At 50.4% G+C, this 282,804-nt stretch overlaps 7 protein-coding genes, 2 long non-coding RNA genes, 2 other non-coding genes and 1 pseudogene across 21 annotated transcripts; 7 read left to right on the top strand and 5 right to left on the bottom strand.

Annotated features, from left to right (window-relative positions):
• Window positions 1–2,639: 2,639 nt before the first annotated feature.
• Window positions 2,640–98,748, bottom strand: MARK3 (microtubule affinity regulating kinase 3). Of its 7 annotated transcripts, XM_070411649.1 has the most exons (18): window positions 98,130–98,744; window positions 83,453–83,644; window positions 67,645–67,698; window positions 46,068–46,116; window positions 43,499–43,564; window positions 36,995–37,065; window positions 32,226–32,282; window positions 29,895–30,131; window positions 29,617–29,736; window positions 29,277–29,376; window positions 28,868–28,980; window positions 28,064–28,217; window positions 26,006–26,223; window positions 22,953–23,056; window positions 12,181–12,438; window positions 8,242–8,268; window positions 6,182–6,226; window positions 2,640–3,566 (listed from the first exon to the last, which is right to left on the bottom strand). In XM_070411649.1, exons 1-18 carry the CDS (start codon window positions 98,178–98,180, stop codon window positions 3,221–3,223), a joined length of 2,262 nt encoding a protein of 753 aa, XP_070267750.1. In that variant the 5' UTR covers window positions 98,181–98,744; the 3' UTR covers window positions 2,640–3,220. The 7 variants fall into 7 exon arrangements, with proteins under 7 accessions (XP_070267750.1, XP_070267764.1, XP_070267757.1 ...); XM_070411663.1 differs by lacking the exon at window positions 6,182–6,226 and having other exon boundaries at window positions 98,130–98,745; XM_070411656.1 differs by lacking the exon at window positions 8,242–8,268.
• On the top strand, window positions 96,100–96,215 carry LOC138999592 (U4 spliceosomal RNA; annotated as a pseudogene).
• A 13,007-nt stretch (window positions 98,749–111,755) lies between the features above and the next one.
• On the bottom strand, window positions 111,756–120,541 carry EIF5 (eukaryotic translation initiation factor 5). The gene is made up of 12 exons (XM_070411617.1): window positions 120,463–120,541; window positions 120,128–120,328; window positions 118,895–119,174; window positions 118,704–118,785; window positions 118,263–118,435; window positions 117,801–117,912; window positions 117,102–117,247; window positions 116,028–116,186; window positions 115,181–115,342; window positions 114,697–114,861; window positions 114,278–114,412; window positions 111,756–113,923 (listed from the first exon to the last, which is right to left on the bottom strand). Exons 3-12 carry the CDS (start codon window positions 118,964–118,966, stop codon window positions 113,834–113,836), a joined length of 1,296 nt encoding a protein of 431 aa, XP_070267718.1. The 5' UTR covers window positions 118,967–119,174; window positions 120,128–120,328; window positions 120,463–120,541; the 3' UTR covers window positions 111,756–113,833.
• LOC139001366 (small nucleolar RNA SNORA28) lies at window positions 117,528–117,651 on the bottom strand. The gene has a single exon (XR_011469964.1). It is a non-coding gene; the product is annotated as a small nucleolar RNA SNORA28 (small nucleolar RNA).
• A 264-nt stretch (window positions 120,542–120,805) lies between the features above and the next one.
• On the top strand, window positions 120,806–129,323 carry LOC139008320 (uncharacterized). Of its 3 annotated transcripts, XR_011471136.1 has the most exons (4): window positions 120,806–121,385; window positions 121,600–121,685; window positions 122,653–122,753; window positions 129,141–129,323. It is a non-coding gene; the product is annotated as an uncharacterized lncRNA (long non-coding RNA). The 3 variants fall into 3 exon arrangements; XR_011471134.1 differs by having other exon boundaries at window positions 120,806–121,685; XR_011471135.1 differs by lacking the exon at window positions 129,141–129,323 and adding an exon at window positions 127,994–128,025 and having other exon boundaries at window positions 120,806–121,685.
• A 10-nt stretch (window positions 129,324–129,333) lies between these two features.
• LOC139008313 (uncharacterized) lies at window positions 129,334–148,010 on the top strand. The gene is made up of 6 exons (XR_011471133.1): window positions 129,334–129,425; window positions 133,471–133,640; window positions 135,910–136,003; window positions 136,120–136,179; window positions 143,866–143,976; window positions 147,602–148,010. It is a non-coding gene; the product is annotated as an uncharacterized lncRNA (long non-coding RNA).
• Window positions 148,011–150,079: 2,069 nt separating this feature from the next.
• On the top strand, window positions 150,080–168,719 carry LOC138998505 (protein Daple-like). Its single transcript, XM_070400685.1, has 10 exons — window positions 150,080–150,472; window positions 151,496–151,590; window positions 151,730–151,846; window positions 152,723–152,907; window positions 155,062–155,248; window positions 156,520–156,644; window positions 158,627–158,713; window positions 160,531–160,706; window positions 163,789–164,398; window positions 165,544–168,719. Exons 1-9 carry the CDS (start codon window positions 150,394–150,396, stop codon window positions 163,926–163,928), a joined length of 1,191 nt encoding a protein of 396 aa, XP_070256786.1. The 5' UTR covers window positions 150,080–150,393; the 3' UTR covers window positions 163,929–164,398; window positions 165,544–168,719.
• Window positions 168,720–172,317: 3,598 nt separating this feature from the next.
• Window positions 172,318–172,391, top strand: TRNAI-AAU (transfer RNA isoleucine (anticodon AAU)). Its single transcript has one exon. It is a non-coding gene; the product is annotated as a tRNA-Ile (tRNA).
• Window positions 172,392–174,828: 2,437 nt separating this feature from the next.
• ZNF839 (zinc finger protein 839) lies at window positions 174,829–186,755 on the top strand. The gene is given in 10 exon segments (XM_070401208.1): window positions 174,829–175,080; window positions 179,302–180,171; window positions 180,513–180,677; window positions 183,064–183,156; window positions 183,751–183,900; window positions 185,098–185,217; window positions 185,373–185,500; window positions 185,885–185,979; window positions 186,295–186,441; window positions 186,444–186,755. Coding segments are annotated over 10 exon segments (2,175 nt in total). The 5' UTR covers window positions 174,829–174,885; the 3' UTR covers window positions 186,656–186,755.
• Window positions 186,756–194,030: 7,275 nt separating this feature from the next.
• On the bottom strand, window positions 194,031–201,346 carry CINP (cyclin dependent kinase 2 interacting protein). Its single transcript, XM_070411605.1, has 5 exons — window positions 201,299–201,346; window positions 198,983–199,151; window positions 197,032–197,161; window positions 195,216–195,345; window positions 194,031–194,499 (listed from the first exon to the last, which is right to left on the bottom strand). The coding sequence occupies exons 1-5, from the start codon at window positions 201,303–201,305 to the stop codon at window positions 194,297–194,299; spliced, it is 639 nt and encodes a 212-aa protein (XP_070267706.1). The 5' UTR covers window positions 201,306–201,346; the 3' UTR covers window positions 194,031–194,296.
• A 113-nt stretch (window positions 201,347–201,459) lies between these two features.
• Window positions 201,460–270,061, top strand: TECPR2 (tectonin beta-propeller repeat containing 2). 2 transcript variants are annotated; one of them, XM_070411591.1, is made up of 20 exons: window positions 201,460–201,534; window positions 203,467–203,757; window positions 213,065–213,193; window positions 219,682–219,813; window positions 222,543–222,700; window positions 225,462–225,774; window positions 226,637–226,769; window positions 228,623–228,940; window positions 230,113–231,104; window positions 232,632–232,815; window positions 236,290–236,463; window positions 240,509–240,689; window positions 241,808–241,949; window positions 243,920–244,160; window positions 244,818–244,907; window positions 246,091–246,324; window positions 252,414–252,562; window positions 266,509–266,650; window positions 267,079–267,228; window positions 267,509–270,061. In XM_070411591.1, exons 2-20 carry the CDS (start codon window positions 203,539–203,541, stop codon window positions 267,658–267,660), a joined length of 4,233 nt encoding a protein of 1,410 aa, XP_070267692.1. In that variant the 5' UTR covers window positions 201,460–201,534; window positions 203,467–203,538; the 3' UTR covers window positions 267,661–270,061. The 2 variants fall into 2 exon arrangements, with proteins under 2 accessions (XP_070267692.1, XP_070267699.1); XM_070411598.1 differs by having other exon boundaries at window positions 267,079–267,232; window positions 267,509–267,611.
• A 4,052-nt stretch (window positions 270,062–274,113) lies between these two features.
• Window positions 274,114–276,922, bottom strand: ANKRD9 (ankyrin repeat domain 9). 2 transcript variants are annotated; one of them, XM_070400500.1, is made up of 3 exons: window positions 276,717–276,922; window positions 275,748–275,801; window positions 274,114–275,200 (listed from the first exon to the last, which is right to left on the bottom strand). In XM_070400500.1, exon 3 carries the CDS (start codon window positions 275,148–275,150, stop codon window positions 274,200–274,202), a length of 951 nt encoding a protein of 316 aa, XP_070256601.1. In that variant the 5' UTR covers window positions 275,151–275,200; window positions 275,748–275,801; window positions 276,717–276,922; the 3' UTR covers window positions 274,114–274,199. The 2 variants fall into 2 exon arrangements, with proteins under 2 accessions (XP_070256601.1, XP_070256678.1); XM_070400577.1 differs by lacking the exon at window positions 276,717–276,922 and adding an exon at window positions 276,166–276,406.
• Between the last annotated feature and the right edge of the window lie 5,882 nt (window positions 276,923–282,804).

The raw sequence follows: 282,804 nt of genomic DNA, 5'->3' as shown, positions 1-282,804 counted from the left end.
CTGCGGAGTGTCACTTGGGCCGGGGCTGTCCCTCGAAGGGGCGCACCAAAGGCCGCCTGACACAGCTGCTGCACTGAACTCAATGGCTGCCAGGGTGCCCAGTCACCCTCTCAGGGAGTCACGGGGGGGTGGGGGGGGTGCCCCCCGGGCACGGTCAGGACACCTGTGAGCCGAGCCCTGCACTTCTCACCACGTCCTTCAAGAGCAGCCACCGGCCCCCATGGAAAGACCTCATGGCAAATTACCAATCCCCCCCCCAAGCCAAGTAAAGTCTCCAAGAAGCAAAGTTCCAAGCTCTCCGACCCAGGCCCCTCCTCCTCAGGTCTGTGCCGGCCCAGGACACAGCGCCATGCAGACTGGCCTCTGCGCCCACCCGCTGAGCGGGAGCTGCCAAGACAGTGCTGCCAGCAGCCGTGTCCACCGCGGCGCACAGGAAGCCCCTTTTCCTGCCATGGCTCTCCAGGCTTCCGGGAAACCTGTGCTGCGAAAGGCCCACCGCTGCTTCCTTCGTGCCAGGCCCAGTTCCTCCGTTCTCTGCACGTGCCTCCGGTGCAGCCGGAAGGCCCGAGAGCTGGGCACACGCTGAGCCGCGCCTGGTCCTGGCCTGCCTGGTCCTGCGAGGGAAGCGGCGTGTCTGGAACAGTCACCTTCCTTTCCGGACCAGGACACCGCCCTGCTTATCGGGCATCAAACCAGCAGCACCGGCCGGCCACGTACCTCCCCCCCTCGGGTCCCAGGGAGTTGGGGAGGGGAACACGGGGCCTTGTCTTAGCTGCTTAAACAACGTTCAAGCACTCCAGAACATTCCTTTACAAACCCGTGTATGCAGAATAAAAATGCCATCTCTTGAGAACGCAGAATCTAAAGGGAGGGCCTGGCCCCTCAGCGAGGGATGAAGTTCATGCTGAACCTCGGTAAAGGTAACACCTACGCTGCCACTAAAATCAAGTCACCGTCAATGAGGAATAAAGCCTTTGCATGCGACCACCTCAGATGTCTGACTCCTGTGGTGACCAGGGGGCTTACCCCCACTTCTCACTGATCAGTGTGCCAGAACGCAGGGCGGCGAGGACAAAAGAGCAGCTGCCAACGACACGGCTTCTTTCTGCGTAAAGAGCGGCCATTTCATCAGGGCACGTGGTGAACGCATCTCGCTAAGGCCTCACTGAGTTCCCCTCGCCCTGGAGGAAACAATCGGCGGCGGTGGCAAGACTGAAGAACAGGCGCAGCCCCCACCCCGTGCGCAGAGCGGCGCTCCACATCTCCACCCTCTGCCCCTCTGCCGAGGGCCAAGGCTGGACAAGGAAGTGACAGGCCCCAGCAGAGGGAGGAGGGGACTACTGACTCACTAGCGAAGGTCTGAAAGGTTTCAGTGAGGTGCCTGTGGCGTGCTCCACACTTAGGCCAAAGGGCACTCCGCCCTGCCCCCCCTGCTCTCTGCAGGCTGAGCCCCCTCTCGCAGTTCCTCCAGGGGGAGTCCAACTCTGTGCTGCTGGCCCGCCCGCCAGGCCTCCCACCACCTGCCCCCATGCAGGGCGGCAGCGCGTTCTCTCTGCTGCTCCTGCCAGAAGCTGTGCCGTCGCCTATGGCTTCTCAGTCACCCGCCTCCACCCCAGAGCAAATGCATTTGACTCTTGTTTCAAAACATCCAGAACAGCCACCATCTCACTGGCAGCATCTCTTGCCTCATCACCGCCAGCCGCCTCCCACCGTCCCTGGACGCTCCTGCCAGCACCTCGCCCTTAAGACCTGAGGCTGCGCACTCTTCTCTGGGAAGTCCCAGCTCCCCTCAGAGTAAGACCCGTATCTGCAATGACCTTCAAGGCCCTGGTGGAGCTCGACTGCACCTCCCTTCACTCGGCTCCAACACACGGTGCACTCTGGCCTCAGGCCTCTGCAGGTGCCTCCCCTGCAGCCCAGGCCCTGCTCAAGCACTGAACCCCACCACCCACAGCCCCGAGCACAGCGCCTGCTGGAACCAGGACCCCGGAGGCCTTGCCCAGCGCTGATACGGCTCCGCCCCCAGGTACCTTCCTGGTCGCTGTGGGCTGCCATGCTTTAGAGCACACCTTTATGAGACTGGGGGTCTGTTTTGCTCACGGATGTGTCCCTACCACATTGGAACAGTGTCCTGCTGTGGCAGACAAGAGTGTTTGTGACTTGAGTGTCCAGACTTTCCTCCTGTGACCAACAACAAACCCAGAACCCAAACAGCACACCCATCGATGTGACAACTTCCCTGTGAGAGCAAAGTGACAAACTGACTGATGAGTCATCAGCTCATAGGACCAGGGAGGTGCTGGGAAAAGCTGTCCGTCGAATTCATGAAATGAACCACGAAAAACGAGAGGAAAGTGACACACTTCACAGAGGAAATCCGGAACCGCCAGACCCGCACTGCTGCTCACAGGAGTGCCGGCTCCCGAGGCGGAGGCGGGGGCCAGGGAGGCAGCCGCTCCGACTCCCTGGCTCCTCAGCTGCTGGAGGGAGGGCCGTCTTCTCCCTTCACCGCCTTCAGGGCCCTCTAAGGACAAAGGCCTCCCACACTCGCCAACTGCTTTTGTTCGACTTGCTGGTGAAGCAAAAACACTCAGTCACTGCCTTCACCGAGTCTTAAATACAGTACTAGGACACAATGCGAGGTTTTACTGAGAAAAAGTGAATGTTTAATTATCTTGTGAATCTACTTAGAAAAACACACAAGCAAAGTTCACAACTATAAATTTAAACCTTTTGGACTAGAAAACACACAAACAACAAACACAAAACCACAGGCATGAACTGTAAACCTGTACTAATTACCAACTAGTCTTAAGGTTAATTCTTAGTAGTTCAGTATTTCCTCCTTGGCAAGTGTAACAGCTGTAGCACCAATGACCTCCCACAGAGCTGCTGGGATGGGCGGCCAGGCAGGGAGATGCTCCGTATGCACCACCCGCACGAGCGGCCCACTCGCACCCACGGGAGGCACGTGGAGATGGAGGTCACACGCTGACCCTCAGGGCAATGGAAAGAAGACAGAGGGCACACGTGTCACACAGCTTTAATGTAGTGCATTCGTAGAAAAGAGGCCAGCTTTCGCTCCCAGGCGTGCTCTCGTCCTTATAGTTTAACACCATGATTTAGAAGATGCAGACGTTATTGCCTAAATATTATTCTATACATTTCCACCAGCGCCCAGGAATTTCAGGCCGCTGCTCTATCACACCATCGTTCCCGGTTACAGCTTTAGCTCATTGGCAATCTTGGAAGCAATGTTTTTGAAAGCGATGGACGTCCCTGATATCCGCTTGAACCGCACCCCGTTCAGAGACAGTCTTGGCAGCTTGCACACCTCCATCTCCCACTGCACGAGGCTCTCCGCGTGCCCGTCGCCGTGGACACAGAAGAGGAGGAAGCGCTCTCTCTGCTCGTAGTCGCAGTTGTTGGCGTCCAGCACTTTGCGGATCTCCCGCATCATGTCGCTGGGGTCCATGGAACTAGTGGTTTTCATGCTCCAGGTGAAGCGCAGGGAGCGAGGTTTTGCTTCTTTATTTTCATCCTTTTGCTCAGCAGATACGTTGCGACTGAAACGCACAGCGGCAGGTTTATTTTCATTTGCACGGGACAGCCGGCCCTCTACTCTAGCTAGCGCACGACCAGCTCTCCAGCACAGCGCGGAGCCGGGCCGTTTTCCTGCACAGGCTCACACGTGGTTATCTGTTTCTTTTCTAAGAAATAACCATCTACTTGCTTCCCTCTAAAGGCATAGGCCACACATGCAGAAAATCTACCTGGCTGTAAGACCTTCACCCAGTCGTGTACTTACTAAGGAAATTAAGTCATGTACTTACTAAAATTAAGAAAATAGTTAAATCAGGCAAAGTAGAGAGAGCTGCCCACATGTCCAAGAGCCCAGCTCTGCCCCAGGCTGAGCACAGGCGGCAAGGAGCCCTCAGCCCCTCACAGGGGCCCTGCTCGGCTCCTGTGACGCTCCTCACTCAACAGCCCCCGCCGGCACTGTGACGGGATAACCGGCGACTCAGCAGTTCAACCTGCTTTCCCTGCCACCAGCCCCACAGGCTGAGCACATGGCTGTGTGTGTGTGGGGGGGGGGGGGGGGGGGGGGGGGGGGCGCACTCTCTCAATCCCCTGCACCCACTTCCATTATTTTCCCTTCTACTTTAATTTAAACATCTAGTTTCAGTTTTAAAAAAATTCTTACATGACATTATCTTGCTAGTGCAATAAAAAAAAAGTGTTAAGGCTTATTTGTTGCTGAGCAAAAGTGACCTGTTTGAATGCAAACTATGGACTCGCAAAGTTCAAGCCGAAGTCCCCACATCCATAGACGTCACAGTGGGGCCCAGCCAGGGTTCTCTTGCAACCCCAAAACAGGCCTCCTACTGCCTTACTGTTAATCGTTATGGACACAAACTGCCATTCACAGTCTCCTCCGTGTACACCTGGAGGCCTCGATTAGGATGGTGAACACCTAACACTCGTGCGCATTTAACACACCCAGCGTAAAATGTTAAATACGCTTAATCTTAGGGCAAAGTCGTTAGCAGTGCTGAGGGTAGGCCACAGGTTTTACTGTGCATTCAGTTCCCTGGTGCTGACCTGCTGATAGGGTATTCCGCTGGATTCACATCCACCCAAACGGACTGGAAGCTTCCTATGTATAAAATTCTGCCGGGCACTGAATGGCCATAAAAAGGAGCAAGAGCTCTCAGACGCAGTCGGGGTGTGGGAGGAGGACTGCCCCCTGAGGCACAGCAGTGACCAGAGGGTCCCAGAGCCAGGAGGGCCCACCCCCTGGCAGGAGCCAGGGGGGGAGGAACCGCTCCTGGAGGGGCTTCTGGGGAGGACTCCATCCCGGAGGCGGGAAAGCATCTCCATGTGCGAGCAGAGGCACAGGGCGGACATGAGCAAGTGTGCCAACAGACGGACTGGGCAGTGTACGCACTCTCTTGTCACAGACCAGGAGGCAGGTCCTGTGACTCCCTTCCTATCATGGAGGGGAACAAGCTCAGGACAGCTAGAGCCTGCGCCAGGCTAGAGTGGGCAGGCCTGGGGCATACGGCTGCCCGGCTCTCACCCCAACAAGCTGCCTCAACTGAGGCAGGCTGCTGAGGGTCTACAGGGCCTCGCATGGACATGGTCGGCCAGGCAATGGGGCCACTGCAGGTTTTCATTCAGAAAAGTCCTATGACAGAGCTGTGCTTTAGAGAGACCAGGAAGAGAGCCAATGGGTGTCAATAAGGACCTGAGCAGCATGTGGCAACCACTGTAAAGGGCACAGGGAGGGACCAACCACGGAGACGGAGTCCTGAGCCTCGCTGGTGACTCCTTTGTCCCCAATCTGAGCAATGACAGCTATACCAGATTTTAAAGCAAAACACTCGCCTGGCTGGCATGGCTCAGTGGTTAAGCATTGATCTATGAATCAGGAAGTCATGGTTCAATTCCTGGTCAGGGCACATGCTCAGACCGCAGGCCTGATCCCCAGTATGAGGCGTGCAAGAGGCAGCCAATTGGTGATTCTCTCATCACTGATGTTTCTACCTCTCTCTCCCTCTCCCTTTCTCTCTGAAATCAATAAAAATACATTAAAAAATAAAATAAAACACTTGAAAACATAGTCACTGTTCTAAAAATCTAATTTTCCCTAGCTGGTTTAGTTCAGTGGATAGAGTGTCAGCCTGTGGACTGAAGGGTCCTGGGTTTGATTCCAGTCAAGGGCACATGCCCAGGTTGCGGGCTTGATTCCTGGTAGCGGGCGTGCAGGAGGCAGCCAGTCAATGATTCTCTCTCATCATTGATGTTTCTCTCTCTCCCTCTCCCTTCCTCTCTGAAATCAATAAAAATGTATTCAAAAACCTAATTTGAAATTTCTACTCACTGCTTTCATTTTTGAGACTAGATCTATGCCAGGAGTCACTGAGCTATCTGGAGTGCTCCCACCAAACCCAGACCTAAGTTCCTGTTGTTAGGGCCCAGACAGTGGCACCCTGGCGCCCTCCTGTGGTCCTGGGGTGTAGCACACCTCTGGCCCAGGCCCACCGCCAGGGGGCAGCAGTGGCACTGCCTCTTCCCAACCACAGAACCCAGACCCACCAAACCCACAGGACAGCAGGAAGAGCATCACCGCAGCCACAGTTTTTAACATAAAATATATTTAAAAAATCATTTCCCTCACCTGGAGCCCTCATATCTCCCGTTCCTCTCATATTCGGTCGGAAGCCTGAACGAACAGGACGCAGAAGCAGAGAAGTGGAAGAGAGAAAAGAGGTCTTACACAGCAGCACACGAAGCCCGGTGCAAACCAAGAAACCCAAGTCACCGGTGAGCTTAGGTCTCTCTCATGGTGGCCCAGACAGCGCTCCGCCTCTCCAGGTGTCCGCCACCTACTCGGCCTGCACACTGGCTTCCCAGACCCGGCAGGTGCCCTGCCCAGCCCTGGCAGCAGAGCACTCGTGGCCTTCGACTGGAGGTACGCTGGCCTTTTAAAAACTCCCCAAAGTGTAATGGCTTTCCATGAAAGGGAACTGGATTTATCAGCTGAATTCTACATTCAAGCAGATAATTGTCTTTCCAAGAAAAACCTGGAAACTAGGAAGATCAACTCAAAGCCACCACCACGTGGCATTTCCCGCAGGAAGAAAGTGGTCTTCCCAGTTTGTGGTAAAGACTCACGTTAACCAAGCCTCTCAGGGGCCCACAGGTTTCACTGAGTAAGAAACAGTAGCCAGCCTTCCAGGGAGCGGAGAGGCACAGGCACAGGGCGGCCTCCAGGGCAGACTTTCTGCCTCAGGTGTGTGCGTTCCAAGGCAGTGAGCAACATTTTTGGTCTCTTGACTGTCAGCATAAAAAAATAGTCATCTCACCCTAGCCAGTTTGGCTCGCCCTCGGACTGAGGGTCCTGGGTTCGATTCTGATCAAGAGCACGTACCTCAGTTGTAGGGCTTGATCCTCGGCACTGGTTGGATCATGTGCAGAGGGCAACCAACTGACGTGTCTCTCTCACAATTGATCTCTCTCTCTCCCCCTTCCTCTCTCTCTAATATTAATAAACATCCTCCAGTAAGGATTTAAAAAAAAAAAAAAAAGGTCTTCCGGTAGGAACAGCATACATTACAGTGCTTCAATTAAAAACAAGACATGCTTGCCCTAGCTGGTTTGGCTCAGTGGATAGAGTGTCGGCCTGTGGACCAAAGGGTCCTGGGTTCGATTCTGGTCAGGGGCACATGCCTGGGGTTGTGGGCTCGATCCCCAGTGGGAAGCGTGCAGGAGGCAGCCAATCAGTGATTCTCTCTCATTATTGATGATTCTATCTTTCTTCCTCTCTGAAATCAATAAAAATATATTAAAATAAAAAATAAAATAAAAACAAGACATGCTTGCATGGTGGGCATGGCACAGTGGTTGAGCATTGACCTATGAACCAGGAGGTCACAGTTGGACTCCCGGCCGAGGCCTATGCCCGAGTTGCAGCTCAATTCCCAGTGTGGGGCATAGAGGAGGCAGCCAATCAATGATTCTCTCTCATTATTGATGTTTCTCTCTCTCCCTCTTTCTCCCTTCCTCTTTGAAATCAATACAAATATTTTTTTAAAGACCCACGAAAAACAAGATATGCTTTCTTCAGTGGTTGGTGGAAAGTGGCTTTTAGTAAAATACTATTTACTCTTCAACTCTGAAAATATTACAACATTTCTGCTATGCAGTGCCCCAAACCTAATAGGCTATAAAGTGTGAGTTTTAGACTTGTCTCTCATTTCAGAATATGAGCTAATTTCCCTCTCACTTTAGAGCCTTTTGCTAATTCAATCCTCTATGAAATGAAAAATGATGACATACACAATCACAACTTACCTCTGCCCGCTTGAGGCTGCCCATGAAATGTACACTAATGTTACTGCACATCTCATTCCTCAAACAGAAGCATGCTGAGTGTTATTAGTATGAAGACAGAATTATTCGGTTGCTAAATAATTCTACTGAAGAAAGAAAATGCACAGAGCATGCGCAGGCCTCTTGTTATGTGGGTGCCGCAGCCCCTTTCAAAATGCCTGAAAGAGTTAATCTATTTCTTCCCCCAGTTTCCTTTCAAGGAAATAAGTATTTAGTTCTCAGCAGAAAGTTTAGTTAAAAAAATAAAACAAAAAACAAACAGGGCTAAAAAGCCAAACCTGATGTTAATTGCAGGAACCATTTTGGGGTGAGGATTGAAAAAAAAAGTATATATATAAATCCTACCTTTTGATAAACCTGAATGACATGTTTCTAAAAGAAATTAAGCCAAAAATAAAAATTAACGAAAATGACTTGTACAAATGAAATATAAATTCAGTCAATTATAAAGAGAAAGAAAAACAACAAATAAAACAGGCTCCTTTTCTGTCCAATGAACAATGAAACAGTGATATGTGTTGAAAAAGTAAATTACAGATAATTGAGGATGTGAACTTTAATTATAAACATTTAAAAATCTGTACTTGTAAGCAAAAACTCAGCAGTGACACTGACATCAGTTGTAATGAGTTTGTTTAAGGCTCTTCACATGGCTCTATGTTAAGACAATAAAGTCAACATCTTGTCTGAAATAAATGACTTAAGTCATTTGCAATAAACTAGTAATAAAACATTTTTCAATTTTCTTCAGAATATCTTATGAACAAAAATTTCACGTTCTTATACAGAAACATTAAAAATTTCATTATAAAATGTTTAACCATTAAGAGAATCATTGCTTACTTCAGGAAGGTAATTTAAACATTAACAGTAGTTATAAATTACTTTTTAAGAAAAAGTAACTTACTAGGGTTTTAAATAAAGCAGATTTTCAGTTTTAGATATTGAAATGAATGGAAATTTCATGACTGTATAACAATGGGTGATTCATTTTTATGTTTTAGGAATAAACTCAAAGAGCCCAATTTAAAAAAAGTGACTCTGCTTGTAAAACATTTTAGGAAAATGCTTAGGCTGTGAGGAACAGAATCTGACCAAAGAAACTTGAAATTGCTGGTCAGGCTGGTCTGACCACGCGATCAGCCTTCCTGGGCAAGAGTGGCCTGGGCTTGTCAAACGACTTGGAAAGCCCGTGGCTGCCACTGAGCACAGGAGGCACGGGGACGTGTCTGCCGCTGGACTGACTGAATGGATCCCTGTGTTTTGTTTCGTTTTTCTAATCTGGGGTGATGTTGGCAGTGCTTGAGACATTGACCCATTTAAAAATATCTAACTACTGTAGGTACTACAACCAAGCACTTCATAACCAGATCAGAAGTGGTACACAGCAAGTAGAGAAGATCATGCATTGAAAAGGTTTTGTAAATATTTAAGCACTACATGAAGGCAGTATTACTCAACAGTTTGTTTTAGTTGAAAACTGATTAAAAGGTCTTTAAAATGTATTTTCATTCCTGAGTTTTCTACCTGAGGAAAGTCAGGGTTATTGGTCAAGGACCTAGGACTGCTTTTCTAATTTTTCCGCCCACGAATCCCTTGAGGTAGAGAGAGCAGGAAGCTGCAGGCCTGAGGCCTCACCTCACTCCTGCCGAGTGCACAGGGCCTCAGAGGTGGCAGGGCCCACAGCTCGCCCAAACTACAGGGCATTTGGGCAGAGCTGGGCGTAGGTTTCCTGGGGCCTGCTCTCTGCCCACCGCACCAGGGCAGGTCTCCTGTGCAGATTCTAAGTGCCAACCCGAGCCTTTCAGGGACCTGAACACAGCTACAGCTGTTAGGGGAGGCCCAGATGCTGAGAAGACTACAGCAGAAGGACCGACTGTCTTTACGAATAAACTGACTACATCTGAAGGAGAGCACCAAGGAGACTCCAGACCTCAGCCTGCAAACTTGCAAACAGAAGACGATGACCTTTCTGGAAAATGTGGAGGTAGAAACTAAAACAAGATGACCCCCTGGAATTTTTAAACAAGAAACCTCAACCTCCAAGTTCGATTCAGATACATGAAATAAGCTTAGTTAGAATCTTAAACATGTGCCCCATACCTCTCAACCACATCTCCAATTTCTTCTATAAAATTGAGTGATATCTACTTCACAGGGTAGACTGTGGAGATTGATGAGTGTGTGTGTGTTTATATATGTAAAATGAGTATAGCTATACCTGAAATTCTACAGACATCTTATCTTAGTGCACAGAAAGCAGTCAAAAATTTTTATCAATGATAGTACATGTATCAAGATGATTTTTATTTTTTTAAATTATCTTTTTATTGATTCAGAGAGGAAGGAAGAGGGAGATAAAAACATCAATGACGAGAGAGAATCATCAATCGGTTTGCCTCCTGCATGCCCCTCATGGGATGGAGCCCGCAACCCAGGCATGTGCCCTGATCGGGAATTGAACCGAGACCTCCTGGTTCATAGGTCGCTGCTCAACCACTGAGCCACGCCAGCTGGGCTTAAGATTATTTTTTAAAACAAAGCACAAAGGAGATAATTAAATAAATTCAAGGATTTTAATGATGGGCCCACAACAGACCAAAGGGCAGGGCCACTACATTGACCGCTATGACTAGTGCTTAGCCAGACCTGACTGCTGCACCTCCATTCTGTGCTCAAAGGGCAACCCACCAGGTGACAGCAGGCAGCAGGGCCAGGGAGGGAAACAGCCAAGGGAATGACACCCAGCGCCATCTCCTACCACCCACGTTTCAGCGGCCGATTCCATTTCAGCCCAGTCCCCAGGAGGGAGCGGGGGACAGGGAGGCCTGGGGTGACACTGAAGGGAAGGAGTGAATTATTCTGCGGGGGGGTCAAAAAACTCTTCCTGGATTGGACTTCAAACCTGGCAAGACCCTTTAGAACATCTGCTCTCTGCCCAGCCTGGAGCATAGAGTCTCAGCAAAGGGGCCAGAAGAGAGTGAGAGGCAGGCGGGAACCTCTGACTGCTCTGGCCCCAGTCAGTGCTCCTGACGTCAGAAGTCCTCCCTCATCGGGTATTCAGTAACAAACATCATCTGGGGAACAGTTTAAAGTGACTCGTCTAACTTTTAGGTGATTGATCTAAAATAAAACTATGTGAGGAATCAAGGAGACTTATAAAGTGGTATTTAACTTCCAGTTTAAATACAAAGGCCCCATGAAACTGAGCAAGCTAATGGGCCAGAGGGAGTGAGGCACAGAGGAGGCGCCAACCATTCTGGACCCTGAGAAAATGCACTGCTGTGCTGAGCAGACAGACGAACAGGAGGGTCTGAAGCAGGTAAACCTGCAGGACACCCGGACACACGAGTGCACAGCGAGGCGGCTCAGTTTCTCGGGCATCCTGGACATGCAGGGCTCTCAGGCGTCCTGGTGAGGTCCTGGCTAAAGGTGCCTTTGACTATTTGCTGCTGGAACGAGGTGGCCGCTTTCCCTTTTCCTCTAGTAGCAGCCAATGTTTCTAGGCATCTGCAACCTCTACAGCTCGATTATGGACATAAGTTAAAATACCTCAAGGGATCCACAGACATGTCCCAAGGCCCGGAATGACAGCCTGCTGAACACATGAAGAATTTCATACACGACCAGATACTAGTTTCCTTCTGAGCACAAACCAGAGATTTTATTCGCATAACTACACCATTTCAGAAAGGTACACTGAGATCAACAGAGAGCACAACTGCAAGACTCAGACTTTAAGACACTTAGTGCTCCTCAGTGACAACGAAGTGAAAGGAGAAGAGGAACTGTGTCGTTCTTGGTGAGCGCTCACAGAGCGCCAGCCCTGCCTGCCCTGGTCTGGGGTTCTGCTCCACCAAAGTGACCATCTATGCAGACAAATGTGTCATGCAGCCCGGCCGGTTGGTTGAGCATTGACCTATGAACCAGGTCACAGTTCGATCCCCAGGTTGCGGGCTCGATCCCCAGTGTGGGGTGTGCAAGAGCAGGCGATCGATGATTCTCTCTCATCATTGATGTTTCTATCTCTCCCTCCCTCTCTCTGAAATCAGTAAAAACATATATTTTTTAAAAAGTGTGATGCAAGGAACAGTAAGGAGCCACGACCTCCCAAGTGCTGGGAAACGTTTCCTGGGATTCTCTTCTAAAACCTTTCAGTCTAGTTAAAGAAAGAAACCAGAAAAACATGAGCTAAAGACAAATGAACTGCAGCCAGGCTGGCTTCACACACACAGAAGACATGTCTCCTCTTGCTGCAAACCACCAGCTCCACCTGGCACTTACCTCCTTGTGAGTTTTGAGGTTAATTTACTGAATAGATTAGCGGAGCCTCGGCTTCGAGCCTGTGACAATGGCGTGGCTTCGTGGGACAGGCTGGGCGAGGCGGGTGGGCCGTTATAGGTGGCAGTCCGCCGCTCGCGGGGCTGGCCGTGGAACGTGCTGCGACTGGCAGTGCCCCTGGGGAAGCGGACGCGATCCGGGGTGGCCGCACTGCTGATGCTGTGTGTGGAAGCAACTGGGGTTCTCTGGTCAGGAACAGTGCTAGAAGATGAGGAAGCACAGAGCTTTACATTTCATTCACCAAATCCTGTCTTTGTGGCAAACATGGCACACAAACATTCAGTCACAATATACCTTTTATCTAAAGTGGAGAGAACCAGCTTTAACAAAACAAGACCCCAGGGGTGTTTCGCAGGACTGAGAAGCAAAAGTAAGTTGAATGGGAAAGGGGACCTGAGGAATCGTTTGTAATGGAACAAAGCCTTGTGGAGTTTAAGGGAACAGCAGACATATTTCCAGGACAAGATAATGCGGGGATGCCGAAACCGGTTTGGCTCAGTGGATAGAGCGTCGGCCTGCGGACTGAAAGGTCCCAGGTTCGATTCCGGTCAAGGGCATGTACCTGGGTTGCAGGCACATCCCCAGTAGGAGATGTGCAGGAGGCAGCTGATTGATGTTTCTCTCTCATCAATGTTTCTAACTCTCTATCTGTCTCTCCCTTCCTCTCTGTAAAAAAACCAATAAAATATATTAAAAAAAAAAAAAAGATAATGCGGGGAAATTCTAGGACATAGCATGGCTTGAAACTCAAGCGTTCTTCTTTTGCTTCCCCCTCAAATTGCTCCCATGCAGAGGCCCGTGCCCATATGGAAGAAAGAGAGGCTATGCCAGTGAAATTGAAGAACAAGCAACTGAAAAGTTTTGGACGCGCACGATGGCATAGCTGTTGTGACACGCCACACGCTGAACGTGACCTGGAGAAAGGGGTCCTCCCCAATCTATAGGATGCGAAAGCAAGAAGACACACCGATGACCGAGGCCACCACCAGACAGGATGTGCGGGACTAACACACACTCAGGAAGCACACTGTGGACAACTGTGACGAGCCTGGGCTATGAAATCCACGGCGCGAGTTAGGAAGCAGCGGGTACACGTTGGTGCCGCGAGGAAGGTGCATTTTCCTTACACAGCCTGGACGTTATCTCCTTCACTGTCTAGTGGAGGTAACAGCATCTTGGGGGGCCCAGAGGCTGGCATGGACATCGACTTCTGATGTCTCAGCCGCCAGGTGGGAGGTGTGGTGCAGGTGAGGCGGGGCTAGCTGCGTAAGCGAACGTTTCTGTCAGGCTGGGAGGGGGTGGGGTTTGGGCAGAGGCAGAAACAACGATGTGATGGACCAGCGACAAAGAGCAATCTGTGGTTTAAAGCACAGCTTCCTCCCCAACCATCTCAGAACAAAACCTCTTAAATAGTTCCGGGGAGATAGAGACCGCCAAGATGGCGGCATAGGTAAACACCGGAGACTGCTGCCGCAAACAACCACTTCAAAAATACAACTAAAAGACGGAATGGATATCACCCAGAACCACAGGAAGGCTGGCTGAGGAGAGACTCTTCAACTAGAAGGAAAGAGAACAGCATTCCGAGGCTCAGAGGAGGCACAGTGTGGAAAATTTAAAGGTGCGGAGGAGCGCGTGCAAAGCGGGCTGGTGGCTGAGGGCATGGTTGTTGTTTTCAATCAGGAGGGAGTCTCAGACTCTGAGCTCCAGATCCGGGCGAGTCTCTAGGGACTCGGACTCAAACGGGAGAAGCGGGATTGTCCGGCATCAGTTGGAACGTGAGGGCAGCTTTCTCTCCGAGGTTTGCAGCGGTTGCTGGGGTTCTGAGAAGCAGAGCCTCTGGGAACGGGACTGAGAGCAGCCATAACTGCTCCCTCCACCCGCCCTGTTGATCCCGCCCCGCCCAAGCCCTGCGCAGAGCCATTTGCCGGATCGCCTCTGGAAAAGGCTAGATTAGCACCTCCCCAGAGGACAGAAGTTTTCCCACAGCTGATTCTCACAGCCAGTCGGCCTGATGGTCAAATCCCTCTAGTATTAACTACAACAATCAAGGCTTAACTCGAACAAGACAGCGCACAAAGACCACAAGGGGGGTGCACCAAGAAAGCATAAAAAATGCGGAGACAAAAAAACATGACAGAAATGGAGGATATAGAGCTAAAAAACGCAATTTTGAGGGCTTGCAATAAACTTGAGGAGAGCCTCATGAAAACTAATGAGACCCTCGATGCTATGATAAAGAAACAACTAGAAATTAAGCATACACGGACTGAAATAAAGAATATTATGCCCAATAGCGGACCAGAGGAGTGCAAGAATCAAGCCAAAGATTTGAAATGCGAAGAAGCAAAAAATACCCAACCAGAAAAGCAAAATGAAAAAAGAATCCGAAAATACGAAGATAGTCTAAGGAGCCTCTGGGACAGCTTCAAGCGCACTAATATCAGAATTATAGGGGTGCCAGAAGATGAGAGACAGCAAGATATTGAAAACCTATTTGAAGAAATAATGGGAGAAAACTTCCCCCACCTGGTGAAAGAAATGGACTTACAGGTCCAAGAAGCGCAGAGAACCCCAAACAAAAGGAATCCAAAGAGGACCACAGCAAGACACATCATAATTAAAATGCCAAGAGCAAAAGACAAAGAGAGAATCTTAAAAGCAGCAAGAGAAAGAGACTCAATTACCTACAAAGGAATACCCATATGACTGTCAGCTGATTTCTCAACAGAAACTTTGCAGGCCAGAAGGGAATGGCAAGAAATATTCAAACTGATGAATAGCAAGAACCTACAACCAAGATTACTTTACCCAGCAAAGCTATCATTCAGAATTGAAGGTCAGATAAAGAGCTTCACAGATAAGGAAAAGCTAAAGGAGTTCATCAGCACCAAACCAGTATTATACGAAATGCTGAAAGGTTTCCTTTAAGAAGAGGAAGAAGAAGAAAAAGGTAAAGATACAAATTATGAACAACAAATATGCATCTATCAACAAGTGAATCTAAGAATCAAGTGAATAAATAATCTGATGTACAGAATGAACTGGTGATTATAATGAATCAGGGACATAGAAAGGGAATGGACTGACTATTCTTGGGGGGAAAAGGGGAATGGGAGATGCGGGAAGAGACTGGACAATAATCGTGCACCTATGGATGAGGACAGTGGGTGGGGAGTGAGGGTGGAGGGTGGGGCGGGAACTGGGAGGAGGGGAATTATGGGGGGGAAAAAAAAAGAGGAACAAATGTAATCTGAACAATAAAGATTTAATAAAAAAAAAAAGTTCCGGGGATTCCGGAGCACCTCCTAACCTGTAGCTCCCCACCTCTCCCCAGCAGTAATTTTGAAAGTGTATTCATTCGCTTTAAAGAAAAGAAGACATCTTCCACGTTTGGGTCTTTATGCCAGAGGGACAAGGTCTTCTGAGCTGTGTGTGGCAGCGCCTACTCTACAGAGAGCCCATGTGGTCAGGCCCATGACGAGCACAGACACACTGCTCCCCACCTGTTCCCAGAGTTGAGAATCTTCCTACTCACTGGACATTCACTTCTTCATAAGTCAAAATCCCTAAGGGGTCCAGGGGCCCCCTTTTTCCAGGTGGAACTAATGAGCAGATGAGCCGTGTACAGAGAGAGGCAGAGTGGCTTCCTGCCCGCAGTTGCCCTGGCACACGCTGCGGGACAGAACCGTGACCTCACTTCATCCCAGCGCCAGTGTGTCCTTGGAACAGCCGAGGGCAGTTTCTTTCCTTTAAGGAGAGTTGGATGTGGAACTCCGGCCATACCTTCAGTGTCTTTCGGCAGAAATCCCTCCGGGTCCTCAAGTCCTGGAGCCACCCGTTCTATCCCTCCTGCCCTACCATCCAGAGCAGCGGTGCTGTCCTGTGGGTGTCAAACCCTAGCAGTGCTTCAGCCAGCCCAGCCACCTCTCCCATCTCCTCACAGGCAGGGCCCATCCTGTCTTCACTGGTCCCCCGGCCTTCACCCACACGCCCTCCAGTGTGTCCACCAGTGAGCTAACATATAAACCCGACCTTGTCACTCATAACCTTTCAAAAGCACAGTGTTCAGGATGAAGTTCAAACTCCTCATCTGGCACCCAGGTAGCATCCTAAGCACCCAGAGCCTGGCTCCTGCCCTCTCTCCTGGCTTAACCTTCTACGTCACCTCCCAGAACTCGGCCAGCAGAGAACTGTGGCTTGTGCAGGGGCTAAGTGCTCTCCTGACGGGAAAGGAAGGTCAATGCAATGAGCACTAGAATTTTGGTAGTCCCACTATGAGGACTACCAATAATAAATTGCTCAATAAGACCTTCTTGTCCCTGAATTTTTGAGAATTTTGCCCTCTGACTTGGGAGAGTGGTTCTACCACAGTCATAGACATACTGGAAACAAATGCTACAGAAACATAAAAATAGATCCGGTTTTGTGTTTTTGCCACTCTGCACTCCCTTTCCCTATGACAAAAAAACACGTGAATCCTGCTTTAGCGGGGAGGCTCCTGGGCCCCAGATGCTGCTGACTCCACCCCACAACAAGTTGTGTCCGGCAGTGACAGGCTTAGAGTCAGACCAACAGGGACGGAGGAGACACCCAGGCTTCCTGGGTGTGGGAAGACGGTAAGTCTGATCCTACTGGGCCAAACCAGGGACCCAGGACAGGAAGGACAGAATGAGGAGCTGCACCAACTGTCCCTGCACTTTCTAGTTGTAGGCAGAGATGACCTGTTTCATGAAAGCTTGAATGCACTGGGCCCTGTCACCTGCCACACAGAGTCCTAAAGGATTCAACTACGTGAAGAAATGCTTACTTGTCCCCAATACATACAGACATACATAGACATACGTATAACTTTATTTTTAACAAGTTACAGATAAATACAACTCTTTCTACTCTGTATCTGCTCAGGGCAGGGCCAGGGTCAGCACTCTTTACCCCCTGCCAGCAGCTGTCACGGTCTCGCCCACGCTGGGAGCTGATGGACAGATGCCGTAAGGAAGGCAGGGCTGTCCGGCTCCTTCCCTGGGGAAGAGAAATAGCCCGCAGACCCTGGGGCAGGAAAGGGCTTTTGGTGAGGTACTGGGTAAGGCCGCGCAATCTACTCCCCACGAGGCACGCCGTCACTGGTTGGCCAGTGCAGGCAAGATCTACAAGGCATGCAAGCGAGACAGGAGTCTGGACAGACACGCTGAAGTTAGAGACCTTCCTAAATAGGAAGTGTAAATGATAATTTCATGATAGATTATTAAATTTTTTGACATACTAATCTTAGGGGCACTTAGTGGATTATTTTTTAGAAATTTAATATATGTTGTACCACAAAACAACAAAAAGCCGAGGTCCCGCCTGGCGCCGGCTCTGTCAGTGGGTGCGAGTGCTGCCGCTTGCACCTGCTGATGGCACCGGCCCTGCTCGCACCCGCTGCTCTGCACCGTCAGAAGGTGTGAGCGGGGCTGTCGCCTTCAACACGTGGAAGCAGCAGCGGGAATGGGGCTGCCAGCAGAGAGGGGACAGGAGGCCGTGGCGGGAGGGGCTGGGCAGGAGCACAGAGGATGGGCCGAGACCTGCCCCCGTGCCCACCGCAGCCTTGCAGTCCACAGTTCCTTTCAAGGTGCACAAATTTGTGCACTAGGCCCCTAGTTTTTAAATAAACCTTAACTTAAAAGTTGCTTTGTATTTATGTCTGATTATCTTTTTGCAATTTTTTTTTTATATATATTTTATTGATTTTTTTACAGAGAGGAAGGGAGAGAGATAGAGAGTTAGAAACATCGATGAGAGAGAAACATCGACCAGCTGCCTCCTGCACACCTCCTATTGGGGATGTGCCCGCAACCAAGGTACATGCCCTCGACCGGAATCGAACCTGGGACCCTTCAGTCCGCAGGCCGACGCTCTATCCACTGAGCCAAACCGGTTTGGCATCTTTTTGTAATTTTTATTTTAAACTCTAACCCACTTATGATTACTGATGGACAGGAATTTTTATTTTAATATGACATCTATCCCAGACCAGAACATTATGATATGAATAGTTTTGGTTGCTGATTCAAAGCATATGAGTGATTAGGCAAAAGCAGAATTAAAAATATAACCAAGAGACATCTGTTGTAACTGTGATCAAACACCCTCTGCTCAGTCCTTGGGCCTGATGCAGGACAAATGCATAAATGGGTTAAGTCCAGAGCAACTTCCCAACCATAAAATTTACCTGTGACACCAAATACCTACAACTTCTCTGGAAAACTTCTGTTGTGCTTTACTATAACGAATGATATCCCACTAATTCTTGGGGGTTCTCAAGTGAAAACATTTTCAACAGTCTCCTGGAGCTACCCAAAAGCACATGGCAAGCAAGATGGCGCCCACATCCTGTAGGGTGGTTAGCAACATCACTAAGTTGAGAGATTGTAGTCAGTGTAAACTAAGGAAATTCTTCCATGTACCTATGAACACTTACGATCAGTAATAAAAGCTAGTGTTTGTTGAGCGCTGAGTCAGTGTCTGTGCTAAGTGGCTAAAGGCCCACAGTAAATCTATAGGACGCTGACAGGATGATGATACGATGGAGATGTGACACCACCTCCTCACACCCGGTTTACACTGACTGCTAGTCGATGCTGGAATGGGCCCGGTTTACACTGACTACTAGTCGATGCTGGAATGGGCCCGGTTTACACTGACTGCTAGTCGATGCTGGAATGGGCCCGGTTTACACTGACTGCTAGTCGATGCTGGAATGGGCCTGGTTTACACTGACTGCTAGTCGATGCTGGAATGGGCCTGGTTTACACTGACTGCTAGTCGATGCTGGAATGGGCCCGGTTTACACTGACTGCTAGTCGATGCTGGAATGGGCCCGGTTTACAATGAATGCTAGTCAATGCTGGAATGGGCCTGGTTTACACTGACTGCTAGTCGATGCTGGAATGGGCCTGGTTTACACTGACTGCTAGTCGATGCTGGAATGGGCCTGGTTTATACTGACTGCTAGTCGATGCTGGAATGGGCCTGGTTTACACTGACTGCTAGTCGATGCTGGAATGGGCCTGGTTTACACTGACTGCTAGTCGATGCTGGAATGGGCCTGGTTTACACTGACTGCTAGTCGATGCTGGAATGGGCCCGGTTTACACTGACTGCTAGTCGATGCTGGAATGGGCCCGGTTTACACTGACTGCTAGTCGATGCTGGAATGGGCCTGGTTTACACTGACTGCTAGTCAATGCTGGAATGGGCCTGGTTTACACTGACTGCTAGTCGATGCTGGAATGGGCCATTTTGAGAGACTGACATCTGAAGGTGGAATAACCACATCAGGATTATAGCAAAAGCAGTCTGACTTCACACCTACTTTCAAAATAATAGTCTTAATTAGAAAATTACTCATGTGCCTCGTGCCAAAACCAAGATGTGCTATATACCTTTTCTCCACTACACACCAAGGACTGGCTTTACTTTTCACACAGTAAAGCTGATAAAACAGAAAGATTGCACTATGAAAAATCAATGAATAAAATTAATTTTAAAATGAAAAAACTCTATTAAAATAAATTGTATTGCTTGGCAAGAGATACACTTGGTGGGGCTTTAAGCCTTGGAGCATCCCATGCTCAAAGTGGAATGCGGCAGGGAGCTGAAGAGCTTGGCGAAGCCATGTAGATAGCCTGTGGTCTAATCTCCCGTATAGTTTCCATCAGCCATGATCACTCTCATGCTGGCATTCTGTATAAGCATTCACATATGTAAGAAAAAGCCCCACACAGTCAAGGCTGAAAACAGAACTTAGGTCCTTTCAGAAGTTGCATAGCCCAGGGACCGTGCAGCTCAGTACGGTTTTGTCAAGGAATAAGATAAGCATATGGGAGAGGAAAAAGCAACAGTCTGCCTAAGAAGTCAGCTGTGCATAGAGAAGGCACCGTGCATCTAATTTATGACTCATGCATCCATTTTAAAGATGAGAAAGTTGTCACATTTGCTGCCTTAACTGAAAGTAAAAAGTATGACCACTACAGTTTGGCACTCAAACCTCCAATAATTTTCCACATTATTGAAAATCCACTTTTAATTTATTTGTAAGATAAAAAGGAAAAGAACATCCAGATATTATTCTAAAATTATGGGCCCTGTCTCGTGTGGTTTGGCGCTGAAACTCTGCTTGGTTAAAGATAAAGACAACACTTTTAGACGCAAAGTGCTGCAATGAATGCAATGACTGATGCTACCAGAAGCAATGAGGCCCCGTCAGGATAAGGAGTCAGCCCCAATGAGGACAGTGCCTGCAGGCAAAGCAGACAGGCAGTGACTCCAAGGTGAACTGAAGCACTGCAGACAAGAGGAAATAGAAGAGCATGTGCACACACATAAGGGGGGCGGGGGGGGGGGGGGGGGGGGGAGGGGAGGAGAAGGGGGGCAGATCTTGGCCTTAACATAAGCCTCTTAAACAGTCTGACTGGCTGGGCCATTGTAGCTCAGTCGTTAAGCGTTGACTTGTGAACGAAGAGGGTGATTCCCGGGAAGGGCACGTGCCCAGGTTTTGGGCTCAATCAAAGTAGGGGGCATGCAGGAGGCAGCCCATCAATGATTCTCTCTCATCACTGATGTTTCTCTCTCTTCCTCTCTAAAGTCAATAAAAATATATTTAAAAAAGTCTGACTGTACCTCAGCAAACTGTACATTCTAAAGTTCAAAATGAATCTGATAAATAGCTCAACAATTGAGAAGAACTCACGAAAAGAGGAAGAAGGGCCACGAAACCACTTTTTCCTAGCTCTACAGACTAAAATCCGTAACAGATGAGAAACTTCTGCCTAATTAAGTCTTCTACTGATATCTTCTATTAAAGTACTTTGAACTAGGAGAAATTTATAGATTTGAGACTATAACTAATAAAATAAAATTTATCAGCACAGACTACTATTAAAATACATCAATTAGTATTTGTAAGCTACCTAGCCCAGTTGCTATACAATTTATTAATAGTTTTTAATCATAAGGAAAGAGGCAATGTTAAAACAAGCACACACATAGGAATCAGAAAAGAGAATACTGGAACGTAAATATTTCTAGAAACTCAATGAATAATTGCCCTGGACGGTATGGCTCAGTGGTTAAAGCATCGGTCCTCGGACCAAAGGGTCGCAGGTTCAATTCCCAGCCAGGGGTATGTATGTACCTCAGTTGCAGGTTCGATTTCCTGCCCCAGTCAGGGCGCAGTTGGGAGGCAACCAATCAATGTCTCTCACGCACAGCAATGTTTCTCTCTCTCTTTCTCTGCTTCTCCCTCCCTCCCAACCTCCCCCCCCCCCTTCCCTCCCTTTCACTCTCTCAAAAGAGCAATAGAAAGAATATCCTCAGGTGAGGATGGAAAAAAAAGAAATTCCACCAAACCGGTTTGGCTCAGTGGATAGAGCGTCGGCCTGCGGACTCAAGGGTCCCAGGTTCGATTCCAGTCAAGGGCATGTACCTTGGTTGCAGGCACATCCCCAGTGGGGGTGTGCAGGAGGCAGCTGATCGATCTCTCTCATCGATGTTTCTAACTCTCTACCCCTCTCCCTTCTTCTCTGTAAAAAAATCAATAAAATATTTTTAAAAAAAGAAATTCCATAATTAATCAACATAACCTTACATAAGCTTTTACCTTCATATCAGTTAAATTTAAGCGGTCTATGGAAGAAGGAATGATAAATACTATCATTCCTGGTCTTAAGGATGAAGGAAAAAAGAAGAATCTTTGCTTAGGCTGTCGCAGAAGTTAGCGATCAAACATTTCATGTGACTAATGCGACCTAAAGGAAACAGAAAGCTTACAGTACAATTTCAGAAAGTGAACGGGAGAAAAAAAAGAAAGAACCAATTGTGATGCTGGGCATGGGAATGTGACATGACCAAACAGTGTTCAAGTTAGGAGGTCAGGTGTCAATGACAGATGATGTTCATTTATTTCTAGATCTCTACTCCGAGTCTTCCCTGCTCACCACACTGGATTTGGTTTATACACCACTCTTCCAAAAAGAAGTAAATCCACCCAGCCTGGGGACTGTGTTCTACCATTCCATCTTCTCTCTCTTCTCTCCCACAACAAACTAACTCTACCCCAAGGTCTTTGGACCCACTTCCTCTCACTTTTCCAACTCTATTTATTTTGTAACCCCAAGAAAGCTGCACAACTCTCTCCTTACTTACATATGACTGCTAGTATTTTAAATCATGCTTCTTCTACGGATGCTCGCCTATCCACCAGATCCAAGTCATTCAGAAGACTGCACACTCCAGTACTTTGTGAGACTATGGTAACATTGGTCCACCTGGCCCCTTTGGCAAACTGCGGACCTGTAGCTGAAGGTCCACCACCCTCCCTGTCCCCACCTTGTGATCCACATCCTTGATCAAGTTATTCATGTGCACAAATAATCTTGACTTCACTATTCTACAATTAAACCACAGCTTACTATCCACCTCCTCTGGCAAAGCTCCCTGGTTTAATTCAACCCTTTTAGTCATCACATACAGTTGGCCAGGAGGATAAGTTCTGGATAGTGAGAGGGATTTGGAATTCCAGTATCTTCCTAAAAATTCACATTCAAATTTAACTTACTGTTAGAGAATACTTACCATTATTATTTGAATTATGATCATAAAAACTGAGAAGTAAACAATATGCTCCCATTTCTCTTGGGAAAAACAAACTTCTTGCAAAAAGGTAAAATTCCTACCTGCTTTCTTTGCCATTCTGAATTACTGAATGTCTGTCAGCTGTAGTTCTTTCACTGCAAACGTAAGTATTTCGCCGTGTCATTCCGCCAGATGCTGTATTACTCTATTAAAAAAAAGGGGGGGGGGGCATTTTTGTCTTAAACTATTTAATAATTAAGCATAGTATACTGAGAAAAAAAACACCTCTCCTAATTAAACATGAATATCCAGTCTTTAAATCTACACTAAAATATCAACAGTACTGGCAGAAGGATCAGAAAGGGGATAAAGGCAGCAACCCCTCACTCGGCAGAAAGGAGGAAGAGTGGCTATACAGAGTGACTGTGAAACGCTGGCTGCCATAATCCATTAGTAATAACTCACAGATTACTTAAAGATCGAGACAAAGATCCACTGTTTTAAAAGCTAATAGTTTCAAAATGAAAATTAAAAAGCAAGTATTATAAATATAAGGTAAATGTACAAATAAAAATTAAAGATGTAAATATCAGAGTTAAAACTATAAAACTAGCCTTGGCTGGGTACTCAGTTGGTTGGAGCATTGTCCTGCACACCAAAAGGTTGCGAATTCGATTTCCAGAACTCTTAAACTCAACCAATTTAGAAATGGGCAAAGGACTTGAATAGGTATTTCTCCAAAGAAGGCATACAGCCCTCGCAGGTTGGCTCAGTGGATAGAGCGTCGGCCTGTGGACTGAAAGGTCCCGGGTTCGATTCTGGCCAAGGGCACATGCCGGGGTTGTGGGCTTGATCTCCAGTCGGGGGCGTGCAGGAGGCAGCCAGTCAATGATTCTCTTTCATCATTGATGTTTCCATATCTCTCTTTCTCTCCCTTCCTCTCTGAAATCAATAAAAAAATATTAAAAAAAAAAAAAGAAGGCATACAAATGTCCAACAAGCATATGAAAAGATGCCAAACAACACTGGTCACTAAGGGAATGTAAATCAAAACTACAATGACTTCACACCCATTAGGCCAGCCGTAGTAAAAAAATGGAAAAGACGTGTTGGCAAGGCTGTGGAGAGCAGAAGCTCATATATGACAGGAATGCAAAATGGTGCAGCCGCTGTGGCAAACAGCTGGGCCATGCCTCCAGAAGTCAAATACAGAATTACCTATGACCCAGCAAGTTCATTCCTAGGTTTAAACCCAAGAGAAATGAAAGCCAAGTCCACACAGAAATTTGTACATAAATGTTTATAACAACAGTATTCATATTAACTAAAGTAGAAACAAGCAAACTGTCCATCAATGAAAAGCCGATGTTTATTCAGAGTGAAACACTGACAGAGGTCACAGCTTGAACTCTGAAAACATGATGCCGAGTGAGAGAAGGCAGGCCCAAAGAACGCATATGGTCTGGGTCCAATTACAGGAAATGTCCAGAACAGGCCACTCCACAGGGAGAGCAAGCTGCCAGGGGCGGGGGGAGGGGCGAGAGGAGAGCGGAGGGCACTGCAAAGCAGCGTTCCTTGCTGTGCGGGAGAGACTCGGCAGGAGAGAGGCGGTGGCTGCACAACACTGTGAACGTCTAGATGACACTGAACCCTACATTTTAAAATGGTCAATGAGATGTCACCTTAATTTCACATCAATTTTTTAAAAGCTGATACTTTCAAAGTAAAAAAGCAAAGAATGAAAGTTATAACTAAGATATTTAATCAGATAAGAACAATTTTTAACAAAGATAAACACTGGCCAGGTGGCTCAGTCGGCTGGAGCGTCCTCTGGTGCACCAAAAGGTTGGAGGTTCGATTACCGTTCAGGGCACATACCCAGGTTGTGGGTTTGATTCCCGGTTGGAGCACGTATGGGAATCAACTGATCCATGTTTCTCTCTCACATCAATGTGTTTAAATCTCTCTCTCTCTCTCTCTCTCAAAGTCAATTAAAAATCCATCCTCAGGTGAGGGTTAAAAAGGGGAAAAATAATAGCTCTTAAAAGAAAAAAAAAGATAAAACAGGCACCTTTAATACAGCTGAGCAGACCATGCATAGTAAACTCCAAAGACTAATGGATAATCAAATGCAGGTGACTGATAATGCTTGTATATATTTTCAAAAGGGCGGTGTGCAGACGAGTAGGGTGATAGGGACGGAGCATTATGAAGGCAAAGAACAAGATTCTTACCTTCCTCTGGAGAATGTAACCCAAAGTTGGAGGCTGAATTTAAACTGCAGGGCTAACGAATGACAGCCCGATCTTATGGAGTTAGGAAGCCAAAAGAAAAAACCTTGTCCCACAGGGTTTGCTGGGAGAAAGCCCAAGATCAGAGGAGCAGCAGAACCCTGTGGGCTCCTTGATGAGCCCTCGCATCCCAGGAGGCACAGCCAAGCCTCCCGGGAGCAGCAGTGGCGCACCTGGCCCTCACTCCAGGGTTCATCAGAGTGGAGGAGGGCTGTGCCATTGCTCAGTGTGTAGAGAAGAGCATGGCCACAGAATGTCCTTAAGATTGTTCATTCTCTATGACTCCTCCCTAAAATCACTTTACGAGGCTAAAAGCAATTCCTACATTGGGTCAGACAGGACACATTTCATTTAATGGAAAAGTTTCTGAAGCCGAGTAGATTGCATTTCATTTAATAAATACTACTTGCTCCCTGGTGAGATTTCATCAAGGGCAGAGAATAAGAGAGAGATTCAGGTCAGCAGTGTAATTTCAGGCAATTACCCGACTTTTCTTCACCCTAAAATTTAGTTAACACGTGAGAAAGCACCTAGTACAGGCCCTGGCACCTGTAAGGATGCCGTCCAAGTTCTTTACTGGAATAAACTCTGAAAATGCAGTGCACACCCCCATCCCTGGCCCACAGGCAGTCCGCGCCCCCAGAGCGCCGTGTGTGATCACCTGTCTGCTCGGCCTTCATTTGGATTCCTCTCCTGTTAGACTATGAGGTCTTTCTACTTCTCAGCCTCTGACACAGCCTAAAGCTCAGCAAACGTTTATGGAATCACCAGAAAGTGCCTTTGACATAAAGGGTCTGCTGGCTCCCCGAGAGGGAGCATTGCACCCGCCAATCCCCGGCGCTCTCGAGGTCAACAGCACTTACATTGGGGACAGTGGAGCTTGTCTTACGTTCAGGAATGTCTGCCTTGTTGGGATTGCTCGCATTCCCAAGCATGGGACTGGCTGGAGCCATTCCCTTGCCTCCGCCTGCACTGCTGCCTGCCCTCCTGGAGGGAGCGCCGTCTGCTTTGAGGTCACCATCTGCAGTGCTGGTCTGACTCCTTTTTGGATATGCCACAACGGAAGGGATGGCTGGTCCAGCTGCAATAAAAAAGAGTTCACTCTTAAATGTCAGACCAGGTTCCAAACACTAAGACCCTCAAATAGCAGACACATAGGCAGTTTACTGACAGTATCAGGACAATGTGCTGCGTCAGCCCAAATTATGGCACCAGCACAAAGAAATGGAAGATGAGTAAGGGATCATCACTTTGGTACAAAACCAAAGCTGTCCACACCTAGAACGCTCTGTGCAGTTCTAAGTGCCAGCTCTCAAGCTGGAAAAATGGAGGTGGACAATGTCCAGAGAAGGGAAATGAACTGAACAAGAGATAAATGAATGTTCCATATGATGATGTATTTTTAAAAGTTAGGACCAAGCCAACATAGATTTGATTCCTGAATCCTAGAATACTGGATGTAAAGGAGTTACCTGCAACATAAACATTTAGTTACAGGCAAATAAACACACACACACACACACTTCAGTCTCTGGATTCCAACACCTGGTATTGCCTTGAGGGCGAAACTATCAAGTTTGGTGAGCATACCCTTGAGGTTCCTAAGTCTCATAAAGGATTCACTTCTATGGTGAAAATTTTAAGAGCGAGGGCATTTAGCCCGGCCGGCGTGGCTCAGTGGTTGAGTGTCAACCTATGAACCAGGAAGTCACAGTTCGATTCCTGGTCAGGGCACATGCCGAGGTTGCCAGCTCAATCCCCAGTGGGGGGGTGTGCAGGAGGCAGCCGATCAACAATTCTCCCTCATTATTGATGTTTCTCTCTCTCTCTCCCTCTCCCTCATCATTGATGTTTCTATCTCTCTCTCCCTTTCCCTTCCTCTCTGAAATTAATAAAAGTATATTTAGAAAAAACCCATAAAGCAAACCAACAAACTTTAAAACACTTAAGAAAAAACTGGGGTGTCAAATATTCTTCAGGGCTGCACTGTCCAATATGGGCCACTGGCCAGATGTGGCTGTGTAAATTTAATTATTTAACAAAGATGAAAATAAGTTCCCCAGTTTAAGTGCTCAACTGCCACATGTGGCTAGTGGCTACTCTACTGGATAGCAAAGACAGAACAGTCCAGCACTCCGGAAAATTAAGCTAGACAGCAGAGAGGGGGAGAGAATGAACAGAGAGCTAGAGACTGTAGCAGGGCTCCCGGAGGGGCAAGTTGTAAGGTTTCCGCCCAGGTAGGCCTTATCCATCAAAAGTCATGGAATGGCCCTGGCCGGTTTGGCTCAGTGTATAGAGCATCCACCCTTGGACTGAAAGATCCTGGGTTTGATTCCATCAAGGGCACATACATTGCTTGCAGGCTCAATCCCCAGCCCCACGTCAGGGCATTTGCGGGAAGCCAACCAATTGATGTGTCTCTCTCACATCGATGTTTTTCTCTCTCTCTGTCTCCCCTGCTCCCTTCCACTCTCTAAAAATCAATGGGAAGCCCCAGCTGGTTTGGCTCCGTGGATAAAGCACCAGCCTGCGGACTGAAGGGTCCCAGGTTCCATTCCAGGCAAGGGCACATGACAGGTTTCGGGCTCAATCCCTGGTAGGGGGCGTGCAGGAGGCAGCCAATCAATGATTCTCTCTCAGCATTGATGTTTCTAGCTCTCTCTCTCCCTCTCCCCCACTTCCTCTCTGAAGTCAATAAAAACATATTTTAAAAAAATAATTTAAAAAAATTAATGGAAAAATATCCTTGGGTGAGGATAAAAAAAAAAAAAGCCATGGAATGTACCAGGGAGAACGTACCATGTCAGCACCTGGCGGACGGCAGACATTAAGCCCAACCCAGCCCCAGGAGTCCTGCACAATGTGAGGGGCCCCTGTGTAAGGGAGACGCACAGAGGACACACTGGATGGTCTCCGCTTACCATGGTCACTGTACCGCCTCTGCTTCTGGCTTGAGGAAACACTTCGCTGCACTTTGTGGTGAGGAGACTGGCCAGTGCTGTTGTTGAGGTCACTGCTCGGCCTCACTTTAGCAAGTGAGAGACTGCTGCTAGAACTGGAGTCACTAGCATCGAGCTAAGAGAAAATGAGAAAAACAGAGCAAACCACACACGAATCCAGATGGTTGATTAGGAAAGTAAACTCATCACACACAAACCTCTCATAAACAGCTCATTGAGAGAAGCATCGAACGTACAAAGATGAGAGCCCCCATCTCAGGCCACAGTGTAGTTTTGGCTGCTGGAAAAACTCACAAAAGGATAGGAGGTATTTATCTGCTCTCTAGGCTTTTTGAAATAACTTAAAATGTTCTTTTCACTTCATCTGATACTTTACATCACTTCTAAACTATGAATAAGCTATAGGTTAGCTTATGAAAGCCAAGTTTGTGACAATATCACCATTAAGGTGATTATTATTATTTTTAACACAACAAACAGCCTTTATTGGTTGCAATGGGAAGTGGAAAAGGGGATATGACAGCTCTGGCTCCTGGGGCGGCTGCACAGACTCTGTGGCTGCCCTCTGAAAGTAAGGTTATTGTCTTAAAGTTAAAACAGTAGCTCATACAGATCAGAAGAATTAGATTTACTGCAGGTAAACTAAAAAAAAAATGCTATACCAAGTGTTTTAGATATTAAAAAAATAAAAACTAAGAAAACACTTTACATAAACTGATAATTTACATAAAGGATATTTTAGTTTTTTTCTCTGATTACTCTTACCTCTGAAGATTTTCTCCCCAACAACAAATATGTAGCTGTGATTTCATCATATTTCATTTTACTAAGAGATTCTTGAATTTCTTCTTGTGAATATCCCATTCCCACCATAATATCTAAAAAAAAAGGGCATAATATATTTATGCGTTTTGTTGGGTAAAAAAATCATTGTGTTATTAAGGTAAAATAATTTCCATTATTTGACCCAAAAGACCACACGTTTAACACAAATGGGCAGTTGGCTTATTTCTGAGTTACTGAGCGCTATTATAGGGACAACAGAAAACTTCTTAAACATGAAAAAGCAGATAAGCTGAGTCACATAACTTAACTGCCCTTTATTTTCATTGTAGGCATGTGAGTCAAAGCAGAAATGTTACTGTGCACACAGCACACAGCACCGAGCAAGTACCTATTCTTTTCTGGTCTGAGATGTCGAGTTCTGGTTCAACAAACGGTTTCAGTTCGTCCTCCTCGTGCCCTGCGTTGATCCATCTGTCCTTCATGATTTGCTGAAAGGAGAACTGCTTGTTAGTAGCAGAAAAGAAAACATTCTGATAATCACAGTATTTAGAAAAATTTACTTTCAACATTTCATTGATTATAGCTCAAAGGGTAACTTTAAAAAAGTTTTTAATGTTTCAATTCCTGCTTTAAAAGCTCCTGGACGGTTTTCAACACAGCTTCCAAGCCAAGTTCTAAAAATACTTTAAAGAGACTGTAAAGTTATTTATTTCCACTTATGTGATTACCTCCAGAGTGCCTCGTTTTATTGGATTTAGCACCAGGAAACGTTTGAGAAGGTTTTCACAGTCTGTAGACATGTAGAAAGGGATTCTGTACTTCCCTCTTAATACTCTTTCTCTCAGTTCCTTTGGGAAGATAGAGAGGAAAGAAAACTAGTGAGTCAAGTTTGAGGTTAAAAAAGAACCCCCGACCCCACCCTAACAAAACATTAACTAGTAACAGTCATCATTTCATAAAACCCTTCCAGCTTTCTGAAAAACCTGGATGCAGCTGCTGGTTCTACCTTTAGGTTCTGTCCGTCGAAGGGTAGCGATCCGCTGACCAGCGTGTACAGGATGACGCCGAGGCTCCACACGTCTACTTCCGGTCCGTCGTATTTCTTGCCCTGGAAGAGCTCTGGGGCTGCATATGGAGGACTCCCACAAAACGTATCCAGTTTACTGCCAACAGTAAATTCATTGCTAAAACCAAAGTCAGCTATTTTAATGTTCATATCAGCATCTAACAATAGATTTTCAGCCTAGAGGGAAAACATCAAGACAAAAATGAAATTTAACCAACATATATTTAGCACTATGATAGAATTAGGCATTTCATAAAAGCCTTTTGTAACGATATAAAGTTAATACATCTTAATGAATAAAATGAGAAAACATTCTTTCCACGAAAAAAGAAGGTAAATCAGAATTTCTAATTTAACATTAACAACCAATAAGAGAACGAGATATAAATTCATTCCAGCAATAACTTAAAACAAATTCCCCATGATAAAAAAAAGCACACAAACTTTTAATAAATAATCCTTTTCAATTAAGACTGATAGGAGACTTTTTAAAAAATGAATACTAGCTTTACATGGACAGCCACCTTTCATAAAACCACTAAATGCTTATATAATGGCAATTATTGGGGGAGGGAATTTGTAAACCTCACTCAGGAATCAGATCACAGTGATTATTTCAACAAACATTTACCAATTACACACCAGGCCTATGTCAGTGTCTGGATACATAACAATCAACAAGGGTCTTTGTCCTGGAGCAGCTCCGGATTTAGAAGGGGAGAAGCAGAAAAGTAAGTGCTCAGTGCTGCGACACAGGAGTGGGGCGACGGGCAGCCCTGGCGGGCAGGAGGGGTTCCCTGAAGGGATGCAGTCAAAGCTGCGGCTCGGAGGCTTAGTTGCCACTAGTGGGAATGCTGCCGAGAGATGACTTTCAGGCAGAACAAATAGCCTGAAAACCCGGAGGGTGAGAGAGAACGTTGGCTCTAGAAATAAAGAGTGTGGGGAGAGGCAGAGAGGACGGCTGGAGACTCGGGGTGGCCAGCGGTCAGGAAGTTCGGGTTCCTACCCCAGGCAGCGGGAGGCACTGAAGAGGGGCCAAGCAGGGAAACGACAGCCTTACTGGTGTTTGCAGAGAGTGTTCTGGCTGCCGTGTGGGACACGAGGGAGGGAGGGGCCACACTGGAAGCAGGCGGACCAGGCAAGAAGCTGGTGTGGTGACCAAGTCCAAGACATTGGCGGTCTGAACCAGGACAGTGGGAACGGCACAGGAAAGAGCGCGGTCAGGAGACATGTAGGGAACGGGAGCAAAGGACCTGGGACCGAGCGATGCCTGAGCAAAGGCGAGGGGCCCCTGGATGAGAAAAGAGTATTCCAGTTTCGGAAGGAAGACCTTTAGGCGGCGAGCTTACTGAGCCCGAGGGCCCGAGGGCCGTGTCCTCTTGTGGCTGGTAGTAGAGGAGAGGGGAGCTCTGGCGAGGGATGGAATGGGGTCTTCAACTCACAAGCAGCCACTGCAGCTACCAGAGGGGATGTGAATGCAGTGAGGGGGTGCGGAGAGGAACATGCGAGTCGGTGACAATTCTGTGAGGTGAGAGGAAGTGAGGACCAAGTTAAGATAGAATACAGACAGTGCTTAGAGAACTATGGCTGTGAAGGAGAGAAGAGAAAAGGGAGGATCCAGAAGGGGAGTTGGGCGGAGAGTTTTTGGTAAAAGGTGGCACAGACTTGAGCAAGCTTTTGTGAATGCTGTGGGTGAGAAGGCAGCCGCACCTGGGGGAGACAGGACCTGAACACAGAGGCGGGGCCAGGCAAGGCGCCCCCCTGCCCTGAACCAACAGGGCAGTTGTGAGAGGTGAGGGTGGGTGCGGGTGCAGCTAAGTGAGGGCCTGTTGGGAAAGGGAGGGAGTTTCTGCTGAATGTTTCTATTTCCGTGTGAAACGGGAAACCTGATCCTCTGCAGGAGCGAGGGCAGAGGGGAGGACGGTGGAGGAGGCTTAAGCAGCCACTGCGGAAGGCACGGCTAGGTGGCCCCAAGGCCGCTGTCTGTCCAGTGAGGCTGCATGGCTGGAGCCCCCGGCCGTTTGCTGGTGTGATGGTTTTTCTCCACAAACCAACTACAAGCTACTTTAACTGTGATGTAAAATACTTCTAACAAACTCACTTTTCTTTCTTTTTAATGCTGTTTGCTGTAACTAGATCAAAGGATTCAATTACTAGAAGATTTATTTTGTCACACGGAACAGCAGCCTAATGCATGCCTCCTCGCGGTCATGGCTGCCGGGAGAAGCGCATGCACTAACAGAGCGCCCTGGTGAGGGCTCCGGGGCTCACCTTGAGGTCTCTGTGAACGATCCGCTTCTGGTGGCAGTACTGGACCGCAGAAACTATCTGGACAGGAGAGATGCAACGTTAATAGTCATCACTGGTGCAGATTCGTAATGAAGATGAAAGTACGTCACAGATGCTCACACATGCTTGGCACTCAGTCCTTGGATGTCTGTATGGATCTCTAAATATAATTTCCTCATGCTTTCAACCTGTTAGTTTGAAGAAGTGCAGGAAGGAGGCAAGAAGCGATGGGGGCGATGTCCCTTCCTGCTCTCTCTAGATTAACTGGGAATTCTGCCTCTACTGGGGCCCTACTCCTCGACATGCCAGTACTTTTGAGTGTGGTTCCTGGGCCCAACAAACCACCAGGATCTGAGGGACCCTGGCTGCCCCCAGGCCCAGGCCCAGATGTCTCAGGTGCAACCTTACCACGCCCTGCAATCAACGCCAAGCCAAACTGGCAGTTCTAGACCATCATGGCCAGGTCTCACCCAGGTTGGTTCTCCTGGTAATTACTTTCCTCCCAGCCAGTCTGCTCCCTACCACACTCTCTTCCTTTTATCTGATGTGGGTTCAGTGACAGCAAAAGCTACTTCCCTTCTTGAAGGACCTGTTTCCTCTGCATTAAAGTAGAAGACTGTGACGTATGTGAACTACGTACCATGAAAACCTTTGCTGTTGTCTCAATAGGACCCTCCTACTCTCAGCAGATACTGTGCTTTCAGTCAGCTTTTCATTAGTCCTGTGGCTAACACTGAATCAATTGTTTTGCTACAATTTCATACTTACTAGTAATTCTTTCAAAAGTCTCCTTTTCTAATTATAAAAGTCCATATGCTCATTATAGAAATCTCATGAAGTATAGAAAAGTTTATACAAATATGTAAAATAATACAATAATTAATAAATAATACAAGAATACACTGTTTCACGTACTCACAACTATAAACCTACTTTTGCCCTCCCCTGTATATGCCTGTACTGCCACCAAAGACAGAGAACATCTCCTGTTATTTTGGTCATGTATTTTGCTTGTATAAACAAAACTGGGGCTACAATGAAAATACCGCTTGTTTCTCCCAACCATTACCAAGTCTGAATGGTAAGCCACATGCACGCACCTACACTAGACATTAAGACTCAGGGGGCTGTTCTACCCGTTGGTATTTTGTCTCAGCATGAGCAGCAGGGAGAAGCGGGGCTGGGGCTGGGCTGGGGCTTCACAATATTCACCGTGAAGTGAAGATTCCGAAGCTCAGACCTCCTGATTCACACAGGCACCAAGGCTCCAAAGCAACATGAGGGTTTCAGAGCACCCGACACTCAGAAACGCTGTTTCTACTGTGTCAACAGGAAAACCGGAAAGTGAAAGAGCTTTGTTTTCCCAGAACATAACAGGCTGATTTCCCAGGACACAGGTAACTTTTATCTGATTTCTGCCTGATCCAATTTCCTTCTGATTCCCGCCCAATACTGACATTTCTCTCTTAGGTCTGCTTTTGAATCAGATTTCACAATTTCCTACACTTTCTCAAAGAGATTAAAGAATTTTCTTCTTTGACTTCCAAAGAGCTCAAAGCTAAAATAATGCCACAATAACCTGAAAACACTAAATGAATTCTTGGTTTTCTGCATCTGCTTTTAAGCTAGAAGCAGTTACTTCCAAAGGCTGAGAACCCAGATGTTCTCCAGGTTAGCACTGGAATGCAAGCCTAATTCATTTCCAACCACACATGACAGAACCTCACTACCCACCAAGGTAGAGGTGAGGGGAGAAGATGGCACCATGAATCCAGTCTCTTTCTTTGAAAAGAACAAGAGCTCAGCCAAAACATTAAAGCAGCATAAGTGGGAACTGGATGAGAGTGGTGAGGGAGTGGGAAAAGGCAAGGCCATTTGCTGATGATACAGAAAGAAGGGCTGGTTCTTTACTGTGTGTGTGGCATACCCTCCACTTCGTCATAAACGGAAAACCTTTTTTCTAGTGAAGTGATGAGAACTATAAATGTTTGGAAGGCGCGGCAATTAGAAATGGAGACGGGAGAAGCACCGCTGTCATGCTGGGCCCTTCCAGGCTAGACTAAGCTCTCACGGAACCAGGAGCAAGGAGTGCACCCACTGCCAGTGCTGGAATCAAGGCACTCACTGTCCAAGCACAGACACTACCTTTCCCGGACGCACAGAGCAAGAGCGGCGCGGGCTTTGTGGACACTGTGACAATCCAACATGGAGTCACTGTAGCCATGACAGTTATATCAAGGGCCAAGTCAAGACTGAGGCAGTGGGATATAACAGGAACACCCAGGGGAGGGGCTGAACGCCCACAACCACAAGTGTGGACGCTGGATAAGGACCCATCGGTAGCCACCGGGGCTGTAAGAGCTAAGAGCGTGGCCGTGCGAGTCCAGCTCGGAGCCCTGCCAGACGCCCGCTTCACCAGACATGCTGCCACCACCTCTCCACCTGCAGGTGCCACCAGTGACTGGGACTTCCTGCCAGACGCTTCCTCTACTCGCTTGTATCTCATAAGCTCCTCCTCTCTGTGTGTAACCTGCGTGTGATTCTACTGGCTTATGGGGGAGGTCCCCCTAATAAACCTGGCACCGTGGAAAGACACAACCTACACGTGACTTGTTTTGGGGACACGCCCTTGCTCATGACACTAGATCAGTGGTCGGCAAACTGCGGCTCGCGAGCCGAGGTTTGCCGAACACGGCACTAGACCAATTAAGGTTCCTCAAATAAAGGCTTCAGATCCCTGAAGAAAACTAAAAATCACAATCGGGGGAATGTCCAAGTCCCTGTGACAGGCCAGGCCCCACCAGGGGAAGGGCAGCGATGGCAGGAGTTAGGGGTAAAGTGCAAAAGGCCCCCGAGGGCGGGTCCTGGCTCAGAGCTGCTGCCTCTGAGCCTCTCCTCAGTTGGTAACCTACAGTCCATTAACGCCTGCAAGTCAGACACATTCCTCTGAATGGGAAGGAATGTAATTTAATGAGGTGGCCAATTTATAAAAATTAGTACAGCTATGGAAAGGGCCAGACTTGTTTTGTAATAAAGAGAAATTGGAGTTTCCTTCCATAGACAACAGAATAACAGAACTGAAAAGAACTTCAGAATTCAACAAGTATAACTTTCTTTTTTCCCCCCAAAAAAGTTTTAATGTTATTTATTGATTTCAGAGAGAGGAAGTGAGAGGGAGAGATAGAAGCATCAATGATGACAGATAATCACTGACCGGCTGCCTCCTGCACGCCCCACACTGGGGACGGAGCCTGCAACCTGGGCACATGCCCAAACCGGAAACCAAACAGTGACCTCCTGGTTCATGGGTCGATGCTCAACCACTGAGCCACACTCGCCAGGCAATTTCCTCTTTTTATAAATAGAAAAACTGAGGCTCAGAGAAGTAAAATGATAGACAAAAATTAGTTTCAACTTTGATATTTAATAGGTTTAAATTCCAAGTACCATTAATATTTTTAAGCTTTTAAAATTAAACTTATAAGCCCTTAACCATAAATAGTAGACTAAACACATTAAGAGAGGCAAAAGGAAAAAGAAATCTTGAAAATCAGCTAAAACTGCCTTTCCAGATACTGTGAAAACTGTAAAGGCTCCTATCTATACTCTACCTTGACAATCTTACTGGTATATGTGAATAAAACAAAAATTTCAAAGTTCTGAGAGAAATGAGGCTACCCTGCCATTTAAATAAAGAACTTGTAGCCGGGGGAAAAGTCCAGGTGAAAGTATGAAGGACCTGCTCCTTCCCTTCCCTTCTTCTGCATCAGGGTGGCCAGCGCCGCCACCACTTGTTTTGGCGAAGAGAGTTTTGCTAGAAACAATCATGTGAGCCATCGTTTACGTATTGTCTACAGCTGTGTCTGTGCTACAACTTCTGAGTGAAACTGCTGCCACAGAGACTGTGCGGCCCCAAAGCCTGAAATATCTACTATGTCACCCTCTACAGAATGCATGTGCTGATTCCCAGTCTAATAACAGCACAACCTAATGAGTAAAAATTTTGAGTTTTGATGTCACAGGACTAGACATCAAATTTTGGGCGAATTATTTAATCTGCCTGCGCTTCAGTTTCCTTATTTCTAGGAAATGAGCATAATACTCCTTAACTCACAAGGCGGCTGGATTTACGTTAATGTAGGTAAAGCACTTTTCCCAATGTCTGGCAGGTAATGATCAATAAATAAATGGTAATTATTATTGTTAAAAACTTGGAAATAGTTTTAATTAGTATAATCATAGATATTATGAAAGGCTCTGGTTTTTAAGACTCAACTGTTAAAAACTAAGGTTAAGAGTGAGGCTAGACCCGCCGGCATGGCTCAGCGGTTGAGTGTCAGTCGACTTATGAACAAGGAGGTCACGGTTCAATTTTAGGTCAGGGCGCAGGCCCTGGCTGCGGGCTTGATCCCCAGTGTGGGGCATGCAAGAGGCAGCTGATTGATGATTCCCTCTCATCACTGATGTTTCTATCTCTCTCTTCCTCTCTGAAATCAATAAAAATATGTTAAAAACAAACAAAAAAACCTGAGGCTAAAATCCCAATTACAAAGCCAGAAACAGAAACCAAGGCTATCTCTAGAATAGTGCCTTAGGCACAAAAGGCACTTAATAAATTTTTGTTGAACTGAATGGCCAACCCCTGCTCCATCCAATGGGCCCTATAACCATTTATATGTGCAGACACCTGTTCGTTTCAGGGTTTGAGATTACTTTATCAAATAATAAACTAAAGGTACGTTAATTCATACCTGTCTAAATTTAGCTCTTGCTTCTTTTTCCTTCATTCTTCCATGTGCAACCAAATAGTCAAACACTTCACCTATAATTGAGAGAAATAAAAGTAAAAAGAAGTCCTACTTCTGAGCATTAATTTTCCATAAATCGATGTTTCATGCTTAGCAATGCCTTAATTTTATTTTTAAATATAGGTATGAAGATAAACAGAAATATGTGGAATTTAAACTAAGTCCGCCTTAAGTTCAACTACAGGTAAAGTTCATCTACAAAATCTTGAAGCTAGATAAAAGCCCTGAAATTAAATTATAAACTTTCATTTTAAATATTTTTAATGTGCTTTAATAAAAACTTAAAAGTGAAAATGGATGTTATTTTTGTTAAAAGAGGATGTCATAGTAGGACTATGACAAACTAGCACTTCATGAATATACTCATTCATTCAACAAATATTTATTGAGTGCCTACTAACTGCCAGGCACCGTCCCAGGCTCTGGCGAAACAGAGTGGTGAACAAAGCAAAGTCCCTTTCCTTGTGGAGTTTACATTCTAGTAGGGGAGACAGGTAGTAGACAGACAAGTGAATATACAGTATGTCAGATGATAAGAAGTACTGTGGAGAAAAAACGGACAAAGGAACAGGAAGTGTGCTTGTGTGTGCAAACATTTTGCTGACCAAGGGCAGCAGTGGATGGGCACAGGAATGGGTAGGAGGGTGGGGTCCCGAAGAGGCTGGTGGGCTTTGGTAAGGATTCAGGCACAGCGCCAAGTGAGAGCCGAGGAGAATATAAAATGGCTGACCTCTTACAAGGATCACTCTGGCTGCTAGAGGGAAAAGCAGGTTAGGGGTGGGGAAGAGACAGGATGAGAGCGCTGGGCCTAGAGTGGGACAAGGCAGCGATCTGAGAAGGGAGGGAATCAGGACAAAGTGTGGAGGTAAAGCCAAGAGAAGGCACTGGTGGACATTTCTTGGGGAAGAGGGGTGACATTCAACGAATGTATCAGTACTGCCAATTGCTTATCAATCTGGAAAAAAGAAACAACACCTCTGAAATCCACAGAAAGAGCACTAAGTTAACAAACGTGGTGTAATGTGTTCAGGAGAGAATCCTGTCTACTTCACACAAACAAAGAATACCACCATCAGCTTAGTGACAACATTTGACAAAAATATTTTGCCTAGCCGGCGTGGCTCAGTGGTTGATTGTTGATCTATGAACCAGGAGGTCATGGTTTGATTCCTGGTCAGGGCACATGCCCAGGTTGTGGGTTCGATCTCCAGTGGGGAGCGTGCAGGAGGCAGCCGATAAATGATTCTCTCTCATCACTGATATTTCTCTCTCTCTCTCTCCCTCTCTGAAATCAATAAAAATATATTTTAAAAAACATTTTGATACTTAAAAACAGCTAGTTCTGAACATAAATATTTTTGAGGAAAAAGTCATTTGAATTGCGATGACTATCTCTGCCTTTTTAAGCCTTTAGCCCTAACTCGGATACATTTTTAAACAAGGGAGAATATTTTTCATTTATCACTTGATTGCATAATGATCTTTTAAAAAGGTATTACATGTCAATTACCACCAAACAATTCATTTAACTGTGATGACTTCTGAAGTTAAATGTCAGCTCCTAAAATGTCAGCATTTTCTAAGGAAATGACCTTTCTATTTGCAAATAGAACACAATGTCAAAACAAGTAGCTAAGCCCTAGCCGGTTTGGCTCAGTGGATAGCATGTTGGCCTGCGGACTGAAGGGTCCACGTTTGATTCTGGGACGCTGGTTGGGGCGTATGCAGAAGGCAACCAATCGATGTATTTCTCTCACACCGATATTTCTGTCTTTCCCTCTCTCTTCCACTCTCTAAAAATCAATGGAAAAATACACTCCGGTGAGGATTAAAACAAAACAAAACAAGTAGTTAAAATGTGAAAACAACTAAGGATATATGCATATCATATGGAAAACAGTTTTGACTTAAAAAACATTAATAAATTAGACCCACTAGTTATTGTAGGGGTCTGTCCCTTCCTCACACCTAATCCGCTACTCCCTCATTTCATATTCTCCTCTGCTCTCACAGATAAAGTCCAAGTCTGTCAAAGTAATTTTAAAACAATTTTATAAATGCAAATATAATATAAACCTCTTAAGAGTTTTAGGAACCATAAAATCATACTCACAATTACTAAGTTATACATCAGCAATTCATCCCACATCTGTTTTTCCTTATTAAAAGCTAGAGGCCTGGTGCACAAAATTTGTGGGGGAGTGGGGTGGGAGGTGTCCCTCAGCCCGGCCTGCACCCTCTTGCAATTGGACATCCCTCTCGCAATCCGGGACCGCTGATTCCTAACTGCTCAGCTGCCTGCCTGATCACCTCTACCCACTCTGCCTGCCTGCCTGATTGCCCCTAACTGCTCGCCTGCCTGCTTGATTGCCCCTAACTGTTCACCAGCATGCCTGATCGCCCCTAGCCACTCTGCCTGCCTGCCTGCCTGCCCCTAACCACTCACCTGCCTGCCTGACCGCCCCTAACCACCTCTGCCTTGGTCACCCCTGCCGCCACGGCTTCGTCTGGAAGGATGTCCAGAAGGTCGTTCAGCTGTCGGATCTAATTAGCATATTATACTTTTATTATTATAGATGTATGAGCACTCAGATTAAGCTGCTAAACTGAAAACCTCTAAAGCAGTGGTTCTCAACCTTCCTAATGCCGCGACCCTTTAACCCTTTGCACTCCGAACCATTCTGGACATTGGCTACCAGCTACTCGACGCTACTTTGTGGCGGAAACGTGCATTTACAGACCCTCGTATTATTTAGTATAATTTTGGAACCAAGTAACGTATTATAATGATATTGGACTTATATGAATTGGGTGACATCGAGGAATGTATATTTGCAAAAAAAACAATATTTTATTGTTTATAATTTTGTACAGTATGGTAAGTTTTGTAACACTCCCCAATATGCATTGCAGGCTGATTAGTGCATGTTTGACAGTAATAAGTGGTTTGACGCCTGCCACCAGGTGTTTTCCTGTTAGAACACACAATGCAGTCCCGTTTTCTTTGTCCCACATCGGGAATGTGTAGTTTATTGTTTAATCCGACACAAAACCCGCTGACATTTCTTGTATATATCTTAGTAATTTTACGATATTTTGATTTAATTTCTTGTGCCATTTCAAGATAAAACTTCAGGGAAACATGCATGTCTCAAAAAGTTGCTTTGAAATAACTCAATTCCCCGTAATCACTAATAAACTGCAATGTCCCCTGAGAGGGGACATCCGAGTGATATGCTAGAATTCCGATGTCCCCTGAGAGGGGACAGCGGAGTGCAAAGGGTTAATACAGTTCCTCATGTTGTGGTGACCCCCACTTTCACTGTTACAAATTGAACATAATTAAAGCATAGTGATTAATCACAAAAACAATATGTAATTATATATGTGTTTTCCGATGGTCTTAGGCAACCCCTGTGAAAGGGTGTTCGACCCCCAAAGGGGTCGCGACCCACAGATTGAGAACCCCTGATCTAAAGGCTATCTATCTCTTAGAGAAAGAATAGCAAACAGTGGCTCTCTCCACCCAGGTCAGGGGCCCTGTGGTTGATAGAAGGACACTGAACAGGACAGTCGAGAAAGCTCTTGGATGAAGGCTCAGGTCCTGCCACTAGTGATGGAACTGTTGGCACAGAACATCTTTCCGGGCTTTAGTTTCATCTGTAATATTAGGTAAGTGTCCTGGATGATTTCTAAGATTTCTTCCAACTCTATAATTCGCTGATTCTGCTAAACAGAAAAACACCAGACTGGGGAGAAACAGGTAGTAAATCTAATGAAACTTTTATTGTTCAAAATGGCAAACGTAGCCGAAACCGGTTTGGCTCAGTGGATAGAGCGTCGGCCTGCGGACTGAGAGGTCCCGGATTCGATTCCGGTCAAGGGCATGTGCCTGGGTTGCAGGCACATCCCCGGTGGGGGATGTGCAGGAGGCAGCTGGTCGATGTTTCTCTCTCATTGATGTTTCTAACTCTCTCTATCTCTCTCCCTTCCTCTCTGTGAAAAATCAATAAAATATATTTTAAAAAAAAAATGGCAAACGTGAACAATCACACAGATATCCTGAAAACTGGCAGTGCTTTATGAGATGATTAAACAAATGGCCAAAGCCAATACACCGCCTCCACTGCTTAACGCTTTTTAATGCTCCTCAGAGGAGGGCCACGTTAGCAAGTCACTGAGAAACTCAGAGACGTGTAACTTATCAGGCCACTCTGCCAATGAGGGGAACTGGATGGACTGACCCCACCTCCTTCCCAAAGCACATCCTCTTTCTACTAAAACTGGGTGCTTCTTAGATGTTTATGTTTTTTTCTTTAATATCCTTTATTGATTTTAGAGAGAGGAAAGGAGAGGAAGAGAGAGACAGAAATATTGATGAGAGAGAAACATTGATTGGCTTCCTCCACACACCTGGGCATATACCCTGACTAGGAATCAAACCAGTGACCTCTTGGTTCATGGGTCGACACTCAGCCATTGAGGCACGCTGGCTGGGCCAGATGTTTCTGTTTTGTTCATATATAAGAACAATCTCTACAATACTGTATCTAAAATTGATGGGAACAGAAAGCCATGACCAACTATATAGTGTCAGAAGGCTGAGGTTCCAGGCCTGGCCAAGTGACCACAGTGAGACTTCCCAGCCTCCTTGCCTCAAGGATAAAAGGCCATCCCTCACTGCCCGGCCACATCACGGAGTCTTTGTGAAGCTCAAGGACAGATCAGGTAAGAGAAGGCACTTGTGTACTGTAAAAGCTACACAAATGAAAAGGTTATTAATATTTACTCTGTAAGATGAGTAGAAAGTATTAGAACTCCATAGAGATTTTCAGTTCTTCAATAATCCTTCAGCTCTTCCTACTACTAATCAATTTTGAAAATACCAACTAAATTCTTCAACCACACATTTAAAATACAAGTCCTATAACTAATAACAAATTAGGAGTATGAAAAAGGGATGTCAGGGGTGTGCCTACTACTTGCTCACAACAGGCTTCTAATCTTTTATTCAATGGTTAACTCACTACAATGAGGCTACAATTTAACTTTTTGTCTTCAGATTTTATAATCTAAATAAAAGTACTAATGAAAAAATAAAACTCTCACCAAAGCAATTTAAGCTATACTGTAGAGTCAAATAGAGTATGTCCCCAGTAGTTTATAATTTTATAACATTAATTAAATTCTTATTTGTTGAGAAAATGCTATGTGTCAGACACTGTGCTAGAAGTAGGAAACACCCAAAGATAAGCAGGACAGCTTCCGACCTCCACAAACTCACACAGGGTCCAACAACTACAAGCCTACCATAAAATGAGAATCTCTGTGACAGACAACAGCTCTAAATACGGCTGTATATATTCATTTCAGAAAAATGTCTACCTTTATATAAATGTGCAGGCAAATAATTACGAGTCCTTAATATTTAAGGAGACTCTAATCACATGCACTATAACCACCACTTCTGGTCGTGGGAAAAGACGGACACCAAGGACATGGAAATCTGATGAGGAAAAGCAGGTCTATTTCAAACAGGCTAACATCCAGGGTTATACTTAAAAATCCAAGTACGTGAAAGAAATAAAATGTGGTGTAGACAAACATACACACACAGGGGAATATTATTCAGTCTTAAAAAGGAAGGAAATCCTGTCACATGCTACAACATAGATGAGCCTTAAGGATATTATGCAAAGTGACATAGGCAGTCAAAAGGACAAAAACGATGATTCCACTCATGTAAGGTCCCTAGAGCAAAGTCATAAAGACAGAAAGCAGCATGCGGCTGCCAGGGACGGGGGTGGAGGGAGCAGAGAGTCAGTGTTTAATGGGACAGAGCTATAGTTTTGCAACATGAAAAAAGCTGTGTGGATAGAGGGTGGTGATGGTTACACAACAATGTGTATTACTTAATGCCACTGAACTGTACACTTTAAGTGGTTAAAATGGTAACTTTTAGCCCTAGCCAGTTTGGCTCAGTGGATAGAGCGTCGGCCTGCGGACTGAAGGGTCCCAGGTTCGATTCTGGCCAAGGGCACATGCCTGGGTTGCGGGCTCGATCCCCAGTGTGGGGAGTGCAAGAGGCAGCCGATCAATGATTCTCTCTCATCATTGATGCTTCTATGTCTCGCTCCCTCTTCCTTCCTCTCTGAAATCAATAAAGAAATATATTTTAAAAAATAAATAAATAAATAAAATAAAATAAAATGGTAACTTTTATGTTGTGCAATTTTACCACAATAAAAAAATCCAAGTATTGGATATCGTCAATTTAAAATGTTAACAGTGAAACAATCACAACCCACAGAACTGCTAACAGCTGGCTTTTCTGATTTTCATCCTAGTGTATGATGACTGTGCATATTAAAGAAACCTTAATAATTATCAATATGGGAATGTACTCTTCCAAAAGGAAAGAAAGAAAAACACATGTAAGTTTCTTACCTCCACTTGCATACTCCATGATTAGGTAGAGTGTTTTGTCAGTTTCGATGACTTCAAATAACTTCACTGGGGGAGGGGAGAGGATACAGAAGAAACAAATGTTTGTATGCAGATACTCGGTACATATAAACTGTAACTACAGAAAGTAATTATTTTCTATTAAAGATTTTAATAGGTGGCCCTCTAAAAACTGCTTTTAGGACATTTATTATATATTACAACAACAGAAAATATTTTGTAAGACCTCGGAATTCCATAAAAATAACAGTTCTTTCTGGGTGCTGCGAGGGTGTTCCTGGCGTGCACGCACAGCCTGGGGGAGTGTGCCTGCCCATCCTCTCCCGTTGCTGGCAGTGCGTCAGTCCCAGTAGCTGCCTGCCCAGCAGCTCTTCCCTTGCGCCTCAGGAAAAGCCTACTTATTTCATATTCAAAAGGCAGGGACTGCTCCCATCAACTCTACTTCTGCAAGTGCAAATCCATTTACTTTTCGTTCTGGCTTCAAGGATATATTTAATTCCATCTGAGCCTTGTATTGCTTGGGAAATATACAATTCTCCAAAAACAAGGTTCCTTTGTTAATATTCTGAAGCCAGAGATGGAAAGAAGTAGAAGGGATTATACTATAATTAACTGAAAAGAACTTTTAAAAGAATTCTTTTCAATGGGCCAGAGTAACTTTATTATATCAGATCCTGTGACAGAGAGAAATAACCTTCCGATTACTGCTAATTCATAAAACCATAAAAAAATCAAAATACACATATTTTTAAATAAAACTGAATTTCTAAAGCTATCAAATCACTATTTTGCATTATCTACTTTATTTTGGTAATACATACTTTAAAATTAAATTTACCGAAGGGTGGGGGAATGCTAGTCTTTTATATTTTGGGGTATTTTCTGATGTTTTAACATAAAAGTAATAGGCCAAATAAAATGCCTAACATAGTATTTAATATATGTTTGTTGAACTAATGAATAAAACTATCATATTTCTAAGATGATATATTTGGGTTATGAAGAAAAATCACTGAGATAAATTTAAGACATATATGCTGGAACACCATCAACATATAAACAAAACCTTTCTCAAATTCCAATGTAAATATTAGCTCTCCTGGGAAAACGACTTTAATCCAATAGTAATTTAAATTTTTAGACATTTAAATCTATTATCAAAGATAATAGATCACACATTTGTAATTCCTTAACTAATAAAGAATTTAAAGATTTTTTTTTTTAAAAAGATAATAGATCAAAGATAGGTCAGTTAGTAATAAGTAGAGAGAACTCTAATCAGGGTACAATTTAATTAATTAAAAAATGAAATAAATATGCTTAAGTTAGCTAGTTCTAGGCAGTAGTAATAAAAAGTGTTTTGGATGAAAAGTTGGAATTTAAAATTCAGAGTTGGCTCTAACCCAAAGGGTTGAAACAAAAAGTGAAGGCTTTCTTTTTATTATATTCCTTGTTATTTTTCTTTTCTCCAAACATATACTTTACTGATTTTAAAATGTACAGTTTTTCACTTTTTAACTAATATCGCTGATAATGGGAAGATGGCTTGGTAGCATTGTTTTTTATTTTAGTTCATAAAACAATAAAGCCTTTTAAATGATGGTGGCTCAGATTGGGTGAAACAGAGCATAGTCTTCTCTTCCTGTGCCACAAGAATTCGTAATAGGCTATCCTTAACATCAAATGTCACCTCTCCCACTTCTGCAAAGTGATTCTGATAGTAAACTGATACAACTGGCTGTCTTAAAAGTTATTTCACTTTTTGTGTATATATTTCACTATTCTTCTAATCAATATTTATTAAGTGTTCACTATGTACATGATAAAAGAGTTATTTTACTCTTGAAGTAATATTTTTAGACTGCAGGAGCTATCACTGTGTAAAGAAGCAGTTATATTATTTTTAAAAAGTTCTATTATGATATGTGGGATCAAAAATTCTCATTGAGATATGTGTACAACAGGTCAGGACTCGGCAGCTTCATACTTTCATAGTGGTCCTGCAATGAGGAGGGCAGGACCAGGGCCCTTCCTCATCTCTGAGCCCACCTCATCACCCGGCAGAGCTGTGCAGAGGACACTAAAACAGATCTGTGCCGTATAAAGCAATTCGTATCAAAATCCCAGTGGATAACTATCCTATGTCTTTTTAAATGGTTCAATGTACAAGTATTTTCTTAGAAAAAAGCTACAGCAAAAGGTCTACCTTTAAAAATCTTAACTCTGACTTAACAGAATTCCCTTCTCTCTAGCTATGAATTAAATATAACTATATTTTCCAATAATTAAAAAAATAGATTATAATCTAATTATAGATGTTTCTACTGCATTAAAACTTTACATTAACATGTGCAGTATCTAAGCTTTTAACCCATCTTTAGTAAATTGCAGAAAGTTAATACAAATGATAAACAATTTGGAGTCTATTTTATTAAGTGTGCCTGGGCTGGGAAGAGGTAAGACATCTCTCTCCTGGAACACGTGATTCACTTTATGAGATACTTTCAAGAATGTATTTAGACCCAAAAATACTTAAGAAAGCAGAAAGTACCTATGTTTGGATGATTTAAAATCTTCATTATTCTTACTTCTCTGAAGAGCTAAAAAACAAACACACAATCCCCTCAGAACAGGTTATTACACATTATCTTCCACTGTTGCAATAGAAATTTACATTTTTACCTAGAGGCCTGATTCATTGGTAACGTTCAGTAGTTCACATCTAAGACTAACATGAAAGCACAGTGTAACCATGAAGAAGCTTTAACCCAACACCACAGCTCAACTCTCTCTTGTGAAAAGCAGAGGTGCCAGGGACCCCACAAGTTGGATGCTACTTTGCTATCGTGAACACAGATAACCGGATTCAGGCAAGAATAGTTTGTGACTAGACTTAGTCTGACTCAGTGTCGCCCCAGGGGTTCTGATTCTGTAAGTCTAAACGCATAGTCCCAGCGAGCTACATCCTGAGTGAATTGGACTTACAATGCCAAGTAATTCTATGAGAGATTTAAGTCCTCACGGGGGGTAGGTCACTTAGCATGGAAGCTGTGAGGGACTTGGTCACTGGCCCTGATCACACTGCCTCGCGGGCTCCCTTTGTACTCGCCATGTGACTTGCTCTGGCTGATGGGACACCATCGAACTTGAAGCAAGCAAGGGCAGGACAAAAGGTTTGCGCAGCGGGGCTTACTTTCTTGGAACGATGTCGTCCTAACATGAAGACAGTTTAGCCTCTTTGAGGATGAAACACTGCACGTAAAGAGACCATGGTTCCACCTGAGGGCAGTCCACCAACTCGCCCCCTGAATGCTGCCGCACAAGGGGACCCAGGGGAGACCAGAATGCACTGCCTCGTCAGGAGCAGCAGAGCTCCCAGGCATCACATGGAGTGAGGAGAACAGTCAACTGCTGCTGTATGAACAGGAGCTGTGAATTCAGAGGAGGAACAGCATGATGGCCAGGACTAATACAAGACGATCTCAGAAAATAACAGGAACTGAGAGGCCATCCCACCCAACCCTCTGGCAAACAAGTGGAGACGAGAAAAAGAGGAAAAGGCCGTCCAAAGTCCGTGGGCAGTCGGGCCAGACCGGGTCTCTCAGCGCACAGTGTCCTGCTACCTGCAGGAGACAGGGCTGAGGCAGCTCTGGAAGGTGAGGAGGGCTGGCCACGTGCAAAAGGAAGCTGCGAGAAGCCACAGGCTCTGGCTGTGCTGGTCCTCGCCTACCGCATCTAATCTAGAGGTGGCCTAGCAGCTAACAACAGAGCACGGAGACACGGATGTATCTGACCTACAAACTGAGCTCAGAGCTTAAAAACACGGAACCAGATGCACAGACTTCCTGTCTGGAAAACTGACTCATCTCCAAAGGCAGGGGAGTGTTTATCACCAACATAAACACCTCCGGTCGCTGCTGTGGCCATTCTCAGATTTGATGTTCCAGATGAGAAGATTGCCACCCTGACAGCCAACCATCAGGCCTGAGTTCTTTCTTAGCTTCCCTCGGCTACACTGACACAGAAACCCCGTTTCCCATCTGTAGGAGTTGAATGAGTAGCTGTAGTTTGAATCTCCCAGTTATTGCCACAACAGCGCAGTCAGAAGAGCTCTAGGTCGGCGGCCTCTGGTTATCCCTCCAACCTCTGCTCAGTTCTTGCTCCGCAACCTCAATTCCTGTCAGGTCCCAGAACACACCCAGCGCTTCCTTTCCTCGAAGTTTTGTCTCCTTTTCATCCTTCCGGTCTCAGGGAGATTCTCTGAAAGCCTCATCCCAGTCTGTCTCCCTTGTTTCACAACATTCTTCTCTAGAGTGTTTTTTAGGTTGGGATGGTACATTTTGGTGGACCTATTTATTGCCATCTCACCATCCACAGAGAGCACAGCTGTCTCCTTTTACTCCCTGCAGCTGAAACAGCTGGCACACACGAGAACCCATCTGCTTGAGAAACGTCTGCAGGAAAGTACTAACGCCCGGGAAGCACGGCGGGAGCCAGCCTCCTTGGCAGTCAGTGACCACACCGCTTGCTACAGAGCTGTGAGGGGTCTGCTGGCCAGAGAGCAGGCTGAAAGAAGGCAATTGTTTTTTGAAATTTCTACTAGTAGTACAGCATTGAAACAAAATAATTAGAACCAAAGAGCAGAAAAAAAGATGGACTATTCTAGGAGTTCAATGTGTTAGATGGTGCCATGGAGGAAACGGGACTACACAGGCCTAAAAAAGGTGCCTCCAGTAGAAACGGGCTCTGTGTGCTCCGGGGGTCTGAGAGGTGTGACCAACGAGAACCAAGTGACCGATCTGGCACAGAGTGTGCTTCCAAGTGTGGACACCAGGCCCCTGATCAATCATGAGGGTCTGGTACCAACTGCAGGTTTCTGGGCCCCACCAGTCACCAGATATGAACTGGTCCTTGAGAATCATTACTTTTCAGCAAGCACCCCAGGTCTAGTAGTTTTTTGTTCTTTTTAAAATATATATTTTTAAATTAATTTCAGAAGGAGGGAAGGAGAGGGAAGGAGGGAGGGAGGGAGGGAGAGAGAGGAAGGGAGGGAGGGAGAGAGAGAAACATCAATAATGAGAGAGCATCATTTATCGCCTGCCTACTGGACACCCCCACTGGAGATCGAGCCCACAACCCGGGCATGCGACCTGACCAGGAACTGAACCTTGACCTCCTGGTTAGGTCAATACTCAACCACTGAGCCACGCCATTGGGCAGGTGTGGTAGTTTTTAAGTAGGTCCACAAATTCCTTGACAATCTTGCCCTCAGAAGGAAGAACTTAATATCTCCCCCTTTGAGTATAGGGGGCACTTAGTGATTTGCTTCTAAGGAGCAGAGTAAGGCACTGTGGCTCGGTGAGGACAGGAGTTCCCAGATGGACAGGCCCGGGTGGCAGGGAGACCTCACGCCCACAGCTGGGCAAGTGCAGTCTCCTGAGGGCAGCCAGGCGAGGCCTTTGGAAGCGATCGCCAGCCCCGCACAAATCTGCGGAGGCCTGCGCTGTGGCTCTAACCCAGGAGTCCTCAAACTACAGCCCATGGGCCACATGCAAATACAAATATTGTATTTGTTCTCGTTTTGTTTTTTTACTTCAAAATAAGATATGTGCAGTGTGCATAGGAATTTGTTCATAGTTTTTTTTTAAACTATAGTCCGGCCCTCCAACGGTCTGAGGGACAGTGAACTGGCTCCCTGTTTAAAAAGTTTGAGGACCCCTGCTCTAACCGAAGAGCACCTGAGTCAGACCCGCGCAGCTGTCACTCCCTAACACATGACTCAGAAACTTCGAGGTAACAACGCTGCGTTTAAGTTGCTAAGCTTTGGAGTAATCTGCTAGAGAGCAGTAGATGACTGCTACACTACAGACAGCACATGAGGGTTCCTGAGTTACAGCAGGCGTCACACAGAGACGAGCTGTGAAAACAGGAGATGTACAAGCTTAACTGTGCAGGCAGAAAGAGCCGCCCAAGGTTCCCTAACAGGCAGTCTCTATCAGAATCATCCTAACCTCTAGCAGGCAGAAATGAGTTAATACACTTACACCAAGTCAAGCACGAGGCTAACAGTTACCAAGTGCCGTGTCTGAAGCAGAGCCAGAAGCTTCACATCCATGATCACATCTAACAGAATCGCCCACCTGTCGGGTGACTGAGAAAGTGAAGAAACTGGTCCCAGGACTCCCCCCAGCTAGGAGGTGCCAGAGCCGGGACTCGGAGCTGTCTGACTCCAAAGTCCACACGCATCGCAGGATTCCATGCAAATCCCTTCAAAATCTTCAAGTAATATAATTGATAGATTACAAGCTGCTGCTATAGAAAACCCCAGAGCAATAGATGGCTGGCAGAGAACTTTTTAAAAAGTCAACAATTTGCATATGTGATAATGCCAGAGATATCATGTATTCAGATCAACTGTGAGCCTGATGGCTAAAGATAGTTAAATTTGCACAGAAATAATTTATTAAAGAAAACTGGAACATTAGACATCCCCATCAGAGCTGTAAAAATAAGTTTTTAAAGTTTTGTTATAAAAGAACATTTAAGAGAAATTTATCTATTTCTACTATCTTAATTCAACTTATTTTTATACATTTCCTTTCATCTTATGCAGTTGCTGGTTGTAAAAAATAAAATGAATACACCTTGGCTGGTGTGGTTCACTTGGAGTATCGTCCCATACCCGAAGGTCTCAGGTTCGATTCTTGGTCAGGACACGTACCTAGGTGTCAGGTTCGATCCCCGGCCCCAGTTGGTCATGTGCGGAGGCAACCAGTCGATATTCTGCTCTCCCATCAATGTTTTTCTGTTACCCTCCTGACTTTCCCCTCTCTCCAAGAATCAATGAACATGGACTTGGGTGAGTATTAAAAACAAAACAAAAACCCAGAAGTGTATAAAGTGAAAGAATTCTCTCTTCACCGAGCAATCAGCACCCTCCACACATCATCACATCCTCTTGTCCTCTAGGAACTGGTACACAGGAGCCAAACACACATCTCAGAAGGGAAAAACTCGGGACTCTGGTGATCAGAATTCTAAGGACACCAAACCTACCACATCACATAATAAACAAGTGTGCCAATAGTCAGAACTTGGGATGTATAGGAATTCCCTTTAGAAAAAGACAATTTTACCAAACAATATAAAAGTGAAATGAGCACATAACAGAGAGCTTGGGGGCACAGGGGAGTTCTCGACATAAAAGTGTGACCTACACTCCATGAGGTGCTGAGACCCCCTTCTGCACACGGAGGTCTGAGACAAAAGGGACAGGCCAGGAGGCGAATGACAATGTGTGTGAGAAATAATAGAAGGAGGAAATGACCGCCCTCTTCTTTAGTAGGAAAGAGCTGCATTGTAAATCCAAGATGAGTGAGTACATATCTAGCAGCCTTGGGTGGAGAAGGAGACACGGTCAGGAAATATTCAGAGGGTAAGAGGAGGGGGGCTGTTGAAGCTGACACCCATGTTGCTGGATACGGATGCCACCGAGACAGGGAAGACACAATGGCTGAAAAGGCAAGGCCGGCTGAGGCTGGTTTCCAGACACCCCGTGAGGGGCAGTTAGGTGAGGATAGTGAGAGCACAGTTTGCATTTGGTGTTTAGGTCTGAAGCTCAGGACATAAATCTGGGTACAGATTTCCAAATTCTGGGCTAAGATTCCCAGTGCAAAGAGAGCACCCTCGGAAGGAAATGACACTCCTCACTGTGCAGAAGGAAGAGATGGGCTGGCCCGGGGACACATATTTCAGAGAGAAGAGCCCACAATGTGAACTCAGAACAGGCAGGGAGAGAATGAAGTCCAGACGCTGGAGTCGCAGACCAGCCTGCGGGGTCAGAAGTCGTTTATGTGATCCTAGGATCCAGGTCCTAGATCCCAGAGCACCTCTGGATGCTTCCTGAAGGAACAACAAATGAGGACACACCTGCCTTCCCTCGTCAATGAACAGAAACTGTCCCTTTGTCTCACTAACCACGCTGAGCACAGCACCTCTGCTGAATGAAAGAACAACTCCAAGACCCTCTCAGGCAAAACCAAGGAAGAGGAGCTGGCAAAAGCCCAGGGTTCGTGGAGAAGGAATTGTCAAGAAAATGCATTGCTGAGAAGAAAAGAAAAAATGTGTCTTTACTTCTCTACACAGAGAAAATCTCTGGAAGGACCAATAGAGACTGATGCCACTGGTTGTCCCAAGGGCAGCGCCCTGGGTGCTGGGAGTCAAGGGGTAGATGAAGATTCTTTCTATACTTTCTGTGCCCGTTGAACTACATACCTATATCACCCATCTCCCCCACCTCTGAATTTTAAGGAAATGGGTTGAGGAACAAAGAAAAGCGGGGTTTTGTTGATTTAGCGAAGAGATTCCTGAAAACAACAAGTAGATAAAAATCGCTGTGTTTTGATCACTTAGCGAGGAGAGCTTACTATTGCTTTGCATCATGTAAACCAAGGCTGTTTGCTGGTGGGTGAAAGGAAAGCCAATCTCCAGGCAATCAATCAGCTCAAAGTCAAGCAAATACGAGAACTGGCTCAGGAGGCAAAATTTAAGGCCGATTCAATCACTTTTAGAACCACCCTAACATTAAAATAAAGAACAAAATAAGAGAGTCAACAAATGATAGGGAAATACAATAATTATCAGCATCATTAAAGACCATTTGTTGAACACTGGCCCAAAGGGCCATTAGATATTTATAACATCATTCTCGGGCATACAAAATTATCAACTTAAACATTATGTTGCTCTGAAAAAAAGTTCCTAGATTTATTGAATTTCAAGTCCCGCCTACAGTTGCTTTGGCAGGCAGGGCCAGATCAAATGATACGGCCCTGGGGTCAGACATTCCCCACCCCTGGTGTAAATGTGCTGCAATGTATTGAACCACAATTTTACTGATGCCATTTGATTACTGCTAAAGTTTTGCTATTATCACATTACAGTGGTCACCCCTGAGATAAACATCCCTGCACATGTACTGGCAGGGTAGATGCCTAGAAATCCAATAGGGGCCAAAGGGCACACATGCTTGTAACACTTTGCTAGTGCTTTATTATTATCTAAAAATATAATTTACAGCATTGTCAAAATTATGAGATTTCCTGTTTCTCTACACTCTGGTCAACACTATGTGCTATCAGCTTTTGCATATCTTTAGGATTAGGATGGTGAACATTTTTACTTGAATACTGACAGTCTGTCCTATTAACTACCTAAGTGGATCTTCTGATTACTTTTACTAGGTTATATGGTCCTCTTTCTTTTTTTTGTTTTGTTTTAATCCTCATCCGAGGATATTTTTTTCCATTGATTTTTAGAGAGAGTGAAAGGGGGAGAGGAGAAGGGCAGAGAGAGAGAGAAAAAAACCAATGTGAGAGAGACACTTAGGTTGGTTGCCTCCCACATGAGCCTAATTTGGGGGGGGGGGGGGGGGAGATAGGGAGTGAACCTGCAATCCAGGTATGTGCCCTTGCCCTTGACCCAGAATCAAACCTGGGACCCTTCGGACCTTAGGCTGATGCTCTAAAAACTAAGCAAAATTGGCCAGGTCTACTGTTTCTTATCAATTTACAAGACTTTTATATAAACAGTTGATTGTTAAATAGGGTGGGGGGGTAGAGGCACTGACCCCCACAGTCAAAAATCAACATGAAACTTTTATTTTTATTTATTGCTTTTAGAGAGAGCAAGGGAGAGAGAGGAAGAGCAAGAGAGGAGGAGGGAGGAAAAAAGGGAGGGTGAGACGGGAGAGAGGGAGAGAAGGAGGGAGGGAGGGGAAGAGGAAAAGAGAGAGATGGATTTGTTGTTAAGCTTATTTATGCATTCATTGGTTGATTATTTTCTTTTATTAATCCTCATTTGAGGATATTTTTTCCATTGATTTTTGAGAGAGAGTGGGTGGGAGGGAAGGAGGAAAGGAAACATTGATGTGAAAGAGGCACATCCATTGCTTGTCTCTCGAATGTGCCCCAACCAGGGTATCAAATCTGCAACCCAGGTCATGCCTTTGACTGGAAATCGAACCTGAAACTCTTCTGTGCATGGACTGACCACTTAGCTACACCGGCCAGGACCACTGATTGATTCTTTTTTTTTTTTTTTTTTTTTAATATATTTTATTGATTTTTCACAGAGTGGAAGGGAGAGAGATAGAGAGTTAGAAACATCGATGAGAGAGAAACATCGATCAGCTGCCTCCTGCACATCTCCCACTGGGGATGTGCCCGCAACCCACATACATGCCCTTGACCGGAATCGAACCTGGGACCTTTCAGTCCGCAGGCCGACGCTCTATCCACTGAGCCAAACCGGTTTCGGCCACTGATTGATTCTTGTATGTGCCCTGACTGGGGATCGAAACTGCAACCTTGGTGTATCGGGACAATGCTCTAATCAAATGAGCCACCTAGCCAGGGCCTTGGAAATGCACATGTAACTTTTGACTCCCCAGAAACTTAGCTGTGGGAAGTTGATTCCAAGACCCCTGGCGGATACCCAAATCTACAGATGTTCAAGTGTCATATATAAAATAGCATAAGTCAGCACATATAGTCGGCCCTTGGCATCAGTGGACTCCCAAACATAGATGGAAAACAGTTCAAGTGTTGGGGGGGGGGGGGGGGGGGGATCAGGTATAGGTGGACCTGCACAGTCCAAACCTGTGTTGTTCAGGAGTCAATTGCAGGAGGAAGTAAGACCTGTCTGCCATGGCATCAATGTTGAGTACTTATCCAAAGTCACCAGGATCCCCTTTTCTTTGCTCACTCGGCAGGAGCAATCCTTCCAACCTCTCCCACTATTTTATCTACTATTGAATTCGTGAGGTCTATCACATTTGGCTAAATACATACTGTTTTCTAATCTTTCTTTTTTAAAATCCTCACCTGAGGATATTTTTTCCCATTGATTTTTTAGAGAAAGTGGAAGGGAGGGAGGGAGGGAGGGAGGGGGGGAAGGAGGGAGGGAGGGGGGGAGGGAAGGAGGGAGGGGGGGAGGGAAGGAGGGAGGGGGGGAAGGAGGGGGGGAAGGAGGGAGGGGGGAGGGAAGGAGGGAAGGAGGGAGGGAAGGAGGGAGGGGGGGAAGGAGGGATGGGGGGAGGGAAGGAGGGAGGGGGGGAAGGAGGGAGGGGGGAGGGAAGGAGGGAGGGGGGAGGGAAGGAGGGAGGGGGGAGGGAAGGAGGGGGGGAGGGAAGGAGGGAAGGAGGGAGGGAAGGAGGGAGGGAGGGGGAGGGAAGGAGGGAGGGGGAGAAGGAGGGAGGGAGGGAGGGGGGAGGGAAGGAGGGAGGGGGGAAGGAGGGAGGGAGGGAAGGAGGGAGGGGGGGAAGGAGGGAGGGAGGGGGGGAGGGAGGGAAGGAGGGAGGGGGGAGGGAGGGAGGGGGGAAGGAGGGGGGAAGGAGGGAGGGAGGGGGGAGGGAGGGAGGGGGGAAGGAGGGGGGGAAGGAGGGAGGGAGGGGGGAGGGAAGGAGGGGGGGAGGGAAGGAGGGGGGGAGGGAGGGGGGAGGGAGGGAGGGAGGGGGGAGGGAGGGAGGGGTGAGAAAGACACATGGATTGTTGCCTCCCTCACAAGCCCCAACCGCGGAGCCGGGAATCCTGCAACCCTGTGATCCTTCGGTGCGTGGGCCCATGGACACTCTAACCGTGAGAAACACAGGCCAGGGTTCTAATTTTTTTTTTAATCCTCACCTGAGGATATGCTTTTATTAATTTTAGAGAGAGAAGGGAGAAAGAGAAACATCCACTGGTTGCCTCCCATAAGCACCCTACTGGGGATCGAACCCACAACCTTTTCGGTGTACGAGATGACACTCCAACCAACTGAGCCACCCAGCCAGGGCGTTTCTCATTTTTATTTATAAAAGTAGCACATATACACAGTTTTAAAAGGCAAACTACTGCCCGGCGGGCGTGCCTCAGTGGTGAAGCATCAACCTATGAACCAGGAGATGACAGTTAGATTCCTGTTCAGGGCACATGCCTGGGTTAGGAGCTCGATCCCCAGGGTGGGGTGTGCAGGAGGCAGCCAATCAAGCAATCTCTCTCATCATTGATGTTTCTATATCTCTCTCCCTCCCTTCCTCTCTGAAATCAATAAAAGCCTATTTTTTTAAAAATCCCTGATCTTTAAATAATAATAAAACAGCCCTGGGCAGTTTTGCTCAGTGGTTAGAGCATTGGCCTGCAGACTGAAGGGTCCTGGGTTTGATTCTGGTCAAGGGCACATGCCCAAGTTGCGGATTAGGTCCCCAGTGGGGGGCGTGCAGCAGGCAGCCGATCAATGATTCTCTCTCATCATTGATGTTTCTATCTCTCCCTCTCTGAAATCAATTAAAATATAATAACAATAATAATAATAAAATGGCAAACTAATGTAATATCTCTCTCCACCCTCAATTCTTGTTCACAAGGGCAAACACTTTCAAAACTTATTTGCGGCCCAGCTGATGTGGCTCGGTGGTTGAGCATCAACCCTTAAACCAGGTCAGGGTTTGATTCCCGGTCAGGGCACATGCACAGATTTCGGGCTTGATCCCCAGGGGGTGTGTGCAGGAGGCAGCCGATTGATGATTCTCATCATTGATGTTTCTACCTCTCTCCTTCTCCTTCTTCTGAAATCAACAAAAACATATAAAAAATATTAAAACAAAAAATACCAAAAAACAGCAACACTGGAATTTGCTGCCTTACTTCTAAATATCATGCTTATGGGGCTTTTGAATGATTGTTTAGCCCCAGGCCCATGTTATCTACTGATTTCTTCATATGAGCAGTGAAGATTTGGCTCTTATATCCCGTCCTCCAACTCACATAACCATGCCTCCTTCCTCCTAATAAGTTATATTTGGCTAAATTACTACATTTACATCATATAAATATTATTTACAACCATGCCAGAAATATATTTCCATGTTTTAATTTTTAATGTTATTTTTTGTTTCTTTAGAGCTAACAACTGCCTCAGTTATTTTGTTCACTTAAGTTTGCCATGTACCTGTCACTTTACTAATTCACCCTTAAACTTTGTGGCAGAAGTGTAAATCTCTCCAACAGTCAAGTAACCCTTTTCCCTTGCAGGTATTCATACTCTGGAGGCCTTGGTCCTGTTCTCAAGACCCACTGTGCTGGACTTCCTGTTCTGGATCCCATGCTTTGCTCTTTCTTGGTCTTCTCTCTTGCTGTGGTGAAATCTATACCACCAACAGCTCCTGAGCAAGGGCAAGTAAGTGGTTAATTTTAAGACCTTGCATACTCAGGATGTTTTGATTCTGTCTACATTTGATTGAGACAGTTGGGCTGGGTAAAAAATTCTAAAGTTAGAATTATTTTCTCTCAGAAAATACCCCCACCCAGCTTAAATGAGATATAACTGACATATAATATTGTGTAAGTTTTAGGTTTACAATGTGCTAAATTGATAGACATATATATTATCAAACCTTTACCACAATAAAGTTAACACATCCTTCACCTTACAAATTACAATTTTGTTGTTATTGTTATGGTGAGAACATATGAATCTACTCTCATAGCAACCTTCAAGCATACAACACAGTAATATTAGCTACTGTCGCCATGCTGCACATTAGGTCACCAGAACTTATCCACCTTATAATTGTTTATACCTTTAACCACCATTTGCCCATTTCACCCAACCCCAACCCCTGGCAACCACTGTTTCTATGAGTTTGGTTTTTTAAGATTCCACATATAAAGAAGATATAGTATTTGTCTCTTTCTGACTTAACTTAGAATAATGTCCTTAAGCCTATCCATGTTGTGGCAAATAGCAGGATTTCCTCCTCTTTTTCTTTTTTTCTGGTTGAATAATATTCCTGTGTGTGTGTGTGTGAGAGAGAGAGAGATTTCTGCAAACGGGTCCATGCTATGTTCTAAGTTTAATCTATGTAGAAACTTGGCTCTTCAGTGACTTTCCTAAACTAGCACCACGTGCTCCCTCTGCGGTCTCCCTCTTCCTTCCCCTGGTGCATTACCTTTGCCTTTCCCTTTCCTGAGCTCCAAGGGCCTTTCTTTTGTTTTGTAACTTGTTTCCTGAGCCTATGAAGCCCAACTGGCTCATTTTTACTACTCTGTAACTTTCTAAATAAACTTTCTCTTATAATTTGAGAAAAAAATAGCCCAATGAATCACTGGTAGAATTAAAAATAAATTTTAATATTCTCAATTCTCAATCTACTCTTAATATCAAGCTTCTTATTATTATTTCCTGCCAAAGAGAAAATAAGTCTGGCAATAAATTAAAAAGTTTCCCAGAAGGCAGGAACAGCACCAAAGCTGGGTTTTCTTCATTTCTATTACTGCTTTTGAAACCTGACAATGAAGAAATATACATCCATTATTTATTTATTTATTCCTAGCTGGTTTGGCTCAGTGGATGGAGTATCGGCCTGCGGATTGAAGGGTCTCGGGTTCGATTCCATTCAAGGGGACATGCTCGGGTTGCGGGCTCAATCCCCAGTGCAGGGCATGAAGGAGGCAGCCAATCAATGATTCTCTCTCATCATTGATGTTCCTATCTCTCTCCTTCTCCCTTCCTCTCTGAAATCAATAAAAATACATATTTTAAAAAAAAGAAAAAATATATACATCCATTTTTAGTCTCAATACATCAAATATGTATAATCAAGAAGGACTTGTCTTCAATTTCACTTACCACACTCTGTTTCTATCAGTGTACCAGATCCATCACACTGATCCCAATACAGATGCCAGATTGTCAATAATATTCAGGACTAATAACCACTTTTCTTAATGGCCCGAATTGTTAGCCTGCTACAAGTCAACATGAAAAGAGGAAGGTATTAAGACAGGAAAAGATGAATAGACTTGTTCAATGAAAATGACTTGTGCTTCGCCTGATGGGGAAGGGGAAGGAAAGAAGTGAAGACACTGGGGAAGGAGTCATTCCCAGGAGAGTCGGAGAGAGGAGGAAACAGTCATCAGTGGCAGCAGTCTAAGACTTAGGACGCTGGGGGAGGTTAGCTTTAGGAAGGGAAGGGAAATGACTAACTTTGAGGGTAACCAAAGAAAGTCTAGGGGCCATTCTCACCTGGGCTGTGCATTGGGGATCCCTCAGACACATCCTGGAGCCATCAAGCCAGGACCTCTGGGAATTTTGGCGGCGGGGGGGGTAGGGTGGGGATGGATTTTGAAGAAAACATTTTTTAAATATTATATGGTAAATTTATTTATTTTTAACGGGATTTACTGGGGTGACGTTAATAAAATTATATAAATTTCAAGTATACAATTCTATACTACATCCTCTGCCTATTGTATTATGTGTTCACCACCCCAAGTTGTTTTTGGTTTTTAAAATTCCACGATGATTCCAATGCACAACTAGGCTGAAACGACTGGTTTAAGGAGGCTGAAGCAAAGTGCCCCACATAAGCCAGTGGTGGTAGCAGCACAAGTAGTTCCATCGTGGACCACATGAAAAGCATGGGCTGGTCCCTGATCTGACCCACGACTCAGATGCCCTGAGATGCCAAATAGGCCGCACAGCTACAGAACCCTAAGCACTGACAGCGGCTCCAAAACAAACACCGGCTTTAAAAAGAAAAAAGCCTGAGTGGGTGTAAGCAGGATTTCTCCACAAAAAACCCCAAAACCCTGATAAAAGGAATCTAGTCCTGGCTGGTTTTCTCAATGGTTAGAGTGTTGACCCAAGGACCAAAGGGTTGGAAGGTTCGATTCCTGGTCAAGAACACAGTTCAATCCCTGGCCGGGGCTCATGCAGAGTCAATAATGCTTCAATAATCATTTGGCAACCTACTGTATATTTAGCATAGATTTGAAATTCATGTTCATTCTTTTTTTTGTCCTTAATAATTTTGGTTAAATTTCTTAAAACATGGGGATTTCCCTTTCTCTCTTACTGAGAGTCTAGATTGCAGAATGGTGCTTGCACTTTACTCAAAAAATGCTTTACTACTGGGCCAGCAGGATCAACTAAAGGGTGTATTCTCCACTAAAGGGCCTGGTCAGATAGTTTAACTTGATGAATTTCCTTGTCCAATTTATACAGCATTGAACTAGAAGTGATAGCGAATACAAAGACTCATTATTTTAAAAATACCCCAATAGACTGGAATTATGGCAGAAAACCAGTATTAACACAAATAAAAGAAATTCAGGTAAGAAAAAAAATCAACAATACGCATGAAATAAACTAGGCCTATATTCAAGGCAATTATTCCTGGGGCTGGCCCAAGAAGCGAAGTATTTACTCAGGAGACTGAACCAAGAGCCAAAATAAGCTTGCTATGTTTGCAGTAGTAGATTTAACCTCTATAACTCCATATGGCAGAATAGAGAACAGTGTTGAATAAGTTTCTAAAAGACAGATCGGCCCTAGCCGGTTTGGCTCAGTGGATAGAGCGTCGGCCTGTGGACTGAAGGGTCCCGGGTTCGATTCCGGTCAAGGGCATGTACCTTGGTTGCGGGCACATCCCCAGTGGGGGGTGTGCAGGAGGCAGCTGATCGATGTTTCTCTCTCATCGATGTTTCTAGCTCTCTATCCCTCTCCCTTCCTCTCTGTAAAAAATCAATAAAATATATTTTTAAAAAAATAAATAAAAATAAAAGACAGATCGATACTAGAGCAAATGAAAAGGAAAAAAAGCTAATAAATAGAGCATCTGACACTGGAAAAGATGGCATAGTAAGGAGCGGCCTGCATTCCTAATGTGTTTAAAGCTGGCTAACTGACCAGCTACTGTAATATACATTTAAAAAATCAATTATTGCCAAAACCGGTTTGGCTCAGTAGATAGAGCGTCGGCCTGCGGACTGAAAGGTCCCGGGTTCGATTCCGGTCAAGGGCATGTACCTGGGTTGCGGGCACATCCCCCGTGGGAGATGTGCAGGAGGCAGCTGGTCGGTGTTTCTCTCCCATCGATGTTTCTAACTATCTATCTCTCTCCCTTCCTCTCTGTAAAAAATCAATAAAATACATTTAAAAAAAAAAAAAAGTCATAAAAAAAAAATCAATTATTTCATTACATGTTACAAATTTGTTTTTAATTAAATGGTTCCAGTTTAAGAAACCACTTAATTACTGCAGTGTTGACACAAGGATTCATCGTGTCAATCCTACAGTAAATTCATCGTGTCACAGTATGTTGACATTTGAGTTTCTGCCACCAAGAACACTGAACAATGAAATCTCAGTCATATGAACCCAGAGGAAGGCTAGGGAATCACTGACAATTTTACTCCACAGATGGCCGTTCCTTAGAAGGGCTGAGGCATTCAAGACTCCTGGCCTGGCCGACATAACCTCCAGCTCACAGTCCTCCAGTTCAGGGCCCCATACTGCTCTGCATAACCCCCCAGGCCTGCGTAGCCCCCACTGCCTCTGCTGCTCAGCCTACGTGTGCACCAACACTGAGAACGCCAGTGTCAACACTGCAGTGACAGCTGCAAAGGTCTTTCCCTTCTTTGTTACTTGGTGAAAATATTTAGATCCTTCAAGGCAGAGGTAAAACTTACTGCAAACCACATGGGTTCAGAGTCAGCAGTCCTATGTATCTTTTCATCTCACTGTTGATATCGTATCTTTTACCATCCTTTGCAATAAATCAGTAACCTGGTGGGTAAACAGGGTTTCTTGAGTTCTGTGAGCCCAGAAAGGGATCATTGGAACCCACAATGTGTAGCTGGTCAGTAGAAGCACAGGCATCTGAGGTGGAGGGCAGTGTTATGGGACTGAACCCTTTACCTGCCAAATCTGATTCTACCTCCGGGTAGATCGGGTCAGAACTGAGTTGAATTATCAGACACCCTGGCTGGCATTGGAAAATTGCTTGTTGGTGTGGGGAGGCCTCCACACACATGCTGGTACTGGGTCTGGGGACCCTTTTCAGATGTCAATTCCATAAAAGCAAAAACTTCCATTTGGTTCAATGTTGTATCCACAGTGCTTAGAACAGTGCCTGGCATATAGCAGGTGTTTAATAATAAGTGTGTGTTAAATTAATGAGTGCATAAATAAACACACCTGCATAAAAACATGGCTCATGCAATTTTTGGAAGGGGAGGTGGGGTACAAGATCTGCTTCTCTCTTTTTAAATTGAATTTACTGAAATGACGCTGGTTAACAAAATTATACAGGTTTCAGGTGCACAATTCCACAACACATCACCTGTACACTGTATTATGTGTTCACCACCTCAAGTCAAGTCTCTTTCCATCACCATTTAACGCTCCTATATCTTCCTCCCTCTCACCCCCGCCTTTTCTTCTCCCCCTCCCCCAGGCCTGCTTCTTAAGTACCTGAAATATTCCTCCAAACTTGAAACTATTAACCATTTTATTTTTTAAAAAAAATTTCTTTTTATTTCAGAGAGGAAGGGAGAGGGAGAGATAGAAACATCAATGATGAGAGAGAATCACTTATCGGCTGCCTCCTGCTGGGAATAAAGCACGCAACCTGGGCATGTGCCCTGACCGGGAACCGAACTGTGACCTCCTGGTTCATAGGTCGACACTCAACCACTGAGCCACACCAGGTGGGTGGGCTTAACTACCTTCTTTATAGCTACTACAAAGGAAAACCTCAGGTTAGTTCCTATCCAAGATTTTATAAACCCTGAATGAGGGCAATTTAGTTACAGTAAGGTGGCACAATAGGATGAAAAGAGCCCATGTTTCAGTCAGACCAATATCTGCATCTTTGTTCCATCACTTACTGACCGGAGAGCTGGACTACACCCACTTCTCAGGCTGTCTCCTCACTGGAAAGCAGCACGGTAATAATACTGAAGAAACAGAGTATGAAGAAAAAAAATACCTATCAGACCAGCTACTGTGAAAAAGTTTAAGGCCTATATGTGTAAGAGCATGGGAGGCACAGGCTCTAGTATTAATGACAATGAATTCCTATGCATTCATATACAATAGTGATGTCAGGATAGTGCTTAGCACAAGTGCTCTATGGTCTGAACTGTGGCAAACATGTTTCATTTAGAATTCATCAAAGCTTGACTCAATGTCAACTATACCTGTCAAAGAATGACTGCCCGGGTACCCATCACTTACCAGTTAGGGGACTTTGGGCAGGTTAGTTTATCTCCCTGGCATCTATTTCCTGAATAATAGAACTTTACAACCTCATGAAACTGGAAAGATCAAATGAATACAAAGAATGTATTTTGTTCCCCACAAATTCACATGTTAAAACCCTAACCCACAAGGTGATGGTATTTGGAGATGGGCCATTTGGGAATTGAGTAGGTTTAGATGAGACCATGAGGATAGGCCCTCCTGATGGGCTCAGTGCCCTTATAGTAGAGATACCAGAGTATGCTCGCATGCACTGGGCCTGTGCACCCCCAGCCCTAGACATGGTGGGAAGGCAGCAACAGAAAGAGAACTCTCACCAGAACCCAACCACGTTGGCATCCTGATCTGGGACTTCTCAGCCTCTACAACTGTGCAAAATAAATAAATGTCTGTTGTTTAAGCCAGCCAGTCTATGGTATTTTGTTATAGCAGCTTGAGCAAACTAATACAATAAGTTAATATGGGTAATACACTTAGAACAGTGCTCAGTATATTATAAATGCTCAAATATTAGCGGATATCAGAAGTAGTCTACAGCAATCATGTCCCACAAAAGAGACCTGGCTAGAATCTACCACTCAATTTTAAGCTTTACCTATTTCCCATGAGGGGAAAACTGTAAACAAACAAAAACATCTCCCACTCCCCAAAACCAAGACAACAAAAACCTAATTTTCAGCAGGATGCACAATAATGGCAAACAGTCCTTATCCTGTGCCACGTACTATCCTCAGCTCTTCCACGATTTTTGAATATTAATTTATTTAATTCTCAATACAGCCCTATGAGGTACTTTATTATTTCCATCTTACAAATGAAAAAACTAAGACCCAGGGAGGTTAAGTGACTTGTCACAGCAAGGCCGGGTTGAAGCCTGGTGTGAATCCATTCAGCATGGCTTCACTGTGTTCCTAACCATACTTATGCTCCCTCTCTTCAAGTTAACAACGGTCCACTCCAAGATGGAAAGGAATGTTCATAACTTTAGTTGGATTACACTTAGCGTACTGGCATGTCTTAATAAAGTCTAGTATTTTTAAAAAGGTAAGCTACACTTTTAAAAAATGAGCCCTGCCGAAACCGGTTTGGCTCAGTGGACAGAGCGTCGGCCTGCGGACTGAAGGGTCCCGGGTTCGATTCCGGTCAAGGGCATGTACCTGGGTTGCGGGCACATCCCCAGTAGGAGACGTGCAGGAGGCAGCTGATCGATGTTTCTCTCTCATCGATGTTTCTAACTCTCTATCTCTCTCCCTTCCTCTCTCTGTAAAAAATCAGTAATATATATTTTTTAAAAAATGAGCCCTTAATTACTTCTTAATGATAGATTCAGATTTAATAAGGACCAGACCCAGCAAGATTACCTGCACATAACCAAATCAAAGCTAAAAGTGACTTTGCAAGACCAGGAAGGAGACTTTTTATTATTCATGCTGTTTCAAAACCATCATATGTATACAAAATTATAGAGGTCTTTAAAAGACAGTGATAAGGGGAAATTTTCCAATGGAGAAAAATATACCTTACTAGAATCTCATACTTATTAAATCAATGTGTCAGCCTGAATATTGTGAATACTTTGCATCTGACACGATTTTAACACCTGTGTTCAAAAGCTGCCTTAATAAGCCAGTCCACATTTTTGGGTAGTGGCAGGATAAAAAAAATTTCATATTGTTGATGGCAGTGTTCCTTAAAGTGACTGTTAGCTTCTAAGGCTGTGCTCCATGCACCAGGGCTTAAAAGCACAATATAAAGAGAGCTGTTCTTGATGTGTGATTGGTACTGAGGAAGAAAAAAGGCTGAGAGAACTACTATTAAAAGGCCAAAGAGCCCAGCCAGCGTGGCTCAGTGGTTGAGCATCAAGCTATGAACCAGGAGGTCACAGTTCGATTCCTGATCAGGGCACATGCCCAGGTTGTGGGCTCGATCCCCAGTGTGGGGTGTGCAGGAGGCAGCCGATCAATGATTCTCTCTCATTATTGATGTTTCTCTCTCTCTCCCTCTCCTTTCCTCTCTGAAATCAATAAAAATATATATTTTTAAGAAAGGCCAAAGATGTGCCCTGGCCAATGTGGTTCTGTTGATTGGAGCATTGTCCCATGCACTGAATGGTCTTGGATTCGATTCCCAGTCAGGGCACATCCCTAGGTTGCGGGTTTGGTCCCCAGTTGGGGCACATATGAGAGGCAACCATTCGATGTGTCTCTCTCATGCTGATGTATCTGTCTGTCTGTCTTTCTGTCTGTCGCTCTCAAATCAATAAACACACCCTAGGGTGAGAATTTAACAAAAAAAAAGGGGGGGTGTCAAATATGCCAGGTCTACTCCACCCTACTATTTTCCCATGGAAAATGTACTCAGTGAAGAATTTGAAAGAAATATAGAATGCTTCTAATTTATAAGAAAAGAATACAAACTTATACACACGATTTAAAAAAAATGCCCGCCCAGCCGGCGTGGCTTAGTGGTTGAACGTCGACCTATGATCCAAGAGGTCATGGTTTGATCCCTGGTCAGGGCACATGCTTGGGCTGCAGGATCAGTTCCCAGTGTGGGATGCGCAGGAGGCAGCTGATCAATGAGTCTCTCTCATCACTGATGTTTCTATCTCTCTCTCTCCCTTTCTGAAATAAATTTAAAAATGTTTATAAATAAATAAAACACTGCCCTATAAACAGAAAACATTATACTTACCAATTTATCTAACTTGGACCGATAAGTCTTTTGTGGATGGCTCATACTTGAACTACATGACAAACAATCTCAAAGTCTCACCTATTAGATTATGTGCCAAAATTAATGGTGATGCAAATCTGCATAATCACACTATCAGGCTAACCAGGCAACTTATCATGTACTAAACCGATAATGATAGGACAAACAGTAATTTTAATAATAATAATAATAATAATAGTAACAGAATAGTAATTAAAAACTATAGCCAAGAATAATGAAAAAAGCAAGCGAGAAAGAAGGAAAAATTACAACCAGCTCAAGAAAGTATTATGATAAAATTCTCCCCAGAGCCCTGGCCAGTGTGGCTCAGGGGGTTTAGTGTCATCTGGTACACCAAGAGGTCACTGGTTCAATTCCCAGGGCACATGCCTGGGTTTAGGGCTCGATCCCCAGTGGGGGGTGGGCCAAAGGCAACCAGTTGATGTTTCTCTCTCTCTCCCTCTCCCTTCCTCTCTAAAAACCATTAAAAACGTATTTTAAATTCTCAATAGAAAACTGCTAGAATTCCAGTTACCTACAAGGACAGTGGGAGATTTGTAACACCATTTGAATTCTGAACACGAATACTCAGTAAACTTGTTTATATGCTTAGTTTTAGTTAGTACCAAAAGTCCTTAGCTATATAAAGAAATAAAAGTTTAAGGACATAAATACAATTTCATCTTCAGAACAAAGGACTGGAATTTTTGAATCTGTTCCAGGGCCACCTTGAGAATCCTTAAGGCCCACTATGCCTTTCAGAACCACATGTTTAAATACCATTTTTAGTGCAAAGTAAAGTCTACCTCCCTCCCCACCTCACACACATGAACAAGGCTTAAAAATTCTCATGACATAAATGGAAAATAACCATCAGGAATACGTTAGGAACGTACACAGAGCATTATAGTTACAGTATCTTAAATGTGCAATGCTTTTCCGTTTACAAAGCTTTTATAATACCCATTATTTCATTAATAATCCATCCTGAGAAGATGAAATTATCTCCATTTTATTTATTTATTTATTTATTTAATATATTTTATTGATTTTTTACAAAGAGGAAGGGAGAAGGATAGAGAGTTAGAAACATCGATGAGAGAGAAACATCGATCAGCTGCCTCCTGCACATCCCCTACTGGGGATATGCCCGCAACTAAGGTACATGCCCTTGACCGAAATCAAACCTGGGACATCTCAGTCCGCAGGCCGACGCTCTACCCACTGAGCCAAACCGGTTTCGGCGATTATCTCCATTTTAAAGATAACAAGGCTGAGGTCCAGAAAAATTAAGTGACCTGCTCATGGTTAAGTTATATATTTGGCTGTCACAGCCAAGAGTAAAATTCAGGACTTCTTGTCTAGTGCAATGTCTCTGTATCCCCCACCTCCCTAGGCCAAATCTAGAAATCAAATACAATATATAAAAAGCCTTTTCAAAACGAAAAATAGCCCTGGCTGGTTTAACTCAGTGGATAGAGCATTGGCCTGCGAACTGAAGGGTCCTGGGTTCAATTCCAGTCAAGGGCAGATGCCCGGGTTGTGGGTTCCATCCCCAGTGGGGGACTTGCGGGAGGCGGCTGATCCATGATTCTCTCTCATCATGGATGTTTCTATCTCTCTTTCCCTCTTCCTTCCTCTCTGAAATCAATTAAAACAAAAAACAAAAACCAATAAAAATACTAGATCTCATTATAAAGATCATCAATCATTTGCAGAATGCACCAGTGAAATGCCTACGCCCAGGCCCTACACGAGCGATTCAATTTCTCCTGTGGGCCAGTCATCAGGCCTTTGAAGAGGCCCAGATGAGTCTAATGTGCACCAGGCTGAGAACTCCTGGGTTACTAGGTGACACAAATGGCAACAGTGTATTACAGACATGTTTTTCCAACTACCATTCAGTATTCCTTTTCTATGAATTAATCCACACTCCTTAATTTGACCTCGTGTGAGTTTAATAAAACCAAAATGCTGACTTTGAAGATCTATGTATTAGTTACACAGTGTGTAACGCTGACTAAAAATGAATTATATGAAAATACGTGGTTCTGTATTATTTTTAAAAACTCTATTCTAATCATTATTTAAGAACATTCAGTTTGCTACTAAGAACATTAAAAAGCATTATCTTCAACTGAAGGAAAAAAATCCAATTAATACTACATTTATACAATGCTACATGTAAGTTGCATTTTTTTGAGGAATATAAAGCTTTACTGTACTAAACACAGTAAGTAAAATACCAGTAGAGGTATTTAAGAGGCAAATTAGATGGCAATTAGCACTGAAAATCATTTAAAAAGTACTGGATACTGGACCAATCTTACCTTTTGTAGACTTGTTGGATTCAACTGAGTTTTGTCAATTATTTTTATTGCAACCTAGAAAAAAATAAATTAATGAAATTTGTGGGTTTTAAGTATTTGGTACTTACAAACTGGTAATAATTTTATAAGTGCCCAGACATGTAGTAATGTTAAAAAGCAAGTAAACAGAGAAACCAAGATGGCGGCATAGGTAAACACCAGAGATTGCTGCCTCACACAACCACTTCAAAAATACAACTAAAAGACGGAACGGACATCATCCAGAACCACAGGAAGGCTGGCTGAGTGGAAATTCTACAACTAGAAGGAAAGAGAAAAGCATACCGAGACTCAGAGACGGTGCGTTTCGGAAGTTAAGTGCAGAGGTACGGAGGCGCATGCAGAGAGGGCTGGCGGCTGAGGACACAATTGTCTTTTTCAATCTGGAGGGAGTCTCAAGCTCTGAGCTCCAGTTCCGGGTGAGTTCTCTGGGGACCCAGACTCATATGGGGAGAAACTGGACTGTCTGGCATTGGTGGGAACTCGAGGGCAGCTTTCTCTCAGAGGTGCTTACAGCGATTGCCGGGACACTGAGAAGCGGGGCCTCTGAGGGCAGGACTGAGAGCAGCCATAACTGCTCGCTCTGCCCTGTTGATCCCCTGGGACTCCGCCCCGCCCAAGCCATGCACAGAGGCTTTTGCATATGAAAGGCCTGGCCCTTTGCAATCTGATAATTACCTAACAAACTGCAGCTGGCCCCAGGCCCCAGTGCAACTTGCATTGCTTCACAGCTGGCTCCTGCTGGATAGCCTCAGGCAAAGGCTAGATTAGCACCTCCTTAGAGATCCAGGAGCCAGTGTTCCCAGTGGTCAGAGTGGGACCATCCAGATTGCAGCTCCTTAGATCCATAAAAGACACACTCAGGGGGCAGACTCAGTGAGCACCAAAGCCCCATTGAAGCAAGTCTTGCCCTGGAGGGGTGTCTCCAGCACAGAAGTTCTCCCACTGCAGACACAGCTGATTCTCACAGCCAATTGGCCTGGAGGTCAATCCCTCCCAGTGTTACCTACAACAATCAAGGCTTAACTACAAGAAGACTGTGCACAAAGCCCACAAAGGGGTGCACCAAGAGTGTCTACCTCAGGTAATTGGGGAGGCTCAGCCACTGGGCCCTATAGGACACCTGGCACAGAAAGCCACTCTATCGACACAATGAAGCATAAAAAAAATGTGGAGACAAATAAACAGGACACAGATGACAGAAATGGAGGAAAACAAACTACAGGATATAGAGTTCAAAACCACACTTTTAAGATTTTTCAAGAATTTTCTAGAAACCGCCGATAAACTTAATGAGACCCTCAAGAAATCTAGTGAGACCCTCGAGGTTATGATAAAGGACCAACTAGAAATTAAGCATACACTGACTGAAATAAAGAATATTATACAGACTCCCAACAGCAGACTAGAGGATCACAAGAATCAAGTCAAAGATTTGAAATACGGAGAAGTAAAAAACACCCAACCAGAAAAGCAAAATGAAAAAAGAATCCGAAAATACGAAGATAGTGTAAAGAGCCTCTGGGACAGCTTCAAACGTACCAACATCAGAATTATAGGGGTGCCAGAAGATGAGAGACAGCAAGATATTGAAAATCTATTTGAAGAAATAATGACAGAAAACTTCCCCTACCTGGTGAAAGAAATAGACTTACAAATCCAGGAAGCGCAGAGAACCCCAAACAAAAGGAATCCAAAGAGGACCACACCAAGACACATCATAATTAAAATGCCAAGAGCAAAAGACAAAGAGAGAATCTTAAAAGCAGCAAGAGAAAGAGAGTCAGTTACCTACAAGGGAGTACCCATACGACTGTCAGCTGATTTCTCAACAGAAACCATGTAGGCCAGAAGGGAGTGGCAAAAAATATTCAAAGTGATGAATAGCAAGAACCTACAACCAAGATTACTTTATCCAGCAAAGCTATCATTCAGAATTGAAGGTCAGATAAAGAGCTTCACAGATAAGGAAAAGCTAAAGGAGTTCATCACCACCAAACCAGTATTATACGAAATGCTGAAAGGTATCCTTTAAGAAGAGGAAGAAGAAGAAAAAGGTAAAGATACAAATTGTGAACAACAAACATGCATCTATCAACAAGTGAATCTAAGAATCAAGTGAATAAATAATCTGATGAACAGAATAAACTTGTGATTATAATAGAATCAGGGGCATAGGGGTGTGGGGGATGCAGGAAGAGACTGGACAAAAATCGTGCACCTATGGATGAGGACAGTGGGGGAGGGAGGGGTGGTGAGGGCAGGGGTGGGGTGGGAACCAGGTGGAGGGGAGCTATGGGGGGAAAAATAGGAACTGTAATAATCTGAACAATAAAGATTTAATTTTTAAAAAAAGCAAGTAAACAAACCTCAAAACCTAGTTTAAGCATTATAATAAGATTTTTAAATAAATATCTTAAAATTGAAAACAGGGACTTTGTGCAAATAAGGGTACTATTATAACAGTTTAAATGAAGACATCTATAGACAAGGAAAAAAGATCTCACAAACCAAAAATTAACAAGAGAGATTACACAATGAAAACACTTCTCAAAATGTACGGCAATGCGGCAAATCTAGTTACTATTTACTAACATTATAGTTATATCAGACTCTGCGATGCAAGGGCAGGAACCACAGCTTTTATAGGTTTATACAGCCCAGAATGCCTTGCACACAGTGGGAACTGAGTCAATATATGAACAAACAGGTTGCTGTTGAATATGAAAACTTAACAAAAATTTCTAAACTATTTTATTAATTGATTTGACACTGAGAAAGAGATCAACTTGCTGTTCCATTTATTTATGCATTCTTTGGCTGATTCCTGTTATGTGCCTTGACTGGAGACTGAACCTGAAACCTTGGTGTATTAGGAGGACACTCTAACCAACTGAGCTATCCTTCCACTGCAAAACATTTTATTAAAAAGATAGAAAATATATGAACCCCTATATTCACTGCAGCACTATTTACAATAGCCAGAATATGGAAGTAACTTAGATGTCCATCAACAGATGAATGGATAAAGAAGATGTGATTACACACACGCACACACGTGCGCGCACACACAGGGACTGGAATATTACTCAGCAATAAAAAAGAATGAGCCGAAACCGGTTTGGCTCAGTGGATAGAGCGTCAGCCTGCGGACTGAAAGGTCCCGGGTTCGATTCTGGTCAAGGGCATGTACCTTGGTTGCGGGCACATCCCCAGTAGGAGATGTGCAGGAGGCAGCTGGTCGATGTTTCTCTCTCATCGATGTTTCTAACTCTCTATCCCTCTCCCTTCCTCTCTGTAAAAAAATCAATAAAATATATTTTAAAAAAAAAAAAAAAAAAGAATGAAATTTGCAACGGCATGGATAGGATCTGGAGGGTATTATGCTAAGTGGAAATGAGTCAAACAGAGAAAGTCAAATACTCCATGATTTCACTCATATGTGGAGCTAAAAAAAAAAAGTCAAGACAAGTGAACAAACAAAACCCGACTCATAGAAACAAAGAACAAACTGATGGTTGCTGGGGTAGGTGGGTAGGAAGTGAAGGGATGGGTGAAAAAAGTTAAGGGGAATACAGTCAATAATAGGGAGATCACTGCACAGTGGAAAATGGTTACTAGACTTAGTGTGCTAATCACATGGGAAGGTAATGTGGAACCACTATGTCAGTGGTTCTCAACCTTCTGGCCCTTCAAATACAGTTCCTCATGTTGTGACCCAACCATAAAATTATTTTTGTTGCTACTTCATAACTGTAATGTTGCTATTATTATGAATCGTCATGTAAATATCTGATATGCAGGATGGTCTTATGCAACCCGTGAAAGGGTAGTTTGACCGCCAAAGAGGTCGCAACCCACAGGTTGAGAACCGCTGCACTATGTTGTACACCTGAAGCTAATACTGATGCCAACTATAGTTTTGTGTGTGTGTGCGTGTGTTTAATAGAAAAGCCCTTTAGGCAGTTAAAGAAGGAAAAGAGACTACGTAGTTCCAGACCAATCTGTAGACTAACCAAATGAAACAAACAAAGGCAACAAATGGGTCAAAAGGGATGAGTACACCCCAGGCAGTCTAAAAACAAGACACCAAGACAGACACAGACAGACAGACACACACACACACACACCAACTATATCTTCTAGTTACTATGCATCTCTTATCTTAAACTAGAGGCCTGGTGCACAGATTCATGCACTGGTGGGGTCCCTCGGCCTGGCCTACGGGGATTGGGCCAAATCTGATCTCTGGGTCTGGGGTGTGGGTGAAGCAGATTCGGGGCCAACAGTGCCCCAGCAGCAACCTAACCCACGGCTGATTCCACAAGGAATCGGGCTCCCTCTTCTATTCGTCAGAGCGTGTGCCCCCTAGTGGTCACCACTTATCATAGCTACTGGATGAATGGTCGAACAGTCGCTTAAGCTTTTATATCTATACTAGAGGCCCAGTGCACGAAATTCAGGCATGGGTAGGGTCCCTAGGCCTGGCTGGAGATCAGGGCCCATAGGGGATTTTTGGCTGCCAGCCGGGGCCTTCCTTCCCCTGGCTGCTGGCTACCAGCCAGGGCCTTCCTTCATTCCGCACCACTCCCTGGTGGTCAGCGAACGTCACAGCAAGTGGTTGAACTCTCGAGGGGACAATTTGCATATTAGCCTTTTATTATATAGAAGGATATATAAAAGCCTAAGCGACTGTTATGACTGGTCAACTGGTCACTATGATGGGCACTGACCACCAGGGGATAGATGCTGAATGCAGGAGCTGCCCCCTAGTGGTCAGTGGGCTCCTACAGCCAACCTCCTGCAGTCCCTCCCCTGGGTCAGCTGGCCCCAATCAGCCCCAATCGAGAATGGGCGAGACGGCCCCAATTGCCCCTATCACTAGCCAGGCAAGGGGCCCCACCCATGCACAAATTTGTGCACCAGGCCTCTAGTATATAGATAACTGACTAAGTACACCTACACCACCATCCTCATCTGGTCAGTTTGTCATTTCTCTTATAAAGTGACTAGAGACCCGGTGCACGAATTCGCGTACCAGTGGGGTCCCTCGGCCTGGCCTGCGGGATCAGGCCAAAACCAGCTCTCCAACATCCCCCAAGGGGTCCTGGATTGTGAGAGGGTGCAGGCCAGGCCAAGGGACCCCACCAGTGCATGATCAGGGCCAGGGAGGGACATAGGAGGTTGGCCAGCCGGGGAGGGACTGCAGGAGGGCTCCAGGGCATGCCCAGCCTGTCTCAGTCCCAATCGGCTGGATCCCAGCAGCAAGCTAACCTACCAGTCGGAGTGTCTGCCTCCTGGTGGTCAGTGCACATCATAGTGAGCGGTTGAACAGCCTTAGCATATCATTAGCATATTATGCTTTTATTGGTTGAACAGACAATCGGACGACTGGACACTTAGCACATTAGGCTTTTATTATATAGGATTTCTAGAAACTATGGGCATCCAGGATGGGGAAGGGGGGTTACAACAGAAGATGATAGAAGGAAACATAAGAGGGAGACTTTGCCATGAACTGGGGAACATAGCTCTGCCTTGCACCTAAGATCCATGACAACAAATGCTCTTGCCCCATATCGGTGAGGCTGTGTTTCCTACTGTGCATCCTTCAGAAAAGAGACCTAATAAGAAGTACCAGTGAAGAAAGGGGTTGCAGCCAAAGTCTGGAAAAAATGCTCAAAGAGTCTCTATGACAACAGTTATAAAAAATTTTAGTCCCCTTTCTACTCTTAAGATTACTGGTGACCCCAAATGTGGGTTATATCTAGATATTTGCCATATTACAAATAAACTGATAAGTGCAAAAATAACTGAACAATTCATTTCAAAATAATATTCTAGAAATGGTGCTGAGAAAAACAAACATCTATATGCAAAAGAGTGAAACTGGATTCTTAGCTAACATCATATACAAAAATTAGCTCAAAGAGGATCAATAATTATAAATGTAAGACCTACACCTATCAAACTCTTAGAAGAAAACAGGGCAAAAGCTTCACATTAGATTTGGCAATGATCACTTGGATATGACACCAAAGGTACAAGTAACAAAAGGAAAAAAAGACAAATTGAACTTGATGAAAAATTTTAAATTTTGTGCATCAAAAGACAATATCCAGCTCTTTATCACAGCGCGTGGAAGCAGGCGGCTACTTCTGGATGAAGCTGAATATCTTTTTCCTAGCCACTGACTATCAGAAACTCACCGAAGCAGATGATAAACACAAACTTCGTACGTTTTATGAAAAGCCTGTGGCACAGAAGTTGGTGCTGACAATCTGGGTGAAGAGTGGAAGGCTTATGTGGCTTAACAGTGATGGGAACTGCCAACAAGGTTACTGCAGGAAGAAGGGTGTCTTGACCCATGTCTACCTGCTACGGAGGAAAGGGCATTCCTGGAGAACTGGATAAAGGAGGCGCAAATCTGTTTGGGGTTGCGCTGTAGATGCAATCTCAGTGCTCTCAACCTGGTCATTGTAAAAAGAGGAAAGGAAGATATCCCTGGTCTCACTGATACCACTTTGTCTCGTCGCCTGAAGCCCAAAAGAGCTGGCTGGCAGAAGCCGCAAACCTTTCAATCTCTCTAAAGAAGATAATGTTCACCAATATGTTGTGAGAAAGCCCCTAAACAAAGAAGGTAAAAAACCTCAGACCAAAGCACCCAAGATTCAGCATCTTGTCACTCCATGTGTCCTGCAACACAAACACTAGCATATTGCTCTGAAGAAACATCATGGAAGAGAAATAAGAAAGAGGCCAGCCCTAGCTGGTTTGGCTCAGGGGATAGAGCCTTGGCTTGTGGACTGAAGGGTCCCAGGTTTGATTCTAGTCAAGGGCACATGCCTGGGTTGCAGGCTCGATTTCTAGTAGGGGATGTGCAGGAAGCAGCCTATCAATGATTCTCTCTCATCATTGATGTTTCTATCTCTCGCTCCCTCTCCCCTCTCTAAATTTCAATTAAAATATATTTTTAAAAAAGAAAGAGGCCAGAGAATGTGCTGGCCGTGTAATTAGGAGAATAAAGGAGGACAATGAGACACCTGGAACCGACTGCCAGGAGACAGAGGCTGTCTTCTGAGAGATTTTACCTCCACACCTGAGTCCAATCAAAAGTAAGATTTTTCTAAGAGTAACAAATAAATAAGGTCAGACACACAAAAAAAGTATCAGCAGAGTAAAAAGACAACCCACAGAATGGGAGAAAATATTTGCAAATCATACATCTGATAAGGGATGAATATCTACAATATATACAGAACTTCTAAAACTCAACAACAAAAAGAACCTAATTCAAAAATGGGTAAAGATGTGCAGAGGTCAGTAAGCACCTGGAAAAGATGCTCAACATCGCTTGTCATTAGGGAAATGCAACTCAAAACTACCAGGCAGGGACTCTTTCCCTTCCCCACGTGGGAGTCTGTGCTTGTTCTTCAATAAATTTCCACCTTTGCTATACCAAAAACAAACAAAACAAACAAAAACAAAAAACTACCAGATAACACTGCACACACATCAGGATGGCAACTATCAAAAATCCATCAATAAAATAAGCCTTGGCAAGGATGTGCAGCAAATGGAACACTAGTGTACTTTTGGTAAGAATGCAAAATAGTACAGCCATTGTAGAAAATTGTACAGAGCTCCTCAAAAAACTAAAAACAATTACCATGTGATCCAGCAATTCCACTTCAGGCTATAAACCCTGAAGAATTGAAAGCAGAGAGTTAAATAAATATTTATACACCCATGATTAGCATTATTCACAATAGCTAGGATGTGGAAGTCATCCAAGTTTCCTTTGAGGAGCAAATGGATAAGTCTAATGTGGAATTATCCATACAATGGAATATTACTCAGCCTTAAAAAGGAAGAAAATTCTGGCAGATGCTATAACATCAATAGACCTTGAGGACATTATGCTAAGTGAAATAAGCCAGTCACAAAAGGACAAATACAGTATGATTCCACTCATATGAGATACCTAGAATATTGAAAATCATAGAGACAGAAAGTAGGTGGCAGGTACCCGGAGCAGGGGGGAGGGGGAATGAAGACAGTTTCAGGTTTACAAGATGAAAAAAGTTCTGGAGATAAGATGGTGGTGATGGTGATGATTATGCAACATTATGAAAATATTTAATTCCACTGAAATATACCACCAAAGATTCTATTCCGATTCTGTTCTTACACGTTTTTTTAAAATATATTTTTATTGATTTTTTACAGAGAGGAAGGAAGAGGGATACAGAGTTAGAAACATTGATGAGAGAGAAACATCAATCAGCTGCCTCCTGCACACCCTCTACTGGTGATGAGCCCGAAACCAAGGTACATGCCCTTGACCGGAATCGAACCTGGGACCCTTCAGTCCACAGGCTGACGCTCTATCCACTGAGCCAAACCAGTTAGGGCTGTTCTTACACATTTTCATTTTCAAGTAGTGCTATTCAAGTAATAGCTAAGGCAAAAACACGAGCTCAAATATGTGGCATTTGACTAAATCAAACTGAAGTCATTTTATCAAAAGCAAGTGTCCTCAATGTGAAACAGTGTGTGTGTGTGTGTGTGTGTGTGTGTGTGTGTGTCACTGAAGCCTCAGGAGGAAGCTCTTAATCCCCTCTTCCTTTCAGCTCCCTGTTGGGATGGCTCAGCTACTAAAATAACGTGAGCTGGGGCCTGTAGAACAGCTCAGCCCTTGAGGCCACCAAAACAGGAGGCAACTGTGATGCATCGCTTCTCAGGAAGATGGAGACTGGAGAGAGAGCGTCCACTCATTCCCAGGTTGTAGAGATGGTTTTTCGGGGGTGGGGTGGGGTGGGGAGTGGCACACAGCAAAAAGGAGTTCACTACATGAGGAAGAGGAGACTCCCTGCCACTTGTGTGAAGTTCTGGAAATTCCACTGATTCACCCTGATGCCAGACATACAGTGGAAAATTACAAAATAGAAATAAGCTCATGCATGATAAGGGCTTCCCCCCAACATTCCTAAACCAAAAGGGCCCAACAAACTCATAGCACACACCCCCGGAGAAAAACCCTGTCAATTCACTACTGGTCAAAAGATCTGTACAGCTCTCAACAGGTGCTAAAGCACCCACCACCACTGACAGAGCACGACAAAAAAAGACCCAAGACCTTCAAGACACAGTAGCCTGGAAGAACTGCACATACCTCAGCCTGGGCGGCCATAAAAGATACTACAGAGCAGGTAGCTTACCCAGTGGAAATGTATTTCCCACAGTCTGGGAAGCTGGGACGCTGAGCTCAGGGTGCCAGCATGATCAGTTCCTGGTGAGGATGCTCCTCATGGCTTGCACACGGCCGCTTTCTCAATGTGTCCTTACATGGCGGAGAGAGAAAGCAAGCGCTCTAGTGGCTCTTCTTATCAGGACACAAACCCGACTGGATCAGGGCTCTACCATAGTAACCTGTAATTAGGTTAACCTAATGACTTCTACAAAGGCCCCTTCTCCAAAACTGCCACACTGGTTAAGGCTTTAACATATGAGTTTTGGGGAATGCAATTCAGTCCACAGCATAAAGACCAAGCCAAACAACTAGAACAGGAGACTACAATATAAAAATTCAAATTAAAGCCTATCAATACACAACACGGAGGAATGTCACAAGCATCAAGTGGAGTAAAAGAGACAGACACAAATGATACACTGTATGATTCCATTAGCATAATGTTAGAAAGAAGCCCTCCTCTCTGGTGTTAGAGTCAGCACAGCTGTTACCTTGGGGAGGAAGAACAGTGAAAAGATGAGGAGGAGGTAGAAAAAAGGCTGCTGGGGTTCAAGTCATAGCATATTTTTGCCCTTAGTATACTTTGGATCAGGATGATACAAACACGATTACTTTGTGATATTTCATCAAGCTGTACACTTATGATTTAAGCACTTTTCTAAGATATTTTATATTTCAATAAAGACTCAGGCTCAGGTAACCAGGGCCGGCCGAGGCTTGCGCTGCCGGCAGTGGCAGCAGCAGAGGTGTGATGGGGCATTGCCTTCCCCTGATCGCCGGGTCACCTCCTGCCCCTGAGGGCTCCCGGACTGTGAGGGAACCCCCTCCAGTGTGCGTGTGTGTGTGTGTGTGTGTGTATATATATATATATATATATATATATATATATATATATTTTTTTTTTTTTTAAACAGCAAAATCATCAACAAAAATGTGAAAAAGAAATGGACTAAACAAACCACAGAAAGGGCATTTGTTTAGAGTATGAAAGTTGAAACAAGGCAGAGTGTCACCTTGCTGACCTTGACTGGGGAATGCACATCCAGCAGTTCAAACTTTTCACTGCTCTGTGCACGTCCGTAAATGACTGCAAAAGCACTGGGTACTGATTTGGGGACCACAAATACATTTCAGGTAGTGGGTGAGTGTGCAAATATGGAATTTGCAAATAATGAGATCAACTGTATCTGTTCTGGAGACAGATAATGATGGTAATTGCGCGACAATGCAAATGTACTTAATGCCACTGACCTGTACACATAAAAATTGTTAAAATGGTAAATTTTACATATTTTTTAAAAGAATCACAATAGTGTAATTGACAGACTGTCAATTTGTAGGAATTGTGTTTATTTGAGTTTTTCCTTTTCTGCATGTGAACTGTAAAGTCCTGACCTCCGGGTTGTACTAAACGCACTACCACCAACTGTCTTGATGCTTTTCAGTCACATCTGCGATCAGAACACGAAGGCTCTTCCACCCTCTGCCCGCTTCCGAATCTGCCACGTTAACTTCCAAATGAAGCAAACTGTCTGGGTAGTAACTCTTTGTCAATCACTATAGTTGTTTTGAATAAACATTCGATTAAGCACTGCCCTCCCCACCCCAAGAAATTACTACTTGTTGAGTTTCAGTAGACAGTCAGAGAAAAATGCCTGCGAGCACTTGAAAGGGTATTAGAACATTCCTCTCTTTTCCAGCCACGTGTCTGTCTGTGGAAGATCAGGTTTCTTCATACACTTTAACCAAAACAACATACTGAAGTAGTTCGAATGCAGAAGCAGATATGAAAACCTAGCAAACTTCTATTAAGCAGACATTAAAGAGATTTGCAAATAATTAAAAGTATTACTCTTCTCAATAATTTGTTTTGGAAAAGTCATTTTTCATAAAAATACATTACTTATATTAATATGTAATAGGTTATTTTAAATGAATTAATATATATTTTAAGTTCCTTAGTGTTAACTTCTACTGCAGTATCAATAAATATAACCCATATAAACAAGTTCTCCATGTTTTTATCCTCACCCCCAGATATGTTTTTATTGATTTTTAGAGAGAGACGTGGGGGAGGGGGGAAAAGAGAGACAGAAAGAGAGAGAGAGAAACATCGATTGGCTGTCTCCCGTACATGCCTCGTGGATCGAACCTGCAGTCAACAGAGTCACCTGGCCAGGGTGAGAGCCATCAATTTTAAAAATTTAAAGGAATTCTGAGACAAAAAGGTTTGAGAACAGCCTTAGCCATTTTGGCTCAATGGTTAGATTGTTGGCCCATGGACTGAAGGGTCTTGGGTTTAATTCCAGTCAAGGGCATGTACCTCAGTCAGGGTGGTGTGGGAGGCAACCAATCAATGTGTCTCTCTCACATTGATGTTTCTCTCTCTTCTGTCTCTCCCCCTCCCTTCCACTCTCTCTAAAAATTAATGGAAAAATTATCCTCAGGTGAGGATTAACAACAAAGAAAGTTTGAGAACTGTTGTTAATCAATGGAGCTGCACAAAACAACTGACATTTAGTTTCAATGGTTATGCAGCAATAAAATTGTGAGGGGGGGAAAGCCAGGATACAAAATTGCGACCCAAAGTATGTTGAGAAAACATACATATAAATATGGAGAATATACAAAGATAACAATGGTATTCAGGGAATTATGACTGGGATTTGTTCCCTCTCAAATCTCCAAACTTTCTCTAAAGGTAATGTATTCTTCACAGACTAAAAAAATTGTTGTGACTAAAATGTATTACTATTACCCTAGACCAGTGATTCTCAACCTTCCTAATGCTTCGACCCTTTAATACAGTTCCTCATGTTGTGGTGACGCCCAACCATAAAATTATTTTCGTTGCTACTTCATAACTGTAATTTTGTTACTGTTATGAATTGTAATGTAAATACCTGATATGCAGGATGTATTTAGGCGACCCCTGTGAAAGGGTCGTTCGACCCCCAAAGGGGTTGCAACCCACAGGTTGAGAACCGCTGCCCTAGACGGTTTGGCTCACTGGATAGAGCAGTGATGGCGAACCTATGACACGCGTGTCAGAGGTGACACGCAAACTCATTTTTTTGGTTGATTTTTCTTTGTTAAATGGCATTTAAATATATAAAATAAATATCAAAAATATAAGTCTTTGTTTTACTATGGTTGCAAATATAAAAAAATTTCTATATGTGACACGGCACCAGAGTTAAGTTAGGGTTTTTCAAGATGCTGACACGCCGAGCTCAAAAGGTTCGCCATCACTGGGATATAGAGTGTCAGTGCACAGGATGAAAGGTCCCAGCTTCGATTCTGATCGAGGGAACATACCTCGGTTGCAGGCTCGATCCCCGAACCTGGTCAGGGTGCACTCTGGTCAGGGTACTTGCAGTAGGCAATCAATCTATGTGTCTCTCTCACATCAATGTTTCTCTCTCTTTCTCTCCCTCTCCCTTCCACTCTCTCTAAAAGTCAATGGAAAAATATCCTTGGGTGAGTATTAAAAAAAAATGTATAGCCATTCATGTAAAATTTCAAGAAGTTCAGACATCCCAGGATGAAGAATTATAATTTTATCATTCTTAGAATCAACAACAAATACTTATTGAGCACTAAGAGGCTAAAGGTAATTGGTTTAAATTCTAATCCTTCCTCCCACCCACTCTGGTGCCTTCTCTAGGGTAGAAAACAGGACACTTGCAGTTAAATGTGGAGGACAGACAGTAAAGGCAGATAGCATAAAAAAGCACAGTAATAAGTTGAGAAGACAACAGTAGGAAAGATACTTCAATAACTTTCTGAAAGAGACCACAGAGGAAACAAATAGCCAGAAACAATGTGATCTGCCAGCACAACTCAGGGTTACAGACCTGGAGGTCCTGGGGAACCAAAGGTGATGTGGGAGCTGATGAGCTCATTCCAAGGTCAAAAGTCTATATACAGAACGGCTGCTGCTCCCCAAACCAATCAATAACTACAGGTTCTTAAGAGGCTAGAAATGTACTCTGTACATAAAAGGGTACGGTCTCTTTTTTTTTTTAGTTTTATTCATTTCAAACAGGCCGGATCCGGCCCGCTGGCCGTAGTTTGCCCACGGCTGTCCTAGACACTAGAGCAGCGGCTCTCAACCTGTGGGTCGCGACCCCTTTGGGGGTCGAACGACCCTTTCACAGGGGTCACCTAAATACATCCTGCATATCAGATATTTATATTACAATTCATAACAGTAGCAAAATTACAGTTATGAAGTAGCAACGAAAATAATTTTATGGTTGGGGGTCACCACAACATGAGGAACTGTATCAAAGGGTCAAGGCATTAGGAAGGTTGAGAACCATTGCACTAGAGCAAAGTGAGCCTGGAGCACATTACTGTTGCAGTTGGGGATGGAGGGAAAGCAAAGGTGAGAGACATAAGTAAAATCAGAGTGTCTAGGAAAGGGAAGATATCCTAAAACTTCCAGGAAATCTCCACCAATGGAACAAAGAAAAAAAAAAGCCTCTATTATTCTGTGAGCAACAAATCAAACTGGGTTGGGGGTCTCAGACAATCCGCTCATATGATTGCAAAGACAGAAACTCCCGGATTGGAGAGGGCTCCCCTGAGGGCTCCCAGATTGGAGAGGGTGTAGGTCAGGCTGAGGGACCCCCCCCATCCCCCCCCCCACCCCCCCCCCCCCGTGCATGAATCTTTGTGCACCGGGCCCCTAGTTAATAATAATAGGAAAGGAGCAAGTGGGGAGACAGACATTATAAGCATGGCCATTTCGGGCAGCTTCACTAGGAAGCTGCATTTCACACTCCTCAGGGAACCATGAGTTCACTTCCCATAGATCACTGGGGGAAGGGACTGGACAAAATGAAGATGGGTGCATGTGCAGTAGGGTCAGGGTGACACAGGGAACAGAGATCATTGGCTAGAGTGAGCAGGGCCAATGGAGGTCTGTGAATATTTGGGGATACATAATCCCAAAATAAAAGAAATTCTCACTCTTCTTGGCTCTTGGAGTTTCTTGGCTCTCTGGTTACTTTGGCTTTGCTCCTGCTTCCTTGCATTCGCCCATGTACCCTCCATAGCCATGTGGCCCAGAGGATGGACCCCACATGCAATGAACTGATGAACCACAGTAGGCAACACACACCGAGCTAGCGTGAAGGTGGACTGGACTGTGTCCCAACATGGAACGGGAGCTCTGGACAACGGCTTCGATCCCAGCTCTGCTGAAGTTACAGCCACACTTCCTCCATGGTGGGACCGAGGGAAACGGGACCTTGGAAACTCAGGGGTGCAATTCCACAGAAACAAAGCTTTCTACAATACCTCATTCTCTGGTGTGAATCTCAGAAAATTCCTTTTCTTATGATATCGCAAGAAACCCACTCCCACCAGCACCTGGAGGGGACAAGAAGAGCTCCCCTCCCCATAACACACTGATCTCACCACCTTCCTATAGACAAAAATAATCAACAGCCCAGTGTTAGCAAGAGTGTAGAAAAATGGACACCTTTATTCATTTTGGTAGGTTAATAAAATAATATGACATTTTCTCAAAACCAAATGCCTACTACAATGCTAAACATTAATCCCCTTTGACACAGGATTGCCACTCCTAAGAATTTATCCTACAAAAACACTCTTAACAAGGGTGCAGAGAGTTATGTTATAGAATTTCCACTGCACATGTTGTAATAGCAAAATATCAGAAACCACCCAACAATGCCCACTGACGAGATAAACTATGGCACCAGTACACACTGGAAGAAGACGTTCATTAAACAGAACGTTGAATCTATGAGCACTAAGATCCAGACATGGTCAAGTACACTGCCAAAGAAAATTACTATTATGTATCAGGAATTTTATCAGGTCCATGCCTGGGGAAAGGGAGTCCATCAACTACTTCTCAGAAGTGATTCCGACACAAAAGGCTGAAATGTATTTGGGGAAGAGAAAAAGCAGGTACAAAATCTAAATGCAAGAAGCAACAGGCTGTGTACTGCCTAGGTAGAACATTAGGAGGGAGTTAATTTAGTAGTTTTCATAGAAGTATTTTTGATAAATATGCAAAATGGTTGAGCAGAAAGCCGATATCACACAAGGCAGGAAAGCACATGCCTTCCTCCACCAAAGCCCATCAAACATAAGCTATGAGGAAAGTATTTGGAGAGATAAGAAACTTCTTGAGGATAAATTTATTAACACAACAGCACTATTGATTTGCAAGTATCATGTGCTTACTTTACATGACTTTTAAAACCATTTTTACTATGGTGGCAGATATTACTAAACCAGAACAACACTACCCATTTTTAAAGGCAAAAGATTATTCAAACAATCAATATACTATATACTACATCTAAAGAAATGGGAAAGCCAAAGAATTCCCAAGTAATTAATGTTTCTTGTTCTTTAAAAAAAATTTTTAAATTAGCTTAGAAAGGAGCCCAAATCTATCTGTCCTCTTCCTCTTTCTCTCATGTGGAACTAATCAGAGCAAGGGTAACAGAAATTAAGCATAATCTCATTTACCTCTCTGCCTGTAAGGATGTGTCTTGCCAATTTCACTTTTGCAAAATTCCCTTTGCCGATTGTTTTCAACAGTCTGTAGTTTCCGATGTGAGGCTGTTCGTCTGCACAGGAAGCTATAGAGTTTCTACACCGAGCTCCAGAGCGCCCGGTGCGAGAGGCCACTTCTTGCCGACCATCTCCATGTGACGTGTGCTACAATACAATATACACAAAACGAAGATAAGAATATGGGAACACAGTTACCTACCGACTTATAAATGCCTCTAGCTGAAGAAACAACATTACTACTTTAAAAATATATTTTATTGATTTTTTACAGAGAGGAAAGGAGAGGGATAGAGAATTAGAAACATGGATGAGAGAGAAACATCGATCAGCTGCCTCCTGCACACCCCCGACTGGGGATGTGCCTGCAACCAAGGTCCCCTTGATTGGAATCGAACCTGGGACCCTTGAGTCTGCAGGCCAATGCTCTATCCACTGAGCCAAACCGGTTAGGGCACTACTTTAATTTTAATCCTAATGCATATACCACTTCGAAAAAATTTGCCCACATGTCTATGTTTTTATTATACATATGTCTTAGGTAAAATAAAAGTTTATAAACTAGTTAAAAATCTAAGAAATTTGTAACAATGTTCCTGTAACAAAAAGTATTCTAATTTCCAAATTAGAATGTAGGGAAAATCGCCTATTTATAAACAAGGTCTTGTTGATCAAAGAAAAGATTAAAGCAACAACTAAAATATGCCACTAACCATTTTAACAAATAATTTTGAATTCTTGTACCATTAGTCAATTATTTCGTGCATGAATTTTTTTTCTCCCTAAGAAGCCAATAAACAACCCGAGGACACAAAAATGTTACATAATTCTTCGGTAGTCATTTTATGACATTTTGTGGCAGCACCAATCACATAACAGGTACTGAGCCGTTGAATTTACCTGATCCTTCTCCCTCCCATGGAATGGAACCAATAACCATTTCATCTACCAAGAAAACTAGACTATGTACACTGGTACTGAAAATGCAGAATGAAGCCAAAGACAGGGGATTAACAAATTTGTGAAGTATTCATTTCAAAGTAAAACTTCTCTTTAAAGCAAAACTTGTAAGTTGCCATTATTAGGAAATAAAGCAAATACCTACTTAATATCCATTCCTTCCTTCTTCCTTTCTAAGAGAAGCTGGGGGTATTTGGGGAGGCAACATGACCATCTAAATACTTGTTTTCCCAAACTTCCCTGCAGCTAGAGGTAGCATATAGCTTAGTTCTGGCCAGTTCTCAATAGTGAGAGGTTCTGGGAAAGAAAAGACAAAAATGTTTTCTAAAACCACCAGATCTAATGTTACTGAACTGCTGAACCAAAGATTAGAAGCTGCCTAGATTACTTTTGTGAGAAAAACAAACCCCTATTTAGTTAAGTTTTGTTACGTTCAGCCAACGCACTACTTACAGAGTCCAGGGTCATATCAATACAAATGTTAAGCAATAAGAAAATTAATGGGAGCCCTGACTGGTTTGGCTCAGTGGATAGAGCGTCGGCCTGTGGACTCAAGGGCCCCAGGTTTGATTCCGGTCAAGGGCATGTACCTTGGTTGCAGGCACATACCCAGTAGGGAGTGTGCAGGAGGCAGCTGATCGATGTTTCTCTCTCATCCATGTTTCTAACTCTCTATCCCTCTCCCTTCCTCTCGGTAAAAAATCAATAAAATATATATTAAAAAAATAAAATAAAATGAATGGGAAATGCACTCATTTTATGTTATACTAGAGGCCTGGTACACGAAATTTATGTACTCCAGGGGTGGGGGGGTGGGAGGTGGTGTTGTCCCTCAGCCCAGTCTGTGCCCTCACAGTCCGGGAGCCCTCGGGGGATGTCCCACTGATGGTGGGGGAGCAGGCCTAAGCCAGCAGTTGGACATCCTTAGCACTGCCGTGAAAGCGGGAGAGGTTCCCACCACTGCCACTGCACTCACCAGCTGTAAGCCTGGCTCAGGGCTTCTGGCTGAGCAGCGCTCCCCCTGTGGGAGCACACTGACCACCAGGGGGCAGCTCCTGCATTGAGCATCTGCCCCCTGGTGGTCAGTGTGCGTCATAGCAACTGGTCGTTCCACCATTTGGTCAATTTGCATATTACCCTTTTATTATATAGGATATATTAGTCCATTTAAAAAATTTGTCCAGCCCTAGCTGGTTTGGCTCAGTGAATAGAGGGTCGGCCTGAGGAATGAAGGGTCCTGGGCACTTGCCGGGGTTGTGGGTTCCATCCCCAGTAGGTGGTGTGCAGGAGGCAGCCGATCAATGATTCTCTCTCATCACTGAGGTTTCTATCTCTCTTTCCCTCTACCTTCCTCTCTGAAACCAATAAAAAAAATATTTTTAAAAAAGTTTGTCCATATATATATCCATAGAATATAAATCATCATAACCACAAGGCAGAAGTAAGAATATATACCTTAGACACACACAACATTAACATAATAAATATAGTTCCAAGTTTGCCCTTATATCTATTTGGTAAAGTACCAAGTTGAAATGTAAGATTACTTAAGAAATCAAGTTTAAAAGTTTACAACAATGGTTGGGAAGAAATTAACCAAAGAACTTGTATGCATATATGCATAACCTATGGACACAAACAATAGTGTGGTGAAGGCCTGGGAGAGGGGCGGGGAGTGGGGAGTTGTGGGGGCAGGGGGATAGAAGGGGTCAATGGGGACGTATGTAGTCATTTCAACAATTTAAAATTGATTTCAGAGAGGAAGGGAGAGGGAGAGAGAGGTAGAAACATCAATGATGAGAATCATTGATTGACTGCCTCCTGCACACCTCCACTGGGGACCGAGCCCGCAACCCTGGCATGTGCCCTTGACCGGAATCGAACCCAAGACCCTTCAGTCTGCAGGCTGACACTCTATTCACTGAGCCAAACTGGCTAGGGCAGTGGTCGGCAAACTGCGGCTCGCAAGCCACATGCGGCTCTTTGGCCCTTTGAGTGTGGCTCTTCCACAAATACCACGTGGGGGCAAAGAGCCACATGTGGCTCGCGAGCCGCAGTTTGCCGACCACTGGGCTAGGGCAACAACAAAGATTTTTAAAACATAAAATAGAGTTTACAACTTTACACTATGTTTCAATTATGCCTCAACAGAGCTTGGTCCCTTCTGTAAAACACAAAACATGCATACATGCATACATCCTTTCTAATCCTTAAAATAACAAGCCACCTCCTTAACATATGGGCAGATTTTTCAATGTGTTAAAAAAAATCTACAAAACCAAATTGTGACAATAAAGGCCTGTTCCCCAAGTATTTTGTAACTCAGATATATTCATAAATTGGTTTTCACTTTTGAAAGCAGCTAGGCAATTATTTCATTCACTGCAGAAAATATATAGTAAGATCCAATAACTTGTGATTTAAAAAACTCTTAGCAAAATAGGAACTTAGAACAGAACTTCCTTAATTTGATAAAAATCAGAGACCAAAAACCTTCAGCAAATATTACACTAAATGGAGAAACTTTAGAATCATTTAAGATCAGAAATAGGACAAAGCTGCTTAACATAATACTAGAGGTCATGGCCATCATTTAAGGAAAGAAAAAGTTTTAAGATGTAAAATCAAAGAAGAGAGATAAAAATATCAGTATTTGCATATGATATATCTACCTACAAACCAAAAGAATTAAAAATACCTTTGAAACTCATGAGAGAGTTTGGCAAGGTACAAGATCAACCTGTAACATTCTCTACACCACTAGTGACAAAATTTAATTAAAAGTAACCATTCAGAACAGCAGTCCCTCTTACCCAGTTTCACTTTCCACAGTTTCAGTTACCCATGGTCCACAGTAAATTTTAAAATTCCAAAAATAAACAACCCACAGTTTTAAATTGTGCAGCATTCTGAGTAGTGTGATGAAATCTTACAACATCCGCTCTGCTGTGCCTGGGATGTGAATCATCCCTTTACCCAGTGTCTCCACATTATATATATATATACATGCATGCAACTGGCCCCATTAGTTAGTAGAGTTGTCCCAATTATCAGATCAACTATTGTATTATCACAATACTTGTGTTCAAGTAACCCTACTACTACTCCAGTGAACATGCGAATCATAAGCTAAACAGCCTTTTTGCTGATATGGAGAAAATTTTAGTGGCATGGATAAAAGATCAAACAAGTCACAATATTCCTTTAAACCAGCGGTTGTCAACCTATGGGTCGAGACCCCTTTGGCGGTCGAACGACCCTTTCACAGGGGTCGCCTAAGACCATCCTGCATATCAGATATTTACATGACAATTCAAAACAGCAGCAACATGACAGTTATGAAGTAGCAATGAAAATAATTTTATGGTTGGGTCACAACATGAGGAACTGTATTTAAAGGGCCAGAAGGTTGAGAACCACTGCTTTAAACCAAAGTCTAATCCAGAGCAAGGCCCTAATTCTCTTCAACTCTATGAAGGCTGAGACAAGTGAGGAGGCTGCAGAAGAAAAATTTGAAGCTAGCAGAGGTTGGTTCGTGAGGTTTAAGAAGCCACCTCCATTACATAAAAGTGCAAGGTAAAGCAGCAAGTGGTGATGTAGAGAGTGGGGCAAGTTATCCAGAACATCTAATTAAAATAATCAATGAAGGTGGCTACTCTAAACAACAGATTTTCAATGTAGACAACAAAACTGCCTTTTATTGGAAAATGCCAGCTAGGATTTTCATAGCCAGAGAGGAGAAGTCAATGCCTGTCTTCAAAGCTTCAAAGGACATGACTCTTGCTAGGGTTGGGGGTCACCACAACATGAGGAACTGTATTAAAGGGTCACGGCATGAGGAAGGTTGAGAACCACTGTGCTAGGGGGTCATGCACTTGTGACTTTAAGTTGAAGCCAATGCTCACTTACCACTCAAAAAATTCTAGGGTGCCCGGCTGGTGTGGCTCACTGATTGAGCTGTGACCTATGAACCAGGAGATCATGGTTTGACTCCCAGTCAGGTACATGCCTGGGTTGCAGGCTCGATCCCTAGTAGGGGGCGTGCAGGAGGCAGCCAATCCATGATTCTCTCTCATCGTTGATGTTTCTATCTCTCTCTCCCTCTCGCTTACTCTCTCTGAAATCAATAAAAATACATTTTAAAAAATAAAATCAATAAAGATAAAAAAAAGAGGTAAGGTCCATGTCCCTTCTGCTTGAATCTGGGTGTTTGAGACTGCTTTAACCAAGAGAAAATGGCAGAAGTGATTTTATGTGATTTCTGAAAAGGCAAGCAGCTTCTGTCTTGTTTGCCCATACTGAGCTTCCTCAAAAGAAGTCCACGCACTGAGACCGCCATGCTGGAGAGGCCCATGCAGCACTCTAGCTCAGAGTTCCAGCTGAGCCCAGCCTTCTAACCACATGGGAATGAAGAAACAGTCAAGGATGTGGATCTTCTAGCCCAGCTGTTCATATCCCCCCTAATCTTTCAAGATCTCCCCAAACTGAAGTCCCAAACATAGTGGAACAGAGAGAAGCCATCCATCCCTCAATCTGTGAGCATAATAAAATGGTGGTTGTTTTACACTACAAGTTCTGGAGTGGTTTGTTCCACAGCAATAATAAGGAGAATCACTATATAGTAAATAGGAAATAAATGCTAAGAACCCATGTTAGTAGAAATGAGAAAAAAACAACACCAGAATACATTTCCATAGTATGTGGAAGGTTCTTTATCATTGAATACCTTTAACATGTAGATGACAACCTTCTTTTAAGAGAAGACATAAACACTTTAGTCCACTGCACTAATACAGCTAACACGTGCCTATGGGCAGACATACCAGGCAGGCCTAGGTTAGGCAAGGGGGTTGGCAAGCCAAGGAGAACAAGGAAAAGAGGTGGAGACAGCTTGTGAACAGAAAGTCATCAAAACACATAGAATGTTCAATAACAAAAGCTGCTTGCCCCAGTTTAAATTCTTCTTCTGGATAAAGAATACTAAGTCTAAAGACAGAAGGCTGATTTAGGAAATGGTTCTAGGTCTACTCCTCTCCAGGATTCTCATTCTAGAAACTGCAATTGTAGTCAATGAAATCATAAAGGTACTGACTGCATAAAGAATAGGATTATAACCCAGCTGGTGTGGCTCAGTGGTTGAGCATCGACCCATGCACCAAAAGGGCACTGGTTCGATTCCTGGCGGGGACACGTGCCCAGGTTGTGGGGTCAATTCCCGGTGTAAGGGCATACAAGAGGCAGCCGATCAATGTTTCTCTCATCAACGTTTCTATCTCTCTATCCTTCTCCCTTCCTCTTTCTCTCTCTCAAATCAGTAAAAACAGCTCTAGCAGGTTTGGCAAAGTAGATAGCGCATCAGCCTTCAGACCAAGGGGCCCGTGTTCAATTACAGTCAAGGGCACATACCTTGGTGTCAGACTCCTCCCTGGCCCAAGTCAGGGCTTGTGCAGGAGGCAACCAATTTATGTGTTTCTCTCACATCAATGTTTCTGTCTTTGCCTCTCTCTTTTCTACTCTCCCTAAAAAAATAAATAAATAAAACCAGTGGAAAAATATCCTCAGGTGAGGATTACCAAAAATAAAAATAAAAAATGTTTTTAATAAATAAAAATAACGTATTACAAAAAATAGGGTTACATAAAATTCTGGAATAAAAACCTTTGGGTTCACAGTTTATTAGAATTTCATATTAAATTCTACCAATACAGATTTCCATGTAAAATGTCCATAATACAAACCCCCACAACACTTATTTTCCACCCCAAAGCAAATGCCTAACTACGAGTAAGAAATACAAACAAAATGGTTTCTTTGTTCAAGCAGCAATTAAGAATGCTTCAAGATTCCACATCACCAACGGAAATAATGCCTTATCTAGTCTACATAAGACTATGTAAGACGAACCATGGCTGAGCAGCTCAGGTGGCTAAAATGCAGTGCTAAAAAACTCTAGCTTAAAGGAAAAGTTGGACTCCCCCCTGAAAAGCCCTCTTGTTCCAGGGACCTCGCAATTACTATACAGGCAGGTGCAGACGGGTCAGCACAAACCCCTTGCAGACCAACTCCAAGCACATACTTTAAATTTTTGTGTAAGATAACGTTAAAACTAGGAGATTCCCAGGGAAGAGATGTGTTTTCTCCTTCAGGTTTAATGTGAAAGTTTCAAGTGGATGTGAGACAAGTGAATTTGTTTTAATCCTCCCAGTGGTCAGCAGAAGAGGCTGCATTCCCTGACCCTTACTACAGCTTGGGAACAAATTCCAGATAAATTTGACTACACCAAGAATTCTCTTTGAAATTAAAGATAACAGATAGTATTTTATATTAAACTGTGTATAAGTCTCCTATAAGTAATTATAATATAATCATGTGCTACAAAAATAATCAAAATGGCTAATATTCTACTCACTACAAAGTTCCACCTTCACCAAATTTACATACAGAAGAAATGAAGCTGACCCTCAACTTGAAGTCTTTAAGATCTTTACCAAACACTTTGACCAAATAGAAAATATTAATTCTTGGCCCCAGCTGAGTGGCTCAGTTGGCTGGAGTATTGTCCCATACACCAAAAAGGTTGCCGACTGATTCCTGGTCAGGGCACATACCTAGGCTGCAGATTCGATCCCCAGTTGGGGACGAGTACGGAGGCAACCAATCGATGTTTCCCTCCCCACCTCCCCCTTTTCTGTGCCTTCCTCTCACTCTAAAATGAGTCAACAGCCCTAGCCAGTTAGTTCAGTGGATAGAGCATCGGCCCTCAGGCTAAAGGGTCCCAGGTTCAATTTCAGGCAAGGACATATACCTCAGTTGCAGGCTTAATCCCTGGCCCTTATCGGGGTGCGTGTGGGAAGCAACTAATTGATGTGTCTCTTTCACATAGATGTTTCTCTCTCTCTCTTCCCCTCCCTTCCACTCAGTCTAAAAATCAATGGAGCCCGGCCAGTGTTGCTCAGTGGTTGAGCATAGACCTATGAACTAGGAGGTCATGGTTCAATTCCTGGTCAGGGGACATGGCTGGATTGTGGACTCAATCCCCAGTGTGGTGTGTGTAGGAGACAGCCGATCAATGATTCTCTCTCATCACTGATGTTTCTATCTCACTCTCACTCTCCCTTCCTCCTTGAAATCAATAAAAATATATAAAAAGCAGATTAAATAGCAGGTATTTTAAATGAAATATTATATAAAGTATTTAGTACTACTGCCTGATGAATACAAGTAAAGTAAGCGATCAACAAAGGGTAATTATTTTTATTCTCCACAACCACACTTTCTTACAAAGAACCAATTTTAAAGATTCATGGAATCAGAAAAATTTATTGACTCTATTGGAAATCTCTCTTCTATAGTCACAATACAATCTAAAAGAATATGGTTTAATTGGCAAGCCTTCACTGAATACTAAGGCAGCAATTCTTAAAGTGTAGTTCCTGGACCTGTAGCATCTACTTCACCTAGAACTTGTTAGAAATGAAAATTCAAGCCCTAGCTGTTTTTGGTCAGTGGTTAGGGTGTTGGCCCGCAAAATGAAGGGTCTCGGGTTTGATTCCTGTCAAGGGCACGTACCTAATCGATATGACTCTTTTACATCAATGTTTCTCTCTTTGTCTCTACCCATCCCTTCCATTCTCTCTAAATGGAAAAAAATATCCGTGGGTGAGGATTAACAAAAGAAAAAAAAGAAATGAAAACTCAAGGGCCCAACAGTAGAATCAAGGTCTTGGGGGGGAGAGGGGGTGTCCAGCAAACAGTACCTTAACAAGCCCTCAGGTGATTCTAGTATTTGCTCCAGTTTGAGAGTTTACCTGAGGGTGCTTTGATCAACAGGAACTGGACGTCCAAAAGAATAATATGATTCCTAGGTATATCCTCTGTGGCACAGTGCAATACACAGAGTAGGTACTCAAATCTGAACAGGTTAATAGTAATCTCATATAACCAATAGCTGGCTAGACAATAACACCATCAGTTTACCTATTTCACAGAGATAAGAAATTATGATGACTGTATTAATTAATAAGTACATGGTGAACACACACTGGGAGCTGTTAAATAATTGGCAAAGCCCTTGGGTACTTTGGCAAATAACCCAAGCTTACTAAGTGTCATACACTTTGAAACTTAAGTGAAAAAAAAACATTTCTAGTTTTACCAGTATACGAACATGACTTGTCCATGGGTCTATACAAATCTACTGTAGAACATAAATTAAGATGCAAACTTTTTATTGACATTAAAAAGCATCTTATTTCAGCCTGGCCGGTTTGGCTCAATGGTTGAATATCAACCCAGGAACCAAGAGGTCATGCTTGGTCAGGGCACATGCCCAGGTTGTGGGCTCTATCCCCAGTAGGGTGCATGCAGGAGGCAGCCGATTGATGATGTTTCTCTCTATACCTTTCCCTTCTTCTCTTAAAAAAAAAAAAAAAAATCAACAAAAATTTTAAAAGAACATCTTATTTCACATCTTAGCCAACTGTAATTGATGGACCAAATATGGATTCTAATTTGAATAGTGTTTACAAAGTAGACAATTGAGGAAATTTGAACAGTGACTAGAAATTCGATATTAAGAAATTATAATAAATGGGATTATGATTACTTTTTTAAAAATAAGCTTTATTTCTTCTAAAAGCTTTAGAGATGAAATGATAAAATGTATTGAATTTGCTTCTTGGGGAGAGAACAAATAAAATTAAGGCTGGCCATTGATGCCCTAGCTGGTTTGGCTCAGTGGATAGAACATCAGCCTGTGGACTGAAGGGTCCCAGCTTCAATTCAGGTCAAGGGAACCTGCCACGTTGCAGGCTCAATCCCCAGTAGGGGGTGTGCAGGAGGCAGCCAACCAATGATTCTCGCTCATCGTTGATGTTTCTATATCTCTATCACTCTCACTTCTTCTCTGAAATCAATAAAACATATTATTTAAAAAAGAAAAAGACTGGCCATTGAGCTGTTGAGTACATGGGGGACTAACTACATACCAGGGTTTCTCAATCCTGGTACTACTGACATTTTGGGCCAGGGAGTTCTTCGTTAGAGAAAAGGGGTACTATCTTGTGTATTGTAAAATGCTTAGCAGCATTCCTGGTCAGTAGCAACCCTTTGCAGTGTGACAACTGAAAGTGTCTCCAGACATTGTCAAACGTTCACTGGAGGGGAAAACTGTCCCCAGAAGGCAATCATTGACAAATACTTATTAAACTTTCTCCTACTTATTTGTTTGAAATTTTCCATAACAGCCGAAACCGGTTTGGCTCAGTGGATAGAGCGTCGGCCTGCGGACTGAAGGGTCCCAGGTTCGATTCCGGTCAAGGGCATGTACCTTGGTTGCGGGCACATCCCCATTAGGAGATGTGCATGAGGCAGCTGATCGGTGTTTCTCTCTCATCAATGTTTCTAGTTATCTATCTCTCTCCCTTCCTCTCTGTAAAAAAATCAATAAAATATATTAAAAAAAAAAAAAAGAAATTTTCCATAACAAAACTTTTTTCCCCATTCTCACTGGAGGATATGTTTTTAGTAATTTTAGAGAGAGAAAGGGAGAGGGAGAAACATTAATCAGTTGCCTCCCAAACTCCAATGGGGGATCAAACCCCCAACCTGACCCAGAATCAACTGAGCAACACCAACCAGAGCAACAAAATACTTTTAAGTCTTAATCATACTCTATATTGGTACAACTACATCTTCCTAGTTAAATATATATATAAAAGGCTAATATGCAAAGTGTCCCCTCAAGAGTTCGACCAGGAGACTGGGAGTTCGATCGGGAGACTGGGAGTTCGATCACTTGCTATGACGTGTGCTGACTACCAGGGGGCAGCTGGAATGAAGGAAGGCCCTGGTGGACAGCCGGTAAAGGAAGGCCCCGGCTGGCAGCCAGAAGGCCCCGATTGGCCCTGATAGCCGTCCAGGCCTAGGAACCCTACCTGTGAACGAATTTTGTGCACCGGGCCTCTAGTCAGTACATAAGCTTTTGGTAAATAGCCTGATACACACAAAAAAGCAGAGGGGGCTCAGCTGGAAAACTGGGACTTAGCAGAGATTCTGCTACTAAAATAGTCAGAGGTCACAAGCTTCTTGTCAACTATCTGAGCCTCAGCATCCTCATTACATCAATTTGTCTGACTAGTCCTTTGAACTATGAAGTGGATATTCACATTTGAAAAAAAATGAAGCCCTAGCCTGTCTGGCTCAGTGGATAGAGCGTCGGCCTGCAGACCAGAGTCCCAGGTTTGATTCCGGTCAAGAGCACATACCTTGGTTGCAGGCTCCTCCCCAGCCCGGGCCCTGGTCAGGGCTCATGCAGGGGGCAACCAATTGATGTGTTTCTCTCACATCAACTATTCTCTGTCTTTCCCTCTCTTCCACTCTCCCTAAAAAACAAAACAAAAACCAATGGAAAAATATCCTCGGGTGAGGTTTAACAAAAAACAAAAGCTAGAAAAAGAAAATATAGTAGGCAAGAATGAAGATAACATTTTTATAACAAATTATCTGCCTTTTATTATTCTTAACCAATAGGCAACATTCTTATCTCAATATATGTAATTATTTAAAATTTAAATAAATTTGCGACAACATGGATGTATCTTGAAAGGATTATGCTAAGTGAACTAAGTCAGAAGGAAAAGGACAAGAATCATATCATTTCACTCATGTGGGATATAAAACAAAAAGCAACAAATGAACACACCAAACAAAACAAACTCATAGACACAGACAACAGAATGGTGGTTACCAGAGGGGAAGGTGGGTAGGTGGAGGATAATGAGGGTAAAGGAGGTCAACTATATGGTAATGGAAGAAGACTAGACTTCCGGAGGTGAGCACATAGTGGAGTATACAGATGTCATGTTATAAAGTTGTATTACTGGAATTTATATAATGTTATTACCCAGTGTTACCCCCATACATTTGATTTAAACATTTAAATAAAATTTGGAGGGTAAACAAAAGGGAAAGTCTTTTTATAAAATAGAAAGACAATGCTGTTTTAGACGTAACAACCAAAATGCCCACCAATTAGTGAAAGGATTTTAAAAAACTGTGGTACATCCAAATAATGAACCACTGCACACACATACTAGCAAACATGAATGAACCTCAACAGTATTATGCTAAGTGAAAGATGCCAGACACAAGACTGTATAGGCTTTGATTCATTTATATTAACACTAGAGATCCGGTGCACAAGAATCGTGCACTTGGGTAGGGGGGCCCTCAGCCCGGCCTGCACCCTCTCGCAGTCCGGGGCTCGGGACCCCTCACTCCTTACCACCTGACTGCAGCGGAGGCAGGAGAGGCTCCCGCCACTGCTGTTGTGCTGGCCAGCCGTGAGCCAGGCTTCTGGCTGAGCAGCACTCTCCCTGTGGGAGCACACTGACCAACAGGGGGCATCATAGGGACTGGTCATCCTGCTGTTTGGTGGATTTGCATATTAGCCTTTTATTATATAGGATTCTAGAAGAAGTAAAACTGTAAGGACAAATAACAGATCAGTGGTTGCCAGGGGCTAGGGAAAGGCAGAGGGATTGACTGCAAAGGGCCATAAGGAACATTTTGGGGCAATAGAAATGCTATATCTTGACTGATGGCGGCTACATGGCTATACATTCGTCAAAATTCATTAAACTAGCTTTGCAGAGTGGCAATATTGTAGCCAATGAGTTTTATCCGAGGCGCAATTATTGCTAATTGAAAATAAAATTCATCAAACTATACATAAGAGTCTATGATCTATCCCAATATACCTGACTTTAGCAAATGAGCTGCTCAACAGACTGAGGGGCTCCCATTCATTCTGTACCCTCATTTCTCAACTGGCAATAAGTCTAATATTTAGCAGCAGTTCAGTGATGGTAGGTAAGTAATATGGTATATGCCAGATGTGTAACACGGACACAAGGGCACCGCACTGTAAAAGACACCCAAGTACTTCCAGAACATGCCAATACCTGAGTTAAAAATGGAACAGGGCATGATAAATTAACACATGACGTGCTACAATCCTGATTGTAACAGTCAGAAATTCAATTTTAAATACATTCCATGAGAATAAAGGCACTCTTCATACGCTACATTGTTGTTTTTTTGTTGTTTTTTAAAAATATATTTTATTGATTTTTTACAGAGAGGAAGGGAGAAGGATAGAGAGTTAGAAACATCGATGAAAGAGAAACATCACATCGATCAGCTGCCTCCTGCACACTCCCCACTGGGGATGTGCCCGCAACCAAGGTGCATGCCCTTGACCGGAATCGAACCTGGGACCATTGAGTCCGCAGGCTGATGCTCTATCCACTGAGCCAAACCGGTTAGGGCCGCTACATTGTTTTTAAAGAATAAAGTTAGCAATTTGTAATGACACACACAAAAAATTACAGCATAATTCAACAAATTCACCAGAGAAGAAGGAAAAGACTCATTGGGTGTAAATCCTTCATTATCACAAGTCTGTGATGACGATTATTTGGCTTCAGTTTATTTAGAAAGTACGGAGCACTTGCTCTGGCCCAATGTAATAAGTTGCTTCTCTGAATGAAAGTCAGTAATTAAAATTAACTCGTTCTTTTGCTTATTCCACAAAGAGTATCGAAAGAACAGGCTGATCAAGTCAGAAATTGGTTCAAAAGGTCTACAAGAAAATGAACTCACTGACTCACCCAGTCTGCCACTTTCGGTTACTCTATGTAATCTTAACCCGTCCCAGGTAAAGGTACCCCTGTGCCACTTACTGACCTGCTTAGACGGTCACCACATGTTAACATCCTGCGACCGGGCTCTAGCGCCCAGAACGGTCACCTGCCCGCCACCGAGCAAAGCAGCGGCACTGGCCATGAAGGCCTCTGAGCACGCCAGCCCGGTGTCCCCGGGGCCTTCCTGCCATCAGGGGCACGGGCAGGGCAGAAGCCTTTTCCTGCGTGACAGGTCTTCCTGCCAGGAATTAGCTCATAAGGTGACAGCGAAAGCCCAGCGAAGCTTCTTTACGAGGGACTTGGGCGATGTTGTGCGGAAACCACACAGCTCAACCGGGGCAGGTCTGAACCCAGAAGAGAGGGGTTCGGAAACTGCCCCAAGTTGTCATTCCCTGAAAATGCTGCTCGCGGCCTTTTCAGAAGGGGTCGTGAACGAAACCGGGGGCTCCGCTGAGAGCACCACGGGATGCGAGCCCCCTCTTCGGGAAGCAAGCAAGCCGGGCAGGGAGCGGGCAGCCTCGCTCCACACCTGCCGCCCGAGGCGCCCCCGCCACGGCGCCCGCGCTGCCCTCTCGGCCCAGCTCCGGGCCCTCGGCGGCCACTTCGCGTGAGCGACCCGCCGACCTCAGTCCCGGACAATCTGAAAGGACGAGGCACAAAGGACGGTCCACTCGACCCGACCGCTCCTTTTCACCAGCACCCGGGCGGACAGCCCCCCGAGAGCTGCCTGCCCCGTTTACAAGGAGTTCGGAGAAAATCGGCGCTAACCCGGCAGAGATGGGGCGCACACTCGGGTCCCCCGCGGCGGGCGCGACCTGCGGCCTCCGGACCCCGGCGGGCGGGCAGGGCTGCAGCCGCAGGCGCTCGCGGCGGCCCTTCCCGGGTCCTCCCCAGGAAACGGCCGGCCGGCCGCCCGCCCACCCACTCGCTCCGGGCCGGGGAGCAGCGAGGGCGCCCGGGCTACTTACGTTCTCAGTGTCCCGCTCATTCACCGTCGGCAACGGGGTCCTCGTGGACATCTTCCCTCACTTCACTGCGGCACCACGCGAGGAGGAAACACAGCACAGCCCCGGCCGGCGAAGGCGTCCTGGAGCGGCGCCGCGGGAGGGCGGCTCCCCTCCCCCACGCCGTCTAGATCCCGGGCCGGGTCCCGGCCGTCCCCCGGAGGGTCCCGGCGGTCATGCTCCCCCGGCCCCGGCGGCCGCGCCGAGGAGCCCCGCGGGCGGCGGTGGCGGGGCCGGGCCGGCGGCAGCGGACTGCGGGCGCTGGCGTCCCCGCGCCGGAGGGCACCCCGTGGGCCCGGAGCCCCTCGCCGCCTCCTCCGCCCGTCGCTCCGCGGGTTTCAGCGCCGGGGCCTCCACACAGCGCCGCCGGCGGACCCCGAGGAGAAGGCGGAGGAGGATGTGCAGGAGGTGGGGCGCGAGACAGGCCGCCGCGGTCTGCGGGCGCCGACCATGGACGGGACTGTGGAGGCGGCGCCTGCGCCCAGCTGCTCGTCTCGCTCCGGCTCGCTTTCCGCCTCAGCCTCCGCCTGCTGGCCGCCGGCGCTGCCGCCGCTCCCCGCACCTCCGAGCCTCACGGACCCAAGATGGCCGCCCGACGGCTTCCTCTGCTGCCTCCGGGGGCCGGAAGTGACGACACCGCTGCCTCCCGGGGTTCGGCCAATCAGCGCGGCCGAGGAAGCCGGCCGGCGACTGTTGCTAGGAGAGACTTGGTCCTGCCCCGGGCCCAGGGGGCGGCTGTGGGCCGGGAAGGGCTGGCGGGTCCGACGGGTCCGGGCGGGCGGCAGGCTCCCAGCGTCCAGGGCACCGGGGCACCCCCGAAAGAGCCGGCTAAGGCCCTGAGCGGCGGCCCGAGTCCCATCACTGGGTTGGCGTTTACAGTGTGGACCGAGGGCCTGCTCTGTGGCAAAGCTGCCCCGGACCGTGCGGCTCCGAACCGAGTCCCGGCAGCAATGATAAGGCCGGGGCGGCGGGGAGGTGCCGGGCTCCTGCTTCATTGACGTTGACCGGGGAGTGGAGGACTCGGTCGCCCTTCCTGCCTCTGGCTCGGGGCAGCCGGGCTGGGCTCGGCATCCGGGTGGCAGCAGGCGCGTCCTGCTCTGGAGGAGCTCGCTGTCTGCAGGAAGGTGGACCGAGACCAGCTAAATGCCATTGGGAAGGAAGGTGCTCTAAGGAGACTAGGGGGCCGGGGGAGGTGTGGCGAGCAAAGCCCTACAAACCCGCCCCCGGGAGGTTTAATACACCAGGAGCTGGAGCACCCCCGGGTCCCCGCCGGCACTGAGCTCAGTGGACGCTTGCAACCTGGGACGCTGGACATGCTACCTCCCCGGAAGCCTTCCTTGTCCCCTCTCCTCCGCATGTGCCCGGTGGCCCTGCCCAGAGGCTGGCCAGCGGGGGATGGAGTCCATGGTGCAGGGCTCTGAGGAAGGAGATGGATCGGTCTGGGTTGGAGCAGCATGAACTGTTATTGACAGTCTGCCTTGTGGGTCCATTACATTTGTTGCCTCATTTACGCCTCAGGGTAACCCTATAAGATGGGCAGGCACACCTTGAGATTTGAAGTCTAAACAGGTAACGGTGACTTTACCCAAGTACCCAAGTTGGACTGCAGAGCTGGGATTTGAACCCAGCTTTTTTTAAAAAAATATATTTTATTGATTTTCTACAGAGAGGAAGGGAGAGGGATAGAGAGTTAGAAACATCGATCAGCTGCCTCCCGCACACCCCCCACTAGAGATGTGCCCGCAACCCAGGTACATGCCCTTGACCGGAATTGAACCTGGGACCCTTCAGTCCGCAGGCCGAGGCTCTATCCACTGAGCCAAACCGGTCAGGGATGAACACAGCTCTTAAAACTTCCTAACGCATAAGCCCTCGTAATGGGTTTATCCGGTTTTAGTTTTTCTCTTTTGTCCCCCACATGTGAACCGTCTGGGATGTTTCCTGCTCTGTGAAACACACGGCTTTAAACACCAGAATCATCACTCGGGAGGACTGAGATGCAAGTGAGGCTTCCATCTCCCTCTCTCTGGCAAGTGTTCACAGGCCCAGGGTAGCCCAGTTTAAAATGTTATTATCAGGGACTCTCTCCCCCTCCCCACATGGGAGTCTGCTTGTTTCTCAATAAATTTCCCTCTTTTCCTATAAAAAGTAAAATGTTATTGTCTTTCTCCCTCGTTGGCCAAGCAGAAATGGTTGAATTCTCGTTAGTTAAATGTATGTCATACAGTTCAACTGAAAAGTGGCTTAGCACGATATTGGGAACTCCAACAGGGGTATTCGGCCCGACATGGGTTGGGCCAGGGAAGCTCCCTGAGCAGAGGTGTTTCTGCTGAGTCTAAAAGCATGAGCAGTTAGCCAGGTGAGGAGGTGGGAGGGCAGTCCGAGCAGCAGGATGGCCTGTACAGGGGCTCAGAGATGAGAAACAACATGGCGGGCGGGCGTCCATGTCAGCAGAATGACAGGTGAGCCTGGAGGGTTAGGCAGGAGCCAGGCCAGGTTTGGTCACAGCGTGGCACTCTGTTCTGTGCCGATGACAGCAATGTCAACTAGGTCAGCTGGAAACACCGTCAGGACCCATAAATGGTGTCAGCCTTGGGCAGGAGTGCCAGGGAATGAGGTTTCCACCTAGATCAGCGGTTCTCAACCTGTGGGTCGTGACCCCTTTGGGGGTCGAACGACCCTTTCACAGGGGTCGCCTAAGACCATCAGAAAACACATATATAATTACAAATTGTTTTTGTGATTAATCACTATGCTTTAATTATGTTCAATTTGTAACAATGAAAATACATCCTGCATATCAGATATTTACGATTCATAACAGTAGCAAAATTACAGTTATGAAGTAGCAACGAAAATGATTTTATGGTTGGGGGTCGCCACAACATGAGGAACTGTATTAAAGGGTCGCGGTATTAGGAAGGCTGAGAACCACTGACCTAGATGGTTTCTCATTGAAATCACACATTAACATTAAATAATGAGTCAGTGAATGCCAAAAGGTAGGAAGTTAAGCTGACACATCCTCACTCACGATGCTTCTGGTTTTCATGAAGTCAAGAATTAAAGAAACACTTTGAGCTTTTCATTACACTTATGTCAAAGGACATCATCCTATATAATAAAAGCATAGTATGCAAATTGTCCCCTCGGCAGGGAGGTTGTCCAGGAGTTCAACTAGGGGGCAGGGCTAGCCAGCGGAGGTAGGGAGACCCCGACTGGCAGCTGGCAGCCACTAGGGACCCTACCAGTGCATGAATTTCATGCACTGGGCCTCTAGTGGTACTATAAAGAGCTGGGGTTGAGAGGCAAGGTGCGCCTGTTATATGCACACACACACAAAAAAAAGAGAGAGGAGGAGGAAGAGAAGCAGAAAGAGAAAAAGAAAAAAAAAGTGTCCAGCCAGGTATGGCTCAGTGGTTGAGTGTCCACCCATGAACCAGGAAGTCACAGTTCTATTCCTGGTCAGGGCACATGCCTGAGTTACAGGCTCAATCTCCAGTAGGGGGCGTGTAGGAGGATTAGGGGCCCTGCAGCCCTGTGATCTGGGGACACCCCAGAGGCCCCTCCTCAACCCCAGCCACAGATGCCCAGGACAGGCCCCTCTGCCCCCCAGCACCCGTGGGACCCCCAGCCTCCCTCAGAACCTGCTGTTCCCCGCCCACCACGCTGGAGAACCAGAGACACCCCTAGCCCTGACCTGAGGGGAGACTAGCAGCTGGAGGTGAGCCAGGGGACAGGGTAGAGACCTCTGACTGATTTCTTTCCCTGCCCAGAGCCTGGAACAATTCATGGTCGAAGCAGCCTGGGACATTTTTCCTTTAAAATAACCAACAACAGCCCTGTGGCTCAGTGGTTGAACATGACCTATGAACCAGGAGGTCAGGGTTCAATTCCCAGTTGGGGCACATGCCCGGGTTGTGGGCTCCATCCCCAGTGGGAGGTGTGCAGGAGGCAGCTGATTAATGATTCTCTCTCATCATTGATGTTTCTCTCTCCCTCTCCCTTCCTCTCTGAAATCAATAAAAAAAATAGGTGTGTGTGTGTGTGTGTGTATATATATATGAATTTTTTAAAAAGGAAGAACAAAACCCTCAAAGGTCTAGCCTCTCCTCCTGACCTTACATGGACTGCTCAGGGGCTGGGCATGGCGAGACGGTACAGAGCCCACCAAGTCGTTAGAACAGGATTCTGTACCGGCAGTGCGACCTCAGCCATGAGCTGTCCAGGGTTGGCCTTCTGAGTCAGGCCTGAGTCCCACCTACACGCCCTCCCCGTGGGGCTGCTGGACTCAAAGCCTCCTTTCACAAAGAGGGCAGGAGCATGGATGACTAGCAGTGTGTAATGTGTCTGAGCTCAGATGAATAATTGATGTGCTTGAATCTTAATAAGCAGGAAGGTTTCTGTGGCCAGGGAAGCCCAAAAGAGATTCTGGTAAAGCAAACTCTTGAATGTGGACCTAAGGCAGGCAAATAAATATAAGAACAACAACAAAACTCCAAAACTTCCCTAAAAACAGAAACCTATACACACACATACCTACATAATTTATAGGTCAAAGAAATCAAGAAGGAACATGTAGAACTGAGTAGTAATGAAAAATTTTTTCACATCAGAAGTTGTGGGATACAATGAAAGCAATATTTAGAGAGAAAATTTTAGTGTTATATGTTAAATACGAAAAAAGGGCTAAAAATTAATAAGCTATGTATTAACATTATGTAGTTAGAAAAAAAATACAATATGCCAAAGAAAGCAAAAAGGAAAATGAAGGCCTGGCTGTGCGCCTCAGTTGGTTGGAGTGTAATCCCGTACACCAAAAAGGTGGCAGGTTCAATTCCTGGTCAGAGCACATACCGATTTCAGGTTCGATCCCTAGTTGGGGTGAGTCAGGAGGCAACCAATCAGCTTCCCTCTCCCATCGCTGTTTCTCTCTCTCTTCCCTCCATTGCTCTCTAAAATAAAACTTTTAAAAGGACAAAATAAAAGCAGAAATTAATGAAATAGAGAACAAAGATAAAATGAGATCAACAAAACCAAGAAACAGTTATTTGAAAAAAACTAGTTAAAAAGGTAAAACTCGCCCTAACCGGTTTGGCTCAGTGGATAGAGCGTCGCGTCGGCCTGTGGACTCAAGGGTCCCAGGTTCGGTTCCAGTCAAGGGCATGTACCTTGGTGGCAGGCACATCCCCAGTGGGGAGTGTACAGGAGGCAGCTGATCGATGTTTCTCTCTCATTGATGTTTCTAGCTCTCTATCCCTCTCCCTTCCTCTCTATAGAAAATCAATAAAAATATATTTTAAAAAAAGAAAAAGGTAAAACTCTAGCCTGGCTAAGAATAAAGGAGAGAGCCGAAACCGGTTTGGCTCAGTGGATAGAGCATCGGCCTGCGGACTGAGAAGTCCCGGGTTCGATCCCGGTCAAGGGCATGTACCTGGGTTGCGGGCACATCCCCAGTGGGAGATGTGCAGAAGGCAGCTGATCGATGTTTCTCTCTCATTGATGTTTCTAGCTCTCTATCTCTCTCCCTTCCTCTCTGTAAAAAATCAATAAAATATATTAAAAAAAAAAAAGAATAAAGGAGAGAAAGCATGAGTAAGGCATTAGAAAATATAGCGGAAGACATGATTACAGATGTTGCAGATTCATAAAAGATACAGAAATATTATCAACAAATCTGTGTCAATATTTTGAAAAAATATATAAAATTAATTTCTAGAAAACTATAACATCATAACTATCCAAGAAGTAGAAAATGAAAAGTTCTATAACTATTAAAGAAGTTGAAATAGTTTTATTGGCAGTTCTACTAAATTGTCAAAGAACACATGATTTCAGTTTTATGCAAATTCTTTCAGACAAGAATGGTCCAAAATTTATGACCTTAGCAAGCATCTCAGGAAGCTTGAAAAGGAACAGTAAGCCCTGGCTGGTATGGCTTCATGGGTTGGGTACTGTACCATGCATCGAAAGGTTGTGAGTTCAATTCCCAGTCAGGGCACATGCCCAGGTTGCAGGCTTGATCCCTGGTAGAGGGCAGATCGTGCAGGAGGCAGCCAATCAGTGATTCTCTCTCATCATTGATGTTTCTCTCTCTCCTCTCTCTTCCTTTCTGAAATCAATAAATTCTTGCTTGCTTTTCTACAAAAAAAAAAAAAAAGTATTCCCTGCTCAACACACAAGCATGTTTGAAAGATCCGGCATTGAAATATCCGAAGCATTATACATGGTAGTGAAGACATGGCAATAACCAAAGTGTCCTTCAATAGATGACTGGATAAAGAGGATGTGGTACATAATATATACAATGGAATACTGCTCAGTCATAAGAAAATATGAAATACAGTTATTTGCGACAACATAGATCTATCTTGAGAATATCATGCTAAGTGAAAAAAATCAGATGGGAAAAGTCAAGAACCATATGATTTTACTCATATATGGGATCTAAAACTGAAAACAACAATGAACAAACAAGACAAGCAAACAAAAACTCATAGACACAACAGTATGGAGGTTGCCAGAGGGAGAAGAGAGGTGGGGGTAACAAAGGGTAAAGGGGGTCAAATATATGGTGACAGGAGATTTGACATACAATGCAATATACAAATGATGTATACAGAATTGTACACTTGAATCTTATATTATTAACCAATGTTACCCCAGTAAATGTAATTTAAAAGTCAACATAACTCACCAAAATATTAGAATGGAGAAATCATATGAACACAATACATGCAGAAAAATGATTAAATTTTTTCAACAAACTAGGAACAGATTGGAACTTAATTTTACTGTAATCAAATTTACCAGAATTTTCCTCTAGAGTTATTTTTATGCAATATAGTGAAGTATGGTAGCAATCATCTCAGGTAGAAACTATAGTTTAACTTTAACCCTGCTGTCTGGCTTTTGTACTTATTTGCTTTGTTTAATAATAGAAAAGTTATTTTAATTTTCTGAATTATATAAATCACCCCATTCGATTAAATACCCTATTGATTATAATGTGGATATCCCATGGGTTGTGGTCATACTGGTCTTAGAAAGCACATTTTCCTTTACCTGGGAAGGACAGCACAGTTATTCCAAGGTCAGAGGGCTCCAGTTAATGTGTCCCTGTTGATTCAGTGTTCCGGAGACCCAAAAACTGTGATTTAGATAACATGCTGCTTCTGCTTCTGTAAACTGCTCTTTTGCAAACCAGGTTCCTCATTCCAGACCCGAGGGCTCTAGATAATGTGTTTCTGTCAACTCAGTGATCCAGAGACCCCAAACTGTAATTTAGATAACATGCTGCTTCTGCTTCTGTAAACTGCTTTTTTCCTCCTTCCAAACCTTGGGATGTAATCAATACCTTTGTGATCTTTGCCTATATAAATCTGGTGTTGCGGCCATCTTATCACTATGAGATTTGGGAAAGCAAGATGCCCCCTCATAGTCCCGGATTGCAATAAATGTGACTCTTTAATTCGACTTCTTGAGGCGTCTGTCTGTGATTCGCGGGGTACATTACAACAATAGTAAAATTTTTTTCTGATTTAATCTCCCTAGTAGTTATAGGTCTGGTCAGATTTTGTATTCCTTGGTGAGTAGGAACTTATATCGCTATGTTGATATCAATATGCCATATAGCTTTATTTTTTTCCATCACCATTTATCCCCTCTATGCCCTCTTCCACTTTAACCCTCTCCCCCTAACCCCATCACCACACTATTGTGCATGTCCATGAGTTTCTTTCTGCTCAATTCCCCCAACAGAGCTGTCTGCCTACTCTCTTATCTATGAAACTTTTTTGTTTGGTTGTCCATTAAATTCTACATGAGTGAAGTCCTATGGCATTTCTCTTTGTATGACTGGTTTATTTCACTTAGCACAATGTTCTCCAGGTCCCTCTGTGCTATGGCAAAGGGTAAAATTTTCTTCCTTTTTATGGCAGGGTAGTATTCCATTGTGCACCATGGGTTTTTTAGCCACTCATTTACTGGACACTTGGGCTGCTTCCAAATCTTGGCTACATGCCATCTAGCTTTATTGTCCCTCATTACCTGCATTACTGTAGTCTTTTGTGTTATTTGATCTTTTGTATAAATGCTTATTTTCTCATTTTTTATATATTCTATTATCTTTGTGGTTACCATGGAGATTACATTTAACTTCCTAAAGTTATAAAACTTTAATTTGAATTTATGCCAACTTAATTTTACTAAAGCATGTAGAAAACAAAAAGTTACAATTGTTAAAATACTAGCTTTTATAATTTCCCATCTACTTTTATTGAGATCTTTATTTCTTCTTATGGCTTCCTCTCTAGTGTCCTTTCACCCTGCAGGGCATTTCTTGCAGGGCAGGTCTAGAGGTAACAAACCTCATCAACTTGTTTATCTGAAAATGTTTTAATTCTTTCCTCACTTTCTTAATTATATATTTTTATTGCTTTTAGAGAGGGAGAGGGAGATAACATCAATGATGAAAATCATCAATCTTCTGCCTCCTGCATGCCCTCCCACTGAGGACTGAGTTTGCAACCCGGCATGTGCCCTTGACCAGAATTAACCCAGAAAGCTTCAGTCCCCAGGCCAACTCTATCCACTGAGCCAAACCAGCTAGGGCCCTCAACTTTTATTATTGATTTCAGAGAGGAGAGATAGAAGCATCAATGATGAGATTCTTTGATCATCTGCCTCCTGCAGCATGCACCCTACTGGGGGTTGAGCCTACAACCCTGGAATCAAACCATGACCTCCTGGTTCATAGGTCAAAGCTCAACCATTGAGATACACTGGCCCCACAACTTTTTAAAGCATTTTGAGTATATTAAACCACTACCTTCTGTCCTCTGAGAAATGTGATAATCTTACTGGGGTCGGGGGGATCCCTGTATGTGATGAGTTGTTTCCCTCTTGCTGCTTTTAAGATTGTTTTTTCAAGATTCTTTTTTTTAATATGTATTTTTGATTTCAGAAAGGGAGAGGGAGAGATAGAAACATCAATGATGAGAATCATTGATCGGCTGCCTCCTGCACACCCCCAACTGGGGATCGAGCCCACAACCCAGGCATGTGCCCTTGACTGGAATTGAACCTGGGACCCTTCAGTCTGCAGTCCAACGCTCTATCCACTGAGCCAAACCAGTTAGGGCCAAGATTCTTTGTCTTTCAAAAATCTGATTGTGTCTCTGTGACTCTCTGAGTTGATCTGGCTTGGAATTTGTTGAGCCTGTCTTTCGTTTACTTTGGGAAGTTTTCTGCCACTATTTCTTGAGATCCCCGTAACACATGTTGGTCTTAGTGGTGTCCTACACGTTACTCAGGCTCTGCTCTATTTACTTTTCTTTTGTTTTCTGTTCTTCAGAATGAATAATTTCCATTGCCCTAGCTAAAAGTCCACTGATTTTTTCCTTCTGCCTTTGATTCCGTCTGGTGAAATTTTCATGTTATTGCATGTTTTCGCTCCAGAATTTTTAAATTTTTTTTAACTCTTTATTAATATTTCCATTTGGCTCAGATATTGTCTTGACTTCCTCCACATCTCCCTTTCGTTGAGTATCATTAAAATGGCTGCTTTAAAATCTTTGTCCGTGAGATCGGCTATCAGGTCCTTTTCAGGGAGTTCCTGTGGATTTTTTCCTTGGGTGGGCCGTATTTCCCTGTTGTTATATATTGTTGTACACTGGACATTTGAATCTGTTAACTTTGGAAATCAGATTCCCCTTTTCCCCCAGGGCAGCTGGGTTTGTTTTCCATTTATTACTATTATTTTTATAGGCTGTGTCTGTGCCAAGGGTCAGCCTGAGGATCAACATGAAGGCCGGTCTTCCCAGGTCTCTCGGGGCCTTTGCCTTTCCCCGGGCATATGTGGTCAGCTTCTCATTTTCCGTACATATGCAGCTACTTGCCAATGTGACCTAGTAAATGTTCTAGTCTGGTTCCCAAAAGGTGAAAATGAGAAAACGAGAGGCAGGAAGTAGGGCACCACATCTTTAAATCTCCCAGAAGTTACTTCGGCCTGAGAACAGGCAACACTGGGGAGAAGTGAAACAATGGCTTGCCTACTCTTTACACTTATCCAAAGCAGCATTTTATCAGCAAAGGGTCTCTGTGGGCCACTACTTCCTGAAAGCTGTGTGCATGTTGGGGGAGAATAGGTAAGCTACTACTGTGCCAGAGTCCAAAATGAACCAAAATGAACTGTAATTCCATTGTCCAAGGAAGTTGAAAGCCTCCAAAGTTCCAAAATAGTCCTATCAGACAGATTCTGCCAGTGTGATTGTTAGGTGGGGAGACAGATTCCTGGCGCTTCAGACTCTTCCCAGAATCCTCTTTTACTAATATTTTACTGTAGTTTCAGGATTAGTGTCTAATTGGGTTTAACCAACAATCTCAGAAGTCACAATTGTTTTCTAAATTTCTGTGTAGCTCTTTTAATGCACACTTGGGACATTCCTGGTTGTCTTATTCTTGTGTTATTCATTGCTCTTTAAAAAAACACCACCATCGTCCTGCCTAGTGTGGATCAGTTGGTTGATGTCTAAGCACACCAGAAAGCAGTGGGTTTGATTCCTTGTCAGGACAAAAGCCCAGGTTGACAGTTTGATCCCTGGTTGGAGCATGTGCAGGATACAGCTGATTGATGTTTCTTTCTTACTCTAATTTAAAAAATATTTATTGATTTCAGAGAGGGAGAGAAATAGAAACGACAATCATTGATCAAGCTGCCTCCTACATGCCCCTTACTTGGGGTCGAGTCCATAACCCAGGTATGTGAATGGGAATCCAACCGTGACCTCCTGGTTCATAGGTTGACACTCAACCATTGAGCGATTTAGGATGGGCTCTAAATTAAAAAAAAATAGTCATTTCCATAAATACTTAAAAAGTTAAAGGAATGGGAAAATGAAGGGAAAAATAACCCAGGTTCTCATGTAGTCCTTATAGAATTATGTATGAATTGGCTTAGAGGGGAAAGCATGTTTTAAATCAGTCACCTCCCAATGCCCCATCCATTCACCCAAACATCCATCCATCTACCAGTGTACCTAGTCATTCACCCACCCACGGCTCCATCCACCCATAATCCATCCAGAAACTTGGTGATTCCTTGGGTATCCCCTCTATGTGCAAGCTGTTCTAGGGACTTGGAATGCAGATATTAGATTTGTCCCTGCCCTTACAGATGTCAATCTTTGGGGGAGAAATGGGAACTTTTCCATGAGCAGACTCTGCTGTTGCCTTGACAGATAAGGCTTCCAAATCAGGACTTTCAGCTCTATCCTCATATCCAGCTGCCCCCCGGACCTTCTACACTTAGATATGCCAAAGGTCCCAAAGTTCAATGACCTTCTTCCCTTTGTGCAACTTGTCCGTCTCCGGATGTCCTGTGTTGTGTAGCCTGCGGATTTCCTCTCACAATGTGCTCCTTTTGAGTCTCTGTTGGGCTCTCCCATTTGGGGCCCGGAAGATATTATCTAACTCAGCAACTCCACAAGGCATCCCCCAGGAAACCTTTCCTGACAGTCTTTCACTCGAACTCTAATCACAACTGTTCACAACCACCTCTCACGGGACCTCTGGTGGCTTCCAAATGGCAAACTGCCTCCCCTACTAGGTTGTAAGATCCCAGTGTCAGGCCCCATCTGGATCCCAGTGCTGGATGCTCACAGAAGGGTGGTATCCATGTGCTTTTGGTTGACTGGTTGTAAAGCTGCTGAGATGTCCTCAGAGCCTGCTAATCAGGGTAAATAGGTTCCAATGAAAGCAACTTGCTCTGTCTCCAAGTGCCAGGAGTTTCTGTTGACCCAATCACAAACCCTTACTGTGAGGCAGACCTTGGCAGTCACATGTCAAGCCCCAGGAGCCCTCTTGGTGGCTGGAAGTGATCAACCTGACAGAAATGTTCATTTACCAGTGGAGCCTACGGACACCTTCCCAAGAAGATGAATTGGGAAGTCTGGAGAACTGGCTGTATGGAACCAGAAACAGAGACTTGAAGTCATGAAGAAGGTGCGTGTTGTTCCAGCGTGCCAGGAAGATTATAGATAGAGACCCACAGAGCAGCAGCCAGCTGGGCAGCCCTGGAAGGATGCTCTTTCTTGCCCAGATCTCTAAAGCCCGTTGGTATGTGTACACAAGGCTGAAGCTGGTGTAACCTGGGTTCTCACAAGGCCAGGCTTGTGCAGTGAGGTTACCACCATCTTTCCCCCTCCAATGGGCTCCACAACTTAGGGTTACTTCTTACCAAAAGCACTTGACTAGGCCTGGATGGTGTGGCTCAGCTAGTTGGAGCATCGCCCTGTACGCTGAAAGGCAGTGGGTTTGATCCATGGTAGGGATGCACATGGAAGAGAGCTGATCTGTTTCCCTCTCATATTGATGTTTCTCTCTCTCTCTCAAAAAAAGTTAGTAAGAATACATAAAAAAAAAAAAGAGCTGCAACTACAGAGGGGTGTCCCAGCACTGTGTCTCCTCAGGCGCCGAGACTCCAGAGACATCCTCCTGGATGCTGGTCTTCACCCAAATCCAGTAAGATGTACAAAAGAGGAAGGTTTGGTTAGCCCCGAATTCTGAGTCTTTCTTGCCTGAGGGAAAGCCCCTTCACTAGCAAAATGATTACAACTCACTTTTATTGGGGTGGGCCTGCTAATCCCTCCAATCTAGGACTGCACCGTTGGGATAGCCAAGGCTGCTTTGGGTCCCTAATCTTTCCAGGCTAAAGTGCATCCTTGTCTGACCAGACGAGCACTCATGGCAACTGCTGTCAGCTCCAGGATGGCCTCTACCCCTCCCCTTCTTAGCCTCTCACGCAGCTGGATCCTGCAGTTTGTAAGGTTCATGGAGTCCACAGGCCTTAGGCTTGAGGATGAGGCTCTGCTGCCGCCGCCTCCTCCTCCTCCTCACTAACCACTGCACTCAACTACAGGGAGTAGCTTCCAATTTCCAGATGTGCCCCCACCCAGAGGGCAAAGAGTCCCACATACCCCAAGGTAGGAGGCACTGAACACTAATTAGGAGAACACCCCTCCCCACCCAGAAACCTTTAGGACCCAAATTGGTACCTTGTAAGTTCATGTACTTCAAAACACGTTCTTAGAAAGCTATCTCCATTTCCCTTTCTCAACTGAAGATACATGCGGTATCAGTTATGTAACTAACTACAAGCATACCCTGTTTTTACTGCGCTTCACAGATTCATTTTTTACAAATCGAAGGAAGGTAAAGACCCTTCACCAGGAAAATGATTACAACTCACTTTTATTGGGGTGGTCTGCAACCAATCCTTCAGTATCTCTATATACTTGACATCTGAATTCCCTTGGTAAGTGCCCATAAAGAGTTCATGAAATCACATTAAGGCAGAGACCCTTTCGGTTTAAAATCAACTCAAGTTGAAGATCAGGAACACAAGACCTAAGGAAAGCCACTGACTCAAGGTATCAAGCAACATCTGTTTTTGAATAGGACTGGCAACTACAGAAGGCAAAGTCCAACACAAATCCAAAGCAGCAGCTACAAAACAGGGCACATTTCAATAATCCAGCATCTTATGAAAATCTACATTAATTTTAACAGTGAAGCAGACACAACATATAATTTTAACATTGTTTTAATCAAGTAATGTAGCAGTTTAAAACAGGAATTTTAAGACAGTTGAATAGAGCAAAGTGAAGGATCACTCTATTAGGATAGCCTCTGTGAATAAAATTTTTATGTGGATTTCAATCTATTGGAATTTTGGCACCAGACTCAACACCAGTCTATGCCAAAATTTTATTTAGTGTTTAGAAGCCCTAAACATAGTTTCCTTCAGATTAAAAGAAAAACAAAAAAAAACAAAACAAAAGGCTCTATAACAGAACCTCATTAGCTTGACACCGGGTATGAGTGCAACCTGGCCTGTGCCACCAATATCTCCTATAGGATGTCAGATAATGAAAGCAAGTAGCCAATGGCAAATAATTTGAAACCTAGGTGAGATGTGAATTTGCAAAACCCTTCTCTTTGGTGTGACAAAGCACATTCCCTCCAGATATAGTTTCTGCTGCACTCTCATCAAAACCTATCAAAAGGCAGCTGGAGACTAATTCATTCTCTCTCCAGTAAAATTACTAGATTTTAATTTCTTAAAATATCAAGCTAACAAGATTTTATTATATCAAATGTTTGTATAATTTCAATGTGAAAAAACTTTTACATACATTTGTTAAGGTCTCATTATAATCTGAGATGGATCAAAGAAAATCAGAGGTGAATGAAGAAAGCCCATGCTCCAAATAAAACGAACCCTGTGATTCTTGATTCCCATAGAACACTTTTTATGGAAAGAAATAACTGCAATAATTTCTCAAAACCCTTAACAAGTGAATTTAGATCTTTTTGGGGAAAGAATTCACAAGTTATTTCCAAATCTAAAGACCTGGATGGGCTGGGCCAGGCCCTAAATACCTGTATTCAGTGGCCATCACCAGACTTCATGAGTGTCTAACTATATTCAATGTGAAATAAAAGACACCCAAGTCTCTTGCCAAAATATAGGCTGACTTAGAAGTACAATTTTAGTTTTCTTTTTAAATAAGACATTTTTTTGAGGGGGAAAAAAAAAATCAAGCTTGAGACATAGCAACACTAATTTTGGCAAGATAGCAACCAAAACCTGTATGTCCAAATGTAAAAGGCATTCAAGAATAAGCCATAGTATTAGGGAAAATCCACAGTGAACAAAACATACAGTATAAGTCTAAACATTTTGAAATTGTAATTTAAACCGTAAAAGCTGAAAAATTATGCTGTTTTTTGCTAGAGATTAAGTGCACCTTTTTCTTCTTCCCCCAAATAAAATCATGGAACTATCTAATCAGACCCTAACACTTGAGCTTTCTCTCAGCACAAAGCAACAGCTACATAGACATAAAATGCTCATTTGTTAATAATTCCCCTGGCTCATCCAACTTGCAATGCATATGACTTCAAAGACTAGTTTGGGGCAAGGGTATGTGAACTGGAAAAAAAAATTCAAGTTTCAAAACCTGCTCTTAAAATTAATGTATAGGACACTCAGGTCGTTTTCCTCTTGGTAAGATGAAGGTGTTGCACTGCCCACCCTGGCATGGTAAGAGTGCACACGACCAGATGCCAGTTTGAGGGACTAGAGATAAGACTTAAAAAGTACTGTGTTTCTTAATGGCTGAATAAGGTATTTAAAAATACGTTTATGCTCACACTCTGCTAAAGACCTGCTTACAGTCTCAGCACCTAACAGTTTCTAACAGGCTCCAAGAATCCCTATCAGGTTAAATGATGGTACAGTGTTTTTAAAAGGAGCCAATTGTTTCAGCAGCTTAAGTCATTCAGAGCCAAAAAATTTAAGAATGACCAAAATCAAATCTTTATTTTTATAACTGTATAAATGTGATCCAAATGTGTCCACCACTAATTTTTCAAAAAGAAACATGCTATAAATAAGCAAACTACATCTGTTCACTGATATGTGTATGGACTCCCGAGGTGTCTCATTGGGGCTTAATTACAGACCACTCACAGCAATACGTTTTTAGCAGAAAGTGTAGCATGATGTTAAGCCATGTTAGCTTTTGCACATACATGTTGCACTTCTGGCTGAGGATGCAGAAAGATTCTTAGCATTACAGATAAGCTGGGCTGCACCCACCCCTTTAAATGGCATCAATATCAATGTCATCATCTTTGTTGTCAGACTTCACAGCTTCCACTTTCGGGACACTGGCAGTCTTCGAGTACACCACCTGATAAAACAAGTATTTTAAGTCCGTGCTAAACAAAGAAAATGGCCTCGATGCACCCACCCTTCTTCATTTACATCCCCCCACCCCCAATAAGCTCGCTCCACAACCACCAAGATCTTGTTCATTTTTACAGACCACTACCACCTCTATATGCAACCTGCAGTACTTAAAACTTAAATTGGAAATTCTGACGTTTGAAATGTCTGGGGATATGAGATTCCCATCACCCTTTATTACTCAGAATTACTCTCCAAATTATTGAGACATCTTATTGCCTCAATCACCCAAATTTGCCTTTTTACAATTCTCAAGCACCCATCACTATCACTAAATTTAACTCTCCCCAGTGCTTACCTCAATATTCTCATCTTCGTCTTCTTCTTCGCCACCAGAAGATTCTTCCTCTGCTTCCTTCAACCACTTGATAAATGGTTCTGCTTTGACACGAATCTCTTTGGCAAGTTCTTTTGAAACATATTTCTTTGAGGCCTAAAGAACATTAGGTATAGTTTCCTTAAGTTTGAAGAATTTGAAAAATGAGTTATTTATATAGCTCTCAGGGGACTGGGTCATACTGTAATCTTGAATCAACAAAATACATATATTCCACAAGAAAGTATCGAGTCTGAATAGCTTCTTATTACTAGCAAGCTGCCATGGTGGGGAATCCCCTCCATGTTACATTAGTCAAGCAGAGGAACTGCATTTTCATGTACGTATAAAGACACTAAGTATGAGAAGATGCTCGAAGAGCCTGTTTATACATCCCTCACCTTTTCTGACCAGCTGATGATGACCTCTTCCTCCAAAAGGTCTGCGTCATACATTTCCTTCAAGATATGTGGAATCTTGGAGAGCAGCTGAGCTTGATGCATTGCTACCACACACTCCAAACCATGAAGAAGGTAACGCTGAGCTTTTTTATTGTTGTGACAAAACTGCAAATAGATTATCTTTGTGTTAACAAGCTTTTACAGATGCTCTAAGTTGGTAATTTTAACATCCAAGTACATTCACTGCCTTAGGATTGTTCCTTAAAGATATGGCCCCTAAGAGGGGCTCAAAATGGTCAACACAAGAACTCTGCATTACTTTATCTGTAAGAGACCATGTGCAGTTTTCAGATAGTCCCATGCTTTTAAGGCACGTCAATTATCTCCACTTTCAGGATGACAGAGAACAAATGAGCAAGAGTTAAAGTGATGTTCCCAAGGTCACACAGCTTTAATCTCATTTATGAATCTCAAATTTGCTTACTCGTAGGAAATGGCGCCTGTATTTTTTAATCTGTTCTCTAATCTTCTCATTAAAAAGAACTTCAGTCAAAACAAGAGGTCCCATAGCTTTTACATCCAGTCTTTCTGCTTCAGCAACAATTTCTTTGTCTGATGAGTCGATAATACCCTCTTCTTTCTTTTTCTGCAAATAAAAGCAATTCAGTGAAACGGAGACACGTTTTGCTCTAGAGATATAGGTTAGTCCCTACTCTCATGGACATTTCCTCTAATTTGACAGTTTTAAGACTTCTATGATCAATAGCAGCCAGAAATAGTGCCTGGGGTCACACCCAAAATATATGTGAACTAACAAATAGAAAAAGTAAAAGCCTTGCCATTTGAAGATTCAAAGGATTGCATGAAAAGTTACTTGACAAGTATCAGCTTAAAATAATATTTAACAATAGCCTGAAGCTATGTTGAAGCTGGTTTTATTGATCAAAGAAATAACAAACAAACCAGCCAGCATGGCTCAGTGGTTGAGCTTCGACCTATGAACCTGGAGATCACAGTTTGATTCCTGGTCAGGGCCCCTAACAGTGGTTCAAAATGATCAACACACGAAGAACTCTGCATCACTCTATCTGTAAGAGACCATGTGCAGTTTTCAGATAGTCCCATGATTTTAAGGCATATCAATTATCTCCACTTTCAGGATGACAGAGAACAAATGAACTTGATCACCAATGTGGGGTATGCAAGGGGCAGCCAATCAATGATTCTTTTTCATCATTGATGTTTTTCTCTCTCTCCCTCTCTGAAATCAATAAAAATACATTGAAAAAAAAAAAAGTCCAACTGCTCTCAAAGCAAGTTTTTTTTTTTACCTTAACAAAATCAAACAGGATATTGACCCGTTCTTCAACAGTTCTTTCCAAATCATCACTGAGTGTTAGAACTTTTGCATGGTCACTGATTTCATCCATTCTGCGCCTCTGAGCTTCCTCAGTTGTATCCTCCCCCCAGTCATCATCCTCTTCTTCTTCCTGTTTACAAGAGCAAAGATGCGTGACCAAAGCCCTTAAAATGTAAAAAATGAGACCAGCCAGCAGGGCTCAGTGGTTGAGCATCAACCTATGAACCAGGAGGTCATAGTTCAATTCCTGGTCAGGGCACATGTCTGTGTTGCAGTTTCAATCCCTAGTGTGGGGCGTGCAGGAGGCAGCCAATCAATGATTCTCTCTTATCACTGACTAGAGGCCCAGTGCACAAAATTCATGCACTGGGGTGGGGGTGGGGGCAGCGGCAGTGGCAGGTGTCCCTCAGACCAGCCTGTGCCCTCTCACAGTCCGGGAACCCTGTGAGGAGCAGGCCTAAGCCATCAGTCAAACATCCTTAGCAGACATTTTTAGCGCAGCCGCGGAGGCAGGCAGGAGGAGGCTCCGGCCACCGCCACTACACTCACCAGCACGGCTTCCCACAGGGGGAGCGCACTGACCACCAGGGGGCAGCTTCTGCATTGAGCATCTGCCCCCTGGTGGTCATAGCCGAAACCAGCTCTCTGACATCCCCTGAAGGGTCCCAGATTGCAAGAGGGCACAGACCATGCCAGGGTCCCCACCAGTGCACCATCGGGGCTAGAGAGGGACCATGGGAGGGCTCTAGGGCATGTCCAACCCGTCTCAGTCTGGAGGGCCTCACTCAGTCCAGATCCGCTGGACCCCAACAGCAAGCTAACCTACTGGTTGGAACTTCTGCCCCCTGGTGGTGAGTACACGTCATAGCGAGCAGTTAAGCGGCCTTAGCATATCATTAGCATATTATGCTTTGATTGGTTGAACAGTCAACTGGATGCCTGGGCACTTAGCATATTAGGCTTTTGTTATATAGGATGTTTCTCTCTCTCCCCCCCTCTCCCTTCTCAATCCAAGTGCCTACCACACCCTCAACACTGCACTTACCACTGCATGCGGCGGGAGACTGATTTCATTTGGTGGTGGTGGCGGTGGTGGTGTCTCACTGCTGGACACAGAGCCATTTTCCTTGTCTTTGCCCTTCCTATTTTTCTTTTCTTTCTCTTTCTTTCCTGTACCACTGTCACTATTCTCTACCAGGAAACAAAAAAGTAAAGTTTAGCATCACGGATTATTCTACACCTTATCACCCCCATCATGAACATTTAAAATCCTGCTTTTTGTTCCTGAACCCTCCTCAGAGAAAACCAAACACACTGCTACTTAAAATTTGAAGAGGATTCAGACCAAATTCATTCACTGTATTCAGGTTAAGAATGGAATGTTCCAAACCCAGCATTCATGACCCTCTTTCATCACTCATGAAGTTGAACAGGGGCATAGTTGAACTGCACATTAGCTCACCGCCAGAACACTGTCTAAGTCTATATAACGGCTTGTCTCATAGAGGAGAGCACCGGAATAGGTTAGACTTTGTTGCTGTAGCAAGCTCAAATTGTGTCAGACAGTGTCGATCATCTGCCACAGAGTGTTGCTTGCAATGCTCTAAAGCCACTTAAGCTTAATGAGCTAATAAGCCCTTCATTCTCCTTATATGTGTTTTACAGCAACAAGAAAACTTCCATTTTCTTTCAAAGAATCAGTAGCTTCACAGTAAGATCTTAGAAGTTCATCAGGAAGACTTACCAGGTGGGTTTTTGAGAATGAATGTGCAGAGTTTATGATGTGTGTCAAGCATGCCTCGATAACCACAGGCTTTACAAGAATTACCTATTGTTTGCTTCTTTGGATTGACATGCTGCCAAAAAAGTAAAAACAAGTATGTCATCCATAATATATGATGAAAATTCTGAAAAAAAAGTGTGAAAAGATCTAACCAACAGAAAACATCTAAAACACCAGCTTAACATTCAAAACAATTATTTTCCACAAAGTGATCTATTTCAAAAGTCACTGAGTAATACTATCAACAAATAAAATAACAAAAGTCAGTATGTGAATATCTCCAAAATTTACAGGTTTTGTGTTATACTTCCAATTATGTCTGCTTTGTCTTGTCAAAACATTATTTAGTGCTATCACAGGACTGATCACAAAAGCAGGTATTTAGTTTCTTCTTTTATTGACAAAAATCTCAAAGACACTCACCAGCTCTGTTTCAGGATTCTCACACTCAGGACAAAGAACAAATTTTTTAATGAATCCATCCAACATGTCTTGCAGCTTATTCGCCTCATGAGATCCATTGACAATGTAACGGTCATTCTTAACATCAAACTGGGTCTGTGCTCCCAGCTCACAACCAAAATATTTGGTGGGATCTGTTTGGGGGGAAAAAAAGTTTGATCACAATTAACTAACCTACTCAGCTAGATGTATACAATTATCACTCCCTATGTTTTTAAATTATTGGGTTAAAAAATGTGTTGCCTACATATTTTTTTGTACTAACATTAAATTAGTTGGCTTTAAATCCAAGGTTCTACTTAACCTTTACACTAATTAGTACACAATCCAGGCAAGATCTGCAGATCCAAGTTGGTCATTACTGTCTATGCCTTTCAGACTTCTCCAAGAGGCACTACTTACACGTTGGAGGCCGATTAAGCGCCTTTGCAACGTCAACCATGTTGACTATAACTGTCTTGATTCCATTTCCTTTGCCCTCAACCTAAAGGAAATAAGAATTTAATTTTGCACTGTCTAGCCAAGCGATACAACTTTAAAGAATCTACGAAAAGAGCTTAGGACTTGTTACTAAAACGAAGAAAAGTTACCACCTTGGCAATCAGACGGGGCATCTTGTAGCGATAGAACTGGTCTGACACACTGCGGTTGACGTTGACAGACATTTTGGCTTATTAGTGGCTTTATCAATAAGATGAAGAGATCTTTGATTGCAACTTTTTGGTATCTTCTGTCTGGAGAAGAAGGGATGACATAAACGACTGCAAGACTTCTCGGTCTCTGACATGAAAAAGTTTTCGCCACTGAGGCTGTAAGCTCCTTGCTTGTATGCTATATTCCCCCAATACAGGTACCAATGGCTGCGCAACAGCTCTGGAAGAGAAAGGGGAGAGAACACACAAGCCCCCACATTTAACAGGACTCCTGTATGCAACACGCCCCCTACGTCCTAGTTAATTACGCCCAAATTTCCAGGGTTAAAAATAAAAAGCACCCGAGTTCACTCGAAAACGAGCGTTCTCTGACACAGGACACCTGTATCAACATGAAAGGTCGCCATCTGATTAAGATGTGACCAGGAGGAAATGCCAGACTAAAATAAAACAGCGAACTGCCTCTAGCTGCCGCGGGCTCCCGGGACGGGCTCCGCTCCCTGCTTTCCCAACTAATGAAACCTCTCCTCCCCCGAACCGGGCCGGTACCGGCACCGAGTCTGGCACACCGCCCTCCCCACGAGCTACCGGGTGAAGACGGCGGGCTGTTCTCTACACCGTCCCTGCGACAACAATGCCGACTTCGCAGAGACACTCCCACAACAGCCCGCACACGAGCTCCCAGCGCGTGAACGGCCTGCGGAGGACGCGCCCGGCCCCGCTCGCGCAAACGCGCCTGACCTGACCTTCGCTCCCGTCCCCGCGGCGGCGAGCCCACGCGGTCCCGCCGGGGGAGGGCCGCCCAAGCCGAGGCGGACGCCGCGGAGCCGCGACATGGCGAGGCTTCCCCAGGGCGGCAGGTGGCCCGGGCCGCGACCGCCGCCCCCGTGCGCGGAGCCACCGCGCCGCGGGGGGACGAAACCCGACAGGGGGCGCCGGCCCGCCGCCCCCGCCCCGCGCGATGACTCACAAATGCAGTACCGAGGCCTGACTCAGCCGCGCGGCGCGCTCCCGGGGGCGGGGCGGGGCCCGGGGGGAGCGCGGGACCCGGGGGGGGGGGCGCCCGCCCGCCGCCCGAACTGCGCCACACGCGCCGGGTCACGCGGCGCGCCGCCATCTTGTGCGGCCGCCATCTCCCCGCCGGCCCGCGCCGCCCGCCGCCCGCGGACTCACCGTTTTCGTCAAATAAAGACATAAACCCAACGCTGCTCGCCCGGGACTGGGATGAAGTGAGGCGCGCGTGAACCCGAGTCCGAGGAGGGGCGGCGGAGGAGCGCAGCGAGCAGCGGCCGGGCAGGCGCCGCCGAGCAGCGGGGAGGGGCTGTCCCAGCGACGTCCGGGGTCCACACCCTTCAGCGCCCGGGGCCTGGCGACCTGGCGCGGAGAAACGGCGCCGTGAGCCACGGCCGACGGGGCGCCTTCCCCGCCAGCCAGCGGCCCGCGGGGGTCGAGGGGGCAGGGAGGGCTGGGAAGGGGGCGCGGGGCCGCCAGCTCGCCCCCGGACTCACCTCTGGAATGTTCTCGCTCTGACTGAACAACGCCGCCGCCGCGCTCAAGCTACCCTTGGCCCCAGTGCCCGCCCCCTGCGTCAGGCGGTACATCCCATTGGCGGGAGGCCCGCCCGACCTCGCTCGTCATTGGCCTGCACGCCGCGTCCATCGCGCCCTTCCCCGCCCCTTCTGCTTCCGGAGGCTCCACTCGCCGCCTTAGCCGGCCCCCAGCCCGAGTCCCGGCTTCCTCCACCTGCCTTCCCCTCCTCTGCGTTTCCCGGAGGCCTTCGCGGTCTCGCGAGAACGGCCGCGCCGCGGCGGGGACAGGGGCTCGCCCGCGGGCCGCACTCCGTCGGTTTGGCCGGGGGAAGATGGCGGTTGGTTCCTCAAACTCCCCTCCCCCGCCGGCGGGTCCTGGCCGCGTTCCCGCCCGAGCTCTCCCCGCGGCGGATGCGCAGCCTCGTCCTCCCGTTCCCCGGGGTGCGCTCGAGGGGAAGAAGTTGCTTGGTCTCCCTACTTCCGCGGCCTGGGCACCGGGGGTAGATTGGAGCGCCCGGGGCTTCCACCCTCGGCCCGCCCGGTCCCCTCCCGGGCTCGGGTCTGCGCGGCCGCGGCAACGTGACCCACCGAGTTCCCGTGACTGGGGCGTGAGGCCGGGTCACTCCCCCGTCCCCTGCCACCGTCCGCCATGCTCCCCTGGGCACCGCAGCCCCCGGGCCCACACACCCGGAGGGCGTCCCCGTGGGGTGACCGAACAGTCCCCTCTCCGGCTTGTAAGTCGTGACTGAGGGGCCCAGCAGGCACCTGGAAACGAGGGCGGCTGCAGACACCCCCATTCTTTCGGAGTCAGATGGTGTGGGAGTTTCCGTTGCGACTGTAAAGATTCGGCACCCGCCGCCCCGGACATTTGAAAACGCGCCGGGCCGTGAAACCAGAGCCGGGTAACGGAGCGGCGGGCTGGCACCTGCCGTCCCGGGGCCCGAGCCCGCGCGTAGACGGCCCGGGCCCGGGGAGGGAGGCGGGATGGGGCGCACGGGGGCTGCCCGCCCTCGGTCTGCAAGAAGGTGGGGACTGAAAGGCACGGTGATCTTTTTAGTGGGTTCAGGAGCACCCTTCCGTGACTGACAGCTTTATAAACCATTTTGAAATTGACAGCGACCGTGGGGAGATAAATCCAAGGCCGTAGCGTGGAGAGAAGGGACTTGCGCCCCCGGGAGCAGGGACTCTGTTCCCCGGGCAGGGTATGTATCTGTGTCTGTGCGTGACTTAGAGCGGGCGCTTTGGGGGTGCCAGGGTTCCCAGGGGACACGCTGCTCTGGTCCACCTTGGAGCATGACTTAGCTGTACTGAAACAGGCGAGTTTTTTGCATGACTGCAGGCAAATGACATTATTTTAGAACTCTTTTTGGAAACAATGGGCATGAAACTAGCCTGAGGTAAGCCTGCCTCCCCAGCGAAGTTTTAAAATAACTACATACAAAGTGATGTGAAAAATATTTTTTTCTTGTACGTGTGATGGCCCATAGTTAATTTTCTTTAAAAAGTTTGTGCTAAGCCCTAACCGGTTTGGCTCAGTGGATAGAGCGTCGGCCTGCGGACTGCAAGGTCCCAGGTTCGATTCCGGTCAAGGGCATGTACCTTGGTTGCGGGCACATCCCCAGTAGGGAGTGTGCAGGAGGCAGCTGATTGATGTTTCTCTCTCATCGATGTTTCTAACTCTCTATCCCTCTCCCTTCCTCTCTGTAAAAAAATCAATAAAAAAAGTATTTTTTAAAAAAAGTTTGTGCTAATGTCAACTTTAATTACTAGTACGTGTACTGAGGACAAAAAGGTGTTTTGTAGAAAGTAACCTCACAGGCTGATGGGATCATAAATCTCTAACCCGCGGGTCATGGTGGGTAGCTATGCCCCAGACATAATTTCTTAGGAAAATGTTTATCTTGCCTTAAGCTAGCCCTGTCCATTGCTCTTGTCATCCAGGTTAATACACCTTTGAAATAAGCATAACAACTAGAGAGCAAATAATCTTGTTAACTCTCCTGTAATCCGATTACCGCCTTGCTCTCTCCCACGTGCATGTCACCTTCCTTACATTCCCTCAATTTCACATGCATGAAAGAAAACTGCAAAACTGTTATTTTCCTAAGTGTTTGAAATCTCGCTTCCTGGCAATTGTCATCAGTTTATTTTTAATGTTTTGTTTTTTAGAGAGAGGAAGGGAGAGGTAGAAACATCAGTGTGAGAGAGGAACATGGATTGATTGGCTGCCTTCTGCACACCCCCTACTGGGATGGAACCCCAAAACCCAGGTATGTGCCCTGGGAATCGATTCAGCAACCTCTGGTGCACGGGACAACTCCCAACCGACTGAGCCATACAGGCCAGGGCAGTTGTCATTAGTTTTGGCTCAAATCCTGTATAATTAAAGGCTAATATGCACATTGTCCCCTCAACTGGCAGTTCAATCGGGGTTGGGGCTGGGGCTGGGCTGGCTGCTGCCCCCTGGTTGAACTCCCCCTGGCTGGCCCACCTGATCGCCCAGATGGAGGTGGGCCGGCCGGACCCCACCCATGCACAAATTCGTGCACCGGGCCTCTAGTAGACTCATAAAAATTCAAGACAGCTTTGGTTGTTTATACATCGACAGCACCACTCCTTTGTGCCCAATCACAGGCCACGCTCTTTGTTGAATGCTTCTATAACCTGGGGATTTGCTAAGTTCTTTACATATAACTATCTTATTTACTTCTTAGCCCCTAGGAGGAATTTTTTATTCCCATTTTACAAATGAGCAAACTGAGACTTAGTGGGAGTGGAGGGGGGAAGACAAACAACTTGCCCAAAATTGTGTACCTATTAAGGGGCAGAGCTAGAAGTTAGACCAGGTGTGTATGACCCCAGCGTCTGTTCCCTCAACCGCATGGGCCACAGCCTGCCCAGAGGGACATAAACAACCTCATGTAATAACCATCACGTGAGGGGGTGGTGCCATGCCCATTTCACAGGTGAGGGGTGAGACTCAGGAAGGTGAATAATGTTCCCGAGTCCCCTGCCTATTATACATGGTGGCCAGCGTTGGAACTCTAGCTTGTTTGACGCCAAGATCATTGCACAACTCGGCCTCTCTTTGCTGGTCTCCGCCTCTTCCGGCTGCACTGTCCTCGGTCAGGTCTCGCAGTTTGCTAATGATAGGCACTCGGTGCTTACGAAATCCTTGGCGAATGAGTTCCTGAAATATGCGTGTCAGTGCGGACATGAGTAGCTGCGGGAAGGTGAATTAGTCCGCTGGCTCCACGGTTGTGTAGATATCGGGGTCTGTGACTGTTTAGCATGAATTAGCCCCCTGAGCAACATCAAGTCTGCGTGGACGGGGAGCCTTGTGCTTCTGAGCTGGGGACCCCTGGGGGCTAAGGCGTTGGCCGGCTGGCCTCCCCCATGATGTTCCTGTCTCAGCTCTCTCTCACCTCCAGCGAGTTTTGTTTTTTTTTATCTTCACCCGATGATATTTTTTCCATTGATTTTTAGAGAGAGTGGAAGGGAGAAGGAGAGACAGAGAGAAACACCGATGTGAGAGAGACCCATCAATTGGTTGCCTCCCACATGCCCCTGACCAGGGCTGGGAGCCAGCAACCAAGGTACCTGCCCTTGACCGGAATCAAAGCCAGGACCCTTCAGTCTGCAGGCTGACACTCTAACACTGAGCCAAACCGGCTAGGGCTCCGTGGTGTTTCAAAGCTGCCCACTATTGGCCATGGAAGTTCCTGTCTCCCCGACTTGAGGACAACTTAGGGGATGGCTGTTTCCTCCTAGCCTAGCAGTCGCCAACCTTTCGGACCCCGCGGACCACCGGTTGGCGACCACTGTTCTAGTCCTGGCCTGCGCTGGGCGGGAACTGAAGGTTATCTGGTGTGTGCAGGGGTGGAAAGGGCGTAGGCTCGTGTCCAACAGCACTGTAATCTAAGGCACCCATTTCAGTAAACACTTCTGGCTTGCCAGGCAACGAGAATCCAGGCCCCACCTACAACACAAGCCCTGCCCAGGGCCACACGTGAACATGCCCTGTAGACACCCCAGGAAGGCAGGCCCCCTCCATGGCATCTCTGGGCCCCTGGGCAGGATGTCTCCCCACTTCTGTAACCCCGCCCCCCGCATTCATGGAACGTGGTTGCCCTTGCCTGTTTACTTGTCCGCCTCCTCAGGCTCAACATGCGGACCGGGGACTTGTCCTTGAGAGCCAAGGAATCTGAACCTGGGGGAGGACGGGGAGCCTTCAGTTTTGAAGGGGACAAAGGCAGGCAGCAGAGTTGTCCTGAGGCGGCACCCCGGCCAGGTGTCGCTGGAGACTGACATGAGCCTGCCTCCTCCACGGCACACAGCTCCAGCCAAACTCCACCGGTGGCACTCCTGGAGAGAGAGAAGAAAGTGCAAAGTAGTCCTAGCCGGTGTGCTCAGTGGATAGAGCGCCAGCCTGCGGACTGTAAGGGTCCTGGCTCGATGCTGGTCAAGGGGTCCAGGGCACATACTTTGGTTTGCAGGCTCCTCCCTGGCCCCGGCCCTGGTCAGGGCACGTGCAGAAGGCAACCAATCAATATGTTTCTCTCACATTGGTGTTTCTCTATCCCACTCTCTCTAAAATCATGGAAAAATATTCTTGGGTGAAGATTAAAAAAAAGAAGTGCAAAATGGAGAAATGTGGAGGCCTGGGAGAGCAGGCCCTGCCCTTGACTGGGTTGTGTCTCTGTCACATGGAAGCCACACATGACACCCCATGCAGCCTGCCCCTGGCCGCCTCAGGGCCTCTTGCAGGGAAGCCAGGAGCGTGGCTGCTGTCGCAGAACCTCCCCTGCACGGCTCGAGTGGCATTAGTCTCGCACAGCGTGCTGCCCTGGTACACACGCGTGTGCACGGAAGCCTGGGACAGGCTGAGGGGTGGGGAGACGGGACTCCCGCCCGTTCTCCTTCCTCCAGCCATTGACAAGCCTTTGCAGGAGAGCATCTCAAGGCGGTCCCCACCCCGCCACACGGTGTCCTCTCTAGTGTGAGCCTGGCAGGCTTTATCCACCCAGATGCAGTGCCCACGTGCCAGGCAGTGAGCTCACGGGTCGCTGGTGGCTGTGGCCTGTGGCCTGTGCTGACCACTTGACCCGCAGCAGCAGGAAGCTTGGCTGGTTACCTTCCCCCCTGAGTCAGCGGCCACTTGGGGCAGAGTTGCCAGCAAGTTGGCGTTTTTTTTTTTAATTTCAGAGAGGAAGGGAGAGGGAGAGAGAAACATCAATGATAAGAGAATCATTGATTGGCTGCCTCCTGCACGCCCCCAACTGGGGATTGAGCCTGCACCCTGGACATGTGCACTTGACTGGAATTGAACCTGGAACCCTTCAGTCCACAGGCCGACGCTCTATCCACTGAACCACACCGGCCAGGACCAGGGTGGCGGTTTTGAGTACACATGTCTGTGGCTGCACTCGGGGCTCTGTTTCCTGCTCCTCTGGGCACGGCCTGGTTTCCGTGAGCCAGCACTTCTCCTCTGAGGGCGACACCGGAACCCGAGGGCCAGGCAGACACGGGTGGCTGGGCTCCCACAGTGTGATTCTAGGTCTGGGCAGGGCCCAGAATTGAGATCTCTAATAGATCCGGGGGGAACGCAGTTGCTGGTCCCAGCACCCCACTTTGCCCTAATGCTGGGGGGCCCATGGCTTTGGAGCCCAGGGACCCCTCTTCCTCTCCCCATAGTGTCAGTGGCTTTCTTCTGAGATGGTCCAGGGGCCCTGATTCAGGCCGTCTGTCTGTGAATGCAAATGAGTGAAGAGGAACAAACGGATGTCCTGTCACCGGGTTGCAGAGGTGGGTCCCAGAGACATTGCCCTCGGCCGAAGCCCTGTCACCTGTTCTCTCATTCACATCCGGACCTCAGCGAGGGCGAAAGTGTGCATGGCGGCTCTGCCAGGAGCAAGTCTCTGTCATTCAGAGCCTCAGGCATGAGTGGTCACAGACATGAGCCTTTGGATCCCACCCCACGCCCGGCCAGGGTCCAGGTGTGCATGTGCACCCACACCGCCTGGCCACTGCCCCCACTGCCTGCCTCCACTCTGTGCTAGTCTTCCCTCATCTATTCATTCATTCAACCAATATCTATGGGCAACCAGTCCTAGGAAATTTAAACATTTAAGACATTGTATTAGTTTCCTGTGGCTTCTGTAACAAAGTATCACAAACGACCTGGCTTAAAACAACAGTGATTGCCCTAGCTGGTTTGGCTCAGTGGATAGAGCGTCAGCCTGCGGACTGAAGGGTCCCAGGTTCGATTCCAGTCAAGGGCACATACCTGGGTTGTGGGCTCGATCCCCAGTGTGGGGCGTGCAGGAGGCAGCTGATCAATGATTCTCTCTCAACTTTGATGTTTCTATCGCTCTCTCCCTCTCCCTCTCTGAAATCAATAAAAATATATTTTTTAAAAAAACCACAATGTGATTTATTCTCTTAGTCCTGGAGGCCAGAAGTTCAAAATCCAGGTGTTGGCAGGGCCGCGCCCTCTCTCCTGGCTTCGGGTCCTCGGTTCCTGGGCTCACAGCTGCGTCACGCTGAGCAATGCCTCAGTCACCTGACCTTCCTTCCCTCTGGGTCTGGTCTTCACACGGAGTTCTCCTTGTGCTCTGTGTCTTCCCTTCTCTTTATTTTCAAAATTAGAGGCCTGGTGCATGAAATTCATGCACTGGGGGTGGTGGGGGGTGGTGAGGGGTCCCCTCAGCCCAACCAGCACCCTCTTGCAGTCCAGGAGCCCTCAGAGGAGCGGGCCTAAGCCAGCAGTTGGACATCTTAGCGCTATGGAGGCAGGGAAAACTCCTGCCACCGCTGCCACGCTCGCCAGCCATGAGCCTGGCTTCTGGCTGAGCCGACTCCTCCTGTGGGAGCACACTGACCACCAAGGGGCAGCTCCTGCATTAAGCGTCTGCCCCCTGGTGGTCAGTGCACATCATAGGAACTGGTCGCTCTGCCATTTGGTCGATTTGCATATTAGCCTTTTATTATATAGGATGTTTTTATTGATTTCAAACAGGAAGGGAGAGGGAGAGAGATAAAAACATCAATGATAAGAGAGAATCATTGATTGGCTGCCTCCTGCATGCCCCCTACTGAGGTTTTAGCCCACAACCTGGGAAGTGAACCTCCTGGTTCATGGGTCAATGCTCAACCACTGAGACATGCCGACCGGGCATGATGGCTTTCTTGCTCCATAGGGTGATGTTTCTAAACTTCCCCTTAAACTTAAGATTTAGTCCAACCCTAGCCAGTTTGGCTTAGCGGATAGAGCGTCGGAATGGGGGCTGAAGGTCCCCGAGCTTGATTCTGGTCAAGGGCACATGCCCGGGTTTCGGGCTCAATCCCCAGTAGGGGGCGTGCAGGAGGCAGCTAATCGATGATTTTCATCATTGATGTTTCTGTCTCTCTCCCTCTCTTTTCCTCTCTGAAATCAATTAAAAAATAAAATTAATAAAAGATTTAGTCCATATTTGGGGTCAGTTTCCTATATCTCTGTCATATTTTCTAGTCGATAGAAGAGCCATCAGAACCCATAGCAACATGCTCTAAGTCACCTTCATTGTGTGGTACCTTCTACATCCATGCAGTTAGTACCAGATGGGACTGCAATGTGGACTCTGGAGGAAAGCGTTTTCCTTAAATTCGGTGAGAGGTGTTTTCCCTGGGCCATCGGCGCCCATGTCCGATGTTCCCGGCGTGACATGTGCGCTGTTGGCCTTGGTAAGAGGCTCAGTTGTTCCGAGCTCTTCTTTTAGCTCAGCTCACAGGCTGCCTGTGCCCTGTGCGTTGTGGGTTTTTCATGCAGAAGTCTTTGGGCCGAGGTTGTGCATGTGTGCATTCTCTTGCTAGATATTTACAAGCCTGGGGCTATTTTTAACACTTTTGCTGCCTTACAACCACAGTCAGAATGTAAAGCCCTGACTGGCTCCTCTCACTGAGCGCGATGTCTCCAAGGTTGCATCCGTTCTGCTTGAGAAAAGCCACTCACAGAAAGACACCTACTATGCGAGTCCTCAGGAGGCGGAGCAAGGCGAGGCCGGGGCACAGGCAGGCTCAGCGGCGGGGACTGGACGGGTCGGGCAATTAGTGTTCAGTGGGGACAGGGTTTCCATTTGGGAAGGTGGGAAAGTTCTGTAGACGGATGGTGGTGCCGGTTTCACAGCATGTACATCACCTTCGGGCCCTGAACTGTGCACTTAGAAGTGGTCACAATGGTAAATGTTGTGTATATTTTACCACAATAATAAAGCCCTGCAATAACCCAAGGGACTACATCTAAACATATCCAAAGCGATAGTCGATACATAAATCACAGTCCTGAGGGGCGGGCCTAGGAGAGGGACAGTGGATGTAGGGAAGAAGGGCAGGCAAAGGAGATATTTTACAATTTATGCTATGAGTTGGGTCGGGGCGGGGGGTGTCTCTGTTTTTTTTGAATTAAAAAAATTTAACCCAGACGGCATGGCTCAGTGGTTGAGCGTCGACCTATGAACAAGAAGATCACAATTCGATTCCCAGTCTGGGCACATGCCCAGATGCGGTCTCAATTCCCAGTGTAGGACTTGTAGGAGGCAGCCGATCAATGATTCTCTCTCATCATTGATGTTTCTCTCTCTCTCTCTCTCTCTCTCTCTCTCTCCCTTCCTCTCTGAAAGCAATAAAATACATTAAAACATTTAAAAAGCAAACAAACATTTTTTTAAATTAGAAAATTTTAAAGCCCTGGGGAAGATCCCTCGGGCCACCAGTATTAGCGCATCCGATGGCCTTCGATCTCCTTTCTCTGGACAAGCCCCACAGCGGATCCAGTCAGAACTCCAGGTGGTGAGGGCCCTGGGCTCTGGGCTCCTGCCAGGGTCTGCGCAGGGAGGGCTGGAGAGCCCGGCATCCCAGGAACTCGCTGTGCTCATCCGCATCCAGTCGCCTCTAGTCCGTTGACGGTATGTAAGCTGTTGAGGTTCAAGGGTGTTTCCCTTGCACGGCTTCCTGGGGACTGCATTTTCTGGGGTGTGTAGGGAGCTCTCCATTGAAGCTTGATGGAGCAGAGAATGCGTGAGAATACTGCCAGCAGTACTCTGTTTCAGCATAAGAGCACTTGTAAATATTCACTACGCTAGAGGCTCAGTGCATGAAATGCGTGCACGGGTAGGGTCCCTAGGCCTGCCCGCCAATCAGGGTCAATCTGTGGGGCAACCAGCGGGGCGACTGGGACCCCCACTCGCACCTGCCTTGGCCTGGCGCCGCACGCCCACCTGCTCCACCAGCCTGCCACAGTCCCACTCTCGTCGGGGTCCATTGGGGCTGGCAGCGCCTCCACTGCCGCCTGCTGCCAGCACCGCTTTGCCAACGCCCGCCGTGTTCCATGCTGCCTTGTAGTGGTCAGCGCACGCCTAACTCCTGGTCTGTTGAACTCTCACCCGTGGGGACAATTTGCATATTAGCCTTTTATTATATAGGATGTTACATTATTACATCATTTGAACCAGGAATATTGAAAGGTCAGCCTAATGCTCTCTCTGGAGTCACAGTTTTGAATATAACCAAATGGGATAATGGTAAGGAATACACAGAGGGGGCAATGTAACATGTCGTAAAGAATTGTGCTGTGAGTTTTAAGTTTTCAGGACAACAAAGATGCCAATAAATAAATAAAATACTCACATTCCTGCCTGGCCAGTGTGGCTCAGTGGTTGAGTGTCAGCCAGGAGGTGAGGGTTCAATACCTGGTCAGGGCACATGCCTGGGTTGCAGGCTCAATCCCCAGTGAGGGTGTGCAGGCCACAGCCAATCAATGCTTCTCTCCCATCTTTGATGTTCCTCTCTCTCCCTCTCCCTTCCTTCCTGAAATCAATAAAAATATATTTTAAAAAATGTTTCTTGGCCCTAAATGGTTTGGCTCAGTGGAAAGAGCATCGGCCTGCGGACTGAAGGGTCCCGGTTTCGATTCCAGTCGAGGGCATGTACCTTGGTTGCGGGAGACAGCTGATCAATGTTTCTCTCTCATCCAATGTTTCTAACTCTCTATTCCTCTCTCTTCCTCTCTGTAAAAAGTCAATAAAATATATTTTTAAAAATAAATAAATAAAAATGTTTCTTGGCCAAATCTAATTGTAGTTCTATGACCTCATAACTTTGTGACTTTGAGCTAGTCTTCTTAGCATTTTGAGCTATTATTGTTCTGTAAAATAGAAATGATAACTCTACAGGGTTATCAAAGGGAAAAAAGAGAGTTAAATTCATGAAATTTGCTCAGCCATACGAGTAGAGACCAAAGTAAACTGGAACCAGCCCTCATCGGCGTTTAAGTGGTAATGGGATCAGCTGTGATGCAGCAAGCGTTGTAAACCCACGTCCTTCAAGGGCCAAGCACACGAGCGCACAGCGGGAGGCAGGCTGGAGCGAGGCCGCCGTGAGGTCAGGCAGGGCCTGTGGCAAACTGGAGAGCCCACTCTCATTCCATCAACAAAACCAAACAAAAACTCCATGCGAGCCAAGCAGCGTGAAAGGGTGTGTCTGGACCAGGGCCAGTAGTTTGCAATTCCTGCTTTAGAGCAGCGGTTCCCAACCTGTGGGTCGCGATCCCTTTGGCGGTCGAATGACCCTTTCACAGGGGTCGCCTAAGACCATCCTGCATATCAGATATTTACATGACGATTCATCACAGTAGCAACATGACAGTTATGAAGTAGCAACGAAAATAATTTTATGGTTGGGTCACAACATGAGGAACTGTATTTGAAGGGCCAGAAGGTTGAGAACCACTGCTTTAGAGGAAGAGAGACTGAGATCTGGTCCGGACACCTCAGGCCTTCTATAGTCCCAACCCCTAATTTTCAGAAGGCGAGGACGTGGCCAATCTAGGATCTAGATCTTAGACCCATTTCAGGTCTCCCACCCCACCACTCGCTAGAGACATTGTTTTTCACAGATACTGTATCATTCCAAGTCTGAATTTGAATCTCTTTTGACATAGATACATTTGTGGAATTTAATCTTCCTGCCCAGGCCATGTCAGCCCCTAGGACTTTTCTATTTCGATAACAACTGCCACCCCCCCAACAAAATCCCACATTCAATGTTGGACAGAAATTTTGCTGTGGATGCCACTGTGCCTGCCAGCCCTTTGAAATGGGAATTACTGGTGTCTGCTACTTTGTATTCAAATGCCAGAGGCGTTTATTTGTGAACAAGTGCATGTCTCCGAGTCTTGACAGGTCTTGAGAAAGATGGGCTTTCTCTGAGCATTCAGCTCATTGCATGAACTGGCAGACGGGGTGGATATGCCCCTGCAGGGGTGTCTGTGCTTGGCCTCCCAGTTTGGGGGAGGAGGGGAGTGAAATGCCTTTAGGGCACTGTGGTCTGGGAAGCCCTGCATACTCCCCAGTCCCCTGCCAGCAGCACCTTCAGCTGCCCATGCACACAGCCCCTCTCCCTGGCCCCTGGGGGTATGTGAGGCTGTGATGAGACTCACTCTGGGAGGTCACAGGGCACTGCTAGCAGAGCCAGCTTCTCCAGGAAACGCGCTCAGAGGTCAGGAGTTTCAGCGGACTTCCCTGGGACAGCCACGTGCGGCCTTGACCTGTAGGACAGGATAGAGACCCATCCTGCTGCTCTGCCTCTGGCCATGTGCAGGAGGGAGTGTCAGAACACTGGGAAACTGTTTAAGATGGGAATTCAAGCCTTGCCAGTGTGGCTCAATGGTTGAGCATTGACCTATGAACCAGAAGGTCACGGTTCACTTCCCGATCAGGGCATATGCCCCGGTTGTGGGCTTGATCCCCAGTAGGGGGCGTGCAGGAGGCAGCCAATCCATGATTCTCTCTTATCATTGATTTTTTTTTTTAATATATTTTATTGATTTTTTACAGAGAGGAAGGGAGAGAGATAGAGAGTCAGAAACATCGATGAGAGAGAAACATCAATCAGCTGCCTCCTGCACACTCCCCACTGGGGATGTGCCCACAACCCAGGTACATGCCCTTGACCGGAATCGAACCTGGGACCCTTCAGTCCGCAGGCCGACGCTCTATCCACTGAGCCAAACCGGTTTCGGCATCATTGATGTTTTTATCTCTCCCTCTCCCTCTCTGAAATAAGTTTAACGATATATTTTTAAAAAGAATAAAGTGGGCCAAAAAATGCTCAAGATCAAGTTGGCGAGAGTGGCTGGGTGTAAAATCAATGTAGTGGGGCCAGAAGAGCATCGGTTTAAGTTTTTTTGTTTTGTTTGTTGTTGTTAATCCTCACCCGAGGATATTTTTCCCATTGCTTTTCAGAGAGACTGGGAGGAAGTGAGGAAAGGGGGACAAGAGAGAGAGAGAGAAACATCGATGTAAGAGATACACATTAATTGGTTGCCTTAACCCAGATATATGTCCTTGACGGGGACTCGAACCTGTGACCCTTCCGTGTGTGGGCTGACACTCTAACCACTGAGCACATAGGCCAGGGAGCATTTTTTTAAAGCAGCCTTATTGAGGTGTTACTAACACATGACAAACAGCACATATTTAAATCATGCAATTCGATAAGTTTTTTGTTGTTTTTTTGAAAAAAGCCTTTGCAGGAAGTTTTTTTAAATATATATTTTATTGATTTTTTTTTTTTTACAGAGAGGAAGGGAGAAGGATAGAGAGTTAGAAACATCGATGAGAGAGAAACATTGATCAGCTGCCTCCTGCACACCTCCTACTGGGGATGTGCCTGCAACCAAGGTACATGCCTTTGACCAGAATCGAACATGGGACCTCTCGGGCCGCAGGCTGACGCTCTATCCACTGAGCCAAACCAGTTAGGATGATAAGTTTTTTTAAAGTCTATAACATAATAATTTATTTCTTTTAGCAGCTCAACCTTTCTTATTTCTAAAGTACAATAACAATCTCTGACTAACAAACAAAAGCAGGCAGCAATGGGGGAGGCACTAAGCAAAAAGAAAACATTACTAAATTATGTCGTGTTTTCCGTGGTGGGTGGGATCTGCAGCCCCCCTTTGGACAAGTCGGGAAGTTTTGACATATGTGTGCACCTGTGGCACCACGGCCAGGTCAGGATGGAAGAAACTCGTCATTGCGAGTCCGTGCCTTTTGCGATCCTCCCACCTGCCCTTCTTCTCGCCGCTCTCCGTGTCGACACTGGCCTGCTTCCTGTCACAGGTTAGTTCATATCGCCCAGAGGTTTTTTCTGGCTTCTTTTCTGAGAATTACTGTGAGATTCATTCATGTTGCTGCATGTACCCATGATTCATTCCTTTGATTGCTGAGTCATATACCATTGCAGGGATATAGCACACTTAGTTTTTGTTTTGTTTTTAAATATATTTTTATTGATTTCAGAGAGGAAGGGAAAGGGAGAGGGAGATAGAAACAATGATGAGAGAGAATCACTGATTGGCTGCCTCCTACACACCCCCTACTGGGGATTGAGCCCATGACCCGGGCATGTGCCCTTGACCGGAATCGAACCCGGGATCCTTCAGTCCACAGATTGACACTCTATCCACTGAGCCAAAACAGCTAGGGCAAAGCACACTTTGTTTATTCATTCACCGATTGATAGTGAATCTAGGTTCTTTACAGTTTGGGGCAATTACCAATAAAGCTGCTATGAATATTCGTATACAAATCTTTGTAAGAACATAGATTCCCCTTTCCTTGGGCTCATTTCCTGGGAGTAGAATGGCTGCACTGTGTGGTAGGTGTGTGTTTGATTTTCGAAGAAACTCCCAAACTATTTCCCAAAGTGGTTGTATCATTTTACAGTCTCATGAGCAATAGTCTGAGGATTCTAGTTCCTCCACATGCTTGTCAGCACTTGGTTAGCCTGTCTTTTTTTTTAATCCTTACCCGGGGACACTTTTTCATTGATTTTTAGAGAAAGTAGAAGAGAGAGGAAAAGACAGAAACACATCGACTGGTTGCCTCCTGCATGCGCCCCAACCAGGGCCCGGGCTGGGGAGGAGCTTGCAACCGAGGTACATGCCCTTGGCCTGAATCGAACCCGGGACCCTCCGGTCTGCAGGCCAGCGCTCTGTCCACTGAGCCACCAAGGCTAGGGCTAGTCTGTCCTTTTAGTCCCAGCCGTTCTAATAAACGTAGACTAGTATCTGGTGGCTATTTAACGTGCGATTCCTTAGTGACTGATGGTGTTTGTGCATCTTTCCACTTGCTTATATGCCACTTGTCTATCTCCTTTGGTGATGTGTCTGTTCAAATCTGTTGACCATTTTAAAAATTGTTGTGCTTGCTTTTTGAGTTTCAAGAGTTTGTTAACTTCAGCCGTGACTGGTTTGGCTCAGTGGATAGAGCGTCGGCCTGTGGACTGAAGGGTTCCAGGTTCAATTCCGGTTAAGGGCATGTACCTTGGTTGCGGGCACATCCCCAGTAGGGGGTGTGCAGGAGGCAGCTGATCAATGTTTCTAACTCTCTATCCCTCTCCCTTCCTCTCTGTAAAAAATCAATGAAATATATTTTTTTAAAAGAAGAGTTTGTTGACTTCAAATAAATAGAAAACTGGATATTTCTCCAGCAAAACGATTTATTCAGGAATAACACAGAACTGTAATTCGGCACAGAGTCCATTGGAGGAAACTGGGAGTTGGATGCCTGTGGCTACTCATTGGTTTAGCTGTCACTGTCTCTTGTGGTGGGCTGTTTCTGTTTCCCGCGACCCGCATGGGAAAACGACAGGTTCTTGAGCGGAGGAGCTGGGGATTAAGAAATTAAAAAAAGACCAAGATGCAGAAATAGATTTTAAGCTGGGGCCAGGTGGGCGCCATCCTCTCTGATGGAGAGGCGGCAAAAGCGGCTGAGCCACACAGCAGGTTTATTTTAAAGGCCTAGATTTACATATCTAGTTCCGCCCCTGCCTGATTAACATGTCCAGCCTTATTGGGGAAGCATGTTCCCAGGGCGTGGCTGCCTATGCTCTGAGTTCAGCTGACAATAATAAGAAAATGCCTAGGTGCCTTCCAGGCGGCCCTCTACAGTCTCTCATTGGCTGAGTGGTTGCCAGGCGAAGAGAAGATCCTCCTCCTTGCTGGAGTCGCTGAGTAGGAACAAGTGATGGAGATGGGGAGTAGTCCCTTCCTGTTTGGGGTGATTGGCAGGTGAGGCGTGAGAGCTCCCCCTGCAAACGCTCTCAACTCCAAGTGGAGTTTCTGTTCATTAATTTCCACAAGTTCTTTTTGAAAAAATTATTTTTATGGTATAAAGAATGACAGATGTCCCCTTTCCCGCCCCCACATTGGTCCCCTCCACTTCCCTCCCCCCGTGGCCTTTATATATTCTGGATAAAATTTATTTTATTTTTGTTTTGGTCCCTCTCGAGGTTTGGTGTCGTCCTTCACAGTGAGAACTCTTTCATTCTGGAAAGTTCTATTTCATTCTTCCTCTCCCCTCTGCTGTCATCTTGGGAAATCGCTAGTGGATGAAGATGGGCCGTCTCTTAGCTTTTCTTCCATCCGTTCCATCTCGTCCCCTGTTGAAGGCAGGTGCTTCCGGTGCCTGGGACTTTGCTGGTGAGCGAAAGCAGTGAACCTCTGTCTCACCTGGTGGTGATGGGGGAGGGGGGGGGCGGTTGGCGATGGGTGACATGTCCTGACAGTAAATCAGCAAGTCATTTCTTCTGTTCCAGGTGATCGTTGCTGTGGAAGGAAATGGAACAGGACAGGGCAGGGGTCTTCGTTGGCAGCAGGTGAGGCCATATCACCAGGAGCAGAGATAAAGGCCTGCAGAGGAGTTGGCGGTTGTCTGCAGGGGTGGGGAGAGCGAGGGGTGGAGGGAGCAGTGGAGCAGAGCGAGGGAGGCAGCCTGGGTGCGTGGGTGAGTGCGGGTGTGGGAAACCTGGTTGGAGGTGGGGTGGGTGGCAGGGCTGGTGCTTCTGTGTTACTTGGAGTGGATGGAGCCCCGCAGGAGCGAGGGGCCCGGGGCGGTGGTCAGTCTGGAGCACAGACAGTGGGCGTGGGAGGGAGGCCAGGCAGGAGGCCTGCAGTGGTCGGGGAGGGAAGCGCTGGCCAGGGGAGGTGGGGGTGAGCAGCTGGTCTCCCCGAGAAGCAGGGAGATCAAATGCTTTTTTGTGGGAAATGCTCTGGGAGGGACATGAGGAGGTGCAAGCAGGAACTGCTGGTCAGCCACGAAGGTCTAACTTGGAGCATGGGGGGTGGGGTGGGCAGGAGCATCCTGGGGGTCCCGGCAGCCCGAGGAAGGTCTGGCACGGCCATCCCATTGGCGAATCCTCAAGCCAGAGCCAGTCATCAGAGGAGCCCATCCCCCATGACTGACCAGAGTGGCAGGCCCCTGGCGGGGAGCGGAGGGGGCAGCAGAATCCCAGAGCTAAGCAGCTGGGACCCTCCCTGGAGTTGGGGGTCAGTGTCTTCATGGCCACACTGTCCTGGGCATGACTAGCCTGGACTGTCCCCTCACTTGACCTCCATGACTCCAGAAGGGAAGAGTGACCCAGCCTGGCCAGCGTGGCTCAGTGGTTGAGCATCGACCTAGGAATCAGGAGGCCGTGGTTCAATTCCCCGTCAGGGCACATGCCCGGGTCGGGTCCTTGATCCCCAGTAGGGGGCGTGCAGGAGGCAGCCGATCCATGATTCTCATTGATGTTTCACTCACCCTTTCCCTTCCTCTCTGAAATCAATAAAAAAGGGGGAAAAAAAGCAAAGAGTGACCCCCGCTGCTGTGTGGGTCCCTGGTTTCTCCCTGCTCCTCCTCCTTACATCCTTTGCTTTGGGGTCAAGCCCTATTTGAGGGGTGTTGAGGTTAAAGTGGAAAGTGAGTCTATTGCTAGCATGTACTAGTAGGTTCCAGCGGACAGAGGATGGAGAATCAGGTCACAAGATCTAGGAGAGAATGCAGGTTAATTAAAGTTTAAACCCAGAGCTTTCTGCAGTAGTTCTGAGAGTCAGCATGCAGCCGGGGGGAGCGGACAGGGCACATGGCCTTGACGGGCCCTGCCTGGGCCGAGGTCTCTGGCTGGTGTCTGCACCATCCTCTGTACGGGAGACAGTGGCCCAAGTTTGCTTTCAAGCTTTCTGCTTTTAAGCAACATTTAAATTCATCCCAGCACATCCTCGACTGCCTGGGGACGTCCTGGTCTGAGCTGGGAATCTGGGTCAGTATTTATAAGAATAGTTTTGCTGAATGAAGCTGGAGCCCCGACAGCGGGTGGCTTCTCGGGGGAGGAGGGTGTGAAAGGGGAAGGCTTTGGCCATGAGCGCATCCGTGTGCCATCTGCTCTGGGCTGCGCTGTTGGGTGTTGACCTGGGTGCTGGAGCCTCCATGCGCCTCCTGGGAAGGCGCCTGAGGCTCTGTGTGAGCCGGGCCGGGGTGTCTCTGCAGTGGTTTGGGGTGACGGGCGGCCCCGGCCAGGGCTCCTGGCGTCAGGGTCCTGCTGGGCCGGGCTGTGCTCAGGTCGCTGGGCCCTGAGACCCCAAGGCTCCCAGACTGTGTTTGCTTCGCCTGCTTTAAGCTCCAGCATCCGTGCTCTGGGCTGAATTGTGACCCCCTCCCCCCAGGAACAGGTTGGAGCCCCAAGCCCAGAGTCTCACAGGGCACTTATTAGGGGACAGTCCTGACAGATGTGATCAAGCCGGGAAGAGGTCACTGGGGTGGCCCAGAGCCAACACGACTGGTGTCTTTATAAGAGGAGGTTGGGAAACACGCACACAGAGGGACGGCCCTTGAGGACACGGGAGGGCGCGGCCAGCAGTCCACAGGCCGGGGGAGAGGCTTCTAAACCAGACCCCGAGATCCCCTCCGCCTTCCGCCGTGTGAGGACACAGCCAATGACAGTGCCCGTGGCCCAGGAAGGGGGCCTCATCAGACACCCACCTGCCAGGGCCTTGACCTTGGGAGTGTCCAGACTGTGAGGAATGAGTTCCTGTTGTGTGGAAGGGCCCCTCTGCCCCCAGCTGTGGTATTGTCACAGCAGCCTGAGCTGAGACAGCGGAGCAGGCCTAGAGGGACCACCGCCCCTCTGCCTGGGACAGGGCTTTCCCACCTGTGGTCCGTCACACTGGTCACACTGGGGGAGTGACAGGGACAGAAAGCACATAGGGAAGGGAAACTCCTGCACCAAAAAATATCTCAATTTCAGTTTTTTTTTTTTTTTAATATATTTTATTGATTTTTTACAGAGAGGAAGGGAGAGAGATAGAGAGTTAGAAACATCGATGAGAGAGAAACATCGATCAGCTGCCTCCTGCACACTCCCTACTGGGGATGTGCCCGCAACCCAGGTACATGCCCTTGACCGGAATCGAACCTGGGACCTTTCAGTCCGCAGGCCAACGCTCCATCCACTGAGCCAAACCGGTTTCGGCTCAATTTCAGTTTTTTAAAAAATATTTTTTTATTGATTTCAGAGAGGAAGGGAGAGATAGGAACATCAATGATAAGAGAGAATCATGGATCGGCTGCCTCCTATACACCCCACACTGGGACCGAGCCCATACCCCGGGTGGGCATGTGCCCTGACCGGGGAATTGAACTGTGTGACCTCCTGGCCCATAGGTCAACGCTCAACCACTGAGCCATGCTGGCCAGGCAGAACAAATAACTTTTTAACTATAAATATACCCTAAATATTGTATTTGTATAGACATAACGAAAAAGCCTGTTTTAGCTGAGATGCAAATTTAACCAGGATTCCTGTGTTTTTATGGCTAGATCTGCAACCCCCAGCTGTACAGAGCAGCAGACTCTGCAGGGCCTTGTGCTGTAGGAGCACATGTGCCCCCGGGTGTTGGGGGCGCCCCCGGCTCACATGTGCAGTGCATGTCTCGCTGTGGATTTGAGAACCGTGCAAGCTGCCCTCCGGGAGGTGGTGAGTGGTAAGGGTGGGGCAACCACAGAGGCGGGGCAGTGCTGGCGTGACAAGGGGCGCGGGGGCGTGGTCATCACTCATTCCGTGCCCTGCAGGGCTGTGGTTTTAAAGGCGTTTTCTTGAAAGAACCCTGAGCCTCCAAGTGTGTTTTGAAATATTACTCAGAAAGTCGCCTGTGGTGAGCAGAGGCTCACCTCTCCTCTGAGGGGAAGTTCCTGGTCCCGGCTCTCCGGGCTTCACCTGGGCAAAGATGCCACCAGGTGGGCAACGCGCCCCATGCCAACGGCCCCTTCGGCCGTGGCCAGGAGGTGGCGACAGCGTCCGTGACCTCTAACCAGGTGCTTCCTCTCCTGGAGCACTTGCTTCCCCTTAATGAGTCTTTCATCCTCCCCTCGGAAAGGGAACCTGCTCCCTCCCTCTGGGGCGGCCCTGTTCCTGCGAGTCAGGGGGACCCCGGGGGCCGGAACCTGGGGGTCACAGCATAGAGGACCCCTCGGGGCTGAGGTAGGGGCCGTAGGGACGGGCTTCTGCTTAGAGACCACCCTGTGCCTCTGGGATTGCAGCTCCAGACCCGACCAGCTGCCTGGGATGATGACCCCAGTCCTGGTGCCGCCGCCAATCAGTGGAGACCACAGCCCTGAGAGGACACACCAGGGAAACTGCTGAGGGCTCTGTGGAGACCTTCCCCAGGCCGTCACCCCTTCCTCCTAACAACCCTCAGGAGGTGACCCAGTGCCTCCCCCCCCCTAAAAACCCTCAGGAGGCGGACCCAGTGCCTCTCCCTTGGGGAGCAGCCCTGGCGCCTCCTTTCCCTCTCCACTCCCCCTCCACCCCCCTCCACTCCCCCCCTTACCACCCTCCCCACATTACCATCAGCTCCCTCACTCCCAACTCCAAGGGCCCTTCCTTGACCTCCATAAACCCACTTCCTAAGCTCCTCTCCTTTAGGAATTACGTTTTCTGCCTGTGCTCCGCCCAGTCAGTGTTCTCTCACGGTCTGGGCCTTGCCCTGAATAATTTCCTAGCGAGAATCCAGGTGCTGAGGCTGCTGAACCCAGTCTGGTCTGACCCCACCTGTCAGACCCTGGTGCTGTCCCCGAGCCCCTGACAACCTGAGTGCCGGTGATGTCAGGGCCCCTGGGTTACCCCAGGGGCAGAGACAGGAAGGGCCCAGAAGACACGGAGAGGGACCACTCGGGGGCGGGGGGACGAGTCTGGGCTGGGCTGCTGTGGCCCTCCCGAGGCTGGGCGCAGGTGTGGGGGTGAGCCCGGATGAACTGCTGCTGCCAGTTGCCACCCTGGCTGCAAGTCTCCTGGGGTCCCTTAGAGTTTGGGAGATGAGTTCCTGTGGGAAGTGGGGAGAGGGAAGCCGGGGTGTGCTCCCGGGAGCGAGAGCTTGAGCTGGATCCTTGTCTTGAGGGTTTTAAAGGCTGGGAGGTGGGCGGTCTCCGGGAGGGTCAGTAGAACATTCCTCAGCTCTGTGCTGCTGCACCAGAATGAGTTCATCCCCTCCGCTTCATCGCCCTTGGGTGATGCTGGCAAATGGCACCGATTGGGTTTCTGCTCTCTGCCTCCCTGAGGAGCTTGATGTTCCGGCCAAAGGTGATCCTGAGTCGGGGGCAGGGGGGCGGGGGAGTGTGAAAGGATTAAGGAAAGAGACAAGAGAATGAAAGCTGGGTTTTGGTGGGACGCTGCTCCCTGATGAGGAGACAGCGCCAGCGCCCACAAGCCGTGTCTTTGTTTTATAGCAGATGCCACGGGGCAAAGTAGGGGCGTGATCAAGTTGTTTACAGCATTCTCGTGAGTCTCAACCCCACTCAACTACATGCACCCGAACTCTAGCACAAGGCACGTGGGGCCACGTGTTCGGACCATAGGTTCAAGCTTATAACCACAGCTGTTGGCTATGATTGTGCTGGGAGGGCCCTGCCCTCCAGCTGGGACTTGCATGTGGCAATGAGAGGACCCTGTCCTTTCATTAGTCCGAGGCTTGAACCTGTTCAAACACTGTAGCCACGCCCTGTAGCTTGATTTAAGCTATTTACCCTCTGCCTGGGGAGAGGGGTAAGCCATTTATTCCTGTGTCCCCAGTTTAGGGAAGATAGGGTTTACGAGGGAGGGAGGTCGCTGCAAACAGAGAGGTTGTCATTGCCCCGGGACACAGAGCAAAAGGAGGAGGTCAAGGTTCAAATCCAAGCAACTGGAGCTGGAGCTGCAGGGGCCAGAGAAGAGGAGCCTGGGCGGGGTGGGCTGTGTGTGGGGCTGTGATCCACACGGGCCTCGGCCCAGCAAGGGCTGTGCCCGGTGGCTCTGGTCCGCCTCTTGTTTGCTGGGGAGGGGCTGAGCTCTCTGGGAGGAGTGTGTGTTTCTAATCAGCGGGATGTTGTTCTAAGAGAAGATATTGCAGATTTTCCATGAGGTTGGAAGAAGTTCCAGAATTGCCCTGGGAGCACAGGGTCAGGGGGGATGGGGTGCCACCAGCCGCCTGCCATCGTCCCCAGAGAAGGGAACGTATTTCTCAGATAGCTCACAGGTGATGGGATCTTTCAGGGGTTCCCCCAAATCCTCCTATAGCTGGGCGGGAAGGGGGGCGAAGCGAGCACTCCCAGGGGCCTCCTCGCCAGGACGTCACCTTTCAGGGTCATTTTCCTTTCCTTGCTGGAGACGGTCAGTAGGCTGGAGCAGCTGAGCCGTCCGAAGTGTGAGGCCTGTACAGGGCCCGGCGGGCTGGGCCGGCCAGTCTGGCGCCACCCAGTTGTGTGGGTTCATGTGGATGTGGCAGTGGGCTCTCCTGTCTGGCCTCTGCCTGACTGAGCATCGCCAGGGTCCCTGCTAAGAGGAAGTCATGTCTGCAGCTGGGGAGACCTCAAGGTCCCTCAGGGCTCAGTAAGGATGGCTTGTCTGGTTTTTGGGGGGCTCACAGCCCCCCATCTCAAGGAGAGCTGCGCTGATGTGGGATAAGTGGGTTCCCCATCAGACAGAGAGAAGTGAGCCACACGGTAACGTCAAGCTTTTCGTGGTCACAGTGAAATATGCAAAAAGAAATAGGTGAGCCCGGCTGGGGTGGCTCAGTGGTTGAGCGTTGACCTATGAACCAGGAGGTCAGGGCACATGCCTGGGTTGCCGGCTCCATCCCTAGTGTGGGGTGTGTAGGAGGCAGCCAATCAATAATTCTCTCCCGCCCTAATCGGTTTGGCTCAGTGGATAGAACGTCGGCCTGTGGACTGAAGGGTCCCAGGTTCTATTCCAGTCAAGGGCATGTACCTTGGTTGCAGGCACATCCCCAGTAGGGGGTGAGCAGGAGGCAGCTGATCAATGTTTCTCTCTCATCGATGTTTCTAACTCTCTGTCCCTCTCCCTTCCTCTCTGTAAAAAAATCTATAAAATATATATTTAAAAAAATAATTCTCTCCCATCATTGATGTTTCTATCTCCCCCTTCCGCTCTAAAATCAATACAAATAGGTTATTGAAAATTGTGTTTGGAGCTGCTTTTTGGTGAGCTATGAAAATGTTCTAAAATTGTAGAAATGGACGCACAGCCCTTAATATACGCGGTGGACACTGAATGGGTGGGTGTGATGCTGTGTGAATTCCATCACTGAAAAGTGAAGACGTGGGCACTAACCGGTTTGGCTCAGCAGATAGAGCGTCAGCCTGTGGACTCAAGGGTCCCGGGTTCGATTCCGGTCAAGGGCATGTACCTGGGTTGCAGGCACATCCCCAGTAGGAGGTGTGCAGGAGGCAGCTGATCGATGTTTCTCTCTCATCAATGTTTCTATTTTTTTAAATATATATTTTATTGATTTTTTTACAGAGAGGAAGGGAGAGGGATAGAGAGTTAGAAACATCGATGAGAGAGAAACATCGATCAGCTGCCTCCTGAACACCACCCACTGGGGATGTGCCCGCAACCAAGGCACATGGCCCTGACCGGAATCGAACCTGGGATCCTTCAGTCCGCAGGCCGACGCTCTATCCACTGAGCCACACCGGTTACGGCTCATCAATGTTTCTAACTCTATCCCTTTCCCTTTCTCGCTGTAAAAAATCAATAAAAATATTTTTTTAAAAAAGTGAATACGTGGAGAAATCTCAGACAGGGGTATGTGGGAGGTCTCTCTACCGTTCTTGCAACTTTTCTCTCAGTTTGACATTCTTTCCAGCTGAAAAGTTACAGAGTGAACAGGCCAGGGGTGGGGAAGGAGTAGCCAATGTCCTAAAGAGGAGGGGTGACTCAGAGCACAGGGCCAGGAGGGAGGAGTGCATGGAGGGGGGAGAGTCACTGGGAGGAGGGGGTGGAGGGGAGCAGGAGAGGGAAGGGGAGCTCTGTGGGTAGTGGTCCAGGCCCCGGTGGAGGTCTGGTGGGGGTGCGGGGCTGGGTTATGTTAAAAGGCTGCAGAGGCTGGAGTGGCGATGGTCTGCCTGCGACCATCGACCATCGGGGCATCAGCAGTGGTGGCCACGTGCAGAGTTGGTTTGTTTCTTCCCAAGTTGAAGTGATGACAATTTGAAATGATGTTTCTCTCTTTCTTTTGTTTATGTTTTTAAGGTTCGCTGTGTGCCAGAAAGGATGTTGGTACTGAAGAACAGTGACATGCAGAGGATTCCGGGCTGTGAGCCTGAGTCTGTGGAGAAACTGAGGAAATTGCTAAGAGCGGAAGTGAGTTCCCTGTGGATGTGGACCCACCGTGGAAGGGTGGGAGGTAGTTGGAGCGGCGGGTCGCTGCCCGGCCTGGTCAGCAAGAGTTGCGAGGGATCGAATGGCAGCTGTGTTTCTGTGGTGAGACCTTGTGAGGGGCCCGTGTGCAGGGGAGTCCCTGTGAGTTCAGCCTCCCCCACACTTAGCCTGTGGTGCTGACTCGGCTGTGCAGCAGAATCACCCTAGAACCTTCTGACCACTTTGGAAGCGGGCCCACCAGGACCACAGGCGTTAGCCTAGCAGGAGAGGGGCGTGTCTATTAACCTCCCAGGTATTTTTACGTGGGGCCACAGCGGAGACCCACTGCCCTCTCCAGTCAGGGCGTCCTCTACCCTCTTTTATTTTTATTTTTTTAAGGAGAATTCTTATTTTATATATACTTTTATTGATTTCAAAGAAGACTGGAGACGGAGCGTGAGAGAGAAACACCAATGGTGGGCATCATTGATTGGCTGTCTCCTGGACACCCCGCATTGGGGATGGAGGCCACAACCGGGACATGTGCCCCGACCTGGAAGCCAACCATAAGTGCCTGGTTCTGGTTCATAGGTTGACACTCAACCACTGAACCAGGCCGACCAGGCTCATCTGCCGGTAAAACTGCTTGTATAAAGAAAAGAATGGTATTGCTGGTTTAGTTAGCTTCAAGGTATTCTTTGAAACTATTGGGGAAGATGCTAAGAATTTATAACTGAAAATTTGAGAATGACTTTTTACAACCTAATGGAACCCATTTTTTAAAAAATGTATATTTTATTGATTTTTTTACAGAGAGGAAGGGAGAGAGAGAGAGAGAGAGAATGAATTAGAAACATTGATGAGAGAGAAACATCGATCAGGTGCCTCCTGCACACCTCCCACTGGGAATGTGCTGGTAACCAAGATGCACGCCCTTGACCGGAATCGAACATGGGACCCTTCAGTCCACAGGCTGACGCTCTATCTACTGAGCCACACCGATCAGGGCCTAATGGGACCCATTTTTTCTTTTTAAAATATATTTTATTGAGTTTTTACAGAGAGGAAGGAAGACGGATAGAGAGTTAGAAACATCGATGAGAGAGAAACATCAATCAGTTGCCTCCTGCACACCTCCCACTGGGGATGTGCTCGTAACCAAGGTACATGCCCTTGACCAGAATCGAACCTGGGACCCTTAAGTCCACAGGCCGATGCTCTATCCACTGAACCAAACCGGTTATGGCCCATTTTTTCTTTAAATCCTATGCTGAGGATGTCCTTACTGATTTGAGAGAGAGAGAGAGAGAATCATTGATGTGAGAGAAAAGCGTCAACTGGTTGCCTCTCATATACACTCCCACTGGGGACTGAACACCCACCCTTGGTATGTGCCCTGACCAAGAATTGAACTCGAAGCCTTTCCGTGTAGAGCCGGGGTTCTCAACCTTCTGGCCCTTTAAATACAGTTCCTCATGTTGTGATTCAACCATAAAATCATTTTTGTTGCTACTTCATAACTGTAATGTTGCTACTGTTATGAATCATAATGTAAATATCTGATATGCAGGATGGTCTTAGGCAACCCCTGTGAAACAGTTGTTCAACCGCCAAAGGGGTCACGACACACAGATTGAGAACCGCTGTTCTAGAGAATGATGCTCCAACAAACTGATCCACATCGGCCACGTCATGGAACCAATTTTTAGGACAGAAAACATCATGTTACTCCAAACCTTTGTGCGTATCCGTGGTCCAAAATACAGCTCAGTCCATGGGAGTTCATGGAACACCTTGACGACTTAGAGTTGATTGAATGAGATGCAATGAGTGCAATGTGCTCATCACTGTGCCAGGCTTGTGCTCACTCTTCTGTGGTTTCAGTCGGCCTCATCCTGTTTTCTGTGTCATTCTTATGTATTTTCCTTAAAATAGCGCCATGCTCATCCATTTTGCATCGTTTCTCTAAAATGTTGGCCCTGAAAATTGGGAGCAGAGAGTTTCAAATTTTACCATCCATTTAATATCTCATTGGCATAAAGCCATCAATTCAGCTGTTCTTGAAATCTTGATTTGCATAATGATAAAGAAATAATTTTCAGTATCAGAAGATTCCTTAAAGTATATGTTATTTGCTGTGTTCTCACTTCAGGTGACTACATCCATAAATTTGTTTCCGGGTTAGTTGGACATTAATTGAAATCTCATCATGCTTCCCACAAATGAAGGCGGTTAGATTTATGGAATAGCTTCTATACGAGGAATTGTTTGAGATAGTTATGAAAAAGTAACCACTTTAGGTGGGATTTTTTTTCATTTTTGTTCTTTTGTTTGGGGCAGGAATAGACTTTTGGGGACTCGCTATGATTATAAGGAATATTAATGGTGCTCTGTTGACCTTGATCGTTCTGTTTTAACTAGAGAAAGCACGTTCTGATATGGTGGAGAGTTGTCCGCCCTGGGACGTGGGAGCTAAGAAGGGAATGCAGGCCACCCTCCTTTCCGAGAATGGCCTAGCTCAGCAACCTCCTTGCCTGTAATCTGGTCAAGGAGCCACCTGACCTCTGCCAACCCCCAAGATAAACAGCTGGCTTATGGGGGGTGGGGGACAGGGTTAGAGCAGACATTTGTGGGTGACCTGCTGCTCTCCCCTTCTGCTGCATTCATGGAATAAATGCTCATATATGAGTCAACCTGTTTCTGCTTCATTGGCTCAAGTAGTGACCAGCAGCCCTGACCCATTGCTTGTCCAGTTTCACTTTCAGTAATTTTATGACAGTCATTGGAGCTGGATAATTAATCTAAATGCTAATTAGTACTATCGCCCCCCCCCCCCAATCTAAGTCCAAAGATTTCATCGACTTTAAACAATTTAAATTTATCTTAAATTAAGAATGAGTTTTTTAATTAACCCAAGTAAAACCATTACTAGTTTAGAAATAATTGATTGGCAGCCTAAATGTTTAAATTCTGTTCTGAGGATGCCTGTATATTTGTTCTCTAAATGTCTTTCTTGCATGTGCTAATTTAGTACTCCTTGCACAGAAAGCTATGTACAAAGTCCTTTTGTTAAAATATTTTCCAGTGCGGCCGGCATGGCTCAGTGATTGAGTGTATCACTATGGACCAGGAGGTCACCGTTAGATACCCAGTCAGGGCATATGCCCGGGTTGGGGGCTTGATCCCCATTATGGGGCGTGCAGGAGGCAATCAATCAATGCTTCTCTCTCATCATTGATGTTTTGCTCTCTCCCTACTTCTCCTTTCCCCTCGGAACTCAATAAAGATATATTTTTAAAAATATGTAAAGTATAGCCCTAGCCAGTTTGGCTCACTGGATAGAGGGTTGACCTGGGGATTGAAGGGACCCAGGTTCGATTCTGGTCAAGGGCATGTACCTTGGTTGCGGCCACATCCCCAGTGGGGAGTGTGCAGGAGGCAGCTGATCGATGCTTCTCTCTCATCGATGATTCTAACTCTCTATCCCTCTCCCTTCCTCTCTGTAAAAAATCAATAAAATATATATTAAATATATATATAGAAAATATTTTTCAAACATATAGCTTTACTTTCTTCATTTTTCTTATAAACTACGCATTAGTGAGTGTTCTGTCAAATTGTGTTTTAGGCAGTTGACTGGTGGACTTCAGGGGTTCTTATGTATGAACTATTGACTGTCGATGCGGAGAATTTCCGAGCTGGGCTCTCTAGGTAAGACTTCACAAAATAAAATGAAAGAACGAATCACATTTCTGTAATGTGGCTGATGGGAAAAAATAATTTTTTGAAATGTGGATAGACTTATCCGAGTGAAGTGGTTTATTTCCATTTATAATAGTATAGGATCTATAAACATAACCTTTATGTTTCTTTATATTTTATGTGCCAGATAGATCTTAATCTTCATGGGGAGAGTGTTGTAATTTTTGTGTATCCCTAAGCAGGTAGCATGGGACATGAGCCTATGGCAGAGCCGTTTAGAATGCGGGGCCTAGAGCAGTTTGTTTGGGGGGCCATGGAGACGGTGGAATGTTCGGTGGGAGTCGGTGGGCGTGGAGTCGGTGGGTGCGGAGTTGGTGGGTTTGGAGTCGGTGGTTGCGGAGTCGGTTGAGAGGAGTCGGTGTGAACCGTCAGTGTGTGAAGAGTCGGTGTGAACAGTTGGAGTAAGAAGAGTCGGTCGTTGTCGAGTCGGTGAGTGCAGAACCTCTTCCTGTGTGAGAAGGGACTGTCCCTGCCTCCCCCTCGGGGCTCTTGTGAGGAGTGAATGTGCAAGGACAGAGGGCACCTAGCGCAGGGCCGGGGAAGGGCAGAGAGACGGTGCCCAGGTGACTCCCGAGTCTGTGAGCAAACCCTTCCCGCTGCCAGGCTTTGACCAGAACCGTGTCCACTGGCGGCAGGTCCACGGCTTCCCTTCTACCAAGAATCTTGGGTTCTGGCCAGTGCGGGAAAGTGAACACGAGAAGAATAAGCAGGAGCTACTGCCGCTCCCAGTTGTTAGAACCGTGCCTGGGGCCAGCCTTGGGAAACAGCCACTGAGAGCAAGGGACACGTCGCGGGCATGCATGTCCCCAAACTGTGAAGGCACTCTGGGGAGACTCAGCCCTAGGACACCAGTGGTTCTGGGAGGGCTTCTGGGCGGGAGCAGAGATGAGGGGAAAGAGCTGACCGGCTCCCTGTGTGTGCTGGGCCCTGGGACCCGAATAGGCCCCGCGGACTCCTCCCGTGAGGGGGCCTGCCAGGGACCAGCCATGGCGTCCCACACCCAGCATGTGCCTGACACCCAGGGGCCCATAGTACTGTTTGCTGTGCCTTAGCCCTGACTTCCGTGAAACTGCCCAGAGCTGCTGGTTTTCCAAGAGGCTGTGTGTGAATGTTCACATAGGAAGTGGGTGTTGAACAAAAACTCGCCCGAACAGCCATTTATTTCCACCTCCCAGATCAGTGGAGTGACTGTGGAATTGAGAGGCCGAGGCTCAGCCCTCACACCTGGGATAGATCTCAGCCCCACCCCTTCCCTGTTAGGAAAACGGGCTCAGCGAAGCCCCACACCTGCCAGCGGGTGCACTCGTCCCACCGGCCGAGGCTGTACATGTCAGACACTCTCTCATCCTGTGTACAACAGATGGGGGCAGCTTTAGGTTTATGTGGTGCCCTTCTCTGATTTTCTGCTACTGGGCTGGGGCTGCTGCCGACACAGTGACCTGCTGCCAGCGAAGAGTCATTTCCTAAGCTCAGCAGCTTAAGTGGGCAGCACCGAAGGCCCTCACAAGAGACAGGGTCTTCTCGCCCACGCCAATGCCCGGGGCGCATGCCCAGGGGTGGCCTATGGGAGGCAGGCGATCAATGCTTCTCTCTCATCATTCATGTGTCTATCTCTCCCTCTCCTTTCCTCTCTGAGATCAATAAAAGCATATTTAAAAGAAATATCTATCTATATCTATAGATAGATATATATAGATACACACACACACTCTCTCTAGAGGCCCTGTGCATGAATTTGTGTACCATTGGGGTCCCTTGGCCTGGCCTGCGGGAATCTGGCTGAAACTGGATCTCTGACAGCCCCTGAGGTCCCGGATTGCAAGAGGGTGTAGGCGAGGCAGTGGGACCCCATTGGTGCATGATCAGGGCGGGGAGGGACACAGGAGGTTGGCTAGTGGGAAGGGACCATGCGAGGGCTCCAGGGCATGTCAGGCCTGTCTAGTTCAGTCCCAATCAGCCAGACCCCAGCAGCAAGCCAACCTGCCAGTTGCAGCGTCTGCCCCCCAGTGGTCAGTGCATGTCATAGCAAGCTGTTGAGCGGCCTTAGCATATCATTAGTATATTATGCTTTCATTGGTTGAATGGATGACCGAATACTTAGCATATTAGGCTTTTATTATATAGAATGTTAAAAAAAACCCCAAACAAACTGATAGGGCCTGACTCCTGTGTTGCTCTCTGTAAGAATGGATGTAGGTGGGCGAGTGGCTATAAGGGTCTCTGCTGGCAACTGGGATGCGGGCTGAGCTGTGATTTGGGAGTCCCACCGGCCTTTCCAAGACATGGAAACCAGCTAAGGGGCCTCAGAGCCGCCCATCCTCCTATCACCTGCTTTACCGCCCTGTGCTGTGCGTCACTTTGCTTAGACATGACTGACCTCGGGTGTCTTCATCACATACCACTGGGTCAGCATGTCTTTTAGTGGCTGTAGGTCTCCCAGCGGGACCCTGTGTTGGAGTCACTTCTGTGCAGCTGTGCTTTAGGAAGTGAGCAGGTGCATGGAGGCCCTTCATCCTGGGGGAATGCGGGTAGCTGCACGGGAGCGGGGGGGCCTGCCCAGCGGGTGCCCTAGTGTGCATCCTCACCCCACCCCTCTTCCTGCACTAGGATCGCGGACACATCCCCCAGCAGTTCCTTGAGGAGCTGCTGGGGGACATCATGGCCCTCGAGGCTGAACAGGTCCAGAGGATGAACCAGCCCGACCACCTGAGCTGGGAGCTGGATCTGCTGATAGATGGTAGGCAGCAGCCCCTGGCGCCGGGGTGCCAGCCTGGCTGCAGCTTCTCCCCCACCCAGGGAGCTGAGCCCTTGGTTCTGAATCTCCTGGGTCATCCCACCCTCAGCCCAAGTCAGTAGAGGGTGATTCAGGGGCCATTTGGGACCCTTTCATTGCCATCCTCCTCAAGGGGGCCATTTGGGACCCTTTCATTGCCATCTTCCTGACGGGCCTGGCAGCCTTGAAGTCAGCCATGAACTACAAATAAGTGTTGCCAGATTTCTCAGCACCGGTGCGGACAGTCCCAGGAGCTTCCAGATGACAGCACGCTGACCCCAGAGGCTGTCATAGATCTGTCCGTGGGGGATTGAAAGGTCTGGATGCAGGAGCTTCCCCAGTGGTCACTGACCTGCATTATAACAGAGGCCTGGACTGATTTCCTCCGTTCATGTCATCCTCGGGCAGACGGGTGCAGTCTGCTCTCTGTCTCCCTGGGCAGGGGCTGCTCGGGGACCTCTCCTCCCGAAGGACCTCACCCACGGGTGGCAAGTACTGGGCACACGCGCCCCAGATCCTCTACCCCCCGCAGAAATACTGCTCAATTATCGTGCCCCCCCTCCCCACTCCCCCAGCTGAGCCAGCCAGACCCCCCGACTCTGACGGCCTGCCCGGACCATGCCATGTCTTTGCCGTCTCTGTGAGTCTCTGAAATCCTTGACTTGACGGTCAGGTTAGAACTTGGTAAAAAGTGGTTCCAGCAGTTCCACCGTCTTGAACTTCTGCTTTGGCCTCTCCAAGGTCACCTGCCTTCTTCTTAAGCTCTGGGTGGCTCCCCTACCGGACCCCAGCTGTGCCAGCACAGCGGCCACAACCAAGAGCGACCGCACCTTGTGAACGGCACCCAGCTGATCATCCCCGGCTCTCACACCTAGGCCTCGGGGTGTTGGGGTGGCCGTCTCGGGGGTATTGCCGTCTCGGGGCCAGAGACAGAGAGGGGAAGCGGAGGCCCAAGAATCTGGGCTCTGACTCCACTTTGCTCTTCAGCCTCCATCCGGATCGTCGCCTTGGAGGAGAGTAATCGTACCCTCCAGGGCACGGTCCAGGCGCTGCAGAAGGAGAACCAGCAGCTCCGGCTGGAGGTAACAGTGGGTGGTGTCCGGAACATACGGGCAAGCCGGTGGCCGGGTGTCCCGTGGGGTGACAGGTTTGGGGTTTGCTTTAAAGCCAAGTTCACTCTGTGACCTGACTGTGGCACGGGCTGGGTCTTTGGCTCTGCAGATGGAAGAGTTGGGGACCCAACTTAACCAGGACAAGACCAACAGTCCAAAGGAAGAGCTGGAGGGAGAACTCCAGGATAACATCGCAAACACCGGGAGGCCCTACAGGGCCACGCAGGTAGGCCTTCCAGAGCGCATGCCCCCCTGGCGGCCCTGCCTGCCCGAGGGAGCCTCCGGGATCACAGTCGGGTCCTGGTCATTGATCAGTGATTCCTGGGTGACCAGTTCGCTCTCTCAGCTGCAGCTCAGACCAGCAATTGTCAGCCTCTGCTGGGCCATGGGGGCAGGTGTTGCCTCCCAGGGACACTGGCCATCTTGGTGTTGATTGACAGGACTGGGGGGAAGAGGAGGGAGGTGCTGCTGGCTGTGCCGGGTGGGTGGTTGTTCCGTAAATATCAGGGTAAGTTGGCTGCTAGTGTTGTTCAGATATTCTGTATCTTGACTGATGTTCTATGTACTTTTTCTTTTTCTTTTATTGTTTTTTTGATTGATTGATTGATTAAGTTATTACATATGTGATCTTATCCCCACATTACCCCCTATGGGGGGGGGAGTAACTCATGCCCTCACCCCCCTGTTCTCCGTGTCCATTGGTTAGGCCTATATGCTTGCATATAAGTCCTTTGGTTGATCTCTATGTACTTTTTTAAAAATAGGCTTTTCCATTGGTCACAGAGGGCAGCCAAGGAGCTGATCCAGACAGCGGGCATCCTGTGCCCTTGGAGGTCCCGTGTGTGGAGAGGGCGCAGGGCTCCCGTTGCACCATGTGCTGGTCCGCTCATGCCGTGGGCCTGGCCAGCGCAGGTCCTTAAGTGCTGGGAGAACCGCACTCAGCATGGCTGGTGCTGCCTGCCTCGAGGGTCCCTACTCTTTTGGGGTCTGCACTTTCCCTGTTCTTGGCCCCTCACTGCGTGTAGGGGTGCAGGGATACGGGATCCTTGGCTTCCTGGGGCCTGCACTCGGTGAGGCATCCTCACCTTTTCCTTCTGTGCAGGAGGAACCTTCCAATCTGGGCCCCAAGAACCAGCAGGGGGCCGAGGAGAGGGAGCTGGAGGAGCTGCGGGAGCAGGAGAAGCAGCTGCCTGAAGTCCAGGAAGCGCTGAAGCAGGAGCAGGCGGCCAAGGCTCTTGACACCGGAGGGAACAGAGAGAACGAGAGGCTGCGGAAGGAGATTCAAAGGTAACCGCCCCGCACCTGCAGCGGCATCTGCTGCGTTTCATTCACACCAACTCCCTGAGCACCCGCTGAGCTCAGCTCAGGTGAGTCTCCTGGTAATGGTGCCCTTTCACCCGCCCTGTCACGGTCACAGCTGATGGTCCCGAGGGAAGGGCCTCCAGCTGGTGGCTGGGATGGAGCATTGTCCAGGTGTGGGTGACCGCCTCTCCCACAGGGATGATGGTGATGACTGTGTCGGGCACGGGCACCTTCATCCTCTCTCACCAGCGATTCTGGAAGGACATATGCTCGCTGCACGCCATTCCCACGTTCCCTGTTGGTGAACTCACCTCCTCGCTGACATGCTCTTGTCACCCCCCACATCGGTCCCCGTGGCCTTTCGGGGCCTGTCCATAGGGCGCGATCCTGGAATCGCCTGATGTGCACATTTGCAGCTGCGGTTGAACAAGGCCTCTGACTCCTGCCCGTTTCAGCTCTCACACTGCAAGCGAGCGTCCCTTTCGCGGTCCATTGAGTGCCATGCAGTCCTCTTCTCTTGCTTTTTGGTGGTGATTTCGCTGTTTGCAATGGCCCCCAAATGGAGTGCTGCAGTGCTGTCTAGTGTCCCCAAGTGCACGCTGCGCTGGGCCTCAGGGAAAATCTCCGAGTTGGCACATGAGGGTCCTTCAGGCCCGAGATCTGGTGCTGTTGGCTGTGAGCATATGACACAAAGCGTCTTTATGTCTTGATTGGTTGACAGAAATGTGGCCAGAGACTCACAGGAACTGGTGGGGACACTTGCAGTGTACACTGCTCAGTGCCCACGGGGGCCCCATAGGACATTATACCGCAAATCCTGAGAATTGACTGCGTTATTGTCCTTCTTTTCAAACAGATGAGGAAAGAGGCTCAGAGAGATTAAATAACTTGTTCAGGTCCGTCCTGAGTGTAGTGGCCCAGTCAGGATTCAAATCCAGGTCTTGTCTCAGCCCAGAGGCCTGACCACGTGAAACCTTCCGTCTCACAGCCTTGTTTTCATATGTTTGGGGCTACAAAGTCAGGTGCCTGCGGGGGCCAGGCAGGTCCAGCAGGTGGGGAGGGAGTGTCAGCGGCAGGGCAGGCCTCGTGGAGAACACACACCCTCTGCAGGTGGTCAGCTGGGAGGCAGGCCCGGGCTGCCAGGTCATCCTTTTCTATCTGCTTTTTAAATTATTATTATTTAATCCTCACCCCAGGATACTTTTTCCATTGCCCTTCTGAGAGAGGGAGAGGGAGGGAGGGAGGGAGGGGGGGGAAGAGAGAGAAACAGGGATGGGAGACAGATCTATTGGATGCCTACAGCACAACCCCCTCTATGCCAGGGAGAAATCCCACAGCCCAGGTACATGGCCTTGACTGGGAATCCACCCCCGACCCTTCCGGACACAGGCTGATGCTGTCACTGCTGAGCCGCCCCTGCCAGGGCCTTTGCTTGATGCTTTCTCCCCACCCTCCCAGAATCTCGGGAGCTGAATGTTGATGTGAAACGGAACATTTTTAGAAATATTGAATAACCAATTAATTTAAATTAAGTCACAGAGACCGTGTGGGCCTCACAGGGCCCATCTGTGTTCACATGGAGTCCATGAGCCTCTGGTCGTTGAGATTTCAGGTAGAGCCCTCCCCCTGGAAAGCCAGTCGGGTGATTATGACGATGATAATGATGATGATGATGATGATGATGTCAGTGGCTTTACATAATGCTCCAGAATCTCATATTTTATTTGTCTCAGGAGTTGGGATCAGAAAGGGACTTGGAATTGGGGAGAAGAGCTAGGCAAAGGCAGAGTTTCAGAGCAAAGATGTTCTGATTCCATGTTTTTCAAAAGTGTTTCAGTCAAAGAACCCTTTTTCCAAGGAGGCGGACATGCAAAGCCTCCCATGGGAAGGGTTTTCACAGGCTGCTCTGTTGAAGTGTGTCCGAGCCGGTCTGTCCTATGTTTCAGCCCAGAGTGTGGCAGCCGGGGTTGCCGCCTAGAACCCCAGCGGACACAGTTTGAGAACCTCTGATTGTGCTCAGCCCTCATTTCCACAGGTGAAACCTGAGGCCCAGAGAGGATGTGGGTGTGATTGAGGTGAACATGGGGCAGAGGCTGGGAGTGCTCCTGAGCCCTGGGCCCTGTGGCTCTCCACCCCCAGGCTCACTTCCTGGACTGAGGTGCTGCAGGGGGAGCAGGAGGAGCTCCGCACCCAGAGGCAGGAGCTGCAGGCCTCCCTAGAGAAGGAGCAGCGGAAGCTGCGCATCTGGCAGGCCGAGTACCGTGACCTAAAGGCGGAGCAACGGCGCAAGGAAATTTCGCTGACCAAGCTGAGCATCCAGTGCGAGGTGAGGCCTGGGACTGGTGGGCCCCAGGACACCGGGCCTGAGCCCGGGGCTGACAGCCTGGGGCTCAGCCCGGTCCGCCTGGGTGCTCATTGGCGTCTGTGCCCAAAGACTGTGTGGGAATGTCACCGAGAGGACGAGAGGAAGCCAGAGGCATTTAACAGGGACAAGCACCTTGGCTGGTGGGAACGTGTTAGAAAAGACCTCTCACCAACCTTTGCTTTTTGTATTTTTTAAATATATTTTTCTTGATTTGAGAGAACAAGGGAGAGAGAGAGAGAGAGAGAGAGAGAGGGAAACATCAATGAGGACCGAGAATCCTGGTTCGGCTGCCTCCTGCACCACCCCAGCGGGGTTCCAGCCAAAAACTTGGGCATGTGTCCTTGACCGGATTCCAACCTGGGACCTTTAGTTCACAGTCCGATGTTCTCTCCACTGTGCTAAACTGGTTATGGCCTGACCTTTGCTTTTTGCAGGGCCGGGGCGGTGCATGGAAGCAGCCAAGTGCTGTTTCCATTCATTCCTCGCGGCTGAGCTCTTTGCTCTGTGCTCCCCGTGTCATCTCACTGAATTCTCACAATGCTTTTGTGAGCTGGGGCCCATCCTCATCCTCTGAGGTTGGGTCTGAACTCCATTTGTTTGAAGCTAAAGCTTGGACTTTCCTGCCACTCCAGCCCGATGATATTCTGGGTCAGGAGTTGACCAACCTCAGCCCCGAATTCCTATCCAGCCGGCATTTCTTTTTCTGATGTCAGAGGGAGGAAGGGAGAGGGAGAGAGCCATGGGAGCTTCAATGATGAGAGAGAACCTCTAATGGGCTGCCTCCTGCATGCCCCCTACTGGGGATCGACCCTTCATCCTGGGCATGTTCCTTGACAAGGCATCTCTTTTGTGTACTCCTAGTGCATGGGGGGCCGCTCCACCACCTGAGCCACATACTCTGGGCTGCTTCGTAATGACATACTTGACATTCTTTATAAAAATGGCTGTGAAGTCCTCAGAGCCTGTTGTACATTTTGCACGGATGGCGCCTCTCAGCTCAGACTGGCTGTGTTTTCAGTGCTCAGTGGCCACCCGTGGGCAGGGCTGCGCGACTGGCCGGTACACTTGGCCACCCCCATGTCATTGGCTGTGTTGGTCCTTGCGACTGGTGAAGCTCAGGCCGAAATGGCCTTGTTCATGCACGTGGCCCTTTTCTCCTTTTGGGAGCAGTTTCCCAGCAGCGGAGTCCCAGGGGCCCGTGGTGTTGAGGACATTGTTGATCTGTGTTTCAGTCGCTTACCCGTGCGAAGAAGGACTGGCAAGAGGACAGATGTCACCTGAGGAGGGAGATAGACACCTTGAAAGAGCTGAACCAGAGCATTCTGGACGCGTGTGACGAGCACTGGACTGAGAGAAGGTAAGGGGGAGGGGTGACCGACACCTGTCCACACAGGGCTGCGGCTTCCAGCGCCACGCCCAGGCCTCCACATTCTGGGCAGAGAGCCCACCGGCGAACTAGTGTCCCCACGGCAAGGGAACAGATCATTTTCCCAGCGCACCCTGCTCTCCTTTCTCTGGAATGGCTCTAGAATTCTGCAAGGAGGGGTGGTTGGATTTTGCAGGCTTCAGAGACAGGGCTCACTGCCGGGCGCTTCTTAATCTGCTTTTGGAATTAAGCTCAGTTTAAAAATTATGACAGAGGAAAGAAAGGTACCTAGGGAAGCAATCCAGGTCCTGGGCTGAGCCCTTTCTGTGTCTGATTTTCCCTTGAGGGGCTGCAGAGAGGGCTGTGGGTGCGCCATGGTTGTCCTTTCTCTGCTGACACGACACAGACCTGGCTGTGGTGTAGGCCCTGCGAGGTGCACAGAACCAGTGACCTGGTGGCCACGAACCGGCAGGGGTGATAGGATGTGAGCAGAGCTGTGTGCCCAGCAGACAGATGTTGAGGAGTTCCAAGGAGGCGGAGAAGGAAGCGTGGTGGTGGGACTCGGGGCTCTGCAGCTGACCCGGATGGGGACAGGGCTAGCCAGGGGGGGCGGGAGTTGGGGGGACGTCAAGGTGGAGCACGGGTGGTCTGGGTGCAGGGAAGGTGCTGGCAGGGCAGGAGGGAAGGCTGGAGCAGGGGGCACTCAGATGTGGAAGGCCACCATGCCTTGCTAAGGAGTCGGATTTCCTGGGAGTGAGTGTTTATGGGAGGCTGGTCTAAGGGCCAAGGGAGCTGCCAGAGAAGAGGCAGGAGGAAGAGGCTTGGTGCTGGAAACCTTGGGGTTGGAAGTCAAGTGACCCGAGATGCATCTGGTGGGGTCAGGGTGTTCTTCACCCCTCGGTGCTGAGCTGCGGGACTGTCCTTCCTCGTGATGGGGAGTGGCTGGCCATGGGGGCCAGAGGGACATGGTCACAGTGGCCACAGGGGCAGTGACCCAGCCCTTGGGGTCACGGTGCTGCTTGACTTTTCTCCCGGATTCTTCTGCTCGTCTACAGCTGGCTCGCCACCTACCCAGGATGGTTTACAGGGAAAGCCACACTGTAGTTTGGGGTGGAGATGACCGTGGCCTGAGTTGGCTCTCTATAGCGCAGCGGGTACCAATGACCAGCAGAGGTTGGGTAGGTGCCAACTAGAAGCATCATGGGCTGGTACTCAGGGGGATGATCTGATGGTGGTTTTGCATTAGACAGTGTGTGCAGGAGGCCAGGGAGTGGGCAGGCTTCCTGAGCTGCTCTGAGCGGAGTCTTCCCAGCCCAGGGCGGGTTGGAGGCCTGTCTTCTGTGAATTTGTGTGCCTAGTGGTGGGGGTCGGTCAGTGCCAGACAGGAAAGCGCTCTAGCATAAGGCCCAGCAGCACAGCTGAGGGAAGAGAGGAACACAGACTAGAAGACCAGATGCCGAGCCAAGGGCTCTGGGAACAGAACAGTGTTTGTGGGCCCGGGCCCAGGGGTTTGCGAGTCACCGCTTTTCACAACTGCTCCCTTCACGGTGAACTCTCAGAAAAGCCCACATATTAGGTGGGACCTCGGCAGCCTCATGGCCAAAGGAGCCTGAGCTGCTGCCTCGATCCAGGGGACTCATTTTCAAGCAAGGAAACCAGGGTCTCTGCCGTCAAGGCCCACGCGTTTGCCATCCTGAATTTCACATGGTTGGGGGCTTGCTCTCCTGAGAGGAGGTACAGCCTGATCCTTGGTGCTTCAGCAGGTCTCCTCACGTGTTAGGGTACCCAGACCCACGCCACGAGCTCCCATCCCCATCTTCCCCACTCGGCGAGCTTGACGGTCATGAGCACCGTGATGTCCGAGTCCCAGGAAAATGCCGGCCCTTCTGGGCCAGGTCCCAGTCGGGGCCGAGGAGTCCATTTACATGTTTTATATAAAACCAGACTATTCTTTCTTTCTCCTCTGTCTACAGCGACACACTGAAGACTATGCCTACCGGAAAGGCAGAAGAGGGCAGAATTGGGGAGTCACAGGAGGCTCAGTGTCCTGCTCCTAGGAAGTGAGTTGATTTAAGCAGCAGGAACTTCAACACAGAGCGGGAAGCTGCTCTTTCACGAGTGGGGAAAGCCATCTGGAGCAGGACCAGTGTGTGGGGCCCGCACCTTCCCCTCTATGGCAGGTCCCCTGTGCGCACCTCCCTCCCAGCTCTGAAAGAATTTAGAGTTTCTTTCCGTTCTTCCTCGGGGTTATCCTCTGAGGGATGGCGAATGCCAGCTGCCATGTCCTGTTGGAAGGGCAGACGTCTGGATTAGAGCCACTGAAGCAGGACTCTCAGGCTGTGTCTCCAGGTTTCAGGGCCTAGAACGCCATGTTTCTGTTTTGGGAAGGAAGCGTGGGCCGTACACCTGGGCCAGCACCCATGGTGTTCAGTCACAGGAACCTCTTGGTCTTCCCTACATTCCTCTGGAGTCTCTGGACCCCAGGGTGGTTCACAAACACGTTCCCTTCTACAGAGCAGCAGCCCAGGGGGTGGGCAGCTCGGTCCCCGAGGCTGGGGCCTCCGTCCAGCAGGCCGTCCCCTGCGTCCGGGCCTGAGCCCCAGGAGCTGGGCCTTCAGATTGTCCTGCCCCAGCCCAGCCTTGAGGGCAAATCACCATGAATCCTGCAAGAGCTCTCTGTTCACATCACAAAACCACATAATTTCCCACCCTCCTCCTGCCCTTGTGTCGGCGGGGACATGGAGGCATCGCTGAAGAAAGTAGAGGAGTTGAGTCAGCACAGTGTTGCTCTGTGGCAGAGCCAGGATTAGAACCAGCTGCGGTTCTTCTTGTGACATTAGAAAGCCTCCATTCCCGGTTAGCTGCACTGAACCCTTCGAGTTCACTGTTTTCATTTATTTATTTTTATTATCATATATACACACACGCACACACACACACACACACATATATATATATTCATTTCAGAGAGGAAGACTTAGGGAGACAGAAACATCAGTGATGAAAGAGAATCATTAATTGGTTGCTTCCTGCACGCCCTCTTCTGGGAATTGAGTCTGCAACCCGGACATGTTCCCTTGACCAGAATGGAGCCCAGAACCCTTCAGTCCATAGAGTGATGCTGTATCCACTGAGCCCAACCAGCTGGGGTTATTTTAATTTTGCTTAAACCTCACCTGAGGGTTTTTTTTCCATTGATTTTTGGAGAGAGTAGAGGGGAACAAAGGGTTGGGGGCAAGAGAGAGAGACATCAATATGAGAGACACATTGATTGGTTGCCATGCAGCACACGCCCCCAGTGGGCCCAGGGATAAAACTGCAACCCAGGTACTGCCCTTGGCCCAGAATCAAACCCTTGACCCTTCGTGCTTGGGCCACTGCTCTTACCCCTGAAGCACACCGGCCAGTGTCCACTCTTTTGCATCCACATGGCCCAGTGGGCCCGCCCTGTCCCCCCCCTCACCCAGATTCCTCAGTGCCCGGAAGGGCCAAGTCTGCCCGCCTGTTTCACCTATGGGGAGCTCCAGCAGAAAGGAGGAGGTCCTGACTCTCCCTGACAGGGCCCTGGGACGCACAATTGCCAGCACACCTAGGTGAGCACAGCACCTCTGCCTGTGCCTCCCAGTGATGCAGAGTGGAGGCTGCATGTGAGGTTCTGTTTCCCGAGAGGCTAGTGCGGGTTTCTGCCACAAGGAACGCTTCTCCCGTCCCTGGGTCTGTGCGAATGAACTGCAAATGGTGCTCCTCGCCCTGAGGCCACATGCGAGGATCGTGGTGCCGGCCACACACATTCGGTGCTGAACCCCAAGTTAAGGGCCGCTTCCTCGGCTGGAGGGGCAGTGGGGTTGGCAGTGTCCTAACCCTCTACTTCTAATAGGAAAAAGCGCTGGAGCCGAGCCAGAGCCGTCCTCAAGTTCTTCCAACGCCAGAGAGACGGCTCAGGAGGACAAGCCAAGTCACCCCCAGACAGCCTTCCTGGGCCCCTGGAGGCCATGCCATCGTGCTCATACTGGGTGGAGGAGGGAGACACCCCCAGCGGGCCCCCACCAAAAGGTAGGAGGGGCTGGCCTGGCTGCAGGAGGGCAGTGAAGGGGAGGATCTCAGGCCTCCCTCGAGGTCAGGGCAGAACCGACGAGATGGAGCTGGGTGCGCACACGTGTGCTTGGAGCCTGAAGGGGCTCCCCACACCCCCGTCTGCCCCCGAGGTGTGTGAACACCCAAGTAGGACATGTAAGCCCACGTCACTGTGGTGGCAGTTTCGTCCCAGAACCATTTAGTTCCTTCAGCATGACAAGCCTCCCCATCACCTACACTGGTGGGTCCTCGAATATCCAGAGCGGATCTCCATACAGTTACCGCAGAGACACGCTCAGGAGAGGATGTGTTTGGGGCTCCTTGTCTCTGCCAGGCCTCGGATGAGCCATTTCCGTAGGGTCAGCCCCCATGTAACACGTCAGGACATCTGCCAGGCCTTCAGCCAGGCTCGGGCTCTGCTCTGTCTGTCCCTCTGAAAAGCAGGTGTGGTTCTCTTCTCCCACCTGACCTGGCCCCGAGTCCTCCCACCAGGGGGCGCTGGACCTGCTCCCTTAGGGCTGTGGTGGGAGTGAGCCAGAGGTTCCTTTGGTGGATTTGTAGCTGCATGTGCTGCATGTGTTTCCTGGAATCTAAGAGGCTGTCAGCTGAAAGCTGCCCGATTTTGTGCTCATAGAAAGAAAGTGATCGGGTGGTGGAGGTGACGGTTTTGTCAGAATCGCCACCAGCCGACAGTGCCTGGGAGGGATGCTCCAAGGTGCACCCTGATTTCAGAGATGTAAGGTTGGGGTGTGTGTGTGTGTGTGTGTGTATCTTACCACCAATTAAACAAAGCCATTGACTGAAATGTGGTTTAGTTTTCAAATATCATTTTATTGATTATTTTCCTATAAACCTGCCAAACATGTCCCCTAAGAAAGTTAAATGTGATGAAGGACACTAGGACTTTCTAAAGTCGGGGCCAGGCCTGAGATTCAGGAGCTCCCAGGGCCTGGGTGACAGGACCTGACAGGACCCAGAGCCGTGACAAGGCGCCCTGTGAGTGTGACGGGTGCACCAGCCGTTCCCGGTGGCAGTGACCACTTCAAGTCCTGCTGTGTCACTCGAGATGCAGAAATGAAGTGTGCGCACGCAGACACACTGTCTGGGGGCTGATGTTTGCGTTTCCGGTCTCACAGCAGGTGAAGTAGGCGAAACGCTCACGTGCAGGTAAATGATCATGAAGCTTATTGACTTATTAGCATTTGTTTTATTCAGAGGGTTCTGTGGCCTGAGGTTTTCGTTCTGGCTCCTCACACTTTTTGACATGTATCACGTCCACTTGTGTGATTGGCTAAGTTGATGAATGAGCTGTAATCAACCCAAGTGACTTAGCAAAACGTTCTGAGAAAAAACTGCTTGACAGATCCCCGCTGTGGTTTGGATCGGTGAGTGAGCAGGTCAGGGGCTGCAGTTAGTAGCGGCAGCCGTGCGAGGGGGCTTTCTGGGCTCAGCAGCCTTTCGGTAGTTGACCCGCTTTGTCCGTCTCCTTGAGTTCTAGCAGCCGTGGGAGGTGGGCTCCATTCCTGTGCCCCGTTCAGAGCTGGGAGGGAAGGCTTGACCAGGGTCAGCACTGGCCCAGAGAATCAGCGTTGGAGCTGGGACCTGAACTGGCGTCTGACAGGTTACGGGCCCAATTCTTAAGCGCTGTGAGCACTGCCTGCCCTTCAAGCTGCTTGGGTCCCTGAAGATGCTAAACCAACTTGGGGCCCCAGCACTGAGGAGGGGGTCCCTTGTCTGTGGTGTGAGCTGTGTCAGCAGGTGGCGCTGTGGGGGAAGAAATAGCAGAGGTGCAGCTGTGCACTTGAATCCTCCATCAGAACTGGAGAAGTCCTTTCTATTCATGTATTGACGTGTTGAGGAAGTTACTAGACCAATTGTCTGCTCTCATAAGACTAGAACTTAAAGGTTGTGAGGGCTAAACCTAGAGGAGAGGATGCGTCGGGATCTCAACTGGAATAATGCTTGAGCATGAGGGTGTTATGGTATCAGATAGAGGTAGGTATTTTCATTCTGTGCACAGTCATCCTGCCATGAGAGGCTGTGAGATGTACAAGAATTATTAGTGAGCCCTGCCCGTTTGTCTCAGTGGTTATAGCATGGAAGGACCGAGGGGGCGCAACTTAGATTTCCAGGCAAGCGCACATACCTCGTTTGCAGGGTTGATCCTGGCCGGTTGGGGTTTGTGAGAGAGGCAACCAGTGGATGTATCTCTCTCCAATTGATGTTTCCCTCTCTCGCTCTCTCCCTCCCTTCACCTACATCCTCCCATTCACTCTCTCTCTAAAGACCAATGAAAAAACATCCTCCCGTAAGGACTTTTTAAAAAGAAGTCTTATTCCTGAGATGGACTATTTCACTGCACGCAACAGGCCAGAAACATGCCACTAAGTGTCCCAAGGGTTTTGGAGAGGAGCCAGAGTTAGTTGTGTGTGAGACAGGATGTCAGGGAGCCTGTCATTAAAATGGATGAGTCAGCGCAGCTGGTGTGGCTCAGTTGGTTGAGCATAGTCCCATGAACCAGGAGATGACCTTCTGATTCCTGGTCAGGGCACATGCCGGGATGCGGACTCCATCCCCAGTACGGGGCGTGCAGAAGACAGCCGATCCATCTTTCTCATCATTGATGTTTCTATCTCCCTCTCCTCCCTCTCTCTGAAAATCAATAAAACCACATTGGACCAAAATCACATTGGATGAGTAAGAAAAGCCGCACCCTACATCAATAAACACCCTTGCTTAATAATTTCACCCATTGAAATGGAAAAACAGTCTCAGGCGTCAACTCCTTGAGCAATACAGAATGCTCCTCTGGTGCCACGTAGAGCCCTGGCTCCAGCTGCCATTCCAACACTTAACTGGAGTCAGAGCAGAAAGGCTTCACCGGGCCCTGATGCTGGTGGTGCTGGGGGGAATGTTGCCTTCTCTCCCGGGCTGCACAGGATTCTGATTTCCCAAGTACATTCGGCGAATGTAGCATCATTTGTCCATTATTCAATTCATTTACTTGCTGTTTTCTGTGTTTTTATGCTTCCTCCCTTGGTTATCCGGGATGACAATTTAGCAAAGGGACAACGAAAGAGTGCCTTTTGGAGCAGGAAGAAGCAGGACAAAGTCAAAGACCAGCCTCCAGTGGCCAGCTCGGCTTGGTCTAACCTTCTCAAATCCTGCACCTCTGGACACATCCCACCCTCTCCTCCCTAAATAGCCTCTCCCTTTTTTCCGACCCCAAAGATTTATAATCCTTTCCCTTTATCCCTGTCTTGATCATATACCCTTTATTTCTGAAAATTTAAAAAAAAATTTTTAAAAGAAGAAGAAAAAAAAATAACTCCCACAACAACAACAACAACAACAACAACAAAGCCCTAAGAAAACCAGTCCACTTGGAAAAAGAAAAATCCTGAACCTAATGGAAACCTCAGTCGCCATGACAACAAGGCCACACCAAAGCAAAGGAGTCACCATCGCACTGCCTTAGTGGCTTGATGTGTCCCCTACTTGGACTCTTGCACCGGCTCTAACTCCTGGGCTACCACAGCCTGGTCCTCCCTCCACCCATCTCCGTGGGCCCAGTTGGAAACCCGAAGTCTGTCTGGCTTGGCTGTGTCTATCCATCTCCGCCGCTCTGCTCCTCACGGTGACGTCACCCAGTGGATGCCTAATGTCAAGTGGTAAGATTTCGGTGCTTCAGACATCACGGTGGCTGTGACATTGAGTGGCTGAGGGGCAGGGGGGCAGGTCCTGGGAGAGAGAGGAGGGTCCCGCCATCCCGACAGCGGGTGTGGCTCCGGGCGCACAGCCCCTGGGCTGCCTGGAGCCAGATGCTGTGCAAAAAGCCTGTCCTCGTGCTCCCGAAGCTCCACCGCACGCCTGTGCCCCTGGGATTGGAGAGCCCATCTCCTGTCCTGCTATGAGGTAGTTGAAGGTCTTTTAGGGGTTTTCCTCATGTGTTTTTTTTAAAATTAGGATTCTGTTTAGCTTTGACAAGAGTATATGTTCATGGTAGAAAATTCAGAGATTGCAGAAAACACAAAATACAAGGTAAACTCATGGTGCAGTCAAAGTCAGCATGCGGAGAGGAGGACTTCTTAAACAGACGGTTGTTTTGGTGACAACTGACTTGTTTCTCAAATCCTAAGGGTCCCCCCGGGACCCTCAGGGCTCGGCCCACAGTTCTCGCATGGTCCGAGGCAGACTCGGGCCAGGGTGCTTTGAAATCAGGGATCTGAGGACACAGTGTCTCACAGCGGGTGTGCCCAGGAGTTCATGTGTTGGACTTGTGCCAGCATTTGGTGGAGCCTCATGAGTTGGTCCCTCAAGATCTCCCAGCTGCTCAGGGCCCTACTGTGAGCCATGGGTAGGGTGGAGGCCTCCGCTCAGGCCTGCTGCCAGGGCCTCCCACTCAGACCACCGCCCGTGAGGTGCAGCCCCACCTTTGTCCCTGGGCTCCCTGGGCCCGGCTGCCTCTGCTGCTAGGCCTCGGTGTGGTCGTCCCACCTTGGCATGGGGTGTTGCAGCCCCATTTCTCACTGTCCTTCTCTGCCCCAGCCCTGGGGACCCGATACTGAAAGGAGGGGCCCCCCACGGAGGCAGCTTTGACCACTCAGATGACTCTGCTGACCCGCACCCAGGTCTGGCGTCCTGGCCAAGGGCGCTGAGGGAGCTGGGCCGACGCTAGGTTGTGAACAGGCCAAGCAGGCGCGGAAACTTTGGTCCTGGCCATGGGGCCAGTGCGGGGGACGCCCTGGGGGAAGGGCTCTCCGAGGACCCTCCTGCCCTCACTCCCGCCTCTCCGTCCTTCCTCTCTTCTCTGTAGGACACTCCCAGGTGCCCGATGACCTGCCAAGGCACCTGCTCAGAAACACCTTCATCTCCTGACCCGCGGAGGCCAGGCAGGCGCACCTGCCGGGAGGAAAGGGAGGATGCCTTCCAGTCTGTGCCCGCAGGAGGACTGTCAGCCCCTCCTGGGGAAGCTGCTGAAGGCAGGGCGGTATGTGAAGCCCAACTTGAGACCTGCTGAGCCCAAGGCCCAGCCAGTGCGCCCTGAGGCAGTCCCCAGTCCCCGGAGCCTTTCTCTGGGCAGAGCCAGGCCGCCCTCCCCCCTCCCCCCTCCCCCCATCTCCCGCACAGCTGCCCGCTGGTGCACATCCCTGAACAGGGCGGTCAGCCTGGCCTCAGCCCAGCTGCTTGGGACTCACAAGCCACAGGCCAGCAAATAGGAGTCTCCCTGAAGGCGGGGTTCTGAGGACTCAGGGGGCAGAGACACAGCCAGCCACACCCTCTGCCCCAGCTACCTCACGGCCTGGGTCCCCATTTCTGACCACTGGACAGGAGGCGCTTCTCACTGGCTCCCCCAAAGCAGGAGAGGCTGGCTCCCCTGCAGCCTCCGCCATGGCCCCACCATGGCCACAGGAGGTGGCGGCCGCAACAGCTCCAGCCCCAGCACCGCGCACTGACTGCCGCCCCGGCTGCCAGGACGAGGCCTCAGCCCGGGACGCTCAGGGCAAGTGGCCACCGTGGCCCCTGTCCTGGTGGGTGTCATCCTCTCAGAGCGGGACGGGTCCAGGGCAGGACCACAGAGAGGGGCTCCCTGCCAAGAGCCCGCGCAGCTCTCCCGACGTGGCTCCCACGCCAACGGGCCCCTGAGAACATCGGTCGTGGGAACAACTGAGAGGGCAGGCGGGCGTCGCCACAGCTGCTTGGGTCCAGCAGGTGGAGGTCAGAGGAGGGAGCGTGGCCGTGGTGACTTGTCTCCTGGGCCCCCAACTCCTGAGGCTTCGAACTCCTGACGCCCCTTCTGACCACCAGGGCCCCTCTCCCGTCGGCCTGAGGGGCCGGGAGCACCTTTGGAACGAGGAACGGTCCCCCCGCTGCTCCCATTTATTCTGTTAGTGACAAGGCTGTGCCGGACCCCAGGGTCACACTCCCACGATGGCTGCACGGGTCTGACCCTCCAGCCACTGCTATCCTTGGAACAAATCCATGTTGGCCTGTGGTGCTCGCAGTGCAGCGGGAAACCCACTAGCTGAGGCAGACAGTGTGCCCCTTAGAACACGTGTCAGCAACCTGACCTCCTTGAAAGCGTCCATGTGTGTGCGGGCGTGGGGAGCAGGTACATGCAAGCACGCTCTCAGGGCTGGGCCCTGTGGTCGGAAACTTGCCTCCATCTCCGGAAGCCTGGTGCTCCCAGGAGAAGCCCAGACCGGCCAGACTACCAAGACCTCACGGCCCTGGGTGGACCCTGGAGTCGAGCTCACTGTTAACCCAGAGCGTTGCCGAGCCAGGCCTGGGCCCCACACTCCTGAGCCCAGGCCCCGGCGGCCTTCCAGGCAGGTGGCCTCAGGCTGTGCCTCTCTCCAGCTGGCTCCTGGGCCCCCCGGACCTGCCCCCGTGTTCACTTTTCTACCATCACGGGCTCTGCCGCGCCTGGCGCAGAGAGAAGCCCTGCCTGCCCCCTCCCAGCTGCGCCACAGTGTGCAGAGGGGAGCGTGTGCGAGAGGCGGGTGCAGCCTGATTGGTAACACGGCTGTAGCCCCCGGTGTCCACCATCCAGGATGAGAATTTGATTCATCATTTCTGAGTCACTCCCGGGATAGAAACCCAATTTAATATATTCCATACCCGAGCAGGCACTCATGAAATGTATGTTTTGAGGTGTCCCCCAAATGGATGTACCACAGGCTGTCCCCCCAAATGTACACGCACTTTAACAGCTGATAACTCAGTTTTCGCTCCTTTTCAGGGTTGGCGGATTTGACGTAATGGGTGAAGCCAGACTAAGCTTTGAACCAAGAAGATGTATCCTCTGGACTTTGTTATGGGGACACATACAGGATGAAGTGTCTGGTCCCGAACAGGCCCCAGTCGAGGAATCCAGGGCCGCTGTGGACAGAGGATGCGCAGAAACACCGAACGCAGCAATTCTGGGTGTTTGCGGTTCCATTGCTTCAGCAGCAGCAGCGCCTGGACCAGAACGAACGCAGCCCCGGAGTCGCAAACATCAAGAATCGTTCCTTCGGTTCGGTGTTTGTGCGCATCTCTCTCAATAGCTGCCCTCGATTCCTCGACTGCTGGGCGTTGGGTCCCCTCAACTTTAACTTTTTTGTGTCCCCATAAAAAGCCTCGTGGAGACATGTTCTTCGTTCAAATCTTACAGTCTTCACCCATTTCTTCAAATCTGTTCAACCTGAAAAGAAGTGAAAATTAAGTGCGTTATCAGCTGTTAACGTGTCTACATTTTTGGGGGGATACTACATGTACATTCAATGGAGAGAATTTTCCATCCCATTTCTAACATCATTGTACCTGTTTTGTGGGGACACTTTATATTTACATTCTGTTGGTATCATTTTCCATCACATCTGACCTGTCTGTATCTGTTTTGGGGGACAGCCTGTATTTACATTCCATGGGGACTCATTGTCCATCAGCACCCTGACCTCTATACCTTTTTGGTGGGACACCTTATATTTACATTCTGTTGGTGTCATTTTACATCACCTGTCTTATGTCATTGTACCTGTTTTGGGGGACAGCCTGTATTTACATTCCATGGGGACTCATTGTCCATCTGCATTCTGACCTCTATACCTTTTTGGGGGGACACCTTATATTTACATTCTGTTGGTGTCATTGTACCTGTTTTGGGGGACAGCCTATATTTACATTCAATGGGGACTAGTTGTCCATCAGCAGCCTGACCTCTCTATACCTTTTCTGGGGGAACAGCCTATATTGACATCAATTGGCATCAATCTTTCTCCTGGGGTCTCATAGTGTATATTTGGCCGGTTTCCTGACACATGCTTTCCTGTTTACTAAGGTGCTCTCCTGGGATGGGCTTAGCCTGGGGACTGGGGTTCTATAAAGAGGTTTTCCCTTGGAGTTAATGTGCTGCGTGTGCTAATGTGTCCTGTCTCCAAGTGTTTATATATATATATTTGAAATACCTATTGATTCTGGAACACAAGGATGGGTTTGTAATAAAATGAGTTGGAGTAGAATTGAGTCCTGGATTTCCTCAGCGCTCGTCACTGGCAGCGATGTCCGGGCTCCGGGCTCCCCGCGTCCGCACCCCGGGTCCTGGCCCTGGAATCCAGACCCCCCTCGGCCAGGAGGCCAGAGAAGGGGAAGCCAGGTTTCCTGTTTCCCAGACAGCCGGTCTTCCCTGGCCTTGGTGTATTTGAAGTCCCTCTAAGTGGAATCCCATTTTGATTTGGGATTTATATCACATTCAATGGGGACTCATTGTCCATCAGCAGCCTGACCTCTCTATGCCATTTTGGGGGGACTCCTTATATTTACATTCCGTCGGTGTCATTTTGCATCACGTGTCTGACCTCTTTGTACCTGTTTTGGGGGGACAGCCTAGATTGACATCAATTGGCATCAATCTTTCTCCTGGGGTCTCACCTGTAGTGTGTATTTGGCCGGTTTCCTGTCACATGGTTTCGTGTTTACTAAGGTGCTCTCCTGGGATGAGCTTAAAATGATCCTTGGGTTTTCCAAGGCCACTCAACTAGGAAGAGGCCGAAGAGGGAGGAGGACGGCAGGTGAAGATCCCCCCTGACCTGACCTCATGGCGGCCCGTCCGGCTGCCGCCTTCGTGTCCTTCCTCGCTCAGCAGCCTCTTCTGTAAGGCGCCTCCTGTGGCCTCCTTTCCCCTTCTTTCCGAGGCCCTGCCCCTGGGGGAGCCGTCCCCTCCGCGAGCTGCCCTCCCCAAAGCTGGGAGCCAAACTGAGCGTGTGGACCCCTGCAGGCCGCCTCCCCTGGGCCATTGGCTGTTGCAGGGTCTGACCCTGCCCAGTCACCCCTGGGAGCTCTCAGCCTCTGTCCCCTGATTCTCTCCCGTCTGGGACAGCTCTTCAGGGCGCACACTGGCCGGTCGCTGGGTCACCCCCCACCCATCCCTTCCACAAACACTCATTGAAGCTCCCTGTGTGCTCGCTCCCGGGTTCCACCGTGGAGGCTGCCCCCTCCCTGGCCCTCTGCAGGGCTGAGCCACCTGCTCCCCAGCACTGACCGCTCCTGAGCTTCCGGCCTGAGGTCGCTGCCTGAGACCCCTGCCCGGGCTGCAAGCGTCCCCCCTGTCCCTGGCTCCTCTGGGCACCCTGCTTATCCAAGGCCACCAGCTGTCAATCACAGAAGCCAAAGCCTGGGGTGCGGGCTGGACCCCTCCTCTCTCCACTTCCCACAGGTGGTCGCTCCCCTGAAGCTGGGTCTGGAATGGATCTGGAATGTGCCCGCCCCTCTTAGCTGACTGTTCTCATCCCAGGTCCCCCGGACACCCCTGATCCTGGGTCTTGGCAGCGCCTGGCCAACTGGTCTGCCTGCCTCCCACAACTTCTCAGCCCCCTGGCACCTCTGGCATCCACCCCGCTGACCTTCCTTTGTGAACCTCCCTCCCTCAGCCTCCACACTAGCTACACCGTCCTTCTGCGGACTACGTGTTCCATGTGACTCACCTCGGGGTGCACCCCACCCGCTCTCACCTGCCTCCAGCCCCAGACAAGCTGGTCGTACCCACAGCTCTCACTGCCATCTTCCCAGAAGGCTCCCAGCACCGCTAGCCCAGGCCTCTCCTGGGAACCCCCAGATCTGTTCCCAGCTTGGAGGTCCCAAAGACACCTCCACCCCACAATGCTCAGCACACCGTTCACCCTCCTCCCCCACCAAAGCCTCTGTGCTCCTCCTCTCATCCCCTCTGTCCACTTCCCCCAGACCATGCTGGGCATCGCCCTCTTAGACGGGTTCTTTCCAAAGGCTGCTACTCTGGTGTAGGGTTGCCAGATAAAGCACAGAATTTCCAGTTAAAGTTGAACTTCAGATACACAACTACTAATTTAGTGTAAGTTCGTCCCGAATATTGCATACCATGTACTTATATGAAATTATTTGCTAAATCTGGCCATCCTATCAGGGCCTGGCCAGAAGTGGAGAGTTTGATTAGTGAAATGACTATGTTTTAAAATATAAGCTATTTTTATCATTCATCCATCTGCCTCCTGATCCTCAGCACGTACTGTTACAGACTGTGCCAAGCACCAGGCATTCAGGTGTAAGCAAATGGAGAGGATGCCTGCCATCACCAGCAATTCCCTCTACCCTCAGGCTCTACCCACTTCGGTCTGCACCTACCCACTGTTGTCCTAAAGAACATGTCAAATGTCCCCGTCAGGAGTCGGCCCAGCCCTCCATGACCAGCAGGCTTCCTTTACCGGGCACTGAGCACAGCCCAGGCGCTCCCCTGGCTCTGTCCCCTGCCACTGCCAACTCCCAGGGGACTGGGCATGTATTTTACTGGCGGCTGGTGGAGCGGGTTTAGGGCACTCTCAGGCTTAGTGACTATTTTTGACTGAGTGGTCGTTTGTCTATGCCTGGGTCTCTAACCTTCCTGGTGCCCTGCCTAACATCCTTTCAACTAAATGTGTTCTGTTGAGATGAGCGAGACTTGGATTTCCTGCTCGCAACAGGGAACCCTGATGAAACTCGGGCTTGGGAGCAGTTTTTTGAGTTCCAGACCAGAGGAGGGACCCCTCAGAGCGCCAGTGGCCGGCCTCCCAGAGAGCGTGGGCCCTGGGACATCCGCGTTTGGGGAACCGACACATTTGAGTGTTGTCTTCCCAACACTTTCCCTGCTTTATCTCATTGCATGCAGACCCTGGCCCTTTGGAGTGAATACTGTCAGTTGCCCACCCAGCAGCTAGTCCAGGATTTATTCATGTGCTAGTTAGTCAGAGGGCGAATGAAGACATTTTCCAGATAAAAGGGGGAGCAGACACGGAGGAACCGTTTTAAATGGTATTTGCAATTATTAGGGATAGACTTACGCGATAGAATACGAAGTAAAAAATGCAAGATTAAAATGGTATCTTAAGCAAGGTTAGATTGAATTATAGATATAGATATAGATACAGATATAGATATATCTAGATATAGATGTAGATAGAGATAGATGTAGATATAGATATAGATATAGATATAGATATAGATACAGGGTGTCCCAAAAATGTATACACACTTTGAATAATGATATATTCCTGTGGGTTAAATCTGAAAAGAAAGAAACATCCATTGAGCTATATGAGCTGTTAAAGTGTGTATACATTTTGGGGGGAACACCCTGTATATATGTCTGTACAGTGAAAAAACAGTACAGGAAGGATGCCAAGGTCCCAGCGTGGTTGTGATGGGCAGTGGGAAATTCGGTGGTTCTTTCGTCATTTCTCGGGTTTTCTGTTATTTTCTAAGCTTTATTTAGCCAAAGCGAAAGCTCTGGGTAGAGGAAGTTTCCAAGCGGCAAGGATTCTCCGAGATGAAGTCAGCATTGAGCTGCGGTATCTGAAAACCTTTCTCCCGAGCGGAGGCCCTTTGCATTTTCCCCGTGAAAAACTCCCATTCGCTCCAAGAGGCCGCCTATCTTCTCCCGGAAAGCCCCAGGGCCTCAGGTTTTTCCTCGCCCGAAGGAATGACGCCAGGCGCCGCGGGAAGGAGCCGGCGTCCCGGAGTCGTCCGGGGGCGCTGGGCCCGCTGGCGGCGAGCGCAGGCGTAGAACCCTCATAGGCTTCGTGGCTGAGTTTGAGCCTCAGCTGGCCGGTTAGCTCAGTTGGTTAGAGCGTGGTGCTAATAACGCCAAGGTCGCGGGTTCGATCCCCGTACGGGCCAGAGTGTTCTTTTAGCAAAATCCACTTGCCAATTCTTTTACAGCATATTTAAAAATATGCGTTTCAAATATGGCTTTTGAGATCTGTAAACCGGGTGCAAACAGGAGACAGCCGCGCGATCATTCCGCACTCCTCCTCAAACCTGTCGCAGCGGCCATTGTGGAGGGAGAGCAGGATCCCGCGCACGGCTGGCAGTGCCTGGCCACCCTAAGTCCCTGGCGCCGCACCCCGCGGCCGCCCTGAGGGTCTTTCTTAGGACGCTCTCAGAGGCTCCCCACAGTGGCTTCCCCATGCAGAGCTTCCAGGGCCCTGGGTGGAGACCCCAGTTTCCCGGAGTCCTTAGAGTTGAAATCCCGGCTTGTAATTCACTCATTCCACAGATGTTTATGGAGAGAGCCTGGGGCGCGTCCCGCACAGAAAGCGAAAGACGCAAATGCCAGCCGCTCTGGAGACAGTGACCAGACCCGACGGCCGTGTTTTTAGGAGGCTGTCTGGTGGGGAAGCCTGTCTTTCATTTGTTAGTGATTGTTAGAGAGCTTACATGTGCCCTGACCTGGGAATCGACCTGGAGGTATCAGGACGACACTCCAGCCAGCTGAGCCGCCAGGCCCAGGGCTTCTTGCCACTTTTTGCTTTTTCAGAGAGCTCTTAGGCTTCACATTTCTTCCTCTTGGTTCTGCAGTTTGCAGCCAGATGGCAACGGAATTTATTTCCCACTCATGTCTCAAGTCTGTAGGTGTGTAGTCAGGAGTGTTTAGATTAGCAAAAGCCAGCTTTAAAAAACAAAACAAAACACAAAACACCCCAAAACATATCTTTATTGATTTCAGAGAGGAAGTTGAGAGGCAGAGAGGGATAGAAACATCAACGATGAGAGAAAATCATTGATCTGCTGCCTCCTGAACTCCCCCTACTGGAGATTAAGCCCGCAACCAGGGAATGTGCCCTGACCGAGAATTGAACCATGACCTCCTGGTTCATAGGTCAGTCGATGCTCAACCATTGAGCAACACCAGCCCGCCAGCTTTTAAGGTCAATGTCCTTTTTAAAATATATATATATTTTATTGATTTCTTACAGAGAGGAAGGGGGAGGGATAGAGTTAGGAACATAGATGAGAGCAAAACATCAATCAGCTGCCTCCTGCACACTCCCTACTGGGGATGTGCCTGCAACCAAGGTACATGCCCTTGACCGGAATCAAACCTGGGGCACTTTAGTCCGCAGGCCGACGCTCTATCCACTGAGCCAAACCGGTTAGGGCAGCCGATGTCCTTTTATATCAGGGTCCAGAGCAAGGGTTCCAGACATCTTTGAAAAATCTCCAGTGAGGCGGTAGCTGGCTTGGCTCAGTGGATAGAGAGTCGGACTGAAGGGTTCCGGTTGGATTCAGGTCAACGGCAGATGCTGGGGCTGTGAGTTCAAGGGGCATCCAGGAGACAGCCAATCAATGATTCTCTTTCATCTCTGATGTTTCTCTCTCTCCCCATCCCTTCCTCTCTGAAATAAATAAAAATATATTTTAAAATAAAACCTTCAGTGAGAACATCTGTAACCAGAAGGGGGCCTGGTCTTGGTGGGTCAGTTAGAAGAATCTGGGGCTGCTGACACCAGGCATGGACTCCTGCCCATGAGCTGCATGTCACACCTTGGATGTCTGTGTCAGGCTCCTTGCTAGATGCAGGGACACACAGAGGAGGCAGCTGAGACTGCTGCCCTCAGCGCACACACTTTCCTGAACGAGGCTTGAAGGGGTCCAGAACATGCCTCTGTGACATAAAAAACATTTTGAGCAAAAGGCATTTGAATTCCTGAGCAGTCTTTTCTGCCTAAAAAAAAGCAGAGCCTTCCAAAAAGAACGCAGAAGAATGCAACTGTCATAAATCGCCTTCCGTGGGAGCAATCAGGAAAGACTAACTCAGGGCTCCTAAACGCATTGTCACAAGCTATCATCGCCCCACCTACTGCGGGGCGGGGCCTATTCACCTTCCCAACAGCCCCGATTCCCGGGCGCCCCCGCTCCCTCCTCCTCTGGTAAGAGAGTGTACAGCACACACTCTAACTGCCTCTTTGAGTCACTTTTATTTTCCTGTGAATTCTGGCAGGTACATGAATAAAAACACATTGCATTTTGTCTTTTCTCTAGTTAACCTGTCTTTTATCAGTTTAATTTGCAGGCCCTCAAAAGCCGAACCGAAATGGGAAGAGGAAAAGTTTTTCTTGCCCGACAGGTTTCAAAATCTGCCGGAGGTGACCCCTGAAGGTGAGGTCAGTCCTTGACAGACAGGCGGGACCGGCTGGTTCTGTCGCGGGTGAGGGGGCGGGGCCACAAGAGGGGCGGGGCGACACGAGACCCCGCCCACCGACGTCTCCCTTCGCGGTCGCCTTCCGAGGTTTCTGGGCCCGCCCGGCACTCGTAGCTGCCCGTTTCCCGTGAGGCGAGTCTGAGCCGCTGTCGCCCGGCGGACCCGGTTCGAGTCCCCGCGTCGGACGCCATGGCGGGCTCCGAGCCGGGAGCCCCGGGGCGGAGCGGCTGCGCCGCGCGCCTGGCCCCGCTGGGCCCCGATCAGGTGCGGCAGGTCCTGGAGCAGGTGGCCCAGGCGCAGCCGCCGCCCTCCGTCCCGCGGGCCGTCCCGCAGCCGGGTCCCCGCGCCCAGCTCGCGCGGCCACCGCGCCCGCTGCCGCCCCAGGTGAGGCGCCGGGAGGGACGTGGGGAACGGGGCCGGGGAGGCCACGTCCGCCCGGCCAGGCTCGGGGTCCCCGCACTGGCCTCCCGGGGACGGCTCGCCCCCACCCCCCGCGGTCTCCGCCGGGGTGTGCAGCTCCCGACGCGCCTGGCCGGGAGCCTCGGCCGCGCCGGGCCCTCCTGCCGCCCGGCCGCCAGCGCCGCCACAGGCCTCGCCGTTCACTGCGCACTTATGGGCACGTCCGCGGACGAGCGTCGCCAGGACACCCGGCGGGCGCTCCCCCGGCGGGCGCTCCCCGGGCGGTGCTCCCCGGGCGGGCGCTCCCCGGGCGGGTGCTCACCAGCAGGTGCTCCCGGGGCAGGTGCTCACCGGGCGGGTGCTCCCCGAGCGGGCGCTCCCCCGGCGGGCGCTCACCAGCAGGTGCTCCCGGGGCAGGTGCTCCCCGGGCGGGCGCTCCCCGGGCGGGTGCTCACCAGCAGGTGCTCCCGGGGCAGGTGCTCCCGGGGCAGGTGCTCCCCGGGCGGGCGCTCCCCCGGCGGGCGCTCACCAGCAGGTGCTCCCGGGGCAGGTGCTCACCGGGCGGGTGCTCCCGGGGCGGGCGCTCACCAGCAGGTGCTCCCGGGGCAGGTGCTCCCGGGGCAGGTGCTCCCCGGGCGGGCGCTCCCCCGGCGGGCGCTCACCAGCAGGTGCTCCCGGGGCAGGTGCTCACCGGGCGGGTGCTCCCGGGGCGGGCGCTCACCAGCAGGTGCTCCCGGGGCAGGTGCTCCCGGGGCATGTGCTCCCCGGGCGGGCGCTCCCCTGGCGGGCGCTCACCAGCAGGTGCTCCGGGGGCAGGTGCTGGGAGCCACAGGGGCCGCGGTAGCGAGAGACCCGGATGGGTTCCCAGGAGCCAACGCCGAGAACTTTTCCGGTGGCAGCTGCTGAGGCTCAGGACAGAATTAAGTACATTTTTTGTTAAAACGTATATTTTTTATTGATTTCGGAGAGGAAGGCAGAGGCGGGGGAGAGATAGAAGCATCAGTGATGAGAGAGAATCATTGATCGGCTGCCTCCTGCACGCCCCCCTCCCTCCCTTCTGGGGCTGGAACCGTGACCTCCAGGCTCCTAGGTCGATGCTCAACCTCCCGCCGGCAGAGTTAAGTGCTCAGAGTCCCAGAGTTAAGACTGCTCCCAGCCTGGCCCCGTGCTGTGTTGTATTGTGATGGGGGTGCGGACTTGGCGCCCTGCAGTAGTAGCGCCTGGATTTGTAACTCAGTGCTCAGCACAGCGCCTGCCATACCCTTCATGCATGAAATATGCAAAAAATATACCACAAAACCGCCTTTCCCAGTGGCATCCTTTCCAGGGTGCCAGGCTCCTGGTTAGTAGGGAGGTGGGGAATGAAACAGGGTCTTGTAGCCCCCGAAGCCCAGGTCCCCTTTCAGCACTGGGCCGTGAATGACAGGCGCCCCTCACCCCAGCTTCCCCCAGGCGGGCAGAGAACAGAGTGGACAGTCCTCGTGGTCGAGGTCCCCTCCCCGCACCCGGTGATTTCGGCTTCTTGGAGCTGTACCCACTTCCTCATCGACCCTGGAGAGCTGTCTAGCTAAAGTTGGAGAAGACAAGTACGGTTCTGCCCAAACTGCTTCCTCCTGCATGCGCTGGACACACACGTCTGAGCAGTTAGAGGGCGAGGGTGGCTGTCGCCTGCACACACTGCTCCCAGCCTGGCCCCGTGCTGAGCTGTATCAGCGTTTACAGACCAGGAACAGGCTCAGAGAGGTTAGGTGACTGCCCAGGGTTCCCCCTCCAGGGCCTGCTGAATGTGGCCACAGCCTTTTGGGTTTGGTGTGACAACTTAGGAAAGAGTCCAAAAATGACATTTTCCACCACATGAAAGCAAACAACTACAGTTAGGAGGCGCGATTGTGTTCTGTAGCTCATCTAATTGGAAGGATATAAATTCTTTGTGTGTGTGTGGTTTTTAAAAAATATTTTTTAATATTTCAAGAAACATTATTTTAAATATAATAATGTTATATGCAATAAACATTAATATTTCAAGGGAGGCTATAAATTCTACCTGAAATCACAATAATGTAATTGTGCGGCCTGTTCAGCTAATACTCTTGGAGCACCAGCTGCACCACGGAGGCCACAGAGGCAAACAAGATGTGCCCCTTGCCCCTAAGGAGGCAATATTCTAACCAGGGAGGTAAAACGGGACTCATAGCTTCTGGTCACAGAGAGCTAGAGGACACTGCCGGTGTTGCTCAGTGGCCGAGCATCAACCCATAAACCAAGAGGTCACTGGATCGATTCCCGGCCAGGGCACATGTTTCTCTCTCTCTCCTTCTCCCTTCCCCCCTCTCTCTAAAAGCAATAAAAACATATTTAAAGAAAAGAAAGCTAGAGGCACAGGGGAAGGGCTAAATGCATTAGAGAAAGGTTTCTGGCTGAGGGTCAGAAGCGGTTGTGGAAGAGGTGGTGTCCGCACCAGATCGGGAAGGGGGTGCCGTTGAACATGCGGAAGAGGAGCGGCATGCCAGGGGGTGCATTTAGAAAAGGGGGTTCTCTGTGGGGTGGTGTGGATCGGAAGGCACAGCCCCAGTGGACACACACCCACGGTCAGGCTGTTCCCGTCCCTCCCGTTCCTGCCCGGCAGAAACACTGCTAGCTTCCTCTAATAGCCACGCCCTGTTTTTCTTACACCTGGAATACCTTCCCACCTGGAAAAATTCTACTCAGCCTCCAGGGCCCCCCACCCCAGAGGTCATCTCTTCTGGGAAGCCACCCACTCCTGGGAGTCACTGCCCCTGTTGCCCCAGGTGGCAGGTGGCAGGTGGCATTGCTTTCCTGTCTGCATTCCTTAGGGAACCTCCGTGCCTTCAGAATCAGCAGTGGAGCTGTTGAAAGTACAGATTTCAGGGCAGGAGGTCCCGATTCAGCTCGTCTGCAGGCGACTGAGGCAGGCAGGGAACTAACTCCTCCGGGGAGGCAGGCTTTGCTGATGTGTTCGCTGGCACCCAGAGGGACTCAGAAAGTCTGCTCAGTGAAACGAACGTGGAACAAAGTATCCCGGGTGGCACCCACATGGTAAACCAGTGGCCATAGCAGATCAAAAATTTAGGCCATGTTTGTGCTGTGGTAGTTCTAAAACAATAGGGTTTGGCACACGCACTTCTATTACTTAGTGTGCAAATGCTTCCACACTAACCTGTGGATGTGACAAAATGTATCACCGGGTGAGAAAGGTTCAGAAACATCCCTATAAACGTACAGATATGCAGGCTGTCCCCACAATACACACTTTAACAGGAGACAGCTCCATTTCAAGAATGAAATATATTTGAATAAGCACTGCTTTTATAATTATTCAAAGTGTGTGTACACGTTTTTGGGACACCCTATATTACGTAGACTTTTTTATTACATAGATTTTTGAGATGCATTTTATAATTTTATTTTTTCATACATTTTTATTGATTTCAGAAAGGAAGGACAAGGGAGAGAGATCAAAACGGCAATGACTAGAGAGAATCATTGATTGGCTGCCTCCTGCCCCACACTGGGAATGGGGCCTGCAACCTGGGAATGGAGCCCGCAACCCGGGCATGTGCCCTGACCGGGAATTGAACCGTGACCTCCTGCTTTATAGGTCACCGCTCAACCACTGAGCCATGCTGGTTGGGCATAATTTTATTTTTTTAAAGATTTTTTATTGCCGAAACCGGTTTGGCTCAGTGGATAGAGCGTCGGCCTGTGGACTGAAGGGTCCCAGGTTTGATTCCGGTCAAGGGCGTGTACCTTGGTTGCGGGCACATCCCCAGTAGGAGGTATGCAGGAGGCAGCTGATGGACGTTTCTCTCTCATCGATGTTTCTAACTCTCTATCTCTCTCCCTTCCTCTCTGTAAAAAATCAATAAAATATATTTTTTTAAAAAGATTTTTTATTGATAATTAGAGAGAGAGGGAAGGAAAGAGAAAGAGAGAAACATCCATGTGAGACTAAAACATTGATGGTTGCTGCTTTCACACCTGACCAGGGATCGAGCCCAGCACCTGTCGTGCACCCTGACTGGGAACTGAACCAGCAGCCTTTCAGTGCACGGGACGACACCGAACAACTCAGACACGGCAGCCGGGGTGCATTTTATAATGTAGAAAAAATGTCCATGGTGGATTTAAGATGAGAGCAAAATTGCAGAAACATTGATAAGCTAAATGCTTCTTTTCTTTTTAAAGCAACTGGAAACCATCTGTGTCACGGTAACGTCTGGAGAAACGAAAGGTCAGGAAAGGCCGAAGCCCCAGCTGGCCACCGTCCATCCCAGGACAGCCCGGCTGAGCCAGCTGCCCGGAAGGCACTGCCGCGTGTTGGGGCTCAGCGTCGCCAGCCCTCAGCTGCCCAGGGCACAGCCCCTCCTGAGCGCCGGGCTGCAGCCTCCTGTCCAGGTGCTGCTCCAGAGGCCACTGCCCGCCCTCCAGCCGGTCCCTGCGGTGAGACTTGTGGCCCCCCAGGCGCCAAATGGACTCGGCGCCACGTCGGCCCCTCAGTCAGCCTCTGACCAGCCAGCAGTAATATCTGTTTCTTCCAGTTCAGCAAATTTATTTATTTCCAACTTGCATACAAAACACACTGAGAAACAAAAAAAACCTTTCAAAGTGAAAACACGTTCTGGGCGGATATCTCGACCTCCCAAGTATAAAGCCAAAGATTATAAGTTCATACGGATGGAGGATTTGGCCGACAGCCACCCGTCCGACTCGGACGATTATTCAGAACTGAGTGTGGAAGAGGAGGAGGAGCAGAGGGACAAGCAGGCGCTCTTTGACTTGCCGAGCAGCTCCCTGAGGCCCAGAGCCTTCAGGTGTCAGACGTGTGGAAAGTCATACATAGGGAAGGGGGGGCTGGCCCGGCACTTTAAACTCCAGCCGGGCCACGGCCAGCCCCAGCTGGAGCCCCAGCCGGAGCCGTTGCTGTCTGAGAAAGCCAAGGGGAGCATGGCCCGGGGCTGTGCGGAGGGCAGGCCCCGTGGCCCCACGTCCCCAGGACCGTCCACACCAGCTCCTCTGAGTGCGGAAGGGGCCCCGTCAGCTCGGGGTGGCCTGCAGGTGAGCTTTCTGTCTGGTGGCAGTGTCTTGTTGCTGCCGTCACCCTTAAAGTAGCCTTTATGGTGTTCGAGGGGTTCAGGCAGAGGCTCAAGCAGAACCAAGTCCCCTTTTGGGGGACCTGAGACCCACCTTGTGGGCCCGCTGCCGGGGAAGGGAGGTGTCTGTCCGGCGCAGCCAGGTCCTCCGGCGTGGTCATCGGGCTGCGCGCAGCGCACTCCAGCTGACAGCGCGTCTTAGGAAAGGTCGGGATTCGGGGCAGCGGCCCACGGTGCCTCCTGGGACGTCGGCAGTGACACCTGGGCGCCTTCTCTCCCCTTGTTGCTCCTCCCAACACCATCCAGAACGGTCAGCCTATGGAAGTGGAAGCGGCGCTAGTGACGGAGCCAGCAGATGAACGTTATTCAGCCCTTTGGGAATCAGAGAGACGCCCCGGACCTGAAAGGGGCTACGCCCAGGCCCCCGCGGGCCAGAGCCGAGCTGCCAGGAGCAGAGCCGTGCTCCAGGAGGTACGTCGCTCTCACATGCGGTGAGACCTGTTTGGCATGGAATGTGGCCGTTCGGCTCCTGAATTGGAACGTAAAATACCCAGATCGGTAGGCAGTTCACCTGGAGTGCACTTGGCTGGAGCCCGCAGTTAATTCCAGGCTGTTCACCTGGAACCATTCAGGTTTACCTGTCTGAACGGACCAGAGGGTTTTACCTACAGCAAGGGCTGCTTACCTTTATACGTTTTGGAAAATTATAACCCGTGTTTTCATGGAACCATTCAGAAAACAACAGAAGTAGTTTTTGCGGTTGTTACGGTCATAAGTTGCAAGATATAAAAGCATGTTTCAGGTTTTGAGTCCAGGAATCTTGGAACTTATTTATTTATTTATTTATCTTCTTTTTAAAAAATATTTTTATTGATTTCAGAGAGGAAGGGAGAGGGAGAGATAGAAACATCAATGATGAGAGAGAATCATTGATCGGCTGCTTCCTGCACGCCCCACACTGGGGATGGAGCCCGCAACCCGGGCATGTGCCCTGACCAGAATCAAACCTGGGAGCCTTCAGTCTGCAGGCCGACGCTCTATCCACTGAGCCACACCAGCCAGGGCAGTGCACTGAATCTAGCTGGACTAACTGGGAAAAGTGGGACTCACTCAAGTTGCCTTTGGCCAGGACGCATGTATTTGCCTGGTCACGGTGGATGGATGGATGTCCTAAGGGAAGTGAGAGCCAGCAAGAGAGTGCGAGGCCAGTCAGCGAGACACCGGATCCACAGGCGGGGAGGAAGTGGTTTCACAGGAAGTGGCTTCCTAGAGAGCTCCGTGTGAGGTTACTGTTCTAGCGAGAAATGCGAGCGCTGGTGAACTGGCTTGTGGGGTAGGGGGTGGGGCTTGTTAATTAATCCGGGTGACTAGTGTTCAAGTAGGAGGTGGGGTAGTCCTTGGCTTGACTCACTCGTTAGCGTCAATTAGCCTCCCCCCACCGGGTTAGGCCCTCTGCACAGCCCAGCCTCGGCCCCGGCCCATGCGGAGTTCCTGGTGTGCTCCCCTCACGGGCCGTGACGGTGGTTACCTCGCTTAACAGTGAGGAGCTGAGACTGCAGAGGCTGCACCGCACACAGGTCCCCCTGGGGTGGCAGGTCTGGAACCTGGATCTTGGGTGTTTGGTGCCCACGCGCGGGTGTCTGCTCTGTGTGACGGGGACTCGAGCACGGTGGTCCTTCACGTTAGCGAGGTGGCACGGGAAGCTGAGGACTGCTGACCGCACCCTGACTCGCAGAGAGGCCCTCGGAACCAGGTGCTAGAGCACACGCTGCTGTCTGCACGGACCAGGCCTGTCCTGGGTGTGGAGGGGACAGTGTGCGCGAGAAGACACCCCACTCGGGGAACGATGACAGCCACACCGGCCAGGGACAGTTGCCAGAGAAGGAGGAGGTGCCTGGCTGCTGTCCACCAGGTGTGGTGAGACGATGCCCACGTTCCCCCCTCCCACACCTCCCGAGTGCTGGAAACCAGCTGGTCATTGCTCTGTAAGGGCTTTTCGGGTCACCCGGTCCTGCAGAGAAAGGTCTTCCTTTTGCTTTTGTGACTTTCCTGAGCCACTGGCTCCGGCTGATGGCCCCTCAACCTCCCTGAGCCCCATGTCCTCCCTGAGCCTCGGGCCTTCCTGTCTCTAGGGCTCCCCGCTTCCGCCACCCTATTGCTGCCCTGGCTGTCCTCGTCCATCCCCCTGTGTCTCGACCCGCGCTCCCCTGCTGGCTCCCACGTCCGTTCCGCCTGTTCAGACCTCTCTGGCGCTTCAGCCTCCATTCCAAACGTCCCCCAGCTGGTTCCTGTCCCACCCACCTTGCCAGGTCTGCCCAGAGCTCAGCCGGGCAGCCAGAGCACCCATGGCTCTCCTTTCCCCTCACGCACCCCTCCCCATTGCAGCGGTCACTCAGCCCTGGGGACTGCACCCTCCCTGCTGCCTCCCCGTACCGCCCCCGCCCCCCGCCCCGCCCTGCCTGCCTGTCACCGGGTCCTCTTCCTCTCCCTCCTGTGCTTTGGTGGAGCCCTGACTGGCTGCCTTGGGATTTCTGTGCCTGTTCTCTCAGGCTGGTGAGCCTGGAGCCCTGGAGAGAAGGGAGCGCGTCTCCCCGTCGCCATGTCCTTATCAGAACCCGTATCCACTCCGCGCTCTGGGCTGTCGGGGAGCCAGGCTCTGAATCCAGGTGGATCTCAGGATTTTGCTCATGGGGAACAAGCGAGAGAGTTAACAAAGTAGAGCGTTTGTAGTGTAGAGTGGCTTCATCACTGAGGTTTGGGGGACTTTCTGCCTTTTATGTTCTTTGTTGCAGCAGCTTGTTGGCTAATGGGAGATTCTTGTGGGCTTTCAAAGATGTCGATCGCTCTCTTCTGGTAGGTTCTGCAGCAGTGTGCGCTCGAGGACCTCGTGGAGTTGGCTCTGCCCCGCCTGGCCCAGGCCGTGACCATGTATGAATTTCTACTGACGAAGGCGAGTGTTCCTGCACGGTCCAGGGGATGACCAGGGGCCATTTAGAAAGGCGTCCTTCACCTTAGGTTAGGAGCCAGGCCTTCTGCAGTCCTTTCCCTCCGGACAGAGCTGGTGAGGCTGCTGGTTCTGCCGGAGGCCCGGTCTCCCCTTCAGCTTCTGTGGGAGGCACGGAGGGGGTAGCAGCAAACCCTGGCGGCACACGGCCCCAGCACCCACCTACCCACCCTCCCTCCCTGGCTTCCTCCACTTTGGACTCCCCCACCGGGAGTCCAAGCCGGGCTCTGGGCCCTGGTGAGCCCACTCTGATGCTGCGCCTGGGCTCCTGCACCCACACCGCACACCTCCCAGCAGCTGCCAGGGAGAGGAGGCCCCCCGCAGGCCCTTTTATGCCCCCTTCGCTCCCAGGCCCACTCGTGTAGCCCTGCGGGCGCAGTGCTGGGCACACGGCTCTCACTGGGCAGTGAAGGGAACGCTCGCCGGGGACAGGCCTCAGCGCGGGCTGAGGAACCCGTCTCCTTCCCTCTGTGCGTCTTCCTGTATTTTCCCTCTCATCGCCTCCGGGGTAAACGTCTTTTCATTTTTATCTTCACGAAGGTTGAGAAAGGTCATCTAGCACAGCCTCTGTTCCCAGCCGTGTACAAGGAGTTTGAAGAGTTGCATCAGATGGTTAAAAAAATGTGTCAGGATTACCTCCGTGGCCCCAGCCCGCGTCCTCAGGAGCCCCTGGAAATAAAGGATCCCGAGGTAAGGGTTCCGCTGGGAAGCGCTCTGCTCAGAGGACAAGCGGTTCTGCAGGAGAACGTGCGTTTCCATAGTGACGTGGGCAGTCGGCCGCGCTGTCACTCTTTCTCTTCATGTGAAGGCGATGAACGCCGTCTTCAGGGAACTCGGACATGCAGATAAGCTCCAGGAAGTCCACACTGCGATTCTCCTCCTGCTGATCGGAGTCACTGCCACGGTTGATAGGGTTCTTCATTATGTAGGTTTTTGGGTTACACACAGCCCAACGGTCTTGCTTGTGGTTGTTTTGACAAATTTCTCATTTCAATGTCATTGTCATCAAATTGCCTTTAGCAATCTTGGGTCCTTGACAGAAATGCGGTTTTTTGTTTTGTTTTTTCCTTCTTTTTTTGTGGTTTTTTTTTTTTTTTTTTTTTGCTTATTTGTTTCTGATAGAAATGTTTTTGAAAAAGATCTGGTTTGGTCTCTTTTGGATACAAGCCTTTGCTGCGAGGACGTGTACCACGTGGTCAGGGAGAATCGCCCCCTCCCACTGCCACACCGCGGAGCAGTTCTCTGGCCCGCAAAGTCCCCGCACTGTTAGCAAGGGGACACTGTCAGGTCGCTGGATGCTAAATTCGCCGACCCCTGGCCTCTCCTCTGACCTTGATCTGCCCTTGCTTCCCTGCCGCCCCCTCCTGCTCTTGGTGTTCTCTCCACGTCCTGCTGCTTCACGTGGAACCTGGCGTCATCCCCACACCCCTCCAGCGGCTGTGGTCCCACATGGGCAGCTGCCAGGGCCAGCCAGGCTGTGACAGAGAAGCTGGGGTCCAGCTCAGGCTCCCAGCCTCCCAAACCCGAGTCCTGTCCACTGACTGGGAAAGGAGACGTGGTTCTGGAATAGGCAGGATTCTTTTTCTGAAGTACCAGTGAGAATTCAGAAAAGGAGGCACAATGGGCGAGACAGCGGCTATGGTAGCAGACTAACGTTATTAAGCTTGTGGTGACACGAAAGAGAGTGTTTTAAATTTTATTAAAAACCTTGCCGGTGTCTCCTGACCTGCTAACCCAGCGGCTCTGGCTCTGGGAGCGACATTTCACCACTGGCTCTTGCACCTCACACTGACCTTCACTTTTCCCTGTTCAGACGGCGCCTCGCTGTACAGAGGGACTTCGAAGACTCAAAGGCAGGCTTTCAGTCCTACACCCTGTGCTCCTCAGGTTGCTGAGTCCTTGGGAATCACGGAGGAATTCCTGTGCAAGGAAGAAACACACACAGACGGCATCCGACACACGTGCAGCGGCCGGGAGGCGGCCAGCCCGCCGGAGAGGGAGAAGGAGGTGGGCCAGCGGGGCGGGGCGGGGTGGGCCCTGCCTGTGTGCGTGGGGGGGCAGGGGGGGGGCGGCTGGGTTTGACTTCACTCTCAGCACCGCTCCAGGAAGGGGGGGTGGGGGCCGCCTGCAGCTTCCTTCCGCTGACTGTCCGCTCTCCCTAGACCGCAGGGGAGATGCTGTCTTCAGCGAAAAGGCCCAGAAGGGCAGCTCTGCCCCAGGAGCCCCCCGAGGCTTCCGCCTGCAGCAGCTGCCAGAGGACACCGGTGGAGTGCCCGGGCGGCCAGCAAGGGTGAGATGCTGTGTGGTCACGGCTGTGGCTCAGGAGCCCCTGTGGCCACATTTAAGAGAGCCCTCCGGTTTCTCAAGAGCTTTATCTCGGTTTCCCCATGTTCTGTCGCTCATATGCGTCCCCAGGAATCTCGAGGTCTGGAGGTTTTCTTGGGCCCCGTGTTGAAATGAAGAGCCGCCGTGTGGTGGTGGGTGGTGTGCCAGGAGGGGCCCAGGACTCCCCCGAGTCTGGCTAGGCTTTCCTGAGACTGGGCTCCAGTCCAGGCAGCAGGAGTTTGTTTTCCTTTTGCTGGACATGCGCGTGGGCAGCCTGTTTGGATGATGAGGCAGCGCACAGGCCATGACACTGCCCGCGGGTGACTTCCCGTTTCCCTCGCCGGTTAAGGTTTGCCCCTGGAGTAAATGGGACCGCCTGTCCCCGGCGTGAGGAAGGCCACACCACACCGAGGTCTGCGGGCGACAGCAGCACGGGCTGGGCCAGCAGCTGAAAGCGCTTGCCGGGGTAGCAGCCAGGAGCCTGTGTGTGGAGCCCCCCTTGTGTGGGATGTCAGTGGGCCGGGCCTTCACGCTCAGCCCGGACAGCCCAGCCGGGGGTGCTGACCCGGAGCCGGCCGCAGCGAGCCCCACCGAGGGTGCGCAGGGACCCTCTTCACACGTGGACGCCGGGGTCGACCTGGGTGGCGGGGACTCCCCTGCGGCTGCATGTCCGCGGGAGGAGTGCATCCCTGCTGCCTGGGAGCCCCGGTGAGGCCCTGCTCACACGGCTGCGGTCCCTCCGCTGGAGAAAGTCTTGATCCTGCAGCCCCGTGTCCCAGCCGGGCCTCCGCTGTCTGCTCGGTGGGTCTCGGGGCCACGTGCGGGGCTTGGACCGGTCGCCCTTCGGGGCCCGGCCACACACTGACCAGAGGGAACTGGAGAGCGTCGTTGCTGTGGGTGAGGCCGTGGCTTTGAGATCACCAGCGGGTGCCAGGAGCTGTTGTTTTCCCACGTGATTGTTCTGGCCCCTCCGGGCGCTGTAGTGTCTGGGAGCCGGGCACTGTCCACCGGCCCTGAGTGGAGCGGCCTGCCCTGCAGCCAGGCCCGCCAGGAGGGCTTCCTCCAGAGACCGAGGCGCAGAGCCCTCCCCTCGAGAGGGAGTCGGAACGCAGCCGACTGACTGATTTTATGCAGAGGGTCTATTTCAAGGCAGGTATATTTTTCTAATGTGAATACTGACACCGAGAAGCCTTTTATTTATAAAGAACGATGTCTTTCCACCCCATGCCTACCTTTTTCTCTACCTTCTCATCACAGTGATGGCCACAGGGTATTGGTGATGAATTCCTCCGGGCCGTCCATCTGCCTCTCAGCACCACTCACCGTCCCTGGGTGCCCTCCCTGCTCCCCAGCGTGTGCCCTTCCCCAGGGCCATGTGCTGCTTTTCCCCAGCGGGGGCCCATCTGCAGCTTCTCCTGACCCCAGCAGGCGGGAAAGGAGCCCTCCTGGCCCCAGCAGGCGGCAAAGCCCCCCCCCGGCCCCAGCAGGTGGGAAAGCCCCCTCCTGGCCCCAGCAGGCGGGAAAGCCCCCCCCCTGGCCCCAGCAGGCGGGAAAGCCCCCCTGGCCCCAGCAGGTGGGAAAGCCCCCCCCTGGCCCCAGCAGGTGGGAAAGCCCCCCTGGCCCCAGCAGGCGGGAAAGCCCCCCTGGCCCCAGCAGGCGGGAAAGCCCCCCTGGCCCCAGCAGGTGGGAAAGCCCCCCTGGCCCCAGCAGGTGGGAAAGCCCCCCTGGCCCCAGCAGGTGGGAAAGGAGCCCTCCTGGCGGGCACTGTGCTGGGAAGCAGGAGGGCAGGGGTCTCTGCTTGGTTTTATGGAGGAGAGTGAGCGGAAAAGGTGGAGCCCCTCCTGTGACGCCCGTCGGGCAATTCACACAGCAGGGGTCAGACACGCACTTCTTCCCACTTACAGGTCGTGCTCTGCTGCATGTCCTGGTGCGTCTTCACTTCACCCGACATGAGCCTCACTGTGAATATAAGTGGGCAGTGAATTTCACGATGGAATGAAAGTGCCCTGGCTGCACCGTGCAGTTGAAAGCACAGGAGGCCCTGGCAGCAGCCACAGGCCTCTGCTCGGGGAGCCTGTGTCGCTCCTCGGGCAGCGTTGGCAGGCCCCGAACCCGAGCCAGCTTTTACACTGCTTCATCCTCACAGCACCACACGGGCAGACAGAGGGAGCAGAATTCCCTCCTCATCAGGAACTGTCTCCTGTCGACCTAGTGCTTACAGTTTAGAGGCTGACATTAGGAGTGGGCACGGAGGCCTCAGAGCACAGACTGTACACATGCCACGGAGTGCTGCGTAGGGGCCCATGGGCCTTGGCGGACTGTTTCCAGCACTTCCCATGGTGCCCGTCTGTGGTCAGCACTGCACCACTGCAGGCCCCGAGGCACAGGCCCCCTCCCCTCCCCACCCCACCTCCGAAGTCTTGGGTTGGGGACAGCCGAATGGGAAGAAGAGGGTCCTGGGAGAGTTGAGGTCCTTTTATTTTTTTAATTTATTTTATTGATCTTAGGGAGGAAGGGGAGACAGAGGGAAACATCATTCAATGTGAGAGAGAAACATCCATCTGTTGCCTCCCATACACGCCCCAACCAGGGACCAAACCTGCCACCTGGGCATGTGACCTTACCGGGCATCGAACTGGTGACCTTTGGTTGCAGGGGACAATACTCCCACCAACTGAGCCACCCAGGCAAGGATGAGGTCCATGTTATGTATGTATGTATGTATGTATGCATGTATAATCCTCTCCTAAGGATATTTTTTTCCTTTTTTTTAAGAGAGAGAATAGAAGGGATGGGGAGAGAGAGAGAAACATTGATGTGAGAGAGACACATCAATTGGATGCTTCCTACACATGCCCCAACCAGGGCTGGGGATTAGCCTGCAACCAAGGTACATGCCCTAGACTGTAAATCAAACCCTCGACCCTTTAGTCCGTAGGCTGACACTCTAACCACTGAGAAAACCAGCCAGGGCTCCACTGATGTTTTTTAGAGAGTGTGGAAGTGAGGGGAGGAAGGGGAGAGACACATGGATGTGAGACACACCCATTAGCTGCCTCCTGCATGTGCCCTGACTGGGGATTGAACCTGCAACCCAGGAAGGTGCACTCAACTGGGAATTGACACTGTATCCACTGAGCCACGGCTCCAGATATATTTTTATTGATTTCAGAGAGGAAGGGAGGGAGAGAGAGAACCGTCAATGATGAGAATAATTGATCGGCTGCCTCCTACACACCCCACACTGAGGATCTAGCCAGCAACCCAGTCATGTGCCAGGAATTAAACCATGACCTCCTGGTCCATAGGACAGATAGATGCTCAACCACTGAGCCAACACTGGCCGGGCAGGGCTCCATATTTTTAAGATGAATCCTTGTTTTCATCCAGGGAATAGCACGGCCATAGTTGATAAATGTCAAACACTACTGAAGGGCCTTGATGAGCAGTGCAGCCCCAACCTCAGCCCTCGGTTCCCCGAGCCGAGGCACCCGCCCCCCTTTCTCCTCGTGTGTGAACCTGGCTGCCTTGCTGCTTGACTGACTCATGTTAGATGTTAGCCATGGACGAACCACTGAGACATGGGGACCTGGCGCGTGTGCCTTCCCCCCCACACCTCCTGCACAGCTGCCCCTTACACACTGTGTTCGCGTCTGCTTCGCGTAACTATGGGTCATGTGAGCCTGAGCACTCCCGTGACATTTTCTTGTAAGAGTTCTGTTTTTCCTAGAGATTATTGCCTTGTTTTTTTCATTTGCTTAGTTTTCTTTCTTTTTTGCTATTTGTTTTTTTAACAAAATCATACATGCATATAGATAGTGTCAACTTTCTAGGACTTTTGTTTTTTGTTTTAATTGATTTCAGAGAGAGGAAAGGAGAGAGAAATAGAAACATCAATGATGAAAGAGAATCACAGATCAGCTGCCTCCTACTAGGGATGGAGCCCACAACCTTGGCATGTACCCTGATAGGGAGTTGAACTGTGACCTCTGGGTTCATAGGTCAATGCTCCACCGTGGGGCCACACCAGCCAGGCTAAGACTTATTTTTGTAAAAGCAGCCCTCCTTCAATATGACACGCAATGTCCACGGCTGAGCTCTGTGTAGTACGCTGTGTTACTTTCATGCTTTTGTGTATGTTTCTGTGTTTCCAGGAGTTCGTTTTCATCAGAGGTACTTATCATTTCATCCCCAACCCCATTCTCTGTTTTGCTGGTCCTTTTCTATTCCTTTACTGTCCACTGGGAAGATTCCTGGAGGCAGAGGAGAGCACTGTTCTCTCATGACATCACTGCTCTTTCTGATAGGAAGTGATCTGTAGATTATTTTACAGCTAGAGGCCCGATGCACGAAGATTCATGCAAGAACAGGCCTTCCTTCCCCTGGCTGCCGGCACCGCTTTTACTCTGGCCTGGAGCTGCCTCTCGCCTTGTTGCATCAATTTGCATATTCCCTCCTTATTGGCTGTGGGCGCCACCATCTTTGTTGCAAAGTTATGGTCAATTTGCATATTCCATCTTTATTAGATATGCTAGTGCGACGACTTTGGAATCAGCAACTGCCGGAGACCTCGTTCGTTCCTCTCTGGGCGAATGCCACCAGATAATGTGTTCCTCATTTCCCTCTTTTACTTCTGTTTGTCCTCTGCAGTATCCATCCGTTCCATTAATTCTGGGCGAGTTGGGTGTTCAGGGATGAGGCATCAAGGAACATGAAATGTCCTAGAAAGGCCTAGAAGTTGCTCTGTGTCTCCTCTGAAGAGCATTTATTCTCAAAGTGCCCCTTCAATCCCCATTTCTGGGCCCTGCCTGTGGCCCTGGGCTGGGACCACAGCCTGCCCCGAGGCAGCAGGACGTCATTCCTGCCAGATGCCCGGCTGCAGCATCCTGCTTTCATGAGATTAGATTTTAGCAAATACTGCACAGGTAGAGGCAAGGGAACCTCTAATCACTGTCACCTTTAATGCTCTGATAGGCCACGGCACATCACGGGGCCACAGCACAGCACAGGCGTGACTCTCTTGGGACAGTCCCTGTCACGTATGAAGCCATTTCTTTTGGGCACTTTTCTTTCCTTCCCTGGGAAGCACTTGCTCCTGGGACCTCGAACTTTAGTTTCACAAGGTTACAGCCCACATCCCATAGCACGAAGCTCCACAGACCTGTGTCTGGGAGCATGGCAGAAGTGACCCCCTCCAAAGTTCAGTTGCAAATATTGCCAAATTATAGGATTTCCGCCAGAAGAATGACGTGGAAGAAACCTCGCTGGGCCAGTGGCATCCTCAGTATGCAAAAAGGCAAATTTTTTGTAGGAAGTTTTCATTTCATGATCCCATCTTTAAGCAATTATCTCTATGGTGTTTTTTAAAAAGTCTTTATTGTTCAGATTATTACAGTTGTTCCTGTTTTCTTCCCCTCCACCTGGCTCCCACCCCACCCCATGCCCTTACCACCCCCCTAATGTCCTCGTTCATAGGTGTTCGATTTTTGTCCACTCTCTTCCCGCACCCCCTCACCCCTTTCCCCCGCCAAGAATAGTCAGTCCACTCCCTTTCTATGCCTCTGATTCTATTATAATCACCAGTTTATTCTGTTCATCAGATTATTTATTCACTTGATTTTTAGATTCACTTGTTGATAGATGTGTATTTGTTGTTCATAATTTGTATCTTTACCTTTTTCTTCTTCTTCCTCTTCTTAAAGGATACCTTTCAGCATTTCATATAATACTGGTTTGGTGGTGATGAACTCCTTTAGCTTTTTCTTATCTGTGAAGCTCTTTATCTGACCTTCAATTCTGAATGATAGCTTTGCCGGGTAAAGTAATCTTGGTTGTAGGTTCTTGGTATTCATCACTTTGAATATTTCTTGTCACTCCCTTCTGGCCTGCGTAGTTTCTGTTGAGAAATCAGCTGACAGTCATATGGGTACTCCCTTGTAGGTAACTGTTTTTCTCTTGCTGCTTTTAGGGTTCTCTGTCTTTTGCTCTTGGCATTTTAATTAAGATGTGTCTTGGTGTGGTCCTCTTTGGATTCCTTTTGTTTGGGGTTCTCTGCGCTTCCTGGACTTATAAGTCTATTTCTTTCACCAGGTAGGGAAAGTTTTCTGTCATTATTTCTTCAAATAGGTTTTTAATATCTTGCTCTCTCTCTTCTTCTGGTACCCCCCCTAATTCTGATGTTGGTACGCTTGAAGTTGTCCCAGAGACTCCTTATACTATCTTCATATTTTTGGATTTTTTCTTTTCCGGTTTGGTGTTTTTTGCTTCTTTGTATTTCAAATCTTTGACTTGATTCTGGGATCCTCTAGTCTGCTGTTGGGTCTCTGTATAATATTTTTTATTTCAGCCAGTATATGCTTAAGTTCTAATTGGTCCTTTTTCATATCCTTGAGGGTCTCACTAAATTTATTGGCGGTTTCTAGAAGATTCTTGAGTAACCTTATAACTGTGGTTTTGAACTCTATATCCGGTAGTTTGCTTTCCTCCATTTCTTTCATTTGTGACCTGTTTCTTTGTCTCCACATTTTGGCTGCTTCCCTCTGTTGATAGAGTGGCTTTTGTGTGCTAGGTGTCCTATAGGGCCCAGTGGCTCAGCCTCCCTAATTACCTGAGGTTGACACTCTTTTTTTTTTTTTTTTTTTTTTTTTTTTTATATTTTATTGATTTTTCAGAGAGAGGAAAGAAGAGGGATAGAAAGTTAGAAACATCAATCAGCTGCCTCCTGCACACTCCCCACTGGAGATGTGCCCGCAACCAAGGTACATGCCCTTGACCGGAATCGAACCTGGGACCCTTGAGTCCGAAGGCCGACGCTCTATCCGCTGAGCCAAACCGGTTAGGGCAAGGTTGACACTCTTGGTGCACCCCTTTGTGGGCTGTGCACACAGTCTTGTTATAGTTAAGTCTTGAATGCTGTTGGTATCACTGGGAGAAATTGACCACCAGGCCAATTGGCTCTGAGGACCAGCTGTGTCTACAATGGGAGAACTGCTGTGCTAGAGACACCCTTATGGGGCAGGACTTGCTTCAGTGGAGCTTTTGCACTCACCAAGTCTGCTCCTTAAGTGTGTCTCTTATGGGTGTGAAGAGTTGTAATCTGGTGTGGTCTCACTCTGACCACTGTGTACACTGGCTCTTGGATCTCCAAGGAGGTGCAAAGTCAGCCACTGCCTGAGGACATCCAGCAGGAGCTACAGAGAGATCTGCAGATTCTTCCTCTTTGTTTGGGGTTTGGAGGTACGCAGATGAGGCCCAGCTGTGAAGCAATGAAGGCTGCTTACAAGCCTTGGGCCTTCTTTTGGAAGCTCTGGGGTTCTTTTACCCAGCTGCAGTTTGTTAGATTTTAGATTGCAATATGCCAGGCCATTCATATGCAAAAGCCTCTGTGCACAGCTTGGGTGGGGTTGTAAATTAGGTGGGGTGGGGTCTCAGGGAATCACAGGGAGGTTCAAACAGCAATGGTTGGTTGCCGTAGGCCCTGCCCCGATAGGTCCCTGGGTCTCTGTGTCCCACAGCACCGTGCGGGAACAACGTATGCTGAACACCTCTGTGAGAAAGCTGCCCTCGAGTTCCGGCCCGATGCCAGACAGTCCAGTTTCTCCCCGTATGAGTCTGGGTCCCCAGAGTCTCACCCGGAACTGGAGTTAAGAGTAGTTGGGAGTTTGTATCTCCCGCTTGAAAAAGACCACAGCATACACAGCTGCCAGCCCGTTTCGCTCGCCTCCGTACCTCTGCTCTTCCGCACCTCTGCATCTCCTACCTGTCTAGATTCGTTTTTCTTTCCCTCTAGTTGTTGAACTTCCACTCAGCCAGCCTTCCCGTGGTTCTGGATGATATCTGTTTTGTCTTTCAGATGTAGTTTTGATGTGGTTGTTCGAGGCAGCAAGTTCAGGTGTTTACCTATGCCGCCATCTTGGTCTCTATGGTATTTTTTTAAATATTTTTTTTGTTAATCCTCACCCGAGGATATTTTTCCACTGGTTTTTAGATAGTGGAAGGGACGGGGAGAGACAGAGTAACATAGATGTGAGAGAGACATATCGATTGATTGACTCCTGCACATGCCCCGATCAGGGCCAGGGATTGAGCCTGCAACCCTTGACCAGAATCAAACTCAGGACCCTTCAGTCTGTGGGCCAACATTCTATCCACTGAGCCAAGCAGGCCAGGGCAATATATTTTTACAGATTTCAGAAAGGGAGAGGGAGAGAGAGAAACATCAATGATGAAAGAGAATAACTGATTAGCTGCCTCCTGGGCATGTGCCCAACCAGGAATCAAACTTTGACCTCCTGGTTCATGGGTTGACGCTCAACCATTGAGCCTCGCCAACTGGGCAAACTCTATATTATTTTAAACATTAGCTGTAATTACAAAACTCAAAAATTCAAACAACACAGATAAGTATAAAGTAAAAACACTACAACTAGGGATTTTCTACAAAATGCAACCTGTGTAAAATACACCTGATTTACAGAAACAGGATCACGCCATCCTTCCGTTGGACTCATTTATTTCATGCCGAGGTCCTCAGGGGTGTCGGGTTCACCGTGGGTCGACAAGTGACACTGTGTGGCAAACAGTATGAAGCAGACACAGTGCATTTGCAGAGGCCGTGGGGCGCTGGTGAACCGGTCCAGTCTGGATGACCCTAAGAAGTGGCCAGGCCAGAGCCTGGGGCATGAAATGCAAGACTCTCCACCGTGGGTGCTGCAGAGGCCAGTGGAACGGGTGGGCCTGGAGAGCAGCGGGAAGCCTGGAGTCACAGCGCGCGGTGCCCCGTCTCGAGCAGCATGCTCTCCAGAAGCAGCCTGCTGTTGCTCTGTATGTAGGGCTGGTGCAGCCACAGCGACAGGTAGGTGAGGGAGAGGTCATGGTCCGCGGTGTGCGCCAGCCCATCCACGATGGTGCGCTTCAGGAGGAGCTCCGCCCCGTACATGTCCGAGAGGCGGCGGGAAGCCTCGTCTGTAACAAATGCGAGTCTCCCCTTAATGGCAACCACACAACGAAGCACCTGGGCGGGAAGCTGCTGGCTAAACGCCAGATTCAGCTCCAGCGCAGAGGTCAAGAGGTCAAGGACCGGCTGGTGTGCACAGCAGGAGCACGCGGCAAGTACACGAAATGAAAGAGTAACTCTAACCTCCTAACTACTGGGAACCTGCAAGGCTAAAATGGTAGGTTAACCTCAAACTGACAACACTGCAATACACACCAGTTAGCAGGTTTGACCCACTTCTCACTGAAAAGTTGAGATCTCAGTTGATATAAAGTAGCTTAGCCCTTCTTTTGAACTAATAAAGCTAAAAATAACCTTACTTCGTAGGGCTTATGAAAGCAAAGGGTTTCATTGCCCAAGCAGTCTTCTCCCATGAGGTTCACTGAAGTTTTATCCTTATTCAAACAAAACAAAAGGCAAAAGAACCATCTTTTAAAAAAAAATTTTTACTCATTCTACCCACTGGTTTAAAGGGCCAGTAATGGCAACCTGCTTCATGGGTCTCTAATTATGTTTTTACTATTCTTTGCTGACTAGGTGAGTAAGCCAAGAGTAAACGCTCTATTTGTTTAAGATACCCCCGGGCTCCTTCCTCCGAATGCCTGCCAGCGTCTCGGCATGCCAGGTCTAAATGGCACCAAAGGCTCTCCGCACGCACCCGACAACCCAGGCAGAGAGGACTCACAGAAGTGGGCGGTGGGCCACGTGTGAAACAGGGGCGGCCGGCTGCTGTCCTGCCCGTAATGGTAATTTTCCAGCTCACAGACTCCCTTGGTAGTTGAAGACAGCTTTTCCATTTTCACCTGTATTTTGGTCTGAAACGATATTAATTTGGAAAATGAGAATAAGATTTGAAATATACTCCAGGCTCAGAGTTAACAGCTCCTTAAGATTTCAAAGCTAAGACATGGAAGTTTGTTAAGACCAAAAGTCCAGTAATTCCACCCTGTTGGCTCCGTGTACAGCAAATCCAGGCAACGGAGGCAGATGGCTGCTCTGACGTCACTCATCTGGATCACTTCAGTAACAACCCCATTTCCAGCCCCCCTTCACTCAGATTCCAAAGACCGGCAGGAACCAATCCCCATGCAGGTTCCTGCTTCTGTGGAAGGCGTGGGGGAGCCAGTAAATGATTTCATTTCTGATTCTTTCATCAACTGCCTCTGAGTTTACTGGAACCTCTTGGAGGAAGAAGAGGGTGAAGGGGGGATACCTGCTCTGTCTCCTAACACAGTACAGCTCCAGGCGAGAGGGAAGGCTGAGTCCCAAGGACGAGATAATTACAAAAACCTAATCCTTGAGAGGAGACAGTAGCCCGCACATCACCTGAAGTCGGTACTGCATTTCAATCTACAGAAAAGGCCGGCCCTCACTCGTGTTGCTCAGTGGATAGAGCGTCCGCCTGTGAACTGAAGGGTCCTGGGTTTGATTCTGGTCAAGGACACATGCTTGCGTTGCAGGCTCATTCCCCAGTAGGGGGCGTGCAGGAGGCAGCTGATTAATGATTCTCATCATTGATGTTTCTCTCTCTCTTCCTCTCTGATACCAATAAAAATATATTTTAAAAAAAAAGAGAGAAAGAAAAGGCTAAGTCCCCAACACACCAAAAAGCATTTTCATCAGGAGAAGTTAAAATATAAAGACTTTATGTTAACGGGTGAGTGATAGTTATCCAAGTTCAAACGTGCAAACCCCTATCCCTGTGCCCGGCAAAGAGGCGACGTGTCTTGTCCATGTTTGGTGGCCAGTATGGGGGACACTGACCTTCGGACATCAGTCCATTAACCCCTGCGAGCGGTTCTTGTGTGCCAACCAGGATCCTCGGCCAGCGCCCATGGAGCCTACTTCTGTACCAGCTGCCACTAAGAATGGGCCTTTTATTTTTAATTTTTTAAAAAATATATTTTATTGATTTTTTAGAGAGGAAGAGAGAGGGTAAGAGTTAGAAACATCAATGAGAGAGAAACATCGATCAGCTGCCTCCTGCATACCTCCTACTGGGGATGTGCTCACAACCAAGGTACATGCCCTTGACTGGAATCGAACCTGGGAACTTTCAGTCCGCAGGCCGATGCTCTATCCACTGAGCCAAACCGGTTAGGGCAAGAATGGGCATTTTAGATGGTTGAAAACAAATCGAGAGGAATACATGTGAGATATGAGAATTACATAAAATTGAAATTTCTGAGCCCATAAATAAGGTTTCGCTGCAGCACAGCTACCGCCATTTGCCTCCAGACAGAGCTGAGTGGTTACAAGAGACACTGGGGGCCCCCAAAGCCTCGGCATGTTTACAGTGGAGCCCAGTGAGGGGGTGGCCTGGCAGCGGACAGCACATAGGACCAAGAGAACAAAGGTCTAGGACAGCATCTTAGGACGTCAAGACTTAAAGGACAGGCAGAAGAAGAGGAGGGAAAATCCAACCTGTGAGCGGGGAAGACCGCCCTCGGTGTTCCTGAGAACCAGGCAGCCCCGACACGCCCCGGGGCCTCGGGTCTTACCAAGCCATCTAAAGTGGCCCGCAGCTCCTCACACAGCGCGTCCAGCTCCGCACTGTAGTCCCTCGGCCTCTGCTCTGCATTCTCATCGCAAGCCGGGCTGCGGCTCTCTAACTCGATCTTGTCTTTACTCCTGGACGAAATGGAGGAGTGGCAACAAAACACAGTCCGTAAGCTAAGCTCGCCTCAGACGTCAGGGTAAACTCGCGCACACTCGATATCCATGTAATGATGTCAGATGGTCGGCAAAGGTGTTGCATGTTGTTAAACGTGCTCACTCACTGACATGTTTATGTCAATATGCAATGAATACATCCGTCAGTGACTCAATTTCCACAAGAACAAGCCAATTACACTCAGCCTGTGGCTCCTCGGTGGAGGGTGGGGTGCTGGTGAGGAAGATGAGTTCACAAGCTGGGGATGCCTGTGTAGCCGAGGCTGTGGCCCACGGGGCAGGACCCTGACCTAGCGGAGTCACAAGCAACTCGGAAGGAGAAAATTCCACATGAAAGAGAATGGAGAATGCGGAGCACTGGGACCGGCTGAGCCGGCTTCCAGGAAAACACAGTGGAGGCTCCAAGCGCCTTCGGTGGTGCCAGCGGCCTGGCCAGCAAGGAAAGCCTAGACGCGCCTGTAGACGCAGGTGAGCTAGAGAACAAACGTATGTAATTAGGACTTTGAGGAGGTTAAGAAAACATATATACAGGGTGTCCCCAAAAGTGCATACACACTGAACAGCTGATAACTTAATTTTGAGAATGAAATATACTTTAGTAAACACTGCCTTTATAATTGTTCAAAGTGTGTGTATACATTTTTTGGTGACACCATCTATATATATAATCTAACCTGGAGACAGCAACAGATCCCACAGGTGAAGGGCTCAGTCCCCACAAGTGACCCTCCCAAGGGTCCAAGTTGTTACCTGTACTTCTGACTGACAGGCTATAAATCAAGGGATCCCACAACCCTGTCCTCCAGTTCAAGTCATTTGCTAGAGTAACTCATGGGACTCAGGAAAACAGGTTACTCAATAGATTCCAGGCTTATGACAAAGGGTATTAAAGAACAGCCAGACAAAGGGGCGCATGGGGTGAGGTCCACAGGGGCCCCAAACGGGAGTTCCTGTCCCTTGGGTTTTGGGACACCCTTCCCACACATCAAGGTAACCCTGTTTACAACACGGAAGTTCTAATGCTCTTGGGACTTTATGGAGGCTTCATGATGCAGGCAGGATGGACTGGACCACTGGCCACTGGTGATTAATTCAACTTCCAGCCCCTCACCTCCCAGAGGGGTGATGCTAAAGGGGTGGTGCTGAAAGTGCAACCCTCTAATGGCCTGGCTGGTTCCCTTGGCAACCACCCCCTTCCTTGGGGGCTTTCCAAAAGTCACCAAAAGTTACATAAACTCAGATGTGGTGGGAAGGGGCTTGTTCTGAATGAGCGGACACTCTTATCACTCTGAAGCTATTTCAGGAACGGGGACTGTTCGAGGACAAAATACCAAACATTATAACAAAACACTCTCCCATGGCTCTGAGCAACTAGGAAATCATAAGGATTTTCAGAGTTGTGTATCAGGAATAGGGAGGAAGACCAAATATGGTTTTCTTATAAATCACAATAGCACAAGATAAAATGCAACCTCATGAAGATAAAGTCCCTTTACCTACCCCCACCCCCAATACTCATTCTTCCTGGAAGAGACCAATGTCCTGAGCTGAGCCTGTGTCCTACCAATCCATTCTAATAATTTCATGCACAGGTGTAACCATGGTCAGCACATAGTGTCATTTGTACTTAAGTGCACATATAGTTCACACTTGCATATACTGCTTTACCACTTTCTTACTTAATAGAATTTAACTTATCCATGTCCATTGAGACCTCCCTGAAAACGTGTGCCCAAGCAGTAAGGGTGCGGAGCTCGGAGGAGCACGAGCAGTACTTACAGTAAACTGATTTTCATGTTGGCAATGTTGTTTGCAGTCGCAAAGCCTGCATCATTGAGGGTTTCCCACTTCATGATTAAATTATGCCAATCGGCTGCATTGTCCTTAATTTTTCTCGCACTAACGGATAAGACAGGTTTCCGGGACGTTGCACTTCCAAGGGTCTTTGCTGATAGGCAGTAAAAGAAACATAGTTATTGTGAAATTCTTGATCATAGTTGGAGGGCAAATGTCCTCTTAAATCTCAACTGTAAGCCGATCTGAAACGCTACATCTTCTGGACAAACAGCGTGGAAACACAGAAGAATGGATGACTGGGGAAGTTCCCAGAACAAGAAAAAACAATTGTTTTTAAATTTTAAGACTCTCCGGAGATGGCTGGACCCTTTCCCAACTTAATGGCTCCACAAAGTTTTGCCTTAAGCACTTTGACCACTTTCAATGAATGTCTTTATTCTTATTTTTTAATTGATTTTTTTTTAGAGAGAGGAAAAGGGAAACAGAAAAACATCGATTGGTTGCCTCCCGCACACACCCCAACTGGGGATCAAACCCGAAACCTGGGTATGTGCCCCGACCGAGATTTGAACCCACCACCTTTTGGGGTGTGGGATGATGCTCCAACCAACTGCGCCAGGGCACTGGGACCATTTTCAAAGGTTGGGGATAAGGCAGAGTGTGACTTCCTGCCCAAGCCCTCCATGCCCCAGCCAGTGCTCCCATCACCTGCCTTAGGCACTGATGCCTCACATTCGATCAGAGCTTCGTGCTTCTCCAGACACTGGCCAGGCTGGCCCTAGAGATGCAGAGGCCACCTCGGTGCTGAGGACGCAGGAGGCAGTCCCAAGTCCTTCAGGACCTGGCTTCCTCTCCACCGCAACCCCTTAATCTACAGCTAAAATGAGCTCCTGGCAGCGCCTGGAAAGTGGAGTCGCCTGCAGCCCTTTCTGCTGGAAAGTTCTGTCCTTTCCTGGGCCAGTGCTGCCCATGCTCCAAGACTCACAGCGTCCCAGCGCCTGCGGGAAGCAACCCTCAGACCGGCAAAAGCCAGCTCTCTTCCAGACCTCCCGTGCCCTCCCTCCCTACTTAGAACCCTTCAAAGGGTTCTGGCCCACAGGATAAAGTCCAAATTCTGTGGGAGGCCCCTTAAGGAGTCCAGCACACACAGCGGTACAGTTTGGAGTCTAGACGCTGAAGGCCATACTGACTGGATTAGAATCCCAACTCTGCCCTTGCCAGCTGTGCAATCTTGGGCACCTTAGTTAACCTCTCAGAGCCTTAATGTTCTCATCTGTAAAACGGAGATGCGATACATCTACTTCCGAGAGTTGATGTAAAGATTAGATAACGTATGTCAAGCTGTGAGGGCCTGGCACTGGCAAGTATCCAGCGTAATGTTATCCCAAGGACCTCTCCAGTGTGGTTTTCCATCACCACCGAGCAGTAACCTCAATTCTGACACTCTCACCCGAAAGGGCCTCGGATCCCGCAGGTTCAGGGCTCAGTCCTACAAGCCTGTCCCTTCCCCCAACCTTCCACTTCACATGCCAACAGCAAGCCCAGGCTGGCTGTTACCTGTGCTTCCGACCTACCTGCTTGGATGGGAGTTCCCAAGGCCCCTCCCTTGGGTAGTTCAGTTGCTAGAGAGGCTCACAGGACTCAGGAAAGCATTCTGTTGACTAGACCAACTGACAGTGTGTGTATGCATCTGGGGGGACCCGGTAGTCAGAGAACCACGCTCGCGAATGGCAGCTTTCGGTGCAAGCGCGGGGACCGAGCCCGCACTGCCCGGGGAGGTCGGGGCACCGGCTCCGCGACGCTCATTTGGAAGGACGATTGCAACGGGAGCTTCGGGACCTGCGCCTCTCGCAGACATTGTCCCGCCCCACGCAGGGGAAACCGAGGCTCGGCCAGGCTGACCGCCCCAGGCCGATGCGGAGCCCACGCAGGGGAAACCGAGGCTCGGCCAGGCTGACGGCCCCCAGGCCGATGAGGAGCCCACGCGGGGGAAACCGAGGCTCAGCCAGGCTGACCGCCCCAGGCCGATGCGGAGCCCACGCGGGGGAAACCGAGGCTCGGCCAGGCTGACGGCCCCCAGGCCGATGAGGAGCCCACGCAGGGGAAACCGAGGCTCGGCCAGGCTGACCGCCCCAGGCCGATGCGGAGCCCACGCAGGGGAAACCGAGGCTCAGCCAGGCTGACCGCCCCAGGCCGATGCGGAGCCCACGCGGGCCAGGGCTGGGGCCATGCACGGAACCCGCCCCACGCACGGCTCCCGCCTCCCACCCGCCCCGGACGGCGGCCAGTTTCACGCACCTTCCATGCGGCCCGCTGATATCCCAGGAAGGAGGCCGGGGCCCCGCCCATGCCGCCGGAAGTTGCGTCACTTCCGCCCGTCGCCGCTCTAGCCCCAGAGGAGCCGGCTGTCCCTCCGTGGGGCGGGCCCGGCGGCCCAGGGAACGGGCTCCCGGCAGCCCCCGCGGCCCGGCCTCCACCCGCCCCTTCCGCCGGCGGCGCCGAGAGTCCCAGTGTCCGAGGGGCCGCCGCCGGAGGTGAGTCCGGCGCCCCTCACCCCTCGCCCCTCGCCCCTCGCCCCTCGCCCCTCGCCCCTCCCCGCCTCCCCGCGCCTCGGGGTCGCCTCGCCCTCCCGCTCCCGTGGCGACCGCGCGGCCGCCGAGGCTGAGTGTCCGCACACGGAGCGCCGCCTGGCAGCAGCTGTCGCCCGCCCCCCGCCCGGCCCCGATTCCCCGATTCCCCGGCTCCGCCCTCGCTCCCTCCGCCCGGGCTCGGGATGGACCCTCGTGGGCCGCAGCCCTGGCACGTCCCGGGGGTGCGTACAGCGACGCCTCTGTCCCGGGCTCAGGCCGAGCAGGACGGGCCGTGCGGGTGAGCGGTGGGCAGGTCCGCGGGCGGCGACGTCCCCGCGCGGAGCCCAGTTCATCCCGGGAACCCGTGGCCCGTTCCCGCTGCGCCGGTGGAAGGTGGACGGGTCTGGGAGGCGAGGCGCTGGCCCGGTGCCGGCGGCCGGTGTGCCGGTGCCGAAGGACGGCTCGGCCCCGCTTTCTCGCCAGGTTGCGGGCTTTGTTCCGCCGCCTCGGTCTCTGCAGGGGGTCTCCGCCCGGGCTGCTGGGGGGCGAGCTGCTCGGGGCGGACTCTGTCGCCCAGGAGCCGCTTGAGGGGTCCGGGGGGCCGGGAGGGGACGTTCCCGCAGAGACCGGGGGTTGAGCAGCAGCTGAGTGACCGGGAGCGCATCCCGGGAGAAGGCGGGCCGGGCAGGGCCCCTGGCGAGTGTCGCTGGAGAAGGTTGGCCGTCAGTCCGTCAGGTCGGCTCCGCAGACGGAGGGACCCACCAGGAACCCACCGCTGGAACAGGCTGCGACCCAGCACCCCGGGCGCCTCGGCGAGGGCCTGAGGTCTCCGTGGGCCCAAGGGCTAAACGCCCCCCCAGCCTGGTCAGGCGCCCCCCCAGCCTGGTCAGGTGCGCAGCGCCCACCTGTAGCTGCCGGTCCGTCAGAGCTGTACCTGTGACCTGGGGAAGGGAAGGACTTGGAGGGCAGCCCTAGATTCCCATCCCAGCCCTTGGTCTTGAGCCTCTGGCCTTCTGTACCTTCATCTAAAGTTGGGTTCGGCCCCACCAGTGTGGCTCAGTGGTGAGCGTTGACCTTTGAACCAGGAGGTCCCAGTGGGATTCCCGGTCAGGGCACATGCCCGCGTTGTGGGCTCCATCCCCAGTGTGAGGCCTGCAGGTGGCAGCTGAACGATGATTCACTCTCATTGATGTTTCTGTCTCTCTCTCCCTCACCTTTCCTCTCTGAAATCAGTTTTTAAAAATATATAAAAAATAAATAAAGTTGGGGAAGATGCCACCACCTGCCCTGTAGGGGAGGGTGAGGATTAAATGAGTCACTTTGTAAATTGTAATGCTGTGTAAGGACTGAGTCTCTAAGGAAGCTTTGAATCCAAAGTGCCAAGAGGTGTGGGTCTCAGGGAGGAACAGATGAGAGGCCCTGCAGGGTTCCCGCTCGCCGGCTGCCCAGCCTGCTGCCGCGTGGGGCTGGTTCGCTGTTTCTTCCACGTTCCACCCTCCTGGCAGACATCAGCGTTCAGGATGTTTTCCGCAAAGCCTGTCCCATACTGACCTCACCCCTCTCCCTCTTCTCATCAAGACCCCAGATGCACACCGAAGCCCGTGTGGAGTTGCATATTTTCAGTTTCTCTGGCTCCCTGGCTAGATCATAAGCTACTTGGGAATAAGAACTTTTTAATATTCTTTCCACCCCTTCCACAGTATTTATCACAATGCAAATTACAGGGGCCAGTACATAATGAAGTGCATTTTGAATTAAAATGCTCCAAAAAACAACAACAAGTGGTCCGAATGACAGCTGGCTTGCTTTCTCTGTTTAGTGCGGCTCCAGCTAGATTCCTACCCGCCTGAAAGTTCCTGTTCTCACTACCCAACGTGACTTCTCTTTGTTCTCTAGCCCCCAGGTGTCCCTAGATGCCAAGTCAACACTCCTTTCCCTCCCTGAAGATCAGCCGTGGGAACCGTGGCCATGGCGTCCCCATCGGAGCCTGTTACGTTCAGGGAGTTCTGCCCTTTGTATTATCTCCTCAACGCCATTCCCACGAAGATCCAGAAGGGTTTCCGCTCTGTGGCTGTCTACCTGACAGCCCTGGACACCAGCGGGGACTACATTGCCGTGGGCAGCAGCACCGGCATGCTCTACCTGTACTGCCGGCGCCTCAGCCGGATGAAGAAGTACAACTTCGAGGTGAGTCCCGCTGTCCTCTGCACGCCGTGCCTGAGCCCTGGCTGATGTCCACTTGTTTGTGAGTTCCAGCGTGGGACAGTTTACTGCCCACTTACTAGCATGTGGCCTTAGATTCTCTCCCAGACAATACTTTGAAATCATCTTTAATTGAGGTGGGCTATAGATTAAAACATTGTGTTTTTTATTTTTTTTCCTGCCTCCAGAAAAATCTAGCATCATTTTAAAAGAGAATATTTAGTGTTTAATACTTAGCAGGAAACTTTGGAAGGAGGGATTTTTTTTTTTTTTTTTTCCGCTAAAAGTATTACAAAGGGTATTACATAAGTGTCCTTTTTTCCCCCCCACCCTTGACAAGCCCCTGCCCTCCCTTACTCCCCAGTGTCTTATGTCCATTAGTTATGGTTATATGGATGCATACAAGTCCTTCAGTTGATCTCTTACTCCCCTCCCTCCTGTCCCCCAACCCTCGGAAGGAGGGATTTTTAAAAAAATTTATTTTTATTGATTTCAGAGAGGAAGGGAGGGGGCAAGAGAGATAGAAACATCAATAACGAGAGAAAATCATTGATCGGCTTCCTCCTGCACACCCCCTAATGGGGATCGAGTCTGCAACCCAGGCCTGTGCCCTTCACCAGAATTGAACCCGGGACCGTTTAGTCCACAGGCCGACGCTCTATTCACTGAGCCAAACCAGCTAGGGCTATACTCAATTTGAACTAACAAAAATGGTTAGCATGCACGTAGCACTTACTATATGCCAGGCATTATTTAACCTTTACATATATGTATTAACTCATCACATGCTTAGAAAAATTCTATGAGGTGGGTGTTATTTTGATCCCCATTTTACCAGGGAGACACTGAGACACAGAGGTTAAGGGACTTGCCCAAGGTCAGGATTAGTGAATGGTGGCAATATTGTCTAAACTTGGGCAGACTGGCTCTAGAGTTTATATTAATATATTTTTTAAAATATATTTTTAAAAACATATTTTTATTTATTTCAGAGAGAGAAAGGGAGAGAGAGATAGATACATCGATGTGAGAGAAACATCCATCGGCTGCCTCCTGCACTCCCCCTCCTGGGGATGAAACCTGCAACCCGAGCATGTGCCCTGACTGGGAATTGAACCGGTGACCTCTTGATTCATGGGACGACGCTCAACCTCAGAGCCACACTGGCTGGGCTGAAAGAGCATTTTTTCAAATGAAGTATGTTCCTAAAGAAGAAAGCAGACCTTTTACATGATAAGCAGAGCCTGGCATGTGTTTTCAAGAATAATCTTTTTTGGAAACCTTTTCTTTCTCTACACAAGTTAGTTAGAGCAGATGGCGACACCAGAAATTCTTGCTAGTGAGTGCCAGAAGCACGGAGAAATGTTGTGAGGAGCTAATAATAAGTACAAAAGTGTTATAAACTTGTTAAACATACTGTGTGACATACATAGGAATAGATCAGAAAGGTAACGTGCCCTGAATTTCTGATTTTCTGTTTTGGAATTAAATGTATGATCTCCCTTGTTAGCACTCAGCAGGTTGTTGAGATTTCATGGCTTTGCCTTCATAACTCTTTGCCCATCCACAACCATGCTGGTCCTCATTTCTGCCCCTTTGCCACACCTGCTGTCCTGTGCACACATCAGTAAGCATGTGTCCAGCACTCACTGTGCCAGGCCCATCCGAGGTCCTGGGGGTGCAGGAGGGCGCAAAACAGGCCAGGTACCTGCCACACGGAGCTGGGAGTCTAACGGGGATCGGAACCGAGCTGGGAGTCTAACTGGATCAGAACCCAAGCTGGGAGTCTAACGGGGATTGGAACCGAGCTGGGAGTCTAACGAGTCAGAACTGAGCTCCGAGTGAAGTGAAGGGCTTTAGTCCAGAAAAGCAGGTCCTTTGATTCCCTTTATGTCAGTGGTCGCCAACCTTTAGGACCTCACGGACCACTGGTTGGCGACCACTGCTTTAGGTCATTAAACATTGTATAAGTATTCACGCTTTGTTTTTTGTTTTATTTGTTTTAATACCACGCATCATTCGGGTCCCTCGGCCTGGCCTGTGCCCTTTCACAATCCGTGACCCCTCAGGGGATGTCAGCCAATTTCAGCCTGATCCTCTCAGGCCAGGCTGTGCACCGGGCCTCTAGTATGCATATAAGATCTTTGACTAATCTCTTCCCCCTTCCCCCCTTGCCTCTGAGATTCATCAGTCTGTTCCATGTTTCCATGCCTGTGGTTTCCACTCCTGCGTTGAGCATATGCCCCCTGGTGGTCAGTGCACGTCATAGCTACTGGTCATCCAGTTGCTTAGGCTTTTATATACTGATGTATAGATATTTTTATTTATTTCAGAAAGGAAGGGAGAGGGAGAGAGGGATAGAAACATCAACAATGAGAGAGAATCGTAGATCTGCTGCCTCCTGCATGTGCCACACTGAGGATCGAGCCCGCAACCCCGGGCATGTGCCCTGACTGGGAATCGAACCCTGACCTGGTTCATAGGTGGATGCTCAACTACTGAGCCACATCAACCAGGCTAAGTATTCACACTTTAAACTGTAGTTCTTGTTAGTAAAAGAAGGAAACCAGTAAAACAATTCTTATAAATTTAATGAATTCGTATCTTATTTGAGTCCTCTTAAATATTTCAGAATATTGAGGTCTGTTGGCCATTGGACGTGCCCGCAGTCCTTTCCTCCGCTTGCTCTGTCCCCCCTGCACTCCTGTCCCCCCTGCACTCCTGCCCCCCCCTGCACTCCTGTCCCCCCTGCACTCCTGTCCCCCCTGCACTCCTGTCCCCCTGCACTCCTGCCCCCCCTGCACTCCTGTCCCCCCCCCGCACTCCTGTCCCCCCTGCACTCCTGCCCCCCCCCGCACTCCTGTCCCCCTGCACTCCTGCCCCCCCTGCACTCCTGTCCCCCCCCCCGCACTCCTGTCCCCCTGCACTCCTGCCCCCCCCGCACTCCTGTCCCCCCCCCGCACTCCTGTCCCCCCCCCCGCACTCCTGTCCCCCCTGCACTCCTGTCCCCCTGCACTCCTGCCCCCCCTGCACTCCTGTCCCCCCCCGCACTCCTGTCCCCCCCCCGCACTCCTGTCCCCCCCCCGCACTCCTGTCCCCCCCCTGCACTCCTGCCCCCCCTACACTCCTGTCCCCCCTGCACTCCTGTCCCCCTGCACTCCTGCCCCCCCTGCACTCCTGCCCCCCCTGCACTCCTGTCCCCCCCCCCGCACTCCTGTCCCCCTGCACTCCTGCCCCCCCCGCACTCCTGTCCCCCCCCCCCGCACTCCTGTCCCCCCTGCACTCCTGTCCCCCTGCACTCCTGCCCCCCCTGCACTCCTGTCCCCCCCCGCACTCCTGCCCCCCCTGCACTCCTGTCCCCCCTGCACTCCTGGCCCCCCTGCACTCCTATGCCCCCCTGCACTGCTGTCCCCCCCGCACTCCTGTCCCCCCCGCACTGCTGTCCCCCCCCCGCACTGCTGCCCCGCCCCCTGCACTGCTGTCCCCCCTGCACGTCTCTCCCCCTCTGCACGTCTGTCCCCCGACACTCCTGTCCCCACTGCACTACTGTCCCCCCTGCACTCCTGTCCCCCCTGCACTGCTGTCCCCCCTGCACTGCTGTCCCCCCTGCACGTCTCTCCCCCTCTGCACTCCTGTCCCCTACACTCCTGTCCCCACTGCACTCCTGTCCCCCCTGCACTACTGTCCCCCCTGCACTCCTGTCCTCCCTTCACTGCTGTCCCCCCTGCACTACTGTCCCCCCTGCACTCCTGTCCTCCCTTCACTGCTGTCCCCCCTGCACTGCTGTCCCCCCTGCACTCCTGTCCCCCTGCACTGCTGTCCCCCCTGCACGTCTGTCCCCCTGCACTCCTGTCCCCACTGCACTAATGTCCCCACTGAACTCCTGCCCCCCCTGCACTGCTGTCCCCCTGCACTCCTCTTCCCGCTGCACTCCTCGCCCCCCTGCACTCCTCGCCCCCCTGCACTGCTGTCCCCCCTGCACTGCTGTCCCCCCTGCACTGCTGTCCCCCTGCACTCCTCTCCCCGCTGCACTCCTCGCCCCCCTGCACTGCTGTCCCCCCTGCACTCCTCTTCCCACTGCACTCCTCGCCCCCCTGCACTCCTCGCCCCCCTGCACTGCTGTCCCCCCTGCACTGCTGTCCCCCCTGCACTGCTGTCCCCCTGCACTGCTGTCCCCCTGCACTCCTCTCCCCGCTACACTCCTTGCCCCCCTGCACTGCTGTCCCCCCTGCACGTCTCTCCCCCTCTGCACATCTGTCCCCCTGCACTGCTGTCCTCCTGCACTGCTGTCCCCCTGCAGTTTTGTCTTCTGCATGGAGGGAAAGCTGCCTGCCCGGAGCCTGAGTGGACTGCCGGCTGTCCTAATGGTGATGTGTTTGTCCGGGAAACCATTCCCAGCTCCTGTCAAATTAATTTTTAAATTTTTTGATTATTGGCTTTTATTTGAGGAAGTTAAGTTGTCACAATGAGGCAACAAGTGCCCCGAGGAAGCTGCAAAAGAGGGAAACAGGAGCTGGCCACACAGTAGATGAGGTCTGAGGGGCAGGCTCCTGACCGAGCCGGAAGGGCAGCGCCCAGGCCAGGATAAGACTAACTGTCCCCTTCCGGAAAGCAGAGAGGCTGTGACAGGAAGTGGGTGGCCTGCTGCAGCATAGGCTGTGCTCCGGCGCGGCTGGGGGCGGGGCCCTATGGGAGCCATGACCCCCTGGGCGTGCTGGCTCCAAGGCTTCAGTGGTTTCATCAGAAATGGCTCCATGCTTGTCAGGCAGCTTTTGGACTAAAACTTGCTGCCCTTGTACGTTGGCGTAGAGGAGGAATGTATGGCTCGTGCCTACAGAGCATTCTGGTTTGTTCGCCGCTTCATTCACTGTAAAATGTAATTTGGTTTAAACTTGCACTTCTTGTGCATTTGGTGATGGAGAGGCAGCCTCCCTGGGAAGCTAAGGAGATTGAGCATAGGGGCAGGGAGGCTGGGGGCCACACCTCCGTGTGTGAGGACACGGAGGCCGCGGTTCGCCCAGTCTCGGGGGGCGGGGGGTGAGTCAGGGAGGGGCACAGAGGGCTTCGGAGTTGTTCTAGATGTTCCCCTTTCCCAAGCGAGATGGGATTGCGGTGCTTGTTCTATGATAACCCTTCACGCTGCAGTGTATGGTTATGTTGTAAATGGTCTTTTCATGTGATCGTGCCACGAGGCATCCTATGGGCAGCACCGTGCTTGCCCTCCCCTGCTCTCCCCTGTGGAGTGGACCACATCCTTCCCAGACCACCTGCGCGGGTGTCGGTGCCCACACGCTGGGCGCGGCTGGTGGGTCCTGCTCCTTTTCCCAGGCCGTCAGGCCCCTGCGAGCAGCCCGGCTCTTGGTGTCCCCGCACAAGCACAGTAAACCGACAGTGAGCACTTCCTGCTGACCCCTTCACTGTCCATCTCACCGGAACCAGCAGCTCTGTGATGCGGGTGAGGCACCTCTCATTGTAGCCTGGTGTGAGAGACCAGACTCGCTTGGAGTTTAATGAAGTTAGTGCAGTGAAATTCCCATTTTTAAATAATGTGTTAACATGAAAGATTGGTTTTATGAAACAGAAATACTGCCGAAAGAGATACTAATAGTGGATTTTAGCCCTAGTGTTTGGATACCCTGCAAGGTTTTGTGCATCCTGCTTCAGTCATGAAAAGTAACCCTCAAATATTCGATCTCTTCAAATAAAATAGAGTGTTCTCAGTGTCTTTTGACTTTGTGTCGCATGGTAATGACCTGACCTCATCCTCTCCTGCTGTGGGGTCGTTGTCGGTAGGCACTCAGTCCGCCACATGCGCGTTCTGAGACCACGGCCAGGGACAGTGCTGCCGGGACCTAGGCGGGCCGACCTCATGCCTGGAACAAAGCTCCCCTCTGACAGGTGCTTTGGGGTGGATGTTCCCGGAGTTGACTCTTCTTCAGGGGCCTGTTCCCTGTGGCCGTTCCTAATTACATGGCTGATCCGCACATCGAGATGCTGAGGGACCTGGGGGCGCAGGTGGGGTTCCGTTCACTCTGCCACGCACCTCCAGGTGCTCCTCACCTGCAAGCACTTCAGGGAAATTGCCTGGCACGGAGTTTCTTTTCAGTGGAAAGGAAGAAAAATTCAAACTCTGATGCTGAGTGGGGCAGGCTCGTGACTGCAGATTCTTAGGGAAGATTCTTTACTCACTGCCATCAGTGCCTGAGGTAAGGCCGAGTTCATTGTCAGCCTCCTTTGCCAGCAAGTCCGTTCCCCTCGTCCACCCACCTCTGAGGGCTGGATTCACAGGGGTTCCGGCTTTGGCAGGGGTTATGGGTTCCAGTCTCTACCTCATCTGACCTGAAGCCCGAGGTTCTGGTGCCAGCCAGGTAGTCCAGGGAAGCCTGCAGCTTCAGGGCTGGCTTCTGTCCTGGTTTGGCAATATTCTCTTTGATTTTGGCTCCTGTAAATGTTTTTACTTTTTAGAGATCAGCTATGAATTTAGAAGGATGTTTTTATGTATCTTACTCAGCATTTCTAGATATTTAGAGAGAAATGTTTTTTGGAATAGCTAGATGATACGATCAAAAGTTGAAGCCTCATATTTTGTTTCTATGTGAAGTGTAGTTAAATGTGGATAATCTGATTCTTGGGATGTTTTGGTTATTAAGTCAAGAACTGTAACACTTATTAATGTCTAGAGGCCCGGTGCACAAAATTCATGCACAGGTAGGGTCCCTCGGCCTGGCCGGTGATCAGGGCCAATCAGGTTCCCTGCCTCCCGCCTCCCCGCCTCCTCCTTCCCTCGCTCCCTCAGCACCTGCCACTGCTGCTGGTCGCCCACTGTGTTCTGTGCCTCCCATGGTGGTCAGCACACGTCATAGCACTCGATCAAACTCTGAGGGGACACTTTGCATATTAACCTTTTATATATATAGAAGATTGTATTAAATAACATTAACTTAGACTTAGCACATTGGTTTACTAGAGCAGGTATCTGAGCATCACACACAGATATTCAGGCTTCCAGCCCAAAGGTATGACGAGTTTTATTTTGAAACCTTTTGGAAAAATTACACACTGTTGTAAATTTATGCTAAGACATGGTAAGATTTCCAGTAAATAATTTTGATTCCTGATGGGGTGGTTTTATTTCTTATTTTTCTTATTTTTATTTTAAAGAGAGGGAGAGGAAGAGAGAGAGAGAGAGAAAGAGAAACATCCATCAGTTGCCTCTCATACCCGCCCCGTCCTGGAAGTGAACCTGCAACCTTTTGGTGTACAGGACGACACTCCAACCAGCTGAACCACACTGGCCAGGGCTGGTGGCGCTTTTTATAATCACAAACTCCCAGGGAAAATAGCCCCTTTCCAGCATCCTGCTACCACGTCAAGACTGTCATGTCTATGAAAGCAGCCCAGTGCTCATCAGTAGGTGAGTGGAGAACACAGCTGTGATACATTTCCACAATGGAATACTACTCAGGTATGAAAAGGAAGAAATATTATCCTTTGCACAGCATTGATGGCCCTGGAGAGCATGATGCTAAGTGAAATTAGCCAGTCAGAGAAAGACAAGTACCTTATGATTTCACTCATTTGTGGAATTCAGTGAACAAACTGAACTAACAACCAAAATAGAGAATTTAAAAAATCTATTACATTTATGATTGGTGTTTTTATAAAAAACACATTGAATCATATCTTTATATTGTTCTGCTATTTGCTTTTTTTTTCATGTAACATATATATAAATAAGGATCTACTTCATATTTTTAGTACATGAATTGTATTCTCTAAGTGCCTCTCAAACCAATTTTCTGTTTTTAATTTCCAAACCATTATTGATTGATAGTTTTGTAAATTACAGTGAATTACTAGGAAGATGGAAAAAATAACCATAATGTCTAAAACATTGGTGCTCGTCCTGTCACTTTCTCCCCTCGAAGCAGCACCAACGGATTCTGCTAATGGAACCTCAGTCATGTCACCTGCATTCCAGGTGGTCAGGTCCTTCCCTCGCTTCCTTCCACGAGCCTCCAGCCTTGGCTGCCGGGCCTGTGGACTCGCTTGCAGAGAAAGCCCAGGCGAGGCGAGCAGGGCCTCCAGGAGGCACCCCAAGGCCACAGGGCCTTTGACAAGCCCTTGACCTTCCGGGCAGTGAGGACAGCACCTACCCACGTGGTAGTTTGAGGACTGTAGGCGGCAACACTGCATGTGCTTCACCAGCTGGGACACGCTCAGCCCACAAGAGACCTGTGCGGTTCTCACTGCTGCTGCTGTCACTCAGCGGGTGTGGAGAGGGTCTCCTGTCTTCACCAAGGGCACTGCCTCCGCCCATTCAGTTTGCCCTTCTCGGGGTGGCATATACTACCTCCAGCCTGAGGCTCTCCACTGGTCTTCCTGACTGGCCCTCCCCCTCTGCACCCCACTCCGAATCCCCTCTGACTGACGCATTGGCAAAATCAGGACTTTTCGAGGGCTCCTCCTTTCTTGCCTTCAGTTTCCAACCCAAACCCGCACCCTGTGCCACGAAGGTATTGATAGCCCAGGACCCCTGAAAGCCCTGAAGGGCCAGAGGAACGTGAGCTGAGCTTAGTCATTAGCTTCCCCACTGCCTGTGGGCGGCGTTGCATGTTGCACAGCAAAGCTTTAAGGGTGACCTCGACCTACTTTAGCTTATGTTACCATAGCACCCGGCTCAGTACCGTTTGACCGGCTGACCACCACCTAAATCACCACGGTGGGGTCACAGTGGCACACTGGGGATCTCGCCATGGCAGCAAGGTCAAAACCGGTGTCCCTTTCTGAATGAATGGTCTCAGGATGAAGATGATCACTTACGTGGACAGGAAGCCTGTGTCAGCGCAGGAGACACGTGCTCCTTAGTAACCATTGTGGTACTGATCTAAGAACCAGAACACACCAGAAGTCATTTCTAAAGCTCCTGCGGAGGTGCTTTCTCACCGACTGGGCCCCCGCAGTGTAAGAGACTGGGCCACGCAGAGAAGCAGAGCTCGGCCTGGGCGGCTCTTCTTGTCCTGACACCTGACCCCCGTCCGGGTGGAGACCTCTCAGCATGCTACACTTGGGTGATCAGCATTTCCTTCATCAGAAATGTAGTTTTTCATGTTGTCATTTCAATGATTACAAACCTGAAATGGGAAGGAGGGTTTAGCAGGTTCCGTCATCTCCCTGCACCGTGTGCCCTTTCCCAGGGGTAGAAGAGCTGCTGCCTGTGCGGGGTCCCCTCCGCCGGGATGTTCTCCGGAAAGCCGCCTGCTGACAGGTGTTTGCATGTTTCCTCTTTCAGGGGAAAACGGAAGCCATCACGGTGGTGAAGCTGCTGAGCTGCTTTGATGACCTGGTGGCCGCAGGCACAGCCTCCGGGCGCGTCGCCGTCTTCCAGCTGGTGTCCTTGCTGCCCGGGAGGAACAAGCAGGTGAGCCAACACAGTTCGGCGTCTCTGACCGTCTTGGCAAATCCCCGGGGTTTTAAATGAAAATCCTCATCTGCCTAGACAGCGATGGCCAGGAAAGCTCACACTGCGTTCTTGGTCATCGGGTAGCATTTTTGTTCTGGTAGGACACTTGGCAAAAAGCACATGTGGTGATTTAAATTCCACTGGGTAATCTCTGGCTGTCCTCTGGGTTTTGAAGGTACATAGGTGTGCCGTGCCAGCACTGCCATGGGTGAACCTGAGGGGGGCGGTGAAGGATCAGAAAAGACAAAGAGAATACAGCTGGAGTAGGTGGATCTCTGACACAGAGAGACCCAGCCTGCAAGCCGAAGCTTTATTTTATAGTCAGAGCACACAAAGCAAAACAAGGCAAGTGGTCAACATGTTTACAATGCTCTTGTGAGTTTCACCTTGTTTTAGCAGCACTTGCTGCACCTCCCACAGCCCATTAGCTACTTAGGAAGGAACGAGGGAGGACTATAAGGTCAAGCTGAATTATGCTAGGAGGGCTCTGCCCACCAAGCTGGGACTTGTTTGTGGCCCTGCCACAGGTCAGTCCGAGGCTTGGCCCAATAGCCGCTCCCTACATCTCCCCATTTTATTGTTTTTAACCTACTATAATATCCATAAAAGTAAAACTTGAATATCAAGAACAAAACTCTGGCTATTAAAAAAATAACAAAACAATGCCAATGCAAAAACCAAACTACAGACATGTTAACATTTTCAGCTATAAAATGAAAGTTATCTACTCAGAGTCCTCGGACTTGGCTGTGTAAGGCTTTACAGAAGACTTGCAGCTAACCAATGCTAGCATAGCCAGAAACATGGTTGAGCAAGTAGCTTCCACTTCTTGCTTTTCTACTGTCTGCTGGACTTCAGTCATTAACTTCTTCAGCTGACCCCATGTTGGCACCTCGGTGCCTTGTGTATCCACATCGCAATTCTCAGTCTTTTGAACGTAGAGACAAGAAGCTTCTCTGGGTCCCCTGAGCCTCCTCCAGCCGCCAGTGCCGCTTCTCCATCTCCTCTGTCTCGTTCTCCTCCCATTCCTTCAGGGTGTTGCTTGGGGCTACTGCTATCTGTGCCTGGAGTAGTCATTTATTTGCAGCCACAGATACAGGTTGAGGCTCCCGGTGCAAGGTCCTAATTCATTTGTTCAGTCCTTCTCCGTGGATTCATGTCAGAGTTTGATGTTTCTTACAGGAATCCACAGGGGCTTGGAGGAGTTTTCTGGAAATACACCAGCATATCCTCCACCGAAGGTTAACAAGGGGTCGGGACCCTTCCATAAACCAGACTCAGGATCTTTCCATTTAACCAAACCATTTTCCTTTGGTTTATTCTGACACCAGTGTAATTCCATAGGTGTCTTGCCATCAGCGTTTACAAGTGAAAAAATTTAAAGTTACTAAGGTTTGGTGTAGTTTACTTACAGGAGATTTCACCACTGTTCCCCCTTTTTGTTTTTCAAGTTGGGATTTTAGCCACTGATGTTGGCGTTCTGTAATTGCCTGTCCTTGGGAATTGTATGGTAGTCCTGTAATGTGTTGAATTTTCTATTTTTTACAGAATTGTTGGAAATGACAGCTTGTGTCACTGAGTCATTTTAATCGAGCAGTCTCAGTTCTGTTTACCAGGCCAGCAGCATAGGCAGAATCAGAAATAATATTAAGAGGCTCTTGGAAATCCTGCAATGCAGCCTTGACAGCTTCTAATTCAATTCTTTGCACAGAAGTATGACTGGTCTGCATGACTCGGTCTGAATTCATTGCATGATAAGCCACTTTACCATTAGATGAACCATCAGTAAAATAGTTAATGCTCTAGGACTAGGAATAGGTTCCTGCCTAGTATTTTTTGGTATAATAATAGGGGTGTAATATAAAAACTGTAGTAACTTATATTTTAGTAGGTGACAACTGATTTCCCCTGAATATTCACTTATTTCAATTTGCCAGTTTAAATCAGCCTGAAATAAGGTTTATCTTTTAACTTCATTTGTCCTTGGGTGTGGACAGTAAATCACACTAATTGGATTTCTGCTATCAGTCTTTTTGAGTATATAGACATAAGCTTTGTTTAAGGAGGCAAAATGCAAATTACTTACTTTTAAGTGTCCTTGGTTTAGGTAAGATAGGATTTACCAGATGGCCCCAAAACGATTGGCATTTATATTTTTTCGATAGTTGCAAACTGCTGTTACATGCGCGCCACAAAATTAGAGATTTTTAGATAAGGTCTTAACTAATATCCTCTAATAATTTCTAAAAGTCATATAAGGTCTTGAGGCAATCCTTTCATATTTCTTACCTTTTGAGGCCTAATACATTGATTTTTAAGTACAGTTCCTAGGTATTTGAAGGGCATTTCCCACTGTATTTAGAGCAATCTCTAAGCCACATTTAAACAGTTTCTTTTAAAAACTTTTACTTTCTTTTAAACAGACCAACCAACTTGGTTGCTTTTCAGAAAAACAAGTAGGAGAGAAACATGCTGGACAATACTGCAATGCATGCATCTCAAGTAAAAGTAACTTTCTTTTTACTTATGGTGTCTCATTAATGGTGAGATTTAATGCCTGAATAATAACTTTTAGTTTACTTTGTAAATAGTAGCGGAACAGATTTTAAAATTTCTTCTTTTTAAGCTTAAATTTACTTTTAAACTGTATTTTTTTTGGCTAGTGCTTATTTGCATATGTATGCAAATTTTACTATGAACTTTGTTAGAACCAATTGCTTATAAAATATTGGCTTCTTATATACCTGAGTTTATGTAAGACTTTGATTATATTCTGAAAAGCCAACGAAGTATTCAGCAACCTTGTCCTGCCAAGCTCAGAGGTTGAAACCTTTATAACACTTAAACTATGTATATAAATAGAACACAGTTATTAATTTTTATTTGATAAAGCTTCCCACATGATTTCGATTATATTAGATCGGCCTAATTTAGTTTAAAAATATTTCTTTTAAGAAGAGAGAATAGCCGAAACCAGTTTGGCTCAGTGGATAGAGCGTCGGCCTGTGGACTGAAAGGTCCCAGGTTCGATTCCGGTCAAGGGCATGTACCTGGGTTGCGGGCACATCCCCAGTAGGAGATGTGCAAGAGGCAGCTGATCGATGTTTCTCTCTCATCGATGTTTCTAACTCTCTATCTCTCTCCCTTCCTCTCTGTAAAAAAGCAATAAAATATATTAAAAAAAAAAAAAAAAGAAGAGAGAATAAATCCTTGACTCATTCCAGGGCCCTTGAAATGTCCCAAAGCTATCTCTCGGTTAAAGTCTTAAAATTTAACTTGGAAAGATTATCAGATATACATAACCCAAAGATTGTATTATACACTTTTTATAATTGTTTTTAAAAGATACCAATTAAATTTAAACTGGTTTTAATATTAAAAATTTGGTTTAGACCATAGAATTAATCCTCTTTTTCAATCAGGCCAATAAAATATTATATCCTATGTTGAAATTTTACCACATGTACTACAATATATTTTGAACTACTAATTTCTCCAGAGAAAACACAAGAATTATTTTTCTTAAAAATGAATTTCTATACTTTATGCATTTCATTATTACAACCATATTAATTTCTCCCAACTTAATTAAACTTTTAACTTTTAGAAGCCTCAAATTTTAGGTGGCAAGTTAAATACTTAGCATTTCTCAGATTAGTAATATATTTATATTTTTAAGGATATATTTCAAATAAAATACAAGACATATTCAATTGATAGATTCAAATCTATCCTCTAGAATTTTCATACGAGGAAACTCAGATTAATATTTCAGTATTCTGTTATTTCAAAATACCTAGATATTTAATATTTTTTATTTAATTCAGCAAACTCCGAAGTTTTAAGTTACCAGAGACTTTGAAAACTGTTTAGTCATATATAATTACCACTGAGAAAGCTTTACCATATACCTTTCATTTTAGTTATGTATATTTTGCCTTAACAACTTTGAGATTTTAAAGCCAATTATTATTACCCAAGGCATTTTCTTTGGCAAATTCTGTAACAGAGATGACTTACTGACTTTGAGTGGCTTTAATGTTAAAGTATTATTTTATTTTATTTTCCTTTATAAAAACAGGAGTGCCCCTGGGACCTGTGAGGCAACCTTGGAATGAGGCCACCAAAATCGGGTGGGGTGCACCTTGTCTTAAGCTAGCCTTTTTCTCTTCATGGATATAGAAATCCCAGACGCATCCCTAAATTGTGAGAAATGTCTCATCCAAATTTCAAATGACGAACTGGGAAATAAAAACATGGCGAAAACGAGACTTTTAATAACACTCCCGAGAGTGGGTGTCCATTTTACAGGATCACCAAAGACCTAGTAATTATGGCTGGGGCCTTTTTTAGTTACCTCCCTTTGTCTAGAGCAGTGGTTCTCAACCTGTGGGTCGCGACCCCTTTGGGGGTCAAACGACCCTTTCACAGGGGTCGCCTAAGAAAACACACATATAATTACATATTGTTTTTGTGCTATGCTTTAATTATGTTCAATTTGTAACAATGAAAATACATCCTGCATATCAGATATTTACATGACGATTCATAACAGTAGCAAAATTACAGTTATGAAGTAGCAACGAAAATAATTTCATGGTTGGGGGTCACCACAACATGAGGAACTGTATTAAAGGGTTGTGCATCAGGAAGGTTGAGAACCACTGGTCTAGAGAATTTTCCTAGAACCTGTGTTATGGGCCACACGTATCGCTCATATTCTCTCTCCCCACCCCCACATCCTGTTTGCTCTGGGGAAATTTAGTAATGGCCTGGCACCTACTGTTTCTTTTCTGTGAAGTTAAAGGCATGCTTAATAGACTAACAATAAACAAATTAAACCAAACAAAAAAAACAGATAAAACAATAATAGACAATCGTACATAACACAGACAAAACTTAATAAATCAGAGCTCTTTTCCTGGATCTTTCCGATGCTTTACATTGCCTGGGACTTACAGCCAGAATTCGGCCTAGACCTCAGCCTGTTGTTCACAGATCTCACCCAATCCTGCTCTCCACAGCACTGACTGGTGTCTAGAGTTGTTTTAGCTAAAACCTGCCCGTTTCGAGGCATCAGGTGGTGATTGTCAGAGCGTCAGAGCCTCTGTGAACCGACTGTTAGCCCCTTGTCTCCAGCTGGGGAGCCTCCCCCACCAGAGGCGGAGGGTCCGGGGCCTTAGGTGTGACAGACTGTTGATCCCCAATACGAAGTGGGCATAATGCAGTCAAACAAGAGCCCGCATAGTTAAAGATGACAAGGGCACTCGTTTTCCTTGAGCCTGATTTAAGAGAGGATCTTTTTTTTTTGCTAAAAGTATTACAAAGGGTATTACGTAAGTGTCCTTTTTTCCCCCAGCCCTTGACAAACCCCTGCCCTCCCTTACCCCCCAGTGTCTTATGTCCATTAGTTATGCTTATATGGATGCACACAAGTCCTTCGGTTGATCTCTTGCTCCCCTCCCTCCTGTCCCCCAACCCTCCCTGGCCTTCCCACTGCAGTTTGACAATCAGTTTGAGGCAGCTCTGCCAAGAGAGGACCTTTTGACACCTTAATTCCTTTATCCTTGAGCATGCATGCTAAAAATTTACAATGATGTTTTTGCCTTTTACTCGAATTCTGCCCCATTATAACCTGGCTGAAATCTAAACATTCCTTTTTCACTTCATTTTTTGCTTAGGCAACTCTTCTTCTCCAGATTCCTATTCGGGTGCCAGATGCCGCGTTCAGAACGGCTAGGGTTCAGGATCTGCTCTTTCTTTGTAGTCCTCAGATTTGGACAGTCTTAATTTAAGAAATTTAAAATTGCTTCATTGAGCATTGTTTTAGAGGTCCCTTTCCTGAGATCCTCAATTTCCCACATTTTACACCTAGCTGCTACCAAACCTCACTCCCTACCCTACTTTTGCTTTCTGCACGTGCCTCACGGGAGCATCCTTGCACCTGACAACTGCAGTTCCTCCAAACTCAGGTCCCTGTTCGGGCGCCATATGTGCCGCGCCAGCACTGCCATGGGTGAACCTGAGGGGGGCGGTGAAGGATCAGAAAAGACAAAGAGAATACAGCTGGAGTAGGTGGATCTCTGACACAGAGAGACCCAGCCTGCAAGCCGAAGCTTTATTTTATAGTCAGAGCACACAAAGCAAAACAAGGCAAGTGGTCAACATGTTTACAATGCTCTTGTGAGTTTCACCTTGTTTTGGCAGCACTTGCTGCACCTCCCACAGCCCATTAGCTACTTAGGAGGGCTGTGCCCTCCAAGCTGGGACTTGTTTGTGGTCCTGCCACAGGTCAATCTGAAGCTTGACCCTATAGCCGCTCCCTACACATAGGCAAATGGGACCCAGCTCCCCCATAAATGGGATGGTTCTGTCCACCTTGTCCCCAAAGCTCCACCCCCGTGCTTATCCTTCCTCTCTTGTGTGACTGTGACCGTTTCTTCTAGCTCCGGAGATTTGATGTCGCTGGGATTCACAAAAACAGCATCACAGCCCTGGCATGGAGCCCCAACGGGATGAAACTGTTCTCTGGAGACGACAGAGGGAGAATTGTCTATTCCTCTCTGGACCTAGACCAGGTAAAATTATGTTCAGAAGCACCGCTGGCTTGGTGTTTGGGGAAATGATGTTCATCATTGCATTTTTAGTTAGTCAGCGTGTGTTCTCCATCATCATCCTGTTATCTCAATTGTTAGTAACATTTTCTTTCAAGGACTTTTTTAATGTTTCATGAGCCTCTCCTTCGTGATGAAAGAGCCATGGCCTTTATTTGTACTGGAACGTCCACTTTTTCATTCTCTTGTCTCTTCTACTAAGAAAAGAAGCCACTGTTGTTCCTAATTCCTTGAGGGTTTGTAGGAACGAGGTGACGCCCTCCCTAATCAGCTGGACAGAGGTCAGCGCTTCCAGTGGCGCACAACTCACCCCTTACCCAGCCCTGCCGCTGTGAGATGACCAGGTCCAGCCCCACCCTCACGTTTCTTACTTCATTTAACCCTCCACGAGTCCCCTGAGCTGTGTTTTCACCCCAGTCAGTGGAGGAAACCACTCCAAGAGCCACAGTCAGCAGGGCGGGACCACAGGCTAACTCCTGGCAGAGCTCAACTGCAGACTGAGCTCCGCCGCCAGCCCGCCTTTCCCCCTGCACATTGGCCTCGGCCCTGCCTGCCCGGCTGGTCTGCCCTCCGAGGCGGCACGGCCCTTCCATTTTCTTATTTGTAGCCTTCACGCCGAGCGTGGGGTAGGAATTCAGCAACTATTAGCTGAGTGGCTCTGTCCCTCGGACCCAAGACTGACTGCTGATTGGTACTCTCCAGCAGTAGCTCAAACTGTCTGGTCTCAGGACCCCTTCACACTCCTAAAGTGGGACCCAAAGTGCTGTTTTCTGTACGAGTTCTACCTGCTCAGTGCACCCTGTTAGAAATCATACCCGAGAAAGTAAAAAATATTTATTAAATTTATTTTTAATAATAATAAACCTGTTATATGTTAACATAAATAACATTTTTATGAAAATAACTATTCTCAAAACAAGTAGAAAGAGTGGCATTGCTTTACATGCTTGCGAGTCTCTTTCATACCTGGCTTGGGGAAGACGGCCCGCAGTCTGTCGCAATTACGTTGTTTTGCTTGGAAGACATAAGGAAACTCCAGCCTGTGGTTAGAAACGGAGGAGTGTTTTAATAGCCTTTCCAGAGAATTGTGGGTATTCTTCTTTAGTTCTGTCACAAACTGACTAATGGCAGTGTCCTGGGAGGTTAGTTACAGTATGGAACTGAAGCCGTGGGGTGAATTTTTTGTGCTCTGTTACCATAAAATCCACTGGTCCGTCTTGCAGTCAGAATGGCTCTTTGATCCACATGCGATTTTGTAACGTGCACAGGTCACTTAGAACATATTGAGCCCTTGAGCGAGGCCGATCTTCCAAGTGTTGACACATTTGATTATGTAATACGGAGGAGAGCGCTTTGTTAGTGTCGCCATTCTGATCAGAAAAGCCTGACACCCTAGTGTGGCCTATCGCAGGCTGCACTGGGAGAACCACCGCTGTGCGGGAAGCTGTCCGGTGACACTGCTGAGGGTCCCCGTGTGTCCTTTCCTGCCGCCACTCGCCGCCCGACCTGTGGGTAGCGCACAGGACACTACTCATTGGGAAGCAGTGTCCTGAGCAGTCTGAGCCTTTCTTCCCCGTCTTTATTGAGGTTCTGGTGGTTGTTTTTTAAAGACTCTGTGAGATTTGCAAAAATAAAGCCATAGGAGGATGTAGGTTTTTGTAAAATGCAGTACAGTAAATTTCATTGCGTTGCAAGGTAAGTGAGAAACTAAAATGCTGCCGTTTGCATAACTGCAGGTGTGGGTGGGAAATCTGCCTAAACAGTCCTTGGAGCTTGGGGGGACGGGCCCCTGTGTCCTCATCCTGGTGACGGTACCCGGCTGGGCACTGTCACAGTTCACGGAGCTGTGTCCGGAGGGCGAATTGTCCCCTGTGACCCTGACGGGGAGTGTGAGTGCTGCTCCGCGGCCCTCGCGGCTGTGACAGCACAGCAGTACTTCGTCCCGGGGACACTGGCTCAGGAGAGGAGTGACGGATGCAGGCAGATCTCTGCCACCAAGAAGCAGAGTTTGTGTTAACAGCAAAGTGCCTTCTAGGTTTTACTTTTGTTCTTTAATACATTTAATACCATTTTAATTCTTTCTAACCTCCTGTTTTCTCTGACCTTTCAGTCCGCAGGAATAAAATGTCCCCAGAATTGCATTGAACTTGGTGGGGGGAGGGGGGCGGGAGTATAATATGAACTTAGCTGGTCGTAATCACAGTAATTTTATGGAAAGTCCCGTGTGCTCCTTTATAATAGGATAAATAATACTCGTGGTGCAACATGTTTCTGCTTAGATGTTTATGAATTTTTCTTTGAATGATCTGAGACATTTTAAAATAAATTATACAGAATTTTTAATGTTTCTTGTCAAGCTTGAGGTAGCCTGAGATAGATGTTAACATTAACTGTTTTCTCTTTAGTAAGGACTTTTCCAGATAATTTTAGGGCAATGGGTTCACACCGCATGTGACTCGAGTTAAAGCGTGCACCTTAAGGGGAACTTGGCCTAAATAAAAGTAACAGAGCGGTGCTTTCCTAGTCATGGAGGAGGTGGGGTGCTGGGGCCCCACTTGCATGGGGTAACCGGCCTGCTAGTCTCAGGGGAGGTGGGGTGCTGAGGCCCCACTTGCATGGGGTAACCGGCCTGCTAGTCTCGGGGGAGGTGGGGGGCTGGCCCCTGCATGGGGTAACTGGCCTGCCTCTGCCAGGGCGTCTGCAAGTCCCACCTGGTGCTGGAGGAGCCGTCCTCCATTGTGCAGCTGGACTACAGCCAGAAGGTGCTGCTCGTGTCCACCTTGCAGCGAAGCCTGCTCTTCCACACTGAGGAGCAGTCTGTCCGCCAGGTCGGGGCCCAGCCGAGGAAGAGGTGAGTTTCCCGGAGTGCGGCCTGCTGGTCACGGGCTGACGTTGTCCCAGGGTTCCGGTGTGCCACCTGCAAGCCCACACGGCTCTACGCCTGGGGTTCCGGAGGGTCCCCAGCCTGCCCTGGACACCTCAGCCCGGCCTCTGAGGAAGTTTTTCCCTCAGCCACTCTGCCAGGGGTGCCAGGGTCTGGGGGGGCAGGGGGGGAAGGAGGAGACGGGGAAGAGGTGAAGGATTCTAGGCTGGGATTGTCCCTCCTTTGACCTGATGCCGGAAAGAAAAAGTGACAAGAAGGATTAGGCCAAGTCCCCCTGCCTGCCTGCCATGGGAAAAGGCAGTAGCAGCCCGCGGGTGACCAGGCCCCTGGTAGGACTCTGTGCGGGGTGGGGGTGGGGGACTGAGGAGGGGTGGAGGGAGGGACAGTGGGAGAGGGTGGGTGGGAGCTGGACGAGTACCGGGAGAGGACACCCGGGCTGGGAAGGAGGAGAGGGTGGGGGTGGTGAGTGGGCAGCGGGCTGGCTTGGAAGCATGGTGGAACTGACAGGCGCTAGTGAGGGCGGGGAGGCTGGTAGTGCCGGTGCCATCAGGGAGGGCGGCTGAGGTCAGCGGGTGCAGCCAGCATTGATCTCTGTGCCCACACAGGGGGAGCTTATTCTCTGTTCTGCTTGGCAGTCCCCGCCCCCCCCTTTCTCCCCTGCTGAGCAGCCCTTCCATCAGCAGCTTGGTCTGTTCACAGCAGTGACCTCCTGCCAGCCTCTGGAAAAGGCAGATTGACCCATGGGATCACCAAGCAGAATTGATTTGACAGGAAAGGCAGGGGAAGGGGTGGCCGCCCTGCTGGAACTCCTTTGCGTCTTTAGTCCACCCAGGGCCGTGATGAGACGCGTTGCTGGTTAGAGAGGTGTCTGTGGACACCCTCAGTTAGTAACAGTCTTCGTTTGAAAGTGAATTTGACCTGTGGTACCCACCTTGGACCCTGTCCAGAGGGATGTCATTACTGAGGTGCCGAGGGGACCTAGCGAGACACGAAGGGCAGAGAAGCACCCACATACTTTATCTGTGATCCCTGGGGGCCCCCTCCGGGGATGGGTGTGCTGCGGTGCTGTGCGGTGGGGAGACACTCTGTGGGGACGTGGGCAGAGTGAGGACAGCTCCCAGCTGTGAGCGCCTGCAGCCGCGTGCATGGCAGGTGAGCGACTGTGGGGACTCGATCCTCACCTCAGCCTTGGAGATGGGAGTTATTACCCCTTTTTACAGACTAGAAAACCGAGGTCTAAAAGGGCCACACACCACGTAGCTAGGAGGTGTCGATGTAAAGCCAGTACTCTTTTTTAATTAGTTTTTAGTGATTTTCAGAGAGAGAAGAAGGGAGAGGGAGAAGGTAGAGAGAGAGAGAAACATTGATAGGCTGCCCCCTGCACGCCCCAGCTGGGAATCGAGCCTGCAACCCAGGCATGGGCCCTGAGTGGGAATCGAGCCAGTGACTTCTTGGTGTCTGGGTCAACACTCAACCACTGAGCGGCGCCGCTGGGCAAGCCAGTACTCTTTCTACTGTTCAAAACCAGAGAAATATTTTGGAGAGAGAATCAGCAGGACTTAGGGTTGATTTGAACCTCTTAACACATGAGCTGGTGAAGGCTGAGGTTCGCCAACGTGGAGCAGTGAGGACGCAGAGACTGCTGGTGGGAGTGTCGTCGGGATGGTCACTGGGAAAGTTTGAAGTGGTCTCCAGACTTCAGTTTCTCTCACTCAGCAACCCACAGTCCCGCTTCCGCCATCTCCACAAACTGGCACCTGTGTACTGGAGGTCACGTGCAAAAATGCTCCTCGCGCTGCTGTTCAGAACGGAAACAGGGAAATCATTCAAATCCCATCCACATGGGAGTATGTGAGCAAGTGTGGGGTACTGTGTGGCGGTGACGGTGAATGAGCCACAGCCTTATCCGGGAAGGACGGATCTTAGAAATGCTCCTGTGTCATGTTAAAAGCAAGGGTCAGAAGGGTGCAGAGAGCAGCGTACTGTTACACAATGGGAGACACAGTGCTCATTCAGGAATACGTGGGCTTGTGGCTCACCCATCAGTGAAAGCAAGGGCACGGGGAGCACGAACAGCCTAGCGGTCACCCTGGGAGTGGAGCAGCAGGGACTTCTCGGGGCCCGGGAGCATGAGGGAGGGCTCCTGGGTGTATGCATCATAAACAACATACCACATATATGACATGTTCTTTTGTTAGTGTTCGATATTTCATGATTTCAGAAGGGAGATTTGGTCCCTCTGACAGTTTAGAAAAACTCCCAAAGGACTGCCTGGACCCCAGACATGAAGCTCCTTCCTGGGGAGTGGGCGTGAGGCGGTGATTAGATGGAGCGGTCTCAGCCGGGGCGGCGGGCAGAATGGAGTTGCCAGCTCCTGCTTCAGTTCTCTCTCGAACGGGAGTTGTAATAGTTGCCTCGCAGGGTCGTCGGGATTAAACAAGAGCGTGCAGCTGAAGCAGTGGGTGCAGCGCCGCAGGGAACACAGGAAGCGGTGGCCTGGGAACCAGGAGGTGCGCTCATGGGTGCACCCTCCTGGGTGTCGTGAGGAGTGTGAGGAGAGACCTGTCGGCTGGGTACAGGGCTGGCTGGTTCCGTTAGCAAGAGAGACAGACAGGGGTCCTCAGAAATCTGTTTCGTTTGTTACGCTTAGCAAACATGCCTGTTGGAGTGAGCAGCAGCGGTCGCTTTCAATCAGCCGTGTCTTGTTTCTTTCTTTCTTTAATTCCAGCACCGGGAAATTTGGTGCTTGTTTTATACCAGGACTTTGTAAGCAAAGCGATCTGACCTTGTACGCATCCCGGCCAGGGCTCCGGCTGTGGAGGGCTGACGTCCAGGGGACTGTGCAAGCCACGTTTATCTTAAAAGATGCCTTTGCTGGAGGAGTCAAGCCCTTCGAGTTGTACCCGCGCCTGGACTCCTTTGACCCGGGAAGTGGCAGCTTACCCGAGAGGCACCTGGGGCTGGTTTCCTGCTTCTTCCGGGAAGGCTGGGTGCTGAGTTGGAACGAATATAGTGTTTACCTTCTAGACACTGTCAACCAGGTAGGTGGCACGGCTGCACCCCATTCTGGTGTCTCAAGGCTTATCTGGGGCTGCCTCTCAGGTGCTGGAGGGAACGGAATAGGTTCTCATGCTTTACTTGTCCCTCTGGGCCAGTCAAGGAAATCAGGTGAAGGTTTGATTATTTGTGTAGATTTGAAAAAATACTTGGTTTGCTATTCATAGTCCTGCCCCCTGCCAAGAAATGGTGGGGTTTTTTGCACTTAAGCACAAAATTAAACTTGTTCTTTGTAGTCTATTTGGGCCATGTTTCTCCTGACTGCCAGTGGCTGGGTGTGTGAATGAAGGCCAGCGTGGCAGGAACAGTAGCAGAAAATGACTCCCGCAGCCTCCCCAGGGCGGCCTGAGCCAACGGGGCTCTCTCCAGCTTCCTTTCCACCCTGTTCTCGTACCCTTGGTCCCTCTGCCCAAATGGAGACAAATCATTTTGCCATTTCTGTTTAAAAATCATGGCGATAATAGATTGTTACTATTAGAGTCAGATATAGAAACTTAAAAAAAGTTTCAGTTTCTCGTCTTATGAGCAGAGCTGTGTGAGGTCGCCAGGCAGGTCCTGCAGGGAGGAGGAGCTCCGTGTCATAGGGAGTGGGGAGCAGGTGAGGACAGGGTCCAGAGAGCGGCCAGGAGGTGGGAGCCTGCTCCTCACGCACGTGAATTTACTGGTGAGGAGTAGACTCCAAGTCAGTCCCGCTCAGTGTCACCTGACTGGGTTGGACCACCTACCAACTTCCATGAAGTTTCGTAACAAAACACAGTGGGCGTACTTGGGTCCCTACGCTGCTGGTGCGCTCGGGTCTAGTAGAGCAGTCTTGCCTGGTGTGATTTTGTTTTTGTTTCTGGACAGGCCACGATTGCTGGTTTGGAAGGATCGGGTGATATCGTGTCTGTTTCCTGCACAGAAAATGAAATATTTCTCTTAAAGGGAGATAGGAACATCATAAGGATTTCTAGCAGGCCGGAGGGACTAGCGTCCGTAGGTTTGTATTGGAAATGCAGGTACTGTGTGTGTGCAGTGGCAGTTTTTATTTATGACACTGACCATTTTGCTAAATGATTGTGGCTTTGTCTGAACAACGAAGGCATCTGGCAGGCTTCTTATGATTCTTAAAATACTCAGTGCACCACTGTCCTTGAAGCCTACCTGCTTTACGGCCTGCATCGGACAGGTCTCCGCGTGGTAGAGTTGCTCCCATGGGTCTGGAAGGTGAGAGGTCGGTGAGGGGGAGCGAGAACTCAGTGCCCACTCGACCGACCGACCGCTGATACTCTAGGCAGCATGTGGGTCTAATGCTGCAAAAGACCTAGATTTGCATAAGATTTTACAACATTTAGCCCGTCGTCTGGGACATACTTCACCTACCACAGCTCGTCCTGTAGAACTGAGTGTTGTTATCCTGTGCCTTTGACTTTTGTTTGGTATTTCACACGAGCCCAGATTCTCACGAGCAAAGGACCTTACTGTGGCTTCTCGGGCACACGTCGCAGCACTAATGCTCGGGGTGCTTAGTGAACTGGCTCCTGGTGGGAACCAGAGCGGCTAAGTGCTCAACATTCCCGATCTTACAAACCCTCAGAACAGCCGCATGGGAGGTGCCGAGTCTCAACAAGGTGCCTGAGGGGCCCAAAGACGCCACCTCTGCGCTGCGTGAGCTGAACACAGCACTTCCTGTCCCAGAGCCCCTGCATTTGTGGGGCCTCTGAGGTCACAGAGCAGTGTCACAGGGGTTCTGTTGGTCTTTTACAACAAGCCTGAAGGAAGTGCAAGACCCCTGTCCCTCCACCCACCGCCTTCCTCATCCTACTCGCCCCCCCGCCAGGGGTTGGAGTAACCGTGTCCCTCCCTTGCTCTGTATCCGCACTGTCCGGCAGGTGGCCCCTATCCACACCTGGCTGCTGAGGACTTGAGTGGCAAGTGCAACTGAGGAGCTGCCTTTTCAGTGTTTCATTTTAATTCGTCTGAACGTAAACAGCTCCATAGGTAGTGGCCTCTGTGCCGGACAGCGCAGCGCCAGACCGAGAGCTGCCGTCCATTCGCTGTGTGACCTGGCACAGGCACCACCCCACCCTGGGCTTCACGCAGCAGAGCCTGCTCTGCAGTCCCGTGAGCCCCAGGAGCCACTCTCTGCCCGACAACCCCGGGAAAGGAGTGCCGTCTGCCGGTGATGGCCGCGTCTCAGCACCTGGAATGGTGTCTGGCACGCAGTAGATCAAAGTGGCCCCCAGTCCTGTGCTGAGGGATGTGACTGGAGCCGCTCGGGCCCTGGTGACCTGCTGGTGTCGAGTGAGAGAAGGGTGGGCCCATGGAGGGGGACACTTGCCTGTTCTCTGTGCTGGGCCAGAGCCCGGGCGCTTTCCCGGCCGCTCCTCTCCCTGCCTCTGCCTGGAGCGGGCGCTGCCTGGTCTAATGAACATGGTCTTGAATGCGCTCTGGTGGACACCTGCCTTTCCTCCCTGATGTGGAGAAGTGTCACGACAGGCATGCAGATGTTTTCAAAGCCCTTGGGTACATTAACGGATATTCAGGGCCCGGGGTGGGCACAGACAGCACAGGCCCTTTTCAGACAGGCCTCTCCTCTAAATTATTCGTGAGTCAGTGAGAGGCGCTCTGTACTCCGTGGTGTTCCCTTCCTGTGGAGTTATTGACAAGACAGCTGTGGAGACTGTTTGATAGATGAGCTGCCTGGAGAACAAAAACCGTTGATTGGAATATTTTGTGCAATTCTTTGAGTTTTGTGAGTTCTCTGCATTCAGAGGCTGGTGTGTGGGATAAGTTAACATATCACGTCGACTCTTGGATACGCGGTGGTAAAACGGAACTCTTCTTTCTCAGGACGAGACAGCCTGGAGACGCCAGGATGCACAGAGCAAGTCCCCGCGCAGCACACAGAGAGGCCGCCAGGGGCCACAGTCTCGGAGCCGAGGCTCAGAGGCGCTTCCGTGGCCAGCTCCGTGGCCAGCGAGCCAAGGAGCAGGAGCAGCTCGCTCAACTCCACCGACAGCGGCTCCGGGCCCCAGGCAGCCCTGGAGCTGGGCAGGGGCAGCCAGCCCGCCTCGCAGAGGTTCAGTGTCATTAGCTCAGAAGACTTCGACCAGGAGCTCGTTGTAAAGCCTCTCAAAGTGAAGAAGAAGAGGAGGAAGAAGAAGGCAGGTACGTCTGCGTGGGGCACACGCTGATGCCTCTGCTCCCTGGGGCCTTGGGAGTGCTGCGTGCTGCGTGGGCACTCGCCCTTCACAGGACAGTCAGCAGAGAGGGTCCTCAAAACAGAGCGTTCCTCCCCCAGAGGAGGCGCGCTGCCAAGTTCTGCCCTTGACCCGCGGGAAGCATCGCCATGAGGGTTAAATAGGAGCGCCCACCTGTGTGCGGGGCGCCCTGCCTCCCGGCAGGGTTCTGTGCTCCTTGGTCTTGAAATAAAAGTCTGGCTTACTCGTGTCTACCGCTTACTAGACAGAGACGTTGGGAACCTCACTGGAGGGCATGAGACGAGAGTGACCCCGTGTCCAGGTGGATCATTCCTGTTGACCGCCGGGTGTGTTTGCTACCAGACACGGGGTTTACGTGGAATATCTTCAACTTCAGACTCCTCTTAGCTAAAGACATTGCAGTATTGAAGGGAATTTTACCAGATTCCTGCGCATTTTCATAACTTCTAGAAGTTGGTCTGTGGTTCATTTGTTCTTTTATTTTTCTGAGTTACATGTCTTTTTTTTTTAATATATTTTTATTGATTTTTTACAGAGAGTAAGGAGAGGGATAGAGAGTTAGACACATCGATCAGCTGCCTCCTGCACACTCCCTACTGGGTATGTGCCTGCAAGCAAGGTACATGCCCTTGACCAGACTCAAACCTGGGACCCTTCAGTCCGCAGGCTGACGCTCTATCCACAGAGCCAAACCAGTTAGGGCGAGTTACATGTCTTGAGGGAAGCCTCAGAGCCCATGGCATGTGGGATGTTTGCATCCATTTAAAATATCCCTGCGTTGGTGTCACTTGTACTTAGGAGGTTTGTTCTTTGCCAGTTTAAAATGTATTTTTTCATTTGTTTGAGACATTTTTTTCTTTACTTAAAATGTATTTTTCTTGAGCCAGAACTCTTTTAGAGAGAAAGAGGAAGAGAGAGAAGTATTGGCTACTTATATCTGCATTCATGGATCGCTGCTTCTGTGGGCGCTGACGGGTCAAACCCACAGCCTTGGCCTATTGGGGACGATGCTCTAACCAACTGAGCAACCAACCTGGCCAGGGTCTTAAAATTGTGGTTTTTGATTCGTGTCTTTATGAAGGACCATACCTCATTTTAAACATTCTTATTTTAAATTAGAAGGCGGAGGCAAGAGCGCCTGGCACAGTTCCCTTGAATCGACTCCCTGCTGTGAGTTTCCTGATGACAGTCCCCAGTCCCTGAACACAGACCTGCTGTCCACGACCTCAAGTTTGGGCAGCATCGTGGATCGGGTGAGCACAGAATCTCCCGACTGGGAGAGCAGCCTCAGTGGCGAGGTGAATGGTGTTCTGCAGGAGAACCATGACCCGGAAGCATTCAGTGTCCTGGAGGTGCCTGAGCCCGCCCCTGACTTACTCAGCGAAGATGACAGAGTGGAGGTCCCGCGATGGAGCCCGGCAGGCGAGATGGAGCTGCGTGGTGGGGGGTTGCGCCTACCCCTGCACCTGAGGGGAGATGTGGAAGGTGGCGAGGTCACAGAGCTCGAGGGGGAGCCTCGTCCTGCGGACAGTGGACCCAGTAGCAGACAGTCACCTTGCCAAGACCAGGACAGCCCTGCTGAGGCCCAGGAGGAGGGGGGCTCGGAGCCTGAGGATCCCCAGTGCACGGTGTCTGAAGCCTCTCTCCTGGACTTGCCCCCCGTGCCTTCCAGCCCTAGCTGGGCCCCCAGTGCTGAGGGCAAGCTGCTGGAGACCAGAGTGAACAAAGGCAGCGCCAAGGAGACCGGCGGAGAGCAGGGCCTGCCGATGCACGTGGCGGCTCCTGGCCACCTCGGTTCCGATCCCTGGCATGCTGTCACTGATGATGGCATGGGCCAGAGAGCAGTGGTTGCTTCCGAATGTGACCTGGGGAGTGTGGGCGGATGGCTGACTCCTCCCGTCTGTGCCTCTGCGGCCAGCGCCCAGGACCCTCGCCCTGAGCATTCCTCACGGGATCAGGTGCTGACGTCCAGCGACGAGGAGGACATCTATGCCCAAGGGCTGCCCTCTTCATCCTCGGAGACGAGTGTGGCGGAGCTCGGAGGCAGCCGCTCCCTGCAGGACCTGAGCCAGCCGGCCGTCGACGACGCTGGGCTGCTGAAGTCCGATCAGGTATGTGGGCTTCAGCTTCAGGGACGTCATCAGCGACCTGTGTTCCTTTTTATGGAAAGAGGTTCCATTTCTACTGCAAAACCTGCGGGGCAAGTGTTTGAAGTCTGGGTGGGGGCATTTCCCGTGCAGGGCCGCGGATGGCCCGTGGATGGCCTGTGGATGGCCTGTGTCCCTGCTCCGTAACCCGTGTCTCTGCAGTAGCAGCGTCCTGCCAGCACAGGCACTAGTTTTGGTTGCCTCGGGGAGGCCTGACTCGGCCAGGCCATTCCAGAAACCGGTGGGCAGGGGACCAGCACTGGCGGTGGAGAGGGCTCTGAGCAGGTGGGAGGCAGGGACTGTCCTCGGCGCCGCCTCAGGCTGCCCACGGCACCGGCTGCAGGATCCCGGCCCTGGCCTGGTGCTGGCTCCTCGGCCTGCAGCACTGGCCAAGGCGCCCGCAGGCTGGGTCCAGTGTCCGCGGGCCTCCGAGCCCACGCAGCAGGAGACGATTAGAACCGTCCTTGGTCATTGATTTAAAAAGTGCTTTTTAATTAGTGTTCACTTCCCTGTGAGAGGTATTTGGTTTCAGAACGATCCGTGTGTTGTAACCTTTCCTACCGAGGGGGGTGAGTGTGGCTGTGAGTGTGAGCTGCAGCCACCTGTGCTTCCCGGCACATCCCGCCAGGTTCTCGGCGCTGGTAACGGTGCCGTTTGGGCAGGCACCGTGCCAGGCATCACAAGTTAACTCGTTACTTCTCTAAAAACAGAACAAGCCAGGAGGTAGGCACTGTGGTCCCACTTCACAGAGAAAGAACCTGAGCCTTGGGACAATTGAGTGGCTTACACGTAGCCAATGAAGGGCCAGGCTGGTCCCAGACCCCTCTCGACCGGCTGTCTCGAAAGTGGGACGCACAGCTCCCTGGTTCTGGGACGAAGTGCCGAGGGCCTGGCCTCCGTCAGTCTCTGGCGTGTCTGTCAGTTCCCAGTGCCTCGGCTGCCGGCTGTTTGGAGCCAGGGATGCCGCAGTGCGCGTGACAGCAAACGGCATCGCCAGGCGGACGCGGTGTGGGGCAGGCTCTGGGGATTCTAGGCCAGAGCTTAGAACAGCCCTTCCCCAGAGGAAAGGGTGCCTGGCACTTGGAGGACCTTTCTCCTGCCTTCATGCCCCTGAGGAAAACCTTAGTCCTCAAAATTCACCCCACAGAGCATCCCGGCCAGATTTCTACGAGCCACACCCTGTGCCTTGTGCGAGAGGATTGGGACAGTGACTGAAAATGTGGGCTAGAAGGAGTCAATGGGGGATATCTGTCATATTTTCAACAATAAGTATTTTTAAAATTGATTAAAACACATACAACCAAGATAGTGGCAGAGCTGCTTTTGCTAATGTCGGTGGTGAGGTGCTGCACAGACAGGTGTCTGTGATAGAGCCAGGTCTGTCCATGAAGCATGACGTTAGGAAGGACGGCGTAGCACACAGGGCTGCCCAGGGGTGACAGTGCGGCAAGCACAGCGTGTCCTCCGCACAGAACTCACCTCTCTCCTCAGTTTGCAGAAAGCTGGATGGGCTACTCTGGCCCCGGCCACGGCATACTCAGCCTGGGGGTCTCCGAGAAGCACGTCTGGTGCCTGGACTACAGAGGCGGCCTGTTCTGCAGTGCCTTGCGGGGCGCCGGGCTGCGCTGGCAGAAGTTTGAAGATGCCGTCCAGCAGGTGGCAGTCTCGCCCTCAGGTTCGCTTGCTCTGCTTCCCGCCCAGGGTCACCACCCCCGCTGGAGGTCCCTACAGCCCATTCCACAGACAGCTTCTCTCCGCCTCCCCGACCCTTCCCCCCAGGAGGAGGGCTTTTCTCCAGACAGGTTGCTTCGTTTGATATCAGTTAAATAGTGTAAAGGGATGTTCAGTCTGAGTTTTTGTTTTTTTATTAATTGCAGTGGTAACACATGAACATTTTTTGTAGGCTATATGAATAACTTGAATTTTGAGGATATGGAGGGAGATGTTAACATCCTATCTAATAAAAGAGAAACATGGTAATTAGCATATGACCGCTACCCTTCCCATTGGCTAATCAGAGCGTTATGCAAATTAACTGCCAGCCAAGATGGCGGCTAATTTGCATATGTAGGCACAATGCTGGGAGGCGAAAGGGAAAGGACGGAAGAAGCCCCCTGCCACTGACGGTGATCGGAAACCCAAGGGGGAGCTAAGAGCTGTGATCAGAGAACCGGGCGCCTTTGCCGCCCCGGCCAGTGATAGCGGGAAGCAGGGGTGGAGCCAGCAATGGGAGCTGGGCAGGGATGGAGCTGGCAGTCCGGGGAGCTAGGGATCCCCTGCCCAGGCCTAATGCCTTGGCCAGAGGCGTTAGGCCTGGTCAGGGGCGGAGCCTGCAACCGAGGGGAGCTGGAGGTCCCCTGCCCAGGCCTAATGCCTTGGCCAGAGGTGTTAGGTCTGGGCAGGGGCGGAGCCTACAATTGCCTAGAGCTGGGGGTCTCCGGCCCAGGCCTAATGCCTCGGGCAGAGGCGTTAGGCCTGGGCAGGGGCGGAACCAGCCATAGCGGGGAGCAGGGGCGGAGTCAGCGATCCTGGGCAGCTGGGGGTCCCCTGCCCAGGCCTAATGCCTTGGACAGAGGCGTTAGGTCTAGGCGGGGGTGGAGCCTGCAACCACGGGGAGCTGGGGTCCCCTGCCCAGGCCTAAGGCCTCGGCCAGAGGCGTTAGGGATGGGCAGGGGCGGAGTCAGCAATCATGAGCAGCTGGGGGTCCCCTGCCCAGGCCTAACGCCTTGGACAGAGGCATTAGGTCTAGGCAGGGGCAGAGCGGGAGATCGCGGGGAGCTGGGGATCTTGTGCCCAGGACTAATGCCTCCACCAGAGGCCTTAGGTCTTGGCAGGGGCGGTGCCAGAGATCGTGGGTAGCAGGGGCAGAGCCGGGAATGGTGGGAGCTGGGGGTCCCCTGTCCAGGCCTGACACCTCTGCTGGAGGCCTCAGGCCTGGGCAAGGGGCCGATCCGGTGATCAGCGATCAGAGGGTGATGAGGGTCAACTCCTCTGGCCGAGGCATCAAGGCTGGGCAGGAAGCGGAGCTAGCAATCGGAAGGGGCTGGGGGTCCCCTGCCCAGGCCTGATGCCTGGGCCAGAGGCATCAGGCCTGGGTGGGGGGCGGAGCCGGTGATTGGGGGGATATGCAGGTCCCCTTGCCCAGCCCTGAAGCCTGGGTCAGAGGCATCAGGCTTGGGAGGGGGGTGGAGCAAGCGATCAGAGGGAGATGGGGGTCCCCTGCCCAGGCATGATTCCTGGGCCAGAGGCATCAGGCCTGGGTGGGGGTCAGAGCCAGTGATCGGGGGGAGATGGGGGTCCCCTGTCCAAGCCTGACACCTCTGGCAGAGGCGTCAGGCCTGGGCAAGGGGCCGATCAGGCGATCGGAGGGTGATGGGGGTCGACGCCTCTGGCCGAGGCATCAGGCCTGGGCGAGGGCAGAGCCAGTGATCGGGGGGAGAAGGGGGGTCCCCTGCCCAGGCCTGATGCCTCCGCCAGAGGCGTCAGGCCTGGGCAAGGGGCTGATCCTGCGATTGGAGGGTGATGGGGGTCAACGCCTGAGGGCTCCCAGTATGTGAGAGGGGGCAGGCTGGGCTGAGGGACACTCCCCCCCCCCGCCCCCACCCAGTGCACGAATTTCGTGCACCGGGCCCCTAATGCTTCTTATAAAAATAAAATGCATTTCTGTTTCTTAATGTTGCTTTAACGCAGCTGAACTAAGGGAGATGGGCCAATGCATATGTTGGATATGTTCAGGCTATTTGGTTTCCTTTTTAGAAATCATTTTTAAATGAGCTATATACATATATACGTGATATATATATATCATATATATAACATATATATATATTATATATGTATACACACATATATTATATATATATATATATATATATATATATATATATATATATATTATATATTCATTCTCTGGGTGACTAATCTGCTCCTGACTGTAGAAAGAAAAAGCACCCATTGTCTGATGCCACGATCGTCACTTTGACCTAACGGGCGCCGGCATCCCTGAATGAGGAGCCGCTGGGCTGCAGTGCCTGCTCACTGTTTGGTCGTGGTTTTCCCACCTCGCCTGTTGCGGGGTGGGCAGGCAGAACGGAGGTGTTTCTGTGTATCTGCCCACGGTACCTGGTTTGTCGCTAGGGTGCTGGTAGGAAGTCCTACTAAAGTGCATCTGACCTTGGACTGTCCTCCGTGCCTTCGCAGTGGATTCCCTTAGCTCCCCCTGGGCTTTGTCACTGTTTAAAATACTAGCTTGTCGGGGTGGCTTGTTTTACCTCTTTGCTTGTTTGAAAAGTGTTTTTCCTTAGAGACTGACTGAGACAACCTCCTCCACCAGCGGGCATGATGACTGTTTCAGTTCTTTCTGTCATTTCCCTTTGGGCTCATCTCCTCAGCCATTTAGACACTTTGTTCTTCCCTGACCCTGTAAATTGCCTTGTGTTTCCAACCCTCCTGTCCCTCGTTCTCTAGGGAGAGCTCTGCCTCCAGAAGGCGGGTGTTCTGTGTCAGCACCTGAGCCCTGAGCCATGGCACTTAGGGGAGCTTTGCTGGGGCACCTGTCCTGCTTCCTCTCCTCGGGCCCACCCTCTAGTCCAGCTGCTGTGCTTCCCATCATTCCTGGGCAGTGGCTTCTCACACTTGGGTGCCCAGCCTGTGCCACACCCCGTCTACGAGGCCCCCCATCTTCCCTTCCTCCGTCCCTCCCCTTCTTCGTGTCCATCAGAACCCCTTGAGTGAAGAAAGCACAGCCCAGGTCAGATGCTTCCTTCCTGCATCTTATCCATGGAGCTGGTCCGGAAGCGACTCCCCTCTGACACCTGCAGGACCCCGCCTGCCGCAGGGCACCACTGCAGTCTCACCTCGGCCACCTGGGGATGAAGGCCCCGCCCTGTTTAGTGTGATGAGTGCCTGTGAGGTGCCAGCCCTGTGCTGTGTTGGTGATGCGGTCTCACCATTTCACAGATGAGATCAGATGGGCGACACTACGTGACATGACACCCGAAGCCACACGGCTGGCAGGTGGTGGCCACAGATCGACCTGGGCACTGCGGGCTCTTCCCAGGGAGGCTGCAGCCAGGGCGGCGTTGAGAACCCCCTCCCCAGCGCCCAGGGGGTGCTCTCACATGATCTGACGGGCGCTTTATCTGCACAGGAGCCCTCCTCTGGAAGATTGAGCAGAAGTCTAACCGGGCTTTTGCTTGTGGCAAAGTGACCATCAAGGGCAAACGGCACTGGTACGAGGCGCTGCCCCAGGCCGTGTTTGTGGCACTGAGCGAGGATGCTGCCTGGGTCATCAGGACCAACGGAGACCTATACCTGCAGACAGGTAACGGCGCGCCCAGTGGGATGGCTGCTGTCTGCGCCCTGCTTTGTGGGAACGATCAGATGACTAAGAGGCTGAAAAGCCATTTAAATTAACACCTTCTAAAAAGAGAGTGCTTGCCGTTAGATATACTCGCTATTTCCTGCTACTGATTCAAATTCAACCAGGACAAATGTAGGGCAAGAACCAACGGGATTACTTAGTGAGGAGCAGAAACAGAACCTGTTCTCCTTCCTCGTACCACTGGGTGTCACTTACCCCACAAGGTCGGGTCTGAGAGAAGGGCCTGGGCTTCTCAGTCAGGCCGCAGCCCGCTTCCCTGCACACACTCACTCACATGTAGGTCAGGAAAAATGAGGAGTCCTTGGCTCCAAATAGCAGTTCAAGGAAACTGCCCTGAGGGGACCTTCGCTCCTGGAGGAGACGCAGGGGGACTTGTTTATTAAAAGGGGTCTAATGAGAGTCCATGTCCATGTGCTGTCAGCAGAGTGGGGTGTAGGTTCCCAGAGCAGTGATTCACGGGACTGGGGAGGATCGGGGCAGGAATTCTCCTTATTATTGTTAATCCTCACCCAAGGGTATTTTTCCATTGATTTTTAGAGAGAGTGGGAGAGAGGGAAAGAAAGAGAAACATCGATGTGAGAGAGACGCATCGATTGGTTGCTTCCTGCATGGGTCCCGGCCTTGGGCCCAGGTATCTGCAACCCAGGTATGTGCCCTTGACTGAAATTGAACCCGGGGCCCTTCAGTCTGCAGGCTGGTGCTCTAACCACTGAGCAACCGGCCAGAGCCAGGAGCTCTTTTCTGGTTGTCAAGAGACCATATTGGATCTGTAAAGATCAGTCTTCTGCTGGTGCCAAATGTTGTGATCAGTCTTACGAACTATCAGGGCTGATTCCTGGAGATTGAGAGCCCAGCTGTGGGAGAGCCAGTGGATCCCAGAAGCCTGCTGGAGCCCTGGGGGCAGCTCCTGGGTCATGGGCCAGCCCTGGCCCCTGGCCTACTTCTGTGTCTGCCTTCCAGGGGAAGGAGCTCTGGGGATTTGAGTTTTGTTCTTGGTGGGGAAACGGGTGCTCCTGCCTGGGGGTGAGGCGCGGGTGTCCTCATAACCAGCAGTGCCTTAGGGGTCTCCAGGGCAGTGGTTTCAGACAAGCCCTGTACCCCCTAGGCCAGTGGTCGGCAAACTGCGGCTCACGAGCCACATGTGGCTCTTTGGCCCCTTGAACATGGCTCTTCCACAAAATACCGACTTCTGCACATGGGCCACGAAGTTTCAATCGCACTGTACATGCGTGCCCGCACGTGGTATTTTTTTAAAAATATATTTTATTGATTTTTTACAGAGGAAGGGAGAGGGATAGAGAGTTAGAAACATCAATCAGCTGCTTCCTGCACACCCCTCACTGGTGATGTGCCCGCAACCAAGGTACATGCCCTTGACTGGAATAGAACCTGGGACCCTTCAGTCCACAGGCTGGTGCTCTATCCCAGGGGTCCTCAAACTACGGCCCGCGGGCCACATGCAAATACAAATATTGTATCTGTTCCCATTTTGTTTTTTTACTTCAAAATAAGATATGTACAGTGTGCATAGGAATTTGTTCATTTTTTTTTTTAAACTATAGTTCGGCCCTCCAACGGTCTGAGGGTCAGTGAACTGGCCCCCTGTTTAAAAAGTTTGAGGACCCCTGCTCTATCCACTGAGCCAAACCGGTCAGGGCCCGCACGTGGTATTTTGTGGAAGAGCCACACTCAAGGGGCCAAAGAGCCGCATGTGGCTCGCAAGCTGCAGTTTGCCGACCACAGCCCTAGACCTACTGGGTTACAGTCTCAGGGAGGCCCGAGGATTTGTAGGGTAAGAAGTCCTGCAGGTGATTCCCACCTAGTTTGTGGGAGGAAGTACACCCCAAGGCCTGCGATTGCGCAAGATGTGTGTGTGACCATGGAGCACATTGAAGACCACGGAATAGGGATGCAGGTCCTGCCAGCTCTCCTGGAGGGCCTGCTGCTCGCTGGGCAGAGATGCCAGGAGGCAGGATGAGAGCCCTGTGGGGAGTCAGGTGCTGCCCCAGCAACGGGCCATGCTCTTCACCTAGGAAACACAGGGTCTTCATTTTAACACGGGGGCCCCTTCCACACACACACACCAGGTAAAAGGAGGGCGGGGGGCCCTTGGTTGGAGCTGCTCTGAGAGGGTGGCTGGAGGCCTCAGATGCTGCCGACCCCTCTGCTCACCCTGAGGCTCCAAGGGGCACAGCTGTCCACAGGGAAGGGCATCTCTGAGAGCTGGCTGCTCGGCCTGGGTCCTGTTCTTTGGGGTCTGGCTGCTCGGCCTGGGCCCCGTTCTTTGGGGTCTGGCTGCTCGGCCTGGGCCCCGTTCTTTGGGGTCTGGCTGCTCGGCCTGGGCCCCGTTCTTTGGGGTCTGGCTGCTCTCGGCCTGGGCCCCGTTCTTTGGGGTCTGGCTGCTCTCGGCCTGGGCCCCGTTCTTTGGGGTCTGGCTGCTCTCGGCCTGGGCCCCGTTCTGTGGGGTCTGGCTGCTCTCGGCCTGGGCCCCGTTCTTTGGGGTCTGGCTGCTCTCGGCCTGGGCCCCGTTCTGTGGGGTCTGGCTGCTCTCGGCCTGGGCCCCGTTCTTTGGGGTCTGGCTGCTCTCGGCCTGGGCCCCGTTCTTTGGGGTCTGGCTGCTCTCGGCCTGGGCCCCGTTCTTTGGGGTCTGGCTGCTCTCTTGCTCTGGGTGTTACCCGTCCAAAGGCCATGTGCCTGATGCTTCAAAAGGCCAAACTCACAATGTCAGCATTTGGGGGGAGGAAAGGTTTATTTATGGAGAAGTCCCTGGCCTAGAAGAGGGGAGGGTCAGGCTGCTTTTATATCTGGGGAAGGGGGAGTGGGAGGGGCAAGAGGTGATGGGCGACTGAAGACATCTGGGCGCCAGCAGGGGTCCAAGGAAGATTGTGCTAAATGATGTGAGTCTGGTCATGCGGTTCCTGCAAATCTCTGATAAATAGTCATTAATTCTGTCCATACTTCACTTACCTCCTCGGGAGAGGCACTTTCTGGTAAGGAGAATTCCTCTAACGATTAGCATGTCTGTATGCAAGAAGCTATTATCCTAGAGGCCGGGAACAAAGCAGGCGACAAGATGGAGCCAGAGGCTAGCACAGCCGTGGGCAAACTACGGCCTGCGGGCCAGATCCAGCTCGTTTGAAATGAATAAAACTAAAAAAAAAAAAGACTGTACCCTTTTATGTAATGATGTTTACTTTGAATTTACATTAGTTGACACAAACACTCCATCCTTGCTTTTGTTCCGGCCCTCCGGTCCAGTTTAAGAACCCATTGTGGTCCTGAGTCAAAAAGTTTGCCCACCCCTGGGCTAGCATCTCGCTCTGGCACGGGCTCCCTGTCTCTCGTACCACGCGGTTGTTACTCCCGGGTTTTCCAAGGGCGTCTGAAATGCTGCACCTGATGTTACACTTCAGCACCACTTCACCGTTATGTGTTGACAACACCTATTTTCCCTTTTTTATTGAACTTACTGGGGTGACACTGGTTAATAAAATTATATAGGTTTTGGGTGCTATTCTATAACACATCATCTGTATATTATGTTGTGTGTTCACCATCCAAAATCAAATCTCCTTCCATCACCATTTATCCCCCATTTACCCTCTTCTACCTCCCCCACCTCCCTCCCCTTGGGTAATTGACTAGACCTTTTATTTTTTTTATTTATTTATTTTTCATCCTCACCTGAGATTGTTTTTGTTGATTTGAGAAAGAGAAAGAGAGAGAAACTTCAATGTGAGAGAGAAACCGACCGGTTGCCTCTCGTACATACCCCCAACCAGGGATTAAACCTACATCCTCTCGGTGTGTGGGATGATACTCCAACCAATTGAGCCACCCAACCAGGGACTGACTAGATCTTTTAAAAAGCACTTATCACAAAGGAATATAGCAAAATACCAAAAAGAAAAGTAAGTAAACGTAACAGTGAGGTGTGACAGCCCGATTGTGTGTGTTTGGGGCTTGCTGTCCATCTCTCCGGCAGGTCTCAGCGTGGATCGCCCCTGTGCCAGAGCCATAAAGGTCGACTGCCCGTACCCACTGTCCCAGGTGACAGCCCGGAACAGCGTGGTGTGGGCGCTGACGGAGCAGAGAGCCCTCCTGTACCGGGAGGGCGTGAGCAGCTTCTGTCCTGAAGGGGAGCAGTGGAAGTGTGACATCGTCAGGTACCGGGCCTGTTTGTCCCTCCTCTGGTCCTTGTCAGCAGGACGCCCCTCAGGCGTCTGGGGGAGCCTTCCCGGGAAGAGCTGGTTCCCTGGGGGTTTCCATGGTAATGGTGTTCTCTGCAGTTGTCAGAACCGGTTTGAGCAGCCTGACCTTGGAGACACATTCTGTCTACCTCTGACGCACTGCATGTTGGGTCAGAGCACAGCTTTGTCAATGCTGCTGCCTCCTGTGCAACCCCGAGCCTCACGCCACCCGTTTCTCAGGACTGTCTGTTCAGAACTGCCCAGTGTTGAGGCGTTTCTCTTTAGAATCTCGGATGCTGTAGAGCCAAATAGTTTTCTTTATTATCCTCCTAGTCAATTGAAATTGACCTCTGAACTGTAATTTATTTGGTTACATTATGCCTTACAAAATTTTAATTACTATCCAATCATTTTGCTAGTAAGAAATTATTAATAGCCCTTAGAAAATTAGATTAGGATATTGATTTGCATTTAGCCACCCAGGAAAGTTGAGCAAGTCCCCATTGTAAGCCAGAGCTGCTGGGCTGCGTGTGCGAAGACCACTGAGCCTGCCCTGCCTCACGGAGCTCCCAGTAGGAGTGTGAACTGACCACTCGGTTAGTGCAGATGTTCCTGAACCGGGGAGCAGAGCAAGCACCGGGCGCCCGGCTCCACCTGCGGAGGCCGAGGGCACCGCGCAGAGTGGAACCCAGCTGAGCCTGGAGGCTGGTGTGATGGCACCAGAGGCCCAGAGAGAGCGGCGTCTGCCCAGCTGCAGCTCCCCGGCACAACCTGGCACAGCGAAGGGGGGACAGGGAGGTGGAGGCGCCTGGGGGCCTGGATTCCTGCTGGGCCTCTGCTCACTTTTTTCTTAGGCTGTTTTCTTCCAAGAGCTTTCCTGTTATTCTGGGTCTGTGTATGTCTTTCAGAAGCTACTACGCGTTTGGACAATTGATGTTGCATAGTAACTTAACTCAAAATGTGGCTTTCTTCCTGGGATCTTGTGGGTGGGGTGTCTTCTCCCAGGCCGACCCCCCAGGGCGCCCTCTGCTGGCAGTCCTAGACCCGCTGGGGCTTCGCCTGGATGCTGACTCCCATGTCCTCCTCCATTTCAGCGAAAGGCAGGCCTTGGAACCTGTCTGTGTGGCACTCGGGGACCAGCAGACCCTGTGGGCGCTGGACATCCACGGAACCCTGTGGTTCAGAACCGGCATTGTTCCCAAGAAGCCCCAAGGGGAGGACGACCACTGGTGGCAAGTGGGTGTTCCGGTCGGCCCGGGTCTCCCTCGGGTGGGGCTGCTGCCCCCTTGCAGCCCCTCCCTTTTCCCTAAAGAGATTGGGGGGGTGGTGAGTAACAGTGCTCAGTTTTACTGAGTCCGACTGCTGGGTCCCAGCACATTGGAGACACCTAGACTTCCCACCTGAGGAGGTGCCTCTCGGAGCTCTGCTCAGAGCGCAGGCTGTTTCTGTGGGTGTTTAGAAATGTACTTTACGTGAAATAAACCCTTGACGTCCATTCAAAGACCTGGGTAATAACGATGTTTAATTCTGACAGACGCGCTAAGAAAAGAGAGTAGACAATAGGGTTGGGAAACCCAACCCACAATTACAGTCCCTCTCTCTCCGCGTGTTCGGAAGTCCTCTGAGTGGGAGGCATTTCAACAGGGGAAACCTCCGCTGGCTCCCGAAAAGGAGGGTGTCATCAGCCCCCTTTCGTGACTTGGTGCCAGCCAGGTGGCTGGGATGTTCTCAAAGGGGTGTCTATTCCCCCTGTGGGGCCGGTCTCCCCGGGGCGGGTGAGGCTGCGCTGCCCTCGCAGCTGTGAACAGCAGCGTCGCTTCAGCGTGGTGTCCACGGGTCTCACTGTCGCCTCAGACCTGCCTTGCTGCTCTTGGTCCCTGAGGTGAGAATGTGGGGAAGTCGGTGTGTTTGCTCTTTGATGACTGTGCGTATGTGTACAGACGTCTCTAATCTACATGCCAGGTGCCACTCGAAGAGTTACACAAGGACCTTAAAATACCTTCTCTCTACTCATCACCATGTTACATGGTATTACACGCACACGCACACACACACACGCTCACCTGTATTTGTGTACTAAATTCTGTTTTTAAGTAGCCAAGAGGAAAGCAGATACGTTTTATCATAATGTTCAGATCATTATCTTTAGAGAAATTTAATCAGCAGAATCACCTTTGAGATATTTGAAAGCAGTTAGTGTAGTTACTAAAGACTGACTCTTTGTAGCAGGAGAGCAGCACTGTTTGGCTGCTAAACTTTAGTTACATTTGCCTCCTGCTCATCCACAGGTCCTGGGTGCTGGGACTACGTCTGTCCCAGACCTGATGTGGCCTTGGCGAGGTACACACACCGGGAAGCGCGGGCTCCCCGAGTGGTCACAGCGCCAGCGTATGCGGGCCCAGCATTCTGAGGGCTCCGGGGTGAGAACGGGGCCTCGGGGGCCCGACGGTGAAGCCTCCGCTTCTGCTTCAGTTAGGGCAGCAGCTCACACTGACCAAGGGCAGTGTTTGTACCCAGTACTGACTTTTACAGGAATTTCCTTTTCGTTCCTGTGTTTTGTAAATGGAGGTCCCTTTCACTCAACACTTCATTGTATGAGACTTGGGCCCGTCACCTGCACGAGACTATCCTAGGAATAGGGCAGCGAGTCCCCTGTGGTCAAGCCCAGCAGGGCACATACGTGCATGAAAGCCTTTTAGAAAGAGCAGGAGGGGTCTCCTCAGGAGGCGCCTGGAAAAGCACCTTTCAGGTCACGTGAGAGAAGCAAGGGCCTGGCATCTGAGCCAGGTGCTGCCTTCAGTCCAAGACGGGGGCTTTAGGCTGTTGGCCTGGCATAAGGACTAACAGGCCTGGTTTAGATAATAAATTATTACTTATAATACCTTCTTAAGTCTTCTTATTGTATAGTCTAAGTATTGTCCATGGGTGCCCCTGAGAAATACCTAAATTTAAAAACAAAACAATTCTCTCACTAACTAGAACAAAAGACGTGGAGGTGTAAGGGGTGATGTTCAGTCACAGGCTTGTAACAGATCCACGTGATAGAAAAGCCTATGAAAGGTGACATTTTCCGCCTCTAAATCCAACCCCCCGGGGTCATGACAGCAGTTCGGTGGTGTCCTTCTAGACCTTTCTCAGTCCTCGCTAACACGCATGTGCACGCGGCAGGAAGATGGCCCTGACAGCGTGTCTGCCTGTCCCTGCAGGTGAGCATCACAGACTACGTGGTGTTCGACCAGTGCAGCCTATTCCAGACCATCATGCACGCTACACACTCGGTGGCTACGGCGGCCCAAGTGCCCGTGGAAAAGGTGGCAGACAAGCTGCGCATGGCATTTTGGTCTCAGCAGCTTCAATGCCAGCCCAGCCTCTTGGGGGTCAACAACAGCGGCGTCTGGATCTCCTCGGGCAAGAATGACCTCCACGTCGCCAAGGGGAGTCTCATTGGTGGGTGCATTGCTTAGACTTCACGCCGCTTGAGAGGCAGCTTCCGTCAGAGGAAGGGGCCAGCATGTCAAGGAAAGCGTCAGGCGCTCAGCCTGCGAAGGTGACAGAGGCCAGTGTAGGGGTGATTGGGACGGAGGCATTCTTGGTGCTTGTCCGTTTCCCTTCTTCATCTGTCCTTGCTGCCACTTGGATCCCAGTGTCTGGTGGTGTGCGATCAGTCTCCACTGGGAACCTATTATGATAGAAAAAGCAAATGGAGCTCAGTTTTACATTATTAATTTTTTATTTAAATGAAAAAACCCACCCAAGCCTGAAGAGCCTAGGAAGAGAGAATAGTCCGTTTCCTGGAGGAACATTATCATGCTGTTGAAAATGTCAGGCTCTAGCCAGATCTGTAATGCGGTGCAAGTCCACACGCACCCATCCTTCCTGTAAATGCACCCCTGCTTTGTGGGTTTTCACCAGCTCCTCGTCCCTGGGCAAGACTGGCTCTGCTTGCCGGTGTCCACAGAGGATCGGGCCGGCTCTCGAGTGCTGGCTCAGCCCTCCATGTAAGGACAGGCTGGAACCAGCAGTGAGCTGTGGTCTAGAACCCACGGTCTGGGGTGTGGTTAGTTCCTTCTTTCTCTAACACCTGCTTCTGTTTCTTCTTCCCAGGCACTCACTGGAACAACGTTGTTCCCCGCGGGACAGCTTCTGCTACCAAATGGGCCTTTGTGTTGGCCTCCCCTGCTCCCACGAAGGAAGGTTGGTGGAGAGCAGTGAGGCGTGGCCGTGGCAGTGAAAGCCATAGTCTGCCTGTGGCTTGTTGGGGTGGGGGTGTGGCTGAGTGAACCAGAGACAAGGTGGGTCGTGTCACAGGCCAGTAGCCCTTGTGGGCTGAGCCGAGGGCCCCTGGGGCTGGGCCCACTTGACCAGGAGAGCAGGATCCAGAGCAGTGTAGCTGAGTGAGTCATGACAGCACGTCCTGAGGAGGGGAACATGCAGTGCAGCCGCCGGGGCTGGCAGCGGTGACTTCCAGCCATCTCAGCGCGTCATGGCGCAGCAGCCAGGGGGGCTGCACACGCTGACTGACACACGCGCTGCAGCGGTGTTACTGCGTACCGGGCGCTGCTGGCCTGGGACTTAACGCAGGCCAAGGTACTGCCCTGGGCCAGTGACGGCGAACCTTTTGAGCTCGGCGTGTCAGCATTTGAAAAACCCTAACTTAACTCTGGTGCCGTGTCACATATAGAAATTTTTTGATATTTGCAACCATAGTAAAACAAAGACTTATATTTTTGATATTTATTTTATATATTTAAATGCCATTTAACAAAGAAAAATCAACCAAAAAAATGAGTTCGAGTGTCACCTCTGACCGCGTGTCATAGGTTCGCCATCACTGCTCTAGGTCTTCAAACCAAAGGAATCTTGAATTCCAAAACATCCTGGCCACAGGTTTTAGATAATGCATGTGCCCAAGCTTTTCACTTCCTGGGGGGTTATTCGCATTTTAAGCTGAGTCTTCTTCACCTAAGGATCTGAACATGGTGGAGGGATGGGAAGGGAGGCTTTCCAGCTTCTGCAGGCCCAGCCCCAGCCCCCTGCAGAGCAGGCCAGCCCCTGGGTTCTGTGCTTCTGAGGCCCTCTGACCCCACGCCCTCCAGAGCGCGGAGGGAACACACCAAGTGTTTCATCATAGCACGTCCTGGGTCAGAGCCACTAAGCCAACATCGTAGCCTTCCTAAAATCCCATAAGCCCTGCTTTCTCTCACTTCTTTAAAATATCTCGGGCTTGTTTCTTGCTCAGTCGTGGTGTGCCCTCCAACACTACCTTAAAGCACATGGAGCTTCTGTCACAGTGGCGAGGGAGCAAGGGAGCCGTTGGTGTCAGCTGCCCAGAGGCAGTGGCTGCTTTTGTCAGTGACACCCCCGAACTCTCCTGCAGGCAGCTCCTTGTGGCTGTGCCAGGGCAGCAAGGACCTGTGCAGCGTGGGCGCCCAGCACGCGCAGTCCCGCCCGTCCACGGTGCAGCTGCCGCCCGACACCGAGATGAGAGCCTACGCCGCCTGCCAGGACGCTCTGTGGGCGCTGGACAGCCTGGGCCAGGTGTTCATCAGGACGCTGTCCGCCAGCTGCCCCACCGGCCTGCACTGGACCCGGCTGGACCTTGCCCAGCTAGGTATGCCGTCCTGTGTGTCGTGCCTGTGGATGTGACGGGCCCCTGGGTTCCACTTGTGTGAATGCCCGTATGACACTTTGTAAGCTGCTGGATTTCAGGAGGTTGATTAGCTACTCTTGCAGATTAAATGGGCTTCTTACTTTTGTAGGAGCTTCACTTCCCACCTTGGTTTGGGGGTTTTCAGAACTCGGGAGGAGCAGACTCAGAGGAAGTTGCCCGCAAAGAACTGCTTCAAGTAATCCCGTTGGTGCCATTGCCTCTGCCAGTCTGTCTGAATATGGCACGCAGCTTCGTGCTTTCCAGTCTGAAAAATGGCGTGTCCTGCGCCAGGATCAGTGACCCGTTTACTGTCTCCTCCCAGCATAGAATAGCTCCTCAGCTAGCAAGGCTCGGTGCTCAGCAAGGCTCAGTGCTCAGCTAGCAAGGCTCGGTGCTCAACTAGCAAGGCTCGGTGCTCAACTAGCAAGGCTCAGTGCTCAGCAAGGCTCGGTGCTCAGCTAGCAAGGCTCGGTGCTCAGCTAGCAAGGCTTGGTGCTCAGCAAGGCTCGGTGCTCAACTAGCAAGGCTCGGTGCTCAGCAAGGCTCGGTGCTCAGCTAGCAAAGCTCGGTGCTCAGCTAGCAAGGCTCGGTGCTCAGCAAGGCTCAGTGCTCAGCTAGCAAGGCTCAGTGCTCAGCTAGCAAGGCTCGGTGCTCAGCTAGCAAGACTCAGTGCTAAGCTAACAAGGCTCAGTGCTCAGCTAGGCTCAGTGCTCAGCAAGGCTCGATGCTCAGTCAGACGGGATTGACACTGCACCTCCCACTGCTCTTCTCTGAGTCTCCTCTGGTTACAGGGCGGGCCACACAGCAGGTGCCTTTGATAAATCATTCATTCGTGTTCTAAGAAATGAGGTAATAGGATGAGCCCAAACATCATAAGGTTATTCAGGCAGATTCTTTTTTTTTTTTTTTAATATATTTTATTGATTTTTTACAGAGAGGAAGGGAGAGGAATAGAGAGTTAGAAACATCGATGAGAGAGAAACATCGATCAGCTGCCTCCTGCACACTCCCCACTGGGGATGTGCCCGCAACCAAGGTACATGCCCTTGACCAGAATCGAACCTGGGACCCTTGGGTCCGCAGGCTGACGCTCTATCCACTGAGCCAAACCGGTTAGGGCTTCAGGCAGATTCTTGATTGAATGGCAGCTTAGGTGTGGCTGGTCTGAGGTGGAGGGTGTGCCAGGGGCTCCAGAGGGTCCAGATGGGCCCTAGAAATACTCTGCCATACGGTCTCCTGGTAAACTGACAGCCAGCATTGCTGTGCAAGCACTTGATGTTTGAGAATTCAGCCACAAGTCCTCCTCCACACAAACATGGAGCGGGGAGAGCAAGAAGGCTGCTCCTCCTGATGCAGGGGCCGCTCACCAGGGTGCCATGCGGAGACCCTCATCTGTTGTCCAGCCAGGCCCCACACATCCAGCGCAGCTGCAGCAGCCGGCGGCCCTCCCCTAGGCAAGCTCGCTCTGGCCAGAGCTAAGCATTGCCCAGGGTCATGTTTTTGTGTTTGTTTGTTAATCCTCACCCGAGGGATATTTTTTCCTTGACTTTTAGAGAGAGAGACATAGATGTGAGAGATGTGTGTCCTGCCTCTCGGCACTAGTGCCCCATAGGAGCCTGACTAGGGCCAGGATTGAATCTGCAATCCAGGTACACGTCCTCACACTGTCTTTTGAACCTAATCCCAGCACCAGGGCCACTGTTCCGCCTTTGAGAGCATTTGCCAGCCGTAGTTAGTTGTTACTGATGGCCGTGGCCCTCCCGCCTGCCCCAGCCCACCCCCACAGCCCCAGCCAGACCTGTGGGAGATGCCGAGGTTCCTCGTGGAGGCGCCAAGCCCAGGTGCGGTTTTTGTCCTGCCATGCTGAGAGCTTGGTGCAGAGGGAGTGGGCATTGTGCCTGGCTCCACCCAGCGCACCAGCTCCGCCGGGGCCTCCCTGCTCGAGGCTCCAGCCCACAGCCCTGCCTCCCTGCATGTTCAGCCCGTTCCTCCTGGCGCAGCTGGCGGCTGGAGCAGGGCAGGGCTTGGAGGTGCCTTTGGGCTTCACTGGGGTGGTGGCCATGCTTTCTGGGGAGAAACAGCTTCGGGGGATGTGAGTCTCCATTTGAGGGGCAGCTGCATCTGAGTCGGGATGTGTTTGGCCGTCTGAGCGCAGGCAGTGGGCGCTTGTGCCGGTGGTGCGGGCAGTGGGCGCTTGTGCCGGTGGTGCGGGCAGTGGGTGCTTGCTGCGGTGGTGCGGGCAGTGGGTGCTTACGGTGGTGCAGGCGCAGAGGACGGAGCCGCCCAGCCTCCTGCCTGCAAATTCATCCTTAGCAAACCAGTGCCAGGATCCAGCCAAGCCCGGAGTGGGTCACACAGCAGGTGGCCGGAGGCCAGGCTGAGGAGCGGGACTCACAGCAGAGGCAGTGCTGGCTGTGCCCAGAGCTGGGCCTGGCAAGCTGCTGTCTTCCCGTTCAACCCAGTTCCCCACCGCGGAGAGATGGTAGCAGGAGCATCCTGTGGAATATGAGCTGCCTCAGAGATGGCTGGCCCCTGCTCTCAGTCCTGGCCTCTCGGTACTAGTGCCCCAGCCTTAGAACCTTCAAATGGAAGCCTGTCTTCCCGGTGCTGACCACTCGAGCTGGGCTACCTCGTGCTGGTATTGACCTTGGCTGTGCCAGGTCATTGTAAAGTCTGGAATGTCACTGGTCTTCCCCATATGGCACACAGAAGTTGCAATTTTAAGGAGCAAAGTGTCAAGTCATGAACATAGTTTCTGCCTTTAATTTCTTCTTAAAGGGGTAGCATCCCTCTTCTGCCCCTGTGCAAACTACCAAATCAATTGCTGCTTTAGGTAAAATGAAGAGGATTCTTAAATTAAATGTTTTGCTATTGAGCCCAGTTATAACAACAGCATGGAATTTGCAATTTATTACAACCTTAGTTTTTGGAAGCAGATTGGCTGTTGGGGTCCAGCCCCAGCAGGTCCAGGGGTTCCCAAAGGTGTGGACAGAGTCAGCAAAGAAGGAATGACACGGAGGAAGCGTTCAGTTGATTAGCATAGCTAGGTTCTCCCTTTATTCTCCCATTACATCTGTATTTATACCATTTGATTTTAATCCTATCCATTCTATTCTAAAGGTTAGGGCGTTTCTTATCTCCATTCCAAGGTCACTACTCTGTTGTTCTGTTAAGCTACAAGGAAGTAACTGAAGGAGATTATCCTAAGTAAAGGTTATGTAGCTTAAGCGCGATTGTTCGTAGTTAAAGTGACTAACTACCCCCCTGGCACTTAGTTAAGGGGTTTTACTGATTCCCTTCCTTAGTCCTGTTAATCCCTAACTCCAGGGGAAAATCCCCATCTGGGGAAACAACCTTTCCCGAAGAGGTGACCTTGGATAAAACACATAGCGCTAAGAAGGGGAGCAAACATATTAAGAACAGTATGCCATATACCCCAGGTCCCTTGAAACATATGCTGTGCAGATGTTTCTTCCCTGCAGCGACTGTGTCAAGCAGCAAGGATGGACCAGCTTCCGGCAAATTCCCCCTTTTTTATTTTTTAAATGATAGCGCGTGTAAATCAGCGGCCACCTCTCAGATTGGGTTGCTTAAGACTCGGAAGACCTGTTTGTGACTTTGCCAACAGGTCAGTCCGAGGCTTAACCCTATATCGGCTCCCCACAATTGACATCCTTTGGTGGATGTTTAAGAGCCCTGGCACATGTGCACTGTCAGGCACAGGGGTCAGCACAGTGCGGTCTGTGATGACAGTCATGGGTCTCAGCGAGGGATGGGGAAGTGCTTGGTGTCAGTCATGCCTTTGGAAATGTGTGCAGAAAGCGTGCAGCCCGATACAGTAAAACACCAAGTAGGTGCCACTTGCTGTTAAGGGAAGAAGTCTGATCTGTTGAATAAAGTAATTAGAACTTTTTTTTTAATGGGAGAGAAAAACCCGAAAGTGGCAGGAAAATTGCATGTGTTGGTTGGGCTGTGTAGCGACAGGCCCCAGTATCAGCCGCCTGCTCTCCCGCCAGCTCGGCTGTCAGCCTCGGTCTCTTAGGGCGGTTGTGCCCGGGGTGGGAGCACTGGTCCCCCTGGTGCTCTGCGGCCCCGGCCCCTCAGGCACTGCAGCTGGAGGGCCCTGCACCAGCTCCAGTGGTTCGGTTCAGGAGGGACAGTCACTTCTGCTCATAGCCCGCTGGCTGGATGGGGCCCTGCTTAACTCGGGACTGGGAGCCGTGGAGTGTGTGAGAGGGCAGGGTGTCTGCCACCTGCCTCGACCTCCCCCTCCCTGTGGACGGACAGGAGCCGGGAGAGCGGAGTAAGGCAGGACTGCAGAGGAGCCCCCGTGGGCCGTTCTCTGCTTTGCCCTGCTCTTCAGTCCAGAATCAGCTGGTTGAGGCCGTTTAGGTTCCAGCAGCTTCTGTATTTGTTCTAGAAGAATGTGCCCCTGATAATGTGACTGTGTGTTCTGCATGGTGGTGTCCCCTCGCTCTGAGGCCGCCAGTGTGCCTCTCTCCCAGGTGACTCCTCCCAGGTGACTCCTCCCCAGGTGACTCCCAAGGCAGCTGCTGCCTGGAGTTGCTCTCAGGGCGGCTGCAGACCCCAGCATAGCATTGCCTTCCAATTAGCATTTCTCAGCTACTTCTGGGACTTACTGCTGAAGCTCCTTTACTTTGGTACAAATGTTTTAATACGTAACTTAGATCCCTAGGGAGTCTCTTGAACTCCCTGGTAAACCATCCTATAAAATATTGAGAGGAAAAGGTAGTTAACTTCAACATAAGAGAAATCATCATCTTTGAGAAATGCACAAAGGGGTGCTGAGAACTTTCGTGTTGTGGGACTTATACTTCTAAGTTTGTCTCATACTAAAGGCACGTGACAGGGTGGCCACAGCAAGACCCGTGCCCATTGGTGCAGACACATGGGCAGTCATCCGATGCCAGGGCAACGGCGTGGGGTGCCAAGGCAGCACCGCCAGCAAGGGCAGCTGCACCACCTCTCCCCCAGTTTTAAAGTCCAGATGACCCGCCCTCTGGCTTCGTCATCGATGACAAACCACTCGGCTTGAAAAATGGGCAAAAGACCTGAATGGACACTTCTCAAGAGAAGAGACACAAGTGCCCCGGAAGCACATCCAGAGTCAGCACCAGGGCTCTCAGGCACATGCACGTCAGACGCGGCAAGATACCCTCACACCTACTAGAAGGGGTGACAGAAGAGGTGCCACCTGGGATTGTTTCTGTGGAGGCCTAGGCGAGGCCGGACTCCCTGTGGTAGAAATCCACAGGGTCGTGGCCTGGCAGTGACGGGAAGGGGCCTGAGGGAACCCTCTGGGGGGGTAAAATGGCCCATAACTTGACAGGACGGGTGACCAGGTCGGTCCATTTGTCAGAGCTGATGGAACTGAACCGTGAGGTCTGCGCTCTGGATGTGGTTTCCCAGGGGCCAAGGTAGCTGGTGTGGGGTCAGGCCACCCTGGCTTCACCCTCAGTTCACCCTCAGCCTCCTGGCTGAGCCACGTCCCTCCCGTGGGACCCTGGGCACATGCCTCCGTGTCTGGTCCCGATGGCCTCACGTGGACGGGACACTGGGTGCTGTGATGAGGTTCAAAGTGAGGGCCTGGCTGCAACCCCGCCCCACAGCAGCTGTTGGTGGTTGCCAAAGAGACTGTCAATCAAATGTGGTTTCTCTTTAAAGGCTCCTCCTACCTCCCTACCTCTTCAAATCAGCTAAATCCACAAGGAGAAATAGGAACAGAACAGTGAAGGTTCGGGGGCTGTGTTCGCTCACCTTACCTCCAGCTGGGTCAGCAGTGAAGGGAGCATCCTCTCCGCTCGTCCCTATTGCTGTTGCTGGTCATAGTCGCCTCTGAAGGCGCTAACCAGAGGCCCACGTGGAGACGGCCTTGCCTGGTAGAGGGGCTGCTGTCTGGCGCCTGGCAGGTGGTCTTGGTCACGCTCCTCATCTCTTCCTTTGCAAAATAAAATTAAAGTTGATAGAGTCCGTGAAAGAGTAGTCATTTTACAGAAGTAACTCGTGTTTGTGTGTTTCCTTGTCTCCAGGAGCTGCAAAGCTGACGAGCTTGGCGTGTGGAAACCAGCACGTGTGGGCCTGCGATTCCAGGGGCGGCGTGTACTTCCGCGTGGGCACCCAGCCTCTGAACCCCAGCCTCATGCTTCCGGCCTGGATAACGATTGAGCCCCCCGTCCAGGTAAGCTCGAGGGAACTGCCCCAACATGCCCCTCTGTGAGAGGCGTTGCTGGGGGCGGCTGTCGGAAAAGCGCCTCGCTGCATAGGCGGCCTCCCACCGCGGGGCAGGGACGTGTCGGGGAACAAGGTGGCCACATCCGTTGGCCTCCCGAACTCGGGTTTTACAAAATGAGCATGTTTTTAAAAGCCAGTGCCCAGAGTGTAGAGAAGAAAGTGAAAGTCCCTTAAAATCTCGTCCTGGCGGTAATCTGTGAGTATCAGCGTTCTGGGAGAGCCTTTCCTGGCTTACACAAGGAATCCCACTCCCGCTGCCCCCCGCACCCCGCATCTCAGTTTGCAGTGTGTTCTCAATGGCTTGCTTTTGCCCGTGGCTGTCCCGCCGCTGGATCAGAAGCAGAAGTCTGACTCCAGCGCCCTGTCTGGTTACCCTAAAGATTTGAGGGGCCTGGTTGCTATGCTTAGTGGATTTCTGTTGAAAAATGTAGTGAGGGGCTGCTGGATGTTCAAAGTATGTTTTTTAATTCTTTTGGACATGGAATTTAATTGTATTTTTAGATCATTCATTGCTAGTGTAAATTTTTGTATATTGATCTTGTATCTGGAAATCTTGGTAAACTTGTTTATTAATTCTAATAACTTATTTGTAGGTTCTTTAAGGTTTCCTATATATAAGATCATGTTGTCTACAAATAGAGATAATTTTACTTTTTTCTTTCCTATCTGGATGTCTTTTATTTTGTTGTCTTGCCTAATTGTCCTGGCTGGAGCCTCCTGTACAGTGTCGAATGGCACTGGCAAGAGTGGACATCCCTGTCTTGTGCCTGGCCTCAGGAGAAGGCATCCTGCCTGTCACGTTAAGTACGCAGCTAGCTGGGAGCGTTCTCATAGATGCCATTTTGCAAGTTGAGGAAGTTCCCCTCAGTTCTATATTTTTTAATATATTTTATTGATTTTTTAATAGAGAGGAAGGGAGAGGGATAGAGAGTTAGAAACATCAATCACCTGCCTCCTACACACCTCCTACTGGGGATGTGCCCACAACCAAGGTACATGCCCTTGACCGGAATTGAACCTGGGACCCTTCAGTCCGCAGGCCAATGCTCTATCCACTGAGCCAAACTGGCTAGGGCTCTATTCCTATTTTTGTTGAATATTTTTATCACGAAAGGATGTTGGATTTTTTCAGGTACTTTTTCTACATCTACTGAGATAATTGTGTGGGTTTCTCCTTTATTAATGTGATGCGAGAATTTGACCAACTTTGTATGTTGGACCTCCTTTTATTCTGGGATGACCCTACTGGCCATGGTCACGGCCTTGGTGGACCTTGCTGGATTTGGTTTGCTGGATTTTGTTGAAGATTTTTGTGTCCGTATTCTTAAGGGCAGTTAGTCTTTGGTTTTCTTTTCTTGTCATGTGTCTGGTTTTGGGATCAGGGTGCTGCTGGCCTTTTAAATGAAATGAGGAGTGTTTTTTGGAAGAGTTTCTGAAGGGTGGGTTTTAAGCATTTGCTGGAATTTATCAGTGTGGGCCTGGGCCTTTCTTAGTGGGATGTTTTAAATTACTGATTCAGTCTCTTTACTTCTTATAGGTCTGTTCACAACTTTCTGTTTTTTTCTTCATTCAATATGAAGTTATGTCTTTCTAGGAAGTTGTTCATTTCACCTACGTTGTCTAGTTTATTGGCATCCACTTGTTGGTGTTTTTCCTTATGACCCTTTTTATTTCTGTAAGGTCGGCAGTTATGTCCCTTCTTTCCTTCCTGATTTTAGTAATTTGTTTCTCCTTTTTTTTTCTTTCTTAATCCAGCTCAAGTTTTGATAATTTTGTTGATCCTTTCAAAAACCCTCTTTTGGTTTTGTTGGCTTTTCTCTCTCTTTCTTCCCGTTCTCTAGTTCATCTGTGTCGCGTCAGTCTTTTGCTTCCGCACTTGCTTGTGCTTTGCTTGCTAGTGACCTCTGGCAGCTCCCACCAGTACTCCTCGCAGTTACCAGGCCCGTCGACGACCTAGAGTAACCTTGGACGGGAACGCGTGTGAGCCCCAGCGTGGAGTCCTGCCAGGGTCGGGGAGGGCTGCTGGTGGTGAGGATGCTGCCGAGTGGGGTGGGAGTGCCGGGCAGTGAGCCGAGGCCACGGGGCCCAGCCAGCCCGCCTCTGCTGCTCCTCGGCCGGCCCGCAGCTCATCCATGGGGCTGTGTGGGAGACCATGAAACCACACACTCCTCTTCCTTCCTCCTCTTAGATTCTAGAATAACCTCTCGGAAACAGAGCTGAAACTGGGGGGGAGAAAGCTGAACTTGGAGTGTGCTGCTGCCTGCAGTGACCAGCAGCCTTGCCCAGTGAAGTGGCCACAGTGGCACAGGCTCCTGGGAGGCCTGCAGGCAGTGCTCTGAGCAAGTGCGACTGCTAACTGTGTGGGAAGCAGTGGATGTGCCGAGTGCCTGCTGAGCAGAGCCATGTCTCACTCGGAACTTCAGCGCCGTGGGATGCGTTCATGCAGGGTGCTGGGAATGGGCTCCTGTGGGGAAACCAGGCCTGTCTCCCGCTCTCCCAGCTCTCTGTCCCTCTCCTGCTTCCCCCAGGGCGGAGGGCAGGAGTGGCTCCCACCTGGCAGCGGAAGCGTGGTACTTGGACAGCTCCGTGTGGGCGCCACAGCCCTAGTGAGTAGCTGAGCGAGCCAGGCCCAGGCCTGCTCTCCTAGCACAGTCTGCTCGGCCGCTGCTCCTGGGCAGTGGGGCTGAGCACTTGGTTGCTGCGGTCTGAAGTGGCCACGGGCACCGTTGCTGGGCACTCCCATGTGCCAGGCTGGCGCTTGAAGCACATCTCCCCCTCCTCCCAGTGCGCGCTTATCCCTGCCCTGCCAGGAACCCCGCTCGGAGAGGACGAGAAGGTTGCCGAGGCCTCATGGCTAGTAGGCGGGGGGCTGGACTCCACGGGTGTGTCGCCCCAGCTGGTGCTGAGAACAAGCCTGGGCCATAGCACTGACTGTCGCCTCGGTGTGCACCGGTGCTGTGACCTCGCACGTGGGGGTTTCGTCCTGAGGAGATGAGTCCGGCCGAAGGGGCTCCACGGAGAGGACTTAGAATGTCAGGACGGCTTGGTTGAATCCAGGTGTTCCAATGCAAGTAGGTTCACATGTTTCAGCCGCGACCCACCTCTTTCTGCGGCATCTTACTTCTTCTCTGCCTGCGCTTCCTGGTCTGCATGTAGGACGTTTGCATTTGGGGCAAATGGAAGAGGTGATGGATGGATGCTGAAGGCCACGACGCGTGAGCCACAGAAACCTAGAACCACCGCAGTCCCTCCGTTTCTTTCCTAGTCTCGTCTCCCTGAGACCTCCCGCCGGTAGCAGTTTGGGGTGAGGTTTTACAAAGCACTCAAACAAATGGCCCAGTTTTCAGACTTGCTGACGTGTAGAAAGATTCGGAGAAAATATTTATAGTTGTGTTTAGCATCTCTTTGGAGTTTGCTGCATCAGTTGGAGAATTTTCTGTCCACCTGAAAATTAGCTCTGAAGCTGAGAGCACAGTTGATGGGATTTCCCGTGCTGCTGCGCTGGGTGGGATAAAGGAAGCTGGTCCAGCAGGTGGTCCAGCTCCCGCACCCCAGCAGGCCCCCCTCTTCTTTCACAGGGATCTGCTTAGCCCCTTATGCTCACCTCCACCCCCTGGTCCCCTCCGCCCCCTGGTCCCCTCTGTCCCTGGTCCCCTCTGTCCCTGGTCCCCTCCGCCCCCTGGTCCCCTCTGTCCCTGGTCCCCTCCGCCCCCTGGTCCCCTCCGCTTCCTGGTCTCCTCTGCCCACTGGTCCTAGCGCCCCCTGGAGGCTCCCGCCAACTCCCTGTGCGGACTGGCTCTATCAGTTTCTCTGGGGCCCTTGATTCTGCCTGGATTGCAGCTTTCCTGTAAAAGCCAGAAACTTGGAAAACCAAGACAAATATGACTGCAAATGGCCAAACTAACACTTAAAAATTATTTTAAATTCAGCTGCTTTAGTTATACTTAGTATATGAGCAACAAAATAAAACAAGCATGCAAACAGGGTATAGCTAGTACCCGAGAATGCCACGCTCACAATGCTGCTGGTGGGGATGGAGGGAACGAGGTGGAACTTCAACATCCAGATCTTCAGAAAAGCTCAGGCCCGACCAGAAAAACGCCCCCCGCCCCCCGTGGTCCCCCCCCCCCCCGCCCCTCCCCCGGGCTGGGCCTTCCATTGATCCGTCAGAATGAACCGTTGTCTCCGCACCAGAGCAGAACGAGTGAAGGGAATTCTACTCTCTGCTCCCGATCTAAGGCAGTGCCGCCTAACCCTTGATGTCACCACCCTCTGCGCTGGCAGGGTCACTCACCCCAGGGTACCAAGATGTCCTGGTTTTGTGGAGTTTTTTAAAATATATATTTCTTTTTTAATATTATTTTTATTGTTTTCAGAGAGGAGGGTAGAGGGAGTGAGAGCTAGAAACATCAATGATGAGAGAGAATCATTGATTGGCTGCCTCCTGCCCGCCCCACACTGGGATTGAACCCTTAACCTGGGCATGTGCCCTGACCGGGAATCGAACTGTGACCTCCTGGTTCATAGGTCGATGCTAAGCCCCACCAGCCGGGCAAGACGCCCTGGCTTTTAATGAGAGAGAGCAGAAATACTGCTGGCTGCCTGGGCAGGGCCTGGGAGGCCGCTGCTGCTCAAGGGGATGTATCGAGGCCTTGCTGAGGGACGACACCCACACAGCGAAACCGCGGCAGCCGTGGCACGGCCTCGCGAGAGAGCTTGTGTTCCCGGGAGAAGTGCTCACAGAAGTACTGGAGTAAAAGCATCAGCTACAAAACATGTTTGATGAGCCTGTGTTTGCATTTAAGAAAGTACACGTTGGAAAAGTGTGAAGGCAGCGAAACACCAAAAGGAGCTCTGTCTGAGGGGGCTGTTGTGGCCCCTCCTCTTTCCTTCAGTCGTCCCCTCTTTTCTGAATATCTTGCGGTTCACATGTCAGTTATGGAAAAAGCAGTCCATAGCTCTGAGTAACCTGCTAACACAAACCAGTCCTGGAAAATGATCAGAAGTGTTCCCAAAGCCGTTTGTGGTCACTATAAACATGACCCTTGACCCAGAGAGAGGGTGCCTGGTGAGCGCGCTGGCCTGCCTGGCGTGAGGAGCCCAAGTGGGTCATGACAACAGTCGATGTAAATAATTGAGGATGCACTTTAAAATTGTGTTCTGGCGAGTGTGGACCCGGAGGACTGTTCCGAGTGGAGGGGGCTTTAGTGGTTTGGAGCTGGCCTTTGCCCCGCTTCCTGTGCCGGCGCTGCTGCCAGGGTTCGGGGACGTGCACACAGTGGTACGTGGCGTCTGTTCTCACTGTGCCCACAGCGCGCTCAGGAGGAGGGTGGTGTGGTTCCATGTTGTGAAAAACAGAAACCGAAACAAGGAAATCCCACTACGTTCCTAGAAGAATCGATAGCGAAGTGACTATTTTTGGTTAAGGGATCATGAACTCTCATTGCTGTTTTCTATATTTACCTGTAATGGGCAGGACATTTTTTTATAATCGGAGAGAAAAACATGTATTTGACAAAGGACCCAAACTTTGTGGGTCAGCAGCCCTGCTCCAGGCCCCTCCCCGTCGGTCTTCCCTCCCTGCCCACCACACACAAGGGTTTAGACTTGGGGGACACGGGAGCCAGCGCTGCACTGTGGGCGAGGAGAGCGCAGCTGCAGAAAGCAGGGCTCCGGTTCCGGCTCCCGTGGGGCGGGCGCTTAGCTCCGTTTCCTCTCCGTCCCTCGGACACTTCAGGTCGTCATCTTGGAGGGATCCCTCTGGGTCCAGCCTGGTCACCTTGTCCACCTGGGGTCGCCCTCGCCTCCCTCGCTCCTAGATCCCGCGTCTTCCTCTTCCTTTGTTTTGGGGGTTTATCCTCCAGTCCGTTCCTGAGGAGGTGGTGGTAGGTACCTCTAGGAGACATTGCATGCCTGAAAAGCCTCTCACCCACGTCACCCTGACCGTGCTGGACACGGCCGTCCAGGCTGGGGGTCGTTTCCTGAGAAGCAGGACGTCCTCCTGCACCGCCTCCTGGCGCCCAGCATGGCCTGAGCCACTCTGGTAGCTGATCCCTGAGATTTGACCTGCTTCTCCTCTGGACATTTGTAAGCTCTTTATTCCCGTGTTCTGAGGACAAATGGCGCTGTGCCCAGGAGGCCTGTCCTTTGTGCCAGGGGACCGTGGCCTTAGTTCTGGGCCATGTCCTGGTGCTGGTCAGCAGCCTCCTTCCTGCCTCGGCCCTCCTGCTTCTGTTTGCTCTTCCTTGGGTCATGCTTCTGTCCCATGGCTTCCTAACCTGGCCTCTGCTTACCTTTTCTCTCCTGCTTTCCCTTTCTTTCTGCTTTTATCCTACTTTCTAGAAAGTGTTGCCCACTTTTGGGGTTGTCTCGTGAGCACACTCAACCACTGAGCCACACTGGCTGGGCCCAACCTTTTTTTTAACTCTCCCTCACCATGTAGCGTGTTTCAGGAGGGAGGAAAGGGCAGGTGTGAGTTGGTTCTGGAATCGTCTCCCAAGCAGTGCTGGTGTTTCAGAGCGCCCAGAGCATGGGCCACGCTGCGTGCTGAGAGCCGGGCGCAGTCACCCACCCACTCCTGGGCTCCCCAGCACGTTAGCTGCTCAGGACGACTCGCTGCCGCCTCCCGATGAGGAGACAAGGCCTCCCACGTGGCAGCCAATGCTGCTGACGCAACAACCCCGTTTTGAGGAAAATGAGGTTGTGTTTGCCACTTCCTTCATTATCCCCCGTTACCTCTTTTCCTAGAGCACCATTGTTTTGGGGCTCTCTTTTCCAACCCTGGTCCTAAGAAATACTACCCTTCCCAGGGGCATGTGTCCGTAGCCTCTGTCTCCTGCGCTGGACGGCGTGGTTCCCAGCAAAGACCACCAGGCGCAGATGGGCTGCCATCGGGTGACCCAGTGCTCCCCAAAGCTGCCAGCACCAGGAAGGGTCTGCATCGGTCCTGGAGGAGCAGAGCCGGGGCCTTCCCCGCATAGAGGCCGCCCCCGGCCTGCGTGTGCAGCAGCGGCCAGCAGGGCCTGGGCGCCGGGGCCATCTGAGCAGCTGCCACGTGCCCAGATCGGAGACAGCGGGCCAGTGCGCAGGGATAGAGTTTCTGCAGTGTCACGGTCACTGTGCTGCAGGCCGTGACGGGCTCAAGTGCTGGACAGAAAGGGGTCACAGGCCTCGTCACGGCCTCCACTCAGGAGGAACAGAATGTGGTAGCCGCCCAGGAAAGGCTGGCAGATGCAGAGTCTCTGAAGTCACCCCTCAGGCCAGGCGCGGGGCAGAGTCACTGGCGGGGGCCGCTGGCTCTGCAGCTGCCGATCAGGAGAGGAAAGAAGCCGAGAGGTTGTCCCTTCAGAGCCCGCAGCGGGGCTCCCTCGCTGGGTCATTCTCCCAGGAAAGTGTGCACTGAGCCAGGCGTGTGCCACAGTGACAGCGGAGCAGCTCCGGGAATCCGGGGTTCCCGCAGGACCCAGCGCACGCAGAGCGGGCTCATCCCCGGGTGGTCCACACCCCAGCAGGCCAGGCAGCCAGAACCCGCGCCCCAGCCTGGAAGGGGACACGGTGGAGAGGGATCAGCCCAGGTCATAGGCTGACCAGAGAAAAAGTGTCCCAGCTCCCTGCCCGTCGCCCCCTCGCCCTGAGGGTCCCCTGCACTAAGACAGGCCTGACCGGGGGAATCTAGTCCCAGCTTACCTGCAAGTAACAAACCTGAGCAGGAAGGGGATCTGCAGGAAGACCCAACGGTCAGAAAGTACAGCCACCACAGGGCCAAGGGGCAGGACAGGACAAACCCCACTCAGCCTCGCGGTGCGCGGTGCAGGCCCGAACCCGTGAGCAAAATGAGGTCCGGGCGTGAGGTGGATTCAAGGCGGGGGGTGGGGGGGGACGGGCCGCTGGAGGCGGGCGGCCTTCGACACCATGCGTGGCGCCTGGTCGCCTTGTTTCCAGGGCTCTTCCCAGGGACCTGCCGCTGCTCCACCGCACGTCCCGCAGTGAGAAAGGCTGAGAACATCGGTCTGTTTTGTAAGCATGTCTCTCTGACCATCTGCAGGGATGCTTTTCTGTCCCTTATTCTCTCTCTTTTTTTTTTTTTGTAATCCTCACCCAACGAGTGAGAATAATTTTCCCTTGGATTTTTAGAGAGAGTGGAAGGGAGAGAGGGAGAGAGACACATCCATGAGAGAGACGTGGATTGGTTGCTGTCCACATGTACCCCGAGCAGGGACGGAAATCATCGGACCTGCAACCCTGGTACATGCCCTTGGTGGGGGATCGAACCTGCGACCCTCTGGTGCGCGGGCCGGCACTCCGGAACATTCTCATCACCCAGAAGGAAGCCCTGTACCCAGCGGTCAGTCCCCACCCCCTCTCTTCCCCTGGAAGCACTGACCTGCTTCCTCTCGGTGGGTTTTCCTCCTGGAAACAGTTCAGACACGCGGCCTGAGGTGGGCTTTGCTCACGTACTGTCCGGGTTTTGAGGCTCATGTTGTGTCAGGGTCGGTCCTGAGCGAGATCCCACTGCAGGCAGAGCTCGGTCTGCTGCGCTTCGCAGGCCTGCGTGTCCGTCCAGCGAGCGAGACCTCCCCCCTGCACAATACGCTCCGCTCCCAGAGGCTCAGGCGGTGCTCAGCATTGTTTAGCAATAACGTGTTTCTTGCTCAATGTATAATGATAACCTGTAATGAAAATGGTTGTTTGTTTAAGTAGTGCTATTGCACACTTAATAGACTACAGTGAATAGAACCATCCTTTTAAACCCACTGGGGAGCCAAACAATTCACGTGACTCCCTCTGTTGCCATGTCGCTTGGGGGCGGGCCGGGTGGTCCGGCGGGGCGCGGCCTCTGAGGTGTGCCGCACGCCGAGGCGCCACCTTCTGTGTCCGGGCCTCCGGTGCGGGCACGTGGGCTGTTGCGAAGAATTCCACTGCTGTGGCCGTTCCTGCCTGTGGTCTGAGGTCCGCATGGGATTGCTGGGTGGGGCTGTTCAACCCCTGGGCCTGCAGCCTGTCTCCATTTCACACCCCGTGGGAGGGAGGAGGGTCCCTGTTCTCCAGTGCTCCCTGCTTGTTATTTTCCGTTTTCTTTCTCCAGACACCCTGTGGGTGTGAGGAAGGGCTGCATTGTGCTTTGACTTGCATTCCTACAGGCTAGTGACTGATGTCGGGCACCTTTGCATGTGCTTGTTGGCCTTTGCATATCTTTGGAGAAATGTCTTTTTTAAGATGTATGTTTTAGTTGATTTTTAGAGAGAGAGGAAGGGGACGGGGGAGAGACAGGGAGCGAAACATGGGCCGCTGCCTCCTGCACTCCCCCTACCAGGGCTTGAACCCTTACCTGGTGCCTGGGATGATGCTCAACCAACCGAGCCACGCCGGCCAGGGCTGGAGTAGTGGTTCTTCAAGTCCTTTGTCCTTTAAAAAATGTGGTTGTTTTTCTTGTTATTGTTGGATTTTAAAAGTTCTGTATTCGGGGTCCTAGAGCAGGGGTGGGCAACCTTTTTGTGAGTGCGTGCCAAAAGCAGCAAAATCTCTGACTCAAAATTCTTCTGCGTGCCAACCCTAATTTTTTGAGAACATGTTACGCCTACTTGATATCTCTTAAGGTGTACGTATGTGAAGGACCTTGAAGAAATAATAAAATTCATTTGAGCGACAAAAACACAGTATATGATGATGAAAAATACATTTATTTTTTAATGTATCCATGTACACTGATAGTCCGACAGGAAACTTTATGACTCCGTTTGATATTATCAGTGAGACTTTTGCTGCTGCATCACTGATGACAGAGATTTTACATCAGGTTTATATTTCGTGACCTTCAGAGATATGCACGAGCTACTACTTTCATCCGTCAGGCTACTCCCTATTATGAGACTTAACAAAATTCATCACTGAGAACAAAGATTCACAAGCGTATGTGGATGAAACCAAAACACTGGTCGGATCTAGGAAGGCAGGGAGAGTTAAGGCAGAGGCATAGAAATTGCTCTTCCCCTCTCTTGTCAATCCATGTCTATGGTCTTTAAGATAACTTGTTATGTAAAATTATTTATCTAAGATGCACCTACACTGAATTTATCTGAAAAATAAAAATGTCGATATTAAGAAAAAAATTGTAAATGGAAGATTATAAGAGAGGGTTTCGCGTGCCAGCAAAAGTTACTGGCGTGCCAAACATGGCACGCGTGCCAGGGGTTGCCCACCCCTGCCCTAGACCCTATTCAGTACGTGATCTGGAAATGTTCTCTCCCCTTCTGTGGGCGTCTCTTCGCTTTCCTTATGGTGCCCTTTGAGGTGCGGAAGTCCCGTTTACCTTTGTGTCGCTGCTGCCTTTGCTGTCATGTAAGGACCGTTGGCAGGTCTCGCTCCCACGCTTATTCTGACCCGTTCGTGTTGCTCTGAAGGGGGCGTGAGGCAAGGACTGACCCGGCTCCATTTGCTGGGAAGATGCTCTTTCTCACTCGCAGTCTTGGCGCCCTTGGCAGCACCACTCGACTGCTCCGTGGACTGGCCTGTCTCAGGGGACAGGCCTCGCTGTGTGACCACCGTAGCGTCCGAGTAGTCTTGAAAGCAGGAAGTTCGAGTCTTCCAAATTTGTTCTTTTTCAAGACTGTTCTGACCTTCGGGGTCCCTTGCAGCCCCACATGAATTCTAGGATGAACTTTTCCATTTCTGCCTCAATACCAGCTGGGCTGTGTGTCTGCGTGTGTGTGTGTGCGCATGCGTGTGTGTGTGTGTGTGTGCATGTGCGTGTGTGTGGTCTCGCCTTGCCTGTGCTTGACAGAGTGGAGAGCCTAGTGGCCCCTGAATCAGAAGCACCCGGGTGCTTGTCTACAAGGTTGTTTCGGGGCCCCAGCCCCAAAGTCTGATGCATAAGGGTTGGCCCCAGCCCCAGTGTGCCTCTTTGTTTGTTTGTTAATCTTCCCCCGAGGATATTATTTCATTGATTTTAGAGAGAGTGGAAGGGAGGGGGAGAGACAGAGAGAGAAAAACATCATGTGAGAGAAAGACATTGATTGGCTGCCTCCTGCAGCTCCGACCTGGGGCTGGGGATCGAGCCTGCAACCAAGATTCATGCCTTTAACCGGAATCCAACCCTGGACCCTTCAAACTGTGGGCTGAAACTAACCACTGAGCCAGGCCGGCTAGGGCCCGAATGTGCCGTTTTAACAGCCCCCACACTTGTCCAGGGACTCCAAGGTTTGAGAACCACTAGCCGTTCTTACTCTGGAGGGACTTGGGTTCAACAAGAGAGCGTTTCCTAGTTTGAAAATGGCCGGTGTGTGTACAGAGCAGCCTGCACAGACTGCAACTATTCACCCGATTGGCCCTGCTTGGCCACTGGAGTAAGGTCCCTGGGACTTTCCCAGGTGACATTTGTGAAGCAGCATTTCTTGGGCCGTGTTCAGGAGCTCTCAGGTGGGTGGCAGACAGTGGGTGACATCTGTGAGATCCTTTGCTGCCGTATCACCCGCAGTCTTTTCCTTGTTGCCTCCACTTAACCCCATTCTCCCCGATGCAGGTGGTGTGCCCCCTGACCTCCCCGATGCAGGTGGTGTGCCCACCTGACCTCCCCGATGCAGGTGGTGTACCCACCTGACCTCCCTGATGCAGGGGTGCGCCCACCTGACCTCCCTGATGCATGTGGTGTGCCCACCTGACCTCCCCGATGCAGGTGGTGTACCCACCTGACCTCTCTGATGCATGTGGTGTGCCCCCTGACCTCCCTGATGCAGGTGGTGTACCCACCTGACCTCCCTGATGCAGGGGTGCGCCCACCTGACCTCCCTGATGCATGTGGTGCGCCCACCTGACCTCCCCGATGCATGTGGTGTGCCCCCTGACCTCCCCGATGCAGGTGGTGTGCCCCCTGACCTCCCCGATGCATGTGGTGTGCCCCCTGACCTCTCTGATGCATGTGGTGTGCCCCCTGACCTCCCTGATGCATGTGGTGTACCCACCTGACCTCCCTGATGCAGGGGTGCGCCCACCTGACCTCCCTGATGCAGGGGTGCGCCCACCTGACCTCCCTGATGCATGTGGTGTGCCCCCTGACCTCTCTGATGCATGTGGTGTGCCCCCTGACCTCCCTGATGCAGGTGGTGTGCCCCCTGACCTCCCCGATGCATGTGGTGTACCCACCTGACCTCCCTGATGCATGTGGTGTACCCACCTGACCTCCCCGATGCATGTGGTGTACCCACCTGACCTCCCCGATGCATGCGGTACGCCCACCTGACCTCCCCGATGCAGGTGGTGTGCCCCCTGACCTCCCTGATGCAGGTGGTGTGCCCCCTGACCTCCCCGATGCAGGTGGTGTGCCCCCTGACCTCCCCGATGCATGTGGTGTGCCCCCTGACCTCCCCGATGCAGGTGGTGTACCCACCTGACCTCCCTGATGCAGGTGGTGTGCCCCCTGACCTCCCCGATGCATGTGGTGTACCCACCTGACCTCCCCGATGCATGTGGTGCGCCCACCTGACCTCCCCGATGCAGGTGGTGTGCCCCCTGACCTCCCCGATGCAGGTGGTGTGCCCCCTGACCTCCCCGATGCATGTGGTGTGCCCCCTGACCTCCCCGATGCAGGTGGTGTGCCCCCTGACCTCCCCGATGCATGTGGTGTACCCACCTGACCTCCCCGATGCATGTGGTGCGCCCACCTGACCTCCCCGATGCAGGTGGTGTGCCCCCTGACCTCCCTGATGCATGTGGTGTACCCACCTGACCTCCCTGATGCATGTGGTGTACCCACCTGACCTCCCTGATGCATGTGGTGTACCCACCTGACCTCCCTGATGCATGTGGTGTACCCACCTGACCTCCCTGATGCATGTGGTGTACCCACCTGACCTCCCTGATGCATGTGGTGTACCCACCTGACCTCCCTGATGCATGTGGTGTACCCACCTGACCTCCCTGATGCATGTGGTGTACCCACCTGACCTCCCCGATGCAGGTGTGCGCCCACCTAACCTCCCTGCGTCCTCAGTTTTGCACGTTGCATGTTGTTTCCTGCATCTGCTCTCAGGCATGTCTCCAGAGCTCTCTCTGAACCGTCAGCCCCAGCGTCCCGGGCCCCGGTAGCCAGCAGGCCTCCACTGCTTATGGAGGAGATGCCCCTTGCACAGTGCTGCCTGGCCCAGCCCCACCCACTCCAGCCGCCTGAGCGGTGGGCAGTGGGCCCCCGCTACCTCCTCCAGTGGTTCACAGGGCTTTCAGTCCCTCTTGCCCCCATGCTCCCTGCTTTGCAGACACTTCCCCCACCTGGCACACTCTCCCCTGCCCTCCTCTCTGGGTCATTCCTGTTCATCCTGCCATCTTGGTATCGGGTTGGATCTAGGCCGGCTTCCCTGACCTCTGGGTCTGACCCAGTTATGTGGTCTGGGCGCCTCATTCACCTGGGCAGCTTTTGCCTGGGGCGGCCTCCTGTTTCTCTGTGTGACTATTTGAGTAATGGCTGTCTCTCACAGGACTTGACATCCAGGAGACAGCCAGCCGGTGTGGCTCAGTGGCACATGCCCGGGTTGCGGGGTTGATCCCCAGTAACAGTTTAAAAGAGGCAGCTGATCAATGATTCTCTCTCATCATGGATGTTTCTATCACTCTCTCCCTCTCCCTCTCTCTCTGAAATCATTAAAAAATTTTTTCACAAAATCCAGGAGACAAGAAAATTGATTGCCAGCTCCTGGCACAGTGCCTGGCATGTGGTAGATGCTCAAGTACACCTGTTGGGTGGGTGGTGGAAGCATGAGTGGATGTGTGGGTGGTGACGGTGGCTGAGTGGCTGGCAGGCTAGCAAGCAGGAATCAGCGAAAGTTTCTAGAATCTCCCGTTGCCGCGTCACTGACCTCAGTTCACACCTCTCGGCCTTGCTCTGTCCTTCCCTCCCGCGTGCAGCCTGCCGGGGTCACCTTGGTCAGTGTCCACTGCAGCCCCAACGACCAGATGCTGTGGGCGCTCGACAGCCGGTGCAATGTGCACGTCCGCGTCGGGATCACCGAGGAGATGCCCGTGGGGACCGACTGGGATCACGTGCCAGGTGGGTATGGGCGGCGTGGCGCTGTCCCCCCAGGCAGGCCCCAGACGTCAGCCTAGCCAGACAGGCAAGGTTTCATACCCGGCTCCTCTGCCTGAGGGCTGCTGGTGTGAGGGCCCAGCCCGCACCCTGGCTCTCCGTGGCCTGGCTGCTGCTTGCCCCTCCGCCACCCCGAGATGCCACTGCAGCCTGACCCCCGGCACCGTGCACAGGGCCAGCGGGGCTCAGCGGCACCGCTGGACCCTCTGTCCTTCCGTCTCGGGCTCTCGGCCGCTCTGCTAATGGGCACCCTCTCCCTCAGCTCCCTGCGCAGCCCAGCCCAGGGCGCTGTCACATGGGGACGGGCGCAGTGTCGGGAGAGAGCAGGCTCTTGGGAGGGTTGGGCCCACAGCCGGGGTCTGAGGACAGACGGACGCCCTTTTTGCCCGCAGGGCTGCAGGCCTGCCAGCTGGCGCTCAGCCCCAGGACCGTGTGGGCCCGCTGCCCCAACGGGGACCTCGCCCGGCGCTACGGCGTCACCGACAAGCACCCCGCGGGGGACTACTGGAAGAAAGTGCCCGGGCACGCCACGTGCCTCACAGGCAGGTCCGGGTGTGGGCTGTGCGGGCCTCCCCGAATCCAGGCTCTGGACCGTGTCAGCAGCTGTCCAGGCGGCTCCCCCGGACTCCCTCTCCCCAAAGCCAGCCCTGGGTGACCCTGAGGGCGGGGAGCTGTACCCGGCTCTGCCAGGGCCTCTAGGAGGGGACTGGGCAACCTGAGGAAACGGAGGCACAGGTCGGGGGCGCCTGGCCCCATAGCCAGAAAGGGCCCCGTCGGGAGGAGCTCCGGGTGCTCACTGTGTGGCCGCTCTTGTCCCTGCAGTGACCTCGTCAGATGAGCTGTGGGCAGTGGGCCCGCCCGGCTACCTCCTCCAGCGGCTCACAAGGACCTTCAGCCACGCACACGGTGCCCAGAGCAGCCCGGCCGCCACCTCGCACCCTGAGGACCTGGAGGACGAGTGGGAGGTCATCTGAAGGAGCTCGGGCGGCGCTCAGGGCGGCCGGATGTGCCGTGCGCCATCGGTTCTGAGCCGCGCTCTCAGACACGCCGCATCCACGCGTCTGGACATGTGGGCACGTTGAACGCCCACACTTGCTTTCACCATGTTTGTTTCCGTCTCGTTCCAGAACCACAGCCTCAGCCGAGTAACTGGAGCCTGCGCGGGCGTCCACGTGGGGCAGTGGCTGCGGCCAGGTGCACGCACCAGTTTCCCATGTGCTGCGGTCAGGGCCTCGTCGCTGACCACACCGTGGGGCTGCCACAGCAGCCACGTCGAAGCCGAAGGTCAGTGCTCCCACCACTGAACATGCTCCCACGTGGTGCACCTCCTCCCAGGGACGCAGGTTCCCACACACATTCCACGCCAGGCGCCCAGACGGGAACCCAAGGCCGCGTTGGAGGGGTTGGCGCTGGCCGTGCCAGGATGGAGGCCACGCCGCAGCCACCCAGGCCAGAATGTGCTCACCGCCTGGAGACACTCCAGCCACAACACTACAGGCCAGCAGGCAATGACCTGGCCGTGCACGCACCCAGGCGGGTCGGTGCAGGAAGGTGGCGGGGGCGGGGGGGTGGGAGGGCGCAGCGCCCTCTCGCTAGCAGGAGTCTGTGCAGCTCGTGCTGCGGGGCACAAGACTGGGCACCCTCAGGAGCAATCTACAATTGTCGCCTTTTTGTTTGTTGTACAAACCTGCATAAGATACCTCGTTAGGAATGAAATGTCAGATTTAGAAGAGAAACCTATTCCCTGAAGCCACGGAAGGCCTCGCTCCTTCCGTGGTTTGTCCCGAGCCTGCAGCCTCAGCTGCCGCGTCCGACAGTGGGCGTCACCTGTGCATCCTTGTGCGGGGAGCCCGTGGGCCTGCCTCCGGCTCCCAGTGCAGCCGGCCTGTCACGGTGTTTGGGCTGATCCCCTAGGTTAGTACTTGCTGTGGTCGGCTGCTGCGGCCCCGTCAGACGTCAGTCCATGGGTCAGCCTGCAGCGCCCAGTCACCTCGCTGGCACCTGAGCTGTAGGACTTGGGACCCAGCCTGCGTCCACCCTGAGCCCCCCTCCCCTGGACACAGCTGCCCATTCTGGCTGCTGCTGGTTTTAGCTGCCTTTCGCCCGGGGCCCAGGCACTCGAGGCCTGTTTCCTACTAAGCAAGCATGTCAAGCCCCCGGGACCTGGGTGGTGAGCAGGGAGATACGTCCTCCGAGGGCACCAGGCAGCGGTGGAGAGGGTCCTGCAGGTCCCGGTGAGGACAGGCAGCTGGCGCGATGCTGCTGCACACCTCGTTGTCGTAGGTCCTTCCTTAGGGTTTGGTGACAGCAGAGGCTGCCCAGAGGCTGCAGCGAGGTCGGGCCTCACTGCTCCGCGGACGGCAGGCTCTCCCAGGCCCGCAGGCTTCCATGCGTCACCCCGTCTCCTCAATGCGCTGACCACGGAGCTCCAGTGCTGGGCACGGTTTCTCCCTGGTTCTGACTTTCGGTTGTGCTTGAGACAGTGCAACAAACTAGACGTTTTCCACGCCGGGTCAAGCCTGTGTCTGAGCCGTGACCGGATGTCCTCTGGGCACTCGTGGAGGTCATGTTCCCGCCGGGGCTGGGGGTCCCTGCCCACCCGCCCCACTGCCCTCGGAGTGCAGCGGACGTGATCGCCTGCCCTGACCCACGTGACATGCACACTGCCTGCCGAGGGTGGCGGGCCTGCGGGAGGGGTCACCCCACAGGGGCTTGTGCCCCTGGTCCCGGGAGGTGGGGTGCAGGCCGCCTGCTCACGGAGGCACTGAGGCCGGGACTAAACCTCCGTCCAGGAAACAAGGGTGAGAAGTGCCCTATGGGACCAGCACACGGAGGAAGACCACGTGCCGGACGGCAGGGCACCTGGGCCCGGATGCTGACGGAGTGTCACGTCCCGTCAGCAGACGTGGAGGACTGAGGCCTGAAGCAGGAGGGCTGCGGATTCCCGGCAGGAAGGGGCACTGCGGCCTCGGCTCCCCAAAGGGACTCATGACCTTGCTCAGCTGGTCAGGACCCCCTCGCGGTTTCTCTGTGGGAGGGGCAGGAGGAGCTCCCAAAATAATGCCTGTTCACGACCAACACCCCTGCCGGCCTCCGGCCTCCGCCCCCCGAGGGCCCGCAGGTGAGACTCAGTCACGGAACTCACCCTGGTGACAGGGAGCCCAGCTCTGGCGCCCCAGGCTGCCTACTCAGCACCCTCACTGTCCTGGGAAGAGGAGTGAGGATGGGGCGGGGCCAGGGACACCCCGCAGCCCAGCCAGGCCCCCAGAGGTTGTACCATGCAGGTGGCATCGGGCTGAGGGGGCCGAGCGAGACTTCACAGCCCGTGGACCACTGCTCAGCTGTTTGCACAAAATAAACGTGAGGTGGATTAAATGGTGTCTGGTTTCTGGGTGGCCAGGGCTTTCTGACCTCAGTGGTGGGGAAAGCGCAGAGGAAATGGATTTGATTTCTTCAGGGGAAATGCTGCAGGTGGAAAGCCACGTACACTGAAGGGAAATGGCACCCGGGGCGCGGTGTTGCGCACACACCCTCGCACTGGCTCCACCGGGAGGAGGGACGCCTCAGACCCGATGGACAAAGGAGGGGCAGGGCCGAGGGTGGGGGAGCCCCTGGCAGCCCAGCAGCGGCCTCGAAACCTTCACGCCCAGGACTCCACCCCGGACACTGCCCTCCGTCCGAGTCCTGGGCCAGCAAACGGCCTGACGGCCTGATGTGCAGCACAGCCCGCGGCGGACTGTGGAGCCCACGGCACAGGCTCTCGGGCAAGCGGGCGCGGGCACCCTTCCACTGGGCAGCCTGGCTCCTGGCGGCGGCAGCTGCTGGACCCTCAGAGGCCACTCATGGGGAGGAGGCTGCGCGCTCACTGGCGGGTTGAGAGCCTCGGCTCCAGGGCACCCGAGGCCCGAGAGGAACGAGCCCGCCACACAGGCTGCTGCGCACAAACCTGTTTGCAGGTGTTGAATTCCTAGCTGTGTAGATTTTTATTCCAAAAGTAATAAAACTTGCATTTTAAAGCACAGTCCTCGCTAGCATTCTCTCTGTGGTGTCAGTGCTAGCTGAGTCTGCTCTCAGAAATAACCACCAAAGATCGTAAAACTCATGTTCCCAAGGTATACAATATAGAAGCTTATGCTACGTGCATTTAAAAATACTAAGTGTGTGACGTGGTGTCATGTATGTAAAAACATGCATAGGAAAAATACATGTATATACGCACGTGGAAGAAACAGGAAGCAAAGACACCGAACGCTAGCAGTGTGTGTCTGGGGGGTGGGTGTGGGTTGGCCTCTTGATTGGGGGCTGGGCTGGACAGTGGGTGTCTCCAGGCGGGGCCCCGCCCTCCCTGCCCCAGCTTCTCTGCAGAGTCCGGTCCGCTGTGAGCGTGATTCTGTAAGCTAAATTCCTTAAACTCAGCCAAGGTAGAAATCTGTCTTCCCCTCTGTCCTGACCAGGGGGTGGATACATGTGTGTAGACATTTGTCATCCCTCAGACTATACACTCCAAGTCTGCATTTATTACCCGTCGATTGCGCCTCCGCTTTAACATGTATCCAAAACCAACCACTGTGGGGCGGGCTCCGTCCGGTCACTGCTTCTGAATTGGGTCCAGAGGCTGCCCAGCCTCCATCCCGATGTCCAGGACACACCTTGTTCTGAGCAGGATGTGGGGTGACTTTGGAAACTGCTCTCAATACAGTATTTGAAAGTTGAAGAAGTGGGGGGCAGGATGGAAATTGGGGGAAAGAGTAACCTCGGGTGAGCGAGGCTGCAGAGGCACAGCGAGGTCGGCACAGGGTCAGTCACCAGGGCCTTGCTGGCCTGCCCTCCTGGCGTCCCCCCAGGCCACCCGACAGCACGCAGTGTCCTGTGCTGTCCCTTCAGGCTCCGGGCAGGCGGTCATGATACCAACAGGTGTCAGGGTACAGATTCCGGCCGCCTGGCCGGGTTCACTAGGCCCCTGGACGGGCCCGGGGGGACCGAGTTGGCCACTGTCAGGTTTTCCTGCGAAAGGTTGGAGGAATGAGCGAACTCGGCAAACGAACCAGCACTTCACTGCAGAGGAGAGGGGCCTGTTGTGGGCAGAGAAGCCAATGAGACCGCCTGCCAGGGGCCGAGAATGGAGCTCTGTCCACCAGGGACCCTGGCTGGGCCTGGCCGCCTTGTCCCCAGACTCTACGCTCATCACCAGGCGGTCATGGAGACGGGGCGGGGCCCCTGTGCTTGCTGCATCCCGGGGGCTGGAGGGCGCAGAGGCTGATAAGCCCAAGCTGGGCCTGCCCTCCCTCTCTCCTCCCTCCCCTCCCCCGGCCAGCAGCGGCCACCAGATACCCTTATCTGCCCTGCACCTCCCCTCTCACCCACAGGCGTCAGTCCCCAGTGAGGCTTGGGGAGGCCGTGCCCAGAACCAGGCCCTGCCCGCTGGGCTGTCACAGGGCTGTGAGCTGGCCTGGGCTCCCTCTCCCTTCAGCGAGGACATCAGGCTGATGCCCAGGCTGCCCCCCTCCTGTCCACTCCTCCAAGGGGTGTTGAGATGGAACCCCAATGTCACCCAAGAAATGAGGGTGCAATCCCCTGCTCACCCCAAACCAAACCACTCCACTTGGGCCCTGGCCTTCCCCACTCTGTGCCACCCACAATCCTCCTGCTGGGATCCTGCCCCAAACTCCAGGACCAGCCCAGGTGCCACCTCCGCTCGCCTGACGGTGAGAGGCATCCCCCTGGCAGGGCCTCAGGGAGCCCTGAGATGGGACAGCTCCCCCTGCCCCTGCCTCACCCCAGTCCTCCCAGCCCAGGGGGCACAAAGGAGGTTGTCCCCGAAGAGGGGGAGTGAGAGGGGACCTCGGCCCGGGCCTTGGACCAGCCCCACAGAGGCCAGAGCTGGCGCTGGGAAAACAGAGGAAGTCTGCAGGCCCAGGTCCCCCACCAGCTGCCCAGCATCAGGGCTCCAAGCCCCTTACCCCCTCACCCGCAGAGCCACCATGACCTGTTCTAGACACTTGGCTCCCCGTCCCGTCTCCCCTCAGGAAATGCCCCCTCCCCCACCGCGGCGCCCGTGTGAGGACTGGGGCCTTGTAGAGGAACCAGGGGCTCCTGAGGCCGTTGTGAGCTGGGAGAGGTGAGTATCCAACCCCCCCCTCCCCGCCCCCGGCCCCGTCAAGGTTCAGAGAAGCTACCCAGGACACATGGGGGGAGGGGCCCTCCCACCCGGAGCCCAGGATCAGCCACTGGCTGCACACCCTTACCCCCTCCTCCCCACCAGGCCTGTGCACCCCCACCCCACACGTCCCAGAACTGGGGTCACATCCTTTTCAGGGCACGCAGAGCTTGGAGATGGTCCAAAACACTTTGAAAACATGGGGACACAAGCCCAGGGTACAGGGGTTTGTCCCAGGTCACCCTGAGAGTGAGTGGCAGGTGCAGGCCAGAACCAGGCCCCCCAAGCAAGACTTTCCTGCACCCAGGCCCCTTCTGTATCCCGTCCTATCGCCACCAAAGCCTCTTTGGCCCCCAGGCATGCCCCCCTCAGGGACGCTGGGGCAGGGTGGGCAGTGGGTGCCCCGCCAGGCTGGTGACTGCGTCACGCACACCTTTAGCCCTCAGCTCCTGGCAGGACACCGTGGCTGCCACCCCTGGGTTGAATTTCACGGCCCAGAATTCCTGGGCCCTGCAGCCTGGCTGTACTCCTGGTCCAAGGCTCCTGGGCATGGACCCCGCTTTTCGGCCAGGGCCCCTTTCCCTGAAGGGCTGTGACAGATCTGCTAGCCAGTGTGCACCTTGAGAACCTGCCTGCGGAAACCAGCTCTACTGGCTGGACACGCAGGCTTGCCACTGGGCGATGCAGCCACACCACCCTGGGCACCACCTAACACCCCCTGGGAGGCCCACCTTGGGGGACTGAGGGCGGGCCAAGGCACAGCCAACCCACCTGAAGGGTGGAGCTGGGCCAGGAGCCCAGGCTGGGTGCCTGCTCATCCTCAGGGAGAAAAAAGGGGGTGACAGCACAAGGCCAGGCCTGGGGTGGCCAGGTTTGGTGGGGAAGTCACACTGACACCCAGTGTGGGATAGGGAGGACCAGCTTGGGGCGCACCTCCCCCTGTAGCACCGCAGCCTTCCTGGCCTCCTCGACCTCCAGACCCAGCCCCCTCCTGTCAGTCCACAGCCCGGCTCAGTTTAGTGGTCACTCCCAGAGGGATAACCTTCCAGGAGGTTCTAGAATCGAGAGGAGGGTGGAAGGTTGGCCCTCACCTTCCTCAGGCTGGGCAGTGAGGTGAGGTCAAGGCCTGCCCTTGGGAGCCACGTGATCCCTCAACCCCGCACTGCGCAGGGAGGTCATGCACTGAGCCCAGCCAGACTCAGAAAACCTGCGGCTTGGAGCCCAGCTGCCCACCCTCCCAGCCCCATGATGGGACAGACGAGGCAGAGTCTAACGTATAGCGGTCAGTGTATGTAAAGTGCCAGTACAACCTCCGAAAATAGTGCTCTCCCACGTCCAGTCCCAGGGCGCCCGGGGCTAGCCCTTGCCCGTGAGGTCCAGCGGCTGCAGGAAGGGCGGCAGCGGCAGCTCATCCAGGGCCTCGGGGAAGCGGCAGGGCGAGATGGCGGTGACCAGCACCTGCATGGCGCGCACGAAGAGCGAGGGCGGCGCCAGGCCCGCCAGCCACTGGAACTTGTCTTCGCCCAGCAGCCGCTGCCAGCGCGGCCGGTCGCCCAGCAGCTCGCAGCGGGCCAGGCGGGCGGCCGCGGGCGTGTACAGCACCAGCAGGTCCAGCAGCAGCAGGCGGCGCTGGCGCGCCTCCCCGGGCGCAGCGGGTGCCTCCCCGGGCACAGCGGGCGCCCCAGTGGCAGGGGTGGCCCCGGAGTCGAGGCCCAGGTGGCGCAGCAGCAGCTCGAGTGGCGTGAGGCCCCCGCCATCACGCAGGCCGGGCGAGGCTCCGTGGCCGAGCAGCAGGAAGAGGCACTCGGGCCGCGCCAGTTCGCAGGCCACATGCAGCGACGTGCCACCGCCCTCCACGCGCCCGCAGCCCCGGCGGTCCAGCAGGCGCGCGCGCTCCTCGGCCGGGAAGTCCCGCACGGTGCGCAGGATGCGGCGCAGGATGCCCACGCGGTTGTAGCGCACGGCCAGCGCCACGTGCGGCCCGGGCGCAGCGCAGCAGCGGAAGCCGGCGCTGGGCGGTGCGAGCGCGCGCCGGGGGAAGGTGGCCAGCAGGTAGTGCGCGTAGGCCTGGTGGTCGTGCACCAGCGCGTAGAGCAGCGCCTCTGACGGCGAGTAGGCGGCGGCGAGCCCGCGCTCGTCCCAGTGGAAGGCCTCGCTGGCGCGCATGTCCTCCAGCAGCCACACGGGCAGCAGGTCGCGCACCGCCTGGTAGAAGGCGAAGGAGGACTTGCGGCACTGCTTCTGGGCCCGCAGGCGCGCTGCGCTGGCGCCCTCCGCTCCCCCGGGCCGCTGTGCGTCCCACGGCATGCTGGCGGGGGCCACGACGGCCTCACGGCATGGGCTCTGCGGCCAACCACCTACAGGCAGAGGGGACACGGTGAGGCGCCTGGGCCCGTCCCCACCGCCAGGGGAAACCGGAGGGCCCAAGAGGGATCTGATCACCCCTCACAGGGCGGACACTGTACCCACCTCCAGCCTCACCGGCCCTGCCAGGCACTCCTCACGGCTCCCTTCCCTCCAGACCCCAACCACCTCCCACCTCCTGCTCCAGCTGCGCCTGACCTGAAACCCCCTCGTTCTCTGGCATCTCTAGGAGACCTGCCTCTGCCCGCAGCTCCTCCCACCCCCATGACCACAGTAAAACCTTACCCCCCCCCCCCCAGCCCTGGGACCCCACGGGGAGAGTGCCTGCCCCCCTGGACCAGGCGCATCCACCCGCAACAGAGAAAGGCCAGGTGGGGGGTAGGAAAGCTGACCCACATCTCAAGTGGAGCCAAACCCTTTCTGTAGCCCAGTCCTTTCTGTAGGACAAATCCCTGTCCTAACCTTGACCTGTCCTCTGACCCCTGACCCTAGAGTCTACCCCCAGGCAGGGCAGGGGCAGAGCTCTGGACTCAGACCTACCTGGTTCCTGCACGGGATCCCCTAGCAGACGCGGGTCTGTCACTGCGCCTTCATCTGAAAGGAAGAGGGGAATTCAGGCCGAGAGCCCGGCAGGGTGAGTTTGGGGCGGGGCGGGATGCTACCTTCCACCCAAACATGATGTCTGCAGGGTGTCCACACCCCTGGCTCCTGGGAGGGGGCGGGAGGGTGAAGTCTACTAGAGCCTGGGGTGCACGGCACTTCCCAGCCCGCAAACTCCCAGCCACTAGGGGAAGCAGGTGCTGTCAGCCATTCTCCAGCAAGGGGCAGGCTAGGCGAGGACCAGGCAGCGAGCCATGGCAGAGCCAGGCCTCCAGCCCGGATCTCCTGCCTCCCGTTTGGGGCTCTTTCCATACATGGGGTGTCCCAACCCCTGAGGGCGCCCAGCCTGAGCCCTGACCTTGCCCTCTGCGCCTCCAGCCTCCACCTGAGCCTCTGACCCCGGCCCAAGGCCCCACTGCTTTCTCCCAGGGCGAAGTCCTCGATCAAAAGTCAAAAAGGGTCCGGGAACTAAGTTACGGAGACGGGCACGGTGGGGGTGGCCTGCAGGCCCAGCGCCCTTTGGGGGGCACTCCGACTAGACACCCCCCACGCCTGGGCCTCTGCGCCCCAGGTGGACCCTGTGTGGGCAGCGTGGGGCGCCGGGCGGGTTACGTAAAGTTGGGCCGCCCCACGTCACCGGGCATTGAGTCACGGCCGCGGCTGGGTGAGTGGGGGGTGGGGCTGAAGAGAGCCGAGTGGCGCGTCCCGGGCCGCCCGCCAGCTCCTCTCGCTCCCCTCCCGGCGACGCGGTGACCCCGCCGGGGGCGAGGCTGGTGCTGCGGGCCGGCGGCTGGCGCAGCGAAGGTGGCACTGCGTGTGCGTGTGTCCAGGGGGCGGGAGGGGGGCGGCGGCCCAGGGGGAGCGCCCGGCGCGGGGGCGGCGGCCCGGGGGGAGCGGCGGGGGACTCACCGTGGGGGGCGGTGGCCGCGGGCCTGGCTCCCGCCTTCCGGCGGCAGGAGCGCGCGGTCCCTGCGCGGGGAGTGCGGAGGCGAAGGTCCCAGGACGGACGGACAGACGGGGAGCCGCCGCCGCCCGCGCCCGCCGCAGCCGCTCTCCGCGCCCCGCGGTCCGTCCCAACGCTGGGCGGCGGTGCGGGCGCCGGCGGCGGGCGGGCGGCGGGCGGCGGGCGGCGCAGTGCGGCCCGGGCCGGGCAGGACCGCGGGGCCGTCCGCCGCCGCCATTGGCCCGCCCTGCCGGCCCCCGCCGCCGCCCATTGGCCGTCGCGCTGCACCATTGTTACGTCACCAGCAGAGGGCGGGGCGCCCGGCGGGACCTGCTGAAAAGTTGGGAGAAACTTGAGGGCGCGCGGGGCGGGGCGAGGCGGGGCTTCGGGAAACCGAGCGGCGGGGAGGGGAGGCCCCGGGCGGCGGGCGACCCGGCCTGGGCGGGCGGCGGGTCCCGCCTGCGGGGCGGCGCACGCGTGGACGCCCCGGGTCCACCGACCGGGACTTTCCTGGTCGCCCCACGAGTCGTATTGGAGGTCCCCTTTGCAATGACCCTGTGACCTTGGGGAGACATCTGTACGCGGAGGGTCAGGAGGCGGGAGCTGTGACCCCTAAGGGCCTCCGGCTGGAGTAGCGGCCTCGGGGTCGGAGGCGCGGGTTGAGGCTGGGGGCGCCGAGGACTCTCCAGGGAATGGACGAGCGGGTGCAGACAGCAATTTGTGAGCACCTACTGTGCGCCATTTTCACATTCGGTAGTGCTGGGAGCGATGACCCCAATTCACCTGCCGGGAAATCGGGGCTCACAGAGGGTGGCCTCCAGACGAGCAGCAGCCAGGACGCAAGCCAGGCGCTTCCCTGCTTTTCTTCAGACGTGTGGTGGGTTGGGCCCCAGCCTCCCCACAAGGGGTCCGAGGTTTGGGGCACCGCACAGGTCACGCCGAGACGCACCCAGGCGCCCTCACCCGGAGCCCCGCCTCACCTCAGTGCGGTGCGGCCTCGCAGGCCCGCCCCTGCCTCCGGGGCCCATGGCAGCCAGACGCAGGAGCCGGGTCGCAGGCGGCAGCCGCACTCCCGGGAGCACTTACTTACTTGTCTGGATCGGGCTCCACTTTGCCTGGCCCCAGCCTGACCTCCTCCCCTCCCTGAGCTCCGTTCCCTACCCCGGGCCCCTCCCCTGTCCCTGTCCCGGGTGTCTCTGCGTAGGATGGGGTCCGAAGGAATGGCGGAATGGCGGTCCTGGGGCTGACCGTTGGCCTTTGGGAGCCCCAGGTCCTGGGAGACAGCCTCGGGAGCTGCCGCTCGGCCCCAAGAGGACAAGGGCTGGAGTGCAGACCTCAGGCGTCTCCATGGCAGCAGTGGAGTGAGGGTGAAAGGGCATCAGCTGTGGGTGCCAGGCGTGCAGCTGGCTTCGGGGCAGTTCTCTCTCCGCCCTCCATGCCCTCCTTGCTGGGGTTCCCAGAAGCCCCTTTCTAAAAGTCAAATCTGACCCCATTTCCCTACTGCTTAGGACAGTGGTTCTCAACCTTGGCTGCACATTAGAATCCCCTGGGAATCTTTTTAAAATCCTGATTTCGGGGCCTCACCCTCCGGAAATTCTGTTTCTTTGTTACTAATGTTGTGGCCCCACCCCATCACAAAGAAACAGAATTTCCGGAGGGTGAGGCCCAGAAATCAGGATTTTAAAAAGATTCCCAGGTGATTCTAATGTGCAGCCAAGGTTGAGAACCACTGGCTTAGGAGCTTGCCGCTGAAGTGGACTTAGCCAGAAAGACCAGGTGGGGAGGGGAAAGGCATTCTGGCGGGGAGAAGGGGGAACCCAGGTGGAGGGAGCAAAGGTCTGGGAGAGGCGGAGGGAGGCTGCAAAGGTCCGATGGGGTGAATCACAGGGCAAGGAGCTCCTGAGGACTCGTAGCAGGAAGTGTTTGGAAGTCTGAATTATTTCAGACACAAAAAATAGTGAGCCCAGCGGAGTGGCTCAGTGCTTGAGCTTCACCCTAGGAACCAGGAGGTCACGGTCGGATTCCCGGTTGGGCGGGCAGGAGGCAGCCAATCACACTGGCCAAGGCAGCCTTGATTTTATGTTTTATTACTATTTCATAGTTAAACCTTTGCAGAGAATACAGGTGGCTACCAAGGAGGTAGGGTCATGCTGTGTTTTGGTTTTGTTTTGATAATAGTTTATTGATTTTTAGAGAGAGAGAAGGAACAGGAGAGAAACATCGATCTGAGAGCGTAGTAACACCAATCGGCTGCCTCCTATACGCCCCCTCCCGGGGATCGAGCCCGCAACCTGGGCACATGCCCTTGACTGGAATCAGACCGGCCACCTCCTGGTGCAGGAGAGGACGCCCAGCCAACCCAGCCCTGGCCAGGGCTCGCTCTGGCTTTTACTAGTGAAAACCGGAAGCCAGCTGGGTGGCCGTCCAAAGGGAGTGCGGAAGGGAACCAGACGCACCTTCCTGGTGGGATCTGGTCCCTCAGCAGCAGGCCTTTCCGAGGGGACCGTGTGAGCCTGGAGCCTTAGCACCAGCTCCCTCACCTGCCCTCCCCACCCCCCATCCCAGGGAGGCAGTCTCCATGGAACTCTGGGTTCTTGTAGGATCCCTGCACCCAGCTGTGCCTGAGGACTCGGACTGTCTCATTAAAGGAGCTGGTAAATTTTTTTTTTTTTTTAAATATATATTTCTGCCAGAACCGGTTTGGCTCAGTGGTTAGAGCATCGGCCTGCGGACTGGAGGGTCCCGGGTTCGATTCCGGTCAAGGGCATGTACATGGGTTGCGGGCACCTCCCCAGTGGGAGATGTGCAGGAGGCAGCTGATTGATGTTTCTCTCTCATCGATGTTTCTAACTCTCTATCTCTCTCCCTTCCTCTCTGTAAAAAATCAATAAAATATATTTAAAAAAAAAAAAGAAGAATTCAAGTACAAAATTTAAAAAAAAATATATATATATATATATTTCATTGATTTCAGAGAGGAAGGGAGAGGGAGAGAGAGATAGAAACATCAATAATGAGAGAGAATCATTGGCTGCCCCCTGCACGCCCCACATTGGGGATTGAGCCCACAACCCAGGTATGTGCCCCAACCAGGAATCAAACCATGACCTCCTGGGTCGATGTTCAACCACTGAGCCACGCCGGCTGGGCAAAATTCTCTTTTTTAAAATGCCCTGACTCATTCGAGTATCCACCTGGGGCAGGCCCTGTCCTCCCAGCAGGATTATAATGTCCCCTTCCTGCTCAGCAGGTCCAGGTTTACGAGGGAAATGGCATGGTGGCCGCGGGACATGCATGTACAGGTTTTATGCAGCCACCGTCAAGGTCAAGGTCAGAGAGCTGGCACTTCCAGTCTGTCAGGTGCAGATGAAAATGGCGCCTGCCCCAGAGAGCCGCCCACCCAAGGAGTTCTCTAGGGACCTGCTGTGCCCACAAGGGCTGGCCTTCGTGCCTGAGCTGCTGGGATTCATCCCATATAATAAAAGGCTAATATGCAAATTGTCCCCTCGGGAGTTCAACTGACCTCGAGTTCAACCACTTGCTATGACGTGCGCTGACTACCAGGGGATGGCGCAGAATGAAGGAAGGCCCTGGCTGGCGGCTGGCAGCAGGGGGAAGGAAGGCCCCGATTGGCCCTGATTGCTGGCCAGGCCTAATGACCCTATCCGTGCATGAATTTCATGCACCGGGCCTTACTAGTTTTTAAATATTTCAACATGAACATGTTAAAAGGAAAAGCGTCCATATTGTCTTATAAATGCTGGAAGCCACCCACTGGCCTGTTGACGGCAGTGCCCCTGGGGGGAGAGTCAGCAAGAGGAGGGAGGGTTCCTGGGAGTTTTTATTCTGCACCTTCGACGAAGGACACATATTCACATATTATTTGTGTAATTAAGGTGGGTTTTTAAAGAGGCAGGTCCCACTGGCAAAATGCTGCCTCTAGGTCATTGCTTCGCTGGCTTGCCCAGTGAGGTAGGTCAGATTGTCAGCTCACTTTACAGGTAGGGAAACTGAGGCTCAGAGGAGAGATGGCTTTGCACACGGAGGTGGAACCTATGAGCTTCGCCCGTCCTGAGGGAAGGCTTTGGTGTCGGGAGTTCCTGAGCTCCTGGAGTTTCAGACCACTTTGTGCAAGCTGGGGAGGCCCCCTCGTGAAGTACGGTAGCAATAATCTCAGGTAGGAACTGTAGTTTAACTCTGACCCTGTTGTTTAGCTTACCAATAGACAAGTTACTCTGATTTTCTGAATTGTATAAATCATCCCATTCGATTGAATGACTATCCCATTGATTGTGAACTTACTGGTTTTAGAAAGCACATTCCTCTGTACCTGGGAACCAGGACAGCACAATTATCCCAAGACCCGAGGGTTCCAGATAACGTGTTTCAGTGACTCAGTGGTCCTAAGACCAGGACAGTGCAATGACTCTAAATTGCCTCCATGGCTCTAGATAATGTGTTCCTGTCAGCCCAGCGGTCCCAGGGGATGTGTTTCTGTCAACTCAGTGATCGGAGACCCCAAACTGTCATTAACATGCCTAATTTCTGCTTCTGTAAACTGCTTTTTTTGCGAACCAGGTTCCTCATTCCAAACCCTGAGATGTAATCAATACCTTTGTGATTTTTTGTCTATATAACCCTGGAACTGTGACCAAATAGGTACTCTGAGATTTGGGAATGGCCCCTCATCGTCCCGGATTGCAATAAATGTGACTCTTTAATTCGACTTCTTGAGGCGTCCTTCTGTGATTCGCAGGGTACATTACAACACTAGCCTCACCGCCACTCTCAGGACGGGGTCAGCTGCAGGTGGGGTGGGGCCCTCCATCCCTGACAGGGGAGTCAGGGTCAGCCAGCACTCCGAGCAGCCTCACCCATTAATTTAGTCAACAAACTGGCCCCTGAGCCTGTTCTGAGGACCCGGGGTGAGTGGGCAGGAGAGGAGGCACCTGCACCCCTCAAGTGGAGTCCGGAAGGCTCTGTGTCCAAACACCCTCACCCCCCTGTCACTGCTCCATCCACCTCCCAGGCCCGGGCTGCCCTGGACTCTTCCCCCGCCCCCCCCCCCCCCCCCCCGCCCCCTCACCCTGCAGCCTGAGGGGTCCTGGCAAAACCCATCAGCTTGGCCCTTCCTCTGCTCAGACCTGCTGCCTGCCCACCTCACTACACCCTGCTCAGCCTCAAGGCCGGACCCTTCACGTTCACTGGGAACCTGGACTTAGGCCTCGGGGCCTGTGCTTGCTGTTCCCTCTGCCTGCCCTGCCCCCACCAAGGTCTGCATGGCCTCATTTCAGGGTCACTTGCCTAAAGGAGCTGGGGAGCAGTGTCCGTGCTCCTGAGGGTTCCTCCTGGGTCAGCCCCCACCTGTCCCTACAGGAGAACAGGTGCCCATAAAAGCTGATGGCTAAGTGGGGGAGTCATCAGGCTGGGGAGGCAGGAGCAGGAGCCAGGCAGGCCCGGTCAGCCTGGGGGTGTGGGTGGTGCTGGAGCCAGGGGTGCCCTGGGCAGGGCAGGGAACCCATGATTCATCCCAGCTGGGTCAGAGGCCGCTGCGGGAATCCTGAACCCTGAACCCGAGGGGACACTGGGAGGGGGCGCTCAGCGGTGGCCAGCCCAGCACCTGCCCCCCACCCCCCTCCCCAGCCCAGCACCTGCCCCCCATCCCCCTTCCCAGCCCAGGACCTGCCCCCCCACCCCCCTCCCCAGCCCAGCACCTGCCCCCCACCCCCCTCCCCAGCCCAGCACCTGCCCCCCATCCCCCTTCCCAGCCCAGGACCTGCCCCCCATCCCCCTTCCCAGCCCAGCACCTGCCCCCCACCCCCCTCCCCAGCCCAGCACCTGCCCCCCACCCCCTCCCCAGCCCAGCACCTGCCCCGCCAACCCCCTCCCCAGCCCAGCACCTGCCCCCCATCCCCCTCCCCAGCCCAGGACCTGCCCCGCCACCCCCCTCCCCAGCCCAGCACCTGCCCCCCATCCCCCTTCCCAGCCCAGCACCTGCCCCCCATCCCCCTCCCCAGCCCAGGACCTGCCCCGCCACCCCCCTCCCCAGTCCAG

Source organism: Myotis yumanensis, unplaced genomic scaffold (assembly GCF_028538775.1).
Source record: "Myotis yumanensis isolate MYYU_CA2020_CCGP unplaced genomic scaffold, mMyoYum1.0.hap1 SCAF_1, whole genome shotgun sequence".
NCBI classification, from domain to species: domain Eukaryota; kingdom Metazoa; phylum Chordata; class Mammalia; order Chiroptera; family Vespertilionidae; genus Myotis; species Myotis yumanensis.
Note: the sequence above shows the minus strand (reverse complement) of the source record. Positions and strands in the feature narration are given on the sequence as shown.

Excerpts from the sequence above, each read along its gene's own strand:
- MARK3 (XM_070411649.1), bottom strand. The coding sequence starts at position 98,180 with ATGTCCACGAGGACCCCGTTGCCGACGGTGAATGAGCGGGACACTGAG. Across the intron at positions 43,565-46,067 it reads TTTAAATCATCCAAACATAG|TGAAGTTATTTGAAGTCATC; the intron begins GTACTTTCTGCT and ends CCCCTCCCCCAG. Across the intron at positions 8,269-12,180 it reads ACCTCAAAACTCACAAGGAG|AAACATGTCATTCAGGTTTA; the intron begins GTAAGTGCCAGG and ends AATTTCTTTTAG.
- EIF5 (XM_070411617.1), bottom strand. The coding sequence starts at position 118,966 with ATGTCTGTCAACGTCAACCGCAGTGTGTCAGACCAGTTCTATCGCTAC. Across the intron at positions 117,248-117,800 it reads CATTCTCAAAAACCCACCTG|AGAATAGTGACAGTGGTACA; the intron begins GTAAGTCTTCCT and ends GTTTCCTGGTAG. Across the intron at positions 115,343-116,027 it reads TCCTGTTTGATTTTGTTAAG|AAAAAGAAAGAAGAGGGTAT; the intron begins GTAAAAAAAAAA and ends TTTTATTTGCAG.
- LOC138998505 (XM_070400685.1), top strand. The coding sequence starts at position 150,394 with ATGGCCCTCGAGGCTGAACAGGTCCAGAGGATGAACCAGCCCGACCAC. Across the intron at positions 151,591-151,729 it reads ACCAGCAGCTCCGGCTGGAG|ATGGAAGAGTTGGGGACCCA; the intron begins GTAACAGTGGGT and ends TTGGCTCTGCAG. Across the intron at positions 158,714-160,530 it reads CAGTGTCCTGCTCCTAGGAA|GAAAAAGCGCTGGAGCCGAG; the intron begins GTGAGTTGATTT and ends TACTTCTAATAG.
- CINP (XM_070411605.1), bottom strand. Across the intron at positions 195,346-197,031 it reads GGGCCACTTTAGATGGCTTG|ACCAAAATACAGGTGAAAAT; the intron begins GTAAGACCCGAG and ends ATATCGTTTCAG. Across the intron at positions 194,500-195,215 it reads GTGGCCCACCGCCCACTTCT|ACGAGGCTTCCCGCCGCCTC; the intron begins GTGAGTCCTCTC and ends CATTTGTTACAG.
- TECPR2 (XM_070411591.1), top strand. The coding sequence starts at position 203,539 with ATGGCGTCCCCATCGGAGCCTGTTACGTTCAGGGAGTTCTGCCCTTTG. Across the intron at positions 222,701-225,461 it reads GGGGCCCAGCCGAGGAAGAG|CACCGGGAAATTTGGTGCTT; the intron begins GTGAGTTTCCCG and ends CTTTAATTCCAG. Across the intron at positions 244,908-246,090 it reads CCCTGCTCCCACGAAGGAAG|GCAGCTCCTTGTGGCTGTGC; the intron begins GTTGGTGGAGAG and ends ACTCTCCTGCAG.
- ANKRD9 (XM_070400500.1), bottom strand. The coding sequence starts at position 275,150 with ATGCCGTGGGACGCACAGCGGCCCGGGGGAGCGGAGGGCGCCAGCGCA.